The 249,790-nt window shown below is 38.0% G+C and overlaps 1 protein-coding gene and 1 pseudogene across 4 annotated transcripts; one reads left to right on the top strand and one right to left on the bottom strand.

Moving 5' to 3' along the window:
* The first annotated feature begins 91,301 nt into the window (after window positions 1-91,301).
* On the top strand, window positions 91,302-226,169 carry TRPC6 (transient receptor potential cation channel subfamily C member 6). Of its 4 annotated transcripts, none has more exons than XM_066371194.1 (13): window positions 91,302-91,832; window positions 181,148-181,922; window positions 189,670-189,855; window positions 192,390-192,554; window positions 199,476-199,692; window positions 205,555-205,638; window positions 208,358-208,622; window positions 209,960-210,155; window positions 211,398-211,601; window positions 213,181-213,255; window positions 220,931-221,014; window positions 223,335-223,410; window positions 224,337-226,169. In XM_066371194.1, exons 1-13 carry the CDS (start codon window positions 91,663-91,665, stop codon window positions 224,486-224,488), a joined length of 2,649 nt encoding a protein of 882 aa, XP_066227291.1. In that variant the 5' UTR covers window positions 91,302-91,662; the 3' UTR covers window positions 224,489-226,169. The 4 variants fall into 4 exon arrangements, with proteins under 4 accessions (XP_066227291.1, XP_066227274.1, XP_066227281.1 ...); XM_066371177.1 differs by having other exon boundaries at window positions 205,555-205,788; XM_066371205.1 differs by lacking the exon at window positions 91,302-91,832 and adding an exon at window positions 160,885-160,981 and having other exon boundaries at window positions 205,555-205,788.
* LOC136390138 (small nucleolar RNA U3) lies at window positions 144,067-144,172 on the bottom strand (annotated as a pseudogene).
* Window positions 226,170-249,790: the final 23,621 nt, after the last annotated feature.

The raw sequence follows: 249,790 nt of genomic DNA, 5'->3' as shown, positions 1-249,790 counted from the left end.
CTAGTTACCTATCATAATGCTGGTATGTGGTGGGCAATCAACAAATATTTATAGAAATGGAATCTGAAAGTGAAATGTCATGCGATTACTGACTTCTTAGCATGAAGGTAACTTAAATTAACATTCCTTATGACAAATGTTTCATCTTGTGGTGTTGAAGCTGTCCTAAATTTGAATTGTTGTTTCACCTTAAAAGGAAATTTATAGCTTAAGTGTAGCTATTTGAAGAGAAGAGAATGTTAACATTAAAGATCTTTTGCTCATTATTAGAAGTATAAATTCCCCTGTACTTCCAAGCTTGCAGGTGTGCCAAACAGAGATATAATGGAGACCAGCAATCCTGCATCTTTGTCTTTAAAGGTAACACTGAAGACACCATCGCTTATCACTAAGTATGGTTTATTATCTTGGCTGAAGAGGGAGTAGTAGTTTTAGAAGCTTCTAATTGATATTTCCTTGTCTGATAGTTCTCACCCCATAGATTAAGGAACCAATGTGGGCTTTGTGCCAATTACCAAGTATGATCATTTAAATGATATATTTGGTGAGCAGGCAGATGACCACTGTATGGTCATTTAGAGACTCTGTTTTATCATCTGGTCTCCAGATACTGCCACTCTAACAGTGGGACTATGATGATACTTTAGGTCTCCAGGTATCAATGTCATCCTGAGCCCTCTGTCCAATAGTCTTAAAGGGCAGTTTCCAAGTAAATGGCTGTGACACCCTGGGAAGAACTGTGAGGAACATAACTGTACACCTGCCATGGTACTAACGGGCCATTCTGTAGAGAGCCACTGTGTCTGAATGCGTCCAGCCTACGTGCAGCTGAGAGCAGAGGCAAGGCCCTGCTCGTCTGAGGGTCACATGGCAAGGCAGGGTCATAAAAACAACTGGGAGGCTCTTCATGGTATTGAGCCAGAAGCAGGGTAGGGTACACAGTGCAACCACAGGCTCAAGATGTTCTGATAGGCTTGTAGGATAGAGCCTCACGTAGTGTTAGATCTGAAGTTATCACCTCCACCCTCCAGCACAATGCCCTTTTGTTTAAGCTAAAAATAGATGGGTTTTCCAGGCTCAGGGACATTGTGCCTCCACATGGCACAGTGTCCCACCTGGCCCAAACTCTGTCTCTGTGTTTTCCTTCATCCTCCGTGGCCCCCACTCAGGTCTTCACTTCCCCACGCTGGCCGCGGCACCATTCCTTTTCTAGATGCAGACTCTCTTTCAGTCAATAGATTTGGGCTCTGAAAAGTAGCTCAGGTCTAGGAGCCATGTGACTTTATTGTGATGACTCCCCTCAGTGTTCTGATAATTAATTCTGATTGTACAGGTTAAATATTACCTTTTCTGGCTGGTTATTTTGCCCACAGGAATGCTATATTTTATTAGCCGCATCTATAACTCTCTGTAGCTCAGGCACCCTGGAAGCCACTTCCAACTTTGCCATTTCCACTCATGAGGATAATTGCATCTGCTTATCTTATAATTATTGACTGCTATCATCTGGCAATTGTTGTCTTGGTTCCTTTCATTCCCATTGCTATCAGTGAGCTTTCCTTTCTAGTAGGCTTTTCTGCCGTAGCCCTGCCTTACGGAGAAGAGCCACCACTGAACTTCGTGATGCTGCTTCCTTCTCACTAGTGCATTCCTCATTGTCTTGGTGGACTGGCTGTTCTCTGGACTGAAAAAGAAAATCTGGCAGAATCTGGAGGAGCTGTGCTCCCAGGTGCTGCCCATGCCAACAGCTGAGCCAGCAGGTGAGCAACATGTATTTGGGCTGCAACATGCCTGGCCCTGGACCGACTTTCAGGGCACAGAACAACGGCTCTTTCGCTTCTGCCTTTCAAATCTCATGAAAATTTCTCTCAAAGCCAAAGCTGACCTGGCACCAAACAAAGAAAAGAATTCGGAAAAACATGATTTCAACTCAGTGAACTTGACACACTATAGTCATAACAACTTCCATTGCTTCTGAATCAAACTGTCTCTAATTTTCAGTTACAATAGTTTAAAAACAATATCCAGCACAATTTAAGGTATAATTGTGTTGGTACCTTATCCTGAGAGCTGCTGTTTCCCTCTATCACCATTTTATTTATTGAAGCATTTATCTCTTTTCTTTTAAACCAGGGTTTTCTTACTGATTTTATCAGAGATTGCTGGAAGAGCATAGGTAAAAGCTTCCTTACTTTATCTTTGTTATCAGTTGGAACCCCTACTCCCTCTGCTATTTCCATTACTTGATGAAATATAATGTTTAATTAAAATATATTCATTTGTTAAGAAATCACATTTGGTCAGATGGCTTTCTTAGGGTGGAATGCAACATTCTCCTCATTTCTTTTAGGTCTACTCTGAAGCTGGCCTACCTTCATGGTCAACCCCACTGGAAAAAACAAAACAAAGCAAAACAAAACATAATAGCCCCAAAGTAGAAGCATTACAAATACTCATTAATTTAGGAATAAACAAAATTGGTATATCCATATAAGAGAATCTTTTTTAGTCATAAGAATGAAGTATTGACACATGTACAACTTGGAAAAAACTTGAAATGTTATATCACCTCAAAGAAAGCAGGAAAAAAAATTTTTTTTCTTTCTTTTCCAAGTGAGAGGAGGGGAGATAGACAGACTCCCACATGTGCCTTGACAGTGATCCACCCAGCAACTCCCATTTGGGGACGATGCTCTATCCATCTGGGGTCATGCTCACAACTGAACTATTTTTAGTACCTGTGGCAGAGGCTCCTGTGGCAGAGAGCCATGGCTGTGGGAGAGGAATAGTGAGAACAATAGAAGGGAGAGAGGTGGAGAAGCAGATGGCCACTTCTTCTATGTGACCTGACCAGGAATCAAACCTGGAAGATCCACATGCCAGGTTGATGCTCTACTGGTGAGCCAACTGGCCAGAGCCAAAAATTTCTTATATTATTTCACTTACATGTAATGTCAAGAATATGCAAATTTAAAAAGACAGAGGGTATATTAATTTTTGATAAGGAATGGTGGACACAAGGAATTGGAAGTACTTGATGAAGTGTATAGAGATTATTTTGGGGGTGACATGTATTCTGGAAAAAAATAGTGGTGCATTGTACATTTGCTGAAAACCACTGTATTTCACTCTTTAAAAGGGCTAAAGTGATTATTTTTTTGTGTGTGTTATGTGAATTGTGTCTCAAATAAAAAATTGCAAAACAAAACAAATGTGGAAGAAAAGTGGTAATTTTGTTTTCATTAGTTTGTGTAACTCTATACGTGCATAGTTACTATCCTCAATTACTCCAGGGAAGCTATTTCAGAGCTTTTGTACATATTGTTCTTTGGGCGGCATTTTCAACCATTCTAACAAAATTCAGTGAGTTAGAAAATGCAACAGATGTCTTTCTTTGCTATGTGTACTAGAAAAAAATATTATTAACAACAAGAATGAAGACCCATGTACAGAATTTCTTAGCCTTTTCACTCTCTTCTCTCAACCTCTCTCTCTCCACCCCTTTCTGACACATACAGATATTATGTTAGGAACTGAAATAGCTTATATACATAGAATATTTGTTGAGATATAAGATACATTAAAATTGATGCTAATTTATTATGTTTTAAATCTTAAATATAGAATTTTTAATACATTAATTTTACTCTGTAAGCCAATGAATTGAAAGTGATTGTGGGAGTAATCAGTTTTCAAAATTTTTCCTTAGATGACAAAATAACTGCCCAGGAGAAATTCTTAGGAGATCAGTATAATTAACTTGACTCATCCAGCAATTTCTTTCTTCTCTCCTTGGGCCCAGACCACCTGTTCTGTGTGTCTGTTACAGGGCCCAACTTCAGCTTATGAAAAGCAGCCAGTTTGCTTTGCCAGGAGTCCCAGGTTTTATTCTTGCACATGTTTCTTCCTCTGGATCAGCTGGCCCTTGATTTCCTAAACTTTCTACCTTTGAAGTCCTAGTGATCAGTCTAGCTAGCCACTTTGACTTTTCATCTGCCCTACTTGGATGAATTTTCTTCTGTTTGGGGCGTTCTATTACACTTGCCTAGAATCTACAAAGAGTAGTCAGTCAAGTCTTGCTGCATGTGATCTTGGCATCCAACATATTATTAGGATGCTTTAGGCTCTAATTAACAGAAACCATAATTTAAACTGGAGTAAATATAAGCATGTGTTGTCACAGGGCGAAGTCCAGGGATACAGCAGACTCTAGGGAAGGGTCGGGAACCTTTTTGGCTGAGAGAGCCATGAACGCCACATATTTTAAAATGTAATTCCATGGGAGCCGTACAACGACCCGTGTATGTTACGTATTATCCAATAAAAATTTGGTGTTGTCCCGGAGGACAGCTGTGATGGGCTCCAGCCACCTGCAACCATGAACATGAGCAGTAGGAAATGAATGGATTGTAATACATGAGAATGTTTTATATTTTTAACGTTAATATTTTTTTATTAAAGATTTGTCGGCCCTGGCTGGTTGGCTCAGCGGTAGAGCGTCGGCCTAGCGTGCGGAGGACCCGGGTTCGATTCCCGGCCAGGGCACACAGGAGAAGCGCCCATTTGCCTCTCCACCCCTCCGCTGTGCTTTCCTCTCTGTCTCTCTCTTCCCCTCCTGCGGCCAAGGCTCCATTGGAGCAAACATGGCCCGGGCGCTGGGGATGGCTCTGTGGCCTCTCCCCCAGGCGCTGGAGTGGCTCTGGTCGCAACATGGCGACGCCCAGGATGGGCAGAGCATCGCCCCCTGGTGGGCAGAGCGTCGCCCCATGGTGGGCGAGCCGGGTGGATCCCGGTCGGGCACATGCGGGAGTCTGTCTGACTGTCTCTCCCTGTTTCCAGCTTCAGAAAAATGAAAAAAAAAAAAAAAAAGATTTGTCTGTGAGCCAGATGCAGCCATCAAAAGAGCCACATCTGGCTCGTGAGCCATAGGTTCCTGACGCCTGCTCTAGGGTCACTTAATTTTTCAGTTCCAAGGTTCTTTTGTCCCTCTGCTCTGCCTTCTTTGGCAGAAGTTTTTTTTCCCAGGTTGGTACCAAGTACTGGAAGCAACTCTAGGCATCATTTCCAGACACAACCATATCCCAAAGGTGGAGATAATTGTTTCTTGTTTGGTTTGCTCTAAAGAAAGAGGAAACTGTTTTCCTAAAGCATTTCCCACCCTCTGCCCTCCTACTGGCAGATTTCCTCTAACGTATCATTGGCCAGAATTGAGCTGTGGTACCAGCCTATGTGTAGTCATTGCAAAAGAAAGAGTGATGACCATTCAATCGGCACCCATGGGGTGGGGGATAAGATTTGCCTCTGAACTGCATGGTGATGTGGGGGAGGCTGGACACCTTAATGACATTTGGGTTTTATTAAGAAGGAAAGAGAGAGGGTGGGTGCTCTCTCTTGGCAGGCAACCAGTGGTGCCTGCTATGTTACCGTGTACCACTTTATCATCTTTATCATATATAAACATGCCCTGCACTGTAGAGTCAGGCAGATTTGGATTCATGCCCTGTATGAACTTTGGTCTCTCCAGGTAACCTTGATTAAAACACTTAATTTTACTAGGCTAGGGTTTTTCTTTTGTTGTTTGTTTGTTTTCTTTTTGCGTGCGAGAGAGAGATAGGAGGGGAAAGAGAAGAATCAACTCATTGTTGTGGCACCTTATTTGTTCATTGATTGCTTTCTCATATGTGTCTTGATGGGGGAGAGGGAGCTCCAGCCAAGCCAGTCACCTCATTGCTCAAGCCAAAGACCTTGGGTTCAAGCCAGCGACCTTTGGACTTAAACCAGTAATCGTGGGGTCATGTCTATGATTCCATGCTCATGCTGCTGACACCATGCTCAAGCTGGTGAGCCTGCGCTCAAGCCAGTGACCTTGGGGTCTCAAACCTGGGTCCTCAGAGTCTCAAGCCAATGCCCTATCCACTGCTCCACTGCCTGGTCAGGCCATATCTATCTATGTATCTATCTATACACATGCAAACATATATTTAATATTTAAAGTGGATATAACTATCTTTTAGGGTTATTGATTCTTAAATAAGAATAACAACAATAACCATTAAACAAAAAATTGATAGAATTTTGACCTTAGTAAATTCTTAATTTAGTTTTTTCCTTTGCATTTTCTTAAAACTTTTAACTCCCCATCCGGGCAAAAGCACTTAAATTCTGCAAATTTTATTTATGGCTGGGCTGGCAAAGATTTTGCTTGAGAAACACAATATCAAAGCTCTTCTAGTCCTACTATATAGCATCCCATTTTATTTTCTTTGTATTGGGTACAGGAGTGTTTATTGAGTTGTAATATTAGCACAATTTTTATTTATAAAATAAAATATTAATTGTTATGTAACCTGCCTGGCACAAAGACAGTGCCATGTTGTTCTGACTGAGGAACTTGTAAATTATGCAAAAGGGTGACTAAGGGTGTCAGATAAACCAGACTTAGAACATGTGCTAACTTGTCATAAAATTTAAAACAGGTAGGTAGAGATCAACTCTACCACCACAAAAATCTCATCTGTTCTAGTTTCAAACAATGTTTTGAATTGAAGCTGATCTCAAGCTAATAATACCCAAATTGGAATTGAGTGGTAGCTATGTAATAAAATCTTATGCGAATTTACCATTGCAATTAGACTTGATATTTCTCTTTAAAATATTTGAATTTATTCTTTATGAGTTCATGTTTACTAGGTGAAAGGATGTAGTATGTGATAAGTTATAAGGGTGAAGTTAAGGCTTAACAGCTTAACCCAAGATTAACAGCTGTATTACTTGTGTTGCTGAGTTTACTAGCTGTTCCCTTAAATACTTCTAGTAAATGTATCTTGGGAGTATAACTTTCCCTCCTTTCTCAGGCTATAATTTTTACCTTTGCACCATTGAGCAACCAAAGAGCAACAACAAAAATTTGACTGTCTAATTTTCCTGTGTTGGGGAGTGTGAGAATCTTGAGACTTTGAGGAGGAATGTTTTTCACTAAAGATTCTGCTGTGAGGTAGCTGGGACGAAAAAGGAAGCAGATTGTCTGAGTTTAGCTGGTCCCTGACAACCTTCTCCTCACTTCTATAACAAAAGAAAAGTATTATGCAAAACAAAGCAAAACCAGAAGTGTCATAGACAGGGACAACAGTATGGTGATTACCAGAAAGAGAGTGGTGGGGGAGGTGGAGAAGGGTATCAGGTGATAACTGGTGATGGAAAGAGACAGGATTTGGGTGGAACACACAATACAGTATACAGATGATGTATTATAGAATTGTATACCTGAAACCGATATAATTATATTAACCAATGTCACCCAATCAATTCAGTTAAAAAAAGAAGGTGCCATAGTCTCCAGCTAAGGATGTTCTCCGGGATTGGCCTCACGTGCCATGCTTGGCACTTTCACTTACCTCATTTCTCCAGCTTTTTGCCCTATTTCCTTTCTCTGCTGAGCCCCTTCAGACCAACAACTTGGTTGAATATTCTGCCCTGGTTTTCTATCTCGATGCTCTTAATCACTATCTATTAGTTTAATCTCAGCTCTCAGATGCTGAATTAACTTTGGGTTGGAGTGGAGAGCCGTGCTCCACCACATTCCCCAAGGGACCATGGGTAACCCAGGTCCAGTGTTCCTATTTCTTGATGAGATGATTTGGCATATCTAAACTGCAATAAATCATAGAGATGGTGATAGATCTAGGGTCTAGTTCTAATTGCGCTGTTTTTTGTGTGATCTTGGACAGGTCACATCTCTTCTATAAACCTAGACTTCCTTATCTGTAAAATGCTGATGAATTGATTTACTTCACAGAGTAGTCTCTATGAAGCTTTGGAAGCATTTTCTCATTTAATCCTCAGAAATGATATGAAATTAGAATATATAATATTACTTGACTCTTAGAATAGGCACAAAATAATTCCTAACCCTTTCACCAATGCTCTGTTGTCATCCTAGACTATAGGGATAAATGGCTGAAAACCTGGACATTAAAACTGTATTCTGAGTATATGAGCCCTTACTACTTGAAACTGCTATGATTTTATCTGTCAACATTTACCATATGCAATTCTTCCTCTGTATAAATTTATAGGATGTAGAAGAAAAATATCATCCAAATGTTCATTATTTTTTTTTAATGAATTAGCAATTCATGATGTGAAACCAGGATACCTAAAGGTGACAACCTTCCATCTCTTTGTGTCATAAAAGATTCCTTTGTATTGACCACGAGAAGCAATCACCCACGGTTTAGGAGATGAAGGTGACACTATTCTAAGCTAGTAGATTTGCAGTGTCTATCATAGCATTTCTGACTTCTGGAGGAATTAAAAGTTTTAAGTTACTTATTCAATTATTTGACCATCTACATTCTGTCTGGCACTGTGGATCCAAAGACATGGCCCCTGCTTTTGAGGGTCTGGGCAGCCAGAGAGTTAAAGTAGCATGTTCTAAAACAGGGACATGTGCACAGCAACCAGATTTTTGGCACATGGCCATGATGCCGAGGATAGACAGCCCAAAACTAGCACAAAAGTGATATTCAGTCAAGGATGAGGAATAGCAGTCTGGGATTATTTTAGACTTGGGCTTTCAGAAGGCATATCAAAGTCTGAGGAAAATGAAGCAGTTGTGTCCCATGGGAGATAAAGTCAAAGTTGTATGAGAGAGGGGTTTATCTTTCTAGCAATTTTTTAAGTGTGCATGCAGTATTGTTTACTACAGACACACATGTTGTACAGCAGATCTCTGGGACCCAGTCATTATAACAAGCCCTATGCCTCTCTCCTCTGCCCTGCAAGCCCCATTCTACCCTCTGCTTCTATGTGTTTGAGTACTCTTGATACCTCACATGAACGGAATCACGTAGTATTTGTCCGGTGACTGACTAGTTCCATTTAGCATTATATCCTCAAAGTTCATCTGTATTGTCACACATGGCAGCATTTCTTCTTTCCTTTTTTTTTTTTTGTATTTTTCTGAAGCTGGAAATGGGGAGAGACAGTCAGACAGACTCCCGCATGCGCCCGACCGGGATCCACCCGGCACTCCCACCAGGGGGCGATGCTCTGCCCACCAGGGGGCGATGCTCTGCCCCTCCGGAGCGTCGCTCTTTTATGACCAGAGCCACTCTAGCGCCTGGGGCAGAGGCCAAGGAGCCATCCCAGCGCCCGGGCCATCTTTGCTCCAATGGAGCCTTGGCTGCTGGAGGGGAAGAGAGAGACAGAGAGGAAGGAGGGGGGGGTGGAGAAGCAAATGGGCGCTTCTCCTATGTGCCCTGGCCGGGAATCGAACCCGGGTCCCCCGCACGCCAGGCCGACGCTCTACCGCTGAGCCAACCGGCCGGGGCCGCATTTCTTCTTTCTTAAGGCTGAAAGAATTCCCCTTTATGTATATGTTACATTTTCTTTATCCATTCATGGATTCTTAAATGATGGACATTTAGGCCATTTCCATATCTTAGCAATTGTGAGTATAACTGTAGTAAACATGTAAGTGCAAATAACTCTTCAAGATACCGATTACAATTCTTTTAGATACATTTCCAAACATGGGATTGTTGGATTATATAATATTTTCATTTTTAATTTATTTGAGGAAGAGAGGGTCTCATCTTTTGATTGGACAAAAGGTGACCAGTTTATGACTCAGTAATTCAAAAGTCAATTCTACAACATATAAATGCTGTATAAGGCTTAGATATATTTCTGGGCTCTCTGTGAAGTCGCATAAATCTCAATAGATTTTAGTGTCATTACTAGGAAGAGATAATGTAGTTCAGTGGTTAAAAAGCATGTTCTCCGGGGCCAGACTTTCTGAATTTCAATCCTGGCTATGTCTTTAGGACCTATGTGAACTTGAGCAAGTAACTGGGCTACTCTGGGCATCAGTTTCTCTATCATCAGTGTAAGAGAAATATTAATGATACCAACTCTGTGACAGAGCTGTGAGTATTAAATAAATTAATATATGTAAAGCACACATATAAATACATAAATAAATTGTATGCTGAATACTGGATGCAATTCTAAGTATTTCTCACACTTAGCTTTCTGCTATATTGCATTTTTTTTTTTTTTTGCATTTTTCCGAAGCTGGAAACGGGGAGGCAGTCAGACAGACTCCCGCATGCGCCCGACTGGGATCCACCTGGCATGCCCACCAGGGGGTGATGCTCTGCCTATCCGGGGCATCACTCTGTTGCATCCAGAGCCATCCTAGCGCCTGAGGCAGAGGCCACAGAGCCATCCTCAGCGCCCGGGCAAACTTTGCTCCAATGGAGCCTTGGCTGCGGGAGGGGAAGAGAGAGACAGAGAGGAAGGAGAGGGGGAGGGGTGGAGAAGCAGATGGGCGCTTCTCCTGTGTGCCCTGGCCGGGAATCGAACCCAGGACTCCTGCACACCAGGCCGACGCTCTATCACTGAGCCAACCGGCCAGGGCTAATATTGCATTCTTTAAATTACTATTGAGTTATAAAGCTTTTATAGCTAGATACGTGGTAAAGCCAGTTGTCCATCATGGTTTTTTTGAAAATTTACTTAGATACAGAATTCTGCTTTTGGCTGTGATAGTTTTGACTGTGGGATTTCCCTCCTGCTTTAAACAATTAAAATACTTAAAACAATGGTTTTTAGACATTGGGTAAGAGGCAGCACAGGACCATGATTCCCTAGAGAAAGGAATCAGTTCACTGTCTCGGAGTTTCCAAAGTCACAGGGCAAGCATGAGGAGCCCAAACAAGGGTGCATGTTCTCCCCAAATTGTGGAGACAGAGTTGAGAATTCAGGGAGATCAAGAGGACTAGAATTTTCAGAACAGAATACAAGGGAGGAGAGAACTGGAAAGACAGAGAGAACTGGAGATCTGGAGAGGATTTCTCTCATTCTTTAGCTAAGTACTGATCCAGTGAGTGCATATGAGGAAAAGAACCACTGTAAATTAGCAGGTGAAAAATTACTGGAGCTCAAACCTTGACAGATTTCTCAGTTGGTTGGTTGGAGCGTCATCCAGAAGCATAGAGGCTGCAGATTTGATCTCTAGTCAGGGTGCATATAGGAGCAGCTTGATGTTGCTGTCTCTGTTTCTCTCTTCCTGTCTCTCTGTTTCTCTCTCCCTGCCTCTCTGTAAAAAATTTTTAAAATAAAGAAAATAGAAGAAAAAAATTTTTCCAGAGCTCACACAAGGTTGGAGTAGTTCATGTTCCCAATATCCAGAGTAAAGAAATCTCATAATATGTCTGTTGTTGGATTAAATACTGGTGTTTTACTTCACTAAGATCCAAATAGCCTTTAGACTTAAGCCTGTGTTGGTCTTACCAAACAAAGATTAAAAGTAGACTTGAAATTTATTTGTTCCATATAATTTTACTGCATCCCAGAAGAAATATAAAAAGCATATAAAAAGAAATTTTAAAAAATTGCACCTAGAATATAAAGTTCACAAGGTCTGCCATTCAGTGAGAATTATCAGATATACAGAGAAGCAGGAAAATACTTAAATTAATCAAGATAGACTCTGTAATGTTGTAAATGATAAAATTATTAGAGAAGGACATTAAAACAGCTATTACAAATATACACACTATACCAAAAAGGTAGAGGAAAGCATGATCATGTTAATAAAAGACATAGAGGATACTAAAAAAATAAAAATAAAAAAGACTAAAATCAAACTTCTGGAGATAATATATAATATATAATATATAATATATAATATATAATATATAATATGTAATATATAATATATAATATATAATATATAATAAATAGATAACAGATAATATATAATAGATAACAGATAATAGATAATAGATAATATAATATAATATATAATATATAATATATAGATAATATATCATTTATAATATATAATATAATATATAATATAATAATATATAATAATATATGAAAAGGAAAAGCAGATTCAGGAGAAAAGATGAGTGAATTTCAATTCATAGTGATAGAAGTGGTCTCAAATTAAGCAGAGAAAGAAAAAGGACTGAAAATAAATAGAGCATCAGGAAGCTGAGGGACAACTTTAAGTTGCCTAAGATTTATATAACTGGAGAGCCCAAGAAGAGGAGAATTTGGGGAGAGACAAAAATAATAGATGAAATTTTCAAAATTTATGTAAACTATAAACCTAATTGTGGGAGTAAAATACCATCACATACACAAATCCTGTTCACAAAGAGGGAAGAGTATACAGAGTGTGTAACCAGGGGTCAGCAATCTTGGGGAGCACCTTGGAGTTGTGCCTACTACAAGGAAGACTTAATGAATACAAAGGGCATAAAAAATGAGCGAAGAAGAGCTAGAACAAATAAGCAAATAGCAACTGGCAGATCTAAACCATATTAATAATCACATTAAATTTAAATGGTCTAAACACCACAGTTATATGACAGAGATTGACAGACTGGACAAGGAAACAGTTTCAACTCTGTGCTGTTTACAAGAAAATTCATTTTAAATGTAAAGTCACAAGTAGATCAAAAGCAAATAGATAGAAAATGACAAACCATCTTAACACTAACCAAAAGAAAGCCTAAGTGGTTTGTTTACTCTTTTTAAAAAGTAAATTTCAGAATCTTGGTAACAATAAATAGAGTACTTTAATAATGATAAAAAGGTAACTTTATTCAGGGTGCATAATCCTAAATGTTTATATATTAATAACAAAATTGCAAATTATGTAAAGCAAAAATAGGGCTGAAAGGAGAAATAAATCTCCAATTGTACTTGAAGAATTCAACACCTATCTCTCAACTAATAGTACAAGTCAAAAGAAAATCATAAACATATGGAAGTCCTGAACAACACTATTGATCAATGGAACCTAACTGACATTTTAAAACACTCTACCCAACAATAGCAGGACACACATTCCATATCTTGCCACTATTAGCATTTTGGGTTAGATAATTACTTGTGACATCCTGTCTTGTGATTGGAGGATGTTTAGCAGCACTGTTGTCTGTTACCCACTACATGCTAGAAGTACCTTTTCCATAGTTACAAAAAGCAAAATTGTCAGACATTACCAAATGACCCTTTGGCGGCAAAACCACCCCCAATTGAAAATTCCTAGTTTAAAAGATAATTTTGCCATGAAGTGTGTGTTTGGGGAATAACTAACTGGTTTTCTGATCAGGGCAACCCCTTAGTCACAGAGGTCACATCATGATATTAGAGGTACAGACTTGATGATATTAGTGAACCTTCCAATATTTACTTACAGTCTCACTTTTATTTCAAAATATGGGCTTATGTTACGGTTTAGCTATAAATCTTTTTGATATGTTATTTAGAAATTGGAAAATGGTGAGTCCAGTATTCCTAGTTTTGTGCCATTATTCATTTATTTAACTCAATCAAGTACCTGCCATCAGCTAGTTACTGTTCTAGCGCTGGGAATGTGTGAGAGAACAAATCAATGCTCTTGCCCAGAGCAGTGATAGAGCTCACATTTTGGTAGCAGGAATGAAATACACAAGTTGAGTACATGTATGGTGTGTTTCATGGTCATCAAGCTATGGAGATAAACAAATCAGGAAAGGAAAGACAGGGAGCTGAGTTGGGGAAAGTGTTCAGGGACAGTGGTAGTTATAAAATGATAGCTGGGAAGAGGATCTGAAAGAAGGAAGAGAATGAGCAATGTAGGTATCTGCCTTTTTATTTCAGAAAGAAGGAAAAACTGCCAAGGCCTTGAAGCTAGAGTTTGCTGGAGAGTATCCTAGGAAGGAACAGAGCAAGTCAGAGAGTGGTAAGAAAGGTAGTCAGAGAAGTAGGCCAGGGGCCAGGTCACAAAAGGACTCCAGGACATTGTAAGGTCATAATAAACTGTTTGAGTAAAATGGAAAGCCATGAAAGGGTTCTATGAGAACAGATGGGATATAACAAATATTGTAAGAGAATTATCAATACTTTGGTTGCTGGGTCGAGCCTAGATGTAGACAACAAGGTTAGAAGCTGGAAGACCAGTTACGAGACTGTTGTACTGTTCCAGGTGAGCCATGATGGTAGCTCTATCCAGAAGCAGCATAGGTGGTAGAAAGTGTAAGCTTTTGGATTTATTTTAGAGACTCATAAACAGGATTTCCCAACAAATAGTATGGGGCTGTGAGAAGAAAAAATAATTTTGGCCTGAAAAACTGAGCTAAAGCTGTCATTTACTGATGTAGAGAAGATGGCAGAAGGACCATATGTTTTGGGGACAATGTTAAATTTCAGCTGCCTTTTACACACTTAGGTGAAAATGTCAAGTGATCCATTGGCTACAATAATCTGGAGTTCAGGGAAGAAGTTTGATCCAGAGGAATAAATATAGGGGTCATCAATGTTTAGTTGGTATTTTGTTTCTTTCCCAGTTCTATGGATATATAATTGACATATAGCATTGTATTAGTTTAAGGTGTACATCATGATGATTTGATATATGCAATATTGCAAAATGATTGCCACAATAAGTTTGGTTAGCATCTATTACCTCACATAGTTATAATTTTTTTCTTATGACGAGAACCTTTCATATCTTCTTTCTTAGCAATTTTCAAATACAATGTGCAGTAGTGTTCATTATAGTCACCATGCTATACATTATTGCCCCAGAACTTATTTATCCTATAATTGGAGTTTGTACTTTTCGACCTCCTTCACACATCTCTCCTCCCTCTCATCTCTCACCTCTGGCAACCACCAATCTCTTTTCTGTTTCTATGAGTTCAGTTTTTTAGAATCTACTATAAATGAGATTATATAGTATTTGTCTTTCTCTGTATGGCTTATTTCCCTTAGTGTAATGATCTCAAGTTTTATTCACATTGTCACAAATGGTAGGATTTCCCTCTTTTTTTGTGACAGAGACAGAGAGAGACAGAGAGAAGGACAGACAGGCAGGAAGAGAGAGAGGTGAGAAGCATCAATTCTTCATTGCAGCTCATTAGTTGTTGATTGATTGCTTTCTCATATGTGCCTTGACTGGGGGGCCACAACAGACTGAGTAACCCCTTGCTCAAGCCAGCAGCCTTGGGCTCAAGCTGCTGAGCCCTGCCCAAACCAGATGAGCCCGTGCTCAAGCTGGCGACCTTGGGGTTTCGAATCTGGGTCTTCCACATCACAGTCCAATGCTTTATTCCCTATGCTACTGCCTAGTCAGGCAGAATTTCCTTCTTTTTTATGGATGAATAATATATCAATTTATATATATATGTATATTTATATGTGTGTATGTATATATATGTATATTTTTATATAGTATATATATGTGTATATATATGTATGTATGTCCATATAATTATATATATAAACACAAGTTGTATTCATGGTTTGACTATTGTAAATAATGCTGCAATGAACATGAAAAGGAAAATAACTTTTTGATATAATGATTTTATTTTCTTCATGTAAAAAATACTCAGAAGTGGAATTGCTGAGTCATATGGAATTCTAACTTAAGTTTTTGAGGGACTGCCACATTGTGTTCCACAGTGGCTGCACCAATTCACATTCCCATCAACAATGCACAATGGTTCCCTTTTCTCCACATCCTAGTCAATACTTGTTATCTCTTGTCTCTTTGATGATAGCCATTCTAACAGATATAAAGTGATATCTCATTGTAGTTTTAATTTGCATTTTGATAGCTGTTTAAAACCTTGAAAGAGTTGTCCATAATCACGGTCTCTTCTTCTTTCGTTGTAGGAATAGCTACAATGTAATTTGCTGGGCCTAGTGCAAAGTATGTGAGACCCCTTCTCAAAACGATTTTAAAGCTATTAGGAGATGAGTATACACCAAGAAGGCAAGAGATCCTAGGGATGAGCACTGGGGCAGGCCAATATATAATGTTGGGTTGATGAGGAGTATATTAGTATACCATTACTACTGTAACAAAACACCACACACTTAGTGGCTTAAAACAATATAAATTTATTCTCTTATAATTCTGGAGGTCAAAAGTCTAAATCAAGTTTCTTTCAGGGCTTCAGCATGGTTTTCCTTTTGGAGGCTTCAGGGGAGGGTCTATTTTCTCGCTCTTTCCAGCTTTTAGAAGTTTCCTGCTTTCGTTGGCTCATGTCCTTTACTCTCATTATTCTAACCTCTAGCTTCCATCCCCACATCACTTACTACTGACTCCGATTCTCCTGTCTCTCTCTTCTAAGGATCCATGTTATTACAATTGGACCCAACTGAATTATCCAGGATACTCTAGCTCCAGAACTTTAACTGATGTGATGACAAAGCCCTTTTAATATGGAAGGTAACATAGTCATAGTTTCCCACTATTAAAACATGAATACCTTTGGGGGGGTCAATATTTAACATACTACAAGGAAGACCCAGAAGATAAGACTAAAGAAAGCAGCATCCAGTGAGGCAGACAGTGAACAGAGGAGGTACATTCTGGAATTAGGTGATGCCAGTGATGCAGGACAAAGGGAGTGATGATCACCGAGTTAAGTTCCACTCTTTGATCCAGCGTGGTGAAGGTGAGACTTGACTGTTAGATTTAAACTAAATGGAAATTTATTTTAAAATAAATAAAACTCATTGCTAACATTGAAGAGAACTATGTGGAGGTGATGGAAGGTGAAAGTGTGACAGGAGTAGGTTCAGATGACAACGCTCCACTTTTACAAAAGCCCCACACGTGGTTAATCTTCTGCTATCATTGTTATGAAATTCTTTAATCGTTTTGAGAAGGGGTCTCACATACTTTGCACTAGGCCCAGCAAATTACATTGTAGCTATTCCTACAACGAAAGAAGAAGAGACCGTGATTATGGACAACTCTTTCAATAATATATTTTATGCAAGTTAGATCAGAAAAATGGAGTGAGATAAGGAAGTGAAGTCAAAGGAGGGATTTAAAATGTAAGATGGTAACTTTCTAGTCTGGTGCTTCCTATGCAACAATGAAGTCAGAGCTAACCAGGACCAATTTTTTTATTACAAGATGTCCCATTTGTGGTTTTGGCTGAGTTCACAGCGTGACTTCACTGGAGCCCTGTGTAGGAGTACATACCTCTGTTTCCCTGGTCACCTCTATTGTTTTTTCAGTGAGTTTTTTTTTCTCCATGCCTCAAGGATCATAATGCTTATAAAGTTAAACTTCAACATATCTTCATAATCTACTAAACTCATCTTATTCTGAAATTTGGCTTAAGAGATGAATTTTCCAAGCTTTGTACTTCACAGAGCCATGTTCTTTTAGAAACTTTTGCAAATCGATTTTATCATATTTGTTCTAGTATTTTCCCAGGCATACCAGTTAAGCTGAGTCAAGGCCAGAATCATTCATTGCTGTCCCCAGGAAAGACACACTGTTGGCATTTGTCCAGGCTGTAGGCATTTCTTCCATCTATCATAGTCACTGGAAATGAACTTCACTGTAAAGTGTTGCTAACCACACTTAAATAACCATCCAGAGAGCTGTACTAAGCAGCCAAGCATATCAACTCCCCCTCCTACAAAGTAAGAAAAATGTAGCACTCCGCCTCCCCCCATGGCTTCATGAAGTAATCTAACCTTGGCCATTATAGGTTAGAAACGTTCAGCAGTCCCTGAGACAAATGCTGTTGAAACTGTTAACTGAAAAAGAGAAACTACCAGTTTCTCAAAACTTCTTTAATATTTATCTACAATCATTTGACTTGTGGGAGTGAATTTTTCTTGTGTGCCATAGCTTTGACTTTGAATAATGCATAACAATTCTTAATTGTGTTTCAAAAAACTTATATAAAGTGGTGTTCTCTGATATTTAAAAAATTTAAATTTCTCTAGAGAGCTTCCTTTCCTTTCCCCTTAATGGACAGCACTGCTGTGGGGCTGCCTCTCCACATTCACTCAGTCAGCGCCTGGAGGCAACAGGGGAGGAGCATGAAATGGGAGAGATGGGTAAAAGGAAAGGTGTCAAGAAAATTGAAACAGATTTTTCACTGATTTACTTAGTTGTTATTTGCTTATTCTATATAGTAAAACAAGGCTAGAAAAAATATAGTTATTGGAAGCAAGGTGCTTACATTTCAAACAGGGAGACAGGTAAAGGAACAGGAAATGACAACCAATTGTTGTAGGTAGCACGTCATTGAAACTTGAGCCTCTGGAACCCTTCCTTTCCTCCTCAGGTTTCCTTAATCTTGTGCCTTGTCATGTTGTTCAGATTTCTCTCTTTGGTTTAATTTCTCTCACTTATCTTTTCTATTCTTCTGGCTCTTCCATGAACACTTACCTGTTTACATTTTATTCCATTAGAGTCCTGCTTTTTATTCTAAATTGATTTAAAAAACGCTTCTGGTATGTAAGTAAATAAGTTAACTTTCCTAACAACATTGTCAAAATTTTTTGAGTTAATTGTGAACCTCAAAAGGCATTTTCCCCTCTACTTTTTACTTAAAAATAAACGTTAAGAGTGACATCCCCTGGCTCAGTGGTAGAGCATAGGCCCTGTATGTAGATGTCCTGGGTTTGATTTCCAATCAGGCACACAGGAGAAGCACCTGTCTGCTTCTCCACCGCTCCCCCTCTTGCTTCTCTCTCTCTCTCTCTCTTCCTTTCTTGCAGCCATGACTCTATTGGAGCAAGCTGGCCCCAGGTGCTGTGGATGGCTTCATGGCCTCGCCTCAGAGCTAAGAAGAGCTCAGTTGCTGAGCAACAGAGCAATGCCCCAGATGGGCAGAGCATCGCCCCCTAGTGGGTTTGCTGGTCGGTTGCATGTCTGTCTCTCTGCCTCCTCTCCTTGCACTGAATAAAAAAATAAAATAAAAAGGAGTAACAGCTCCAGGCATTTTGTGAAGCAAATATGGCACTCTAAAAAAATTATAAAATAAATAACTTAAAATTAAAAATTATAGTCATCTAGGTCATTACTCTCTGATTTGGGGGTAAATATAATATGGAATAATTCCTTAATTTAAATAAAATTTCAAAGTTTCAAGGGTAATTTTAGGTATATTTTATTATTTAATATTCAAATCAAGTCTATAGAAAAATTTTTCCTTTTCATTTTCAAATGAGGAAACTGAGGTCGGCCCTGGCCAGTTGGCTTAGCAGTAGAGTGTTGGCCCAGCATGTGGAAGCCCCAGGTTCGATTCCCAGTCAGGGCACACAGGAAAAGCAACCATCTGCTTCTCCACTGTTTCCCCCCCCCCTCTCCTCCAGCAACCATAGCTCAAATGGTTTGAATAGATTGGTCCCAGGCACTGAGGAGTGGAGTAATGAAGCAGTGACCCCAGATGGGCAGAGCATTGTCTGGTAGGGGGCTTGCCAGATAGGTCCTGGTTGGGGTGCATGTGGGAGTCTGTCTCTGCCTTGCTGCCTATCACTTAATAATAATTATAAAAAAGAAACTGAGGTCCATGCAGAGTCACACAGCTAGTAAATGATAGAATCTCTGTTGATATTTACTTGTTATTTTCAAACCCAATGTTTTTTATATGAACATTTTTGCCTCTCAATTCTAAAAAACCAAGTTTGTGAAAATGCTCAGTCATATTTTGATTTGGAAAAATGTCAGAAAGAAAAATAGGAAGAAGAAAAGAAGGAAAGAAGGAAGGAAGGAAGGAAAGAAGGAAGGGAGGGAGGGAGGGAGGGAGGGAGGGAGGGAGGAAAGAAGGAAGGAAGGGAGGAAGGAAAGAAGGGAGGGCAGAAGGAAGAAAGGAAAGAAGGAAGGAAGGAAGGAAGGAAGGAAGGAAGGAAGGAAAGAAAAAAGGAAAAAAAGAAACAGATGGAGGAAGAAAGAGCTATATATCTTGATATCAATATGTCAATGCTTTTTATAACTTCCTGAGGCAGAGCATCACATAAAGAAATTTAGAGCCTGATTGGTGGTGGTACAGTGGATAAAGCATCGACCTGGGACACTGAGGGCCCAATCCTGAGGTTGTCAGCTTGAGCACAGATTCACCAGTTTGAGCTCAGGACTGCCAGCTTGAGTGTGGGATCATAGACATGATCCTATGGTTACTGGCTTGAAGCTCAAGATCATTGGCTTGAGCAAAGGGTCACTGGCTCAGCTTGAGCTCCCCTGTCAAGGCATGTATGAGAAAGCAATCATGAACAGCTAAAGTGCCACAACTATGAGTTGATGGTTCTCATTTCTCTCCCTTCCTGTCTGTGTCTCTACTTCACTAAAAAAATAAAAAAATAGAACTACCTATTTTAAGTAAAATAAATTGAAAATTTTATCAGAAGAACAACTTTCCTCAAGAAAAAAGTGAAATAAAATCTCATATATTGTTTGTTTTTGTCTTCAATTATCTGACCTTATTAATAAAACATTAATATATAATAAAACATTTTAAAAGTAATATTACTATTTCAAATCATTAACATATAATGAAACCTCTTTAAACTAATATTACTATTCCAAATAATTAAAAACTAGAAAAGGTGCTATTCTGACTTAATTTTTCCTCCTGTAAAAATTGCTAATTTAAATCTATTTTAGTCTAAATTTGTCTTATTTTCTATTTTGATGAATTTCTATCTGTATATATTGTTAAAATATGTTTTGGGGATGGTCAGTACTTATGTCAAGCCAAGAAATTTGAGCAAAATGGTCTTTTTCCTCAAATGGTATGTAGTCTTCAAAATAAGTTACAACATGTAGAATAATTATTGTATTTCAAAGTGGTAAGTACACTAATGACTTGAGTGCTCATATTTCCTGCTAAAATGTGAAAATTTGGTCAGTTATATTTAATCATTTTGCTGGCACCTTAAATGTATGAGAAAAACTATTTTAGGAATGTAATACTTCTTTGCTTGAACATTTATGTTTTCCTTACACCTGTATAAATATAGAACCATGATGGCGAACCTATGACACGCGTGTCAGCACTGACACACGCAGCCATTTTCAATGATACACGGCCGCATTCCAGAGAAGTATGGGGCCGCATGCCGAGAAGGACATTTCATCCTCAGCTCCTGCATGGCCAGGTGCAGTAGCTGAGGATAAAACATTTGCTGTAGTGTAGACACTGTGCCGGAGGTCTGTAGGCCAAAACAACAGAACTCTGGCACACAGCGTCTAGTTCTGGGACTTCCGGTTAGGCCATTAGGGGATCTTTGACCTCATGTCTGGCCAGCAGAGCAGGGAGCAGCGGAATGCTGTGGTGGACACATCTCTGGGGGCCCTGTAATCGCCTTTACCAGCAACCACATAAGCACAGCAACCATCATCCAATCTACTGTTCTGGAGTGTCATGGATTTCTAATTGACCATCATTACTGAGATAAGTGAGGGGGAGGCTGGGAGAGGCGAGGGCCTGTGCTATGGGTGCCATTTCCCGCCAATAGAAATAGCGGCAGCCATCTTAATTTACATAAGATGCAACTTGCAGAATTTCAAGACAGTATCTGGGCTCAGGTGTTTGTCAACTTGAGGTCAAAGCTTGAGAATCTGGAAAGGTGCCGCTTGGAGAATCAAGAGGAGTGCCATTACGAACAGGAAATTTGGAGTGCCTGGAACCGATTACCAGACACTTTTAGCACCCTGAAAAATATAGCAATGGCTTTACTCACAATTTTTCTTTCCCTCTACGTACTTTTGTGAGACCTTATTCTCAGCGTTAAATAATATCAAAACCAACAAAAGAAACAGATCGACAGATGAAGTTAGTAGCGCTTGCTTGGGCTTGAAGTATACAAAACACCAACCTTCAATTGAAGCTTTAGCCAATGAAATTCAGCAACAAAAAAGTCACTACTAAACAGGTTAAAGAATTCCCCCTCCCCCTCACTTATCTTAGTTCACGGCACCCCACACAAGTTAAATAATATCAAGACCAACAAAAGAAACCGACTGACAGATGAACAAAGAAGTCACTAAGCAGGTAAGTTAAATAATTAGTTTTTGGTTTATTAAATACAGTTCTATATTACAATTATACATTTTTGTTATTTAAACTATAAATATCACGAAATTATGGGTTTTTTCTCAAAGTGACACAACACCCGAGTTATGATCAGTGTTTTGGTGAATTTTGACACACCAAGCTTAAAAGATTGCCCATCACTGATATAGAAGCTTAAAAGGAAATTTATATTTAATTATAAATCTAAATTGATAAATATATAAATATTTCAGTGAATAACTTGGAACCACTGAAAGGAAAAGTGGATTTGTCCAAAAAATCTGAAATAATGAACTCATTATTTTTTTCAATATTGTCTTATCAAATAACTATTTTATCATTGTTTTGTTTTCAAGATGTTGTTTTTCTGTCCTAAGAGAAAGAAAAATGCCATTTTGTACAATGCACTTAATAAATACCACAAGCATAGAATGTAAACATTTTTAGCATTTTTCCATTTTAGGCAACATATCTTTCTAAGACTAATTTATCTTATGAGTTGAAGGGTACATTCATTTTAAACAAGTAAGATTTCCAGACTAAATAGAAAAACTGTGTTCTAAATTTAAAAATTATTACTAGGACATTTTTAAAAATCAAACTTTTGATTAGTGTTAGCTCAGTGGACCAAGAGACCAGAGCTATGCACTTCTGTTCCAGTTCGCCACCCCTGGTGTGACATGATGGCTGTGTGACCTGGTTTCCTGACTTGACTCAGAGGTGGAGCCCCTTCCTGTGCCTGTGATCATGACAGCACAGTTCCACCCATCATTTCCAGTTTTTCCTGTGAGTAGTTCAACGTGCTTTCAAGATAGCTGTCAAATTCAACCCAAACTACCAAAGTACATTAAGCTTATCTTAAACAAGTGTGACTGACAGGTTACAGTAAAAATCCTTATGAGTGTCTCTCATTATTTAATCTGCTGAATAAACAGCAGGGGGAATTTTGTCCTTGTTCTTGGATAAAATCAATGTCTCCGGCAGTCCTTATATTGTCTGGAAACTTGAGTGGTGTCAGGAACTATGGGTGAAGATTCTGGGGTCAGAAAACTGTTGTGCTTTGGCAGCTCACGTAGGCATGCAGTTTCTAGTGTATTATGGTTTCTTAGTGGAAACGTTGATATTAACATCCTATTTCAGTGCTTCATTACAGCTGACAGGACTGATAAAGGTGACAAACTATAGTATGTGCATGATGAAAGATACAATGTTTCAGCATCACATGCCTTATGAATCTTGAGTTTGACTTAGTGTTGGCCTCTGTCTCAAACCCAGCTTTTTTTCAGACCAGGGCTCTTTTTCTGTGTCCCTGAGTTCCATCTTATTTCTTTACTGTGGTATAGGATAGATACCAGTTGTGTTCTCTGGATAGCCAATTTTTAATAGAGATTACCTCAATTTTTAATTCAGTTTTTTATTTGAAAAATTTTTATTTCAATTTTCAGATTCAATATATTTTGTTTTCCCAGCTATTTGAGAAATCAACTACTCATATGACATACACTATTCTCTTCAAATTATTGCAATATGATTTTTTTATTCATTCAACAAAACTTTAACACATACTTTATTGAAGAGTGATATATTTATATGTTAGAAAATAAAAAAATTAATGCACACAGAAATGACATATTGAAGTGATAAAATATGTGGTACCAATGTCAGTAGCTATGGAAGAGGAATGAAAAGTGTACAATGTAATAGAAATAGTACTGTACCTCATCTAAAACACTGATAATGGAAGTGTGATCCTCTTGGACCAGCTATGTCGGCACCACCTGGAAATTTATAAACGCTGACTCTCAGGACCCACCTATACCTACTAAATTAGAACCTGCATTTTAACAAATAGTCATTTAAACTTTGAGAAGTACTGCTCAAAAACACTTGGGTTAGGAGGTGCTAATTTTTTATTACTTACATGTTTAGTCTATCAGATGTTGTGTCCCAAATTGTGGAACTCTGAATTCTCCAAGCCCTTCCTGCATTTCTTATTATATTAACTAGGATGATCATGAGCTTTGATAAACTAGAGAGGTTGGTAGTAATGCAGGTAGGTGTCTTTGTTGAATTTGTTTATATTTTGGCTCACATTGACTTCTTTATGTATATATGCTCTAACACCAGAGGTATATCTATATTTTTTGGGCCCTTAGGCCCACTGCTAAAAGCAACAGTATAGAGTAGTGGTTCTCAATCTGTGGTTCTCTAAAGCCATCGGAAAATACATAATGCATATCAGGTATTTACATTCTGAATCATAACTGCAGCAAAATTACAGTTATGAAGTAGCCACCAAAATTATTTTTTGGTTTGGGGTCACCGCAACATGAGGAACTGCATTGCGGGGTCACGGCATTAGAAAGGTTGAGAACCACTGGTATAGAGACATCAAAACTACTACTAAACTACAGAAAAACCATCATTCAGAACAGCCTGAAATCTAGCTGAACAGAAGTCCTATAACTAATGATATATAAAAAAAAACACCACATGGAGACTGGGTAGAAGGAATGGAGACCCAGAATGGGCTGGTTCCTCTTGGCAGATAAAAATTGGAAGGGATCTTGGCTGTGGAATTCCTCTCAAAGGAGCAAGGGGTCTAAGGTTCACAGCAGACCCCACAGCCCAGTGTTCTGGTGTCAGGAGAAGGGTTTCCCATAGCTTCTGGTTGTAAAAACCAGCGTGGATTGTGAATGAGTGAGACAGAGGACTGCTGGAGTCTCAGACAGTTCCTCTTAAAGGGTTTGTACATGGACGTATTTGGACTCACTTGCTCTGAGCTCATTGCTGGAGCAATAGCTTGTAAGGCACCAGGAATATATGAGGAGGAACTGTATTGCTTGGTCTCAGGCTGAGAGCTGGAAGGGCAGCTTTCTCCCAGACAGAAGTAATGGCAGAGGCCATATTTCCTTTGATCAGCCTTTTCCCCACAGAACCAGCAGGCAGGTGTCATATCTGAGTCTCCATCAACCTGTCTAACACTGTTCATGCCACCCTGGTGATTCCCTGAGACCCGCTCCACCACCTGTGGACCCTCCCAAACCATTTCCAGTGGCTCTTCCATACAAATACCTTGTCTTGGTTCATGCTTCAGACTTTCCTAAAATCTCAAACAAGTAGTGTCTGGCCATGGTGTGCCTCATATCTCTTGCTAAGTGGCCCCAGGCCTGGCACTAGAAGAAGCCTGCCTTGGTTAGCAGCTTGGCCTCTCTTGGGGATCTGCAAGTTCAGCACAAGTAGCAGCCAAATGCAGATTGCTTTGTAGCTCATTCCAGGTGGCTCTGGGCAGAACACAGGCAGTGGATGACCTTGGCCTATGACTCCTGGAAGGCCCCAGAGCCAGTTCACCTGGTGGACAGCTTCTGACCATGTTAAAGGATACCCAACCACTTCCACTTTAGAATTCCTGAGCCATTCTACTTCTTCTGGAAGAGTCAGCATGACTTTTAAAAACCCTTTGTCAATTAAGACAATAAGTTAACATATACAATCATCCCAAAAGTGATTATATCTTCAAGCTCAGGAAATAGGAGTACTAAGCACAAAATACATAAGGATTGTATGTTCTGATATATAAGAAATTCAGAGCATGTTGAAATTGAATTCTTTTTTAAGTGAGAGGTGGATAAAGAGACAGACTCCCTCATGCGCCCTATCTGGGATCCACCTGACAACCCCCATCTGGGGTCGATGCTTGAATCAACTGAGCTATCTTCAGTGCCTGGGCCAACACTCAAACCAATCAAGCCACTGGTGGTGGGAGGGGAAGAGGGAGAAAAAAACAGGAGAGGAAGGAAAGAGAAGCAGATGGTCTCTTGTCTTGTGTGCCCTTACTGGGAATCAAACCTGGGACATCTACAAACCCGGCTGACACTCTATCCTCTGAGCCAAATGGCCAGGATCAAATTTTTGTAATATTAATCTTATCTCCCATTAGTATGAGGTAAGCAACACCTGATTCAGTCTGCCAAGTTATTTCCCTTCTACTTTCCACTACATAATTTTCTTCAAAGATATAAAATATTAATAACTCATACCATCACTGACAACTAAGATTGCTAGAATATGGGGAAATATTTCACTAACTACAAGGCTTATGGAGAAGAATTAAAATTCACAATTGCTAGTTGAAGTATTTTTCTATTCAATATTTTATTTTCAAAGAATCATATAGAATATTTAAGGATCATTATGCCAAAGTTTCTAGGTATTTGCAGCTTTTGGTAAGGGGGGGAGGAGCAAAGACTGATATATGACAGACATTTGAGGCAAGCTTGTAGTTGATAAAATTTGTAGTTGGAAAAATGCTTGAAACCCAGATAGTTAAGCTGCAGGCCAAAAGGTTTATTTTATTTTATTTTTAAATTGATTTAGAGAGGAAGAGAGAGAAAGAGAAAGAAAGAGAAAACATCGATTTGTTGTTCCACTTATTTACGCATTCACTGGTTGACTCTGGTATGTGCCCTGATTTAGTATCAAAATTGCAACCTTGTCATATTGGGATGACACGCTAACCCAATGGTGTTTGACCACCAGTCCACCAATGATTATAGAGTCTATAATCTTCATACAACATCAGGATGGTTAACTCTTTCCTGGACTGGCATGAAATTTCTGGTGGACCGGCACCGGTTCACGGACCGGTGGTTGAAAAACACTTCTCTAACTAACTGAGCTAACTGGTCAGGGCTCAAAATGTTTATTTGAGTTGTAAGTATTGGACTGACCACTAGTGCTTCACATATTTTGTCTTTAGTTGTGATGTAGCAGGAGTAATTAACATACTTAGAACTTCTGCATCTTAAAATAAAAAAAATACATACACTCATCATTCTTATTCATACTGCATCCCCCAAATAGGAAAACATTGGCTCACAAAGTGCTTTATTATCTAGAATTTATTTACTGTTTACTAACTCAGAAATAAGTGAATGCATCTCCTGTACCTCTGATTCTTTTTATGACATTTACATTATCCAATTATTATGATAGAGAACAATTATTTTTGTTATAATGCATTTAATTGGAGTGACATTGTTAGAAGCTGTCCATGTTTGTTAAGTCATCTGCAATTTTTTCAATGCCACTGATAGGTGCAGGCTAGTGAATTAGATTACTTGTATTTGGAAAAATCAAAGGATATGCTTAATGTTTTATTTTTCTTAAGAGAAATATTTATTTAATCCAAATGTTATACAATGACTTTTGAAATTGCTTCCAAGATTTTTTTCTCTCCTTGGAACCTTAAGTTTTACAACTATGCTAATTAATAATAATGTTTTGCTATGTTCCATGGCACCCTTTTGTCTGAGAATCTCAAAGTTTACTTAACACGATCTTCATCATATCTTCTGGGAGATGTTTTCTTTTCTGCTTCTTTCTTCTTAGATATAAAAGTGTATTAATTCAAACTGCTCACATCTGTGTGGCAAATAAAAGGAGGGCCTCATTGGGCTGTTCTCAAAAAGCCCGAATGGGCTTTAACCACCTCCCTGCATAGGCTTGGTGAAGGTGAAGAGAAGGCATTAGTAAGACCACAGAAACATTCCACAGATGTTTTGTAGGTAAAGATCACAACTTTACTTTTTTTATACTTATTTAATATTTTTTCACAATGTAGGTAGAGCCAAGTAACTGTGAACCTCACAAGTACACATTCTACAGGGTAAGGGAATAATAAAATTTTAGGCTAAGATGATTTACAGCTGTCGAAAGTTTCAAGAACCACAGACTAAGTCTCGATTCCTTGTGTTAGCAATCCACTGCTGCATCACAAATTGCTACAAACTCAGGGCCTTAACACATCACACATTTATTATCTCACCATCTCTGTAGATCTGAAGTCTGTGCACAGCTTACCTGAGTTCTCTTTAACTATCTCAAAAAACTGTAATTGAAATGTTAGCTGTGCTGTGTTCACATGTGGAGCCTGATTTAGGTTGTCAGCAGAATTCATTCTCTTGGGTTGTAGGATCGAGGACCTCAGCTTCCTGCTCGCTGTTGGATGGAGACCACTCAGCTCCTTGCCTGCTGGGACTTCCAACATAACCACTTGTTCAAAGTTAGCCAGTGCAGATCTGCTACAAGATATGGGCTTACAAATGTAACAGTTATGGGAGTGACAGCCCTTCACCTTTGTTATTTTCTGCTGGATAGAAGCAAATGACAGGTTTTGGCCACACTGAAGGGAGCGCACTAGGAGGTGTAGATCACAAAGGGCCACCCTAGACTGCTCACCCTGCTCCTTAACCTGATATTGATTGAGATTAGAGAAACCTGCATATAATGGAAAAGCCAAGTCGACAACAATTAAAGCAAAACAGAACTTATTTCTCTTTCATGTAAAAGGTAGAAGGTAAATGCAGAGGAAGGCATATCATGACTGGTATTAGGTAGGTCTACTTGTTCATCTGGGGCCTATAGGCTTTCTTTTCATTTGGTGCAATTCTTAGTATGTCTTCCAGTCATAGCTTCTCGTCTCAGTGTCACCTCAGAGTGCAATATGGCTGTTAACACTATTTGCAACAGAAAGGAGGAAAGGTAGGCAGAATAAAAGTTCAACTGAGCTGAAGCAGGTCCCACAGCCTTCCTGCACATCCACAAAACAGTCTATCAGTCTGGCCTGATCTTACATATAGCTGAGCGCTACATACAGCTTAGTTACACACAGTTTTAGAGAGAGGCTGAGAAATGCAGTTTATAACTGGAGCTATTTTTGACCCATATAAAATCAGAGCTTTTTTACTAAATAAGGACAGAATAGCTATCAGGTGGCAACTCACTGTTTCTGTCATGCTGTCAAGCACGACAAGCTCCTTACAAGCTTGTCCTGACTAACTGTTGAAGCTCATGTTCAATGATAAGCTCATATGGAAATCACACACCTAGTCCTGGCTACAGTCACCCCTAAACAGAGAAAATATGTCGATACTTACTCATGCTGGTTCAGGCATCTTTATTGTGGAAAGTTTCAAATGTTGATTTCCCCTTGCTAGAGTTCCTGCATTGGTACCACACACAGTGAGTCAACCAATAGTATTTGAGCTGTGCCTTGTTTTGACTAATTCTGCTCTTCATACCCACCCCTTAGCTCCCAAAACTCGGATCAGAGTCCTGGCCCAGCGCCTGCCTCCCTTATACTTGGTGATTTATTGCCTGCTCTGGAATCCCCATCACTGTGCACTGGCTCCCTTTCAGGAGACAGGTCCCTCCCTTTTGCATCTTTAATGCCAAGTCCTTATTTAGGCAGGTCCTACTCTCTGTCTCCATGCTCCTGGTTACGCTGCTGTTCTGTCACCTCCAGCTGGAGCTGGCCCCAGTGCCTTCCAGTTCTCATTGTCTGGTTCACATTTGATCTAGCTGCAGCTGCAGTCTGCCACTATTACAGCACTTGCCCAGGCCATACCAAAGCTCAAGGAGCTGCCAATGCTGGTCTATGTGCATAATAGGTACTTGGTGACTATTTGAAGTGGGATTAATGATTCTGTATTTTAATAGAAGACTTGTTGATTGTTCTGATGCCAGCCTCTCTCATATGCTCAAGTTATTCTATTTTCTTAAAGAATATTCTAGTACAAGTCCAAGACCATTTCTGTCTCAGGCAATGGACTTGAGACCTTACTTTGTCAATGCCAAAAGTAATTTGGGTGGGAATCTCAATCAGTGGTGAAATGTATTAGGGAATTTTTAGGGCTTTGAGCAGCTGGTGACATGGCTACTGAAGTTGGGATTGTCAAGAGATGGAAAGGTAGATCAGAAGTCTGCTGAGTTGCCTGGGGCTTCAATTGCCACCTTTATATGTGCCATTGTCGCCTAACATCTCCCTCCTCCTTACACTTGCTGGAGGTTGTACGCATGTCTTATTCCTCTGGAATCACACCACTTCTTTATCAGATGGTTGCCTTAGCCTATTCTACCCTCTGCACTCATCTTTCTGCCTTAATGTCTGGTTTACACTGACATCTAAAAGGAGTTGCAAGTACACTGGCCACCATGCTCATCCTCTTCACTCAAAACAATTAGGATGTCATGGTCTCAGTTTTTATCCACACTGGTAATATTTATGAAACCTTCTTTCTGTAAGACACTGCTTTTGATGTTGTGATATAGGGCCAAACAAGAGACTGTCCTTAATCTCACATCATTTATAATCTAGGGAAAGCACATACAATGAGCAAGTAAATGAATGAACAAACAAAAAAAAAATCAAGTAGTGATGAAAACATTTTAGGAAATTAAAATAAGCTATTGTATTAGTGAATGACTTGGGATCAAATAATTAAGAAAGGCCTCTGAAGAATTAAAATATATGCTAAGAATTATTTATAATAGCCAAGATAGGGAAACAACCTAAGTGTTCATGCATAGAAAAATAAAGAAAATGTGGTATATATACAATGGAATATTATTCAGGCTTTAAAAAGAAAGATATCTTGCTAAATGTGACAACATGGATTAACCTGGAAAGCATGATGCTAAGTGAAATAGGCCAGACAGAGAAAGAAAAAGTACTGTATAGTATCATTTATATGTGGAATCTTTTTTTTTTTTTTTTTTTTTTGTATTTTTCTGAAGCTGGAAACAGGGAAGCAGTCAGACAGACTCCCGCATGCGCCCCACCGGGATCCACCCGGCATGTCCACCAGGGGGCGATGCTCTGCCCATCTGCGGCGTTGCTCTGTTGCAACCAGAGCCATTCTAGCGCTTGAGGCAGAGGCCACAGAGCCATCCTCAGCATTCGAGCCTACTTTGCTCCAATGGAGCCTTGGCTGCGGGAGGGGAAGAGAGAGACAGAGAGGAAGGAGAGGGGGAGGGGTGGAGAAGCAGATTGGCACTTCTTCTGTGTGCCCTGGCCGGGAGTCGAACCCCGGACTCCTGCGCGCCAGGCTGACGCTCTACCACTGAGCCAACTGGCCAGGGCTATCTGTGGAATCTTAAAGAGAAAAAGTTCAACACAAAGAAACAGGATAGAGTGGTGGTTTCCAGGACTGGGTGAGGGAGAGGGTGGAAATAGGAAGAGGTTGGTAAAAGGATACAAATCGTCAGTTATAAAAGAGTAAATTCTTAGGATCTAACGTATAGCATGGTGACCAAAGTTAATTATACTGTATTGTATACTTGAGAGTTGCTGAGAATAGATCTTAAGCATTCTCTCATGCACAAAAAAAGTACCTACATGAGGTGATGGATGTATTAATCTGCGTTGTTATGGAAATCTTTCACAATGTATACATATATCAAATCATCATATTGTACACTAAATATATTATAATTTGTTTATCAATTATACATCATAAAAAATAAAGTAAAAAAAATGAAGGCTTTGGCTGGTGGCTCAGTAGATAAAGCATCAGCCAGGTTTATGGCTGTCCAGGTTTGATTCCCAGTCAGGGCACAAAGGGAAGGTGACCATCTGTTTCTATCCCCCATCCCTCTTCTCCCTGTTCTCCAGTGGCTTGATTGGTTGGAGTGTGCCCCCAGGCTCTGAGGATGGCTCCTTTGCAGTACATCAGCCTCAGGCACTAAAAATAGCTCGATACTTGAGCATTGGCCCTAGATGGGGTGGTTGCCGGTAGATCCCGGTCAGGGTGCATGTGGGAGTCTGCCTTACTATCTCCCCTCCTCTCACCTAAAACTATATATATGGAGGTATTAAACCTTACTTTATCAATTCTCTAGGGATAGGTATTTTTAAACCTCATATATATGGGCTGAGGTTTAAAAATACCTATCCCTAGAGAATTGATAAAGTAAGGTTTAATACCTCCATACAATATGCCGCCACTAAAACTAATGATGTATATTTGCGTAAAGAAGAGCTTACCCAAATAAGTATGTGTGTATGTTTATACAGAAAAATGTTTATATCTGTATATAATAACTGAGTAATGAGATTAAGGGTGATCTTTAAAATTTTGCTCTTCTTGTGTTTTCTGGAATATTTTTGCAGTGTGTAAGATTTTCTCTCACAGTAAGAAAGGGAAAATGCTAGAAATACTTAATAAAATAAGAAAAAAGGGACATGGACAGGCTGCCTCCCTACACCTTCCCTCTGCAGACAGAGGTTGATGCCCTCTTATTATGGAGTAGCTGCTCTTCTTATTAACCCTTGTTTGGGCAGTAAGATTAAGTATTACAAAAGACCAGACTTATTAGAGGTCTGTCTGAACAAAGATGGAGCCATGTGCAGCTTACAGTTGCAGGGAAATTAAACTTTATACAAGCTAATGAGAAAAGAAAGAAACAGGCCACTGAAGATGTCTGCCTGTCACTGAGCTATAAATTCTGTCCCCAATTACTTCTCTTCTGCCAGCTGTGCTGTGTGAACTGACGCTTTGCCCAGGAGACTCTCCATGTTTAATGAATTATGATGCAGCAACAATTCATCCATGCAGAAGCATTTGTCTGTTTCCAAAGAGGAAGATTACGCAAGCTCCAATACCATATGGCATCTTATACCATGCCAATCTCTTTTTTATATATGTACACATATAATTATGTTCAATTGACTAAATAAAGTTATTTATTATGAAGATATAATACTATAGGCTGATTCTGAAAGAAGAAATCAGATAAGCCCTGGCCGGTTGGCTCAGCGGTAGAGCGTCGGCCTAGCGTGCGGAGGACCCGGGTTCGATTCCCGGCCAGGGCACACAGGAGAAGCGCCCATTTGCTTCTCCACCCCTCCGCCGCGCTTTCCTCTCTGTCTCTCTCTTCCCCTCCCGCAGCCAAGGCTCCATTGGAGCAAAGATGGCCCGGGCGCTGGGGATGGCTCTGTGGCCTCTGCCCCAGGCGCTAGAGTGGCTCTGGTCGCAACATGGCGACGCCCAGGATGGGCAGAGCATCGCCCCCTGGTGGGCAGAGCGTCGCCCCTGGTGGGCGTGCCGGGTGGATCCCGGTCGGGTGCATGCGGGAGTCTGTCTGACTGTCTCTCCCTGTTTCCAGCTTCAGAAAAAAAAAAGTAAAAAAAAAAAAAAAGAAATCAGATAAAGTGTTGCATGGGTATACTTATTCTATTTTTCCATTTTATTTTACTGCTAAAAATATTAGATCTAGACCTGCAATCAGTATGTACTGAAGAACAATACACATTGTACTAAAATAAAAATTTATAACTCTTTCAATAAGCACAGAAATTTGTTTCTATTTGTGTTAGAATCTACTTACTGCTTGAAGTTGGATTCAAAGCCCTTAGAGCAGGCGTCTCCAAACTACGGCCAGCGGGCCGCATGTGGCCCCTGAGGCCATTTATCCGGCCCCTGCCGCACTTCCAGAAGGGGCACCTCTTTCACTGGTGGTCAGTGAGAAAAGCACTGTATGTGGCGGCCCTCCAATGGTCTGAGGGACAGTGAACTGGCCCCCTGTGTAAAAAGTTTGGGGACCCCTGCCTTAGAGTAACGATGTCCCTTAGAAATCATCTTGTCTAGTACTGGTTCCAGTAGTGGCAGAGCAGTTTATCTCAGGATAAACTTAGAGTCACAGAAAGTAGGGTAGAAACTGTAGAGGATACGACCCTTAAAGGAAGAAAACCTCACCTGATGGGATACACTTATTTAATTTTTAGAAGTTTTCCATTGACTCAAGAGAAAAAGAAAAAGAGAAGCAACAATTCATTATTTTACTTACTTGTTTCATTTAGCTGTGTACTCATTGATTGCTTCTCCTACATGCTCTGACGAGGAGTCAGACCTGCGGTGTGCTTTATCCACTGACCACCTAGCCAGGGCCTGGGAATACTATACTCTGGAAGGTATAGAGTAGTTGAAAATAAGCAGAAGGCTGTTGTGTTATTGACTTGAGATGTCAGAGAACAGAGTTGGGGAGGTTAGATGGACTAGAAATTGAGAGTAGAAATCCTGGCAAGGAGGAAGCTGCAGAAAGAAGAGCTTTAACAATATGAGTATAAATTCTCCTCAAATCCTTGGTTAACTTCTGATATGCATACACATGGGAAAGACTCTAAAGAGCCCAGCAGAAAGCAACTGCTGAGGTTGAAAGAAATGTCAATTGCTTTCATCTGCAAGAAGGATAGAGATTTTAATGTAATTCTGGCCTTATTGGTAAACTCAAACTATTCATGGAAACTCTAAAAGTTTTATGCTATAAGAGTAAAAAGACTATGTCCCATATCTAATGGATTCATCCTAGGCCTAAGCATAAACCATAAGACCACTCTAAAAAGAATAAAACCAAGCTTCTACAAGTTTAAGTAACAACCAATAATTTAACTGCCTGTTAGAAAAAAATCAACAGGTTCTAGAGAATGGTAACAGAATTTAGTCTCCACAGTTTACCATCCACAATGTCTAATACATATTAAAAATTAGTAGGAATGCAAAGAAACAGGAAAATATGAGTCATAGTCAAGAGATACATGAGACAAAAGCAATTAACTTTAAGATGATATAGATGTTGGAATTAGCAGATAAGAATTTTAAAGATCCATTGTAACTATGCTCAAACTGGCAGTTTTCTATTTATTGCTTCTCAACTCCAAGTCTACTTTTTTTTTTCCTTATATAATACTAAAGCTAGAGCTTATAAAGCATGTTTTCTTTTGCCCACTAGCAATGTTAAATTTTTTAAATAGAAGGTATTGAGGAAAGAGCTTCTCTTCCTGGTTCTGATGTGCTTTTATCATCATTATCATTATTATGATTTTTTAATTTTGGTTCCCACAACATGAGGAAGTTAGTAGAATGTGTGACATTCAAAAGGTGGTTTTTCAATGAGTTTCAGTAGCACGTCAGCAGGCAGCTTCCAACTAGTAAAGGCCTTGGACCTGGCACCCAAGCAGGCAGTTTCCTGATTGCCGTTTGTAGCCTGAAACACATCATGAACTCCCCTGTCACTCCATGGGTCAAAGCAACGCTTGTCTCCAACAATGTTTGGGTCTCAGTCTTGTAGGTAGAAGTGACTTTTTTCATGTCTATTATTGCCTTAGCCCTAGAGGCAGTGGCTACACCCTCTATCTGCTGTTTACATATTCTTTGGAGTTTTCTTTATCTCCTGGAACAGTTAATAATTTTTTATATTACATTTTTCTTATTCAAATTACTGATGTGTTTTCTTGTTCCTAACTCACCCCTGGACTACAAAATATATTCAAAACAAATAGAAAAATGTTAAGAAATATGTTTAAAGATTCTAAAGTTAAAAATAAATGTGATTGAAATAGAAAGTAAGTATAATTTAGAAATGTAAATAAACTATGAAATATCTAAAGAAAAATTTCTGGCATAGACTTAATAGATTGAGAATGACAAAGGAACAAGTCTGGCTTAAAGTTTGAATAATATCTACGGTACATATTTCTCTTAAGAATTGAAAGCAGGGCTTTACAGATCTGTAGATTCTCTCACAAAAATGTAGCATGCATATAATTGTCTCAGAAAGAGAGGAGAAAGAGAAAATGAAACAAAAAAAAATCTTAAAAAATAATGGCTGAAAATATTTATAACTTGGGAACATATAAATCTATATGTTTTTCATACAGATTCAAGAAGTTCAGCAAACTCTAAAGAAGATAAATATAAAGAACATCATCCTTAGGCACATTACAGTATAACTGCTAAAAACCAATGATAGAAAATCTTGAAAGAAGATAAAGAAAAAATAATACCTTATGTAGAAGGTAACAATAATATGAATGGTTTCTGAACTCCGTTTAGAACTAATGGAGACCAGAATACAGAAACATCATCTTTAAAATACTGAAAAAATAAAAATAAAAAAGGTCAATTCTGAATTTCATATCCAGTAAAATATATCCTTCAACAATAAAGATAAGTAAAAACAGATAAGAATTTTCTCAGATAAGTGAAAGCAAGAAAATTCTTCATCAGCAGACCTACACTATGAGAAATACTAAAGGGATTTCTTCAGGCAGAAGAAAGTTACACTATATAGGAAATCATTTGTACAGTTGGGAATGAAGAGCACTAGAAGCTTTAAATATGTGGGTAATATGGTAGAAACTGGTTTTTCTTTTAACTTTTTGTAAAATATATACAATATATATAAGAAACAAAACAAAAAAATTTAATAATGTTTGCATATATAAAATATATGAGAACAGTAACACAATGGAAGGAGTAAATAGAATAATGTTACAAGATTCTTATATTTTATATAAAGCCATACATTAATTTAAAGTAGAATGTGACAAGTTAAAGGTGATAGGGTAATTCTTACAGCCCCAATTTAAAAAGAAGATAGAGTTACATCCAAATAAGCAGAAGGAAATAAAGTACAGTACTACAATTATGTGACTAATACTAAATAAGGAGGAGGAACTAAGGGGGCGAAAACAGAGACAAATAGAAAACAAATTTTAAAGTGATAGACTTAAGTTCAGACATGTAAATAATTACATTAAATGTAAATGAACTTCCAATTAAAAGGAAGACATTATTAAACTATCTTTTATAGAACAACAACAATAAAAAAATACCTGACTTGTGGTTTAAGAGAGATATGCTATCAATATAAAGACATAGTATATAATGGGAGTTGATGCTTCCAGCTCCTCCCCCCTTCTCTCTCTCTGTCTCTCTCTCCTCTCTCTCCCTCTCTGTCTCTCTCTCTTCTCTAAAAATGAATAAAAAAAATTAAAAAAAAGAAAAACACCTTTAAAAAAAGACATAGTATGTAGAAAATAAAAGAATATAAAATATCATTCAAATAGTATGTATATATTTAACAGCTGGTGTGGCTATGTTAATATAAACAAAGCAGACTTCATTACAAGAAACAAGATATTTACAAAGTTTATATCATAATGATAAAAAGGGAAATTCATCAAGGAGACATAATATATATAAACACAAAAGCAGTGCATCAAAATATATAAAGCTAAACTGAAAGAACTAAAAGGATATAGAGACAAATTTATAATTATAGATGGGACTTTTACCATCCCTCTCTCTTTAATAATAGGAGAAGTAGATAATAAAGCAGTAAGACTGTAGAATGTATTTGACAATATTATCAACCACTTTGACCAATCAACATTTATAGACCAACTCACTGTTACAGAACAACAGAAGAATATATATCCTTCTCACCAGGAGATAACTCATAAAATCTCTGGTCAGGCTGCTGTTGCTGAAGTCCAAGAAGTGAATGTGTATAAATCCAGGCCACCTAGAGGAGGTATTGAATTGAATGGCAAAATTTAGCAGATCCCAGCTTAAAAGGTAGGACCGAGATCCAAATCCAGGGAGACTAATAAATTATATGGCAGGTCAAATATGAATGATCCTGAGATAGCATGCAGTTATTGGCGCAGGATTTAGACTATAAGTAGCAATATATATATATATATATATATATATATAGTACCAAATATATATATATAGTATTTATATATATACTACAATGTATATATAAATGGTATATATATATATATATGGTACCAAAAAAAGAGAAACAATTTCAAAAACATCAGCATCATGAGGACCTTGACGCTCTGTTACTTTGGCAAAAGCTAGAGCTCCTTAATTAAAAAAAAATTTTATTTAGAAAATTAAATTTAATGAGGTGACATAGAACTCTTTAATTGTTCCAGGCCAATTACCAGTTATACTCCTTTAAAAAGCTCTCAAGAAGGTATTCAACAGTTAATTGGTAATAAGAGTCATATGTATGAAAATAAAGTGAGTTCATGCCTGTTCAGCAATAAAACTAAAACTTGACTAGTAGTCTGGTGCCCTGCAATCTAGTCTGTATCATTTAATTTAAGACATCAAAATATAAAAACCATCATGAGATGAAAAAGAATCCACCAGACCAAAAGGTCATCTTCAACTCATAAGTGATTGGATGACTATGATTAGAGACAGTGAGTGGTAACGAGAATGTTTATATTGTATATGATTTATTGAAGTCATTAGGTATTTAAAACAGTAATTTGTCAATTGACAACTGTATCACTTACACCTTACCAGTCTCAGAGTAATTCTTCAAAGCAGAAATGGTTTAATTGCAGGTATTCAGGAAGGTGACTATATCCAAGCAATATTGAATAGTATTGAATATGGCCATCAGAGAGTTTTGCTTAGGGTTAAGCATTGTATTCTTATAAATCTTTAAGAAATTAAGTATTCTGGAAGGTTTTAGACAGGAAGTCATTAATACTTTAACTATGTTTACTCATTGTATTCATTACATATAGATGTGTAACAAAATAGCCCCAAAATTAAGTGGCTTAAACAATGAACATTTATTGTCTTGTAGTTTCTATTGGTCAGAAATCTTGTTATGACTTAACTGGGTGTCTCTGGTTCAGTTTCTCTCATGAAGATACAGTCATGCTGTTGGCCAGGGTTACAATCATATAAAGAATTTACTGGATCTGAAGGATCTACTTCCAAAATTCTTTATGGGGTTGTTGACAGGCCTCAGTTATTCACTGGCCATTGACCAGTTCTTTGCCTCTCCTAAGGCTGCTCAAGTGTCCTCGTAAATGTCAGATAGCTTCCGCCAGAGTGAATAATCCAAGAGAGAGCAAGGAAGTGTGCACGACGGAGTTTCCAAGACAGAAGAACCAGGCTTTGTATAGGTGAAGCTCTGATATACCATCACTTCTGTTGTGTTCTTAAAATAGAAGTCACTAAACCTGCCTGACCAGGCAGTGGCACAGTGGATAGAGCATTGGACTGGGATGCAGAGGACCCAGGTTCGAGACCCTGAGGTTGCCAGTTTGAGCACAGGCTCATCTAGTTTGAGCAAGTCTCACCAGCTTGAGCCCAAGGGTCGCTGGCTTGAGCAAGGGGTCACTTGGTCTGCTCTAGCCCCCGAGTTAAGGCACATATGAGAAAGCAATCATTGAGAAACAAAGGTGCCACAACTTTGATGCTTCTTATCTCTCCCTTCCTGTCTGTCTCCCTATCTGTCCCACTCTTTGTCTCTGTTCACACACACACACACACACACACACACATCACTAAAACTGACCAAACTCAAGGGGAGAAGATCACACAAGGGTGTGAATACTAGAAGGTGGGGATCACTGGAGACCATTTTAGTGGCCTTCCCTCCATACTTGTCACTTTACTCAGTAATCTTTAGGTGGCAGATAGATCTGAGCACTGAGAGATGAGATGAATAAAACACACATTTGTGTCGTAGTTAAAGATGTTGATAATGCTGATTAAATGCTGCTCTGAAATGAATTCTATAATAGTAACAGGCATCACTACAGAGTCATTACAGTTGAAATGGTATTATAAATCTGAAAACACATTGAAATCATGGACATTATCAAATTTGAGCCAAAAACTAACTTATACAATATAATTCTTATACCAAAATAGATCTTCAGAGCTTTTAGAATGTATACAAAGATTATTTTTAAAAATTGCCTTGCCTGTGTATATAAATAGGAGCTGTAAAAATAGTGAGAATATAAACAACTTAAAGTAGAATATTTTGAACACATACATAGTTCACATACCTTATCATAATATTAAATACTAATGAAGAGACTATTAATTCTAACTTTTTCTTAAAGAAACCAACCTTTTAAGCTAGAATCAGCTTTATAAGTACTACCTCAGTGTCAGTATCTTAGGCCTCATATAAAGCCACTAAAATAAACAATCATAGCTATTAATTTTATACTATAATGTCTGGGAATACTTTTAGCAAGGAGTTAGATTATGAAGCAATGAGAAATGCTGTTAGTTCACAATAAATTGATAAAATTTATAGTACATAAAGGGAAGTAGAGAGGACAGCAACAATCAGATATCAAGCTCATGCAAGTCATCACAATTCAGTTTCTCTCAAGGTCGGTCACAGATATCCAAGCCTGGGGTGATGAGTGGGGCAAGGTATGATACTAGAACTATATGTGGAGTGTTGGACTTGTCTGCATCAGATATAAGGTTGGGTCATTCAGTGGAAGAAAGCAGGCAGGAAGAATAGACCAAGTCTAGTTCTGGTTTCCTACAACTTTTTCTACAGTAAGGATTCTTTCACAGACTTATTTGCTGGCCCTACTCTTTGGTTTGAACACTAGACATGTTGATGCTTCAGTCTTGTGTCATGAGCCTTCTCTTCCTTGTTAGCTATGTCTCCTCCAGAATCAATCTTATTAAATCCCAATACTTTAAATATCATTACATTCTATAGACTTCCAATTAAATTCCCACACTAAACAGTTCCTAAATTTTAGATTTGTGTGTATAATATCCTAGTCAATATCTATACTTCTATATCTAGTAAGAGTGTCAAATTAAATGGTCAACATAAAACTCAATTTAAAAATTTCAGCTTTATTGAAGTATAATTGGCATATAAAATATATTTGAAGTGTAATTTATAATGATTTGATATATGTATACATTGTGAAAGTACTTTGTCTAGTTAATTAACACACTCATCATCTCATATATTTATCTTATTTATCATTGTTGTTAGCACAAGTTCTACTCTCTTAACATTTCACTTATACAATATAGTGCTATCACCACATTTTTACATTAAATACTCAGGTCTTCTATTAACATATCTTATATCTCTTATAGTTTTTACACTTTTCTAACCTCTCTCTGTTTCCTCCACCCCCATGAAATTCTTACTTTTTCCTTAAAATCTATTTCTCCCCCAGGCTTTCCATCTCAGTGAATGATTATTTATCCATTTCACTCTAGCCAAAAACCTGTTAGTTTTTCTCACCTTTTATGCCCAACCTATTAGTAGGAGATGTTAGTTTTATTTCTAGTACCACATAGGTAAATGAGGGGATCAGGATTTTGCCTCAGGGATCCTAATAAAAATATTTGCTTGGGATGTTTTCTAAATCTCCCCAAAATGCCTGGGACAAGCCTGGGCTGGCAGTGCCATTCTCACTGGGTATCCTAGTCCCTATTTCTCTCCTTTGGGGTTCTCTACACTTCTTTAACTCCCCAAAACAGGTAGGTTCCATCAGTTGCTTCCAGAAGTTCTGGAACTTGTACTTGTGGCCCATAGCCAGGCCCTGATTCCAGTAGGCCATGTCTGATTCTAGTCTGCTGAGCAGGTCTGTCCTACTGGCCTTTGTCATGGACCACCAGAATCAAGCTGACACTCTGATTTGGAGCAACTACCACTCCTGTTGGATATAAGACAAGTTCAGTACTTGATATTATATTGTAGTTTATGTGTATTCTGATCAAGGTAACATTTCTGGTCTATACTACCTAGAAATAATCATGGTGGAAGCAGCCACCTCTTCCTCTGTGTGTCCACACTGCTGGAACCCAGAGTGATCACCTATTTGCTTTGTAGTTTCCATGACACATGTCAGACAGGCACTCCTCCAGAAGCAGCTGTACTTATCGTTTTCTATAGCCTTCAGGACTTGCCCTGCAGTGCCAACAATCAATGTCCTTTCTTGTCTTCAATTAATGTGAGGAATCTGAGCTTTCCTGGGCTGGTTTTTCAATCATGCTGGATGACCACTCCTTATACAAATAAGACCACTCTTCTGACTTGTCTTTTTACATTCTTAATATTGTCTTTTGAAGACCTCTAGTTATCAAATTAGATTTAATAGAATGTATCAGATTTTCATTCAATACTAATCTTTTTCTGTCCTCTCTAAGAAGCATTTGCCTATCTCCAAATCATGAAGACATTCTTTTGCTTTTCTCCAAAAGCTTTAGAGATTTCCCCTTAACATTTATATCTGCAGTCATTTGGAAATGACTTTAGTATCAAGCCACAGTCATGATTCCCATTATTTTATTATGAATATGTAGTTGACTCAGTATTATTTATTGACAAGTATGTTCTTTTCCCATTGCTTTGTAATGCCAGTAACTGTCATAAATCAAGTCACTGTATTTACGTCAGTTTGGTTTTGGCTTGCATTGGGCTATTTATCTTAGCATCAATGCCATGTCATCTTAATTATAGTCACTTTTTAATAAATCTTGATAAATGGGAGTTTAAGGTTTCTATCTTTGGTGTGCTACTACAAGCTTGTGGCTACTATTGACATTTTCATGTAAAATATCAAAATACCTGATAAATATATTAAAAAGTACTCAACATCACTCATCATCAGAGAAATGCAAATTAAAACCATAGTTATATACAGCATTCACCAACCCAAATTGCCAAAATTTGGAGCACATAGAAAATTCTTTTTATTTTTTATTTTTTTTTTTTTTATTTTATTTTTTTTCTGAAGCTGGAAACAGGGAGAGATAGTCAGACAGACTCCCGCATGCGCCCGACCGGGATCCACCCGGCACGCCCACCAGGGGCGATGCTCTGCCCATCCTGGGCGTCGCCATGTTGCGACCAGAGCCACTCTAGCGCCTGAGGCAGAGGCCACAGAGCCATCCCCAGCGCCCGGGCCATCTCTGCTCCAATGGAGCCTTGGCTGCGGGAGGGGAAGAGAGAAGACAGAGAGGAAGGCGCGGCGGAGGGGTGGAGAAGCAAATGGGCGCTTCTCCTGTGTGCCCTGGCCGGGAATCGAACCCGGGTCCTCCGCACGCTAGGCCGATGCTCTACCGCTGAGCCAACCGGCCAGGGCGAAAATTCTTTTTAAAATAATAGCCCAAACTAGAAATAATTCTAAATGTTCTACAACAGGAAAATGGTTAATGGGGTGAATATACTACAAACTGATATATACTACTACATGGAAGAATCTTAAGATATATGTTGAATGAAAGAAGCTAAAAGAGCACATAGGAAATGATTTCTCTTGGGTGAAGATCAAGATCAGAAAAAAATTGATCTGTTAGAATGATTCATTGGGAGGGTGCACAGGGAGTGATAAAAATGTTCTATATAATTTTTTAGTTGGCATGGTCATTACACAAATATATATAGATATATGAAAATTCATTAAGATATAAAATTAAAGGTTGTGCATTTTACTACTTCTAATTTATAATTCATTAACAATTAGACTAAAATATGTTAAATAAAAAAATAAGAAAATTATTTCACATATAAAAAGTTAAGTGTTCAACAAAGGCTATACATTTTTCCTTTAGAACTACATTTATCTGAATTGATTTCAAACACTTACTAATGCTGCATATTGTTTTAAAACAAAAATTACATGTGCTAAAGAAACAGCATCAATTTCTTTTGAGAATTTCAAGCCAAAAGTTTAAACTTTTCTCCCTTGAAGAAAGAAGAAAGGCATGATTTCCACTCCACAAACAGAAACTGCCCTAATATAATGACTACTGCAAATAGATTTTATTAAACTGTGGACAGCAGTTATGAACCTAACAATAACAGAAAGATAAACTTCCGTTCTGGTTCCATGAGATACACAGCTTAACATTCTAAATAAGTTACACAAATGCTTATCGTGAATAGCAGCAAAAATGGAACATATTTATAAGCCATCCTTTGTATGTTTCACATTCTTCTATTTATGGTTGTCATATTCTGTCCTTTTCCTTCTTACTGCATCTCTCATATTCACCCTCTACTTTTCAATTCCCAGAGTTTCACCATAATTTAAGGCCTTAGAGTGAAGAAGATCTATTAAAGAAGCATGACAGCATTTTCCCCATATTATCATTTGATTCTACTTTCAGTAATGGCATCCATAGACTAAGACAGCTTTAACTGATCCAGCTAAGCATATATATTATATTATGATCCATGATATTAAACACTTTTCTTACACTATATTCTTCTTGACATGTATCTTCTTGTAAGTCCTCATAATATTGTTGTCCTAACTTTTTTTTCTTACCAGGTAGGGCCCCAGGGTGTGGAACTGATACAGGAGCTGAGCAAACAAGACTCCAGCATCCCTTTAAACCCCTTAGTATGAGTAGCTCCACTTTAAATTTATTTATAGGCCCAATGGGAGAGCACGGCCCAGCGTGTGAATGTCCTGGATTTGATTCTGGTCAGGATACACAGGAGAATTGACTATCTGCTTCTTCCCCGCTGCCCTCCCCTTTCTCTCTCTCTCTCTCCCTCTCCTGCAGCCATGGCTCGGTGGTTTGAGTGCATCAACCCAGGCACTGAGGATGCTCTGCCTCAGGTGCTAAAAATAACTTGGTTGCGTACATGGTTGAGGCGTATGTAGGAGTCTATCTCCTCTCCTCTCTCTTGAAAAGTAAGAAAAAACACTGTTTTATAGTTTGAGATTTTACAAATAGTTGGATTTAAACTGTGTCATTTAAGGTTAAACCTCTGGACACAAATACTATAGAAATAGTAAACAACAGCTAATATTTATCAGATGCGTATTGTATGTTTGGATAACTGTCTTACATTCATTATGTCATTTAATTATGACTCACTTCTTTGTTCTCCCCCCCAAAGAGTACTATACTGCTCACAAAAAAATGAGGGGATTTTTTATAGCTTCATATTCATTTTGAAAATATCTCCTCATTTTTGTGAGCTGTATATAGGTTCACCACAGATTCTGGGGACTTTTATCTTGTTTGAGTCTATATCTCTGTGCTGTGATGTTTGGCCCTTCCAGTTAACAACTGTCAAAAGGATGAGAAAATTAAAGAGGCACATATAAAAATATGTTTAAAGCTTATTGATTGGAAATATTTTATTTTCTAATTAAATCCATCACCTGAAACAGTATCCCTAGATGGATTTTCTCATGGTGACTGACTTGTGCTGAGGGAAAGCTTTCATTTGATGTGTACTGAGCATTCACTGAGTCTCTGCTGTGTGTAAGACATTGTTCTCTCAGTGACAGAAATATGGACAAGGTAAAACCTCTGCCCTCCAAGAGCTCACAGAAGGAACATTAAAAAAAAAGATCAGCCCTGGCCGGTTGGCTCAGTGGTAGAGTGTCGGCCTGGCGTGCAGAAGTCCCGGGTTCGATTCCCGGCCAGGGCACACAGGAGAAGCACCCATCTGCTTCTCCACCCCTCCCCCTCTCCTTCCTCTCTGTCTCTCTCTTCCCCTCCCGCAGCCGAGGCTCCACTGGAGCAAAGATGGCCCGGGCGCTGGGGATGGCTCCTCGGCCTCTGCCCCAGGCGCTAGAGTGACTCTGGTGGGCAGAGCGTCACCCCCTGGTGGGTGTGCCGGGTGGATCGCGGTCGGGTGCGTGCGGGAGTCTGTCTGACTGTCTCTCCCTGTTTCCAGCTTCAGAAAAATGCAGAAAAAAAAAATGATCAGGCAAATATAATGCATCACAAGGTCCCTTGATTGTAAGCATGAAAGATCCTTGGAAACCAACTAAATTCATCCTAATTTTGCTTATTAGACTCAACCATAAACGGCACACGTAGTCTCCAGATCTTCTGAATTCATAGACTCTTTAGCTTAATGTTTAAAACTAAAATAACTGGAGGCCCTTTCCCCTTGTATTGGGAGAACAGTGTGCCTTGTTCAACATAGGCAGCTTGTAAGCATATGCTTTTTTGTGGTCCTGTTTTACTTCAGTTTCAAGGTTTTAAAGAATCCTTGGTCTTATTCAAGCTGTCCCTCCTGCGACTATTTTATCCTCTCTCTCGGAGATGATCAAGACATGTGCACATTCCCCCATCTGTGATGTCTCAGAAACATCACCAACGCAAAGCAGTGTTGAGGGTAAGGGACAGACACACCCCATCTTACCAAGTCACACAAAATCTATCATAAAAATCTTGGTTCATAAAAGTCTCTTGGAAATTTCTTACGTGTTGGAATATATTGATGTGGGAATAATGAGTATGGTGAATTACAGTGTGGAGAAATTGAAGGGAAGAAAACTAGTGAACCATCAGATGTGCTTGCCAAGTGGGGAAGAATGCTGCTGGGAGTGTTATTCATAGAGAGCCTTCAGTTGTTAGACTTACCAGGGACTGGCTCAACGGCAGACAGCTGCCTCAGTCAAGGTCAGACCCCTTGCAAGAAAAACTCACTTCACATCTTGTCTGAACTTGGGAAAACTCTGAAGGGTCGTTCTGGTTTCTCAGTTTCCCGTGGGCTTAGGTTGTCTTTGGACCTGACTTCTCTCTCTGTCCACTCCTGCTTCCTTCTTCCCCTTCTCCAGGTATTGATCCCAAGGGTACTTCTTAGTACACAAATATCCTGCATCCCAAATTCTATCTCAGAGTTCATTTTCTAGGGAACTCAATCTGTGACATTAATCAGAACCTGATTGTACTAGTCTAGGTGATAAGCAATAAGGACCAAAATTAGAGTAGCATCATTTGACATGGAAAGGTCACATATAAAGGAGTCAGCTCATCCATGGAATGGTTTTGCTGGCATATAGCCATCATCGAAGATTCTGCAATTAGTATTCACTAGAACCAAGTCTATGTGACTGCAAAAATGATACAACCTACAGCATTCAAAGCATGTGTGAAAGCATGAATGAGTGAATAAATTAATAAATAGATTAACAAGTGAAACAGATGCAGTGAGTAAGGCTGTTTACAATTCCATGAATAGAGTGAATCCAGGAATACAGATTCTGCTGCTTGTAGGACTACAGTAATAATCTATAGAGAAGCTGACTGGCAGTCTCGGTCATTACATTTGATTCTGCCGTACTTGAATACACAAAGACTGTGATGAGAAAAGCAGTGCAGAGCATTTTCAATGAGATATTTGCTGTGCTCTGTGAATGCTAATTGAGGACTTGAGATACCCTAAATAGGTGCATCTTACCATAGTACACAGCCAGCTGGGAAACCTGAGGTGGCCCTTTGTTTCCTATTTGAAGCACCAACTTTATTAAAGGGTGCACTAAAGCTTCACCTAACCAGACCCTATATATATTTTTTCTAATTTTTCTGAAGTGAGAAGTAAGGAGGCAGAGAGACAGACTCCCTCATGCGCCGGACAGGGATCCACCCGGCATGCCCACCAGGGGGCGATGCTCTGCCCATCTGGGTACCCCTTCATTGCAACTGGAGCCATTCTAGAGCCTGAGGAGAAGGCCATGGAGCCATCCTCAGCGCCTGAGCCAACTTTGTTCCACTGGAGCCTTGGCTGAAGGAGAAGAAGAGAGAGATAGAGAGAAAGAGAGGGGGAAGGGTGGAGAAGCAGATGGGCACTTCTCCTGTGTGCCCTGGCCAGGAATCGAACCCAGAACTTTCACACACTGGGCCAATGCTCTACTGCTGAGCCAACTGGCCAGAGTGACCCAAATATTTTTTAACTTTGAAGCAGCCAGGCTTTTAAAAAAATCAATTCTTTTACTTTATGATCTAGTAAAAATAAAACCAGATAATAAATAGAATTAATAGTAAGTAAGCTTGCTCCTTTGTAACTTGTCTCTTTCACCTAAAGATAGCAAACAAAACCTAGATAATTTAAAATATTGTCAGCTGGGTATTGACTAATTGGCTTTTTATCCTATTAGAAAAAGATAGTTCAGAGAATGTCCTAATTTCTACACTGATGCATACAGCTTTCTATGCTGAGTATGTCTATAGCTTTTTATACAGCAGTCCTCAGACACTAACAAAATATACTTATTACCCAAAGAAAATTAATTTTTACTTAGTACGTTATCATTATCATGGCCATTTTTATTGATTCCACAAATATTTATTGAATAGTAAACATGTACCAAATACTAGAATAAGTGGCAATGTTTCAGGTTATGACAGAATAAAATCAGTCAAAGAGAAAGGGAGGAAGGGAGGTAGGAAGGAGGAAAAAAAGGAGAATGTCTGAAAGGAAAGAATTTTGACAGTGTTCCTGAGAGTCAATTTTCCTGAGGGCTCAAATACCATGAGAACAAAAAGCATCTATTAGATTTAGTATCTTGCACATTATAAGTAGCTTTGGAGAAGCAGTATGGGAAGGGTAGAGACCAGACTGTGGTGGTTTCAGATTAAGAGAAGACATGGGCTCAGCAGATTCTGAGTAGCTTCCAGGGAGCTTGATGCAAAGCAAAGGAAAAATGCAGGTGGGTGACTTTGGGAGAGAAACCAAAGCTGAGGAGGAAGTTTTTTTTCCCCCCAGATGTGAGAAAATTGATCTTATGTACCAAAATAAAAATAACTGCTAGAAAGGGAAATGAAGAAAATACAGGAGAGAGATGAGACAAATGATGAAGTGAGGTCCCTCAGGAGGCAGCCTGAGGCAGGACTGAGGACAGGTGTAGGGAGCAGGTTTGAACAACACCATAATAATTGCAATAATGATATATAGTAAGTGTTGATCACTATATACAACTCCTGCATGAGTATTGCATGTTTTACCCATTTAATAATGCTTCTTTCCAAAGCATTATTAGATATGTGCAATTATTACTCCATTTTTATAGCTGAGAAAAATGAGACACAAAAAATTGTAGTATAGATGTAGACAAATTCTTAGGTGAGGAAAAAAATTGAGGTGTTTACTATGTGGGGCCCTCCATTTGGTCCTAGGAAGCAGGTAAGCAAATCAGAGAATGAGGAGAAAATGATACAGGAAGGCCTGGAGTTTGATTCTGAAGGTTAGAAATAGTTGGGGAGGGTCTGAAAATGAACTTTAACTAGAAGTCACGAGAGGCTTTCTGAGCATCGCCGAGGAGCCAGCTGAGGTACAAGATCATGGATTTTCACTAGTTCTAATTAATGGAGCCATTCAGGATGGATTAGGTCCTAGGAACAGAGACAGTGAACACTTGGTATTGACACTAGAATAATTATTTTTCTTTTCACGTCTAAGAACTTTCAGAATCCCAAGAGATAACAGCATTCACGGGATGGCCCATTGAATACTCCATCACCAAAATTCCTTGACCATCTCTATTCTAGTTCCTTGCCACTCCATTTTTTTTATAGTTTTATTTAGACATTTAACTTTAATGGAGTGACATTTGTCAACTAGAGCACATAGATTTAGAGAAAACATCTCCAGATCATTATGACATTCGATTATGTTGTATACCCCTCACCCAAAGTTAAATCGTCCTCCATCACCCTTTATTTGGTTTTCTTTATGTCTCTCCCCTCCAACCACCCCTCCCTCTCCTCCCTTCCCCCTCTTGTAACCACTGCACTCTTATTTATTTCCATGGATCTTAATTTTGTGTCCCACTTATGTATGAAATAATACAGTTCTTAGTTTTTTCTGATTTACTTATTTCATTCAGTATAATGTTATCAAGGTCCATCCATGTTGTTGTAAATGATCCGATGTCATCATTTCTTATGGCTGAGTAGTATTCCATAGTGTATATGTGCCACATCTTCTTTATCCAGTCTTCTATTGAAGGGCTTTTTGGTTGTTTCCATGTCTTGACCACTGTGAACAATGCTGCAATGAACATGGGGCTGCATGTGTCTTTATGTACCAGTGTTTTTTTTTTTTTTCTTTTTTCTGAAGCTGGAAACAGGGAGAGACAGTCAGACAGACTCCCGCATGCGCCCGACCGGGATCCACCCGGCACGCTGACCAGGGGCGATGCTCTGCCCACCAGGGGGCGATGCTCTGCCCCTCTGGGGCGTCGCTCTGCCAAGACCAGAGCCACTCTAGCGCCTGGGGCAGAGGCCAAGGAGCCATCCCCAGCGCCCGGGCCATCTTTTGCTCCAATGGAGCCTTGGCTGTGGGAGGGGAAGAGAGAGACAGAGAGGAAGGAGGGGGGGGTGGAGAAGCAAATGGGCGCTTCTCCTATGTGCCCTGGCCGGGAATCGAACCCGGGTCCCCTGCACGCCAGGCTGACGCTCTACCGCTGAGCCAACCGGCCAGGGCTGTACCAGTGATTTTGAGTCTTGGGGGTATATACCCAGTAGAGGAATTGCTGGGTCATAAGGTAGTTCTATTCTTAATTTTTTGAGGAACCACCACACTTTCTTTCATAATGGTTATACTACCTCACATTCCCACAGTGAATAAGGGTTCCTTTTTTTCCACAGCCGCTCCAACACTTGTTATTGCCTGTCTTATTAATAGTTAATCAAACAGATGTGGAGTGGTATCTCATTGTAGTTTTGATTTGCATTTCTCTAATAGCTAATGAAGATGAACATCTTTTCATATATCTGTTGGCCATTTGTATTTCTTCCTGGGAGAAGTGTCTGTTCATGTCCTCTTTCCATTTTTTTTATTGGATTGTTTGCTTGTTTGTGGTTGAGTTTTGTGAGTTCTTTGCATATTTTGGATATTAGGCTCTTATCTGAGCTGTTGTTTTTTTTTTTTTTTTTTTTTTTAATTTTTTTATTATTTTATTATTTATTCACTTTAGAAGAGAGAGAGAGAGAAGGGGGAGGAGCAGGAAGCATCAACTCCCATATGTGCCTTGACCAGGCAAGCCTAGGGTTTTGAACCGGCGACCTCAGCATTCCAGGTCGACGCTTAATCCACTGCGCCACCACAGGTCAGGCCTGAGCTGTTGTTTGAAAATATCATCTCCCATTTAGTTGGCTGTCAGTTTGTTTTGTTGTCAGTTTCTTTTGCTGAGCAAAAGCTTCTTAGTCTGATGCAGTCCCATTCGTTTATCTTTGCCTTTACTTCCCTTGCCTTTGGATTCAAATTCATAAAGTGCTCTTTGTAAACAAGGTCCATGAGTTTAGTACCTATGTTTTCTTCTATGTACTTTATTGTTTAAGATTTTATATTTAGTTCTTTGATCCATTTTGAATTAATTTTTGTACAAGGAGACAGACCGTAGTCTAGTTTCATTCTTCTGCATGCGGCTTTCTAGTTTTCCCAGCACCATGTATTGAAGAGGCTTTCTTTTCTCCATTGTGTGTTTTTCTTGCCACTCCGTTTCATCTACTCACTCCATGGATATTTCATGAAATTTGTTATGAACCTTATTCACACACTTTATGTTCTGTCACCTCGTCAAGACTTCCAGTAACGTAAATTCTCTATCTTTCTCTAAGCTATAGAGTTCATCCTATACAACCCTGATCCCAAGCTTAATTATTTTAATCATTCATCAATTCTGTATTAATTACTGCTTCTCTACATTCTTGTATATGTTCTTCCCTCTTCTTAGCATATGCTTCTCTTTATATATATTTTTGGCTTGGCAAATGTTATTTCATATTTTAGTCAGTTCAGCATTGGATTTTCTAGGAAGCCCCTGAATTCCTTTATCTATAAGTTGTGTGTGTGTGTGTGTGTGTGTGTGTGTTTCCCATATGCTCTTTCCCATAGCTCTTTGCATGACTCTTCATATCCTGTAAAGTAATTATTAGTTTATTTTCTCCCTCACAACTAAATCATGCAAATTTTGAAAACTGGAATTGTGTATGTGTGTTTCTTTTCTTTTCTTTTTTTTAAGTGAGAGAAGGGGAGATAGTGAGACAGATTCCCACATGTGCCCCGACTGGGATCCACCCAGCAACCCCTGCTAGGGCCAATGCTTGAACCGATTGAATCACTGGCTGAGGAAGGAGAAGAGGGAGAGAAAGGAGGAGAGAAGCAGATGGTTGCTTCTCTTGTGTGCCCTGACTGTGAATTGAACCCAGGATGTCTATATACCAGGCCATTGCTCTATTCACTGAGCCAACCAACCAGGGCCCCGTGTGTGTGTGTGTGTGTGTGTGTGTGTGTGTGTGTGTGTGTGTGGTGTTTAATGTATGCAGGCATATAACCTTGCATAGAAACTTGTATAGAAAGATTGCTTAATCAGTACTTGAAAGATATTAATTTCTTTTTTAACATTTATTTGCCACTATACAAATGTTCCTCTACCCAATGTTTTCTAAACTTGAAAATAAAATTTTGAATGTAGGTAGCATTCACTGTGTAAAGATTTAATGATACTAGACAAATATACTAGTTTTTAGTAACCTACATAAGCATTCAGGAGTCTTGTTTACAATTTTTTTAGACAATGATGCATCACATGCTATTTCTGAGAAAATATCTCAGCATTAACATGAGTGATATTAGCACTAGATTGACAGTTATATACTTCAAAGAAGGTTTTTTTTTTTTTTTAAAAAGAGAACTACCTTTAGATTCCAATACTTTTTGCTAAGTTTTACAACCACCAAGAAACAAGCTATGAGATTCAACAGGACCCAGTTTCATTCTTTGCACTTCTTCTACCTTAATGTTGCTGGAATCTGTCCTCATTAGCACAATAGTGTTTTTGGTATCAATAGAACAATTGGCTGTTTAAAAATGGTGATAAACATTTGGTTTGGTCTTTAAAAGTTAAACTTTCATTGATTGAAAAAATATATAGCACTTCTAAGACAAAAGTGACAGGAGTGACCATCGGTTTAAGAAATTTATACTTGCATGATTTTCATCTCTAAGTTTATGATGAACTCACCTGGTCTATTATTGCCTTTTTCCATAAAAGCTAGTCTATGTATAGAGCTCACAGAGAGATGGCCCTTTTGACACAATGACCCGATTCTAATGTTATTGAACTGTCTGCAGATGTCACTCAGAGATATGGCCAGTAGCTCTGCACCAGTTTCCCTCTCTTCTCTCTAGGCTACAATTTCTTCAGACAAATAAAGAGAAAGAGAACTGGCATTCTACTGTCTATTATGTGTCAGGCCATATTCTAAGTACTTTGTTTTATGTTACCTCATCCCATCCTCACATTGTATTACAATGCAATTATTCCCTAAAATTTATAGACAAGGAGACTGGGGACTAGCTACATTAACCAGAAGTAGTGGAACCTATTGAAAGGAATTCAAGTGTTGGATTCAAGCATTAACCTTTAGCATTCGCCAACATGTTACTTGAGGCAAACTATTTATTCCCTCTGATCCTTAGTTTTTTAAAATATGTAAATGTTAAAAATAAATACCTTCACTAGAGCATGGTTGTGAGCGTTATAGGTAAAGCACCTAGCACAGTGCTAGGAACATAGTACTAAACAGTATATATAATTATATATTATTATACAAAATTATTTAGCATCTAACAGGATTCTAGTTAATAGCCAAGCTAACTCTTGTGTCTGAAGCTCATGCCCAGCTCCTCGACAACTTCAGCTGACCTCCTCAAACACACATGACCAATGCAGAACATGTTTCCCATTAATGGCTAAAATTAACGGGGCCACTTGTAGTGGAAACCAGAGAGAATTTAGAATGTGAAGACATGTGAGCCTCGTCTTTGGCACTTATGAACCTGGTTTGCAACAAATGATTGAAGTTCTACAAGTTTCTGTTTTTTCATTTGTGAGATGAGGAGAATATAACTATTATGAAGATATAATGAAATGATTTATGGAAAAATATCGATAACATTAATATTTCTGTCACTGTGGCAGTTATTTTCTGCTGGGTAATACTAGTCTCTTATGTATTTTAGTAAGCACGAGTTAGATTTCCAGGGCCTGACTTACTAAAGATACTGACTCAGTCCTTTCTCTGAACCTTCAAAGCAGAGGGCTAGGTCCAGTGGTATTTCCTCAGAAGGCACTGACTCCCACACACATTTGTACACTTTCTCAAGCATAGAACATGCACACTTTGGACAAAAAAACTTAATGTACTTGGAGAACTGCTTGGATGCCATGGAAAGGAGTCTTGGACACTACGTTCCGCATATAAATGCCAGAAAATTACAAAGAAAAACTGTGGTTTTACATTTTGTTATTGTGGGTAAGTTATAGAAAAAAGTGGCCTGTACTAGTACTTCCATTATCCCTTCTGTGATGTTGGTCCCAATTCCTGATCCCTCAGACCTGTGTGAATCAGACAATCCCAGTGTGGCAATATTTCATAAGATAAAATTAAAAATTCAACTGAATATTTTAGTTTGACTTAATCATGCTCTGATTCTATAAATGGTTAAACAGGTGCTCAATGCAAACATGTCCACACCATTTCTCAGGAAGAATAGGAGATGATCATCTGGATAATTGAGTGAAGTTTTCTATCTATATAGCATTCTATATCTTCAAAGTCAGAATAGCGCAGAGTGGATAATACATGCGTGAAAGTTCAGTTAGACACATCTTTTTCTTAAAAGCTGTCCCTTCATTTACCAACTTTTCTCTGTCAGCTTGAATTTATTTTTAATTCATTTACATAAAATTCATTTTGAGTTCTTTTTTTTTTAATAATTTTATTTTTTTAATGGGGTGACATCAATAAATCAGGATACATATATTCAAAGATAACAAGTCCAGGTTATCTTGTCGTTCAATTATGTTGCATACCCACCACCCAAAGTCAGATTGTCCTCTGTCACCTTCTATCTTGTTTTCTTTGTGCCCCTCCCCACCCCCTCTCCCTCTCCCATTCCCCCCTCCCCCCCGTAACCACCACACTCTTATCAATGTCTCTTAGTTTCACTATTATGTCCCACCTACGTATGGAATAATACAGTTCCTGTTTTTTTCTGATTTACTTATTTCGCTTCGTATCATGTTATCAAGATCCCACCATTTTGCTGTAAATGTTCCGATGTCATCATTTCTTATGGCTGAGTAGTATTCCATAGTGTATATGTGCCACATCTTCTTTATCCAGTCATCTATTGATGGGCTTTTTGGTTGTTTCCATGTCCTGGCCACTGTGAACAATGCTGCAATGAACATGGGGCTGCATGTGTCTTTACGTATCAATGTTTCTGAGTTTTTGGGATATATACCCAGTAGAGGAATTGCTGGGTCATAAGGTAGTTCTATTTTCAGTTTTTTGAGGAACCACCATACTTTCTTCCATAATGGTTGTACTACTTTACATTCCCACCAACAGTGTATGAGGGTTCCTTTTTCTCCACAGCCTCTCCAACATTTGCTATTACCTGACTTGCTAATAACAGCTAATCGAACAGGTGTGAGGTGGTATCTCATTGCCGTTTTGATTTGCATTTCTCTAATAGCTAAAGATGAGCATATTTCAATATATCTGTTGGCCATTTGTATTTCTTCCTGGGAGAAGTGTCTATTCATATCCTCTTCCCATTTTTTTATTGGATTGTTTGTTTGTTTGTTGTTGAGTTTTATGAGTTCTTTGTATATTTTGGATATTAGGCCCTTATCTGAGCTGTTGTTTGAAAAAATCATTTCCCATTTAGTTGGCTTTCTGTTTATTTTGTTATCAGTTTCTCTTGCTGAGCAAAAACTTCTTAGTCTGATGTAGTCCCATTCATTAATTTTTGCCTTCACTTCTCTTGCCATTGGAGTCAAATTCATAAAATGCTCTTTAAAACCCAGGTCCCTGAGTTGAGTACCTATGTCTTCTTCTATGTACTTAATTGTTTCAGGTCTTATGTTTAGATCTTTGATCCATTTTGAGTTAATTTTTGTACAGGGGGAGAGACTGTAGTCCAGTTTCATTCTTTTGCATGTGGCTTTCCAGTTTTCCCAGCACCATTTATTGAAGAGGCTTTCTTTTCTCCATTGTGTGTTCTTGGCCCCTTTATCAAAAATTATTTGACTATATATATGTGGTTTTATTTCTGGACTTTCTATTCTGTTCCATTGGTCTGAGTGTCTATTTTTCTGCCAATACCATGCTGTTTTGATTGTCGTGGCCCTATAATAGAGTTTGAAGTCAGGTATTGAAATGCCCCCAGCTTCATTCTTTTTCTTTAGGATTGCTTTGGCTATTCGGGGTTTTTTAGAGTTCCATATAAATCTGATGATTTTTTGCTCTATTTCTTTAAAAAACGTCATTGGAAGTTTGATGGGAATTGCATTAAATTTGTATATTGCTTTGGGTAATATAGCCATCTTGATTATATTTATTCTTCCTAGCCAAGAACAAGGTATATTCTTCCATCTCATTATATCTTTTTCGATTTCCCTTAACAATGGTTTATAGTTTTCATTATATAAGTCCTTTACATTCTTTGTTATGTTTATTCCTAAGTATTTTATTTTTTTTGTTGCAATCGTGAAGGGGATTATTCTTTTGAGTTCGTTCTCAGTTGTTTCATTGTTGGCATATAGAAAGGCTATTGACTTCTGTATGTTAATTTTGTATCCTGCGACCTTACTGTATTGGCTTATTGTTTCTAGTAGTCTTTTTGTGGATTCTTTGGGGTTTTCGATGTATAGTATCATATCATCTGCAAAAAGTGATACCTTTACTTCTTCTTTTCCGATATGGATGCCTTTTATTTCTTTGTCTTGTCTGATTGCTCTGGCTAGGACCTCTAGTACCACATTAAATAAGAGTGGAGAGAGTGGACAACCCTGTCTTGTTCCTGATTTAAGGGGGAAAGCCTTCAGTTTAGTGCCATTTAATATGATGTTAGCTGATGGTTTATCATATATGGCCTTTATCATGTTGAGATATTTTCCTTCTATACCCATTTTGTTGAGAGTCTTAAACATAAAATTGTGTTGTATTTTATCGAAAGCCTTTTCTGCGTCTATTGATAAGATCATGTGGTTTTTATTCTTTGTTTTGTTGATATGGTGTATTACATTAACCGTTTTACGTATGTTGAACCATCCTTGAGATTCTGGGATGAATCCCACTTGATCATGATGTATTATTTTTTTAATATGTTGTTGTATTCGATTTGCTAGTATTTTGTTTAGTATTTTAGCATCTGTATTCATTAGAGATATTGGTCTGTAGTTTTCTTTTTTTGTGCCATCCTTGCCTGGTTTTGGTATGAGGGTTATGTTGGCCTCATAAAATGTGTTTGGAAGTATTGCTTCTTCTTCAATTTTTTGGAAGACTTTGAGTAGAATAGGAACCAAGTCTTCTTTGAATGTTTGATAAAATTTGCTGGTATAGCCGTCAGGGCCTGGACTTTTATTTTTGGGGAGGTTTTTAATGGTTTTTTCTATTTCTTCTCTACTGATAGGTCTGTTTAGGCTTTCTGCTTCTTCTTGACTCAGTCTAGGAAGGTTGTATTGTTCTAGGAATTTATCCATTTCTTCTAGGTTGTTGAATTTAGTGGCATAAAGTTTTTCATAGTATTCTACAATAATTCTTTGTATATCTACGGTGTCCGTGGTGATTTCTCCTCTTTCATTTTGGATTTTGTTTATATGAGTTCTTTCTCTTTTTTCCTTGGTAAGTCTTGCCAAGGGTTTGTCAATTTTGTTGATCTTTTCAAAGAACCAGCTCCTTGTTCTATTAATTTTTTCTATAGTTTTTCTGTTCTCTATTTCATTTATTTCTGCTCTGATTTTTATTATCTTCTTTGTTAAGCTGGTTTTGGGTTGTCTTTGTTCTTCTTTTTCCAGTTCCTTAAGGTGGGAAGTTAAGTGGTTCACTTGGCCTCTCTCTTGTTTGTTCATATATGCCTGAAGTGATATGAACTTCCCTCTTATCACTGCTTTTGCTGCATCCCATAGATTCTGATATGTCGTATTGTCATTTTCATTAGTCTGTATATATCTTTTGATCTCTGCACTTATTTCTTCTTTGACCCATTCATTTTTTAAAAGTATGTTGTTTAGTTTCCACATTTTTGTGGGTTTTTCCCCCTCTTTTTTGCAGTTGAATTCTAGTTTCAAGGCTTTATGATCAGAAAATATGCTTGGTACAACTTCAATTTTTCTGAATTTGCTGATGTTGTTTTTGTGGCCCAACATATGGTCAATTCTTGAGAATGATCCATGTACACTGGAGAAAAATGTATACTCAGTCACTTTGGGATGAAATGTCCTGTAGATGTCTATCATATCCAGGTGCTCTAGTGTTTTGTTTAAGGGCACTATGTCTTTGTTGATTCTCTGTTTGGATGACCGATCTAGAGCCGTCAGTGGTGTATTGAGGTCTCCAAGTATGATTGTATTTTTGTCAGTTTTTGTTTTAAGATCAATAAGTAGCTGTCTTATATATTTTGGTGCTCCTTGGTTTGGTGCATATATATTAAGAATTGTTATGTCTTCTTGATTCAGTGTCCCCTTAGCCATTATGAAATGGCCATTTTTGTCTCTGAGTACTTTTCCTGTCTTGTAGTCAGCATTATCTGATATGAGTATTGCTACACCTGCTTTTTTTTGGATGTTATTTGCTTGGAGTATTGTTTTCCAGCCTTTCACTTTGAATTTGTTTTTATCCTTGTTACTTAGATGAGTTTCCTGTAGGCAGCATACAGTTGGATTTTCTTTTTTAATCCATTCTGCTACTCTGTGCCTTTTTATTGGTGAGTTTAATCCGTTTACATTTAGTGTAATTATTGATACTTGTGAGTTCCCTATTGCCATTTTATATCTTGCTTTCTGTTAGTTTTGTGTCTTGTTTGATCCTTCTCTTTTGTTTTTCTATCTTTTGTTTTTATTTGGTTGTATTCCATACATCTTTCCTCTGTTGGTATCTTTTTTATCTCATGTGCTTCTGTGGTGGTTTTTTCAATGGTGGTTACCTTTGAGTAATGAAAAGGGTCCCTACCCTGTTCATTGTAGGGAACTATTTTGTGAGTACTTTTGCACTCCATCGTCCTTTGCTACTGTTAATCTCCATCTTCTCCCCCTCTTTCTTTTTGTTGTTGTCACAGTTTAAATTTGGTTTTATTGTGTTCTTCTTGGAGCTTTTACTTGTGGCTCTGTTTTTTTTTTGTTCTTTGTATCTGATTGGAGAACCCCCTTTAGTAATTCCTGGAGTGGGGGTTTTCTGATGATAAATTCCCTCATCTTTTCTGTATCTGTGAATGTTTTTATTTCTCCTTCATATTTGAAGGATAGCTTTGATGGGTATAGTACCTTTGGGTATATTGCGAAGCATCTGGAAGCTCCAAGTATAGGTTTTTTTGTTTCTGGTTGAAGATCTTATTGAGTTTTGGGGGAGATTTATCGGTATCGCTTCCTACCCCGCCATTACTCTGACGTCATCTCGAGTTCTTTGAATTCATACAATTTTCTGAAGACTGTATAGAGGATACAGAAGAGATTTACCACATACATCCCACAGCCAACAATTTGAAAGATAAGGCAATTGATTTTTTTAAAAAAAAGTTCTTTTATCAGCCAGGCTCTGTGGGGCTGAAGGGAAAAAGTTGTTTACTTTCTTTCTTTCAAGTAGTATTACCAGTACCTCCTTAAAGTTTATTTCCTTCCTCCCAGATTTTTCCTCAGAAATTTGAAATATCCCAATTCTTTTAAAGAATTTATTTTATATCTCAAGAAACTTATAAGCAGATTGTCAATAGAGACTAACCTTGCTGTGAGAAGAGTTTTTGAGGTCCTTAGAGACAAATATCATTGTTATTTAATGTGTAAAAACAAAGAGAATATTCTTATTGTCATATGAGTGTGCAATAACATTATGCTATAGAGTGAGAAAGTTTTATTTAAACATTTAGAATAATTTAAAATAAAAATAAACCAAAATTTCCACTATTTATAAATTAGAGATATATCTAGAAATAGTACTTTATTCTCTATTGTGAAATGGTTGGTTGATTATAATCAATAATTGAAAAATAATTTAAAAATCTAGTATACAATGTATTAATCATTCATTATCAACAATGCTTCCTAAAAATAGAAAAATTCTAATAGTTGGTGGTCTATATGTTGGAAAAATTTAACTGTAGTTGAGTATATTTCTCATAAAGGAAACATTTAGTTAAGTTTATTCTACTTTGGCATTGAAATTGTATCTTATACATTGTCATAAAATAACTTAAATGAAATGGAATAAGTGCTTGATAAGTTCAGGTACAACTGGAAAGGAGGAAACATTTTAGCTCTATCAAATGAATTAAATGTAATACAAGAAATTTTTCCATGGAGGTAGAAATGATAAAAAGCTGATAGGAAGTGGTGAAGAAACTTGGAGATTGATCAGATCAGGAAGATAACAGAGGAATTGATCCCAGTGTCAAGAAGCCAGGCTGTCTGCAAGGTGCAGAAGAAGATGGAGTTGGTAGTTGAGAGCTGAGAACACAGCTTTCTAAGAACTTGAGTCATGATTAAGGTGCAACTGTTGCAAAACACCATAAATAGCAAGAGAAAGAGGGAGGGTTTATCCCTTCCTTCTCTCTTCCATTCTTCTACCAGTGATGCCAATTCATCAAAGCCACCATGAAGACAGAAGAAAAAGATCCTAGGAAATGTAGCTCCCTCTGATACTCAGGACATAAGAAGGAAAGGGTAGGAAATGTATTTGAGAGAATATGCAGTGCTGACCTGCACAAATGTTATTGTAGTAATCGGTATTTGAGCTAATTAGAGACTAATAAGACATAAATTTAGTGAAGAGCATTTAGAGAGGACCGATTAGTAATAAACTCTTCCCATTGTCATTCCCCACACTACCAAACTCTTTTTTATCACATTCATGCTTTCAGTTCTTTGCTTAACAAAGATTGTTCTGGGAGATTCCCAGGTGGTGACGGAGTAGGCAGATGTTCCAACTGCCACCTCCCAGGATGAAATTTTATTACAACCTAATATAAGAACAATCATCTTGAAAAACCAACTTTGGACTAAACTAAAAGGAGTCTATAACCAAGGATCACAGAAGCCACACTGACACTGGTAGGAAGGGTGGAGAAGCAGAAAGTTCTGCTTGCTCCCAGAAGCGAGCAACGGCTGAGGTTCTGGAGGGACCCACTGTGGGGAGGGTTGTCCTGAGAGGTGTGAGTCCTAAGTCCCAGGCCCAGTACCCCAACATAGAACCCCAAAGGCTAGAAGAGGTGCCCACACAGCATTTGGTGGTGAAAAGAGCCAAAGTTTCTGACTGTGAGAAAGAGACAGGAGCTCTCAGAGACACAGGATCCATCTTAAAGGGCCAGTGCAGAAAATCACATTCATAGCCACTTATCGAGGGCTCTGGTGGGGGAAGGCTGAGAGAAATGGAGTTGCATGAGGAGAGTGTAAAGTTGGAGGCCCTGGGAGAGTCATGGTATGGGACAGCTACCAGAATCACTGTGCTGAGTCATTTTTAAATACCACAGTGCCATCTTTCCTGGATGGAGCAGTCTCCTCTGAGCAGCATCAGCCTGGGGAAAAACAACTGCCCAGCCCTCGGGAGTCTCCCCTGACCCACACATGAAGACTGGGTCGTTCAGAGAAACCAGGAAGCAGGGGGCCATCAGTGACTCAGTTTTCTGGCATTGAGGCTGGAGCTTCACACACAAGCTCCAGAGTCTATGACTGGTGCTTCCATGGGAGACTCAGCAGGACTGCAGGCAGACCACATCTCTGGGTCTCAGAGACCACAGCCATCAGACTCCTGGGGCCAAACCTACTGAGGTCTGCGATAAAAGTCTGGACAGACTGATGTCTGGAGCTTCCTAATCCCTGAATTGCCACAGGCTATATGTGCTACAAGTGTTTTTTTCCAGTGGCGAGCCCAACAATCAGCCAGCTGCCAGAGGCTGCCAGAAGTAGAACTCAGGAAATCCTGACCTTTTAAGCAGACCTTTCTCCAGGCCCAGTGTGGGTAAAAGCCAGCCTAGGTGTGCAGCTTGGTATTTCCATGTGAACCTGGGCCCAGCAGAGAGAGCCACAGACTTTGGATTGCTTGTAGCTCCACGAAGGTTGCTGAAGGCCAGTCATGGGTAGTGTCTCCCACTGGTCTGTGCTGGGTTCCCTCCAGAGAGGCCCTGGGGTGGAATATTCAGTGGCCAGCTGCAGAGAGCATCGGTTCAGGACCTATCAACACTTGCTAGTGGAGTATCCTAAGGAAAGGCTCCTCACACCTGGAGCTGAGGTAAGTTTTTCTTTCTGTGATCAGCATCTACATAGCATCTCATGTGCATTGCATAGGGTGAAGTTTCACAGTCAGCCAGCCTGGGTGCTGGATATCCTACTCTCTGGGCTAGATTTCCCAGGGGGAAAGGAGAGAGACTTGGAGCATAACATTTAATGTGTGTGTCTTTATGGGCCTATTGTTGGGTCTGGTCAAGGGGCATAGTTACTTTTTGGGAAACACAGTCAGCCCCAGGAGAAGACTCTCTCAGTCTTCCTTCCTGAGAACAGGGTCTCACCAGCAGTAAGAACTTCTGCAGAGGGGACTGTTGGCCCCACTTGATCTGAACTGGCTGCTCACCTTGCTGGGGAGAAATTAAACTTGAGTATCCAGCAGTGGCTGAGGGATTAGGCTCTAGAGTAGGGGCCATTTTCCCCATACTGAGCTCCTGACCAAGAGACCCCTGAAGTAGAAGGTCCCACTAACGTATTCCCAACCTTGACTGCCCTAACCAAGTGTGCAGCCTATACAGGGGTTGGTTGAGTGAGGCCAGTCTGGGCCCACACTACAGTCTTTCTACAGAAGACTCTGTGGGAAGACCAGGCAGCTACAAAAGGAGATGGAGTAGCTAAAAAGTAGAGGCAAATTTTATGGAGCTTGGGATTTTTACAGAGCTGCTGTCATCTCTAAGCAGGAGGAAGCTGATCTTTATACACAGGTTAGCCCCTCCCATACTACCCAGGCACAGGAAGTTCAAACACAAACAACAAACAGAGCAGTAGCTTCAGACAGGTAGCCCACATCACATTACAAAGAGCAGCTGATGCCAACCCAACCAGACCAAGAACCAACACAACCAGTACTGGGTGGCAGACAGAACCAACCCTAGACTCAGCTAACTATACAAGCAGCACACAAAACGGAGGAGTCCAACAGGCACCAGACACTGTGGAGAATAAATACACCCAACAAGACAGGCACTGCACAGTGTCTAATACACATGATCAAGCTTGACACTTAGAGCCAGCCAGCCTGAAGGGATAATCACACTCAGGAAAGGGCTAATGACATTCAATACTCAAAACAGGAGGGAAAATACAACCCTCAAGAACAAAAAAACAGGTGGCCTGGAGGTCAGTACAACTGAGCTCATCTTCCTCATAAAGACCACAACAAATTTTAAAGTCAGAAGTGCTACCTAATACACAGACAAAATGGGCAGACAGAGAAATACTACCCAAATGAATCAACATGAGAAATCCCCAGAAAAAGAAATAAATGAAGTGGAAGTAACCAAACTAACAGATGCAGAATTTAAAATAATAATTCCTAGGATGTTCAAGGATCTTAGAGCAATAATGGAAGGTCATAATGAGTACCCAAATAAAGAGATAGCAAGCATCAAAAAGGACATTGAAATCATAAAAAAGAACCAGTCAGAAATAGCAAATACAATATCAGAAATGAAGCCTGCAGTAGAAGAAATCAACAGCAGGCTGGATAAGTCAGAGGATTGAATCAGTGATTTAGAGGATGAGATAAACAAAATCACAGAAGTAGAGCAGGAAACAAAAAGAAGCTCAAAAAGACTGTGGAAACTCTAAGAGAGCTTTGTGATAACATGAAGAGAAACAATATCTGCATCATAGAGGTTCCTGAAGGAGAGAATGAACAAGGGATAAAGAACTTGTTTGAAGAAATCATATCTGAAAACTTCCCTAAACTGATGAAGGAAAAGGTCACACAATTCAAGAAGCACAAAGAGTCCATTAGCAGGGGTCCCCAAATTTTTTACACAGGGGGCAGTTCACTGTCCCTCAGACTGTTGGAGGGCTGGACTATAAAAAAACAACTATGAACAAATCCTTATGCACACTGCACATATCTTATTTTAAAGTAAAAAAACAAAACAGGAACAAATACAATATTTAAAATAAAGAGCAAGTAAATTTAAATCAACAAACTGACCAGTATTTCAATGGGAACTATGCTCCTCTCACTGGCCACCAATGAAAGAGGTGCCCCTTCCAGAAGTGCGGCAGGGGCCAGATAAACGGCCTCAGGGGGCCGCATGCGGTCTGCGGGCCATAGTGTGGGGACCCCTGCATTAAAGATAACCACAAGAGGCCCACACCAAGACACATCATAATTAAAATGACAGTTAAGAGACAAAGAAAGAATGCTAAAAGCTGCAAGAGAGGACAAGAAGAGGAAAGCAAGGCCAGGTGCAGAAAATAATGGACAAGCTTTTTTGGAAAAAAGGAGTTGGAAGGTAGATCCCAACATGACCAGCAATCATCCAGGATAAACCTCTTATTTTGTTCCAATTAAATCATATAAGTAAATGTGAAATTCTTGGGGAAAGTGTCTTATTTCTCTTGAAAAAGAAAGAAAATGTTATAAAAGACATATAGTTATCAGTAGAGTAGGTGCTGTCAGCTCCTACCTTCAGGCTTGGATACAAACCAGCTACCATATGCAAGCTTTCTCAGTGCAATAGGACCTGAGCTGGGCATGATGTCACCCCCACTAGTGGTTTTAAAAGGTCTTATTTAGCTTCATACCAAAGAACTCAAAGAATTAGAATATTGGAAGGAATTAAGTTAATTCTTCCTTTCTTTCCTTTTTTTCTGTTTCTCTTTTTATTTTAGTGAGAGAGAAAGAGACAGACAGGAAGAGAAAGAGATGAGAAGCATCAACTCATAATTGCAGCACTTTAGTTGTTCATTGATTGCTTCCTCATACTTGCCTTGACTGGGGAATTCCAGCTAAACCAGTGACCTTGGGCTTAAGCCAGAAACCATGGGGTCATGTCTATGATCCCACGCTCAAGCCGGTGACCCTGTGCTCAAGCCCTGGACCTCTGGGTTTTGAACCTGGGTCCTCAGTGTCCAAGGTTGATACTGTATCCTCTGCACCAACACCTGTTTAGGTGTAATTAAATTCTTCCTGAGCATTTTAGTGACACTAACAATTGACTGTGTCTATGAGGTCATTCTGCTCAGTCTTTAGGGTTCCAGGATTTCTTGCTCTCTGCTGGGTTTTGGACTTTATCAGGCATCTTGTGCGGTACATAAGCCAACTGGCTGAGACTTGCATTCCTTTCTCATTCCTGTCCAGCTTTGTTTCTTTGGAATCGGCTCTATTTTAAGTATTCCACAGTTCATCTCAGAAAGAGATTATCCAGGGCCTGTCTCTACTATCTGGTTGCCATGTCTTTTTCTACTTCGCCCTCCTGGCTTCAAAAGTTTGTTTTGTTTGTTGAACTTAATGCTTTGTTACTTGATGTGAGCCCTGGTAGCCATGCTTTCTTAAGGCCATTACCCCTGGTGGTGCCTCCTCACAGCCACTAATCCCCTCCTCTCTCATAAGTCTTCTTGGGATCAGAGAACACAGATGGGAGCAAGCAATTGAAATGGCTAAAGCATGCTCTTAGAATACAGGTTTCCTGTGGCTGACTACTTCTCATGCAATTACTCAATTAATCAGTATTATGAAGCTTTTTATACACACTGTTCCCATCTGTGCCAAATACCATAAACCCAGGTTTTAAATAGTTTATAATGACTATATATATATAAAAACAAGTAAAAATGAATGAGAAATAATTACACTATTTCCAGTCTGGACTCTGTCACTAACTGTGTGACTTTGAGACTTAGAGAGATGATTGCTTTCCTTTTGTAAAGCACACAAATATAAAACCCATGCCCTTGGGCTGTCATGAGGATTAAATAAGAATGGGAATATACAAAGTACCATGCCTGACAGACACAGAGTAAGAAACTCCCATTATTAGAGTGTAGAAAGGGTCCAATCATGTAAACAGAAACCACGTTGAATTTTGGAACAGGAAATGTAATGCTCACAATTAACTACCCAGGTGGGAGGAAAATTTGCAAAGATGGCAGAGGGTAGGGTCAAGGCAGCCCAGAGACCAGCAGCAGCAGGAAGCCACTATAGTCCTTAAGCTGGGGGCTAGGGGAAGTGTCTGAGTTATAATCAGGGTGATCCAGTGGAAAATGGAACCACAGTGGACACATGGAGCAGGAGCTGGAGCCACAGAGAAAGTGCCCTTAATCCTGGAGAAGGAATGACCCCTTGGCACAGAGAAAGGGAAAGAAAGAGCTCGGTTTCCTCTTTCCTCGACACCTTCATCTTTAGGAAATGTGTCCCACACTAGCTGAATCCAGCTGGAAGACAGCTTACTTGGAACTGGGAAGTGCAGCCGGAAAGGCTCATTCCTATTCCCCAGCTTCCCCCTGCAGTACAGACACAGAAAAACAAGGGTTAGAAAAACATTAAGGGCAAGCAGGCCTGGCATTGGGTATGCACTTGCTGTGGGCGTGTGTGTGTTGGGTGGGTGTGCAATAGTGTTAAGGCTGGGTAGTATGTGTGTTAGAGAAAGGAATGACATGGCTGGGGGGACAGAATTCATGCTGGAGTCCTAGGGAGAGTAAGTCTAGGCTAGTAGCCAGTGATCATATTTAAGAAAACTAGATTGAAGTGATGTTGATTGCTGACCAAGAGCGGTGCCAGAAAAGTGTGTGCCAGGCTTGTAAGCACTGGTTGCATTTTAGACAAAAGATTTAGTACTTAAAATTTAAATGATGGCTAGTCTTAGTAATCTACCTGCTGTTCTTCTCTGGATAGTAGGAACTAAATAAAACCCATACTTTATTTTAAAGATGAATTTATTTTATAGCAGCTTTAGTTTCAAAAACCCATACTTTATATGGGAATAACATATGAATGCAAAGGATAATCCTTCAAGAGTTTTTATGGTTTAGCCATGATTGCAATATACTTGCCTTTCCTCAGCAAATTTAGAATAGTTATCATTTTAATTAAAAGATTCTTTATAGACCTTTATACACAGCTTCTTTGAAACTTTATAGTATCAAAAAGTTTAACTGTATTTTTAATGAATTTTCTTGGATGTCTCTGTGTAATATAAACATGGTATCTCAAATGGCAGTCAATGAAGCAGAAAAATATAGTATGTTTCTTGCCACACAGTAAATTGTTGGTGATGAGATTTATACTGGAGTTTCTATGTTACTCTATGGTGTTGTTTTTTTAACATTTATGTTGCTTATCCACTAGATACTGAGTTCCTATGGGGCAGGATTTGTCTAATTTATCTTCTGATGCCCAGGGCCCAGCACAATGTCTGACACATAGTAGGGGCCAAGTACATGTTTGCCAATTTGCTATCATTAAGTTAACTGCAGAATATCTTTACCAATGAGGACACAGTATGACCCTGTTTCTGTCTCTTCTGTTTCTCTGATGAATTATGCAAATGCGAGTTGAAGCAGCTCTTCTGACAAAGGGCAGACTCACATGCTTTCCAATGCTCTCTCACCTTTATACTGGTTTCTGCTATATCGTGTGAAATTAGTCTCTAGTCATGTGATATGATCTCGGAATCTCATATTTCACATTTGTAGAGCAAGCTACCCATGATTACATTCAGAGGGTTGAGAAGGTAAAAGAAAATTACATTACTGGGCATAAACAGTAATTATTAAGCACCTACTATGTGCCTGGCACTGTGTCATTTAACCTTTAATCTGCTAGAATGTTGGTTAATCTCATTGCGGCTATATTTTGGATTGCATTCCTCATGGTGGTGTGGAAGTCTCACTAAATTGGAAGCTACAGAATTAACTTTAGTTAGCTGCTTAGCTAACTATACTCTCACTACATGCCTTTAACAATTCTTTTCTTCTGTCCATTTCCCATGGCACAGAATCCAACTGGTTCATCCTCTGAAATATGCCTTACAGCCCATCCCTTCTTTGTATCCCTTTTACCACCATGTAACTATAGGCTCTTAACCCCATGCTGAGTACCGCAATAATTTCTTCACCATCTCTTTGACACCTGTATTTCTGTCCTTCCATTTACTTACATGCCTGCTGGAGTTACCTTACTGAATCCTCTGCTCCCCATTTTAATTTGGTTAGAATTATGGTTATAAATCTTTAGGATTTCAAAGATGGTTTCCACTCAGCCTCAAAAACAACCAAACAACCAAAAATAAAAGCTAAAACCTACTTTTACTTTTTTATTTAACATTTTTATGCAATGATTTTGAAAACAGCAGAATAGACATTTTTCAGAATATAGCATATTACATCAAATTAATACTTTTAGTTTAATATAAAACTCATTAGTGTTCTTATTTTTATCTCCTAAATGGGATCATTAATTTTTCCCTATGGATAAGAATTCAGAAGCATCAATCATTAGTTTTTCGTTGCGATACCTTAGTTGTTCATTGCTTGCTTTCTCATATGTGCCTTGACCATGGGGCTACAGCAGAGCGAGTAACCCCTTGCTCAAGCCAGCAACCTTGGGTCCAAGCTGGTGAGCCTTTGCTCAAACCAGATGAGCCTGCAGTCAAGCTGGCGACCTTGGGGTCTCCAACCTGGGTCTTCCGCATTGCAGTCCGACACTCTATCCACTGCACCACTGCCTGGTCTGGCTAAATTGCACATCTTTTAAAAGGTGTTTGGAAGCAAAGGGTGATATCTGAAACCAAGCCCTCATAAGTAGTTGAGGAAAAGGAGGGTAAAGGCAGGTAAGGAAAGGAAATAATCTTTCCCATAAATTCTACTGAACTGGTCCATTCGTAGTCCTCCTTCCCCACCTCTCTAACCTAATGACTGTCCCACTGTGCCACTCACCCACTGCTGCTAGGGAGATTTCATCTGTCACTGTCCATGATCACAATACCATGCCTAACCCATTACTTGATTGGAGTAAACAAATATGGAAAGGTTATGTATCCCAGATCATGGGCTTTGGACTCAAGTAGTTCTGTGCTAGAAATCCCAGCTCTCCTGCCTAACTAATAGGCAGTTTCTTAAATATCAGGGTAAAAATGTCTAGTACATTTAGTTCTTGATATATCACAATTGCTCAATAATTGGCAGCTCTTGTGTTATGATTTTGTTTTAGGATGTGAGAACAAGAATGTAAAAGGGGAAAATGTTGTTTTGAAGCTTTCTGTAGGTGCTTAGTCATGAACAAAACAGAATTAAAGATTCTGAGTCACTGTGTATTTTTTTCCTCTTGAACCATGTTGCTGTTGCTCACTTTGTCCACTACTATATAGAGCAGAAACCCTATGTCCTCATCAATATGCAGAGAATGAGTTCCTGTCTTTTTTCTAACATCTATGCCATCAGAGCTCTGACTTGTTAATGGAATTCAAGGTGGGGCAAAAATTGGTTTACAGTTGTGAGTATGAGAAATAGTTTATTTTTGTATTATTATTTAGTATTGTATTTATTATTGTTATATTATTTTTCATATGAGCAACTGTAAACCTACTCTTGCCATGTCATTTCAGAGAAATACAAATTAATCAAAACTCCTTTTTTCACTTAATTCCATGTATATGAAAGTGTCAACTAAGGAGATGGAAGCAGGTAGATCCAGGAAATAAGGATCATTGTGGTGGGGGGATATCCAACAGGTCCTCAGAGAGAGGCTCAAAAGGAACAGGTTCTGCTTAAGCGAAATAGTAAAGGTCATCCTGGCTTATTATTATTATTATTATTTTTGCTTAGAGGAAAGAAAAGAGGCGGACTTAAATATATTTAAGGGCTTAAAATGGAATAAAGTTGAGACTCTCTGGGTTATCTGACCACTGGAGTGTCTTAGTTCTACTGGATTCTAAACAGAGTCCATCTGTGTGAGATGTTTAAAATACACTGAGAAAACAGACAAAGGACACAGAAACACAAAGATTCCAGGAAAACAAATTAAGTTTAAGAAAGCTGATATGCAGGGTTTTGACCTGGCTTATGTAAATATCACCTGTAAATGTCATAAAACAAGGTACATCCTGAGTTTGGCACTTTGTAAAATTGGTTTAACTCTCATCCTGAAAAAAAATATTGGTGAATATGTAGATTTCTAGTATAAAATCTTTAAAAAGCAGATTTTGACATTTTGAACTATATCTAAATTTCTATTTAAAATTTTTACATTGAAGAAGTTTGATCTAATATAATTGATTAAGCACTAATTTGTCCAATTTGTAATTTGAGATATTTACATAACAAGGTATTTTTTAAAATGTGTGTTGCGGGTGTGTCTTGTACATTATCCGACTGTCTGATGATGAAGACAGGATGGTATGAGAGAAATTGGTGGCTAATTCCCTTACCAGTAGAAAAGCTGTCAAGTATAAAAAACAAGTCTCAGGAAACCCACTTTAGTTTAAAGCAGTGGTCCTCAACCTTTTTTGGGCCACAGATCAGTTTAATGTCAGAAAATATTTTCACGGACTGGCCCTTAGGGTGGGACGGATAAATGCACAATATAAAATTATGCGACTGGCGTAAAAACTGTGGTATTTTTAAATATAATTGTCAAACTTACAAGACAAGCATCAAGAGTGAGTCTTAGACGGATGTAAGAGAGGGAATCTGGTCATTTTTAAAAAATAAAACATTGTTCAGACTTAAATATAAATAAAATGGAAATAATGTAAGTTATTTATTCTTTCTCTGTGGACTGGTACCAAATGGCCCACGGACTGGTACTGGCCTATGGCCCGGGGGTTGGAGACCACTGGTTTAAAGGACAAACATAGGTTGAAAATGAAGGAGTGGTAAAAGATTCTCCAAGCAAATGTAACCAAATAAGAGCAGGAGAGGCTGTTTTATGTTATACAAAATATACTTTAAGTAAAAAATTGACACAAGAGACAAAGAAGGCCATTTTAATGATAAAAGTGTCAACCCATCAAGAGTATATAATAATTGTAAATATATGCACTCAACATTGGAGGACCTAAATATTTAAAGCAAACATTAATAGACTTGAAGGAAGAAAAAACCGGCAGTACAATAATAGTAAGGGACCTCAATACCTCATTTCCAACATTGGATACATCACCCAGACAGAAAATCAATGAGAAAACAACAGACCTGAATAACACTGTAGATAAAATGAGCCTAACAAGTATATAGAGAACATTCTATCTGACAGCACCAGAATACATGTTTTTTTCCAGAGCACATTGATCATTTCCAGAATAGATCATATGTTAGACCAAAAAACAAGTCTTAACAAAATTAAGATTGAAATCTTATCGAGCATCTTTTCTTTTCTTTTTTTCTTTTTTATTTATTTATCATTTTTATTGAATTGAGTGGGATGACACTGGTTAACAAAATTATACAGGTTTCAGGTGCACAATTGTACAACACATAATCTGTGCTTTATTTGGGGATGTGTGTTCACCACCCCAAAGTTAGGTCTGCCTCGTCACTGTTATTCTCCATACCCGTCACCATTTCCCCCGCCCCTTTGACATCTTCCCCCGTGCAATCACCACGCTGTTGTCCTTGTTCATGAGTCCTTTTCTCTCTTTTTTCCCTTTTTTGCTCAATCCCTCTCTACCCCCTCACTCCGTCCCCACCCCTGACAGCTGTCAGTCTGCTCTCTCTATCTATGAGTCTGTCTTTATTTTGCTTGTTAGTTTATTTTGTTCATTAGATTCCACACAGGAGTGAAATCAATGTTCTTCTTTTCTGTTGTTTCTCCTATAATAAGAGCTTATAATAATGCACATGATATTTGGTTGATGAAGACTGCAATGCATATTTAGAGATCTACATATTTATGTGACCTTCTTTTGTTCATAAATGCTAATATTTATTGCGTCTTTGCTGAGATTTTATTTTGTGTTTTGTGACAAACAAAGGTATGATTAGTGAAAATATAAAGTTTTCATGGTAGCTGCCTATGTTCCCAAGATAGCAGCATTAGCGAGCATCTTTTCTAACCACAATAGTTTGAAGTAGAAATCAGTAACTAGAGGAAACCTAAAAAAAATGTAAAAATATGTGAAGACTAACATGTTCCTGAACAACCAGTCAAAGATATAAAAAAAATTAAAACAACAACAACAACAAAAAAAACCTAGGCCCTGGCCAGTTGGCTCAGTGGTAGAGCATCGGCCTGGTGTGCAGGAATCCTGGGTTCGATTCCCAGCCAGGGCACACAGGAGAAGAGCCCATCTGCTTCTTTACCCCTCCCCCTCTCCTTCCTCTCTGTCTTTCTCTTCCCCTCCCGCAGCCAAGGCTCCATTGGAACAAAGTTGACCCAGGCACTGGGGATGGCTCTGTGGCCTTTGCCTCAGGTGCTAGAGTGGCTCTGGTTGCGACAGAGCGACGCCCCAGATGGGCAGAGCATCGCCCCCTGGTGGGCATGCCGAGTGGGTCCTGGTTGGGCGCATGTGGGAGTCTGTCTGACTGCCTCCCCGTTTCCGGCTTCAGAAAAATACAAAAAAAACCAAAAACAAAAAACTTAAGTCAAACAAAAATGGAAACATGATTTACCAAAATTTATGGGATGCAGAAAAAGAAGTTATAATAAGAAAATTTATAGTTATACATAGTTACATCAAGAAAAAATATCTCAAATAAACAATCTAACTTTACACCTCAAAGAACTAGAAAAATAACAAGCTGAGTCCAAATTTAAAAAAAAAGAAGGAAAGAATAAAGACTAGGGCAGAAATAAATGAAATAAAGAATAGAAAAATAATAAAAAAGATTAAAACTAGAGTGGCCTTTTTTTCTTTTTTTGCTGAGAGGTGGGGGAGGGAGGTGACAGGCAGGCAAGAAGGGAGAACGATGAGAAGCATCAACTCATAGTTGTGGCACCTTCAGTTGTTGATTGACTGCTTTCTCATGTATGCCTTGAATGTGGGGGAGGAGCTCCAGCTGAGCCAGTGATCCCTTGAATAAATCAGTGACTAGGGCTCAAGTCACCAACCTTGGGCTTCAAGCCAGTGACCTTTGGGCTCAAGCCAGCAACCATGGGGTCATGTCTATATTCCTATTCTCAAGCTGTATGAGCCTGTGCTCTAGCCAGTGAACTTGGGGTTTTGAACCTGGGTTCTCAGTGTCCCCGGCCGATATTCTATCCACTGTGCCACCTCCTGGTCAGGCTAGAGTGGGTCTTTTGAAAACATAAAATTAACAAACCTTTAGTTAGGCTAACCACTGTGGAAAACATGAATAATTTTACACCAAAAAATTGGACAATATAGAAGAAATTAATAAATCCCTAGAAACATATAACTTACCAACTCTGAATCATGGAGAAATAGAAAATCTGAACAGACCAATAATAATAATAAGATTGAATCAGTAACAGTAATAATAATTAAAAGAACTTCCTGCCCTGGCCAGTTGGCTCAGTTATAGAGCATCAGCCTAGCATGTGGGTGTTCTAGGTTTGATTCCTGGTCAGGGCACAGAGGAGAAGTGCCCATTTGCTTCTCTACCCTTCCCCCTCTCTCTTGTCTCTCTTTCTCTCTCTCTCTTCCCCTCCTGCAGCTATGGCTCAATTGGAATATATTGGTCCCAGGCACTGAGGACAGCTCCATGGCCTCCTCCTCAAACACTAAGAAGAGCTCAGTTGCTGAGCAATGGAGTGATGCCCCAGATGGGCAGAGCATTGCCCCCTAGTGGGCCTGCCGGGAGGATCCTGATCAGGGTACATATGGGACTTTGTCTCTGCCTCCCCTCCTCTCACTGAATAAAAAAACAAAGAAAAACAACTTCCCAAGCAAGTAAAGCTGAAAACTAGATGGCTTCACTGGAAAATTCTGCAAGATATTCAAGAAAAATTAATACCATTCCTTCTCAAACTCTTCCAAAAAATTGAAGAGGAGAGAACACTCCTAAACTCATTTTATGAACCCATCATTTCCCTGATACTATTACTAGATATCCTGACACTAAAGCCAGATGAAGACACAACAAGAAAAAAAAAAACACCACAGGCTAATATCCCTGATGGACATAGATGGAAACATTCTCAATAAAATACTAGCATACGCACAATGGAACATTATTCAGCATGTGTCAGACATTTTGACACACACTACAAAATGGATGAACTACTTAAAAGACATTGTGCTGAGTGAAATAAGCCAGACACAAAAGGACAAAATTGAATGATTCTACTTATACAAGGTACCTAGTGTTGTTATTCTCATAGAGACAGAAAGCAGAATGAAGGTTGCCAGAGGCTGGGGGTTGAGGGGAGGGGAGTATTTTTTAATGGACATGGCATTTCAGTTTTGCAAGATGAGAAGTTCTGGAGTGGATGGTGATGGTTGCCCAGGGCAGGATGGCTAGAAATGGCTGGAGTTGAGTACTTCCCTCTTCCCAGGTGAGTTAGCCTCTGATAAAACACCAGCACAGGGCTCTGGTTAACTAGTTTCTCCTGAGGGCAGATGGGAGGCTCTGGCATATTTCAAAGTGGTTCTTTTGCCTCTCCCCCTGCCTGCTCTGTGCCTCCAGTGATTTGTTAATTGCAGTTCAGATTTCCCTGCGTCAGCACTGGTTCCCATGAAGGTTTCTGCTCTAGTGAGTTGTTGGTTCTCTGGTGGTTTGCCCTGTGACCTCTCTTCCTTTATAGATCAAAGAAAAGTTGTTGCCTTTTCAGTCTGCTTAGACTTTTACTTGTTAGGAAGAAGTGGTAACTTCCAAGCTCTTTACATGCTGGGCCAGAAACTGGAAGTCTCTCTCAATACATTAAAAACCATATATTGGATAAGTAATGTTGGTCTAAAAACCATCTGACCTTGGATTTTAAAGGGTAGTCAGAGTTAGACAGACAAATATAATTAAAAAGAATTTTTCTTAGACTGAAGAAAACCAGATTCTTTGTCTTATATATGTTTCATTTACTCCTGAAGTTGACATCCCTGTCTATTCCCATTGCTATAGCAAGAGGCTGTAGCCACCCTAGCGAGGGCCCACTGGAGGAAATGTTGTATTATAAAAATAAACTTTCCACCTTTTTATTTTCTCTGTGACTGACAGAAACTGAGTTATCTTTGGAAAAATAAAGCCTTTTAAAATGTATTTCAGGAATATCTTGGTATCATTCAGCTGGGAAAATAACAAATTTTCTCTCTTCATATTTCCCTTCAATTCCCAGGGGATTTTTAGGACAGAATCATAGACTAAAAATAGCTTAGACTAATTTAGGTTCAGTTAGGCAAGCTATTTACCCTGTTGTACATAGTTGTTTTGTTTTATTTTTCTTTTTAAACATCTAGTCATTCCATTAATGCATGAAAGCATCTGTGTGGTATGAACAAGTCCTCTGTACGCACTGAGTCATGTCCTTGAAAATAATTCCCAGAATTCAGCTTCTGTTGAGCATATATTGGTTGTCCCTCTGATAGCATTTTATTATATACTGTCACTACATTATAACTACAAATCCTTTATCATCTGCCTGATTACTGAATAACAGTAATATAAGCATTATGGTTGTAACTTAAGAAAATCAGATCATTTAATACATTTTCTGTTCTTTAATTTCTGAGCCTCACAGGTCAGGTTATATTGAGCATTTTATTTTTGTCCAGATATTTCTATATTTTTTACATGTAAACATTTTATTTGAGTAAAGATATTTCCTCCACATTTTTTTTCTTCTTTTTTTTAAGTGAAAGTAGGGGAGATAGACAAACTACCGCATGTGCCCCGACTGACCGGGATCCACCTGGCAACTCCTGTCTGGAGCTGATGCTCTGCCCATTTGGGGCCATGTTTGCAACTGAGCTCTTTTTAGCACCTGAGGCAGAGGCTCCAAGGAGCCATTCTTAGCACCCAGCCAACATGCTCAAATCAATTGAGCCATGGCCGTGGTAGGGAACGAGAAAGAGAGAGAGAGAGAGAGAGAGAGAGAAGGGGAAGAGGTGGGGGAAGAAGCAGATGATCACCTCGCCTGTGTGCCCTGACTGGAATAGAACCTGGAACTTCTATCAGGTGAACACTCGACCACTGAGCCAACCGGCTCATTTTCTGTCTTGCACAATGTGATGATCATTTATTAATGCTTCATTCCTAAGTTTCTTAGCTTTCAAGTTTTTCCTTCAAATTTCCTTCAAGTTCTCCAAAATATATCTGTTTTCTCTATTCTTCATGTGGCTTTTTATGAAGATTAAGTTTGTGATTCTTTCAGTGGGCTGGATAGCTGGAAAGACTAATGGCAAATATATACTTTCTATATGGTTAAGTACTTTCTGATTAGGTGTTCTTAACCACATTATAAGCAACTATTCTTTCTTTTAGCAACTTTTAACTCTATCTCTCTTCATCATCCCTGCCCCCAAAAAGTGAGGTTTTGCTAAATTAATAAAGGTTTGCAGGATTGAATCAGTAAGATCCAAGGTGTATTGATGATGTTGCAAATAATCCTTGAGGCCCTGGCCGGTTGGCTCAGTGGTAGAGCGTCTGCCTGGCGTGCAGGAGTCCCGGGTTCGATTCCCGGCCAAGGCACACAGGAGAAGCACCCATCTGCTTCTCCACCCCTCACCCTCTCCTTCCTCTCTGTCTCTTTCTTCCCCTCCTGCAGCAAGGCTCCACTGGAGCAAAGTTTGCCCGGGCGCTGAGGATGACTCTGTGGCCTCTGCCTCAGGCGCTAGAATGGCTCTGATTGCGGCAGAGCAACGCCCTAAGATGGGCAGAGCATCGCCCCCTGGTGGGCATGCCGGGTGGATCCCGGTCAGGCGCATGCGGGAGTCTATCCGACTGCCTCCCAGTTTCCAGCTTTGGAAAAATACACACACACACAAAAATAATAATAATCCTTGAGTACTAACTATATACCAGGCACTATTCTAGGAATTCAGTGGTAAGATAGAAAAAGTCCCTGCACTCATGAATCTTATAGTCCAATCAGGGGAGACAGCCAATGAACAAATTAGCATTAGGTGCTGTGAATTTCTTTTTCATGGGAATACCACTTTAACATAGATATTCAGGGAAGGCTGCCATTAGGTAACAGGCAAAGACATGAATGAAGGCAAAGAGTTGGCTGTGCATATATTGTACAGGGAAGATCATTCCAGATGCAAGAAACAGGAAGGACAAAGGCCTGAAGGCAGAGCATAGTTGGTATGTTTGATGAACAGAAAGAAAGGAAGTGGAAATGCAGAATCACATTTGCAAATCTTGGAAGGAATCACATCTGCTAATATCCCCTGGCCAAAGCAAGTCACACAGCTGGCCTCAGAATCAAAGGGTGGGGAACTGCAAAGTCCCATGGCAAAGGGCATAGACAGAGAAGTGGGTGAAAAATGGGGACCATTTTGGAAAATCTTTACCTTCATCCTTAAATATTCACTTAGCATAAAAATAAATAATAGGTATTAAGAGACAAATAATCTTTTGAATTTTCTTCTTTAAAGTATTAATGTGGTGAATATCTTGGATTTTTAAATTAAATTCTCCCTTACATTCCTAGGATAAAGTCAATTTCCTCATGCTGTTCATGATTTTTAGGTATTTATTATGCATTTGGCTTACTCATATATGTTTGGGCTTCTGGATGAACTTTTGGAGACCCATGAGTGAATAGAAGCAATGATAAGATTGGCTTGTAATTTTCTTTTCTTACATTGTCTAGTTTGTTTGATATTAAGACTATGTTGGTATCATGAAAGTAATTGGGAAACACATTCTCTTTTACTATTCTGTAGATAAGGTAATATAAGATTGGACTCTGCTTTTTTTGTGTGTGTGTGACAGAGACAGAGGAGCAGATAGGGACAGACAGAGAAGAAGGGAGAGAGATGAGAAGCATCAATTCTTTGTTGTGGCATCTTAGTTGTTCATTGATTGCTTTCTCATATGTGCCTTGACTGGGGCTACAGTAGATTGAGTGACCCCTTGCTCAAGCCAGCAACCTTGAGTTTAAGCTGGTGAGCTGTGCTCAAACCAGAGGAGCCCCCGCTCAAGCCAGTAACCTTGGAGTTTCGAACCTGGGTCCTCTGCATCCCAGTTCAATGCTCTATCCACTGTGCCACTGCCTGGTCAGGCTGTACTCTGCTTCTTGAACTTGGTAGGATTTTTCAGTGAAGTTGTTGGTACTGTTTTATTTATGAGACAGTATGAATGCTGATTCAATACTTCAATAATATAAGATTAGTAAGACATTCAATTTCTTCTTGTGTTTTGATAAGATGTAGTTTTTTCTAGGATTTATTCAGTTTTTATGTAAGTATAACTCTGTTAATAAATTTTTTCTATGATTTCTCAGTGTCTGTAAGGTGTGCAGTGATATTCCCTTTTGCAATTCTGGAATTGCTTTCTCTCCTTTGCTGTATACTTGAAACCTGTGTGGTTTTGCAAACCAGTTTCATCCCAGTAAGTTCAATTAATTAAATGAAAAAGAATGTAAAGAAACAAACCTAACATTCCTTCAACTTATATTCCTCTGTAGTGGTTTTCAACATCCCTGCATAGTGAAACTACCCAGAAAACTTTAAAATCTAATCTATCGTAACAGCAGAAAGTAGATCAGTAGTTTCCAGAGGATGAAAAGGAAATATTACAAAGGGACACTACAAAATTTTGGAGGAGATGAATACATTCATTATTTTGATTATGGTGATGGTTTCTTGAGTGTAAATGTATGTAAAACAAACTGCACACTTTAAATATGTGTAGTTTATTAAATGTCAGTTGTACTTTTATAAAGCTGTTGAAATAAAAAAATTATTTTTTATTGTATATTTTTAATGTTGAATTTTGTTTATTTTATGCTCTTATTTATTTTCTATATTTTTTGGCTTTCTTTTGCTTTTGTTTTTATTACATCGTGAAATGGATGCTTAAGTCATTTATTTTTGAACATTTTCCTTATGTAATATGTTAATTTAAGGCTAATTCCCTTCTAAATTCTGCTTTAGGTTTATCTCTCAAATTACAAAATGTATTTGTGTTAGTAAGATAAAATGGACATTTAATCTGAATATCAGTGACTCAGCATGCTAAAGATTTGTTTTTTATTTATGTGTGAGTCTAATATAGGTCAAGTAGTTCTCTTTGGCTAGATTCCTCTAGATGGTTTCCAAAATTCCAGGCTTCTTTGGTTTTACAATGATGCCAACCAAACCTTTTCTCAGTGAGTCATTATGGAAGAGAATAAAAGAGTAAGAGGGATATACGAATAGGTCTAGAAGTGGCATATATAAGTACCACCTCTATTCTATTAGTGTTATTGTTATTATTGTTAAATAACAAACTACCCCAAAACTTAGTGGTATAAAATCACCACTTTTTTACATTCACAGATTCTGTGGATTCACGTGGTACACCAGGGATAGATGTTCTCTGTACCACAATGTCTGGGGCCTCAATTGATAAGACTTGATGTCTGGGAGTCACTTTAAGACTAAGGGCTGATTTCATGAGTGTCTTCACACACGTTTGATTGTTGGTGTTGGTTGTCAGCTAGAATTTCAGTAAGAATACCTAGCTGTAGCTTTTTCATGTGGTCTGTGTTTTTCACTGCATGAAGGTCTCAAAGTATTTGGACTTCTTGTAGGTTGGCTCCAGAGACAAGTGAATCAATAGAGCTAAATGGAAACAGTAAAACCTTTTCTTACCTTGCTTTGCAAGTTACATATTGTTTCTGCTGTATTTTAATGGTTACAAGTGAGTCATTAAAGTTGACCTAATTCAAGTGGAGGGAACACAGACTCCATATGTCAATTGGAAGAGTATTAATTATTGTGTGGAAATGTTTAGAATCACTCATAGCCAGTTATATGGCCCCAACATTACTGTGGAAGAATCTGGTAAATGTTACTTTTTTAAATAAAAAAAAAGGTGTGATAATGATATTGCTGATACTTTTTATTTCTTTTAATTAAAAACTTTTTAAAATTACAGTTTACATTCAGTGTTATTTTGTATTAATTTCAGGTGTACATCATAATAGACAATCATACACTTTATAAAGCATTCCCCTTGGTATTTCCAGTAACCAATAGGCACTATATGTAGTTATTATACTATTGACTATATTTCTTATGCTGTACTTTACATGCCCATGACTATTTTTTAACTACCAATCTATATTTCTCAATCCCTTCATCAATCCCCCAAGATCCCCCCACCCCTTCCCCAGACAACTATCAGTCTGTTCTCTGTATCTGTTTCTGATGATAAGATTCCACATATAGGTAAAATCATATGGTATTTGTTTTCCTCTGTCTGATTTATTTCACTTAGCATAATACCCTCTGAGAATATCCATGCTGTAACAACTGGTAAGAGTTCATTATTTTTTCTGGCCAAGTAATATTCCATTATATATATATATATATATATATATATATATATATATATATATATATATATATATATGCCACAGCTTTTTTATTCACTCATCTATTGATTGGTGCTTGGGTTGCTTCCATGGCCTGACTATTAATTCTGCAATGAACATAGGGGTGCATATTTTCCTTTAAATTAGTGTTTTGAGTTTCTTTGGATATATTCCTAGAAGTGGAATCATTGGGTTTTAAGGCAGTTCCATTTTTTATTTTTGAAATAATTTCAATACTGTTTTTCACTGTGGCTGTACTCATATTCATTCCCACCAACAATGCATGAGGGTTTCCTTTTCTCCACATCTTTGCCAACACTGGTCATTTATGAATTTGTTGATGTTAGCTATTCTGACAGGTGTAAAGTGCTATCTCATTGTGGTTTTAATCTGCATTTTTCTGATGATTAGTGATGTTGAGCATTTTTTCATATGTCTATGGCCATCTGTATGTCCTCTTTGAAGAGTATCTTTTCAGTTCCTTTGCCCATTTTTAAATTGGATTGTTAGGGGTTTTTTTGGTGTTAAGTTGTGTGAGTTCTTTATAAATTTTAGATATTAACCCTTGATTAGATATATCATTGGAAAATATGTTCTCTCATTTCCTGGGATGTCTTTTCATTTTGTTGCTGGTTTCTTTTGCTGTGCTAAAACATTTTATTTTGATGTAGTACCATTTGTTTATCTTTGTTTCTTTCCCTTGCTTCAGGAGACATGTTAGAAAAAATATTATTAAAAGAAATGTTGGAGATTTTACTGCCTACTTTTCCTTTAGGATTTTTACTGTTTGAGTCTTCAATTTAAGTTTTTAATCTATTTTGAGTTTGTTCTTGTTTATGGTATAAAAAGGTGGTTCAGTTTCTTTTCTTTTTTTTTTTGCATATATCTCCCCAATTTTCCCAACACCAACAAACGTTACCTTCTTACATGCTTAGCAAAAGAAAAATGAAACAGAATTTGGTGAATGCTTTCCAAGTCGATGCAGCAGTGTGTTTGTTATTTATGTAAAAAATGCCTATTCTAATTTTCATTATTAATTCTTCTTTGACTAATATTTTAATATTCCAGGTATGCTTATAAAAGGTTTGTTTAGTGCAGTTTGTTTAGTGCAAACTCTCTCTATGAAGGGCCAAACAGTAAATGTTTTAGGCTTTGTGGGACACTTAGAGCCCTTGTTGAACATTTGTCGTTATTTTTTTTTCGTAACTCTTTTAAAATGTAAAAAACCATTCTTAGCAAATAATTTCATTCAGAAACAGGCCACAGGCAGAATCTGGCCCAGTTTGCTGACCCCTGCTCCAATGAATTGTTCTATATATGACTATTAGGTCAAGTTTGCCAATTGTGTTCAAATCTTTTATATCTTCAATACAGAAAGATTTCCCATAGCAAATATAAAAAGAAAGTTGTTAAAATTTCTAAGTATGGATTCATTTCTACTTGTAGATCTTTAGTTTTTGCTTTATACATTTTGAGGTCTTATTAAGAATTGTTACACAAGTAGTTTCTGCTTAACACAAGTAAATATACCCATGGAAAATTACATTATATGCAAAACCACTAACGAAGTACCTATTTATCATTTTAAGTGGAAAAAGCTATAATGCATTTATGTCAATGCCAAACCCTCAACCAATTTTACTGAAATGTTTTTAAAGCACAGTAAAGAACTTATTTGTAACTATCTATATGATTATAAACTAACATGTTAGGATACAAAATGTTTAAAACATCACTTCCTAACCACCAAACAACTAATTTATTTGCTAACCAATCTCTGCTTTATATGAAGCAACACAGCCTCTTTTAGTACCAACAATATTTTAAATAAACATCTCCTTTGCTGACACTGTATGCATTTTTTTTTTGTTTAAATAAATTTTTTATTAATGGTAATGGGATGACATTAATAAATCAGGGTACATATATTCAAAGAAAACATGTCTAGGTTATTTTGTCATTAAATTATGTTGCATACCCCTCGCCCAAAGTCAGATTGTCCTTCGCCACCCTCTATCTAGTTCTCTGTGCCCTTCCCCCTCCCCCTAACTCTCCCCCTGTCCTCCCTCCCCCCACCCCTGGTAACCACCACACTCTTATCCATGTCTCTTAGTCTCATTTATATGTTCCACCAATGTATGGAATCATGTAGTTCTTGTTTTTTTCTGATTTACTTATTTCACTCCTTATAATGTTATCAAGATCCCACCATTTTGCTGTAAATGATCTGATGTCATCATTTCTTATGGCTGAGTAGTATTCCATAGTGTATATGTGCCACATCTTCTTTATCCAGTCTTCTATTGAAGGGCTTTTTGGTTGTTTCCATGTCTTGGCCACTGTGAACAGTGCTGCAATGAACATGGGGCTACATGTGTCTTCACGTATCAATGTTTCTGAGGTTTTGGGGTATATACCCAGTAGAGGGATTGCTGGGTCATAAGGTAGTTCTATTTGCAGTTTTTTGAGGAACCACCATACTTTCCTCCATAATGGTTGTACTACTTTACAGTCCCACCAACAGTGAATAAGGGTTCCTTTTTCTCCACAGCCTCTCCAACATTTGCTATTACCCGTCTTGTTGATAATAGCTAATCTAACAGGGGTGAGGTGGTATCTCATTGTAGTTTTGATTTGCATTTCCCTAATAACTAATGAAGCTGAGCATCTTTTCATATATCTGTTGGCCATTTGTATCTCTTCCTGGGAGAAGTGTCTATTCATGTCCTCTTCCCATTTTTTTATTGGATTGTTTGTTTGTTTGTTGTTGAGTTTTATGAGTTCTTTGTAAATTTTGGATATTAGGCCCTTATCTGAGCTGTTGTTTGAAAATATCATTTCCCATTTAGTTGGCTGTCTGTTTATTTTTATATCAGTTTTTCTTGCTGAGCAAAAACTTTTTATTCTGATGAAGTCCCATTCATTTATCTTTGCCTTCACTTCTCTTGCCATTGGAGTCAAGTTCATAAAATGTTCTTTAAAACCCAGGTCCATGAGTTTAGTACCTATGTCTTCTTCTATGTACTTTATTGTTTCAGGTCTTATATTTAGGTCTTTGATCCATTTTGAATTAATTTTAGTACACGGGGACAGGCTGTAGTCGAGTTTCATTCTTTTGCATGTGGCTTTCCAGTTTTCCCAACACCATTTGTTGAAGAGGCTTTCTTTTCTCCATTGTGTGTTGTTGGCCCCTTTATCAAAGATTATTTGACCATATATATGTGGTTTTATTTCTGGGCTTTCTATTCTGTTCCATTGGTCACTGTATGCATTTTAAGACATCTATCTCTGTAGTGCTAAAAACAATTTTATAATCACCATCCCTTGTGAATATAGGTGCAAAAGTCCTAAATAAAATATTAGTAAGCAAAACCCTGCATCATATTTAGAATATATTTTATTTTCTGGTAGGACTTATTCTGGTACTGTAAAAATGATTCACTATTAAGATATTCACTAGTAACAAGTCATATTAATAAACCTAAGGAAAAAAATTATGATTATAGCCATGGTCGTTTGGAAAACCTCTTTAAAAAAATTAATTAAAAACTTCAAAAAGCCTGTGACCTGTGGTGGCGCAGTGGTTATAAAGCATCAACGTGGAGAGCTGAGGTTGCTGGTTCAAAGCCCCAGGCTTGCCTGGTCAGCGCACATACGAGAAACAACTACTAGGATTTGATGCTTTCCGCTATTTCCCAGCCTTTCTCTCTCTCTCTCTCTCTCTCTCTCTCTCTTTCTCTCTCTCTTTATCACCTTTCTATAAAAAAATCAATATATAAAATTTTTTAAAAACTTCAGAAAAATAGGAATTGATGGATATTTTCCTCATTTGCTCACAAACTCGTGTGTGCTTATTGACTTTTGTATGTATTTATATGTTGTATATGTCTATTTGTTTATGTATTTAATTGACCCTACTATTTTAAAGTGTACTGGTGTATTAATTAAGGCAATTAGACAACAGGAAACAACTAGAGTTATAGAAATTTGAAAAATAAAAAACAATCTATAGTTCAAATGATATGATATTATTCTAGAAAACTCTAATGAGTCAATGATAAACTAAGAAAAATTTAGTGAGGTGTCAGGATATAAAATTAACAGAAATTGATGAAATTCATGAAAACAAAAATAACTATTTAGATAATATAATAGAAGATATACTATATTTAAAATAGGGTGATAAAAATTTAAAATAGGCATATGCTTAGCAAGAAATGTGTAAAAACTATAGAAAACTACAGAAAAATGATAGTTTTGCTTAAGTTAATGTATATTTTTAATGTGATCCCAGTACAAAATACCAACAGGCATTTATTTTGGAGTTAGAAAAGTTGATACCAAAGTTTATATGGAAAAATAAGCATATAAATATGAGTAGGAAAATACAGAAAAGGAAAGTTAAAAGAAAGAACTAGCTTTACACTATATTAAAATATATTATAAAACTTCTATAATAAAAATGTTTGGAACTCACATATGAATAAATAAACATATTAATATAAAAGAATAGCATGGTTGGAAATAGACTTCAGTATGCATGGAAATTTAATGTATGATAAAGATGATATCTAAAATCACTGGGACAAAGTAGTTTTTAACAAATGATGCTGGGGTTAGTAAGTAGCCATGTGAAAAAGAATAGAAGTGAATCCATATCTCACACCATACATAAGAATAAAGTTCAAAATGGACCAAGTATATAGATATAAAAATAAATTCATACAAATCCTAAAAAGGTTAACTTCCTCTACATACCATACAATCTAACACTGAGTCAAAATTCAGATTTGATAAGATTTAAAGAAGTTGTACTACTGTCTTATGGCCCTCTGGGGAGAAATCATTGGTCAGTTTAACTGCTGTGTCCCAGTGTATAATGTATCTTTTTCCACTGGCTTTTTTCAAGACTGTCACAGTGTCTTTGCTTTTCAGCAGTTAAACTATGATGCTCCTACTTGCATATCACAAATTAAATGCTTATAGGACTCAAACCTGCCACATGTAACAACTATAACTCTGGATGACCTCCTCCAGCAGAAGTGATGCTCTTTATTTCTGTCACAAAAATTAGTAACTAGAAGCAAGTAACTAACAAATCAATGGAGCTAAACTATAGGGCATTTTCTCAGATGCCAGGATGGTGACTGACAAAGCCTCTGTTATCAGATACTGGGAAGAAGGAAGTTCACATTACCTGGTGTTATGTGGTAGAAAAAGAAATGGCAAAAACTGTCACCTTTGGCTACTTGGATTTCAGACAATGTATGTAATGAGGTTTTAATTGTGAAGAAGGACTATAATGAATATTCATAGCAAAAGATGGTTGCTGTTGGCTATATTTGGCAATTTAATACAAGAAAGAGATGAACTCTGAATAGTATTGGAAAGTTTGCAAACAAATTTGAAAGAGAATAGGGAATTCTGAAATTCAAAGATCTTTAATAGTTGAAGAGGCTGCTGCTTTTCCTCCCCAAATGGTAAAATGTAAAAATGTGAAATCATCTAAGCCACAAAAACCTATAAATTTCACGTCCAGGATCAAATCAAAGATGTGGCATGATTCTTACTTGTTGAAACCTTGATAAATTTAGGTGCACAAAATATATCCCAGTAAGCCAAGGAAATGGAGAAGGGTGTGTCGCTCCCCCTGCAGCCTGATATGCACAAAGTGTCTGCACTTGTAAAAGATAGTGAGAGAGTAAAAAAAAAAAAGTTATGGGGGCAAGTTTGTAATGAAATATGGCAAATCAAAGAAACGTGACTAGCCTGACCTGTGGTGGCGCAGTGGATAAAGCGTCGACCTGGAAATGCTGAGGTTGCCGGTTCAAAACCCTGGGCTTGCCTGGTCAAGGCACATATGGGAGTTGATGCTTCCAACTCCTCCCTACCTTCTCTCTCTGTCTCTCTCTCTCTCCTCTCTCTCTCTCTCTCTCTCTCTCTCTCTCCCTTCCTCTCTCCTCTCTAAAATGAATAAAAAAAAAGTTAAAAAAAAAAAAAGAAACGTGACTAGAAAGAAGTATGTATAATCAGTGGCACATGAAGCTGGTGGAGTCAAATGGAAAGAAATTTTCTGAATTTTCAGAAGAGTGCCTTCTTGTCAAAAGGAACCATGAGCCCTGAGGAAAGCTTGAACTGTTAGCTGCTGCTTCTTTGAATTCCCTCAAAGGAGAAAGTGGTTTGTGTGGGTGGCACTGAGTCAACTCTTTGAGGTATATATATATTGACATATATAAGCTTTTGCTTTTATTACTCAATTCTGTAAATCTTTTCCTTTATTGTTTTAGCTTTCGGTGAATGCTTAGAATGGTGTTATCCACCTGAAGTTATAGTACATACATTTTTTTTTTAAAGTTTCCCTGTATCTCTTTCTAGTAGGTTTTAGGTTTTAAACATTACATTCAATTTCTTAATGCATCCTATTGATTTTAGCAATGGTAGAGACAGAAATCTCTTATCTAATTGCATTTATTCAATATTCCTTCATTTCCTCTACTGAATTAAGATGTATTCTTTATCATACTATAAACTCTTTTATGACTTGAAGTCTTTCACTGAACTTTCTATTATATTCTTTTACTGTTTCTATGTTATTAATACCAATCTATTTATTGTGGTTTTACTAAATCATTTAGTATTTTGTAAGTGAAGTTCTTTTCATTGCTTTTTAAAATCATTTTTGAAATGAATTTTTTTTGCCTTTGTCACGTTTATTCTTAGAAAAAAAAAGTAAAGGAAATCTGTTCCTAGAGGGGAAGACAATATTTAAAAGACTAGATTCTATCCAAATTAGCCCATAAATTTAATACCAGTCTCATCAAATTATCAATAAAATGTGTTGAATAATCTGATGTAGGCCTTTGACTCTAAATTAGGTTTTAGTAAAACTTTATAATTTTATTTACATAGATCTTATAATTCTTGGTTCAGTTTGTTTCTATTTTATATTTTTTAGCTTTTATTGTATTTTGACTGGCTATTGCTAGTATATAGAAAAACTACTGAATTTTCCACTTACTTTTTTAACATTGTTTCAAACAGATTTCTTACTCCTAATTCTAATAATTTTCAGTTTAAAATCTTAACATTTTAAAACAATTTTATTTAGAAAATTAAATTTACTGGGGTGACATTGATCAGCTGAAGTTTTCATAATAGACAATTATATAATCTGTAAACTATTTTTTATCTTATTCATTTATCTTGTCTTACTTAGCTTATTTTAGAAGTTCTTAGCTAATAAATAATAATAATGATAGTAACATCTTTATTTTATTCTTTCCATGGAAGCATTTGTGGTATTTGATCATGTTGGTTTTATTTGAAATAGGTCTTCTTTGCCATGTTAACGATGTATCTGTTATTCTTAGTTTACTAAGTTTAAGAAAAAAATCAGGAATAGATACTGAGCTTTATTAACAGTGCATTTTGGATCCATGGAAATGATGATGAATTTTAGACTTTTTCTTAAAGGATCTTAGTGTTCATTTAATATACCATCAATACATTTCATTAACTTTATAGTATATGTGGAAAACTGAGGTCCAGACTGCCTTTGAACATGTCCAGTGATAGAAAACTAACTCCCTATAATGCAGCTCCATTCATTTTTTATGTGTCTTCAATTACTGAACCTGGATGATACTGATCCATAAATCAGCAGTTTCGCAGCAGTCCTCCAACTATTTATGAATCACACCTCTGTTATCCAGTCCATGTTTTTTCATCTTGCTGACAAACATATGACTCAATGCTCTTGGCCAGTTTTCTGAAAGCATTCTAATAATTCCATCAAAAGAGATTAATTTATTCCAATATGACTTATTCGAACTGAAACCATTGTAAACATGAGAGCTTACAGAATACCCATATGATAATGTTAGAATTTTGGAAATCTATGTTAAGTTCAAGTTAAAGCTATATAAATTTTTTATTTCTAATATTTAACAATGTTTCAGCTGCAACAGAGATATATGTAATTATTACAACCCCTTTATTTTAAAATTTAAGAAATTGAGGTTCAAAGATCTAATAGCACTGGCACTGATTTCACATACCAGAATTTACAGAGGTCCTTCATTCATAGAAGATCAGGCCTTCAGAAGCTTCTAGGGTGATTTTGTTTTTTCCCCCCATGTGGATTCAACATGCATTAGGAGTCAAGGCTTAAGTCTCCATTCTTTAAATTATCCAGATGAATTTCTGACTAAACTATTGTATTATTTGTAGCTGTCATCAGCTAACCCCAAACTGCATTTCCCAGAAAAGCCCCATGTTGCAGTGGTTTCCCATCAGCAACAGCATCTCATAAGCTGCAGCTGCCTCGGTTTTCCATGTGATGCCTCTTAGCTTCTTGAGTCATCAAGCATCTACTAATGTTTTCTCAACCTTTTGTTCCTGATGCTAATAGCTATTTCGTTTTCTTTCCCTTCGGTCTCCTAGCGTGAGACCTTATAGAGGCCAACCCTTTCTCTTTACTCATTTTTCCCCAACTATTTTTCAAATTATTGTGTTATAATAAAAAACCCGGTTTTGTAAAATCAATCAAACAGTGCAGATGAGTATAATGGTATCCCTTTGTCCCTCCAAAGTGACTAACAGCTTACCTTTATCTCCACATCTCAGTTACAATTGAGTGCTCTTTTATATTTCAGTATCATAAACATACTCTATAAACATAAATAACATAAAATTACAAATTTTCTATGACAATTATAATTTTGTCACTCATCCATAATTTTTTACTTTGAGAACTATCATTTTTTGTTTGTTTGTTTGTTTTGTTCTTTTTTTATTTTAGTGAGAGGAGGGGAGGCAGAGACAGACTCCTGCATGTGCTCTGACCGGGATCCATCCAGCAAGCCCACTGGGGGGCAATGCTCTGCCCATCTGGGGTCCTTGCTCCATCTCAACTGGAGCCATTTTAGCACCCACAGAGGAGGCCACAGAGCCATCCTCAGCGCCATGGGCCAATTCACTCCAATTAGCCATGGCTGCAGGAAGGGAGAGAGAAGAGAAGCAAAAGGGGTAGGGGTGGAGAAACATGGTTGCTTCTCCTGTGCGCCCTGACTGGGAATTGAACCTGGGACATCCACATGCCTGGTGAATGCTCTACCGCAGAGCCAACCCACCAGGGCGAGAACTATCATTTCTTCATTTATCCAACTTTCTTCGTTACTCCAGATCTGCTCAACACTATTGCACTTGACTTAAGAATTTATTAATCACTTGAAAAGGTGTCTTTTTTTTTTTTCCGACAGAGATAGAGAGACAGAGAGACAGAAAGAAGCATCAATTCTTTGTTGCAGCAGCTTAGTTGTTCATTGATTGCTTTATCATATGTGCCTTGACTGGGGGCCTACAGCAAAGCGAGTGACCCTTTGCTAAAGCCAGTGACCTTGGACTCAAGCCAACAACTTTGAGTTTAGAGCCAGTGACTTTTGGGCCTAAGCCAGTGACCATGGGGTTGTGTCTATGATCCCATGCTTAAGCCAGTGACTGCACACTTTAGCTTGTGAGCCCATGCTCAAGCTGGATGAGCCTGCACTGTGTTTTTAAATGTAATTGAAAATATAAAACTGCATAATCATAAAATGCAGAAAGTTAGAAATTGAGGGGTCTTAGTAATTATATATCCACTTACTGCTGAATAAATGAGGCAGAGGGAATTTAAATATTTTCTCTTAATAGTTAGAACAAGAATTCAGGCTTTCAGGCTTCCAACTTAATGCTCTTTCCACTTCACTATATCATAAGTGTTCCGAATCTTTTAACCATCCGTATATCACCTTCTTTTCCTAGGGGAAATGTCACTGGGATTTATCGGTCTAGTACTCACTATATCACAAATAATAGAGAAAAGAATGTCTTATCTTGAAAAATGATAAATTGATGTCACATTATAAATTTGCTGTAATAATTTTTCAGTGTAAATGTTGCTACCTGAGAATGCAAAACAGTGTTATAAGAAAGGTCATAAACAGTAACTGTAACAACAACAAAATAAGTTGTCTTGATTTTTGTTTTTTAACTTAAAAAAGACTAACAGTTCAATTAACAGCATGAGTCCTTTCTAATTGCTTTAACTCATAGAACCTGTCATGTCAAAAACATTTGAATTGTTACTTTCCCCATTAAATTGTTTCCTATATTTGATTTTCCCAAAATGATTACCTTGGCACTACTTAAATTACAAATTTATTAACTAATTCATTCAAGCATCAAAGTTGTTGAGTTCTGACAGGTAGGATTGCTATAAACAAATAAATTTCAAGCAGAGTATCTTATTGCTATGCATAATTACTAGGAAATGACAGTATTATTAAATCAAGGCTCCACATGTTAAGAAATCAAAACAGGAGATTCTTAAATCAGGAATAACATACTTCAGAATGATCAATGTTAGTTTTTCAGGGGTGTTCTTTTAGTGGCCAAGAATGTTCTCTCTTTTTAAATACTTTATCCACTCTTCCATCCACTCATTCCTTCCACATACCTGTGCCAAATATAGAACTAGGCCCTCAGAATACAATGGTTGCTGTCTTCTCTGAGCTTTAGTTCTTAGTATACTGGCTAAGTCACAAAGCTCTAAATTGGTGACCTCGTTTTCCTTCTATCTAGTTGATTGTTGTTGCTCGCACTTTAAACATCCATTTTATTGTCCACCAAGCAAAGATACCTTTAGGACCAGGGTTTCAGTCTGGCTTTCTTCAATACATTTCCAATGGGCTTCTGATCTTTTCATGTCTGGTTCTTTGCCAACCAACATTACTTAAGTAGCGCCTCCTCGGAAAGGTCTTTTATAAACATCTAATCTTAAGTAGTCAGTCCCCGGTTATTATCACATCAACCTGTCTTATTTTCATTGTAGCCTTTGTCTCTGATATTTTCTCATTTTTTTGTTAAATCTCTGTCTCCCTTTCTTCTATGAGGACTCTGTGAAGGCAGACAGGAGCTTTATCTGGCTAGTCTGCCTCTGAATCCTAAAATGGCGCTTGGCACACAGTTGGCATTGATTAAATATTTGTTGAACGAATGAATGGATTCTTAATTGACTACTGCTTGTACTACAGATACTGATATATCCTTGTTGAGAAGATTTTAATTCTCACATTTATAAAGATTAAATCAGAATTTAAAACTAAATCTTAAAATTAAAAACAGTTTGGAAATGTGGGAAACATCTGGCAGAGGAGTAATTCCGGCACTTGTGATGGAAGGAAAGCTTTTCTCTGAAGTAAGCAGGTTGTTGGCCTCTATTGCTATCATCGGAAAATGCTTGCCTATTTTTGTTGGTTTGCACAGGAACTGGGAACATCTGGCACTGGGATCATAGAAGTTCATTTTCAAGTGAAGAGTTGTAAGAACTTTGGGGGTTGGGAATGGCCTAGAAAATGAAAGCAATCTAGAGAAAGGAGAGGCTCATATCTCTTTAATGGTTTTAAATGTCTTTTAAATTTTATTTTTCAATTACAATTTACATTCAGTATTATTTTTAGTTTCAGGTGTACAGCATGGTGGTCAGACAATCATATACTTTACAAAGTGGCACCTGAATATTTCGAGTTTCCACCTGGCACCATACATAGTTACACAGTTATTACATCGCATCTCTTTTAAAAACCAGGTTTCCTTGGTATTTCAAGAGTCTTACTTAAAGGAAACTTCCTAGAAAGTTCTTAATTCGTGTGGTTTCTAAATAAGCAGACTCTTTGGGGGGTGGAGGGCACTGTGTGTGTAGCTCCGCCTAGTTTGGGTTCCTCCTGGCCCAAAAAGTTGTGGCTACGGAACAGGCCTTGGCTGCTGCTTTCTATACCGTCATTCTGATCCCTTTAAAGGTGGGATCATGACGGAGGATGTGGGGGAAGAAGGCGGGAGCCCACAGCTGGAGTCTTGGTTGACATAGTAACTCTTGCTCTCGGCTCTCAGGCTCCACTGCCACCAGTCGTCGCGCCTGTACTCACTCAGCCCCATAGTCAGGGCCTCCTCCTTTCGGGGTCCCCGTTGTGACTCCCTAAGTGGTGACTTCTCCACCGGCTAGCAGCAAAGCCGCCCTCGGAGCTCAGACAGACGGGCGTCCGCACCCCCTGCCTCACCGTCGTCTCTGGGCACCGGTCTGCCCCGGGCCAGTCCGGCGACTGACGCGGACCCTGCGCACCGCGACCTTCTGGAGCTGCCTGGACGTCTCCCCTGGGAGCGGGACTTAGGGGCAGTCCGGTGTTCCCGCCATGAGCCAGAGCCCCGCGTTCGGGCCGCGGAGGGGCGGCTCTCTCCGGGTCGTGGCCGGGGCCGGCGCGTGGCGCAACGAGAGCCAGGACTATCTGCTCATGGACTCCGAGCTGCGGGACGATGGCTGCCCGCAGAACCCGCTGCCTCCGTACGGCTACTACCCCTGCGTGTGAGTGCGGGCGCCCAGGGCGGGCGGGTGCGGGCTGCGCTGCGGGGCTGTGCGCTCGCAGGGGTGGATGGACTAGACCCGCGGGCGTCTGAACACGCGTGTACCTCCCAGGCCACACGAACTGGGACCCCGGGAGCGGAGGGGCGCTGGCGGATGTAGGTTTGCTCTGGGTGAGCAAGCACGCGTGTATATACCCGCGAGACAGACCACGGGCCACCCACACCACTCCAGTGATCAAGTGTCTCGTCAATTTCTCCAGTTTGTATGTCACCCCGTGCTCTCCAAGAGACTCAGTGTCGCTGCGCCAAAGGCATGGTCTGCGCGGGGGACTGATTCAAATTTGTGCCCCTGTGACTCAGCCTGTGTGGGAGAGATGACTGGCACACGGAAGGTCCGGGCTGCTGGCTGGGAGCGCCGGGGAGCTCGGGAGCCCGTGTGCCCCGTAGGCGACCCGCCTACCTGCCTTAGCCCTTCAGGTGCGCGCACAGGTCCTGAGGACCTCGGGCGGTGGGGAAGTTCGAGAGTGTGAATGGGATGGGGTGAACTTGTCCTGGGGACATCCTCCTCTCCGCCTCCGGTCACCGGGTTAAGTCTAGGACACGGAACTTGCAGGTTTCCCACCCACAGCACTAAGCCTTTACCAAAGCTTCGTGAGAGAAGAGCCTGCTAGTATGCGGGCCCGGAGCGGAGTGACCTGTGAAAGTGAGGGGGTCGGGACGTTTTGTAGTGGATTCTGAGTAATTAAGAAATTTTATTTAAGAATCTGTTTTTTTGTTTTTTGTTTTTGTTTTGCGGGAGGGAGCAAGAGGGTTAGCAGAGGCGGGCAGAGGACCGACCGAAGGAGGTCTCCCCTCCCCCATACTCCTGGGCCCACGCGTGCAGCTGGTAGATAGCATTTCTGCTTCTTTGCTCCTTGACTTGATTGGATAGGCTGGTTTCCTGACCTGTCACGTCCATCTATATGCGGTTTTTCTCCAAAGAAAAGCAGTTCTCACTAGCAGTTCTGTAAGAGCTCGAGGTGTGGGGGTGTGGGGGGGGGGCGGGGGGCGTTTCTGCACCCATGGGCTCCTGGCAGACCCTCGTGATAGGTGGTTGCACCCTCCAATCTTGGGTGAGGGCTGCCCAGAGTCAAGGCCTGCTGTGGTTCCCTTTCACAGTAAGAGGTGATTCTTAGGAAACGGAGCATCTAATTTTTTCCCCAGAATAAATAAAAAAAGTTGGAACTGGTTCCACTCATCTGGGTGCTGTACAATTTGAAACAATTTACACACACACACACACACACACACACACACATATATATATGCACACACATATGTGTATATATATAATATACCTTTTAAAAATTAAAATATATTTTACATACCATACAATTTAAGTTTACACAAAGTTGTGAAACCATCTCCACTATCTAATCCACGATTATGTCATCACTCTCAAAAGAAATCTTGTATTTGACTTTAAATTACAGAATATTCCTATGTCTTACAGTATAGAGCTTCTCAAACTCTAATGGACATATGACTTACCTAAGGGTCTTGTTAAAATGCAGATTCTGATTTAGTAGGCTCTAGGCACAACCAAGATTTTACATTTCTAACAATCTCAGAAATGTGGAGGCTGATGGTCCATGGACCATAGTCTGAGTAGCAAGGAGATATATGCCAAGAAAAAAAAAAAAAGAAGAAGAAAAAGAAATCAATTCTGGATATTGTGAATACAACTATTTTCAAATTTGTATAAGCTTTTTTTTTTTTTTAATTGACTTAGACTTGAGATCTACTAAGAGGGTAATGTTACCTGTGGCTAAGTTAAGCAACTTAAAAAAGCTATACTGCTTTTTAAAAATTAGACTGTCTCATAGACAAAATCTTTTTTTTTTTATCATCTGATTAGGCTATAACCATTTGTTACTGTCTGTGAGGAAAATAATTTGATTAGAAAAACTTGTGGTAATGTATTAGTAGTGAGAGAGACTTAAGTAATACTGCAAACTTGCCCCAATATTTTCTTCAAATGTGGTTTACTGATTTATCTAGTTCTTATATTATCTACTATGTAGAGAGTACTTTTCTCCCTTAGTTCAGGAATTACAATCACTCTTAATGGCTAGACTGGGGAAGCAGAGAGATGAACAGAAATATTTGAATGTGCTTCAATTCATAAAGAACACCCCCTCATGTTATGTCCGAGGTAACAATACATTTAAGAGTGAGCTTTGTTCCAGAAGTAGAGTTTGGTCTTGTTTAAATCTATTATTTCCAAAAGGTTTTATAGTTACTTTTTATCACTGTTTGCTTGCTCTGGCATGGTTTTTATTTATTTATTTTTTTCAGTTAAAAAAATCAAATAACTGAAAAGTTTAACTAGTAAACAACAGTTCTTCACACATATGATGTAAGAGAAAGAGCTAAAGGAAATTACTTCTCTCTGGTAAAGAGTACAAATAAGCCCTTCCATATGCTTGGTGTTTTTTGTTTGTTTGTTTGTTTGCTTTTTTTTTTTGACAGATACAGAGAGAGAGTCAGAGAGAGGGACAGATAGGGACAGACAGACAGGAAGGGAGAGAGATGAGAAGTATCAGTTTTTCGTTGCGGCACTTCAGTTGTTCATTGTTTGCTTTCTCATCTGTGCCTTGACTGTGGGGCTACAGCAGACCGAGTGACCCCTTGCTCAAGCCAGAGACCTTAGGCCCATGTTGAAGCTGGAAACCTTGGGATCTTGAACCTGGGTCCTCGGCGTCCCAGTCCAATGCTCTATCCACCGTGTCATCGCCTAGTCAGGCCCAGATACTTTTGACTAGTGGTTTGAACAATTTTATGTTTTCCTAGAGTGGGAGGTATATTCGTAAAAGTGGAAATCACTAGTACACTTTAGATACAATATTGCCATTTTTTCAGATTATTGAGATTTTCCCCCTTAGAACATCCCAAATTTTTTTTAAATTGTCATTTATTTGGGATAAATTCAGTGTCTTATGTTAAAAAATTCTGTTTCATAATTTAGTTATGTAGAAATATTTTTACATATATCTAAGAGGCTTTTACAGCTGAAAATTGTGGCAAAATCCAATTATCTTATTGAGAACAATTAATATATTCTCAGACCTTAATAGTGTAAGTAGTAAGATTTTGAAATAATGTTTAGCAGAAAAAGATTCAAATTTTTCCTTTTCCAATTTTTAATTGAAAATCAATTAATATACTCTGTTTTGAGCTATTTTATTGGTCAGTGGCAAGAAATCTTCCAGAATCCTAGAAGTGATATTATTTAAAACTTAAAGATATGTTTCTTGTTCATCATTTCTGAACATAGAGAAGAATTCTAGACAGTTGGTAGTTTCTATATTCTCAACATATGAAATGCAGTCCAACTAAACATTCTGTTTGGCAAAGGCTGACTACATAATTAAGAATGAAGACACAGTAAACTGTGTAAACTAAAGCTCTGGCAATACAGTAGACAAATAATTAGAAAAAAATTATGGTTACTAATACTTAGCAATACTGGGTAAAATATTTAAAGTAATTTAAAGACATTAGCCAGTTTTGCAAAAAGTAAAAGGGATTACCGTGTGCCAAAAGCAAAGAAATGAAAAGCCAGAGTGTAGTCTGTGAGCTGATGCTGTGGCCTATAATCCTCGGAGATTACAGATCTTGGTGACCAGGAACTTGGAGTCTGGTGTCCACATGCAGTGGAGAGAAACTAAGGCCTTGGTTCCTGATGAGGCAGAGAGTTGGACCTGAGACATCTCTGCCCCTGCACAAATCCAGGGTCATTATTTTATGAAAAGTTAGGCTACAAAAATATGCTCCCAGCACAGAGTGACAAGAAACTTTATTAGTAAGAGGAAAAGAAATATTCCCTAAACATTTCATTCTTTGGGCCTGCATGTCACGTGAGTTTTTGTTTTTGATTTTATTTTTTTTATACTACTTAGCGGACCTGGAATTCTTTAAGCTGAAAAATGCCTTTGGGACTTCTAGAAGAGTGAAAAAATAAATTTGAAAGACTAGTACCAACCATATCAACTGCTTAGGATTTTCAAGAAAATGGCAAAAGATAGAAGAGCATGGCTAAAGATATGCTTAATATAAGACATGACAAAATACACAAGGATATAGTCAACCATGAATGAGAGTCAGCAGATGGTACAGCCCATGAGGAAGAGCCAGCATGAGACAGGGCAGCTTTATTGGATCATTAGGAACTTGAGATAATGTGACTCTTGCAGAGTATGAAATAGAGAATATAAACTATAAAATGTTGATAGTATATAGGAAATTAAACTCTAAGGAAAGAATGAGACCAATTTAGAAAAATAGAAAATCTACAAATGAAAATACAATTTTGAAATAAAAAACTCAAGGGAAAGGCTAAAATGCAGATTAGCCATAGTATAATTGATGATAATACCCAGCATGCTGAAACATAAAGAAATTTAAAATATAAACATTATTGAGTCAAGGAACAAGAGATTAGGAGATCCAGATGCTGAAAATACACTGAATAGGGGAGAGTCAACATTTGAATATATAATGGTTAAAAATTTTCCAGAAATGATAAATTCTCATGTTTATGAAATACAGCAATATTAGTGCAATACATTAAAAATAAACCCATTTAAATATATATTGAAATTGCAGAACATTGAAGATGGGGAAATATTAAAATGAATCAATATACAAGGGATTTAAATAATTAAAAATTTAAAAAAATTTCAATTACAGCTTACATTTAGTATTATTTTGTATTAGTTGCAGGTGTACAGCATAATGGTTAGATGGTCATATACTTTAGAAAGTGTTCCCTTTGATATTTTCAGTACCCAACCGGCACCATACATGGTTATGACAATATTATTGACTATATTCTCTATGCTGTACTTTGCATCGCATGGCTATTTTATAACTACCGATTTGTACTTCTTAATCCTTTCACCTTTTTCACTCACTTCCCCAACCCCTTTTCCATCTGGCAACCATCAGTCTGTTTTCTATTATCTATGAATCTGTTTCCATTTTGTTTGTTTATATTGTTCTTTAGATTCCACATATAAGTGAAATTATATGTGTTTGTTTTTCTTTGTCTAACTTATTTCATTTAGCATAATTGTCTCTAGGTCTATCCATGCTGTCACAAATGGTAGGATTTCATTATTTTTTATGGCTGAATAATTTCATTGTATATATGTACCATGGCTTTTTTATCCACTGATCCATTTATTGACTGGCACTTGGGTTGCTTCTATAGCTTAACTATTGTAAATAACACTGAAATGAACATAGGGGTGCATATATTCTTTTGAATTAGTGTTTTGGGTTTCTTCAGGTATATACCCAGAAGTGAAATTGTGGGATTGTAAGGCAGTTCCATTTTTTATTTTGGGAGGAAACTCCATACTGTTTTTCACAGTGGCTGCACCCATCTGCATTTCCATCAACAGTGAGAGTGTTTCCTTTTCTCCACATCCTTGTCAACACTTGTTATTTGTGAATTTACTGATGCTAGCCTTTCTGACAGATGTGTGGTAATACATTGTGGTTTTAATTTCCATTTCTCTGATGATTAGTGATTGTTGAGCATTTTTTCATATGCCTATTGGCCATCTGTGTGTCCTCTTTGAGAAGTGTCTTTTCAGGTCCCTTGCTCATTTTTTAATTGGATTTTTTTCTTTTTGGTACTGAGTTGTGTGAGTTCCTTGTGAATTTTGTATATTAACCCCTTATGAGATGTATAATTGGCAAATGCATTCTTCCATTTCGTGGGTTGTCTTTTCATTTTGTTGATGGTTTCTTTTACTGTGGAAAAACTTTAGTTTGATATAGTCCCATTTATTTCTTTTTTCTTTTTCTTTTTCTTTTTATTCTTCTTTTTATTCTTCTCCTCTTCCTAGAGGAGATATATCAGAAAAAATATTAAGAGAAATGTCAGAGATTTTACTGCCTATGTTTTCTTCAAGGATTTTTATTGTATGGAGTCTTACATTTAAATCTTTAATCTATTTTGAGTTTTTTTCATGTATATGATATAAGAAGGGGATCTAGTTTATTTATTTATTTTAGTGTATCTGTCCAATTTTTTTTCAATATCATTTATTGAATAGACTGCCTTTACCTCATTGCATGTTCTTGCCCTCTATGTCAAATATTAATTGATCATATTGGTGTTGGTTGATTTCTGGGCTTTCTATTTTTTTTTACATTGATTTTTATGTCTGTTTTTATGACAGTATCATGCTATTTTGACTACTGTGGCCTTCTAGCATAGTTTGCTATCAGGTAGCATGGTACCTCCAGCATTTTTTTTCTTTCTCAAGATTTCTGTTGCTATTTGGGGTCTTTTATGTTTCCATGTAAATTTTGGGGGTATTTGTTCTAGTTCTGTGAAATACACTTTTGGTATTTTGATAGGAATTACATTGGATCTATAGATTGTTTTAGATAGTAAGGACATTTTTAAAATGTTACTTTTTTTCTATCCATGAGCACAGTGCATGCTTCCATTTATTTGTATCTTCTTCAGTTTCTTATAATTTTCCAAGTATAGGTATTTTACCACCTTGGTTAAATTTATTCCTAAGTATTTTATTTTATGTTTTGATACTTTGATGCAATTCTAAATGGGATTACTTTTTTAATTTCCCTTTTTGATAGTTTATTATTAGTGGATAAAGATGCAACTTATTTTTGGATTTTTATTTTGTATCTTGGTACTGTACTGAGTTTATTTACCAGTTCCAGTAGTTTTTTGATGGAATCTTCATGGTTTCTGTATATGGCATCATGTCATCTGCAAATAATGACAGTTTTATTTCTTCCTTTCCATTTTCGATGTCTTTTATTTCTTCTCCTTGTTTGATTGCTGTGTCTAGGACTTCCAGAACTATGTTGAAATAACAGTGGCGAAAGTAGACATCTCTGTCTTATTTCTGATCTTAGGGAAATGTTTTTAGTTTTTGCCCACTGAGTATATTAGTTGTGGGTTTTGTTATGTATGGCCTTTATTGTGTTGAGATATGTTCCCTGTATTAGCTGAGAGTATTTATCTTAAAAGGGTGCTTCATTTGTCAAAAGCTTTATCTGCATCTATTAATATGATCATATGATTTTTATCCTTCATTTTGTTTATGTGGTGTATCACGTTTGTCTATTTGGAGATGTTCTACCAACTTTGCATCCCAGCAATAAATCCCACTTTGATTGTGGTGTGTGAGCTTTGTAATATATTGCTGTATCTGGTTTGCTAATATTATGTTGAGGATTTTTGCATCTATGTTCATTAGAGATAATAGCTTATCTTTTTTTTTTTTTTTTGTAGTCTTTTTATCTGGTTTAAGAATTAGGATAATACTGGCCTTGTAAATTAATCTTAGAATTCATCCCTCCTCTTGAATTTTTTGGAATATTTTGAGGAGGGTGATTTTAGTTTATCTTTGAATGCTTAGTAAAATTCACCTGTGAAGCCATCCAGTTCAGGACTTCTGTTTTTGGAAGGTTTTTTTTTTTTTAATTTTTAAATTACTGCTTCAATTTCATTAGTTGTAATTGGTCTATTTAGATTTTTGGATTCTTCCTGATTCAGTTTTGGAAGGTTGTATGTTTCAAAGAATTTGTCTATTTCAACCAGATTGTCCAGTTTGTCAGTATATAGTTGTTCATAATACTTTCTTATAATCCTTTGTATTTCTGTGGTGCTAGTTGTTACTTCTTCTCTTTCATTTCTTATTTATTTGTGTTCTCTCCCTCTTTTCTTTTTGATGAGCCTGGTTAAAGGTTTATCAATCTTGTTTATCTTTTCAAAGAACCACCTCTTGTTTTTATTAATCTTTTGTATTTTTTAGACTCTATTTCATTTATTTCTGCTCTGATCATTATTCTTTTCTTTCTTCTGCTCACTTTTGGCTTTGTTTGTCATTCTTTATTTAGTTAGTGTAAGGGTAAGATAAGGTTGTTTACTTGAGATTTTTCTTATTCCTGAAATAGGCCTGTACAATCCTATGAATTTCTCTTTAGCTGTATCCCAGAGATTTGGGGTTGTTGTGCTCTCACTTTCATTTGTTTCTAGGTATCTTTTGATTTCTTCCTTGATCTTATTGTTAACCTACTTATTGTTGGTAACATAATATTTAGCCTCCATGTGGTTGTATGTTTTTCAGGGTTTTTTTTTCTTCTTTTTGTGATTGATTTCTAGTTTTATTTTGTTGTGGTCAGAGAATATGCTTGATATGATTTGTCTTCTTAAACTTATTGAAAATTGTTGGCCCTGGTTGGTTGGCTCAGTAGTAAAGTCTTGGTCCAGCATGTAGATGTCCCAGGTTCGATTCCCAGTCAGGGCACAGAGGAGAAGCACCCATCTGCTTCTCCTCCCCCCCTCACTTCTGTCTCTCTCTCTCTCTCTCTCTCTCTCTCTCTTCTCCTCCTGCAGCCATGGCTTCATTGGAGTGAGTTGGCCTCAGGCACTGAGGATGGCTCCATGGCCTCCACCTCAGGTGCTTAGAAGAGCTTGGTTGCTGAGCAACAGAACAACACCCTAGATGGACAGAGTAGCACCCCCTAGTGGGCTTGCTGGGTGGATCCCTGTTGGGCATATGCAAGAGTCTATCTCTCTGACTCCGCTCCTCTCACTGAATTAAAAAGAAAAAGAAAAAGAAAATTATTTTGTGTCCTAACATGTGATGTAGTCTAGAATATATTTCATATGCATTTGAAAATAATGTGTTTTAATAAGTTTTAAAATTCAAAATATATACATTGGAAATGTACTTATAATGTTCTTGATACCTAGCTTGTAAGAACTATGTTATTTTTTTCTTTTATATAAATGTGCCATTTACTTTTGAAGTATTATTATAATGTTTTGTACAAAATTGGTGCTCCATTGCTGATAGGATCTCTCTAAACAACAATATGGACGAAAAGCGATTCCTATTTAAAGGGTGACATCATTGAATCACAATCATAGAAGAAACCCAAAGAGATTCTTAATTCTATTTTTTATTTCACATAATAAAAACAAAAATATCTGCCCTGGAGACTTTTACTTTTTATTTAATCAATGAGTTTCATGAAACATTTTTTGTTTTATAAAATAGTTTAAATTGAATAGAAATTGTGATTATTTAATGATTTTAAAAAGCTATACAAAAAAAATAAAGCTATACCCTCTTTGAATGAAGATTTTAAGATTACTGTTTGTTTGTGAGGCAAATAAAGTTATTCCATGTACATGGTTAAGAAATATAGAATGTATAGCAAAGTAAGAGACTTTCTTAAAGCATAACAGCTTTTTTTTTTATAAATTTTATTTTTATTTTATTTATTCATTTTTAGAGAGGAGAGAGAGAGAGAGACAGAGAGGGAGAGAGAGGAGAGAGAGACAGAGAGAGAGAAGGGGGGAGGAGCTGGAAGCATCAACTCCCATATGTGCCTTGACCAGGCAAGCCCAGGGTTTCGAACCGGCGACCTCAGCATTTCCAGGTCAACGCTTTATCCACTGCACCACCATAGGTCAGGCATAACAGCTTTTTAAATGCAAAGTATATTGTTTCCTTAATGATCAAAGTCAAGGACTTAAATAATGTGCCATAAATATAGTATTGAATTATAAACATTGTAAAATAGTATTTATATGAAGTTTATCTGTAGGCCATAATATCATTTAAAATTCTGAATTATGGAGAAACTTATTAAATAAAGATACATGGAACATTTCTTTAATATCTGTTGCCTTATCTTTTAAAATTTTTGAATATAGTTGAAAATGACTTTTTTTATGGATCATGGATTTTTGAAAATTTTTATTGACTTCAGAATGGTTTTTGGGTGAAGGCTATCTATGAACCTTAGGACCCAGATTGTAATTTCTGATTTAAAAGAGGCAACCTAATGTCAGAGACCACAGATAAATAAAATCTCCAAGCATAGCCTTCTTTACTTTAGGACAAATAAAATGTGTCTTCAACACCTTTATGTGTAAATAAACCAATGAAAAAATTCAGATTGCAGCCTAGAAAATGTTTTGTGACATAATTGCTAACAGGGCACACTACTCTGTTGAAGAAGTTTAAGATTGAAGTTAGAGTATGTACTCAGGCCTATAAATCACATTAAATTCTTATGTTTCTCCTTCATTTTGCCTCCATATGTCTAATAAATATGTCTGTTTAAACATCTGTTAATTTTTGACACTTATTTGTTCATATATTTATTTCCCTCTACTAGACTGTAAGCCTCAAAAAGTGGGACAGTCCTCTATCTTTCTACATTTAGCACAGTGTATAACAAAGAGAAGGTACAAAGTATTGTATTCCTTAACAAAAATGTGATTCTCTCCTCAGTACAGGGGTGGGCAAAAGTAGGTTGATAATAATGAATAATATAATAATTAATAAGTAATAATACAAGAATAAACTCTGTGTTTTGTGTACTCACAACTATAAATCTACTTTTTCCCACCCTTTGTTTGTTGTAATAAGAAATGAAGTGATACTGGCTCTTTTCATAAAATAACACCTGAGTCCTCTAAGTTAGTCAGAAGAATGAATATCCACATAGATGGTGATACCCACATCTTATATTCTAGCTGCCTGTCCACTGAAATTTACCTTCTGGGGAACTGGTTACTGATCACTACCCCCACTACCATGCTGCTCTCTTTTTGTTCTTTAGCCCCGGGCTCTTTCCTTCACGTTTCTTCTGCTTACCTGGGATGAGGCTGTATCTTTCTCAGGACCCGTCAAATGCTCAGGGATAACCAAAGAGATTTAACAAACAGAGAACTCTTTGCTGGCTATAACTGCTCTTCTGGCTCATATATAGAGTCTCCTAAGAACTGACCCCTGCCTGGCAACAAGTTTTATCCAACTGTCAGAGAGCATTCTTCCCACTTCTCCTCAGATCACCCCCTAACAAGGTAGCCTTTAATAAGCCCTAGCCCAGAAAAAGATCTCCTACTTTTTAATCCAGTGTAAGATATACCTTTCAAACTCTATTTCCTTTTCTAGAATCTCCTTCTTTCCTGAATTATTAATATGAAGTATGTCCACCCATTTGAGCAAAGACCCTACCACCTACCCACAGAGATGAGGCTTCTTCACTCTCTGGTCCTCAAAGGGGCAGTCACATCAGAACACAACCACCCAGCAGCAGTGTAAGGATAAAATCAGGCAGCTCTTTTCCTTTTAAGAACATACTTGTCAAAAGATAAATAAAATCAACCAAAGGGAGCATGTGTGATATCATGATTTCTTTTACATACATAGTGATTTGGACTCCAGAGAGAATCCTAGTATCACGTCCTTTGAAATAACATCTATACCTATAAAGCAAAGACCTGGACCTTGATTAAGAGTTTGCATTTCAAAAGATGCTCTCAGGGGAAAAGCACGTGTAACAATCACCTTTGAATCTTCTTCCCCTTCTTCACTGAGGAATCAGCCTCTACCCTAGCCACTGAGATTAATGGTGGGTCTCTTTTCATTGACCACTTTGGAGGTTTGTGTTCTGCATGACAGAAACCACCTATTTTGTTTCCAAACCTCCCCTGCCTTGAAATAATCAACATCTGCTGATAACAAATTATTATCAAGAATCAATTTTTTAGGGGACAGACACTATGAGTTGTGAAGTTATTGCCAGATGTGCTGAAATGCATGCATATACTCTGAACAGAATGTTTATTTACCTCTAGGAAGACATTGCATAATTTTTTCTCTAGACAGTTATGTTCCTTGGGTTATAAGAAGTAACTTTATAAGGCAATTCATCTGTGTTTTTTGGAAAGTAAAACATAAAAAGGAAACATTTTCTTAAATCCATTCTTGTTTTTCTCCCTCTTTCATAAAATTGCTAAATATAGTTGGCTCCAGTTGGATAAAATTACCATCTGTGATTGCTTTTTGTTTAGGAATCTTCTGCTTACTCTCAGTGCATGGAGAAGTGCTCATCTATATGCCAGATTTCAGTTAAACCTTGGCATCTAAAATTTGGTATGCTGTTTAGGACTCTGATACCATTGGACTTGATTGAATCACATTTCTTACAGAATGTCTGTTTGGAGCAGCAGGTAGAAATGATGGTTACAGATACCCATACAACATATATGATATAGTTTGACTGTTCTCTACCTAATTCAGGTAACTCAACTGGGACAAAGAGGATAACTGATGTTAATGAGAGTTACTTACAGTTCAATGCAAATCGCTTTTTCTGTAGAAGACTAACTTAAAATCTTCACATAAATTTGGGGCTACTGACACCTTTTGAACACCTACTCTGAACAGGGGTCGGGAATCTTTTTGGCTGAGAGAGCCATGAACGCCACATATTTTAAAATGTAATTCTGTGAGAGCCATACAACGACCCGTGTACATTAAGCATTATCCAATAAAAATTTGGTGTTGTCTCGGAGGACAGCTGTGATTGGCTCCAGCCACCCGCAACCATGAACATGAGTGGTAGGAAATGAATGGATTGTAATACATGAGAATGTTTTATATTTTTAACGTTATTATTTTTTTTCTTAAAGATTTGTCTGTGAGCCAGATGCAGCCATCAAAAGAGCCACATCTGGCTCGTGAGCCATAGGTTCCCGACCCCTGCTATAGAGGGTACTTTTCCAGTTGTCATACAAACATAATTTGCTCTTTAAAGCAGCCACTTGTCTATGTTAAGTGGCCGTTTTATACCTGACAATACTGAAATTTAAAGATGTTAAGCAGCGTTCAGAAAATTACATAGCTGGCAAGTTGTTGTCAAGTGGACACAAACCAATGTATCTTGGATACCACAGGCTGAAACACGTGGGCAGAGGGCTGGCAGGTTGCAGAGTCTCCAGCCTTCCCTACCATCATGCTTTCCCTGGCACGGATGGACACTTGGTGGGTTGTGCTCTTGGAGAGTATATTCATTATTATTTTTTCTCTTTTTCTGTAGCTACCTGAGAAGCCACAGGTTGGCACTGATCTACTGAACCTGATCTACTGATCTACTGTTTTGTGCTCATTGTAGCTAAGTGATGTTCTGGGTGAGGGGAGAAGAGGAAGAAAGGTTATGAATAGCAGTAATAAGTATGTTTATCATCCACCTTCTCTTTCTATTGAAATTTAAACTATCTTTGAAGGTCCAGCATTATACTGCACTTTCTTTCACTAACTCACTCATCTATTTATTCATTCATTTTTTTATGTGATTATGTCCAGTAATAATAAAAATAATAGCTGGATTTATTAGGCCTTTCTATGTATTAGGCCCTCCTCTAAATGTTTTATAGGTATTAACTCACTTAATATTTATAACCGACCTGTCAGGTATGCACTTTTATAATCCCCATTTTATTGATAAGAAAGGAAAAAGCACAGCAGTGGGAGGTTACCAAAGATTACACAACTGGTAGTTGGAAGAAATGGGAAGAAAGAAGCAGAAGATTCTGTTTTATCACTGATCTAAATAAACATCGATAGGTTTTGAAAAACTGCAATCTTTGTCACCAAAGGAAGATTATGAATGTACCAAAACTAGATAATCTGTAGATGATTTTACCAAATGGCCTACAAACTTTTACGACTCTTTAAAGATTACAGATGATGATGAAGCTTTCTTTCACTGTTGGTTTCTCTTATCATGTGGATGAAGTTGCTTCTATGCTATAATGTGTTTGTACCAGAAAAATAGACCTACCTGGCACAAAGGGTAGTGTGAAACTGGAGGATTTGTATAATTTTTCAAAGCATTTTACATGGTTATTTATCTGAAGGCGTATCGCCAGACATCGATTACAGTGAGGAAAGGCATGGTAAGCTTGATTGCCTGTTCAAGGCAGATCTCATGTTTCAATTATAGCAGCTCTGGTTTTGCAGCACAAAGAACACTTTGGCCTGACACGTCGTGGGTCAGCACAAAACCCTCACACGAAACTGGGAATAGTTCTCTTCATGGGAATTACTAACAAAATTTTCTTGAGAGTTATAATACAAAGCAGAAAAGACGTGATTTCTAAAGCTCTTTTGAAAATTCCTTTTGGCCAATAAACTTATTAATTTTTATTATTACCGTGTTAACCTCCTTGAAGCAGAATTTTGCATGGAATAAGTTGAAGGGAGGCAGTGGTGACTATGAAAAGCAGACCCCAAAGCTGTGTGAGGATCGCCACTATTACCCAGGAAAATGTGTTCTGCAGGATCCGTTTTCTATGAGGAGTGTTCAGGGCCAGACATTGTATTCCATCTTGAGGGATGCATTAATTGCTTTTAACAATATTTGTTTAAGCTCCTTTGATATGCTATACACCATACTTGGGAACCACAAACATATAGTGTGTCCATAAAGTCATGGTGCACTTTTGACCGGTCACAGGAAAGCAACAAAAGACGATAGAAATGTGAAATCTGCACCAAATAAAAGGAAATCTCTCCCAGTTTTATACCTATTCAGTGCAGTTTGATGTGGGCTCACGCACAGATTTTTTAGGGCTCCTTAGGTAGCTATCCTGTATAGCCTCTACAGACTTGTCACTGACTGATGGCCTACCAGAACGGGGTTTCTCCACCAAACTGCTGGTTTCCTTCAACTGCTTATCCCACTGATTAATGTTATTCCTATGTGGTGGTACTTCATTATAAACGTGCCGATATTCACATTGCACTTTGGTCACAGATTCGAATTTAGCGAGTCACAGAACACACTGAACTTTCCTCTGTCCGGTCCACATCTCGACTGGCATGGCCGTGGGCTGCTCCACTGTATACATGGTGTTACATCATCATCTGTGCATGCGCACATGCTGCCACATCATCCTACAGAAACTGGGAGGGTTTTCCTTTTATTTGGTGCAGATTTCACATTTCTATCGTCTTTTGTTGCTTTCCTGTGACCAGTCAAAAGTGCATCATGACTTTACAGACACACTGTATTTTACTGAGTCTAAGGTTCTATTAACTGTAAGCTGCTCTGATATTAGATATACCTTCAAAATCAAGCAAAAAAAAGTGCTATCAATTAAATGATACCTTAGATTTTTATTTTATACCTATCAAAGCAGCTCTTTATAGTTAATTAGATATAGATTTGGGTCACATGTAACTCTTGCACATGTATGAAAGGAGAAAATCTAAACAAAATAAATTTGGTTAAGGTGTTCCTAAAGCTCGTTCACATTTAGAGATGAACGATTCTGGTCACTTTTCAACTCAGGATCTTTAATGCCTGTCTGTGTTCTTTCCACCTAGCATTGTCCTCTGTGCCAAAAAGAACAATGGTGATGAAGCATTTCTTTAGTTTAAAAAATCCATGATAAACCCAAAGCTTTCGGTGCAAGGCAATTAAACTGACTTTGCAATTATATCGAGCTAAACTATTTTAATTAATAGTTCCCAACTGTTGCTAAATAAATGATTCAGCATGTTCCTCATGTACTTCCCATCTTCCCTTCACACACATGCACTTACACACATGTTTTTGTTTCTTAGGCTTGAAAGAGATGTTCAGCTACCATTTTTATAGTTTATTTCCCACCCACTGTTACCCATTCTGAAACTTTGGATGCTGTTGCTTTGAATGCTTGAACATGCACTGTCAATGACAACTATGTCATGGCAATGACTTACATGTGATGGCAGTGACTACAAGGAGCCTTCAATGATAAAACATATTCTATTCCAGACAAGTCAAACTGGGAGAAGTATGTATCTTAAAATCAATGAACTATGGTGTTTGGTGTGCTTGAGTTAAGGTAAATGAGAGAGAAGATGTGACAGGAAAGATTACGAGGCACACCATATCCTTTATGATCTGTCCAGAATTTAAGAGCTTTAAACTTTATTCTCTAACTGACTTTGAAACACAGATAAGACTATGACAGTCTTTGGCTTTATTTATAATACCTTGATCCTCACAGCAAACCTCTCTGGCAGGTAATATTATTTTCTCTTGTAAATGAGGAAACAAAAGTTCAGAAAGGCAAAGTAACTTTCCTGAGAATTTATGGCTCTCAAGTATCTGAGACAGTACTTGAACGCATTTGACTGTTTGATTTGTTTTGAAAGTTCAGAAGTGCCTGTCTGTACTTTCTCTCCTTCAAGGGAAGGGCAGCTCCAGAGGGCAGGGATCTAGTCTGTAAACAATGACTAGCATGTAGTGAGACTCAATAAATGTCTGTTAAATGAATACATCAATGTCTCCTTTAGGAAAAGTGATTTCAGTGGATTGGCCTTATCTCTAAAATTATTTTCCTCTCTAGGTCTCATATGGTATTGCTGAATTTTGCCTTTACCATGTTTTTATCATAGCCTTTTCAGAAAGATTACAATATTGGAAGTTTTTTTTTTTTTTTTTTTACAGAGACAGAGAGAGAGTCAGAGAGACGGATAGAGACAGGGACAGACAGACAGGAACGGAGAGATGAGACGCATCAATCAGTAGTTTTTCATTGCAGGTTGCGACTTCTTAGTTGTTCATTGATTGCTTTCTCATATGTGCCTTGACCGTGGGCCTTCAGCAGACTGAGTAACCCCTTGCTGGAGCCAGCGACCCTGGGTCCAAGCTGGTGAGCTTTGCTCAAACCAGATGAGCCCGCGCTCAAGCTGGCGACCGCGGGGTCTCGAACCTGGGTCCTTCCACATCCCAGTCCAACGCTCTATCCACTGCGCCACCGCCTGAGATTAAAAACCTCATTTATTGGAGTTTTTTATTCTAGGCTACAATATTGGAGTTTTATATTCTTATAGCTTAGGTCATTAAATGACTTCTAAGAGCTTCATATATATGCTTGATTCCTAAAATGGTGCTTGTTAAATATTTTTAAACCTACAAACAAGAATATATGAATATAAATTCTTTCTTTCTTTACACTGTATGGACAGAACACATAGAGATTTATCTTTTTTGTTTGTTTTTACTAAAATGGTAAGAAAAAAGTATTTTAGTTTTTATTTAGTGAGTTGAAAGAATTTGTGAAAACTGAACTCCCCAAGACCAAAGCTTATTACACCCAGGAAAGTCTTAAATACTTAAAATAAATCAGCTTAAAATCAAGAAAGCAAGACAAGAATGTTAAATGAAAAAGGTCTAAAAGTTACATAATATTGATAATGTAACTTTGATATGGACCAAGCTGTGCCTGGGCGAAATTTACAAAGTCATACAGTTGATTTTCATTATGCTCTATCTTCCAGAAATTAATTACTTTCAAATTGGATTACAATTTCTCTAATACCCAGAAAGGTTTTGAAATAATCTTTATCCATCTTCCTGCAAGAGTCTGATATACTGTCACTGGAAAATTATAATGAGAGATATCACTAAAGGAAAAGTGTTGCATATTAAGTGATGTAAACATAGAGAAAATATTAGCAGTCTCTTGTCTAAACACATACACTAGCAGATTACAAAAGGTTCATTCAGTGGTTTGCAAATATGCCTATACAGGGTGGGGCAAAAGTAGGTTTACAGTTGTAAATACATAAAACACAGAATTTATTCTTGTATAATTATTTATTAATTATTGTATTACTTTCCATATGAACAACTGTAAACCTTCTTTACCCTCAAGCTGTACATCAGAAATATCTAGATGATTTTTAAAAGTATAGATTTCCTAAGAATTATAAAGAGTTTGTCAGAATTGGGGGGAGGGTATGGCCTGGGAATACCATTAAAAAAAATTATTGGAGATGATTTTATCATGTAGCCAGTTCAGATAGAACCGATGGTTTCAAATATTTTAGATACACTATAAAAACCTGCGTTAGGAAATAAATCTAATTTCAATCAAGAAAAGCATTACTGTGTATTCATCCAAAAGCAAAAATATGAGATTAAAAACCTCATTTATTTTTTAGGATCCAATAATCAGATATTATCAAATAAATAGAGAAATACTATATTTTAATTCAGCAAATTCTCAAATACCTACCACCACACATCTTCAAATTAACTTCTAAAATTTTTCATCGTAAGTTTAAACAGTTGCAAAGAATGCAAATATATTGTAAAACATTAACATTTTAAAATAAAATTGATCCACTACTTTTTTTTGTGAGTTGGTTTCTTTTTTCTTTTTTTAAATTTTAGTTTACTGTGTTTACATAGATTCTAGTGTCCCCCCGAAGTTCCCCGGTACACCCCCCCTTTACCCTCTCCCTTCTACGCCCTCCCCCTTTCCCTCCAGGATTAGCTTTTCTGCTCTCTATAACATTGTGTTATGTGTGTATAATTTCACCAATCTCTTTCCCTTTTCTGATTTCTTCCTATCATCCCCTTTCCCTCTGTCCACTTTCCCTCTGGACCCATTGATCCCAGAGAAAGAAACATATCATATGACCTCACTCATTTGAGTAATCCAATGAACAATATGAACTGAGGAACAGAATAGAGACAGAGGTGGGATCAATGATCCACTACTTTTTAAATTACTTTTCATTAACTCTAAATGTTAATAATATAATATTCATCACTATTAATTTAAAAATGCACAAACTCTTATTTAACATATTTTACTTAAAATGATATTTTCATGTAACTTAAATATTGTTACACAATTTTTTGAAAGCTTTTTATTGATGACCTTATAAAAGTTTCCTTAAAGTAAAACCTATATAAAAATTAAAAATTAAAAAAATTTTCTGAATTATTACAATTAATATAATTAATACAATTATAACAATAACAATAATATCTAACACATAGAGCATTTCCTATATGCCAGGCACAATTCTTAGCACTTTAGATATATTATCTTGTTTAATGCTCAAAATAATCCTAAAAGGACTTATTATTAACTGAATTTTACACATGAGGAATTTGAGGCTAGGGAGATCAAGAACTTTCTCAAGATTTCACAGCTAGTAGTAAGTAGTGGGTTTATGATTGGGTCCTAGACATGTTGGCTTTAGATTTTAGACTTTTAAGGTCAATTATAGTTTATTTTTTGTTTATTAATTATTAGAAATGCATTTTTTAAATAGATGGTTGAGGAGACTCAGTACCTTGATTGAATAAGAATTAGTTTGAAATTTGAACATTTATTTAATGTTCAAGAGGCCTTTACACATTAGGGCATGGCTAGGAATGGGTGAGGGTTATACTTTTCCTTTGCAAAGTAAGGGAAGGGAAATTGTGTTATGGAAAGTGGGAAAGGAGAAGCAGTGTGAGTAACTGACTACATGGGTTTTCTAAGGGAAATCTAAAGAAATTTTAGGAAAGAATACATATGGATATGGAGGACTTGAAAATAGATGTCAGTAAAATGATCTCTGTCCATGTACTTCTTGCAAGATGTGTGCTCCATGGGTATGGATTCTCCAGTTTAAGGACAGTTGCTCAAGAGCAGGACTTGTGTGCCCCAGAATCATCTGGGAACTTGTTAGGGATCCAAATCATTGGGCCGGACTGCAGACCTACTAAATCAGAAACTCTGAGGGTGGAGTCCAGCAAACGGTTTTTTTTTTAAAAGAAAACAGCTTGACTTTGCACCACTATTCTAACTGCCATAGGGTCCACAGAGCTCTCAGAGCATGATGGCACTTTGTGCTATAGTTACTATAATTTATCCAGTTGAAGGTATCACTATTGTATGATAAAGTCCAATTTCAAAGATTTTTAAATATAAAAAATGGGGGTCTTTAATTGAATGAAATATGGCCTTGCCTTGCCTACAAGATTGAGCCTCCCTAATGTCAAGGACACTGGCTTCCTCGCCACTGTGTTCCTGTCACTTTCCAGTGATTAGCTGGGTCTGAGGTGTTGAGTAAATACTTGCCAAGTGCACGTCAACATGGGGCTGCTTTGTTTATTGTATATTCTCTGGGTTTTTAATTTTCTCTCCCCTTCTTCTCTGCCCTGACAGAGCCTTATCCTGAGGAAATTCTTGATGCTCAATAAACAATTGTGGATTTATTGACTGTTTATGAAAGAAGCTGTAGGCTGGTATTAAGAGTCAAAGTCAGGTAGGAATGGGAAAACTTGCTGGTGTCTTTGGCTATGGATAAAAGGAAATAGTTACTACTATTTCTGGACAGTGAGAGAAGGGACAGAGTGAGTCTCCTTTACTGTAGGAAGGTCAGATTGAGTCAGAAGATAAGGAGATATTCTTTGATTGTCTGGTATTTGTCTCTCCATTATATGAAGTCATGTTATACAGCTTTTTCCTCTTGTATTCTCATTAGTGTATAATCGTGGTGAAGAGAGGACTGGGAGTCATATCCACTGTATTCCCAGTACCTAGCACCTGTCTCATAGCAGGTGATCAATAAATATATTTTGAATAAATGTGTCAACTGAGGTTTACTAAAGCCTGAGAGGAGATTTTGTGTGTGAAAAGGTATTTATAATAATTGATGTTTTACTCTTATCCATTTACATTAAGTTGCTAAATTTAAATCCTAGTGTTTCCCAAGCTTTTGTTTTTTAAATAATTTATTTATTTTTATTGATAGATAATTGACATATATTAGTTTCAGGTGTGTAAAATAATGATTGGATATGTATAAACTGAGAAATGATAACTTTGAGTTTAGTTAGCATTTATTGTCATACATAGTTATAATTTCTCTTTCTTGTACTAAGAAATTTTAAGATTTACTCTCTTAGCAACTTTCAAATATAAAATACAGTATTATTAACTATAGTCACCATGCACCATGTTCTACATTACATTCCCATATTTATTTTATAACTCTGAATCTTTTGGTCACCTACACCCATTTTTTACTCTAACCTCCGCCCCCAACACCACTGCCTCTGGCAACTACCAAATCCATGCTCCATATCTATGAGTTCATTTATTTTTTACATATTTCTAAAATTTCACTTACCATTGCATCAGCCTTTCTTTGAACAAGCTCTCCAGGGGATTCTAATACATCTAAAGTTTGAGAGTCACTGCTCACGAGAAATTTTGCCCATGTGCCCAGGACATACGTGTCATTGTTTCTAATATCGAACACTTATCCAGCACTCCTAGCAGGAAGTTGTGGACCAACTGTAGGTCAGCCCAGGTCAGAAAACAAACAACAGCAGAGGATTTTCGCATAGCCTGCCCCACCACACTTCCCTCATATTAGAGTCCTTAGAGGGGAGAGAGGACAGGTTTGTCTCACAGTGTGTGTGTGCATGGAAATTCCCATTTCTGTAGCTCTGTGCAATCAACACACAACCCTGTTTTCTCCCAGGCCATCTTTTCTCACTCTAGATGTCAAGTAGAAGATGGAACAAAGAAGGAAAATACTTACTATGAAAGTAGCTGGATCACTCCTAAACAAAAGGGTAAAGAGGCCATATGTTCTCACTTTTCTCTACACCCTCTCCACACTCCCCTTCCCTCTCCTTCCTGTCTGCTTTGACAGAGCCCACTCTCCTCCCATCCTGCTCTTCTCTGGCCTCCTCTTTAGAGCCTCATTTCCAAAGATCTCATTCCCACCTTCCTCACTCCATTCACATTTGACTTTTTAAATTCATTAATGTATGGTGATATCTATGATGTAGTAAACCTTGTACTAGGACTAGGGATTGAGAAAGGTGAACAAGACACATAGGGTCTTGGCTTATGGAGTCTAGATTCTAGTCAGGGAGAGTGATAATAAAGAGCTTTGAAATGCTGTAATGTTTTCCTACCTAAACTTTATTCAACCTTCAAGTCTCCTTAAACTTTCTTTTCCTGACACATCTGCCCCTCACCTTGTAGGCACAGGGGACAACAGACACCTGCACATACACAGCCTCCTTGGCACTTCACACAGCATCTGGTCCCGAGGACACACTCAGGACACCTCTGTTCTTATTCTATTCCCTCAGGTCTCTGTTGTTACTGTAGTTGTTATTATTGTTATATTATTATCAGTTTCTAATACAGAACTGTGCAATAGAACTTCTGCAGTGTTGGAAATGTATAGAACATCTGCTTTGTCCAACATGACAGCCACTGATTTTGACCATGTGAACTGGGGCTAGAGCGACAGAGGAAACACATTTTTAGTTTTGTTTAATTTTAGTTAATTTAAATCAAAATTTAAATTGCTATTTGTGGGCAGAGGCTACCATATTGCACGGCACTGCTGTAACACCTTTATGCAGATTTGTTTTTGAGATTCCTGGCTGAAGAAACATTAATAAGGAACATACCGTGTACCAAGTACTATCCTAAACACGTTATACACACTAACTCATTTAAACCTCGCTATAACCCTTTAAGGTTGGGTTTAATGGGCATCCTCGCAGTTTGAGATGACACTTTTGAAATAAAAATCTCTTCTAATGATGACAGAAGCCTTGCCACTCTGTGGCAGAAGCGCAGGCAGGCAGAACCTGTAGGATCTGATCTGGAATCGAATCCTTCATTGTAATATTGTGCCTGGTTGTTTTTAAATTTTCTTTTATATTTCATAGAAAAGGAAAGATAATGCTAAGTTTTAAACATTAAAAGGGTACAACGTACTTTGTTATAATAAAACTAAATGTGTATATAAAATGCAGTTCTTTTGTTTATATAGATTTTTTAAACTAAGTTATTATCTAAGTGACCTTTTTTTTTTTTTTTTTTTTACAGAGACAGAGAGTGAGTCAGAGAGAAGTATAGACAGGAACAGACAGACAAGAATGGAGAGAGATGAGAGGCATCAATCATTAGTTTTTCATTGCACGTTGCAACACCTTAGTTCATTGATTGCTTTCTCATATGTGCCTTGACTGTGGGCCTTCAGCAGACCGAGTAACCCCTTGCTGGAGCCAGCGACCTTGGGTTCAAGCTTTTGGGCTTTTGCTCAAACCAGATGAGCCCACGCTCAAGCTGGCGATCTCAGGGTCTCGAACCTGGGTCCTCTGCATCCCAGTCCAACACTCTATCCACTGCGCCACCGCCTGGTCATGCCTAAGGTCATGCCTAAGACTTTTTGAAAACAACTTAAATGGAGCATTCCATGTCATTTATCATATATAAATACCCAGGAGAAACAGCCCATTTTAATTTTGATTATTTTTCGTCTGTTCTACTCATGATGCTCGTCACCATCCCAGCCCATCCTCTTCCTGCCCTTTCCTGAGGACCCACACCTAGCCCCCAACTCACCCAAAGACACATAGTGTATCTGCAGACTCCAACTGAGCCCTGTTTGACTTCCTGGGAAACCTCACACTCTACCCATGCAGACTATTATCTCTGTTTCACAGGTTAGGAAATGTAAGCCCAACATCTAAAGCAGGAGTCAGGAACCTTTTTGACTGAGAGAGCCATACACATATTTTAAAATGTAATTCCATGAGAGCCATACAATGACCTGTGTACGTTATGCATTATCCAATAAAAATTTGGTGGTGTTCTGGAGGACAGCTGTGGTTGGCTCCAGCCACCCACAACCATGAACATGAGTGGTAGGAAATGAATGGATTGTAATACATGAGAATGTTTTATATTTTTAACGTTATTATTTTTTTCTTAAAGATTTGTCTGCGAGCCAGATGCAGCCATCAAAAAAGCCAGATCTGGCTCACAAGCCATAGGTTGCCGACCCCTGATCTAAAGTAACTTTCCCAAAGTCACATAGGTAAATGGCAGAGCTGGGATCCAAACTAGAGCAGTTGGACTCCAGATTCTATATTCTAAATCCCTACTCTATGCCCTTTTAGGTGAGGCATTTTGCATACTCACTTCCATCATACCTAAAGGGATAGAAACAAAGACAAAAGATCTTTTCCTATTATATTTCATCTCACAACAGTAGGTGGTTACCTATGTATGAGTATGAATCTTATTTTACTTCGCAAGCTAGGACTTTTGTTAGTACTATCTAGGGTAAAATTTAAGTCACTTATTCTAAAATTTCAGGTTATACAGAAAGAAGCATCTTCATACAGTGAAAGGAGTAAAAAGGAAAGAGAATAAAGAAGGAATTTTATGTATTTTTTTATTCATTTTAGAAAGGAGAGAGGGAGAGAGAGAGAGAGAGAGAGAGAGAGAGAGAGAGAGAGAGAGAGAAGAGGAACAGGAAGCATCAACTCCCATATATGCCTTGACCAGACAAGTGCAGGGTTTTGAACCGGTGACCTCAGTGTTCCAGGTCAATTCTTTTTCCACTGCACCACCACAGGTCAGGCAAGAAGGAATTTTAAAAATATGATTTGCAAATGAATTTATCCTGCAGTATTTTGAAATTCAGGATGAAGTCATACACTTCTTGAATTTAGGGACTGCCCCAAGTTGGTAGGCAGTAAATATATAACTTCTCATTCAAATCTTTGCAAGTCCCATTGAAGTTGGGTGATTTCCCCTATTTTCATTCCTGTTCAATTACAATTGTTATTTTTAAATTCTTTATGTTTCCTTCTTTTTCCTTTTATGACCCAGTTCATCTATTTTCAGGCAGGTCAGAGGAGGAATAGCTATCAGAATAGGAACTACCCATAGTCAAAATAGGTTTGGATTTTTAGTATATCAAATATTTATTTTACCATAGATTTATATAACTGGTCCCAGCAACTGAGACTATCTTTTTGTGATGCTGTGGTGTCTCTTGAACATTTGTGAGGTATGCCCCAGGAAATTCATTAATAACTAAAATTAAGGGCCACACATAAAAGAAATTTGCTTTTTTAAAAAATTAAATTTTAGATAATTTAATATAATTCTTCGAAGCTCCTGATATTGACATGCTTTTTAAAATATGTTTTCCTGAGTGGAAGAGACAGGAGTAGGGCTTTGTGTGTAACCCCTCCTATACCATCTATATCGAGCCTAAGGGAGGTACACTCCCTTTTGATATCCACCAGATCAGATGCAGAATAGAAAGATGAAAAAGATGAAAGCCATTGTTCTCAAAAGTACTCAATGAGAGCTTCATGTAAATTTTTTTAAAAGTGTGTATGTGTGTGTGTGTGGGGGGGGGGGCCTTCTGAGTTGGTGTGAAGCTCAGGAATATAATTTATGAGTGCTCATCTCAAAGTAAATGAAATAATTACTCTGCATATTTCTAATGAGCTTGATCCTTTACTTTTAATTTACAGCTTATCAAAAACAATTGAGAAGCAACAAACAGTACTTGAGATGTTATACTTTTCTGTCAATTGCTGTCAATTTGCCTAATAGCTTTAGATAAAAAAGACAAGTTACTCAAACAGAATATTATTAGTGTAAGAGAAAAAGGCCCATAAACCTCAAACCCACTTATAGCATTGATATTTTATTGAAAACACGGGATAAGGGTTGACATTATGATACCCTCAAAAGAGAATTATATAATGTATTTTAGAAATATTTAAAATACAATATAGTTAACAAAAATGATCATGCTTAAAGACATGATAGTAAACTGGAATTTTCCTTTATGTGGATTAGCTTGTTGACAACAATCAAAGATAATCTGAGGTCCTATTGTGGGACAACTCAGCACACTGGCTTCTATAATCTGACATCCTTCTTTCTCCAACATCAACTCTCCTCACCTTCATGCCGATCTTTGTGTTCTCACAGTAAACATACTGGTGCTTTGGACTGCTCAGCCTTTCTTTAGGTTATTCACTTTGCCTGATTACCCTTGCCTCCTTTTGTGTCAGGCACACCCATCCAGAGAATCCTTCCCTGGGTTCTCCCTATGACCCCAGGCTGGAGTTGCTTTGCCTTAGAGCTCTGACCATGTTCTGAGCAGATTTCTTTCATTGCTTTTTAACAACACTAATGTTCAATGATTCATTTCTGTTTCTGATGTATGGAGTTTTGGGGGGTGCCAGGGCAGGCACTAGGGTTTGGTAATATCCTTATTAGTTGCAGGACAGTGTGTCATACACATTATCTAAAAATGTCAACTGTGTGGAAGGATGGCTGAATGAAGCTCTCTTGCCAACTCAGATGCCTGGGCAAGTACTAAATACAAGTAAAACCAGGCTGATGTAAAGGCAGGGCGAGCTGGGGATGGGGCGACCCGGAAAGGACACCCTACGAAAAATGGCTGTCTCCACCTAGCCCTACTCAGTTATTGCCAGGAGACATTAAAGGACCATGTTCCTAAATCATCTGATGTTTAAAGAAAAGCTAGAAGAAAGATTTTATATGTGAAATGTTCTGATTTTTTAAACACAGAATGGTCTGAAAGGATTATAGACCAGTGTAAGTCTCAGGCTGACAGCTGAAAGATTTAGAATGCATGGAAAGGTCAGTTTCCATGAAACCCTGATTAGGGGTTGAACAAATATTGCTCACTAATAAGGTGTTATAATGAGACCTTCCACTCTATTAATCCAAGAATATAAATAAATAAAAAATAAAAGAGAGAGAGAGAAAAAATGTTATCATCTTTGTCATACATTAATTTTATTTCTCAACTTAGGCTGGCAGATATTACATTTTTCACCAGATGACTAGCTATTGCTTTACAAAAGAACTGTAAGAAAGAAGACATTGAATTGGTACTAGAGATTTTTATGTTTATGGAGAAATAAATCTTGAAAAAATCATTGTAGTAAAGATCCCTTCAAATTATAAAAAAATTCTGTTAATTCCCTTTTAAAAACCAGCTCACATTTACTTAGGGGTGTGTCCGTGATTACTAAGGCTTAAAGTATTTACTCTGTTAAAAATCTATAAAGGTAAATTTCTAGGGAATAGGAAACTGGGATAGTGCTGCTGAAAGTTTTATAAAAACATTTTATTTCTATAAATTTTTCTGCTTTTCAAATCCTGACCACAGAAAGAAAAAAGATTGGTTCTTATAGAAATCCAATGCAGCCCACTGTAAAAACAGATATTCTTTGACATCTGTTTTATATGAAAAGTTTACACCCTATTCATCATGTTCCCATGTTTATTTGAAAAGAAGTTTCCTACCCTTCCTTTTTCCAAAACTATGTAATATATTTATTCATAACTTTTCATGCCATTAGGTCTCAGCACAGTCTTAGTGGTCCTCATAACAGGATGAGGAACAACCAATGACTCACATCAATGATTGTGAGCAGAAAATACCAACTCAGCCACTCCTCAAACTCAGATCACAAGCAAATACACTGAGCATAGGGGATACACTGAGCATATGGGGCCTTCCTAGACAGGAAGAGTAGTTAGGAGAGCCACGAGGAAGATTTTTTAAAACAATGGACTGAAAGAAAGGATAATTCAGCGTGGTGAAAGAGTAGGATGCCATGTGGCAGTGTTGAAAAGAGAGGTAAGTGGAACGGAAGAAATAAAATGGAGCCCCCATATGGTCCATGACCAGTTGACATCAAACCTAAAACATCTTTCCTTTGAATAATAGGTGAAGAAAACTTATTTCACAAAAAAGTCAGTTCTATCATCCAGTGATTGCACATTTGCATCCATAACAAGCCACCAACAATAAGCTCCAAAGCCTGAACTTAGCAGTATTTTGATGACCTAGCACAGGAGTTGGTGCAGCATGAGTCTAAGTCCTCCGATGAAAATCATAAAGAGTAGGAAATGAGTGAAATTAAACACCAGCACAGCCTGGAGACGCCTGAACTTGTGGAATAGAATGTTTGTGGTCTGTTTTAAGACTCTGAAGTATAGGGGACATGACACACTTAGGGAGGGCAGTGAGGGGAAGGAGCAGGTGTTAGAGCCCACACTCGAGTTGAGGAAATCGGCCTGGGTCCTCCTGTTGAGGGAGCACCCAGCTCTGAGAGCTCCACCAGCTGCTATCTTTCTGAGTGTGGAGAGTAGAATATCTCCTTAACTTTCAGTTAACAGAGAGTTTTGTTGATTGCTTGTATTTCCATTTAAAAAAAATTTTATTATTTTTTGCTCTTTGTTGGGTGAAGCAGAACAAGGGGTGTATTGAGAGGGATAACTCACCTCTTCTGTTTGCCTGGCCCTGGGCAGCCACCACCTGAAACTGACAGGACTCTACGGGGGACTGTAGGGGTCAGTGTCTCTCTGTGGAGCCAGGAAGTCCACCATATTCCTTATCCATAAATATACGTATTCTCCATAAGACGTGTAGGCACTGGGAGCATGAAGGGTTCCAGCTTACTTGGGCTATTGCTCATTCCCATAATAGGTTAATTTTTTTGTTTGTTTTATTGTTCAACTTTTGAATAAAATTAAATGTCCAGTTAATACACTAAACATAAAAAAAATGCAAACAAAAGTTTAAAAACAGATATACGCAAATAAAAATTTTCCTGTATGGCATTTCTGAAACTAGCCCCTTAGTAAAAAAAATGCAGAAGTAAAAAGGAACAATTTCCATTTTCAGCTCTTCCTGTTGAAATGACACACTCTACAGTCTCATCCACCCTTTTCACTGCCCACACTGATCTGTCTGCCTGGGAAGCAGATTCTTCCCTCCTCTTCACTTATAGAACCTCTTTGTATCCTATCATTGTGCTTTAAAATCACCTCCCTGTAAATTCAGACCCAACTAAGACCCAGTTCAGTGCGTCTGTTTCTATATTTTCACGTGGATTATACAGACCTCTGGTACAGCATTTAAACCTAATGTACAAACATTTCTCTTGCCAAACTATGAGTACTTACCACTTAACCACAACAGGGCAGGGATATATGATACAAAATGCTTCTTTTTGCAGGTGTTTGTTTGTTTGGTATACCTACTATTGCTATGGACTTGGCATCTGGAACATGCTAAATGTTAAGAAACTTTTTATGCAGAGAATGATGCATGGGTGCATTTACTCTTCTGGAACTCACTATGAGAGCCCAAAAGATTTCAGTAAAATAAAGGAGCTTCTTCATACATATGTGGTAGAATGTTTTATAATTCTTAGAGGACCTGATCCACTGTAAGCTGAGTTTTTCAGCAGTTGAACTGTTTGAGAAGGGCAGAAAGATTGAAACTATTAGGAACATGACCGGGGGGGATTCTAAAGTATTGATGAGCAGTATAAATTATAATGTCCAAAGGCATGAAACTCATATGACTTGGTTTAGGCTAATGTTGGCCTGCAAAAGATATGATGATGAGTAGCAAGACAGCAGGAGTTCACTGGTAGTGAAACAGTGGGATTCATCCTATGGTGTCATTGGAATTATTTTTTATTTATTCAGTTTGAAACCAACAAAACTCCTGGTATTAGGGTTGGTGGGTGTGAGATAGGTTAAAGGGAAGAGTACACAGCTCAGGAGGGATTTGGTTTCTGCACAAGGCCTATTTCAATTCTCAAATTCATTTTTTAGCATAATCACACTGGTCAAGACTAGCTTAGGTTCTTGGTCTTGAGCCCCAGCTGCTGAGTCAGGCATAGGAAGAAGGGACCGACTGCCTCTTTTTGATTATGCTTAACCCTACAGCCCTTATCTTACTTCCCATTAATACCCTGCTTCCTGAATTTCTGCAAACCCAGACTTTAAGGAAGCTTCTCTTCACATTAACTGAATACAACTAAGTTTATTTTCTATTTTTAGAATAAAAAGTAATTTCCCAGGCCTGATATTTTTATTTCAGTTTTGCCCCTCAAAACAGAAAAACCACATTGGACATAGTCCAATAATTTTTGCAACTATCATTCATGTTCACGCCTTAGCATTTACACATATGTTTTTTAGGCACTGTCCAGAACCCAGAATTAGACTTGATCCTCATTCACTGGAGTAAGATAAATATTCAAGACTAATAGAAAAATATCAATGCAGGAACTGTAGAGAAAATATGCAGAGTTTGAGACATTTTTACTCTTAATTAGACCGATATTTTAAAATTCAGTAAACTGATAGCTAAGATTGAATTACTTTTAGAATTTGTTGTTGTGATATCGACCACTATTCTCTTTTTTCTTGGGACAACAAATAAACTTAAATGAAAAGAAGAGAAGATGTCTCAAAAGCAAAACTTTATGTTTCTGGCTCAAGTCCTTAGTTTCTATTTTGTGCCAGAATGGATTGACTAAAGTTTTATTATTTGATCTAAATTCTTCCTGAACCATTTTGGTTCTTGATATATAAACCACGGAAACAGAAGGTGATAAGCATGTTTAGAGCCAAGTAATTTTGGACAATTAAAAAATTCTGCATCATGTGGCTTTTTTATTATTTTTTGCCAATATAGGTCATTCTGTGTTTTAAATGTGGGTTATGTTGTTTTCTCTTCATGATCATTTCTCTTGTCACTTACAGTTAAGGGGGACCTGCTGCACAATGGGAATGTGCACTGAGCAGCACATTACTTCTAGGTCCTGAAAATAATTTATAAATTGTAAATAAATTATAGGATCTTATGTGAAGAGTCTGAGAGTTTACTTCATTTACAAACATATAAGCTAGCCTGTCACAATTTCTTGGATACTAGTAGAAGACGCAAACCTCCTGGGTGAGGCATGAAGGACAGTTCATTACTCTAGTGATAACAGTAGCCAATGTAGTCTCATTTTTGAACTGGTTTTTCAAGCCACAGTTTTCACAAGGAGGCATGGAAGGACAAGATGGCGTTGCAGTCACAGTAAACTGGGTTATAGGAGAGGAACTCTGAGTTTAGGAAACCTACATCTTTCGTGACGTGCAATAACCTTGACTGATCCTGTGCCCTTTGCTACACCAACATCCTTGAAGTTACAGTTCACAACGAAGGACAATCATTGCCTTACACACAAGAAACTTTAGAACCATCTGTGAATAATTGGATTTTAGAAATCCTTCTGAGTGAGTAATTGGTGGAGACAAGATGTTGAAGGGAAAGTTGATTTAAAAATTATTTACTATTGCAGAAAAACTGCAGACTATGACTGTATAAGGCAGTAATGAAAAGGAATTTAACTTAGGTTTGAAAATGGTAAATCAAGTTTTTCTAAATGTTATTTCTTGGGAGAGTAATTTATATATTATTACCTTATTTGTGAAAAAGGGAAGTTATGCCTGAAAAGAAAAATCATTTAAAGGGTAAAATCAAACCTATTTTTCAATTTCATTTTGATAAATTACTTATAAAAATATTATACACTTAAGGCTACCTCTCTGAATGGGCCATAAATACTGTTTACTCTTTAATGCTTTAAAGTATGTCATGTTTAATAAGTGCCAATCCATGATACTCATTTAATCCTTTTAATTCATTTATTAGTTTTGCTAAATATTCACTGATTAAATGCTAAATATTCATGCCCTGGAAATTTAAAATTGACCTATTTTTTACAGAAGTATGTTGATATGAAAGTTTATTCTTATAAGAAAAAATTATTTTCTGATTAAATAAAGTCCAGAAACATTTTCTTCAAGCAAACTAAATACTTATGTATGTGTAGTCATATAACTGCTCTTAATGAAATGATTATTTTATGTTTGGTTAATGCAGCACCCAAATAAAACATTTTATTTTTAAATCATATGGTTCAGTTTCTTTTAAATATTATAATTGAGTAAAATATAGGTATCATTTCTTATCCCACAGCAAGAGTAAGTGAACCTAATGAATATAATTTAGGAAGTACATTATTTTCTAAGTAAAAATGAAATACATCTGTTTGCAATATTAAGAAGTACTACATTTGATATAAATACATTTTTTCAAATATAAGGCAGTTATATCATCTGTTATATGTATCATGTATATTTTTACTTAACCTATTTGTGCTTTATGATATATTACTGTAGAAAATCTTTAAGAAACATTTGTTTATAAACAATGTAATTATTCAACTGCCTCTGTCCCTATTTATTAATACTTATGAGAAGTATTAAAAATTTTTCAATGGAAATTAAATTTTCTTTTTCTTTTTTGGTGCTTAAAGACACTACAATGTGTTTTGGATGATAAAAATTATTGTTATTAATTGCACAAATATTTCATAACAGCATTAACAGAAATTTATTAAAATAAAGTATCAATATACTTGAACTCTAACCAATCAAATTATATTTCTCTGTTATCCATCCAAATATATATGCATGATTTTACATCATACCATATATTTTTGTACTTTTAAAGTGTTACAAAATATTATACCTATTTTTACATGTGTGATGTGTATCCTTTACAATAATCATGTTAAAATCTACATAAAATTCCATTGAAGAACTTTTTATAAAAGGAATAAATTATTATGTGAGTAGTAATTTCTTTATTGTTGGACACATATAAACTGATTCTAAACTTTCGTTCTTATACATAATGTTGCCAAGAACATCTTACATTTTTTCCTTTAGATTTTTTTGAATAAATTTCAAAAATGAGAATTTCTGAGACACAAAACCTTAATATAGTTTCATAATTCTTAGACCGCATTATTAGATTACTTTTCAAAAAGGCTGTTTCAATTTCTATGTCATCAGTAAAAAGGGAAGATATAAATTACACTTCAGTCTTGTATAATTTTTGATATTCTTTATAATGATAATTAAGTATGTGAAGAATGATATACAGATCTGAGGTGGTATCTCACTGTGGTTTTTAATTTGCATTTTTTTATTAGATGACTGTTTTTTCCAAGTGTTACTTCACTAATTCTACTTTATATTGTGTGAATTGTATTTCCATGAGTTTTGACTATTTGTCTATTAAGGCTATAATGTTTGTTTCAAAATTTTATATAAACTCTTTTCAAAATATAATAACTACTCCTTTGCTATCTTATTCAATATTGTGTTTTTCTCGCTGCCATTGTCTCTTTATTGAAATTATTTTATTATAAACATTTAAAGCTTTATTTTCATAATAGTCTCTTTTATCTCATCAAAGTTTATAATTACTAATACAAGATCTGATAAATATTGAATGCCTTTTCTTACTTTCTTGGGTTTGATTTTTTTTTTAGTTAATGAAATAAAACACATAATATGTTATTCACCTATAAGTTTCTTTAGCTTTGTGGTATAATATGAGCTCTAGATATAGTAATATAAAAAATTATTTTTTCATACAGCTGACTTAATTATCTCATAAATTATTAATTAAAAAGTTTACTAGGGTAAAATGCACTTAACATAAAACTTACTATCTTAAACATTTTTAACTGAACATTTCAGTGTTATAAGTACATTCAGACTGTGGTGCAAACATCACCATCACATTTCCAGAACTCTCTTCATCTTGCAAAACTGAATACCTGTACCTTTTAAACAATAGTTCCCATGATTATCTCCCCCTGTCCCTGGCAATCACATCTGTATTTTTTTAAAAATTAAATTTATTGGGGTAACATTGGTTAATAAGTATGTAAACTTTATAATATGACACCTATATACTCTGTTGTGTGCTCATCATATAGTATATTTGACCTGGTTTATCTTCTTCATCCTCTCTGTACCCTTTCCCATCCTGATAACCACCATTCTGTTGTCTGTATCTATGAGCTTGTTTATTTTTCTTGTTTAATCTTTTTGTTTTTTATTACATATAATAGTGAAATCTTAATTGTTTTCATCCTTTTCTGCCTGACTTATTTCACTTAGCATGATACTTTGAAGATTCATCCATGTTGTAAATGGCAATATTTCATCTTTTTTATGGTTGAGTAGTATTCCACTGTATATATGTTCCACATATTCTTTATCCTGTCATCCTCAAAGAATACTTAGGTTGTTTTTATGTCTTGAAACATAGGGATACATATATTTTTATGTATAAGTGTTTTCAAAAATTTCAGGTCTATATCCAGAGGAGGGATTGTGAGGCTAGATGGTAGCTCTACTCTTACTTTTTTGAGTAATCTCCACATTGTTTTCCACAGTGGCTGCAACAATTCATATTCCCACCAGCAATATGGGAGGTTTCCCTTTTTTCCACATCCTTTTTGCAGATATGAGGTGGCATCTCGCTGTAGTTTTTAATTTGCACTTTCCTTATAACCAGTGATATTGAGCATCTTTTTTATATATCTCCTGGCCACCTGTATGTCTTCCTTGGATAAGTGCTTATTTTTTAATCAGATTTTTTGTTGTTGCTGTTATTGAGTTTTCTGAGTTCTTTATATATTTTGGATATTAGCCCCTTTTTGGAGGTAACTTTGCAAATTTCTTCTCCTATTCAGGTCATTGCCTTTTTGTTTTTTGATGTTTTTTCTTTTTGCTGTGCAGAAGGTTTTTAGTTTAATGTAACCTCATTCAAATATTTTTTTCTGTTACTTCCCTTGCTTTTGGGGTCAAGTTTACAAAAACATCTCTGAGATGAAGGTGATTAAAACAGACATATGTAGTATTCAGTTCCTCCTAATAGTAGACCTATCTCCAGAACCATCTTTTTAAAAGGAAACTAGGTTGTTCTTTAATAAAAAAAAGTGATATTTGAATCTAAAACAAAAGAAACCATAGAAAGGTAAACTTTAAATCTCCCTGCACAAGCCCTATCCTCAGTACTACCCCCCAGCTACCCACTGTCGTTTATTTTCTTATATGTACTTTCAGAAAATATCTATACATATGGAACCCTATGTCTGTATGTGTTTTATAAATAAGTATATATATCAAAAATTAGATTATTTCTTCCAACTTTTCTACACTATAATTTTTTAACTCAATCTTGCATTTTAGCAACTATAGATTTACTCCATTCTTTCTAGTAACTGCATTGTATTTCATTGTATAGAAATCATCTCTTAAAAGTATGAATGGTTATTTCATTGCAGTCTTCTTTTTATAAATAAGCATAATTGTTTACAAATGCTGCATCTCTCAATAGTATGGTTATTGGCTTACTTGAAGTATAACCTTGATTAAATGGCTTGTCTCATCCTGGGACAAGCTAATTAACCTGCCGGTATTTAAATTTCACTTTGCTCCTCTATAATATAAGTATAATATCTATTTTTTTGGCTGTTGGGATGATTAAGTGAGGTGGTAAGTTTTAAATGCTTGGCATACAGTACAAGAAGGGAGAGAACTATGCTATAGCAAGTGAACTGGGTGCCTGACACCTGTATAATTATATTAATCAGTCATCCCAATAAAATTCAATTACAAAAAATAAGATAATGAGAAAATAATAAAAAAGAAAGCCTATTATATTGAAATTTACTTGGATTATAGTTGGTTTTATAGAAATTCTATTTTAGTCTCCCATTATTGAAATAGAGCTTCAATGTATATGACAAGACTTCGATGCTCTGAACAGTTCTAAGGAATTTTCAGACTCAGATCAAATCTATTCAAAAAGCTTCCCTATTCAGAATCCTTTACTTATAAATTTTTCTTTTTGTATTTTTCTGAAGTTGGAAACAGGGAGGCAGTCAGACAGACTCCCGTACGCGCCTGACCGGGATCCACCCAGCATGCCCACCAGGGGGCGATGCTCTGCCCATCTGGGGCGTCGCTCTGTTGCAACCAGAGCCGTTCTAGCACCTGAGGCAGAGGCTACAGAGCCATCCTCAGCGCCCGGGCCAACTTTGCTCCACTGGAGCCTTGGCTGTGGGAGGGGAAGAGAGAGACAGAGAGGAACGAGAGGGGGAGGGATGGAGAAGCAGATGGGCTCTTCTCCTGTGTGCCCTGGCTGGGAATCAAACCCAGGACTCCTGCACGCCAGGCCGATGCTCTACCACTGAGCCAACTGGCCAGGGCCTACAGTTCTAAGGAATTTTAAATCATAATTGACATCTCCTAAAGATAGTTAATATATGAAAAGTATGTGTGAACATATCTGAATGTAGCATATTTATTGACATAACAATTATATAATATTTTAGTGTTGGAATTGGCTGGTAGTCTCACTTTAGTGTCCCTGAGTTTGCTTGTAATCCTGAATATCAGAAATTAATTTGTAAGAGAAGAGAGGCAGCAGCCTAGGGCGATATAGTGCCTAAGAAACCAGAAGAAATAGAACTGTGCATACCTGTTTCATTCTCCATGTCCTTTGTTAGTGTATTTCTGGCCTTTGGGCAGTCTTTTAGGACACAAGTCTGAAACACTCACAGAAAGCTAGCCATGTGGATGCCTAGTAGAATAGTCTGTTTTCTGTGCAAAGTTTCAGAACAAACTCATTGCTTTCTGAATTACAGATGGGAAGAAAGAGAGCCATAGACTGAACTAGAACAGAAACTAATGGTGCCTTGGGGGTTTGCTTGACATAACCCACAGGAATTTTAAGTTTTTAGTTTGAACCAAGGAGGCTTTGGGGATTTCTAAATCATATACTAGAATCCTAAAAAAAATGTTCTTTTTCTTTTTTTTTTTTACAGAGATAGAGAGAGAGAGAGACAGAGTCAGAGAGAGGGATAGATAGGGACAGACAGACAGGAATGGAGAGAGATGAGAAGCATCAATCATCAGTTTTTTGTTGCAACACCTTAGTTGTTCATTGATTGCTTTCTCATATGTGCCTTGACTATGGGCCTTCAGCAGACCGAGTAACCCCTTGCTCAAGCCAGTGACCTTGGTTGGGTCCAAGCTGGTGAGCTTTGCTCAAACCAGATGAGCCTGCGCTGAAGCTGGCGACCTTGGGGTCTCGAACCTGGGTCCTCCATATCCTAGTCTGACGCTCTATCCACTGCGCCACCGCCTGGTCAGGCCTAAAAACTGTTCTTGACAACAGACATTTTTGTTCTATGCCATTCATCCTATGCACACTTTGGAGAACTTGAGCTGTCTTGTTATTTTCCATATAATTTTTTTTTTTTTACCATATTAATGTTTGTAAGTACTTGGGAATCTTAGGACAGACCTAACTCCTGAGTATAAGGATATTTTGGAGATATCAAGAACACCAGATGTAAAATCCTGATTAGAGTAAGTTGAGGAGAGAATAAGTTCGAGAAGATGGAGATAATAAGTCTATACAAGAGTTTTTAAAACTTTTGCTATCTGGGGGGAGTTTTTAAGCCAAATTCCAGTGCCCTTTTCTCATCTTTTTTTTTTCATATATTAACCTATAGAAAATACAATATAAATGCCTTATTATCTGATCCTGCTGATACCTGTATTTAACAGTTTAAATGGAAGAGTGAATTGAAGCAGAGAATTATGAAAAATGCTTTATCCATAGGTTAATACTTTAAGGTAAAGCTTATGTTAGGATTGTATGCTCACCATTATTTTGATATCGTGCCAAAGTTTTTCCCTGAGTATATTCAAGAGTCAGGGCCACTGATTGGTGCTTCATGCCCTACCAACCACAGTAAAATGCATAAATTTTGATTGATAGTATCACTTTTTAAATGTAAAATGAGGAGGTAAAAATCCCCCAAAGCAATTGGAGTATAGGATTTTTAAAATTGCATCTTTACAGTTGCTTTGCTCAATCCAATTATAGAGTTTTTTTTCTTAATAGATTCTCCCTTATCAAGTCTTCCAAAAGAATGCAAATTACTCTTTATAGAGTTGACAAATCTCATTTTATATTACTATTCTATTAATAAAAATACATAACTGATTTTTTTTGAGCTGTTGAAGTAGTAGTGTCATGTACATTAGCCTTAAGCATTCAGAGTGATAAGAGCATCAAGGAGTTTGTTTTCCAAATATATAAGGTTGGCTAATCTAGTGGTTAGATAGGAGGAGGTTGGTTATGAAAGTATGGTTTATATGGTTACTGTATTGTGCTTTTAAGTTGGAGAAGTCACTATCTTAACTTAAGAATACGGATTTCTGCTAAAAATGACTGACTATGGTGTCATTTACATAGATTAAATGTTTGTGAAAGAAAAGCAACATTAATTAAAAACAATGTCTGAGTAATTATAACTTTAATTTTGTTCTCATTCTTTGAGAGACATACCACATACACAAAAAATAAATAAAACATACATGTATAACTTAATAATTGTAAGGTGAACTCTCTGTAACCAATGTCAAGGTCAAGAAACACATTTAAAAAATCCAGAAGACCTTTTTCCAACCTGACTTTTTAAACAATCATTTGTTTTTCTTATTGTTTACCACCTATGCATTTAGTCTTAAACAATATACTGTGTGAAATTTGTGTAAATGAATTATGCCATTAGTATTCTTTTATCTCTTGCTTTATTTAATTATAATTTTAAAATTGGATTTATTGTGGTGATATTGGTTAATAAAAATTATATAGGTTTCAGGTGTACAATTAATTCTATAATGCATCATCTGTATGTTACACTGTGTTCACCACCCCAAGTCAAGTCTCCTTTCCTCACCATTTATTTCCTCTTTCCTCTTTTCTACCTCCCTTCACCTGTTTCCTTCTTGTAATCACTATACTGTTATTTGTGTCTATAAGGTTTTTTCCCTTTGTTTATCTCTTCACTTTTTTTCACCCAGTCCCCAACCCCTTTTTATTATGACAGCTGTCAGTCTGTTCTCTTTATCTATGAGTCTATGTATGTTCTTTTTCTTTGTTTGTTTTGTTCGTTAGATTCCACAGATAAGTGCAATCATATGGTACTTCTCTTTGGCTTGTTGTATAGCTCTAGAAAACTAGATTGTTCATTTTCATTATTGTACAGTGTCTCATTGTATAGATATACCATAATTTACTTTACCATTATAGTATTGCTAGATATTGTGTTCTTTGTAGGTTTGGACTATTATAGTCATTGCTACTATAAATATTCTTATATGTATGTATATCTTAGTGCATGCTTATTTGATTTGCTATAAGGCTACACTATCAACTATTGAAAGAAGTAGACAATGACTTTAAATTTAAATTAGTTAATATAAAATAAAAAAAAATTTAATGTCTTAGTTGTGTTAGCCACATTTCAAGGGTTCAATAGCCACATGTGACTTGTAGTGATAGTATTGGACAGCAACAATTATACAACATTTCCACCACTCCAGAAAGTTCTATTGAACAGCCTGGCTCTAGGGTACATAACCTACAAATGGAATTGTTAGGACCTGAGATAGACATATCTTCAACTTTAGCAGATAAGGCCAAACTAGTTTTCAAAGTGGTTGTACTAGTTTATATTCTACTCAACTGTATATGAGATTCCTGTTCTTATCTCTTCTACATCCTCAATAACATTTGGCTTAGATATTGTACTAGTTAGCTAGGGCTGCTCGAGCAAAGTACCATACACTGGGCTAAGAAACAGTAGAAATTTATTGTTTCACAGTTCTGGAAGCTAGATGTCTGAGATCAGGTTCTCAGCAGGCTTAGTTCTTTTACAGAGCTGTAAAGAAAGGATCCAGGCTTCTCTCCTTGGCTTGTTGATGGTCATCTTCTCCTTGTGTCTTTACATTGTCTTCCCTTTATATGTATCTTTGGGTCCAAATTTCCCTTTTTCTAAGGATGCCATTATATTGGATTAAAGCCCACTCTAAGGACATCATTTTGACTTGATTACCTTTGTAAAAGCCTTATCTCCAAATAAAGTCACCTTCCGGGGTACTCTGGTTTAGAACCTTAATACAGGGGTCTTTTGGTTATGACAGTCTTGACGTATGACATTTCGAGTTTAGGATGCTCACTCCCATAAAAATCTAAAAAAATTGACACATGACTTTTTTGGCTTACGCCATTAGCATCATACTTATGAACTATATGGGTAAACTAGTTTGGTTACACCTGGTAGAAGAATATGCAGTGATGCTGGCATACAAGTGAGGAGTTGGCATCCCCCAGTACTTGCACTGTTAAAAGTGCAAGTGTTCAGTTTGTGTTAGGCTAGGGTGTGTTCTGACTTACATAAAAATTTGGGTTACATCACTGTCATAGGAATGGAACTGTGTCATTACCCAAGGACCCCCTATATATTAATTTGTAAGAGAGGGGTACAATTCACCCAATAACAGATATTTTAGATGTCAATATTTGCAAATCTGGTAAAGTATAGTGGTGTTGCATTGTCATTTTAATATTATTTCCCTCAATTACTAAAGAGGCTGAACATATTTTTCACATACTTATTGCTCATTTGGTAGTCCTCTTGTTTTAAATGCCTGCAGAAAGTTTTTACCTTTCTTTTTTATTAAACTGCCTATTTTTAAAAAAATATATTACTTTATAGGAGTTATTTTACTATTCTGGACATTGGTGCCTTTTTTTTTTTTTTTTTTTTTTTTTTTTCTGAAGTTGGAAATGGGGAGGCGGTCAGACAGTTTCCCACATGCGCCCGACCGGGATCCACCCAGCATGCCCACCAGGGGGCAATGCTCCGCCCATCTGGGGCACTACTCTGTTGCAATCAGAGCCATTATAGTGCCTGAGGCAGAGGCCACAGAGCCATCCTCAGCGGCTGGGCCAACTTTGCTCCACTGGAGCCTTGGCTGCAGGAGGGGAAGAGAGAGACAGAGAGGAAGGAGAGGGGGAGGGGTGGAGAAGCAGATGGGCGCTTCTCCTGTGTGCCCTGACTGGGACTCCTGCACACCAGGCCAATGCTCTACCACTGAGCCAACCGGCCAGGGCCATTGGTGCTTTTTGGATTATAGGCATTGAAATTATATTCTATTCCATGGTTTGCCTTTTGCTTATTTTTTAATTAGTAGTTCTTAAATTTAACATATGCAATTTAATAAACATTTTCTTTATGATTGGTACTTTTTGTGTTTTGTTAAGAAATCTTTCCTTATTCTGAAGCTATAAACATTATTTTTTCTACATTTTTTCCAATAAGCTTGTAGTTTCATTTTTCTCATTTAGATAATTTTCCACCTGGGATTGTTTTTGTTTATGTTAGGTAGTGGTAAATTTTTTTTCAAAAAGAAAACCAAATTTTTCAGCATCATTAATTGAAAATTTAATTCTCCAAAAAATCTGTTATATCATCCCTGCTATATAAAAGAAGTGTCCATAGGTCTGTTTATGCTGTTTTGTTTTAATTTTTGTTCTGTTTATCTACCACTGTGCCAATATTATACTCTCTTCCTTTCCAGTGCCTTACACTGAGTCTTATCAGACAGGGCAAGTCTTTCTAACTTGTTCTTTTTTTTTATGAGTTTCTCACCTACAGTTGGCTCTTTGCATTTCCTAGTTTTTTATAGCTCTGTTTTGTCAGACTAAGTTCCCTTCTATTCCTGGTTTGCTAAGAGACTATCTTTTTTTTTTTTTTTTTTGTATTTTTCTGAAGCTGGAAACGGAGAGAGACAGTCAGACAGACTCCCGCATGCGCCCGACTAGGATCCACCCGGCACGCCCACCAGGGGCAATGCTCTGCCCACCAGGGGGCGATGCTCTGCCCCTCCGGGGTGTCGCTCTGTTGCGACCAGAGCCACTCTAGTGCCTGGGGCAGAGGCCAAGGAGCCATCCTCAGCGCCCGGGCCATCTTTGTTCCAATGGAGCCTCGGCTGGGGAAGGGGAAGAGAGAGACAGAGAGGAAGGAGAGGGGGAGGGGTGGAGAAGCAGATGGGCGCTTGTCCTGTGTGCCCTGGCCGGGAATCAAACCCGGGACTTCTGCACGCCAGGCCGATGCTCTACCACTGAGCCAACTGGCCAGGGCCAAGAGACTATCTTTTTTAAAATCATAAATAGAAGCTGAATTTTATCAAACATTTTCCATGCAGCTGCACTGTACATTTTTGAAATCCCCCACTTCCCAAATGCTCCATATACATCATGTCTAATCTTGAGACCAGTTTTGCAAACTATTATTATTTTCACCTTATAAATGAAAAAAGCAAAGCTCAGAGAGGCTCAGTAGTCTGCCTAAAATTTTAGATACTTAGTGGAAGAGCTAGGCTTCCAACTCAGGTTTTTCTGGCCACTTCATTCATTCATTTATGCATGTATTTATTCAGTAAGTTGTTATTGAGAAACTTTTATGTTGCTAACGTTCTACCCTTATCACCTTTGTCTGAATATAAAGAGATCTCAAATAAATCCTAAATCTATCACTTTCTAGTTCCTGTGAACTCAAATAATTTAGTTTTACTTTCTTCTCCCCATTATTGCCCTAGTTATGGAATGGAAAAAGTGAATGAATAGTCCCAGGCACAAGAAATGAAGGAGGGCCCTTGTGTATGGACAGTAGATGGCACTGGGGATGCTATAAGGACAAATAGGTCAGTCAGGTAAATTGATGCCTATCTTTAGTAGCTGATATGAAAAATAAAGTTTATCTCAATAGAGTAAGGCACATGGAGAGGTGTAGTAGTTAAGAAAGAAAAAAAACATGATAAAGGCCTCCATTATCTGCTTAAATTTATTTTAAGCAATGATGAAAAACTTCTAATGAGTTAACTAAATTATAATATAAGAAATGTGTTGGGGTTGAATAAGTGCTGAAAAAATAAAGTTAGATGAGCCCTTTATTTAACCGTTCACTTTTGATCAGGAGACTCATTGATGGTAAACATGTTAAATTAGTGGTCAGAAAACCCAGGCACATTTCTAGACACTATGACTCAAGAAAGCTATTTTATGGGTTATAAACAAGGCCAAGGTGCCTTAGAAACATTAATTCTGCTTTCTGTCAAATATAGTAGCAATTTTGTGGTTATATATAGATGATATGGATGTGTATAAGGACTAGTATAGACCTATTTCTTGTTAAGAAGTGCAAATTTTACAAGAGTCACAAAGTTAAAGGATTTAAAGGTGATCTTAATGAATCAAACCCCACAAATTCTTAAGATGCTGAAATGGAAGAGTTTCTGCATGCAGAAGATTGCTGCTGCTCCACTCTAATCCTTGAAAAATTCACAAAGTATCAAGTAATTCGAAGAACATTAGACAAATATCTGTTTTCTCTAGTATTTTATGGCACTGGGCACTGATGTGTGACAAGCTAGTAATTTGACATTACTTCAGACATTGCTCTTCTTAAGCCTAAACATGTCATTTATTGAAAATAACTGTGTATGGCTTACTGGATATGTGTTAATTTACAGAAAAATTTGAACAAAATAAATTCCCACAGCATTTTAAAGACTCTCAATGATTCAGTTGGCATGGCATCCAGTTTTTGAAAAACTTTTATTGAGTAATAAATTACATACAATACAATTTATCCTTCTTAAGCATACAGTTCAACAAGTTTTGGAAAATGTATACAGACATGAAACCACCAGCAAAATAAAAAAAAAACCCAACTTTTTATCAACCCCCAATTGTCCTCTCTTGATCTCACCACCTTTAATCACTGACCTATTTTTTTTTTGTCACTATTTGTTTGCCTTTCCTAAAATGTCATACAAATGAAATTAATCATGTTTTTGCTTCTGGGTTCTTTAGCTCAGCAGAATGTTCTTGAAGTATATCATGTTATTGTATGTCTCAATAGCTCATTCATTTTTATTGATGAGTAGTATTTCACTGGACCGATGTACCATAATTTGTTTATTCAATCACAAGTTAATGGACTTTTGGATTTTTTCCCAGGTTTTATTGATTCTGAGTAAAATTGTTATGAACATTTGCATTCAGATATTTGTGTAAACATTTGTTTCCCATTATCTTGGATTAGGATTGCTAGATCACAGGCTACATGTAGATATGAGTTTATAAGAAATTGCCAAAGTGCTTTACAAAGTGGATGTACCATTTTGCATTCCCAACAACATTGTGTGAGTTTCAGGTACTCTATACCCTTGACAAACTTGGTATTGTTGGTCTTTTTAATTTTTTTTATTTTTAATTTTTTATTTTTTATTTATTCATTTTAGAGAGGAAAGGAAGAGAGAGAGAGAGAAAGAGGAGAGACAGAGAGAGAGAAGGGGGGAGGAGCTGGAAGCATCAACTCCTATATGTGCCTTGACCAGGCAAGCCCAAGGTTTCGAACCGGCAACCTCAGCATTTCCAAGTCGATGCTTTATCCACTGCGCCACCACAGGTCAGGCCTTTTAATTTTTTATTTAATGATTAATTAAGTTGAGTTTCTTTTCATGTGCTTATTGATGATTTATATATACTTTGTTTAAATGTCTTTTACTTTTTTTTTTTTTTCATTTTTCTGAAGCTGGAAACAGGGAGATACAGTCAGACAGACTCCCGCACGCGCCCGACTGGGATCCACCCGGCACGCCCACCATGGGGCGACGCTCTGCCCATCCTGGGCGTCGCCATGTTGCGACCAGAGCCACTCTAGCGCCTGGGGCAGAGGCCACAGAGCCATCCCCAGCGCCCGGGCCATCTTTGCTCCAATGGAGCCTTGGCTGCGGGAGGGGAAGAGAGAGACAGAGAGGAAAGCGCGGCGGAGGGGTGGAGAAGCAAATGGGCGCTTCTCCTGTGTGCCCTGGCAGGGAATCGAACCCGGGTCCTCCGCACGCTAGGCCGACGCTTAAATGTCTTTTAAATCTTTTGCCCTTTTGTTTTTGAATTGTCTTATTTGAATTTTAAAAGTTCTATATACATATATTTTGGATACAAGGGCTTTATTGCTTAAATGTTTTGTAAATATTTTCTCTGTCTACAATTTTTCATTTCATTTTTGTATAACTGTCAAAGAACAAAAGGTTTTTTTAAATTTATTTTTTACTTATCTATTTTTTTAAGTGAGAGGAAGGAAGATAGTGAGACAGATACCCTCACGCACCCTGAGCAGGATCCACCCAGCAACCCCATCTGGGGCAATGCTTGAATCAACTGAGCTATTTTTAGCACCTGAGGCTGATAAACTATCCTCAGTGTCCAGGCTGATACTCGAACCAATCTAGCCACTGACTACAGGAGAGAAATAGAGAAAGAAGGTTGAGAGGGAAAGAAGCAGATGGCACTTCTCTTCTGTGTCCTGACTGGGAATCAAACCCAGGAGGACATCCATATGCCAGGCCAATGCTCTCACCACTGAGCCAATAAGCCAGGGCCCAAAGGTTTTTAATTTTGATGAAGTATAGCTTAGTAATTTTTAATGGTTTCAAGCTGAAGCTGTTTATAAAATCTTTGTCTAATCTAAAGTTACAAAGATTTTCTCATTTGTTTTCTTCTAAAGTTTTATCTCCTACAGTGAGGTCTAATATCCATAGTATGTTAATCTATTTAGATTCATCTTTTGCCTGACCATGCAGTAGTGCAGTAGATAGAACTTCAACCTGGGACCCTGAGGACCTAGGTTTAAAACCCTGAGGTTGCTGGCTTGAGTGCAGGCTCATTTGACTTGAGTAGCTGGTTTACCAGCTTGAGTGTGGGGTTGCTGGCTTGAGAGTGGAATCATAGCCATGACCCCATGGTTGCTGGCTTGAAGCCCAAGTTTGCTAGTTTGAGCCCAAGATCAATGGCTTGAGCAAGGGGTCACTAGCCTGCGTATGAAAAGGTTTATATGAAAAGGCACATATGAAAAGCAATCAATGAACAACTAAAGTGATGCAACTTTGAGTTGATGCTTCTCATTTCTCTCACTTCCTGCCTGTCTGTCTCTCTTGCAAAACAAAAAACAGCAAAATGAAACAAAAAATTAGTTTATCTAGAACAATTAAAAAAAACCCCAGGCCCTGGCCGGTTGGCTCAGTGGTAGAGCATCGGCCTGGCATGCAGGAGTCCTGGGTTCGATTCCTGGCCAGGGCACACAGGAGAAGCGCCCATCTGCTTCTCCACCCCTCCCCCTCTCCTTCTTCTCTGTCTCTCTCTTCCCCTCCCACAGCCAAGGCTCCAGTGGAGCAAAGTTTGCCCGGGCACTGAGGATGGCTCTATGGCTCTGCCTCAGGTGCTAGAATGGCTCTGGTTGCAACAGAGCGACGCCCTGGAGGGGCAGAGCATCGCCCCCTGGTGGGCATGCCGGGTGGATCCCGGTTGGGGGCATGTGGGAGTCTGACTGCCTCCCTGTTTCCAGCTTCAGAAAAAAAAAATAAAACAAACAAACAAAAACCCAAAAAACTTATAGACAGGCAACAGTATGGTGATTATCAGAAGGAAAAGAGTGTGGCACTGTAGAAGAGGGTACAGGGGGAATAAATGGTGATGGAAGGGGACTTGACTTGGGGTGCTGAACACACAATACAATACACTGGTGATGCATCATAGACTTGTACACTTGAAACCTATACAGTTTTACTAACCAATGTTACTCCAATAAATTCAATAAAAAGTAAATAAATAAATAAAATAGTTTATCTAAGGCTTTGTTTTCACTTTTAATAGAGCATCTACCAGCCAGTCTACCAATAACACTTAGACCTGACATTTTCTGATCCTAATCTGAATAGTCCAAGATTTGCCTGATATTTTCAGATACTCCAGTCTTCCAGACACAGTATATTGTTCAAGATAATGGAAACCACTTGGATAGCTCCTGGTTAGAATTCTGCTTAACATCCTCCCTCTCATCCACTTGAGAACACATTGTGATAAATAATGATAAACATGCATGTGTGTTAGTTAGCACTCTGAGCTTTCATTCTTAAATTATTATGAATCCTAGTAGGGAAATGCTGGTCTTCTTCAGCATTGATTGGCAATTGGAAAAGTTTCCTTCAGTCCAACATCCTTCAAGGTGGTTTGCAGTCCTTGGCAAAGTAGGCAAGAGTGGAACGTGCATGAAAAATTCCCTCATTATGTGCCATCCATTCAGACTGCCCCTGCTTTAGCTTTCTGTCTCATAGAAACTTTGAGACATACAGTCATTTTTATATATGGCAACTCAGTTAAACAGAATGAATTTCAGTACACTCCAAGCATAAATGATAAAGGCAGACATTTAACACTACAGAAGCCTGGGGAAAATTCATATAATAAGTTTTTAATATATATAATATATTCTGTGAAAATTACCACCCTTTCTTTCATGTCTTTAAGAATAATAAAAACTGTCTGACCAGGCAGTGGCGCAGTGGATAGAGCATCAGACTAGGATGCGGAGGACCCAGGTTCGAGACCCCAAGGTTGCCAGCTTGAGTGCAGGCTCATCTGGTTTGAGCAAAAAGCTCACCAGCTTAAACCCAAGGTCACTCGCTTAAGCAAGGGGTTGCTTGGTCTGCTGTAGCCCCACGGTCAAGGCACATATGAGAAAGCAATCAATGAACAACTGAGGTGTTGAAACGAAAAACCAATGATTGATGCTTCTCATCTCTCTTCGTTCCTGTCCCTATCTATCCCTCTCTCTGACTCTCTCTCTGTCCCTGTAAAAAAAAAAGAATAATAATAATAAAAACTAAAAAAGATAATTGCTTTGAGTACCTAAATCTACTTAGTTCTCAAATTGTTCCTTAGACCCTGCATTGTTTCCTGTTTCCTTACCTGCTCTTAATCCACTGATATCCTTCCCAGAAGCCTTAGGCAGTCTTTGATGTGTCTGCCCCCAGGGTATCGCCTCATTACCACTGCTGATCATTGCTTCAGCATTCCCTGGAAAAGAGCAAGTTTTACAGATAGGCATTGCTCAGTGTTTATAGGAACTAAAAAAGTTGTGACTAACATTTTCATTTTATTATATAACTCACTCAATTTCTTGCTGTATTTTGACATAATGGAAGTCTTAAAAAGATTTTTTGTATTTAAAAATTATAATTAATCACAAAAAAGTAAATGATCCTATTGAAACTGATTCCTGACTGTCTCTGAAGGGTTGTTGCTTCACCCCCCATCAATTTCTCGGCACTGATGCACCTATCTATATTATGCAGGTGGGCCTCTTTTTACAAACACCCTGAATTCATGCCTGGATTACCTGGGACATAATGAATGTATTTTAAATAACTCCCTTGAGAGAGAAACATATTACTGAATTCATTTACAAAAGGAGCTGCAAAACTATAGAGAGTGTAAAAGTCAGTAGTTGGCAAGGGCTAGGGTGTAGTGAGGGATAAATAGCAAGAGCATAGAATTATATATATATATATATGTATATATATAAAACTAATATATATATATATTAGTGTTTTTTTTAATGAGAGGAGGGGAGATAGTAAGACTGACTCTTGCCTACACACAACCTGGGTCTACTCAGCAGTCCCTGTTTGGGGTAAATGCTCAATCAACCAAGCTACTTTTAGCACCTGAGGTTGATACTTGGAAAAATGAGCCATCCTCAGTGCCTGGTCCATTGCTTGAACCAATCAAGCCACTGGCTGCAGGAGAGGAAGGGAGAGAGAAGAGGGAGAGGGGATGGAAGAGAAGATGGTTGCTTCTTCTGTGTGCTCTGTATGAGAATTGAACTGGGGATGTTCATACTCCGGGCTGATGCTCTATCCACTGAGCAAACCAGCCAGGGTTGCACAGAATTATCTTAGTGCAGTGAAACTACTCTGTATGATATTATGATGAATATACGTCATTATACATTTGTCTAAAATCATCGAATTACATCAAGAACAAACTCTGATGTAAAGTATGGTCTTTGGGTGTCAGTGTAGTTCATCGTTTACAATAAATGGATGACTCTTGTGAAGAATGTTGGGAATTGAGGGGATTATACATCAATGGGAATATATAGGAAATCTCTGTACCTTTCACTCAATTTTGCTGTGAATCTAAAACTGCTAAAAAAAGTCTATTTAAAAATTTAACTAACAAGCAAAAATAGAGATAGAGTCATAGATAAAGAGCAGGTAGACAGCTGTCACGAGAGGGGTTAGGTGTGGGGGTGATAGAGGGATTGAGTAAAAAAAAAGCAGACTAAACCTCATGGACATGGACAACAATGTGGTGATTACAGGGCAGAGGTGGAAGAGGGTGTATGTGAGGGGGGATAAGTGGTGATGAACAGAGACTTGACTTGGGGTAATGAACATACAACATAGTGTACAGGGGATGGGTTGTAGAATTGTGCACCTGAAATCTGTATAATTTTGTTAACCAGTGTCAATGTAAGTAAATGTGTTTTCAGTTACTACTATAAAACATTTCACTACTATAAAACATTTCTACAAATGTAGTGACTTAAACCAACTTCAATATATTATCTCATGGTTCTGTTGAAGATGGAGCAAGCCTACCTTCTCCCTTGAGAGGGGAGAAACCAGAAGAATACAAGAGAAAGGAGCCAGCAGGGATAACTGAGTCAGCCAGTTATAAATTAACTACACCCCATAGTTCTCTAAATGGTTGCTTAGAGCCACTTGCAACATAAAGCAAGAAAAGCAGGATCTGTGTGTAGCTATGACCAGTGATCTGGAAACCCCACCCCCTACTGACCCCACCAAAACTCCCCCTCCCCTCTCCTTGAGTCCTGGGAAACCTTAAACAAAGGAATCAGATGCCCATTGCTTGGATACTGTAAGGTATATAACCTGTAAGAAAATCTAATTTGAAGAGCTTGTTCTTTGGTGCTACTAGGTTCATGTGCTTCTCTGGCTACTAATAAATTCTCCTTCCTTCATTAATTAAGTTGTCGTAGTGTCTCCTCCACCAGGATCATTTTCCTGCAACATTATAGGTCAGAATTCTGGATGATCATGACTGGTTCTCTGTTCTGAATCTGAAACCAAGGTATCAAGTGTCTAGGCCTTTATTGGGAAATTCCAGGAAGAATTTACTACTCTGTTCATTCCGGTTGATGTGCTTAGTGCCATATGGTGGTAGGACTGAGGTTTCCATTTTCTTGCTATCTGTTTCACGAATCATTTTTAGCTTCTAAAGCCTGTCTGCATTCCCTGGTTCAGGGCCCTCTTCATCTAAAAGATCAATAACAGTGACCTTTTCATTTGGGTCAGTCCTTCTTTTGTCTCTCATCTGTCTGATCTCTGGCTCTGCCTCATCTTTCCTGCCTTCAGCTAGAGAAAGTGCTCTACTTTAATGGGCTCACAAATTTAGTTTGTGTTTACAAAGATAATCCAGAATATCTCCCTGGAATTTATATTATGGTCCATACCCTTAGTTACATCTGTAGAGGAGTCCCTTTTGCTGTGTATTCTGTTCACAGGTTTCAGGGACTAAGAAGGAGCTCTGTGACTTTAGAAAAGTTATCCTGAACTGCGCCTCCTTCTAAAAGTTCAAAACAAACCAACCAATCCAGTTTTACATAAAAAAAAGGCAATAGCAAAGCATAGATATAGTTCTTTATTTAAAACAAAAGCTTCAAGAATTTAAAGTATGATACAACATGTGAAAAGACAATATTCATCAGAATGAGAAAAATTCAGAAAAGAAGTAACAGAACTGAGGTATTAGAAATAAAGGAAAAAATTCAACACAAGAGAGAATAAACATAGAGTTTTTTAAGAGAAATGGAAGGTAGACAAGATAGTATAGTAAATATAAAAAATGAAGAAATTTAAAGAAGGATTGGAAAGAAAGTTAAAAAACATTCAGAGGAGGTAATGAAGTGTCAACATAAAGATAATTAAGGTTTCTGGAAAAAAATTAAAAACAAAACAAGGGGACAGGAAGAAAAACCCAGTAACAACAACTTAAGAAAAGTTTTCTAAAAATATTTAAAATTATATATTTAAAGTACCCTGAGTGCCGAAGAATATTAACCCAGAATGGCCAATATCCAAATATATATATTCTAAAATTACGGTACTTTAAATAGAAACTAATTTAGCTCTGGACAAAACCAGCAAGTGATTAATAAGGGAAAGAAATTAGATTACCATCGTACCTTTTATGATAGTAGAAAATGGATAACATATTTAAGATACTCAAGGAAAGAAATGTTAGCCAGGGATTTTATATTTAGCAAACTAACCTTCAAACTGTGAACAATATACAAGAACTCAGTGAAATATTTCTCAAGATTCCTCTCTGAATGTGTTTTTAACTACCAAAATAACAGAGAAACATCACCATAAGGCCATGTGTTGGCATTAAGTGTATAGTTACTGAGTTAAAGAACTCAGACTAAATGATGTTGAAGGGGAGACAGGATGGTGTATAATGGCTATTTGCTGAGATAGAATAGAGCCCAACTACCACAAAATGGAAGTAGAATGAAAAGCACATACGCAAATAATAATAATAATAATAATAACCCATTCCCAGTAATTACTATATAAGTGATAGTATTAGTATTGCTATTCTGAGATTATCTTGTGTGTAATGTGGGATAAAGTAAGTGAATATATATGGGATATTCTGTCATTTCTTGTATTCCTGAGACATAGGATTGTTGATATAGATGAAAAAGACATGGATATAATATGAGAGGTTAAGTGAAAAACTTTGTAGTTTTAAATTTGGATTTGATTTGGAAGTGTAAGTATGATTTTATCTTAAAATATGAAATTATGTCAAAATATTTCCCAAAATATATGGCATTTAATGATTGCATTGCTGTCCTAAGTCCTACTTCTCCAAATGTCCATTGTATCCTACAGCCCTGGATATTCACTCTAGAGACTTGATAAGCTTACTTAGCTCTTAAAATCCTTAAGTCCTTCTTCATCCATACTATTAAGCCAATCAAACTGTAAATCCCATCAGTTCTATCCTCTCCATTCTGTTGACATCATCATCTCTAACCTGAGCACTGCAATGGTCTACTAACTGATCTCCTTGCCACACTATATTCTGTTTCTTACCTAGCAAAGCCACCTCTATAATACACATATCATCACCCACTCCAGTCACTTCCCAGGGTCCTAAGTATGGTTACAGTGACTTGAAGGATACAGCCCCTTGCTAACACTTGAGCTCTACGGGCACTATGCTACTGCCAGCTCCCTGATTCTCCAGCTCTCCTGGGCTTCTTTAGGTTACTGAAACATGCCTGAGTGTTAAGGGCCATCACATTAATTGTTTTCTTTTCCTAAACATTTTTCTCCTCCTTCTATATCTTATTCTTCCTTAAGGTATCAGCTTAAATATCATGTTTTTGCCTTGGCTGGCTGGCTCAGTGAATAGAGCGTCTACCCAGCACACCGATGTCCTGGTTTCCATCCCTGGTCAGTACACACATGAGAAGCAACCATCTCTTTCGCTCTCTCTTCTTCTCTTTCAGTGGCTCTGTTGGTCTGTGCATCAGCCCCTGGTGCTGAGGACAGCTTGGTTGTTTCCAAGCATTGGCTCCAGATGAGGGTTGCTGGGTGGATCCCAGTCAGGGCGCATGCAGAAATCTGTCTCTCTATCTCCCCTCCTCTCACACACACAAAAAATCAATCACCTTCTCTAGGAAATTATTTCTGATCCCTACCCTACACTAGAAAATGAACCCCTGAGGGCATAGCACACTGCACTTCTTGGTAACACTCTGAGTACTGTACTCACATTTTCAATGCCATTTCCCCCATCAACCTATAAGTTCCATGAAGAGAGAAATCTGTCTATCTATTTTCTGTATCATCCTTATTTCCTAGCACATAAAAAATACTGACTAAATATTTATTACATGAGTAAAAGAATGACTGTTTAAGTAAGATTGGAGCATAAAAGAGGCTGCTATTTTCTTGATCTAATGTCCACATTTATTAAAACCAAGTATAATGTCATCTATTTTACATTTATAGGAATATTAATTGAAGGATATTCTCACATTCTACAGCCATTAATCAGGCCATCAATTTATTTAATTAAAACTTTTCCAGGTAGGTCATTTAATTTATATGGAAAACATTTTATTCTTTCCATCTTAACTTACAAATACAATAAAAGCTGATTAACTTGAACCTCCAATTAGTAATGCAATTATTATGCTCTGCTTTGAACAGACTAGTCAAACCTCAATGGAGAAAAAGTCTATTATCATGGATTTTACTAAAATGTAACAAACTATAGAAATGATCCCTGAAAGTATAGTCTTTGGATTTTACTAAAATGTAAGCAAAACTACTAAGCCATATTCCAGAGTCAGTCCAGATTTTTACATTTTCTATATTTGAGGTGACCACACATGCTCAGAATACTGATCCTATAGTTCTCTGAAGTTTCAAGTCATAAAATTATCATGACACAAATGTGGATGAATATCTTTTATGAAGACTTTCTATGACAAATGTTAAAGCAAAACAAAAGGAAATGAATAAATTATTTGGCTAGTAACTAAATTAACTATAAAAATAAAAAAGATATTACCTCTGAGCCCTCTGGGAACTTTTGAATGCCTCTCATACATTTCTTAATTTCTATAGCACCCTACATGATTTATATGCACTTATTTTCTCACATAAATCTTATAGTGAGGTGTGAACTCTTCATGGGTTCTACTGTGTAAGTCATAATTTCCTAATAAGCCACTGATTTCATTTCTGAAAAATCATACAGGGTTAAAACTTCACTTTGCTGTGAAGTGGGTGGGTGTTTTAAAGAGATGTGAACCTTCTCTTGCTAAATATATGTTGGCTGTTATTTAATCTTTCCTTCAATTAGTCTAGGAATGTATGGAATTAATGTTATTTTGCTTATAGTATTGTGTGTCCACCTATTTTTTTTTAAAACTTCCTTGACATTGTCAATTGTAACTCTAGATGGATTTGTTTTTGGATAATGTAGTTTACATAACTTTACAGCAAATCCTTACTGTTATAACTTGTAGTGATAACTTGAGCACAGATAGTGTGAGAAGTGAAAGGGAGCTAGGGCTGAGTGCAGAAGTCAACACCACGGAAGCACAGGGACTGGGGGAACTGCTGACTGCAGACTTAGTGCAAAAGAGCAGCCTCCTGGACGAGAAGGAACGGAAGCTTCCAGATAGGCATATGGAGCTCAACCTCAAGGAATCTAGCAAGCATAGAGGTGGGGAGAAGATTTATTTTTATATATAGAGAGAAGATCTACTTCGAACTCAGGATAGCCTCCAGAATTTCTGAAACAAAATATGAATTTCTCGAAGGTAGTGGGAGGCAGCCTGTGGGGCACAAAGGATGCATTTCCAATCTTCCTAAAGCTCAATTAAATTCTACCTTGAAGGTGTGATCAAAACCATTGTTTCAACCAGAAGAAGAAGAAGACTTAGGTTTTATTTATTTATTTATTTATTTTGTATTTTTTTTTTTTTTTCTTTCTGAAGCTGGAAACGGGGAGAGACAGTCAGACAGACTCCCGCATGCGCCCGACCGGAATCCACCCAGCACGCCCACCAGGGGCGATGCTCTGCCCACCAGGGGGCGATGCTCTGCCCCTCCGGGGTGTTGCTCTGCCTCGACCAGAGCCACTCTAGCGCCTGGGGCAGAGGCCAAGGAGCCATCCCCAGTGCCCGGGCCATCTTTGCTCCAATGGAGCCTTGGCTGCGGGAGGGAAAGAGAGAGACAGAGAGGAAGGGGGGGGGGTGGAGAAGCAAATGGGCGTTTCTCCTATGTGCCCTGGCTGGGAATCGAACCCGGGTCCCCCGCACGCCAGGCCAACGCTCTACCGCTGAGCCAACCGGCCAGGGCCGACCTAGGTTTTATGAGGCTTGTTACTTATATATTTTAAGGGTCCTATTTAAAAACAAATACAACATTGTAAATACAAATTTACTTATAAGAGCCCCTTAGAAAGGAGCTTGAAGGTCTGAAAGGGAATTGTGCAGGTGAGAGTCTGTCAAGGTTGAGAGTCTTAGCTTTGGGATGAATGTGCCCTGGGTTCAACTATGCAGTATGATTGCTTGATGTGAATTCTGACTCACTTTTGTCTTAGCACCATGAATGATTGGTCTGATAACTGGTTCTTGTCCATCCAACTATGCATCCCAGTCCGATGCTCTATCCACTGAGCCATCGCCTGGTCAGGCTGTTTTATATTTTTCTAATATGCACAGACTAAGAAAGCACTATGAGGCAAAGGCAATGGGCCTGCAGCCCCATAGGTTTCTATGATAAGAGAAAACAGACTACATATGAGAATTAATAACAATTATAAAATAATTAATAGCATTCATTGAGTGCCACATGCCAAGCTAAGCAGCTCTTTATGATGTTACTAGTATATAGAGGTCAACAACACTATATCTGACTTTCAAAGACAATTTCTAACCAAAGTACTTCATAGTCAGTTCAAGTTAGTAAATAAGAGCATATACTGCTCTATGATCTGCAATGTGTTTGCAGGTTATATATGGCAGACATCTTTGCATGTCAGTATCTCAAGATCTAATATTTGAATAATACTTCATTAATCTGACTTTTACCTTTTCCATCAAACACGCTTAAAATAATAAACTCATAAATGTAACATAAATGTATATATATATATATATGTCTGGCTATAGATCTAGATATACAGATAGACATAGATAAATATTTTGTACTTTATAGCATGTAAGAAAGGATTCAGGGTGGTAGGAACTAAAAACTACTTAAAATGAGTAACTGTTAATTACTTCATTTTAAAACATATTCTTTTGTAAATAAATAACTTTATGAAGTTGGTTAATTAGTAAATTTCAAATTGTGCATTATTATCCTTATAAAAGCTGCAAAGTGTCCATAAAAATAATTAAATAAGGTATTGCACACACACACATACTTATACACGTACTCACCCAACTCATAAATGTATGTAGTCTCCAGTTAACCTAATATGTGGCACTGGGACCCTGTCATGAAATAAAAACACATAAATTATGAAATCTATGTTTTTCCTCAATGTTATATAAGAACACTTGCTTTGTCAACCCAATTATTATGAGCAAAAAATGATAAAAAGCCAAAGACTTAAGAAGCAAAGACTTTGCTTCTTTAGCTTTTTATGTCCTAGAGGCTTCTATTTTAATTGAACATAGCAGTTTTCTGTGTTGTTTTTCGAACTTGACAGTACTTGATAAAAAAAACGGTTTAACTAAAACTTAGAGGTAATAATTCAACAGAGCCTTGTGTAACCCAGAAACCCCGTTTGGTACTTTCAGGGTAAGCACCATTTTCAGGAGGAAATAAATATGTTGTAGGAAATGAACAAAAGAAATTATTTTTATTCTTGGAAAATTATAAATAATTAAAATTGTTATTACAGTGCCAGCCACATTTCCTTCTTCAGTCGGTGCTGTACTTTATAAAACATGCCAGCCTTGCATACGAGCAGGGTGTGCTGGATGGTAGCCTTGTCTTCCCTCTGGCATTTATGTGCACAGTGAGCACTGTAACTCATTAGGGGCATGACCTAATCAGTTATAATTTAAAAACTGCATTCCCTATATTGGAAGCTAAGCCTATTTAATTAAAATCATCTTTTAATATTCACAAAAGTCTAGAAAAAAAATATATCAATATATATATGAGCAATTTAGGAATGATACACCTAAAATAACTATAATTAATTACCTTGACTTTAAAAGATGAATGGGAAACCAAAATATATAGAAATTTATCTTTTTGAAACTAAAAAAATATATTTATCTTATACATGAACTAGTAAGGGCAGAAAATTTACCATGGTGAACTTAATGTTCAGTGTTTAATGCAGTTGCACATGGAAATTATCACTCAAAACTTTTATGAGGATAATGGTAGTCCTGTCTCCATTGGGGGAAATGATTCCAGTAGTTAGAGGTGTCTGTGTTGTTCTCATGACTGAACATGGTTAAAAGAAGAGAGGTGTGCAATGGGAGAGAAATTCATATTTACATTTTTCCATAAATAATGTATACTGAACACTCTCCATGTGCCAGAAATTATGTGAAGGACTGGAAATAAAAGACGGTTTTGTCCTCCTGGGAATTGCATTCTCCTATATAATTGAAATAAACTGAGAGAGCACCTTGCAGTGAGGGTAGTGAAGCACAGAAGAGAAGCAGTTGCCACCTTCCTTGGACGTCTGGTAAGATTTTCCTGATGTGTCCCTTAGTCCCGTTTCTGCTACCTTACTTAGACCAGCAATTTCCAATTGTTGTGCCATGAGAGGCACATGGATGTGCCACTTGAATTTTTAAAGCATGCAATATCTAATTGTGTAGGCAGGAGCACTGACCTCTTTTCCCTTAATTGTCAAATTTAAAAATGTCAACACCAACATAACCAGAATGAATGAATCAAAATTATAGTTATTTTTTTTGTCAGATCAGCCAAAAATATTACATACTTTTTGGTGTTCTGCAGAATTTTGATAATTAGTTTACGAGTGCCATGAGATGAAAAAGGTTGATAATCACTGCTTTAGGTCATTGTTGTCTCACAACCAGTTTTAGCCACAATCTCAACCTAACCAGTCATCCTGCCTCCTCTCCCTTGCCTCTCTCAACTCCAGATCTGATTTTGAAGCTTTCAGTGTCTCCACTTCACCCTCAGGATAAAGTTCAAACACAGCATTTTAATTCAAAAGATTTCCCTTGGTTGGGCTACCATAGTCCTCACACCCTAATCTCTAGCTATTCTGTTGTACTTGACCTTTAAGGGATACTAACCTACCTTGAGTTCTAAAGACATATTATATTCTCATTCACCTTCTGCCCTCTGTTCATGCATTCTTTCTTTCTAGAGCATTCTCTTATTCCTTACTTCAGCTTTACCTGGCTAGTTTATACTCATCCTTTAACTTTAACTTTCAGCTTTGATATTTTCATTCTAACCAGCAATATGAGTGTCATCCTTGTCTCTTCCCTTTATTCCTCTTTTCTGTTTATTTTTTTTATTTTTATTTATTTATTTTTTTGTATTTTTATGAAGCTGGAAACGGGGAGGCAGTCAGACAGACTCCCGCATGCGCCCGACTGGGATCCACCCGACATGCCCACCAGAGCCATTCTAGCACCTGAGGCAGAGGCCATGGAGCCATCCTCAGCACCTGGGCCAACTTTGCCTCGGCTGTGGGAGGGGAAGAGAGAGACAGAGAGGAAGGAGAGGGGGAGAGGTGGAGAAGCAGATGAGCGCTTCTCCTGTGTGCCCTGGCCGAGAATTGAACGCAGGACTCCTGCACGCCAGGCCGACACTCTACCACTGAGCCAACTGGCCAGGGCTCCTCCTTTCTGTTTAAACGATCATCAAATCCTGAGAATTCTAAGATTAAGCATCTTTTCTGTGGACTATTTAAAATTCTTTTACTATTTATTAGAATAAATCTGAAAGGTTGTTATTTTTATTCCTCTTTCATAGGTGGTAAAACTGAAGGTAAGAAGATTCAATTACTGGGTCAGGATCACACACAATATGTCACAAATCTAAGATTCAAACCAAATTCCATTTGACTCCAAAGCCAAAATGCTATACCACACTGCCTAACCAAGGCAAGTGATAAACTAATGACCATTATGTGTTTGTTCCAAAAATGTTATTACTTTGAAATGTTTAACTTCATTTTTTTTAATTGCTTCTTCCATGATTATGTAACCAGAAAAATGACCCATAGATCCAGCAACCTGTCAGCAATGAAAATCAAACTTATGACATAGATGCTGATGAGAAGGAAAGAGGTTTACACAGATGCTGAGCACCTGAGCGGATGGGGGGACTCCAGTCCTCAAAAACCTGCAGTCCTCTCTGGTCAGGCAGGGGTTTTTATAAGGAGGGAGGAGAAAGAAGGTAATAAAAATAGAACAAAAGAATATAGAGCAGAGGGTTGAGAGTTCTCTGTTGAGGAGACTCAGCACAGTTTGTTCAGATAACTGGTGAAGGTCAGCACATCTCCCAGAATTGGCATATCTGAAGGCCAGAGTCTGTTTCTTTGCTTGTATAGGAATTAAAGCTAGCATGTAACTTATAAACTATAGTTATTGTTCTCTGTAACAGGGTCCCACAGTCAGGTTGTCCTCTTGGCTTTGAATGAGAATGAGAACTGTAAGCCTCAGCATGGTGGGACTGAGAATGGGGGTAGGGCTAAGGCAGGGGTCCCCAAACTACGGCCCGCGGGCTGCATGCGGCCCCCTGAGGCCATTTTTCCAGCCCCTGCTGCACTTCCGGAAGGGGCACCTCTTTCATTGGTGGTCAGTGAGAGGAGCATAGTTCCCATTGAAATACGGGTCAGTTTGTTGATTTAAATTTACTTGTTCTTTATTTTAAATATTGTATTTGTTCCCGTTTTGTTTTTTTTACTTTAAAATAAGATATGTGCATTGTGCACAGGGATTTGTTTATAGTTTTTTTTATAGTCCAGCCCTCCAACGGTCTGAGGGACAGTGAACTGGCCCCCTGTGTAAAAAGTTTGGGGACCCCTGGGCTAAGGTATATGTAGATCCTAATTATGCTTATTCTTCTTGCTCGGATGTTAACCTTTAATGTGTGTCAACTGGAGGGTAACAGGCCTTTCAACTGTATCGAGAACTTGGCCAGAAGTGAAAGTACGGAATTGACTATATATAAGGTCTACCAGAAAGTTCTGTCCGTTTTTGGAATAAAACAAAATACATATTTTTATTACCGTCAACAAACTGTATTAAATAATATAATTGCCATTATTATTAATGACTTCTTGCCAGCGTGAGGGCAATTTGTATATCCCATTTTTGAAAAATGTTTTATCTTTTAATGTGAAAAATTGAACCAGTGCTTGTTTGATATCTTCTTCATTTTTGAATTTTTTGCCCTTCAAAAAATTTTGTCAGGACAAAAACAAGTGATAGTTGGAGGGTGCTAAGTCCAGAGAATATGGTGGATGCGACAGACATGCTTCTGTAGCATTTCTTCCTTGTTTAAATTCGTAAAAATTACAGTGGTGTAAATGAACTTTATCAGTAGCCATGGGTACACTATCGCTTCACACATAAGACTAACGTGAATCAATTTTGTTTTAGTTAATTTGCTACGTCAGTATGTATACATTAAGTGATAAAAATAGAGAGGCACACATGCACCAAATAAACATGTGCTAATGTGTCAAAACGGTGTGATAGAAACGGACAGAACTTTCCGGTAGACCTTATACTTTTGATTTGTTACAGAACTTTGTTCACTAAACTGGTGATATTGAATCATAGTTATAAGAGCAATACTGGACTTAACATTTTACAGAAGTTTTTTATGAGCTTATTTTGTTAGTACATTCTATTTAACTCTATTATTATATGGCTAGTCAGACCAGGCAAATCAGAAATATAATGTTTATTCCTATTTATAGTTATACAAAAATCAGTGGCTAATGTAATTGGACACTAGGCTTTTTTACACATTGTCATCTCTTTAAGATTTCTCCTATGTAGCAATGGCTATTTTATGTGAGGCAATGGGACATGGCAATTGAATATGTATTTCTAGAGGTTAGAAAGTAAGAAACAATTGAAAAGTGAATGAAGTAAATGTTTTTGTATCAAATACGTTTTTAATAACTCTTATGAATCATAGAAGCAGAGAGTAGAACAGCGGTTAGCAGGGGATGGGAGGTGAGAGAAATGGAGAGATGTTGACCAAAGGGTACAAAACTGCAATTATGTAGGATAGATACATCTAGAGATATAGCACACTGACCATAGTCAGTAATACTGTATTGAATACTAGAAATTTCCTAAGAGAGTAGATTTTAGGTGCTTTCACCTCACAAGGAAAAAGGCAACCATGTGAGTAGTAATTATTTTACTGTGTAATGTATATCAAATTGTCATGTTGTATACCTTAAAGTCTTACAATTTTTATTAAAATATAAAAAGAAAAGAATTCTTGTTATGCAAAATATCATTAAAGTTCTGGATCTTCTATACAAATAATAAATAAGTAAGTAAATAAATAAGTATTGCAGACACACTAGGAAATTCTAGTCACAGTTGTCAAAATTTGCTGTATTTTATAAAGATTGTATAATAACACACATATATTACATGTGATTCACCATTTTGAGAGCTAGGTAATATTGAAATGAAAGACCTAGCCTTAGACTAAAAGGTTTTGGAATATGATAACATTGCATTGGATGGTAGGCTTTTGTTTGCTATAACTACATTCAAATTTAGAGATAAAAAAAAAAAAAAAAAAAAGGCCTGACAGATGTTGAAGCCCTTCCTCCTTATATATTAGTAAATTTACCCTAGTGGCCATGATGGGCCTGCAATCCAAAATTTATAAAAGTGAAGATAAGAAGTACTGTGAAGGAGACGCTATTTTTAGATTGGAGAAATGCTAAGGAACCAATGGGAGCCAGGCACCTGGCCCTCATCGAGTAATCTTGTGTTGACACAAAGTCTGTTGCCTTGGCCGGTTGGCTCAGTGGTAGAGCGTCGGCCTGGCAGTCGGAAGTCCTGGGTTCGATTCCTGGCCAGGGCACACAGGAGGAGCACCCATCTGCTTCTCCACCCCTCCCCTCTCCTTCCTCTCTGTCTCTCTCTTCCTCTCCTGCAGCTGAGGCTCCATTGGAGCAAAGATGGCCCGGGTGCTGGGGATGGCTCTGTGGCCTCTGCCGCAGGCGCTACAGTGGCTCTGGTTGTGGCAGAGCGAAGCCCCAGATGGTCAGAGCATCACCCCCTGGTGGGCAGAGCGTCACCCCCTGGTGGGCAGAGCATCGGCCCTGGTGGGCGTGCAGGGTGGATCCTGGTCGGGTGCATGCAGGAGTCTGTCTGACTGTCTCCCCATTTCCAGCTTCAGAAAAATACAAAAAAAAAAATACAAAAAAAAAAAAAAAAAGCCTGTCCATCGCAGAGAGATAGTTTCCAAAGTAATAGCCATTATAATTTCAAAACCACAAAGAAATACAGAGATAAGTTAAGAGAAGAATATTTTCCTCAAATGATGATATAGGAGTGGCAGAAAATTTTACAGAAAATTGCCATATTTATCCATTCTGTATTTTTTAAGCAACATTAGAAATATTTTAAATACCTTTATGTTCTACTCACATGTACATACCTTAAAAAATCATTGCAAGCAGAGCAGAGGATTTGAGTAGTGATTAGAGATGTTTTTATTCAAATGACATGCCACTGAAATAGATTGCTCTTTTTCAATTTCTTCTGTTTAATTTCAGCCAACAAGAAATATCTGAGATAAATTCCTATTTAACCTAAGGGAAAATATCAAATTTTTGCTTTTTAAATCTCCACTGAAGATTGAAATTGGTTTGATTGCAGAGCTAGTTCCAAAAGTTTAGTGGAAAAAAAGAAAAAACCTACTAAATCCTATTAAAGAACAAAATTCAACTGAGTATATTTGATGATCTAATCGGTGTTATCGGCAGTATCCCTAGAAGGGCGCTCCTAGGGGTTGTACAGAAGGGAAAATTTTTATAGAAAGAGAGGTGGGACAAGGAAGCTATTAATAAAAGAAAAGGATTATTTTTAGACCAGGACCTGTTTTGGGGAGAAGGGAGCTGTGAAAGTTTTTATCATGCAGATTGCCTCTTCTTTCTGTGGGTGATGGAGAGGACCCATGTGATAGATTACCTCATAATGTTGAACAGAAAATTCCAGACTGGTTAATTAAGCGTCTGTTTCTGGGAAAGATTGAAACAGCAATTAGGTCATGTATTAAATCCAGGTTTGGTATCATGAGCTTTAGCACGAGTAACATTATTTTGGGCCTTTAACAATCTTAATGCAGTATCTCTTAGCTCCTGCCCCACCTCCTCCAGCCTGGCCTGCACAGGAGCAAAGGATGTACTAAGGGAAACTACAGGGAAGAGCGAAGGAAGCTACTCAAGAGCCTCAGGTTGATTTAAAACTACTGCCGGGAAATTTACGCCTCCCCTACGCCTGAAAAATGTTTTTAAAAGGTGTTCTGGTAGATCAGAGCATGAACCACAGGGGAAAAGGACTTAAAAGTATGCACAGTTTGAAAGAGCATTCTTCATAATGTGCGCCTTCTAGGGGGAAAGGCAAAAGTGATGTGAAAAGTGTTAGGTAGGGAAAGCGAAAAGAAGCAAAAGGGAAGAAGTCTTTGTCCTAGGAGACAGTAGATAACCAAAAATTAGAGGGGCAACCCCTCATCTCCCACCAGCAAAACAGCCAGCAATCCACTAAAGTATCAGAACTTTGCCATTCTGACAGATGAAGGTGTTACTCACTTGGGGTCAGCCTCTGCCTCATTCTCGGGGCCCTTGTAAGCACTGGAACCTGGAGCCAGACGGTGAACCAAACTCTGCCCAACTCTTCTCATCAGAGCTCTCCAGAGGTGTAACTGTGGCGCTCTTTCCCTTTCCTTATTACGCCAGCTTTGTGTTAATTACGTAGTTTTTTCAAAACAATCTGTATTGTTCAAGGCATACAAAGATGGAGAAGCTATAAAATTAAAGTTAAGAGAACATTTACCACAAAAACCAGATGCTACAGTGCTCACTTGTTGAAGTGCAGGGGGAGATAGTAATTCAAAGTAGGCACGCAGAGGTCTTCCAAGCCATCAGGTGGTCTGATGTGGCCTTAGATGGGTGTGAGGTTGTGAGGAGGGGTTTTGGAGGGGCAGGGAAGGCAGATGGTGTTAATTTTATTACCAAACTTAAAATTATAGATCTCTTCAGCATGTGTTTCACAATAATAACAAGATTTAAAATGAAATTTGACATCTGCAATACTAAGTTATAAGTATAAACTTAAGAATTTTTTATATATCATAAATAGTTGTAGGTATTGTAGAGAGTTCATTTTGCAGAGTGTTCAATGTTAGCGTTTTTCAGCTGTATTAGAAGAAGTACTCCAGCATCTGTGCTTTTAACTGCTGTGAATCTGGCTATTTGACAGAAATTTATGAATTTGGGCACTGGATGAGGAAAAAAATTATGTAGCTTAAAAATGCCTGACATTATGATGCTAGGCAAGGTAAGGACATATTTATAGACTATAGGAGAGTTTTGAAAGTCATTGAACAACACGTACTACTTGTGATGCTTTCTAGCCCTTTGCTGTTTGTTTCAGACACCAGCCCATGTAAGAGAGGACACTGTGAATTACTGAAAGATTTTAGTTGTATCAAGTTAGTATGTAAAAGTTGGTTGATTCAGTCTTGTGGCCATTTTCATATGGAAATATAAAATTCTTTTATTCCCACAGATTCATGATCTAAGAACTGGTGTGATATTACGAGATTGCATCCCTCTGGTAGGAGAAATGAATAGACTGTCACTTTGTGGAATGTGAAACAAATGTAGTTACATCTATAGAGTGGTCTGTTTACATTCCTGTCATCTGCCTGAATGATGGGGGAACATTATGAAGAGTCATATTTAGGCCCTAGTTGGTTGGCTTAATGGTAGAGTGTCAGCCTGGTGTGTGAAGTCCCGGTTTCAATTCCTGGTCAGGGCACATAGGAGAGGCGACCATCTGGTTTTTGACACTCCACCTTCCCCTTCTCTCTCTCTCTCTCTTTTCTTCCCATAGTCATGGCTTGAGTGGTTTGAGCACATCAGCTTGGGGCACATGAGATAGATTAGCAAGATAAAATAATCAAATTTAATGTATACATACATGACTCCACATGCATGGGAAGTTCAGAGACAGAAAGTGGACATGGGTATGTAAGACCTTCTGATTAGGGATGAAGTAAGGTGCTTTGGGGCTCCAGAATATCACTGCAGGGAGAGCACATGTTCAGAAATGATTAGTTTGCCCTGACATATATCATAGATAGGTAAAAAGTCATTTATGGTGATAACTCTTATCATGGCGAGGCTTCTAATTTAACTTCTTCTAGATAGTTAAGGTAGGGGCAGAAGTTTCTCCTGAGCCTGCATGATTTCAGTTGCCTATAGCTCAAAATAATCTGCATACCACTGAGGCACATCTTGGGGTGACCTTTCTGAGCCCCACACTTCATAACTACCAGATACTGATCTTTTCACCCAAATTTAACTCTCTGATAGAAGAGACAGTTTGTGTAGTATGGTTGATACCCATGTGGTTACTGGTGATAAGTGACATTCTAACTATATAGTAGATAATAGGTTCCTGATGTGAAATGAGATAGTTTGGGAAATTCCTAAAAATATGACAAAACAGAATGGTCTTTATTTGTGTTTCTTTTTCTAACCTCTTCTTTCTGTTACTTATTCATTCATTTGCAGGTTCATAAGACATTTTGTGCCTGGCCTGTACTTGGTACTAGAATATGAAGATAAGTTCAAGTTTTAAGAGCTTGTGTGTTCAAGAAGGTCAGGAAAATACATAGTCAAGAGATGGAAAGAGAAAAGAATGGAATAAAGTTTAAGAACATGCTGTGTGACTGGTGGCACCATGGATAGAGCACCAACCTGGGACGTTGAGGTCTCAGGTTTGAAACCCTGAGTTCACTGACTTGAGCACGGGCACACCAGCTTGAGCCCAAAGGTTGCTGGTTTGAGCAAGGGGTCACTGGCTCAGACAGAGCCCCCAGTCAAGGTATATATGAGAAGCAATCAATGAACAAATAAAGTGCTGCAACTACAAGTTGATGCTTCTCTCTCCCTTCCTTTCTCTGTCTCTCTCAAAAACAAACAAATAGAAACAAACAAACAAACAATGCAATGCTACCATAGAATATGCTGAATATTTAAAAAAATACTCAGGCAATGAAAATGCCCTTTTAACCGTGTTAATGTACAGAGCAAGAAGATAAAACAAGAAAGAGCACATGGTGCAAATGCAAAAGATGGCATTAGGGAAAGGGAAGATATTTAATGGCTACTTAGCTTCCATTTTGTTTACTAAGGAGGAACATCTTCAGACTAAAAAGTCTTGAATAATTAAGATTAAGAAGGATTTAAAATCCATAGTATTAATAGGTAAGGGATCGAATTACTTTAATCACAAATTGTCAATTTTATAGTAACCCTGCAGAGTAACTACTACTCCTTCCCTGCCTCACCCATCTAATTGCATAGCTGAGGAAGCTGAAGCTCAGAGATATGACACAGCCAACAAGCAGCAGTCAGGATTCCCAATAAAACCTGACTCTCCTCAAAGCTGTGTTCTTCCCAGTGTTTCCCATGGCTCCCCAGAGCTGCCTCAAGTCCAGATCCCTAAGGACTCAGGTCTCAGCAACCATAAATTTGTTCTTACTTTTTTCTCAGCTTGGGGCCTTGAATTTTATAAGCTCCCAAAGCCTCAGAACAAAATTCCTTGAACTGAAGACCCAATACTTGAGTTCTGAAGCTTGAATCTTCTAAATTAGAATCAGCTCTTTGAGAGTTACCTAAATTTTCACATTTCAGCCTAAGGTGGAAGTCCTAAGTGCTGACGAGAGAACAGCAACGGAACCCAGACTCCAGTGTCTTGTTCTGAGCCCTCAACCTTCCGTTAAACATGCAGGAATCAGAAGTCCCTTGGGGACAAGAACTCCTGTCCATTCCAGCTATAATGGACATCTGTTTTCTCTGGACTATTGACTTTTACAAGTGTGGTTCTCTCTGCCTGGAGGCCTTTTTCTCTCTTTTACACTCTGCTAACTTCTTCCTCGTTCTTGGAATAAAAGACATTTCTTCCTAGGCTTTCCCTGACCCATAGACCAAGTTGAAAAGTAGTTGTTATTCATTTATATAGTACATCACACCTTTTCTTGATATTGTTTATTGACCTGTAATCTTTTTATTTTACTTCTCTCTTTTCTGCCATACTTAAGTATCTTTTCCTGCCACATCAGTCATGTGCCTAGCACTGTGCTTGGAACTATATCTATTTGAACTAACGCATGAAGAAATACATGAATAAATGATGAATGAATGAACTGTTAAGATTCTGATGGTAGATATGCGATTTGATAGTGGTATCTAAAATCATATGTCATTAGCAAAGAAAGGCATTACATGATTTTTATTTCTGAATAAATAAAACAATGTACTACATTGTCCAGCCTTCTCCTGCACTGTGAACAGTTATATCTAGCCCCTGTGGTAGGGGAGTAGAGTATGTCCAGAGCCGTTATTTAAGTCCATTTCTTTAGCAGCATTATTTCTGACAGTCAGCAGCTTTGGCTTGTGCTGTATGCACAATTTGAGTAATTCTGAATATTTCTATGACATCACACCCTCCTTCTCACTCTCAGAATCAGATTTGTTCATTTTAAGCCTCATATGAATATCAACTTAAAATGCAGATGGATGAATCTTAAAGGCTCATTTTTAAAGATAATGGACTGCCTAAAATTGAATGTGGGTGTCTTTTTTATAGCTTATAGAAGAAATAAAAAGGTGGAAACTGATGATGCATCAGTGACTCATAAAAAATAATACACTTACCATTTTCTCTGTAAAAATGTTTTCGTCAGTGATTTCTGATGGAATTAATCATGGCAGTCAAATTCACTTACAGAGTATGTGCTGGGTCTTGTTTTCTTGGTTTCCTGGTCCACTCTCCACCATTCGCATACTGTCCCCCCCCCCCGGGGGTATAGCAGACCTGTGTGGACTATGTCAATGTGGTCCTTCCTTCCTACACTTTTGGTTAGATGCAGCTCATGGGAGGCCACTATACGATTGCAGAGGGCAGGAGAATGAAGTCAGGGTAGCAGTTCTCCTGGCTCTCTCCCTGAGGGTTGGCTGTTAATCTCTATTAAATGTCAGACTCTCTGTTAAGTAGCCCTCACCTTACTCAAGTTACCCTGTTTAATTTCTGGTAAATGTTCCCTACTTGTGCCCCTTTAAGAGTAAGAATACACTAGCCTAGACTTGGGTACAATAGCAGGCCACCATGCTGAATTTTTCTAATTTTGGCTCACTAATTCCTAGAATTTCTTCATTAAACTCCTCAGATTACCCAATTTAAGTATGCTGTCTTTTTCCTGCCCAGAATCTGTCTTACACAGAAATTGCTTGTGGAATGGGAAAATATATTTTATGACAGCTGTTGATAATAGAATCAAAGGGTTTAAACCTCTTTCTTTGGTGAGATAATTGGGTTATGTTTTGCTTGTATTACACATAAGCTTTTAATATTCCCAAGAGTACTCTATAAAAATAGATAAAAACAGCCTGACTAGGTGGTGGCGCAGTGGATAGAGTGTTAGACTGGGATGTGGAGGACCCAGGTTTGAGACCCTGAGGTAGCCAGCTTGAGTGCGGGCTCATCTGGTTTGAGCATAGCTCACCAGCTTGGACCCAACGTCTCTGGCTTGAGCAAGGGGTTACTTGGTCTGCTGAAGGCCCACAGTCAAGGCACATATGAGAAAGCAATCAATGAACAACTAAGGTGTTGCAAGGAAAAACTGATGATTGATGCTTCTCATCTCTCTTTGTTCCTGTCTGTCTGTCCCTATCTATCCCTCTCTCTGACTCTCTCTGTTTCTGTAAAAAAAAAGAAATAAAAAGCTAAAAATAAATGCATGCACGCAGAGGTCTACTCAAGAGCATTTCAAAGAAGGAAGATGTGACACATGAAATAAATCAAACCACAAACAGCAGGCTGAAAAAAGATGATATGTCAGACTTAGTTGTTTAATAGAAAGTCAAGTTTCTATAACTATTCCATTAATTACTCATGTTTTTTATTCACTCACATGGTATTCGATTTATGCAGAAGTTTTTTATAAAAATGAACAGGCAAAAATATGTAACATGCACAAACATTTTTCAGTCGCACTTTTCCTGGCTCCTAACTAAAAAGGACCAACAGTTCAGTCTACTTTGCCTGCAAAGTAGTAAGGCAGAGGTGTGATGTAGTGTGACTGATCACACAGAAAGTTAGTATTTGATGAGTTGAGAGGGACTCCTGGGGAAACTGGGGCTGACAAGTCAAGATAAAGAATTGCTATCAAGAAAATTATCTGAAGGTGAAAGAGATTTAGTACTGCATTGTGAAGATGGGTGGTTGCTCCATATGCAATGTCAAGGGTAGGCAGAGAGAACAGGAGAGATGAGAGGATATCAGTTCTGTCTAGGATAAGAAAATCTGCACTTCTGGATCAAAGACAAATCAAGAGTGTCATTAAAAAAACATGCCTTCTAATATTTCAATAAGCTTGCTGCTTATTTGAAATGAATATAAAATACTATATATACACTAAGAAGCACTGTAGTTAAACTTTATGTTTATGTCCTTTTTGTTTGTAGGGTGTACATTGTAGTGATTTGCTGTCGGCTTAATGGAAGCAAACAGGTTTTGAACTTGATTCCTTTAACAAGAAGGATTCATGCATTTGACAGTCACGTTCAAAGTGCTTGCAATTTCTTTCTGCTTAGCACTGGGGATCCAGTGGTGAATAAGGCGAAATAATCCTTGCTCTCAAGAGATAGAGGAAGCACTTTAGTTGTTTAGTGCTCCCTGAACCCTGGAGGAAGGGAGAAGGGTATGTGACCAGAGATTAAATAGACAGTAATAATGGTCTTGTTTTTATAACATTAGAATAAAACTCCTTTCCATTACCGTTCCCCTAAAATAGTCTACAAAATTGTTAGTTGTGTTGATTGTTAATTTCTAAATACCCGAGTCCAGTTTTTCCCATGGATAAACTGTATGTAATAAAATATATATTCTGGAATTTTCTTTATTTTCACCTTCCTAGGATGAATTTAAAGATGTACTCTTCTGAATATTCCATGCTGCCTGGAATAGTTACATGCCATTTACATTTCTAACACTTCTATTTTAGTAGAATTATGCTTTAATCCAAATATTTTTTATTATTTTGAAGCAAAATATAAAAGTTAAGTTAGATACTTCATATAGAGCTTAGCTTGAATAGGAGCAGTTCCATTTGGTAAAAGCGCATCATATTAGAACAGGAAGTGGAGGAAATTACTGCATATGCTCTGGACTCAAGCACACAATCTACTCGACTCAGAAGCTAATTTATGTTGCTGGCATTTTTAATAGAAATGGATTAGTCCACCTCTCACTAGCTGGGGCAACAGGCACTATTCCACCAGCAAAAAGATTCAGGAAAATGAGGTATGTAAAAACTATTGATTTCCGTGACCTAACCAATATTTGAGTACTATGGGGGCAGGAGCTAGTTATACATTTTTCTAGAACTGGCATCTATGTGAATATTGTGTGTGATTACAATTTTAAAAATCAGATATGAAAATGTTGGTGAATATACATTCATTCATGCTAACTATAGATAAATGGATGTTCTTAATAAGTACTTTTTTAAATTGCGCTGACTTTGCAATGTGTACCCTTTAACAGGAACAAAACTCTCTTTGTTCACATGGTGCTTTGGGCTGTTCCTCTTTCTAGTAGATAATTTTTCTAGGTTATATATGTGATTAATGTAGAATTCTGTAATATATGGCTTCATCAAATCCATTCTAGAGAGGTAATATAACCTAGCAACATCTAATAACTTTCTTGAAAGACTTCAAATGTTTGTTATTTAAAAAGTTGTTTTACACACTTTTCTTTTGCATCTGAAAGTCAGGGGTTAAGCAACAGCACTTGTGAGAAAATATACATAGATCTTTGGTTGCTTCTAAGGGAAGACAAGGAGGCAGCAAAGCATGCATTTTGCTATGTCAACATGCAAGCAGCTTTTCCCTTCTTTCCTACCATGCAAGGAGTACTACCTTCATTGTGCAAGCAGTAGTTATCTTCCTGAAACAATCAGAAATACCTCTTTAAACATTCTACATCTCGTTTTTCTGTTGACAGAGTGCTAAAGAGATGATAATAATCTGGTCTTTTTTTAAAAAATGATGTCATTGCATATGGTTAATATCTGTTGTCTCAATGAGGAAGATAAGAGATGCTTTAAAACTGATAACATTTTCTATGAAAATGATTTTGCTATTCCTTCAAAAGGATGGAAGTTATAGGTATGAAAGCCTGATAAGTTAGAAGGAAATAAGGAATGTCATTAAGATTAGAAGCTTGCTAAAACAGAATTTACCATTATTCAAATAAATAGGCATTTAAATTATAAATTGTTAATTCAACATTTTTAGAATTAGAGATGTTACAAGTCAGGCTTATTCTACCTCAATGTAAATTTGGAGGTGTTATATTAAAAAAATAAAAGTTTGAAAAGTAGATTAAAAATTGAGATATGAGTAAAGCTACTGATTATATTTGTTCTTTCCGTAAAAATACAGAAACCATTTACATCAATTACCATTGCAGTTCTTGCCTTTCCATGAGTCTTCTAATTGAGTAACAGCTGAAAAATGATAAAGTCAATGTCTTCTTGTTCATATAAATACACATTCTCTTAACTATACAAAACAATGAAATCCCAATTTAAGCACTTTCCATATTATAATTTCAACTGACCAAAAAAAAATAAATCCTGTAATGTAGCCTAGAATAATTATTTCTCCCAGTTTTAGGAAGAAATAGAACAGAAACACAGGCTTGGTTCTTAGTCTTTTGGTACTTGGTACCATTTTTGTCAATTTTATGTCTTTGTTTTATTTTTTTGGTTACATGGGAACTTTTCTGCAAGTTCTCATTCTCAGTACTTTCAGTTCACTTTTATAAATCCTCTAATCCTTATTCTTTTCTCCCTTAAATTTTTTTTATTGTTTTTTCAAAGCATTATCTATGTTCAGCAGATACTTCCCCTTCCCCTAATTATTGAACTTCCTCTTGTGTCAATAACAGAAATTATAGAATGTTAATATATACAGAAGACAAGAGAGGAAGTGAAGGCTAAAGAAGTTATTAGAAGCCATAAAAGTGACAGAGAGAAAGAGAGCTCAGAATTTCAGAAGGAAGATGATAGGTGGTTGCTCATGTAACAGATTTTGGTGACATCTTGTCTCTTCTACCTCATCCATCCTGTTACCTCAGAAATAATGCTGCTGTTCTCAGAGGCAGATTTAACAGTGGGCACACCAGGCTCACAACTTGTGCTCCGACTTCTGAAGGGCCCCACAAAACCTCAACTTTACACTTTTTTCTAATGACACCAAGTTCGGTTTCATATGTGCAGTTATAACATTAATAGTACATAATATTTTTTATTTATTTTAAAATATGGTTAAACTGTATTTTTTTCCCCCCTGTCTCTCTCTTTTTTTTTCAGTGGCCCAATATTTTCTTCTGTGTCTGGGGCCTCAACTGACCTTAATCTGCCTCTGACTGTTCTAGAAACTCACCTCTAAGAATCACCTTGTGGCTAATTCTCAGGGAAAATTCCACTGCTTTGAAAAAAATGTTAAAGTAATAATTATATTTTTTAATGGAAAAGAATATCTAAAAATCACTAGCAATTTGAGGAGAAACTCTGATATAAAATATAGAAAACAAAGCAAAAAACATAAAAAAACAACTTAGGAGTAAATTTTCTGAAGTACTTTTTTATTATTAATTTTATTGGGGTGACATTGATAAATCAGGGTACATATGTTCAGAGAAAACATCTCTAGGTTATTTTGACATTAGATTATGCTGTATTCCCATCACCCAAAGTCCAATTGTGTTCCCTCACCTTCTAACTGCCTTTCTTTGTTCCTCACCTTCTAACTGCCTTTCTTTGTGCCTTTCCCCTCCCCCAACCACCACACTCTTGCCTGTCTCTGAGTCTCATTTTATGTCCCACCTATGTATGGAATTATATAGATCATAGTTTTTTCTGATTTACTTATTTTGCTCAGTATAATGTTATCAAGGTCCATCCATGTTGTTGTAAATGATCCGATGTCACCATTTCTTATGGCTGAGTAGTATTCCATAGTATATATGTACCAAAGCTTTTTAATCCACTCGTCCTCTGACAGACACTTGGGCTGTTTCCAGATCTTCACTACTGTGAACAATGCTGCCATAAACATGGGGGTGCATTTCTCCTTTTGAAACAGTACTATGGTGTTCTTAGGGTATATTCCTAAAAGTGTGATAGCTGGGTCAAAAGGCAGTTTGATTTTTAATTTTTTGAGGAGTCTCCATACTGTTTTCCATAGTGGCTGCACCATTCTGCATTCCCACCAGCAGTGCAGGAGGGTTCCCTTTTCTCCACATCCTCGCCAGCACTTATTCTGTGTTGTTTTGTTGATGAGCGCCATTCTGACTGGTGTGAAGTGATATCAAATTGTGGTTTTAATTTGCATTTCTCTAATGATTAGTGATGTTGAGCATTTTTTCATATGCCTATTGGCCATCTGTATGTCCTTTTTGGAGAAGTGTCTATTCATTTCTTTTGTCCATTTTTTGATTGGATTGTCTTCCTGGTGTTGAGTTTTACAAGTTCTTTATAAATTTTGGTTAATAACCCCTTATCAGACGTATTGTCAAATATGTTCTCCCATTGTGTAGTTTGTCTTTTTATTCTGTTCTTTTTTATTTTATTTTATTTTATTTTTTGTATTTTTCTAAAGCTGGAAATGGGGAGAGACAGTCAGACAGACTCCCGCATGCGCCTGACCGGGATCCACCCGGCACGCCCACCAGGGGTGACACTCTGCCCACCAGGGGGCGATGCTCTGGCCCTCCGGGGCGTCGCTCTGTTGCGACCAGAGTCACTCTAGCGCCTGGGGCAGAGGCCAAGGAGCCATCCCCAGTGCCCAGGCCATCTTTGCTCCAATGGAGCCTCGACTGCGGGAGGGGAAGAGAGAGACAGAGAGGAAGGAGAGGGGGAGGGGTGAAGAAGCAGATGGACGCTTCTCCTGTGTGCCCTGGCCGGGAATCAAACCCCGGACTTCTACACGCCAGGCCGACACTCTACCACTGAGCCAACTGGCCAGGGCCTTTATTCTGTTTTTATTGTCTTTAGCTAAACAAAAGCTTTTTAGTTTGATATAGTCCCATTTGTTTATCCTGCCTTTTATTTCACTTGCCCGTGGAGATAAATCGGCAAATATATTGCTGCAAGAGAAGTCAGAGAGCTTACTGCCTATATTTTCTTCTAAGATGCTTATGGTTTTACGGCTTACATTTAAATCTTTTATCCATTTTGAGTTTATTTTTGTGAATGGTGTAAGTGGTGGTCTAGTTTCATTTTTTTTGCAGGTAGCTGTCCAATTCTCCCAACAGCATTTGTTGAAGAGGCTGTCTTTACTCCATTGTATGCTCTTACCTCCTTTGTCAAATATCAATTGTCCATAAAGGTGTAGGTTTATTTCTGGGTTCTTTGTTTTGTTCCATTGATCTATATGCCTGTTCCTATGGCAGTACCAGGTTGTTTTGAGTACAATGGCCTTGTAATATAACTTAATATCCAGAAGTGTGATACCTCCCATTTTATTCTTCCTTTTCAAGATTTCTGAGGCTATTCGTGTTCTCTTTTGGTTCCATATAAATTTTTGGAATATGTGTTTTATATCTTTGAAGTATGTCATTGGTATTTTAATTGGTATTGCATTGAATTTATAAATTGCTTTGGGTAATATAGATATTTTAATGAGGTTTATTCTTCCTAACCATGAGCATGGTATATGCTTCCACTTGTTTGTATCTTCCTTGATCTCTTTTATCAATGTTTTATAATTTTCCGAGTACAAGTCTTTAATCTTCCTGGTTAAATTTACTCCTAGGTACGTTATTTTTTTGGTTGCAATGGTAAAGGGGATTGTTTCCTTAATTTCTCTTTCTGACTGTTCATTGTTGGTGTATAAAAATGCCTCTGATTTCTGAGTATTGATTTTATATCCAACCACCTTGCTGAATTCATTTATCAGGTCCAGTAGTTTTTTGACTGAGACTTTAGGGTTTTCTATATACAATATCATATCATCTGCAAATAATGATAGTTTTACTTCTTCTTTTCCAATTTGGATGCCTTTTATTTTTTTTCTTGTCTGATTGCTGTGACTAGGACTTCCAGAACAATGTTGAATAAAAGTGGTGAAAGGGGGCTCCCCTGCCTTGTTCCTGATCTTAAGGGTATTGCTTTTAATTTTTTCCCATTGAGTATGATGTTGGCTGTGGGTTTCTCATAGATGGCCTTTTTCATGTTGAGGTATGTTCCCTGTATTCTCCCTTTGCTGAGAGTTTTGATCATGAATGGGTGCTGGATTTTATCAAATGCCTTTTCTGCATCTATTGAAATAATCATGTGGTTTTTCTCCTTCCTTTTGTTTATGTGATGAATCACATTGATTGATTTGTGAATATTGTACCAGCCTTGCCTCCCAAGAATAAATCCCAGTTGATGATGGTGTATAATTTTTTCCATATATTGCTGGATCCGGTTTGCTAATATTTTTTTGAGGATTTTAACATCTAAATTTATGAGGAATATTGGCCTATAATTTTCTTTCTTTATGTTGTCTTTGCCTGGTTTTTGAATCAGAATAATGCTCGCCTCATAAAAGATGCTTGGAAGTCTTCCTTCCTCTTAAATTTTTTGAAATAGCTTGAGAAAGATAGGAGTTAGTTCTTCTTTGAATATTTGGTAGAATTCACTTGAAAAGCCATCAGGCCCAGGACTTTTTTTTTTGGGAGTCTTTTGATAACTGTATCAGTCTCATTTGTTGTAATCAGTCTGTTTAGGTTTTCTGATTCTTCCAGAGTAATTTTGAAAGATTATATGTTTCAAGGAATTTGTCCATTTCACCTAGGTTGTCTAGTTTTTTGGCATACAGTTCTTCATAATATTTTCTTACAATATTTTGTATTTCTGTCATGTCAGTTATTTCTCCACTCTCATTTCTAATTTTATTTACTTGACCTCTCTCTTTTTTTCTTGGTAAGACTGGGTAAAGGTTCATTGATCTTGTTTACCTTTTCAAAGAATCAGCTCCTGGTTTCATTGATCCTCTGTATTGTTTCTTTAGCCTCTATGTCATTTATTTCCACTCTGATCTTTATTATTTTCTTCCTTCTACAACCTCTGGGCTTTACTTGCTGTTCTTTTTCTTGTTCTTTTAGATGCAAGGTCAGGTTGTTTATTTGAGCTTTTTCTAACTTCTTAAGGTATGCCTGTAATGCTATGAACTTCCCTCTCAGGACTTCTTTTGCTGTGTCCCATATATTTTGAGTTGATATATGCTCATTATCATTCATTTCTAAAACTTTTTTATTTTCTTCTTTGGTCTCATTGTTAACTCATTTGTTATTTAATAACATGCTATATAGTTTCCAAGTGTTTGAGTATTTTTCAGTTTTTCTGTTGTGGTTGATTTCTATTTTCATGGCATTGTGATCAGAGAAAGTGCTCGATATGATTTCAATCTTCTTAAATTTGTTGAGACCGCTTTTGTGCCCTAACATGTGGTCTATCCTAGAGAATGTACCATGAGCACTTGAAAACAATGTATATTCTGCTGCGTTGGGGTGAAAGGTTCTGAAGATATCTATTAAATTAAGTTGATCTAGTGTGTCCTTTAAGTCTGCTGTTTCTTTGTTAATTTTTTTCTTGAGGACCTATCTAATGATGTTAGTGTGGTATTGAAATCCTCTACTATTATATTATTGCTATTGATCTCACCCTTTAAATCCATCAAAGTCTGTTTTATATATTTAGGTGCTCCTATATTAGGTGCGTAGATATTTATAATGGTTACATCCTCCTGTTGGATCGCTCCCTTTATCATTATATAATGACCTTCTTTATCTCTTATTATAGCCTTTGTTTTAAAGTCCAATTTGTCTGATATAAGTATTGCTACCCCAGCTTTTTTTTTCATTTCCATTTGCATGAAATATTTTTTCCATCCTTTTATCTTCAGTCTATGTGCATCTTTTGTTTTAAGGTATGTCTCTTGGAGACAGCATATGTATGGGTCCTGTTTTCTTATCCACACAGCTACCCTATGTCTTTTGATCGGGTCATTAATCCATTTACATTTAAGGTTATTATTGATATGTAGTTGTTTATTACCATTTTATTCTGTAAAACTGTATTCTTCTTTTGCTATATTCTTTTTCCCCTTTAATCTGTTTACAACAGGCCCTTAGCATTTCTTGCAGCATTGATTTGGTTGTAGTGAATTCCTTGAGTTTTTTTTTGTCTGGGAAGCTTTTTATTTTCCCTTCAATTTTAAATGATAGCCTTGCTGGATAAAGTAGTCTTGGTTGTAGGCTCTTGTTCTGCATTACTTTGAATATTTCTCTTTTTTTTTGTATTTTTCTGAAGCTGGAAATGGGAAGGCAGTCAGACAGACTCCCGCATGCACCCAACTGGGATCCACCCGGCATGCCCACCAAGGGGTGTCGCTCTGTTGCAACCAGAGCCATTCTAGCACCTGAGGCAGTGGCCATAGAACTATCCTGAGCACCCGGGCCAACTTTGCTCCAATGGAGCCTTGGCTGTGGGAGGGGAAGAGAGGGACAGAGAGGAAGGAGAGGGGGAGGGGTGGAGAAGCAGATGGGTGCTTCTCCTATGTGCCCTGGCCGGGAATCAAACCCGGGACTCCTGCATACCAGGGTGACTCTCAACCACTGAGCCAACCGGCCAGGGCTACTTTGAATATTTCTTGCCATTCCCTTCTGGCTTCAAGTGTTTCTGTTGAGAAGTTGGAAATCATCCTTATGAGGGCTCCTTTGTAGGTGATAGCCTTTTTTTTTCTAGCATCTTTTAATATTTTCTCTTTATCACTTAGCTTTGCGTATTTTAATTATAATGTGTCTTGGTGTTGATTTCCTTGGGTTTCTCTTTAATGGAGTTCTCTGTGCTTCTTGAACTTGTGAGATGTTTTCCTGCTTTAATTTAGGGAAGTTTTCAGCTATGATATGTTTGAACAAAGTCTCTATCCCTTGTTCTTTCTCTTCTTCTTTACGAACCCCTATGATGTGGATGGTATTTCTCTTCATGCTCACAGAGCTCTCTTAGAGTTTCCTCAGACTTTTTGAGTCTCTTTTCTTTTTTCTGCTCTGCTTCTGTGCCTTCATTTATTTTGTTCTCTAACTCGCTGATTCTATTCTCAGCTTCATCCATCCTGCTTTTCATTCCTTCCATTGTGTTCTGTATTTCTGATATTGTATTTATCATTTCTGACTGGTTCTTTTTTATTCTTTCAATGTCCTTTTTAATATTTGCTATCTCTTTATTAGGTGTTCATAATGACCGTCTATTGTTCTAAGATCAATGAGCATCCTAACAATCGTTATTTTAAACTCTGCATCTGGTAATTTGGTTATATCTGACTCATTCAGGTCCTTTTCTGGGGATTTCTCTTGATTCATTTGTGTTGCATTTCTCTGCCTTCTCATTTTGTCTGTGTAAAAGAAGGTTTTGGCCACTGGAGTCCACTGGTTGTGGCCTCTGTGTTCCCTAGGTGTGGTCTGTCTGCAGGCCTGCCACCCCCTCTGCTGCTGTTGTCTAAGGCATTTGGGTATGGGGATTGCTGGTGCCAACCCACTGGGGCTGTTGCTGTGGTTTCTGCCTCTCCATCATGGGAGGGGTTTTGATCACGTGCTTGGGTGTACAAGCCTCGGTGGCCTCGGCCATATCCCTGCCCCTGCGGGTGGGTTTATGCAATATGCCCAGCCACAAGCCTTGGCCCTGCTGGCAGTGGTGAGCACCTTTGCTCAGCTGTTTGTCTCTGCCTGATTCCAGGCTTTCGCCCTGCCCCTGTGGGAGAAGCCTGCTTGTGGAATGGCTGCAAACCTTGGCTCCATGGGCCAGGCAGGGCTGTGTGCTCTTGCTCAGTCATGGGACTCTGCCTGTTCTGGGCTTTCGCTCCACCCCTGTGGGAGGAGCTGGCTTGGGCATCAGGCCACAAGCTTCGGTTCCCGTGGGCTGGGAGAGGCTGTGCTCCTGCACCCTTGCTCAAGGGCAGGTCTCTGCCCCTTCCAGGGCTTGTTCCCTCCCCCTGCAGGCTGGATTGCAGATGGCACGCAGCTGGACTTGACCATTTCCACATGTCCCCTCCACCCCAGCCCGGCAAGACTGAGCTCACACCTGGGCTCAGTGGTGACCAGCCAGCTTCCACCCTTACCAATGGAACCACGCTTCCACATCCTGCCACCACTGCCCTTGGGCGAGCCTTCAGCCGTGTGAGTGGGGGCACTGCAGATCATACCCTAACACTCAATACAGTAGACCCAAAAGCTCCCTCCTTTTAAACGACTCTGCTCTAAGTACCGTGAGAGCTTGTTTGGCTGGTGTCCTGCTTCCCTTTGCTGGTATTGCTGTTTCCAGGAGAAATATTCACTTCAGATTTCGGAAGTGACTCAGCCCAGGGGTTAGGTTGGTTGTCCCTCAAAGTGTTTCTCCCTGTGCCTCCTAGATTATATTCTCTTCCTGCTGCTCTGGTCCTCTCCTCTCTCCCCGTCATCCAGAGCCTCAGGTGAGTGGTTGTGACAGAGGTTTTCTACGCAGTCCCTTTAAGAAGAATCCTGGTTCTGAGAAATCAGTGTCTTTCTCACAAACAGTATCCTGACTTGTTTCCAGCTAAATACTGTCCATACACCTCTTCTAGGCTCTGGCACTGCAGGCTAGGGCTTTGTTCCTGAGGCTCAGGACCCTCCCCTCTCTGCTAAACTCACTTCCTGCCACGCAAGTCTCTCCAGGCTGCCATTTGCTCTGGGGAGCTAGGCAGCCCTCCCATGTTTCCGCTTTTTCTACCAGTCTCAGTGTGGCTTCTTCAGTGTTCCTTGGTTGAAGAGTCTTAGTCCAAAGTTGATTTTTTCAGATAATGGTTCTTAAAATTAAGTTGTAATCCACTTTGGTTCTGGGAGGTGGAAGTTGGTATGTCTGCCGACTCCACCCCCATCTTGTCCTCCCTGAAGTATTTTTATCAGTGTAGTGTATATCACAATATCTCCAGAATTGGACAAGACAAGATAGTATGTTTTTGAAGGCAGAAAAGTATTATATAAGAAACATTTGAGGAACAAAATGATGTTTTTGACAATTAAAATATAATAGCAGAAAAAAATTTCAAAAGATATATTAGAGCAGGTCGGAGGAAGATGGCAGCGGAGTAGGTGGATGCACAGACGCCCAGCTCTCAACACCAAACTGGAATACAAATTAATTTAGGAAAAATCAGCATGAAAAACCAACACTGAACTGCAAGAACAGCTCTCAAAAACCAAGGAGCAAAGAGGAAGCCACAATAAACCTGGTAAGGAGTGCCTGAATCTCCTCTGCTTACAGGAACGGCGGGGGGGGGGGGTGAGGCTGAGAGCCCAGAGAGGATTTCACAGAGGAGAAAGAGCAGAAACTACTGCTCACAGCCACTTACCTGGCGACCAGGGAGCAAGGTGGGTTGAAAAGACCAGCTTATCTCCCAAGTGGAAAGGACAAGGAGAGGGACAGACTGTGAGGGGCTAAGGTATGCAAGAAACGAAATAAAAAAGCTGACTCATTCATGCTGGAGGCGGCCATAGCTGGGGGAGGGACTGAACCTTTCACAAAACAGAGCTGAAGTGCTTCCGGATCAGAGATCTCCGGACATCTATCCAGCTCCAATCAGCGCAACAAGACACAGCTGAAAACAAGAAGTGGGGAGGAGGGGCAGTAACTCAGGTCTCCATGGAGATCTGAGATACACCTCCCCCTACTGAAGCTGAGAAAAACCCTGCCCCCAGTGAGATTAGTTGGTGGAAGAGACCTTCAGCGTCTCAGGTTACACCCACAGCATTCCTGGTTACAGTTTCAAGGAAGCCCCCTGCTGAGATCAGTTAACAAGACTATCACCTGTTAAGAAAACAAACAAATCAAGACTTCAAAGCTGCCCAAATCCGAAAGTGGATTACAAATAATAGCTGATACCAACCAAAGAAGACCTAGAAATAACACAACTGAAAACAGGAGGCAGAAAACACCAAGCCTAGACTCAAGCAACTCTACAAATAAAACACCATTATGAGAAGACAAAGGAGTGCAACCCAAATGAAACCACAAGAGACACCCTTGAGAGATGAGCTGAGTGATATGGAAATAATAAAACTTCCAGATGCGGAGTTCAAAATAATGATTGTAAGGATGCTTAGGGATCTTAGAACAACATGGAGGGGCAGTTTGAAAACCTAAATAAAGAAATAGCAAGTATAAAAAAGGATATTGAAATATTAAAAAAGAATCAGTCAGAGATGACAAATACAATATCAGAAATGAAGACCACAATGGAAGGAATTAAAAACAGGATGGATACAGCAGAGGATCAAATCAGCGAGTTGGAGGACAACTGGAATGAAGGCATGAAAGCAGAGAAGAAAAGAGAAAAGAGACTCAAAAAGTCAGAGGAAACACTTAGAGAGCTCTGTGACAACATGAAGAGAAATAACATCCGCATCATAGGGGTTCCTGAAGAAGAAGAAAAAGAACAAGGGATAGAAACTTTGTTCAATCATATCATAACTGAAAACTTCCCTAAATTAATGCAAGAGAAACTCTTACAAGTCCAAGAAGCACAGAGAACTCCATTAAAGAGAAACCCAAAGAAACCTACACCAAGACACATCATAATTAAAATACCAAAGCTAAGCGATAAAGAGAAAATATTAAAAGCTGCAAGAGAAAAAAAAGTTATCACCTACAAAGGAGCCCCCATAAGGATGACATCTGACTTCTCAACAGAAACACTTGAGGCCAGAAGGGAATGGCAAGAAATATTCAAAGTAATGCAGAACAAGAACCTACAACCAAGACTACTTTATCCAGCAAGGCTATCGTTTAAAATCGAAGGAGAAATAAAAAGCTTCCCAGACAAAAAACAACTCAAGGAATTCATTACAACCAAACCAACGCTGCAAGAAATGTTAAGGGGCCTGTTGTAAACAGATCAAAGTTGGAAAAGAATATAGCAAAAAAAGGAATACACCTTTAAAGAAGAAAATGGCAATAAACAACTACATATCAATAATAACCTTAAATGTAAATGGATTAAATGATCCAATCAAAAGACATAGGGTAGCTGCGTGGATAAGAAAGCAGGACCCATACCTATGTTGTCTACAAGAGACACACCTTAGAACAAAAGACACACATAGATTGAAGGTAAAAGGATGGAAAAAAACATTTCATGCAAACGGAAATGAAAAAAAAGCTGGGGTAGCAATACTTATATCAGACAAATTGGACTTTAAAACAAAGGATATAGTAAGAGATAAAGAAGGCCACTACATAATGATAAAGGGAGTAATCCAACAGGAAGATATAACTATTATAAATATCTATGCACCTAATATAGGAGCACCCAAATATATAAAGCAGACTTTGATGGATTTAAAGGGCGAGATCAACAGCAACACTATAATAATAGGGGATTTCAATACCCCACTAACATCACTAGATAGATCCTCAAGAAAGAAAATTAACAAAGAAACAGCAGACTTATTGGAAACACTAGATCAACTCAATTTAATAGATATCTTCAGATCCTTTCACCCTAAAGCAGCAGAATATACATTCTTTTCAAGCGCTCATGGTACATTCTCTAGGATAGACCACATGTTAGGGCACAAAAGTGCTCTCAACAAATTTAAGAAGACTGAAATCATATCAAGCACCTTCTCCGATCACAACGGCATGAAACTAGAAATGAATCACAGCAGAAAAGCTCAAAAATTCTCAAACACATGGAAACTAAATAGCAGGGTGCTAAATAATGAATGGATTAAGAATGAGATCAAAGAAGAAATAAAAAAATTCCTAGAAACGAATGACAATGAGCATACAACAACTCAAAATTTATGGGACACAGCAAAAGCAGTGCTGAGAGGGAAGTTCATAGCACTACAGGCACACTTTCAGAAGCTAGAAAAAGCTCAAATAAACAACTTAACCCTGCATCTAAAAGAATTAGAAAAAGAACAGCAAGTAAAGCCCAAATGTAGTAGAAGGAAGGAAATAATAAAGATCAGAGCAGAAATAAATGACATAGAGGCTAAAGAAACAATACAGAGGATCAATGAAACTAGGAGCTGGTTCTTTGTTTTTTTTTTAAAATTTTTTCTTTATTTTTTATTTATTCATTTTAGACAGGAGAGGAAGAGACAGAGAGAGAGGAGAGACAGAGAGAGAGAAGGGGGGAGGAGCTGGAAGCATCAACTCCCATATGTGCCTTGACCAGGCAAGCCCAGGGTTTCGAACCGGCAACCTCAGCATTTCCAGGTCGAAGCTTTATCCACTGCGCCACCACAGGTCAGGCAAGGAGCTGGTTCTTTGAAAAGGTAAACTAGATTGATGAACCTTTAAGTAGACTCACCAAGAAAAAGAGAGAGAGGACTCAAATAAATAAAATTAGAAATGAGAGAGGAGAAATAACAACTGACACAACAGAAATACAAAATATTGTAAGAAAATACTATGAAGAACTGTATGCCAAAAAACTAGACAACCTAGATGAAATGGACAAATTCCTTGAAACATACAATCTTCCAAAAATCAATCTGGAAGAATCAGAAAACCTAAACAGACCGATTACACCAAATGAGATCGAAACAGTTATCAAAAAACTCCCAACAAAGAAAAGTCCAGGGCCCGATGGCTTCACAACGAAATTCTACCAAATATTCAAAGAAGAACTAACTCCTATCCTTCTCAAACTATTTCAAAAAATTCAAGAGGAAGGAAGACTTCCAAGCTCCTTTTATGAGGCGAGCATAATTCTGATTCCAAAACCAGGCAAAGACAACACAAAGAAAGAAAATTATAGGCCACTATCTCTGATGAATATAGATGCTAAAATCCTCAACAAAATATTAGCAAACCGGATCCAACAATATATGGAAAAAATCATACACCATGATCAAGTGGGATTTATCCTGGGGAGGCAAGGCTGGTACAATATTCATAAATCAATCAATGTGATTCATCACATAAACAAAAAGAAGGAGAAAAACCATATGATAATTTCAATAGATGCAGAAAAAGCATTTGATAAAATCCAGCACCCATTCATGATCAAAACTCTCAGCAAAGTGGGAATACAGGGAACATACCTCAACATGATAAAAGCCATCTATGAGAAACCCACAGCCAACATCATACTCAATGGGCAAAATTTAAAAGCAATACCCTTAAGATCAGGAACAAGGCAGGGGTGCCCCCTTTCACCACTCTTATTTAACATAGTCCTGGAAGTCCTAGCCACAGCAATCAGACAAGAAGAAGAAATAAAAGGCATTCAAGTTGGAAAAGAAGAAGTAAAACTATCATTATTTGCAGATGATCTGATATTGTATATAGAAAACCCTAAAGACTCAGTCAAAAAACTACTGGACCTGATAAATAAATTCAGCAAAGTGGCAGGATATAAAATCAATACTCAGAAATCAGAAGCATTTTTATACACCAACAATGAACAGTCAGAAAGAGAAATTAAGGAAACAATCCCCTTCACAATTACAACCAAAAAAATAAAGTACCTAGGAGTAAACTTAACCAGGAAGATTAAAGACTTGTACTCGGAAAATTACAAAGCATTGATAAAAGAGATCAAGGAAGATACAAACAAGTGGAAGCATATACCGTGCTCATGGTTAGGAAGAATAAACATCATTAAAATGTTTATATTACCCAAAGCAATTTATAAATTCAATGCAATACCAATTAAAATACCAATGACATACTTCAAAGATATAGATCACATATTCCAAAAATTTATATGGAACCAAAAGAGGACACAAATAGCCTCAGCAATCTTAAAAAAGAAGAATAAAGTGGGAGGTATCACACTTCCTGATATCAAGTTATACTACAAGGCCGTTGTACTCAAAACAGCCTGGTACTGGCATAAGAACAGGCATATAGATCAATGGAACAGAACAGAGAACCCAGAAATAAACCCACAGTTCTATGGACAACTGATATTTGACAAAGGAGGTAAGGAAATACAATGGAGTAAAGACAGCCTCTTTAACAAATGGTGTTGGGAAAATTGGACAGCTACCTGCAAAAAAATGAAACTAGATCACCAGCTTACACCACTCACAAAAATAAACTCAAAATGGATAAAAGACTTGAATGTAGGCTGTGAAACCATAAGCATCTTAGAAGAAAACATAGGCAGTAAGCTCTCCGACATCTCTCGGAGCAATATATTTGCTGATTTATCTCCACGGGGAAGTGAAATAAAAGACAGGATAAACAAATGGGACTATATCAAACTAAAAAGCTTTTGCACAGCTAAAGACAACAAGAACAGAATAAAAAGACAAACTACACAATGGGAAAATATATTTGATAATATGTCTGATAAGGGGTTAATAACCAAAATTTATAAAGAACTTGTAAAACTCAACACCAGGAAGACAAACAACCCAATCCAAAAATGGGCAAAAGAGATGAATAGACACTTCTCCAAAGAGGACATACAGATGGCCAACAGGCATATGAAAAAATGCTCAACATCACTAATCATTAGAGAAATGCAAATTAAAACCACAATGAGATATCACCTCACACCAGTCAGAATGGCGCTTATCAACAAAACAACACAGAATAAGTGCTGGCGAGGATGTGGAGAAAAGGGAACCCTCCTGCACTGCTGGTGGGAATGCAGACTGGTGCAGCCACTGTGGAAAACAGTATGGAGATTCCTCAAAAATCTGAAAATCGAACTGCCTTTTGACCCAGCTATCCCACTTTTAGGATTATACCCCAAGGACACCATAGAACGGCTCGAAAAGGAGAAATGCACCCGCATGTTTGTGGCAGCATTGTTCACAATAGTGAAGATCTGGAAACAGCGCAAGTGTCTGTCAGAGGACGAGTGGATTAAAAAGCTTTGGTACATATATACTATGGAATACTACTCAGCCATAAGAAATGATGACATCGGATCATTTACAATAACATGGATGGACCTTGACAACATTATACGGAGTGAAATAAATAAATCAGAAAAAAAAACAAAAAAAAAAACTAAGATGAATCCATACATAGAAGGGACATAAAAATGAGACTCAGAGACATGAACAAGAATGTGATGGCAACAGGGGCGGGAGGTTGGGAGAGGGGGGAGAGGGTGAAGAAGGAGAGAGGGGTTAGGGGAGGGGAGGGGCACAAAGAAAACCAGATAGAAGATGACAGAAGACAATTTAACTTTGGGGGAGGGGTATACAGCACAATCAAATGTCAAAATAATCTAGAGATATTTTCCCTCAACATATGTACCCTGATTTATCAATGTCACTGCATTAAATTTAATAATAATAAAAAAAGATATATTAGAGCATAAAATTAAAGAAGTATCTCAGAGTATAATGCAAAACAATAATTTTAAAATAAGAAGAAAAGATAAGAAAATTTAAAAATTAACCCAGAATGTCCAACATCCACTAAGGAGTTCCAGGAAACAATACTAAAAACAGGAAACAAAATCATCAGAAAATAAGTAAAAATGTTTCTCAGAAAAGGACACATTTTTTCAAATTAAAAAGTGTACTGAGCCCTGGCCGGTTGGCTCAGCGGTAGAGCGTCGGCCTAGCGTGCGGAGGACCCGGGTTCGATTCCTGGCCAGGGCACACAGGAGAAGCGCCCATTTGCTTCTCCACCCCTCCGCCGCGCTTTCCTCTCTGTCTCTCTCTTCCCCTCCCGCAGCCGAGGCTCTATTGGAGCAAAGATGGCCCGGGCGCTGGGGATGGCTCTGTGGCCTCTGCCCCAGGCGCTAGAGTGGCTCTGGTCGCAATATGGCGACGCCCAGGATGGGCAGAGCATGGCCCCCTGGTGGGCAGAGCGTCGCCCCCTGGTGGGCGTGCCGGGTGGATCCCGGTCGGGCGCATGCGGGAGTCTGTCTGACTGTCTCTCCCTGTTTCCAGCTTCAGAAAAATGAAAAAAAAAAAAAAAAAAAAAAAAAAAAAAAAAAAAAAGTGTACTGAATACTCTGAATGATGGAAGAAAAGATATTCCCTTGAATAAAATCATGTGAATTTTAGGTGAACACACGAGAATATCCAGAATCATTTCTCAATAGAAACTATAAAAACTATAACAGAAGAACACTCAAAATTATTGTCAACCTAGAGTTCTCTACCCAACCAAACTACTAATTAAGTTTGGTGGTAGCATAAAGTCATTTTTGGATATGCAAAATTTCAAGAAACTTACCTCCCAGGTATACTTTCTCAGTCATTGGAGAGTGTGTGTTGTGATAGAACATGGAACTTAACTAAGAAAAAGTAGAATCTGGGATACAGAAAACAAAAAATCTGACATAAATGTGAACCCTTGAAATGATACTAAAAGGAGGATTCAAACAACATACATTCATCAGATCTAGACAGCAACCAGTGCATATTAGCAGGTTAGAAGGCTACAGAAGAGATTCTTCAAGAAGCTAAAACCAAAAAAAACACATAGTATGTTGAATGCATTAAAGGAAGACTTACAATAAAGAAGATAATTTTCATTCTAATCATAGGTACCTAGAACATTAAGCATATAGAGCAGGGGTTGGGAACCTATGGCTTGCGAGTCATATGTGGCTCTTTTTATGGCTGCATCTGGCTTGCAGACAAATTTTTAATAAAAAAATAATAATGTTAAAAATATAAAACATTCTCATGTATCATATTACAATCCATTTGTTTCCTACCACTCCCATTCATGGTTGCAGGTGGCTGGAGCCTATCACAGCTGTCTTCTGGGACAACACCAATTTTTTATTTGATAATGTGTAAAGTACATGGGTTGTTGTATGGCTCTCATGGAATTACATTTTAAAATATGTGGCATTCATGGCTCTCTCAGCCAAAAAGTTTCCCGACCCCTGATATAGAGAAAGAGAATTTTTAACAGCTGGGTTTCAGGACATAGGGAAGCTATACCAGAAAAGACACTATAGCATACTACTTGTGTAGTTATGACTAGCACTTGCATTGTCCTAATGTAAATAATTATCTAACAAAAGTCATGATATAACTATACTTGAAAGATATGGAACCCCGAAGCTTATTTGTGTGTGTCTATGTGAGTGTGAAGATATGGTGCAAGATTGTGAAAGCTGAATCCTGAAATTTTGCATTGGGAACTCCATAGATAATGCCAAACCTGGAAAATAAAAAAATAGCAAGTCATATGGATATAATTAGTTAAATTATCAGATAATTAGCTAAAGGAGTTAAAATGTATTGCTTCTGGGGATCTGAAAATGGGGAAAATAAAGAACAAGGGATTGCTGCTTTTTATAACAAGCTCATAGAGTCCTTAAAATATTCACATGAATAACGTTGATAAAATTAAAAGTAGAATTGAAAACAAAAAATAGCTAGAAACAACAAAATAGTTTTAGAAGTTATTTTCTTATTATTTAATGAAAGTTCCATATACATTATCTAAAGACCCAGCTTAGAAATTATTAATGTCTGGCTATTGGCCCTTTAGTTAATTTACAAAGTTGTCTTTTTATTTTTTTTATTTTTATTTTATTTTTTTGTATTTTTTCTGAAGCTGGAAACGGAGAGAGACAGTCAGACAGACTCCTGCATGTGCCCGACAGGGATCCACCCGGCATGCCCACCAGGGGGCGATGCTCTGCCCACCAGGGGGTGATGCTCTGCCCCTCCGGGGCATCGCTCTGTTGTGACCAGAGCCACTCTAGCACCTGGGGCAGAGGCCAAGGAGCCATCCCCAGCGCCCGGGCCATCTTTGCTCCAATGGAGCCTCGGCTGCAGGAGGGGAAGAGAGAGACAGAGAGGAAGGAGAGGGGGAAGGGTGGAGAAGCAGATGGGTGCTTCTCCTGTGTGCCCCGGCTGGGGATCGAACCCGGGACTTCCGCATGCCAGGCCGACGCTCTACCGCTGAGCCAACCGGCCAGGGCCTACAAAGTTGTCTTTTTAATAAAACATTAGCTTGGTTGGTTTTGAAGAGGACTTGGATGGCTAAAGGATTGTATTGAATGAAAATCTGTGAAAAACCTTTGTGAATATGGAAGCATACTCCTCAAGCTCCTAGGATAACTATAATCTATAATATTTCTTAGTTGCTGGGATTTTGCGATCTTATTTAGGCATCACTCTACTATAGACAGCATTGCCTGGAGATTTGGAACAATATGGATCAGGGCTAATAGGGAAAGAGATTTAGGTTCTCTAGGCTTGGTTGCTTTGTAAGGGAAGATGGTTTATAAGGTCTTTTGGTCTGGTTAAATTCTCTTCATACTGGGGAATTTATTATTATCTTTAAAGTGGGAGGGCTCTTAGAGCATTTATAAAGAGAGGAGCCTTCAGCCACATCAATAATCAATCGAACAATTTTTCCTTCTTTTCAGGCCCCCCCTGTAACCTGACCCTTTCCTATTCTTCAGGAGCCATCCTTTATGGTTTCCAGTTAGTGATAATGATAAGGCTTATGCCCTTTAAGTTCAAAAAGACCTTAGGACATAAAGTTATGAGTCAGTAAGAAAAAAAAAAGATCTGCACTGTAGAATTTTGATCAGAGGAGGAATCAATTTCTCTTCATATCACAGACTGAATGAAGGCTGGCCACCTCTTTGAAAACTGTCTCTATCACAGAAGGATTCCTTCCCACCTCCCATCTTGATGACAATGTCTCAAATTTTCAATAATGCTTAGAAAAACACCTTGCAGAGTTCAAGCATTAGTGATTGCCATTAATGAATCCTATGCGATAGCATATAGTTGATCCCTCTCCTGAAAAAACTCACCGCCTGAACCTGACTCCTGTATCACCTTCCCAAACACACTCTCACGTAACTCCTGCTAATTCTTTTGTTTTTAGCAAGTCATTTTCTCCTATAAACTAGATGACCAATGTTACAGGTTTATTATGACAATTAAACAGCTGATAACAAGGTATTGTGCTAATTGCCCATTTTTCTTTTAGACCACAAGAATATATAAGCAGAAGCGTCTCTTTTTTTTCACATTGGTTTTTCTGGGCCTAATACAATATCTTGCTTTGGCATAGGAAGGGCTCAATATGTATGTAAAACTTGAATGCACTTTCTATTTTTCTACTTCAAAAATATATTTTCACACTCTATATCATACTGGTGACCAAGTATGGGTCTTTCTTATGTCTATACCATCTGTAATTGAAAAACACACATTGATCTCTATGTGAATGGCACAGAGAGATTAAGGGAATTGCCAGTATTCGCCCCAAATTGGAATGTTAAAATATACAATGTGCTTGGCTTTTTTTAAAGGAGTTCTTGAAATCCATTAACAAATAAATGCATCTTCATTTTATATTATAGTTGGTCTAGAGACAATGAGACAACATCTAATATACTTAAAGATTGCATTAGATGGCAAGTCATTTGGCACACTAAATTGCTCTTAATATGATTTGTTCACAATTTTTCTATTGTATTACAGACGAGGCACCGACAACAGACTGGCCCACCGGCGGCAGACAGTTCTCCGTGAGAAGGGGAGAAGGTTAGCTAACCGAGGACCTGCGTACATGTTTAACGATCACTCAACAAGCCTATCTGCTGAGGAGGAACGCTTTTTAGATGCAGCTGAGTATGGCAACATCCCAGTGGTGAGAAAGATGTTAGAAGAATGCCTGTCACTCAATGTTAACTGTGTGGATTACATGGGCCAAAATGCCCTGCAGTTGGCAGTGGCCAACGAGCATCTGGAAATTACAGAACTTCTACTCAAGAAAGAAAATCTCTCTCGTGTTGGGGATGCCTTGCTTTTAGCTATTAGTAAAGGTTATGTCCGGATTGTGGAAGCCATCCTCAGTCATCCAGCTTTTGCTGAAGGAAAGAGGTTAGCAACCAGTCCCAGCCAGTCTGAACTCCAGCAAGATGATTTTTATGCCTATGATGAAGATGGGACACGGTTCTCCCATGATGTGACTCCAGTCATTCTGGCTGCCCACTGCCAGGAATATGAAATTGTGCACACTCTCTTGCGGAAGGGTGCTCGGATTGAACGACCTCATGATTATTTCTGCAAGTGCAGTGAATGTAACCAGAAACAGAAACATGACTCCTTTAGCCACTCCAGATCTAGGATTAATGCCTATAAAGGTCTAGCAAGTCCAGCTTACCTGTCATTGTCTAGTGAAGATCCAGTCATGACAGCTTTAGAGCTTAGTAATGAGCTGGCAGTGCTGGCCAACATTGAGAAAGAGTTCAAGGTAGGTCTTTAACAATAAGGACTTCACCCTCTGCAGGTCAAATTCAAGGTATATTTACAAGCTTCCACTTTGTGCTCACCACGTGATTTTATGTTTCTTTTATTTTTCCCCCAAAAAGCTCTTTGCTATAATTATATGCAGTAAAAGTTGCGATTACTATCATTTAGAGATATTTTGCTATATACTATATACATTTTACAGTTATTATGTCTAATCTTTATCACAACCTTGAAAAGATATCAGTTCCTTTTCAGATGAAGAAATGGAGGTATATAGAGGTTAGATAAGGTCCAAGATCAACAACAGGTAAATGACAAGGCTGGGATCAGAATCCAGATATGCTGTACTCTAAAACCCAACATCTTTCTTGTATAAAACATTCTTTCTGTTGTCAGCGCATGGTGATTGATGCTGTTGAGGTCAGACATGCTGAAGGAAGTCATAGTTTGACTTGACAGACAGATGCATACCTTTTGCTCAGTATAAATATTAACATTTAAAAACAGAATTCTTAAATTGGTCCATCTGATGTATCCAATGGCCTCTAAATGCTATGATGATTTGATGCCCTGATCACCTACTTTTAAAATAAGTGAAGAACCTCTCCTTTAACGTTCAGAATAGCTACATCTTTCTTTTTTCTCCTTGAGCTTTTATTTTCAGTCTAATTACCTCCACAAGTGTGATTCCTAATCCAATAGCCTTTTATTGTAGTCTCTCATAATCACTATATATATATGAAGTTATATATACCTATATATGTTTATATGAAACATATTTATATAAAATTTTTGATTTTTTAAATTTCCTATTATAAGGTTTGGAAATTAAAAATATTTCAGAAAAAGTTAATTATATTATTTGTGCACTTGAACAAAACTACATAATTAAACATTATTGTTTAATAATAACATACAAATTTTGAAAAAGAATTAAATATATAACACTTCTTATTGGAAATGAATTTTTAGTGGGAGTAATCATATTCACACTTTTGTTATGTAGTTAATGAAAAAAAAGGTATATCCTGCTAAATATCTTGGTAAAGAAACTAGCATGGTACTTTGGATTTTGTTAATAGCTTTATGAATTATTAAAGATTTTATAAAATAAAATTAAAAGATGGTTCACTGTAGGTGGGGTATTTTTGATACGATTTGATAGCTACCTTACTAAATTACATGCACTGAATCTGAAAGAAATCACATAAAAGTTTTCATTTTTTCAATGTTTATTTCATTGATTTTATAGAGAGGAAGGGGGAGAGAAAGAGAGAGAGAGAGACAGGAATATTGATCTGTTCTTGCATGTGCCCTGATCAGGAATTGAATTGGCAATCTCTGTTCTTTGGGGCAATGTTCTAATTAATTGAGCCATTTTTCCAGGGCTCACATATAAGTTTTATTCACCCTGGCCATTTGGCTCAGTGAATAGAGCATTGGCCCGGTATATGGATGGCCGCGGTCTCAATTCCAAGTCAGTGCACACATGAGAACTGGCTATCTGCTTCTCTTCTCCCTCTCCCCCTTCTCTCCCTCTCCTTTTTCTCTTCCTCTCCCCTTCTTGCAGCCAGGGGCTTGGTAAGTTTGAGCATTGGCCCTGGGTGCTGAGGATAGCTGATTCAGCATTGGCCCCAGACAGGGGTTACCAAGCGGATCCCACTTGAGGCTCCCGAGGGAGTCTGTCTATCTCCCCTCCTCTAAATTAAAAAAAGGGGGGGTTTTATTCATGCATGTTAGTCAATGTCCTTTAAAAATTTTGAATCTTGGAAACCATTCCAAGTCACATTGAAAAGAATCATCTTCACTGATTTTTTTCTACCATGGCCATTTGAGATACCTTTTATTCTAGCTAAAGATACAGCTAAAGATGAGTATTAAGACTAGTTGAAAAGACTCACACATTTAAATACATGAAACTTTATTTCTGTATTCAATATTCTGTACTGAAACCTCGCTTGCCATCTACTTACTAGACTCTCATTCAAGAAGGGTGTATTTTTTGATGATTGTTAGAGAACAAAGAGGCAAATATATTGAACAAAAGTTATTTTTTCTATGAACACACTATACCATGGTTCTAAATTCAGAACATTTCAACATGAACCAACACATTGTATTTCTATCACTAAGTTTTATCTTCACTAGAAATGCGTATTAGGGTAGGGATATTCAGGGACCCATTACGGTCTATGGTGCTTGAATTAATCATTAAAGGGGGATTCCTTATTGCTAGTTACATGAGTGGGTAACAGTGGAGAATTAAAGGTCAAAGATATACCTTTAAGAAAATCAGTTTTAGGGAAGTTAAGTATCTGAAACTTTATTCCCTTAAAGCTATCAATGTTTTATGGTCCTTTGGAAAATCTTTGCATATCTGTTTGAAGGCAACTAATCTATTTCATGAGTCAGAGAATGTGAACTTTCATAAAGATTTTTGTAAGCTCTAACATACAGCTTCTTTAACCTCCTCTTTCAAATTTTCCTCTTCCATAAAAACCATAGTAGTCTTTAATAAAAGAGGCCAGAAGAGTTGCTACTGAGTTCCATGAGCAATTTTAGTCTTGCACTTTGAATCTCCTCAACCAAACAATTTGCATTTATTACCCATATTACCAGGTCTGTAGCTGGCTCCATGGAGAGATACAACCAGACCACAGTTAACAACAATTAGATAAAGCCACAAGAATAAGAAGAAAACTAATAGGCCCAAAGAATTGCATGTCTCGATAGAGAATAGGGAGAAACAAGATTCAACTTTTTCACCCATTCAAATTCAATTTTTATATTTAATTTTTGTCAATAATTTTTTTTTGCTATGAAAGCATGAAACCTCAACAAACTTAAACTTAGGCTAAGCCTAATTTTTGCAACTAATACCAGACCATTAAAGAAAAAAAAAAAACACTGAGAAGTTAAATTTGATAGCGAGGAGAGCATGACTCCTGGCTTTTCTCCTTGACACACGACTGAGCTCAGATAAGGTAGAATAAGCTTACAGACAAGAAGAGCAATACCAGGGATGATTTTAATCAGCAAATTTATTCTCCCAGATTTCAAATTTCTTTTTAGCATCTCAATATGTACCTATGACTTATGTCTCTAAATCCTTTTTGAACTTATTTATATTTTAGGTTGTTTGTGGTAACAATGTTCTCTTTACCCTACAATCACCTCTCATATTTGAAGGATTGTCATCTTTCCTGTTACTCTGGATCAGTAGTTTTTCTAGAGCTTTTGCAGATCTTTCGCATCTTCCTAGGGATCTGTGCCTATACGTGCCCATGGCCCTCCAGGTGCCTCTGCTGCTGACTTTGAGAAAGGGGAAGGTAGAGAAACTCCTGATCCATCTGTTTTGAAACCGTTCTGTATTCAGAAGTTCAGAAAGGTCTGACATTGTTTGAAAGAGGAATAACCTCTAAGAAAGTGACTGAGCTGAAAGTAGGTTTTGTTAGCGGAAAGCCAGTGTGACTGTTATCAGATCTTAGCAGGGTGACAAAGGTGTCACTTTGTAGCTAAAGTGCTAAGTAGCCTACAAGGCAGAATCACAGCATTGGAAGCACAAGGCTGGGATCTAGACCAAACAGGAAGGAGGAAATGTACCTTTATTGAGATTTATGAATTATTCTAAGTGGTTTACACTCTATGATACAGCAACATTTGTGTTCTCTATAATTAGGGGAAATTAGTAGAAAGCCAGAAAATAAAATAACTTTTCTCAGAGTGTATAGTTAATAAGTAGCAGAGCAAGAATGAAAATCCAGGTGTGTTTTGTACCCAGCTATGTTTCTTTCTTTACATTGTTCAACAAAATTTTTGATTCCCAGCCGTGTGCCGCACACTGTGCTAGGATGTGAGGACTCAAAGGTGAGTATGTACTATGATAGCCTTTGCTCTGAAGGATCACTGAATCAATTCGAGGGAGGCAGGTATGAAACAAATAAATGCACTGAAGTGTGTGTATGCTCTTGCCTCTGAATTTCCTATCCTAATTTGAAATGGGTGGACAGAAAAAAAATCTCATTCTGGAAGAAGCATAGATCAAGGATGTCAGCAATTAGGCAGGGAAGTTAAGTGCAGCAATTTGCATCATAAGAGACCTCAGCCCCTGAAAGCACATTTACTTGTTTACTATTTACATGTTTACTTAGTTGCTGCTCTGCCAGCTTCAGAGGGGCCCTGAGAAATTCTATGTGAAGGGAAAAATAAAAGCTGGTTATCAAACGCTGTATTAAGTTAAATATGTAGCCACTGATGATGGTGACAATCAACATGAAAGTCAGTATCATCTGCCATATCTAAGAAAATGTCTTTATTTACATTTACAATTGTATCTCATCTCTTTACCTCTTCTCTAGTGTAATTTTTATACCCCTCACAACCTCACCAATAGGTGCTGTGTAAATGCTTACTAATGACACATCAGTTGCAACAGAACTCAGTGATCAATGTGACACTTAGTGACAATTATTCTGAAGAACAGGAAAGACCCAGCATTATATGTGATCCCAGGAAACATGGCTGGCTAATAGATAATAATATTCTATGTGTACCATAATCTTCAAGTATATAATGTCATTTTACAAAACATCTGTTTTAGTAAGACTATATAGTATCCATCACACAATTGGTGGATAGAATATTTATTAAAGAATGTGTGAAAATGCTGCCCTGGGAATTTCAATGTGCTTTTTATATTTGTTAGCACCACTTTGTGATAAGGTAATGAGAATGTCTGAATATTGCTTATGAGATAATAAAAACAATAATGCTAATAATTATGAGGAAGTTGGCATTTATATTTGGTATAATCTTCACAGCAACCCTGAAAGTGGGTACTCGTATTATCCTATTTTATATAAGAGGATTTTGAGGCTTTAAGAGATTAGGTCATTTGTCCAAAGCCATGCAGCTAGTTTCAAAGTGGTTGCTCCTAGATTCTAACCCAGGTCTGCCCTTCTCCGCAGCCCAGATGGTTGATTAGTGAGAATTAAGGTATGCTTTTCCACTGTTAATTTATATAAAGCAAACTTCATTCTTTATACAGAAAGAAGAGCCAGACATTAACATTACAGACCCTAACATCTCTTCTGTGATGTCATATGCAACTAAGATGACATTTTGAAAAGATCATTTTAACAGGGACATTTTTATGTCTTTAAATTTCTAAATGCTGTTCTGTTAGCCCATTATCAGTCATCTCTTTTCAACTGAAAGGTTAACAGGTGAGCACCCACTTCTAATTTATAGTGTATGGTGTGGGTGTGTGACCTGAAGACATGACCCAGAATGAAACCAACCCTCCAGCTTCACTTCTCTTTTCAGGGAACCCGGATCACTGCTGCATCTGGCGAATGAACCGCTGCCAACATTTCATAAGTGGGTTTACACATCAGCTTGAAAGACCTTAAACTATGAAACATTGGCAAATGGATTCTCAGGGTGAAAATGAAAAACATGTATTTCTAAAAGCAGAGTATTATTCTTTTCTTTCTTTAACATGGGTCTTTGGGTGTTTGTTTTTCCCTTGAGAACATGTCCTGAGCATTAGCAGTGTAGTGGAACCGACGTATAAACAGCAAGAAGCTCCTGCGCCTTACTTTTTCAGTCCACGTGGTTTTTCCTAAAAAGCGTTACCCCACCGTTGATTGATCACACTCTCTTTTTAAATGTCTAACTTCACCATGAGACATTTTTAGACTTTTACAGAGTATTGATTTTGACATTTTTGACATTAAAATGACTAAGGGTACATCTAGAACTAAATGCTACCAAGAGGAGAGGGGAGAGGTTAGGTGCATTAGATTTTATTATAGCTCCGTGGGCTCTTACCAATGGCAGGCAATGGCCTGTTTTAAGATCCTGCCTTTGATGATAGTAAATAAAATGCTTATGTCTTATTGAATGTTTGCTAAATGCTCATCATCATGCTATGAACTTTGCATGTGTGGTCTCTTTAACACTTATTTAATTTCACTGTAAAATGACAGCAATAGTAGCACCTGTCTCGTAGGGTGGCTTCTACGTATTTAAGATCACATGGCTAACCAGTGAAAGACCTGGGATATGATTAAAGGTATATTAGCTCTAAAAGTCCAAGTTTCTATCTAGAACATAGTGGATGTACACATTGGCACTTCTGTACCTAATGTTTGCCCCCACCCCGAACTGATAATTTTATGGAAAGAGTAAAGTTGTTTCCTTGGAACTCTGCTTGTACTACTTGACCAGATACATTTTTAGAATTGGTTTGAGCCATTCTAAGCTAAGACATAATTTGTTTCCTCAATTTGCTTTTACAGAAGCTGCTTAGACCTACAGTTAGCAAAGTGTAGCCTGTTTATAAAATTCTAAACTGCATTGAAAGCTCACTGGGCATGATTTCCTTAGAGGAGCCCTAGCAGGTGCTTTACACACAACCACTAGAAAGCTATTTTTCTATAAACTTCCCCAAAATATGACCTTAGTGACTGACACCCAGAGCTAATCGCTACTCATATTCCTCCAACATATTTCTCTTACGATCTCTCCAGGGGATCTTTTCCTTCCAAAACATACTGGTGGCTTTAGAATAAAAGAGACCGCTAGCTTTGAATCTGCAAAGTTGGTTTTAGGAGAACACTCTGCCACTGATGCTGTGTAACCTCAGTGGACCTTGTGTTTTCATGTGCAAAATGGGAATAGTATTTGCCCTGCTTGCCTCTCAGTTCTGCAAGATAAAAATAGAAAATGATTTACAAAGAAGTGGCATAATTCTTAAAGGAAAGTGGTTGAGACTAAACTGAACTAGGTTTAAAGCCTGATTTTGACACTCAGTGGCTGCAGGGTATTGGACACATTATTTACCCTAATGGAGCAAGAGACTGTGAAGATTTAGTGAGATAATATAACCCACTCACAATGCAATGAGCTCTAGCTAGTAGTTTGTTTTGATTAACATTGGGTTAAAAATGGTCTTATTTCAATGTAAGAGAATAAAGAGGAAGGAAGTATTAGAAAGACTTGAGTGAGCATGTGAATTCATGCTGTCTATAAATTTAACATGAGTTTTGGTGTTTAAATAAGATCTTCATTCTCTCAATCTTGCCAGCATAATACCAGGTCATCAGCAATACATTACAATGAAAGCATTTTCATTAAACTGCCTTTCCTCCAAAGGAAAAAAAAAATGTCACTGTGTAGACTCTATATTAGACTTGCCTTTTGACCCTGTGTTGGGCACATAAAGGTCCTGAGTAACTATTTATGAAATATATAAGTGATATGTTTACTTTTCTCTGAAACCCCTTCAAATGTCATGTTTCCCAAGTTAACCTACACAGTTTACAAAATCTCCCAAAGATCTAGCAAATGTCTATTATGTGCTTAGCTGATGAAGTCAAAACATAGGAGATATGATATATGCAAAGTAGTGTGAAAAGTTTCTTATTTTCTATTTCTCCTCAGTCAACAGGTTAATTTGGCACACTACACTTCTTTTTGATAACTTTGATCATGGTTTAGACAAATTTCCTTTTCTAGAATATGAAGAAAATCTTTATGATACTAAGGTGTTTCAGAGCTCACTCAGCGGAACAGCAGTTAAAGTATGTTAAAAGAGCAGTAAACCTAGACAAAGAATCTTTCTCTTTGTTTTCTCAGCAAACCAAGTTACTGATGAATTCCACTGAATATCACAGGAAAAGGTGCTACTTCTACATTATTATTATTATTATTAATTACTATTATTATTTGCTTTGTCTTCCTAGAATGACTACAAAAAACTGTCAATGCAGTGCAAAGATTTTGTTGTTGGACTCCTTGATCTGTGCAGAAATACTGAAGAAGTAGAGGCTATTCTGAATGGAGATGTTGAAATGTACCACAGTGGTGGAGAGCACGGTCGTCCAAATCTCAGCCGTTTAAAACTTGCCATTAAATATGAAGTAAAAAAAGTAAGGTCAGGCATGAAGCCTATTTACTTTGCTTTGTATTGGTGTTAAATAAGGATGAAGGGTTGGCGTAGTTAAATTGAGCTGGGTTTTTCTAATTAACATGTACATTAGGCAGATTCTCTAATGAATCCTAAGAGCCTTGTTATGAGGCATCTAACCTACACTAAACATCAGTCTTTAAAATCTAGATTTCCTTATTTAGTGATGCACTTTCCTGTACTTAACTAATGACACAGCCATAACTTTCATATGTCCAAATGATAAGGCATTTGCTATATGCCAGGAACACCATTATTTAAGACCCAACTCCAACTTCCCATTTGTTGTTATATTCCAATTCCTTCTTTAGTGCATTTGAATCTCGTCCAATTATATCTTAATTTTTGGAATATTTTTATTTGTCTTTATTCAGTAGGCGCCTTCCCAAATCCTTGACTGCTTTCTTAGGTTATGTGTGAAACCTTTTTCAAAAAAGTTTTTAGGCCCTGGCCAGTTCACTCAGTGGTAGAGCATTGCCCTGGTGTATTGGCATCCTGGTTTAATTCCCAGTCAGGGTACACAGGAGAAGCAACCATCTGCTTCTCTACCTCTCCCCCTCTCTCTTCTCTCTCTCTCTTTTCCTCCTGCAGCCATGGCTCAGTTGGAGCAAGTTGGCCCCAGGCTCTGAGGATGGCTCCATGGCCTCACCTCAGGCACTAAAATAGCTTGGTTGCCGAGCAGCAGAGCATAGGCCCCAGAGGCAGTGGCAGATTTAATGGAGGGCGCATGCCCTGGGCCCTGACTTCTGAAGGACCCCGCAAAACCCCAACTTTACACTTTTTTCTAATATAAGGGGCCCAATAGTTTCTTCTGCACCCAGGACCTCAACTGACCTTAATCCACCTCTGCCCAGAGGGGCAGAACATCACCCGGTAGGGAGCTTGCTGGGTGTATATCAGTTGGGGTGAATGCAGGAGTCTGTCTCTTTGCCTCCCTGCTTTTCACTTAAGAAAAATTTTAAAAATAAATTTAAAAAATGAAATAAAAAAGTTTTTAAGGCTAAATCTTATAATAAAGGTAACATATGCCTATGGAAGTTTTCAAACAGTATAGATACACCCCTTTTCTATCTTCCCAATTCTTACAGAAAGTTGGGAATCACTGTTATATTTCTCTCCACAAACTTATATATTAGACATTTCACTATCAGTAAATAAATATCCACTTCATCTTTTCAAAGGCTGCATTGTTATACCATGTGTTCATTTAATCAGTTTATTGTTTAAAGTGTTTAATATTAGCTTTAGGCTGGTTATTATTATTACAAGATGCTACAATAAACATACTTGTTTATATAACTTGCTTACCTGCATGAGTTTTATCTGTAGACAAAATTTTTAGGTATGTAATTAATATGCCAAATTTTAATTTTTTAAATTTCAAAACATTGGCTAAGTATCTTTTCAAAAAAAGTGCACCAGTTCACACAGACCAATAATGATATATGACAGGGCTTATTTCTTCTGCTCACACTGAGTATTATTAAACTTTATCATTCTGAGAAGATAAACATCGTATCTTGTTTTAATTATGTTTGAAGTTAACCATTCTTAGGAATCATTTGTAGTTCCTTTATATACCTGTCCTTTACCTAACTTTTTAATATTCTTTACCATTTTTTAAATGTTAGATCATTGCTTTTCTGTATATTAAGTAGTGTTGCCCTCTGTCCTATGTAGAAATCATTTTTAAAAATAAATATGTGAGACAAATTCATAGACACAGATAATAGTATGTTGGTTACCAGAGAGGAAGAGGAGTGGGGAAGGGATGAAGAGAATTAAGGGGGTCAAATCTATGGTAATGGAAGGAGACCAGATTTTGGGTGATGAGCACACACTGCATTGCACAGATGATGTATTATATAAATGGACACTTGACACCTGTATAATTTTATTAACCAATGCAAAATATGAAACATAAAAAGTTTAATTGAAAGGGTTTAAGGCACAGAGATGGAATAAGCAGTCCAAAAACAGACCCATATATATGAGAATTTAGTCTAAATGAGACCCACTAATTTAGTATAAAATAAGTTTAGTGTTTTATATAAGTACAGGAAAGATGGCACACAGTTTTGTTTTAAAGTATTTAAACATCTGGACTAGTAGGGTCTTTACATTGTTCCTTCTAGATGGAAAAAAACATATAATTATAAAAGTCCTTGTGTAAAACATTGATGAATCACTTTTTGATGAATCTTTTTATAATACTAAATTTAAAAAATTCTATGCTTTGAAAGAAATCCCATTGGTTATAAGGAAAAAGTTTGATAAATTGGAATCTTCTAACTTATATAATAACATATTAGAGCATCCTGCCATTGTGCTTGGTGCCTGTCAATTAGATGTGTTATGTTTGTTCCTTAATTCTAACAATATATATATATTTTTTTTGTGAGAAAGAATAGAGCAAAATACTAGAACAAAAGAACATAGTTGATGTTGAACTTTTCTTTATTCAAGCTGTTAAATGTTTTGTCGCTTTCCTGCTAGTTTGTAGCTCATCCAAATTGTCAACAGCAGCTTCTCTCCATCTGGTATGAGAACCTTTCTGGTTTGCGGCAACAGACAATGGCAGTCAAGTTTCTCGTGGTCCTTGCCGTTGCCATCGGCCTGCCCTTCCTGGCTCTCATTTACTGGTTTGCTCCGTGCAGCAAGGTATGTCTGTGAAATCTGGAACTCCCTGGTCTCCTAGAAGTGTGTCTAGTTGAATAGATCAGAGCTAGTTTTGCATTCTATTTCCCAAATGAAAATTTTAGGAAGATCAGTTGGGCTTAAATATCTTAATGTTTTTAATGCTGCTAAATAACATATGATAGTTAGGAAATAGAAAAAGAAATGGAAGGGAAAGTTCATTTGTAACATCATCACTTCAAAGGTAAAAAAAAACTTCAGTTACTATGTTAGTATATTTCCTTTTTGTCTTCTCTGTAGTCATGTCTATGCATATATTTTTGTATTTTTAAATGAGGTTATAGTAGTGTGCATTGAGCAAATATTTTAAGTAACATCCTAAAAGATAAACTTGCTTCCTGTCTTTATTTTTTTCTCTGGCAAAATTTGAGATGAAAATGTTTGTTTTGTGTTTATTTTAGCTAATATGACCAGAAAAATCTTAATTTAAATAAAGGACAGTCATATAAAACACTCATGTAATGATAGGTTCAGTGAAGAGTATTTATTTTAGGGACAGTGCACATTGTAACCTGACAGCAAAGATAGTTGTGTTTTTTGTTTGTTTTGGTATTTTTGTTTGTTTGTTTGTTTATTTTTTAAGCAAAATCTATCTGCATGGTTTGGTGAAAATATGTTCAAATGGATCTAACTTTTCTTTAGTATGACAGAACAAGTTTGAAAAATGTTCAGATGTTTGAATTCTGTTAACGGGCACGGACTTTTGTCTGTCCTGCATTGCCAACAATCTTATTGTTTATGCTTTTGAAGCCACATTTCTGGGAATGTTTAAGTCACCAGTCTGTGAGTGAAACTAAAATAATGCTAAAGCTATATGGCGAAATGTCTGCTGGACCATTCATTTATGAGTTCTGCAGAAATGTCAGTTGAATCACTGGCTGTTCTAAAACATGTGCATGACTAATTTTCAAACATTTGTAAATGCGTGGGTGCAAACACAAACATCACTATTACCAACATTTTTTTTTTATTACTTAGTCACATATTTGGTGCTTTAGCCTTATAGGGACCTTTCTCAGCAGCTTTTGGTATAAAGCCGATGCAAAGCCATTTTTTTAAATATACTTTTGAATTTTATAAATACTTATAGTGATGATATAGAAACTGCCAGAAACTGGGCATTATATAGGTGGTAAAAATAGTGAGATTTACTAGACTTAGAAATTTGTAACATAGTATTTTTTTGAGAAAGTTATAATTCTTTTCTTCCCTTTTTCATAGGAATCACAGATTCCACTTTGAAAAAAAAATTTTAAATTGTCCTTAGTGGCACAAAGGCTACCTCTATGTATATAGTCTCTGTTCTGCTTATACTAACATTTCCTGAGTCTTCAGAGATTTTTTTTTTTTTTGTATGTGTATTTTTTCTTAAGTAAGAAATGGGGAGGCAGAGAGACTCCTGCATGTACCTTACTGGGATCCACCTGGCAAGCCCACTAGGGGGCGATACTCTGCCCATCTAGGGCATTGCTTTGTTGCAACCTGAGCCATTTTTAGCACCTGAAATGGAGTCCATGGTGCCATCCTCAGCACCTGGGGCCAAATTGCTCCAGTGTAGCCTTGATAGGGGGGAGGGGAATAGAGGGAGAGAGAGAATGAAGAGGAGGAAGAGTGGAGAAGCAGATGGTCACTTCTTCTGTGTGCCCTGACCAGGAATTGAACCTGAGACATCCACACACCAGGGCGACATTCTACCACTGAGCCAACTGGCCTGGGCCTCTGAGTCTTTAGAGATTTAAGATGAGTTAAAAGAGGAGGAGTTTCTGAATTATATCATTTCATGATCAGTTAAATTATAATATCTTTTCTAAACTGAATAATTTCCCTTCCTCCTCTCCAGTGAGTTCCAAAGCAGAATGCCTTACAGGGAGTGTGGTGTTTTGACACATTATTATTGGCAGTCCTTAGAGTTGCACATTTCCTAAATTTTGATTGAATCCTAATTAACCTGATTTCCTTCACTATTTCTTCTTCCCTGGCCATATTTCTTTCTGGCATATTTTTTCATCCTCGTTTATGAACACTGAGACAAATAATCAAATAAAAAGGACACTGTCAAGGTATTTTCTTCTCATATTAAAATCTATTTTACTGACTGTTATTTAGCCTTTGAAGCATGATGATAAAATCCATTTTATAATTTTTTTTTCCATTTAGCAATGAATATAGACATTATTTACAGCTTACAGAGTTGATTTTTTTTTTTTTTGGTGTTTTTCTGAAGTGAGAAGCAAGGAGGCAGAGAGACAGACTCCCACATGTGCCCGACCAGGATCCACCCAGCATGCCCACAAGGGTGCGATGCTCTGCCCATCTGAGGCGTTTCTCTGTTGCAACTGGAGCCATTCTAGTGCCTGAGGCAGAGGTCATGGAGCCGTTCTCAGAGCCCTGGCCGACTTTGCTCTAATGGAGTCTTGGCTGTGGGAGGGGAAGAGAGAGATAGAGAGGAAGGAGAGGGGGAAGGGTGGAGAAGCAGATGGGCGTTTCTCCTGTGTGCCCTGGCTGGGAATCAAACCCAGGACTTCCCCACACTGGGCCGATGCTCTACCGCTGAGCCAGCCAGCCAGGGTCCAGAATTTCTTTTTTGTGGGGGAAGATTGCTTAAGCTCTATAGATGTTTTATTTAAAGTGCTATTTTAAATATTGAGAAATTTCCAATACATTCACACATGTTCAGCCAGGCCCAATTGTAGGCCTATGCACCTTGACGGAGTCCTGTTCCTGTTTGAAGTTGGTTTTATTTCTCCACATTTCTCTCTTCTTTTTTCAGAAACTTTTTTTTTGGTCCTTACTTGTCTCTTTTTCCACTGTAATTCAAATATCAATTGCTTTATGCTCATTATGATAAAAATAGGTTATGCTTTGATTTCAAATTATTTTCGTTTAAGTGAGTGTAACCTTTTCTGTTTCTATTGGTATTTTGTAGTTAGGTCTTTGGTCATCAATAAATATTTAAAAATACTATGAGATATAATATTTAAAAGCCAATATTTCTTTCAATGGTTCCACTCAATAATTTACAATGTACATCAAAAATTCTCTCTTTTATAGTTGTTTATCAGAAATTTGTCTACATTTCAGAAGATGTAGATGACAAATTTTACTAAAATGGAAAATCACTTAAATTTCAAATTTCTAAAGTCCATGAAATACTGCCAAAATCTACCTTAGTCTTAAGAGAAACACAACTCCGTAATTTTGTTAGGGGCAGGAAGTTGGCACCCAATGTTAACCTTAGTTCGGCAGCCTCAGTTCTTGAGTTCTGGTGAAGAGAAGAATTCAGAGCTAAGACTCAATTATAACAGAAGGTTTATTTACAAAGCCATAGAGTCACAGAGATAGAAGTGAGCTGTAGAAGAAATGGGCTCAGAAAATAAGCTTCAGGAAAAGAAAAATGGAGGGAGGAAAAGAGACAGAGATGGACAGAGGGAGAGAGAGAAAAATTCTTGGGGAAAGAATGGGTTGAGGAAGGGTGCAGGGTGCTCCATGGAGAGAGCCACACTGGGTCCTCCATCCTGAGACTTTTATCTGAGGTCTCAGGAGGATCTCAAGAGAATACTCATCAGCTTTCTTGGTGTCTTTCCTCAGAGTCATGGTCGTTAGCAATTGCAGCTAGTCCCGATGTCAGCTGTGGCCTTGCTGCTTTCCCGGGCCTGGAGCAGAAACACTCCTGAGGCCTAGATGCCATCTTCAAGGGTTAATGCTCAAGGGAGGGGTCATGAAAGGACTTGTAGTGTTGCCTGTTGCCAGGCACCCAGGACACTCCGCCTGCCTGCTGACTCTTTGCATCTGGCCCATCATTCCTGCTCTGCTCATGCCTTGCCTACTATACTTTGTAATGGGAAATAGAGGATATGAATATCCAAACACATTTTAGTTTCTTGCCAACCAACTTTTTGTTTTTTTACTTGTTTGTTTGCCTTTTTCCCTATGAACTAGAATTTTTAATAATAGCAGAGCATCTGGTTTGATTCTCCTCTCTCCCTTCTAAATAAAACAAAGGAGTAATGTTACACAAAGGCCAGTGATTCAATGAAGAAGGCAGGCTGGCCCGGTCAGGAGTGAGGTCCAGAGCAGATACCCTGCCCTGAATAGGTGAACATTGATTCTGGATGTGTCCAGGACAGTGAGACTCAAGTTCCAGAGTTTTCAGACCTGTGGCCCACACTGATGTAAATAGCTTTATTCTCAACACTGCTCTATGTCCTCAACCTTTCCTCTTCTTCTCCTTCTCCATTGTGTCTTGGGTAACTTTGTATTTTGAAGTCTGCATCTGATTCTTTCTGGAACAAGGCAGAATATAAATACATTTTTCATGGATTTAACTAAACAGTCATTGCCCCTATCCCAGTTTTTTTCACAGCAATAAAATACATTTGAAAATTTTTTTACGGAGGACCCGGGTTCGATTCCCGGCCAGGGCACACAGGAGAAGCACCCATTTGCTTCTCCATCCCTCCGCCACGCTTTCCTCTCTGTCTCTCTCTTCCCCTCCTGCTGCCAAGGCTCCATTGGAGCAAAGATGGCCCGGGCGTTGGGCATGGCTCTGTGGCCTCTGCCTCAGGCGCTAGAGTGGCTCTGGTCGCAACATGGCGACGCCCAGGATGGGCAGAGCACCGCCCCCTGGTGGGCAGAGCGTCGCCCCTGGTGGGCGTGCCGGGTGGATCCCGGTCGGGCGCATGCGGGAGTCTGTCTGACTATCTCTCCCTGTTTCCAGCTTCAGAAAAATGAAAAAAAGAAAAAAAAAATTTTTTTTAATTGGTTTAAGGTTTATAGTAATTTTTTTCCTTGAGGAGCTTATTAAATATTGTGCTACATTTTCATTTGCTATAATACATGAAAATAAATCCTATGTAAAACATTGCAGAATAAAAATTAAACATGTGACACACCATGGGAAAAGTAATTAAAGATGCATTTATGTTCATTTGTTCACAGTCTATATTCTTAAGAAACACAACTAAGGACAACATGGAAAGGAAAATGAGGTCCACTTTGCTTCCTATTTGTTTTAACTTTGCCCTCATTTGATTATTTGAGAGTTCTATTTTAAATAGGATCTAAAAAATCCCCCCAAAACAAAAAATACTCTGAGTCCAGATAATGAACATTATTCTAGAAATATGGTTTTGAGGTGAGTTTTATAGCAGGTTTTCACAAAGTAACTTTGGATTCGCTCTACAATATATCTAACTAGATGGATCCATTGGCTTAAAACTAAGTAAAAGTATAGATATGCACATGCACATGTTCCTGCACAAATATTCTTATGTCCTGTCTTGCCTAAATTCTAAATTCAAGAGATAAGGAACTGAACTATATGTTTTATTCTAGCCTTATCTTTTAAGATTTTTAAAATCATATAGACAAGTAAAACTTACAGGAATGGAGAACATTGATTGCATTTCTTCCATAATAGCATTTATCTTTTTAAAGTCTATTTAAAATAAAAATAAATTATTTTTAACTATAGTTGACATTCAATAATATATTAGTTTCAGGTGTACAGCATAATGGTTAGACATTTATATAAGTCATGAAGGGATCCGCCGATAAGTCTAGTATCTATCTGGTACCATACACAGTTATTTTTTACATAAAAGAATTTGTTTACTCTAAGAATTCACATACACCTATACATGTACTTTAATGATAAAATAAGAAACGACTTTGCAAACTAAATTAACTCTGAAACAAGAATGCCTGGTTTCAAATTCCAGCTCTACTATTCATGAGTTATGTGACCGGTAAGCAAGTTTCTGGACTTTATTTCCTGAGGTGTTTTTTTTTTTTAAATCTATAAAATAGTCATTTTAGTATCACCTAACTCTTCAGAGTACAATGACTACATGAGTTAACAGAGTAAAGCAGTTAAACAGTAACTGGCACATAACAAATACTGGCTGTGTTGTTAGTATTATTAATTTATAAATTTTTCTGTAATAATGAACTCATTTGAAAGGCTCTTGAAAGCTACGGGCCCTCTTCTAAGAAAAAATTGCACAATCATCTAGGGTTTTGCTTACCAGTTCAAGGGCTGCACAGTGCGCCCTTGAGACCCATCTGAACATATCTCATCCTTCTGTTCCAGCTAGAGTTTGGGAATCTCAGATGGACATGAATCCTGTACCGTGGAGGCACAAGAGCTTTTATTGTCTCCTTGTTTCATCGGAAATTCATTTTCACATAATTTAGAAAATTCACTTATTGCCACTTAGCTAATGAACGAATGCAACTGGAACTTGAACCTAAAATGTTGGCCTTTATTTAAATCCAGTGTCATTCCAGGACATTGCTCCAGTACATTATGGAAACTGCCCTGCTGTCCTCTTCTCTTTTCTTGGTACTCATAACTTCTACTTCATTTATGACATCATCAAAATAGTGGCGTCACTTGATGCCTGATTGTACTCAAGTCGATGAAATATATGTGAGGACAACAAGCGAAGCAAATATCTAGCCAAAGATCTGGGCATTGCAAAGTAGACGCAGTTTAATGATTTTATTGCTGCTTCCTCAATATTTCATCCCCACTAAATTAGCTTGCTTTTTATGAATAATGATAATACTGTGGTCTGCCTTTTGTTATTATTATATTAATAAAATATAGTATTATTTTGTTGGTGCTATATAATGTTTCAAGAATTTTACCATCATTTAATAGAAAAGTTAATTTATTTAGTTATCAATCCAGAACATCAACATATGTAGTTGCAAAATTTTATACCAGCATAAAGAATTATTCTATAATTAGTTATACATATAAATAAAATCACCACCTTAGAAGAACACTGGAATACACAGATGGTTATTGTATAATTGCATGTGTTTTGCACAGTGTATGAAACGTAGCTAAGATTTTCTTTTTGGTGTGTATTGTGGCAGATGGGGAAGATAATGCGTGGACCGTTCATGAAGTTCGTAGCACACGCCGCCTCCTTCACCATTTTTCTGGGACTGCTAGTCATGAATGCAGCTGACAGATTTGAAGGCACCAAACTCCTTCCTAATGAAACCAGCACAGATAATGCAAAACAGCTGTTCAGGATGAAAACATCCTGCTTCTCATGGATGGAGATGCTCATTATATCCTGGGTAATAGGTAAAGACAGATTTTGCATCATCATTTATTTTTGCAGCCCTAGCAGTTGGACTGAATGATACTGATTTCTTCACACATCAGTTATATACAAATGGATACAGCATGATACAATGTATTCACACCATGATTTTCTTTGTGTTTTTAAAGCAGAGTTATCTTGGGTTCATTATCAGTGCCATAGTCTCCTCACATGCCCCAAGAAAGACCAGGGAGAATATAAACAGGATAGTATTAATCAAACGCCATCAATGATGAAAAACCACCATTCATATTTTGGGAGAGCTATGGCTTAAAGCTTAAAAAACAACCACATGATTTTACATTGAGATTTAATAAGAACTGAAATTAATAGCCACTCATTTTTGGAACATTACGTACCAGAAACTGTCCAAAGCACTTTATATACATCACATACACAATCTCTCTGCCTCTGTTTTCTAATATGTAACATAATAATTACATATACCTTACAGCATTTATGTGAGAATTAAGTAGTTTGCTTTAGAGCAGTGTTTCCCAACCTTTTTTGTGCCATGCCCCACCTTAACCTTTCTAAAATTTTTATGTCCTCCCCCATGTAACATACATAATTTTTAACATTAAAAAATTGATTTGTTCACTTAATAAACATAAATGATAGGTTCTAGGAAGAAATCACTATGAAATTGTTAACAAAACACAGTAAGTAAAATTTCAAAACATATAATGAAAAACAGAAATTTAAATTCCAAATAATTTTAATACAGATTTTTCTATATTAATTTATTATTTTAATTTAGTGTGATCCTTGCGCTTGATGCTTGCTGCACAGAGATTTTATATTAGGTTCCAATTTGGTTAGCTTTAGTCTCAAGTCTCCACGTTGTGTTATATCCAGCCGATTTCTTTTTTTTACCAGTAAATCATTTACAGCACTAAATCCACATTCAGCTAAAAATGAAGATGGAAACGGTAGCAATAGTTTTCTTGCACATCTGGTTGAATTTGGGTATTTGATTTCTGTTTCCTCACAAAGCCATGCCATCGCTCCTTTGATATTAAATAAAGCTTTAACTGACTCATCATTTTGCAATTCTGCGAGTTCTTGATACTGCATATTTGATATATCAGACAAATCCACTAACATTGGCTGCATCATCCATGTTGGGAAATCAATTTGTTTTAAATCAGAAAATCTTTCTTTTAAATCAGCTGATAGAATATTCAAATGATTGACAATAACAAGTAAAGCGGTATCAGTTACTTCACATTTTTGGAGCCAATGAAACTGTTTAAAGTTTTTGTTGTTAATATGTTTCTGACATAACTCAATATTGGTAATGAAACCAAATATCTTTGCTTTTGCATCAACAAGAGTTTTATTTGTTCCTTGAAGTTGCTTATTTAATATATTTAGTTTTTCAAAGATATCGGCTAAATGACTCACAAATGCTTTACCATCTATTGTTAACAGATACTTCATTTCAGGTTTGTCGCTTAAAAAATCACTAAGAGTATCAAACAGTTCCATAAATCTTTTCAAACAGTTTCCTTTAGATAGCCATCTGACTTCAGTATGAAGTAAAAGTCTCACATGGTCTTCATTTTGTTCTTCACAAAATAGCTTGAAAAGACGCTCACATTTGGCACTAGCTTTAATAGCATTAACATACTTTATTACTGTATGTAATACTTCATTCAGAACAGGTGAGATGTTTTTAGCTACCAAGTTTTCCCTATGAATAACACAATGCACAAGAATCATTTCTGGATTCGCATCTTTCATCAATTTTAAGCAGCCATTTTTCTCGCCCATCATATTGGGAGCACCATCTGCAGCACAAGATGTTCTATTTTTCATTGGTATATCATTGACATCTAAGTAGTTTTTTAGCTTATTATATATATCTTAGGAGGTAGTGGTGCTTTCTAATCTTTTACAGAACAACATTTCTTCAGCAAAATGTCCTTTATCAATATATCTTATGTAAGTTATCAATACTGCCTCACTGTCTCTCAAAGTTGATTCATCCATTTGCAAGGAGAATTTTCTTGTTTTCAGCTTTTCAATAAGTTGTTTTTCAATATCCTCACTCATTTCGTCTATTCTTCTGCTAACAGTATTGTCACTGAGTGGCATAGCTTTTACATCTTTGTCATCTTTTTCAAGAACCATTTTAAGAAATGCTGATATTGACGGTTTTATTAAATTCTCTCCTATAGTGTGATTTTCTCCAGTTTTAGCGATGAATAAAGAAATTTGATAACTAGCCTCAAGAACATGATTATTAGTTGAAGTATGAGCAGTAAATAGAGACTTTAATGTTGTTCTTTTTTCAAAATTTTTCTTTAAAGTTTTAAAGTAACTCAAATCTGAATTAATATGAGCACTATGTTCTGCCTTCAAATGCACCTCAAGACGACCTCGTTTCATTGATTCGTTGGTCAAGCATTGCTGGCATAAAAGACAAAAAGGAATCCGCTCATCGTGAACAGCGGGTATGAACCCAAATTTTAAATATTCCTCCAAATATTGACGAGTTTTTTTCTTGCTTGCACCACTCATTTTACTATGGGCTATAATAAAAATAAGATCAATTAAAAACTAATATTAAAATATGTGTTAAAATATATTCAATGTGACATAGAGTAAACGTATACTAAAAATTCATATTTATTTAAATGTATATAACACATTTACTACACTACCACCACAAATCAAAAGGTATCTATATTTTTTCCACTTGACAAAATTTTCCTGAAAGTTATGCTTCTAAAATTAAAATTGTCATGCATGTACTATTATAGCCCCAATAATATTTATAAAATATTATTGCTTTCTAGCCCTGATGCAAGAAGTACTTAATAAAGAGTTTAATATTGACAAAAATAAAATCAAATACTTACCAATTATATCTATACAATATATATATGTATATTTATTAAATCAACGAGCTTTTACAACAGTTTTGACTGACACTTATTTCAAATTAACACCAACTGAATGATGTGAAACACTACAGAAGTTGCGATGGGCCAATTAGGTGAGAATAACTGCGTTGTTTAATGAGTTTTTAAAACGTCCGGGGTTCCCCGCAGCAGATGGCATGCTCCACGGTGAACGCAAGATGAAGTTTACTTGACGACGCCAATCACCCAGTTGATATTTTGGTCTCATCAAACGAAATTATACTTAATAATTATTTACCGCAATTATTTAAGAATTGCATTTTTTGTTAAATTTGGCACCGATATCTATCATTGCATTTAATTGGCCCAGGGTGAAAGAGTTAAAGTCATATGGAGTCCATTTTCAAATTGCCCCCCTTAACTATCGAATTAACCCTCTGTGGGGCGTGGGCCCCACGTTGGGAAACACCGCTTTAGAGTTTCAGGTGGTAAGTGAAACAGAGGGAATGCAGTGTTAACTACTACACTCTTTGTCCATTAATTATACATATGACTTGTTACTAAATATACTATAATGCAAATAGGAAAAATATTTTAATTGGATATTTATGAATGAATAAATTCAATAGCTATTAAGTGCCTTTGTTAGGTAGTGAGGATACCAAGGTGAATGAGACATTGTCCTTACACTCAAGGAAGTTATGATAAGTCTGGGGACATGTCAATAAGTAAATCAGTAATTAACTAAAACCTATGTGGTAATTACCATAATTGAAGCACTGTCAGGGTATTGTGAACGTATGCAGATTAGGCATCCCCAGCTGAATGAGGTGTAATGTGGAAGGGGTAGAGAAGACCTCCCTAGACAATACCTTCAATCTGAGACTTTGAAGATATGAAGACGTTAACAGAATCAGGTGTTTAGGAGGGAGTAAGGCCACTACAAGGCATGGAAATGTTAGATGTGAGGATGTGGAATGAGCTCCACACCTGGCCCAGGTGAAATGTTAGGAGTTAGGTCCAACTAGAACACAGATTCTTGGGAATGTGGATGAAGAGAGATAAGGTAGTGAGATGGCCAGGGGATGATTTTGCAACATTAGTGATATGATTGAATCACTCACATTTTAGGGAGGTCACAGTGGTTCTGAAGTAGAGGGTGACTTAGAAAGAGGGGTGAATCTAAAGGTGAGAAATCACCGGATTCCTGTGCAGAGGATGAGGGCTGGAATTCAGGAGATGGGGAAAGGACTTGAGAGCTTCTTAAATGGTGTACTATGGAAAACTCAGTGATGTATTGTACAGAAATAATTTATGAGTATTCAATAAATGTTAGTCGTTACTTTTCCCAAGTGCCACATACTGTGCTATGCAGCTTACATGTATGATTTTACTCATCTCATAACAGTTCTGTGAAATAGGTGCAAACTACTATTATACCCATTTTACAGATTGAGTTTTAGGAAGTTGAAGTTACTTATCAAAGATTACACAGCTAATAAGCAGTGGGACAAGGTCTCAAATCCATGGCAATCTGATCCCAAAACCTGTGTTGCTAAGTACTACACTAAATTTTAAAGAGAATGTACAGTATTATTAATAATTCCACCAACAAGAGACAACTACTATTAATAGGATCCTGAATTCCTTCTAGTCTTTTATTGTACTTGCTTTAAACATAAAGTCATAGAATACATAGCATATTTAACTATTTTTACTTAACATGTTTAAATGCTTATGACAAACATTTTTCACCTTATTAGTCCAAGTCATCCAAGAAACATGTGCAAAGAAGGATTAAATATATGACAATCTTATTAAAGGCAGCTGAAATTCTATTAAGAGAAATTTCCTGTGAGAGAAAAAGGGAGAGGGGAGGGGCTGAGGAAGGATACAGGGGCTATCCGACTGGGATGCAAGTCTAATCCTGAGGGAAGGTGAGAGGGAAGGAAAGTTGGGAAGAAGCATCCTGGATCTACATGCAGTCTAAGGAGAGTTTGGTAAGTCTGTCAGGAACTTCTTGAGAAAAAATTAGCCATCAGAGAAGTTCCATGTCTCCCAAGAAGGGGTGCCCTCAGTCATTGGCTGGGAGTAGCCTATTGGAAGCATGATCTTGGGACAAAAGTGGCAATAGTCTTCAGAATACAGTGGCTGAGGCACATGGCCAATTAAATTTCTGTAGTTGGACATCTGTGAGATACATGCTCATGGCCACTACCCCATAGTAATTAAAATACCATATCAAATGGCTGCATAATATTCCATATGTGGAAATCCCATAATTACTTCTATTGTGTGTGTGTGTATGTGCATGCGTGTGCGTGCGTGTGTGTGTGTGTGTGTGTGTGTTGATTATAAAGAATCCTACAGTGAACATCTTTTGAATATATATTTTTAGGTGTAGAATTAATACATCAATGAATGTTTTATTAAGCATCTTGATGAACTTTGTCAAATTGCTTTCAGATAATTCACAGAAATTGCCATTACTGTGGGATTTTGAGGGACATGGGAATTTTGAGTGAATGGTTGGTTTGGAGCCAGATGTTGAAGCATTTTGAATACCAGGCTGAGACCTTTCAAATTTATTTTGTTTTATTGAAGAGCTGAAGCTGGAAAAAAACCTGAATTGACCATGTCTCTGAGTCTCGTTTTTATCTCCCACCTATGTATGGAATCATATAGTTCTTAGTTTTTTCTGATTTACTTATTTTGCTCAGTATAATGTGTGGGAGTTATGGGGTGGAGGGGAGAAGAGGGAGGGGGTTGAGGGAGGGGAGGGGCACAAAGAAAACCAGTTAGAAGGTGATGAAAGACAATTGGACTTTGGGTAATGGGAATGCAGCATAAGCAAATGTTAAAATAACCTAGAGCTGTTTTCTCTGAACATATGTAGCCTGATTTATCAATGTCACCCCATTTAAATTAATCAAAAAGAAACTGAATTGATATTTTAACTCCTTTCCAATGCAGGCATGATATGGGCTGAATGTAAAGAAATTTGGACTCAAGGCCCCAAGGAGTATTTGTTTGAGCTGTGGAATATGCTGGATTTTGGTATGTTAGCGATCTTTACGGCATCATTCATTGCAAGATTCATGGCATTTTGGCATGCTTCCAAAGCTCAGAGGATCATTGATGCAAATGATACTTTGAAGGACTTAACAAAAGTCACACTGGGAGACAATGTGAAATACTACAATTTGGGTGAGTTTACAATAACGCAGTCAATATAAGTTAATAAAAAAATGTAGATTTTTCTTATAAAAGTTCATGCCAACAGTAGTTTTTACTATTAATTCTCATTGAAATTTTGGTTAGTTTCTAGCTTCTTCAGAGTATCAGTATCTGAAGAGGCATGTTTTTTGCTTCTTCCTTCTATTTTTCTTCTGGCTTGAAACCTCTCATAATTAATTGCAAGAATTATCTCATTTTATCTTTTGGATCATTTGGCTAACTACCAAACTCCATTGAGAATGCCTGTTTTATGTCTTATATTTGTTTTGTGTTTTTTTTCTTATCTTTAAAATAGTACACATTTGAGTACCATTTGCATTTAAGACATAAATTATTTGAAAGCAAGGCAATTGTTAAGTCTCTGAAAGGGCCTCCAATAAATAACACCACTGTTTTACACCCAGGCTTTGACCAAGTTGAAAAATAAAACAGAAAGTTAATATGAATACCAGATCATCACCTCTAATACTGATAAATTTCAGAAGAGATGACATAGTTCTGAGTTGTTACTCAATGGTCTCAGCAATTTTGAACCTCAGAAGTAGGCAGATGTATCCCACAATTTTCAGACAGCAATGGACAGAGCAGTCCTCTCCTAAGAGGGGTATGACAGGATGTGCCTGTGTTATAGTCCTCCATGAAGGTCAGAGGAGAATTCTCAAGAAAAAGAAGGCAGAGCAAAACCAGGTACGCTCCATTATTCATCCCAATTTAGGAATGTGATAAATCATTCTACTTTCCCAAGAGGAAAGTGACTAAAGGATACAAATAGGTTCAGTTATTTGCCTGTGGAAAATCCTTTCTTAGAGAAGCCTGGACTGGAAAAACAGATTCCCTCTGCATTCTTATTTTAAACCTCTGACAAGAAGTCAGCTAACACATTCAGCTGACATTCTTTAGGTTTACTGGCTAGAGCACGTAAGGATTTCTTTTTCATTATTAACTTTTAGTATTGATTTAACATTTAATTTTTTTTTTTTTCGTATTTTTCTGAAGCTGGAAATGGGAGAGACAGTCAGACAGACTCCCGCATGCGCCCGACCGGGATCCACCAGGCACGCCCACCAGAGGGTGATGCTCTGCCCACCAGGGGGTGATGCTCTGCCCCTCTGGGGCGTCGCTCTGTTGTGACCAGAGCCACTCTAGCGCCTGGGGCAGAGGCCAAGAAGCCATCCCCAGCGCCCGGGCCATCTTTGCTCCAATGGAGCCTCGGCTGCGGGAGGGGAAGAGAGAGACAGAGAGGAAGGAGAGGGGAAGGGGTAGAGAAGCAGATGGGTGCTTCTCCTATGTGCCCTGGCCGGGAATCGAACCCGGGACCCCTGCACGCCAGGCTGACGCTCTACCACTGAGCCAACCGGCCAGGGCCTTAAATTTTTTAATTACAGAATTTTATAAAGTCAAAACTATTTATCTGTTTATATGTGGTACTTATATTTAAAACACTATAAAAAAGGAAACAGCTTTTTTTAGGTCTTATACCCATTCCTAACTCCACTTAGAAATTTGTCTCAGCAAATAAGACACATTTATAATAATATTTTTCATTTTTCTTACACATTGTTTCTGTATTTTTCTTTCTAATGGTTTCTTAATTGGATTTTTGAAACAGCTAATTATATTAGGTCATCAAAATTGATAAATGAGTAATTGCTCATTTTTATGACAAAAATAGATTTGAGTGATCCATAAAATTACTTTAGTATGTTTAAATAATCACAAGAATTCCGCAAGCCCAAAATTACATTATAGTGTAATAATAGTTTAAAAATAAATAACAAAGGCTACTATTTATTTAATGCCAAGCACTTTCTAAACACAGAAAGTATGTTAACTTACTGAATTCTCACAACAGATGAGAAAGGTAGGACTGGTATTCTCTTGTTTTCAAGGATGGGAAAATGAGGCTAAGAGAAGTTAAATAATTGATACCAGCTTTTTCCAGTCTATCTACTGGAATTTTTACATACTCTGAATCCATAGTTTGAGCTCTTAACTATTATACTATACACTTATAGAAAATTGCCAGCAAACCAGGAAGGTCATTTTCTCAATAATTCTTTTTTCAGAGACAGAGGGATAGATAGAGACAGACAGACAGAAACGTAAAGAGATGAGAAGCATTAATCATCAGTTTTTTGTTGTGGCACTTTAGTTCATTGATTACTTTCTCATATGTGCCTTGACTGTGGGGCTACAGCAAAGCAAGTGACCCCTTGTTCAAGCCAGTGACCTTGGGTCCAAGTTGGTGAGCTTTGCTTAAACCAGATGAGCCCGCGCTCAAGCTGGCGACCTCGAGGTCTCGAACCTGGGTCCTCTGCATCATAGTCTGACGCTCTATCCACTGTGCACCACGTGGTCAGGCATTTCCTCAGTAAATTTACAAGCTCAAATATAGCTGACACTTAAAGAAGCTCTTTAAGATCAGAGAATTTCATTGGGAATTAGATTGCTATTGTAATTACATTCTTAACCAGAAAAAGTTACCTAAATAAACAACTTAAAGAAACTCACCATAACTCTTGTCTTTCCTTTTTCCTAGCCAGGATACAATGGGACCCCTCTGATCCTCAAATTATATCTGAAGGTCTTTATGCAATTGCCGTAGTGTTAAGTTTCTCCAGAATAGCTTATATCTTACCAGCAAATGAAAGCTTTGGACCTCTGCAGATATCACTTGGAAGAACAGTAAAAGACATCTTCAAGTTCATGGTCATATTCATTATGGTGTTTGTGGCCTTCATGATTGGAATGTTCAACCTCTACTCCTACTACATTGGTGCAAAACAAAATGAAGCGTTCACAACGTATGTGATCTCAGATGTTTTGATGACAGTGATTGTAGATTAAATAAATATGAGCTTCAATGATTACAGATTTAATAAATGTTGTGTAAAACAAAATGAGACCTCCACAATGTATGTGTTCTCAGATATTTTGATGGTGAAAATTGTGGATTAAATAAATGTTGGCTTAACAGTATTTGTATATGTCCATGGGATAAATAATGCTTTGATAAAAATTTATCTCCAGGTCCTCTTTAGCAGAATGAGAGGATTTTTAAACGAGCTGAAAGAACTCAAAAATATAAGCACTTTTCTAACATAATGGTAGCTAACATTTTAGAGCCAAGTACTATAATAAATCCCTCACATGTATGATTTTATTATCTCCATTTCACAAAAAGAGGAAACTGAAGTTCAGAAAAGTTAAATACCTTGCTGAATGCTGTTGCACAGCTGTGCACACATTTGAAAAGCTGGAATGTAACCCCTTGTCCACTGACTTCAACCTCTGTGCTCTTAACAGCTGTGCCCTTCTGCTTACAAGGCTGCTGGGCGCTATGAGAATGGCTGCTTTCCTTAGTCAGTTTGTCAGATTTTATTTAGAAGATCTATGTTATCAACAGTAGCAAGAGTTTTGATTTATGTTCACCATAGATACACATGTTTTATTACAAAATATGCTTGGAATTGATTACTCAAATATTAGATCTTCAGTGTCACAATCAGAAGCATATACCGAAGCATAACCTATTATTAAACATATTTTTGCGGAGTGCAGTTTATCAGAGAAATGAAGCCACCAGGGTTAAGCAGAGGGGTTTAGCTTTGATCAATCATTCTGACTAAAGTATTGAAGTACCTACTAAGACATGTCAGTGATTTTGGTAACAGTTTTATATATATAACAATAACAGTCTATGTTTATATTGTTGTAATTTCCTTAAGATATATACTATTATTATCCACTATATATTGCATATAATTGGAAGTATAGATGAGCAGGAAACCTAAAGGGTCTCTAACAAATAATATTTTAACACTTCTATTGCCAAAGCTATGGATTGTTTTAGTGTTAACATCTGTTGTTACGAAGTTATGTTAATAACATTGAGTATTTATATGTACCAGATATCAAGCTATGTACTTCATGTGCACAATATTACCTTATTCTTGAAGCAATTCTGGAAATAAAAGTTATTGTACACACTGAGTAGAGAAAACTGAAGTTTAAGGAAGTACAAAATTTTTATATGAATATCTAGTAATCTGCAAAGACATTAAATTATCTCACTTTTATTATGGTACCACTGTCAATTATTTATACACTTCATTATTTCCTTTTTTTATTGTTTTCCCAGAGTTGAGGAGAGTTTTAAGACACTGTTCTGGGCTATATTTGGACTTTCTGAAGTGAAATCAGTGGTCATCAACTACAATCACAAATTCATTGAAAACATCGGTTATGTTCTTTATGGCGTCTATAACGTTACAATGGTCATTGTTTTGCTAAACATGCTAATTGCAATGATCAACAGTTCATTCCAGGAAATTGAGGTATAATTTCTATACATTGTGTACTTTGTACCAACATGTTTTAATAATTCTATGTATCAACTCAACAAGGGTGAGGAAAATATGGACTGCTTTTCTCTCCTTTGTTCTTTGCCTGTTTTATATAGTAGTTGTTTGAACAGTAATCTAGAAAGTTTAAACTCTGATTGCATATATGACATTGATGAGGTGGTAGGAGGATAAAGCACGTGGAGGAGAAATCCTGTCTGATTCTTTTTTTCTTTTCATGTGACAGAGACAGAGAGAGAGAGAAAGAGACAGAGAGAGGGACAGACAGGCAGGAAGAGGGAGAGAGACAGAGAGAGGGACAGACAGGCAGGAAGAGGGAGAGAGACAGAGAGAGGGACAGACAGGCAGGAACAGGGAGAGATGAGAAGCATTAATTCTTTGTTGCAGCTCCTTAGTTGTTCATTGATTGCTTTCTCATATGTGCCTTGATCAGGGGGCTACAGAAGAGCAAGTGACCCACTGCTCAAGCCAGTAACGTTGGGCTCTAGCCAGTGACCTTGGGCTTCAAGCCAGTGACCTTTGGGCTCAAGCCAGCGACCATGGGGTCATGTCTATGATCCCACGTTCAAGCCAGTGACCCCATGCTCTAACTGGTGAGACCACGCTCAAGATGGCGACCTTGAGGTTTCAAACCTGGGTCCTCTGCATCCCAATTTGATGCTCTAGTCACTGCACCACTGCCTGGTCAAGCTGTCTGATTCTTTCCTGTTAAAAAATTAGAAATACTGAAATACTGTATCAGTTTTAATTTATATTTTATTCCAAAAATAATAGGAATACCAGTGTTCTCCAAATATTATTTTGAATGATGTTTAAAATTGACCTTTTCTCAAATTTTAGAGTGATTATAAATTTTTATTTCAGAATCATTGGTCTGTGTCCTGAACTAATCAAATTAGTGATCTATTACAGAAGAAAAGAATGAATAATTTTTTTAGAGTTTGAAGAATGTAAGGAAAAACATGTATATCTTTCAGTGTATTTATAAACGTGCAAGTTTTGAGATCTGTAGTCCTTTAAGCCTGATAAAATTTTAGACAAATTTAAGAGAGACTGTGTGAGTAGCACCAACATTTTGAAAATTACTCAGAGCTGCCTTTGGGGTCTGAGAGTTTGTGCAGGCACTATTCCTATCATCTAGGCACACAATGTTGGGACATCCCAGTAATCTTGTTTATGCGTTTCTTTGCTGAGCTGTCATGTGTATTTGTGTAGGACGATGCTGATGTGGAATGGAAATTTGCAAGGGCCAAACTTTGGTTTTCCTACTTCGAGGAGGGAAGAACTCTTCCTGTTCCCTTCAACTTGGTGCCAAGTCCAAAGTCTCTGTTTTATCTGTTACTGAAGCTTAAAAAATGGATTTCTGAGCTGTTCCAAGGTCATAAAAAAGGTTTCCAGGAGGATGCAGAGATGAACAAGGTAATTTGACTTGATAATTCTTATTATATTTTTAAATGCCATGGCTATTCCAACTACTGTATGTACTACATCCCTTTAAAAAGAAGCAGTCCATTATGATATGTCCATTTATTGCTTATATAATCAGCTCAGCATGGACCTTTGGCTTATGTCTGTCAACAGGAGCACATTGGGCATGTCCTACTTAAAAGAATATAAGAAAACACTCATGAAATGTAACTACAGTAACATAATACATTATTTGGTGCAGAAGGGAGAGAGATTCAGCGACCCATTTTTATTGTTGTGGCTACATGTCACTCACCTCACTTTTAATTTCTACTACTAGGCAAAACACCAGTAGCTAATTATGACTTGAGGGAATTCACTCTTTAGTAACATCTACACTAAAAAGTTCAGAATCAATTGCTCGCCTGCATTATGGGAGACTAGACTTGGCAGTAAGTAGTTCAAGAAAGAAAGATCTAAGGGTACTAGTTGGAAATAATAATCCCATGAGCAATGCAATCTCAATAAACCATAAAAGAGGTATATTGCTTAAATGAAGGAATAGGTTAGTGGCAGTATGTTCAGAAATGTTTAAAGAACATGTGGAATGTTGTACACAACTGTGTGGGGTGCTTACTCTATGCAAAAAAACTTTGCTAGATGTAGAACTCTACATTTAGGAGGAGTACTAGGACAGGTATGGATAGAGTGTTGTATGAGGGGGAATTGAGGGAGTCAGTAATTTCATCTGAAGAAGGAGGACAGAAGGGGAACACAGTATCTTTCAAAACCCTACTTTTGAGTAGGAAGTACAATTATTTTTTTACCTTTGAAATAGGAAGAGAGGCAATAGGTCAAAGTTGAAAATAGTTCAATTTTAGTTCATGTAAAAGCAAACTTGTAGCAACAGGGTGGTGGACTGTCTAATGGAATAATAAGCTCCTCCACATTGAAAATGATCAATATGTTGGATGACTAACATTAGAATATATAGATCCTCCTACACTTGTAGGCAATTGAGCCAAATGATTGTAAAAGTTCCTTGCAATTATAACATTTTGTCATTGAAGAAGAGGGAAACATTCTAATTCCTGCTCCGTTTGCCACTTACTACTTGGGGTTTTCAAGTGAGAAATCAACTCTCTGAGCTCTGGTTTTCTCAAATGCACTATGGGAATAAAAGTTATAGCTATAAAATGAAGATTAAATCAAATAAATTTAAAAAGTACTTGGAAAATTCAAAATCCTCTTTAAATATCCACAGTATTATGATTATTTTGTGTTAGAATTTTGGAAAAATATGCCATATACAGCATTCTTCCAGATATATAACATAGAACTCAGAGGGTTGAGTAGCAAAAATTTCCTTACCTTACTTAATAAAATTAAGTTGTAATTAGAACTGTAATATGAGAGAATTCAATGTCCAAAGGGAAGACCCCAATAAGCATATTTTTCTCTTATTGAAATTTGCTAAAGGGTTTGACCAGCTGGCTTTTAAAATATGCAATAAAGAAAGAGTAAAATTGATATTGTAATTCCAAATGTACAATTAACAGTTATACTCATTTGTATTAACTATCCTTAAAAGGGAAATGAAGAAAAGAAATTTGAAATTTTGGGAAGTCATGAAAATCTTGCCAAATTATCACTAGACAGAAAACAGGTAAGATCATCTTTCAAAATATGAAATCATGCATATGACCAAGCTTATCTTTTCAGGAAAAAGAACAAATGGGCAGAAGCAATGTCAAGAAACAGAAATTAGACACATTAAAAAACTTATTTTAACAACACTCAAAGAATCTGTTACTGAGAGGTGGAAATAAACCTATGTGCAGTTAATAAGCCAAAGAAATTATGTGTATATTTGGGAACTTATGAATGGCAGACTATAGGAATAATGATATAAAGAAGGAAAAATCACAATAATAGAGGAACTTGTCAGGAACTGAAAGATATATAATTAAGCTATTGGCTGTTCAGGTGCAAAGTATGCACATCTAGGAGAGCCTCCTCATTTGTCAGTAACCAAAAATCTGTCAAAAAAGGCACGTGAGAATTTAATGGCTATTATAGTTGGCATAGTTTATAATGAGCAATGGGCCTCGGAAATATATATGCTCTCTATTGAAGTGTCAGAATCCCCAATGATGAGGATATTTGCTTCCTTCTTGTAGCATACATATAGAGGCACAAGAAATGCTTATTGATAAAGGGAAATTACACATGAATTAATTAGGAGAAGGGCGATGTATAAGGACTTACATTCAGTTGGACATAAAAATCCAGATCACGGTGTTTTACAAGATAGTTATTTTTCTGCTCCCATTTAATTGCAGAATAAAGTACTACAGGACTATTACCAGTGGTGGATCTCAGTGATTTTCTTGAACTTTTTTTGTCATAATAAGATGCAAGATGACAGCTTCACCTCTTTTTAGACATGAAGAAGGAATAAAGGCAAAGGAAGAATGGGGCATGCCAGTTCAATCTGTCACCACTCTTCAGAAAGTGCCTCCCAGCAATTTCTGTTCTTATAACTCTAGCCAGAACTGTGCTACAGTCACTTCATGGGACACAAATGCTGAGGAGGAGGCTTTTTGTTTTGTTTTTAAGCTATATTACCTCCCCCAACACAATAAGAATACTCATAATTATTGCTATAGCAAGAGAATTGAACTAAGTACTGAGAAGCTTGGGATCTCATCTCATCTCTGCCCGTTTTGCAATTCATTTAACTTATCTGAACTTCAGTTTCTTTATTTATAAAATAGGGATGATGAAGTTATACAGCCCATCACACAAGACTGTTGGGAAGATTAAATTGGTGCTTTGAAAATTACAAACACTATACACATGTAATGTACTGGTCATAGAGAAGTGGTTCTTTTTGTTATTTGGGTATAAATAACTCAATAAAAATTTTGCAAATATAAGTCAGTGTAAGTTGGATTTTATATTTTTCCAGTAAAAAACTACTTGTACTAAAATTTTGAGGAATGCATGACACCAAAAATCACTGGACAAATATGAGAAAAATTCAAGGGAAATCAAATGCCTTTTTTTAGATGATAGAAACTATAGTACCTATGAGATCAAATACTTTCTTTGGAGTTTCTCCAAAAATGTAAAATGTTAAAATTTATTTTAGTCATCTGAAAAATACATTTTATATTTTTTAACTAAGGCTTGGATCACCTTATACTTTTTAATAGCACATATTTTAATCCTGGATTAAAGCAAATTCTTTAAGAGCAATACTAAACATGTGGTAACTGACCGTAGTTGTATATCAGCAAAATGTTGATTCCAATATCAGTTCATTCATCTGAGAGCCTTTTGTGTAATGACTACCGTGGTCTACATGAAGATGTGCCATTCATACCTTCCTTCAGGAGAGAGCCTGCTTCAGGTGCATCAGCCGACAGCCTTCAGCTGCAGCACCTTTGGGATCCCCTTGGCTTTCCTGCAATGGCCATGCTCTTTAGGTCCTGCACATTTCTTGCCATCACGGGACCCCTTTGGAGGCAATCCTTGAACTGGAGTTCCCTGTTGGACTGGCTGACTTTCTCAGACAATCTTTTTACCTTTCCCTCTTTCACAGGGGAGCTTAGCCTCCCAGTCTGGAGGCTTGCTCTGCCTTCCCTTGCTCCTACTCCCTATTCTCTTTCATAGGCATAATTCCAAATGCCTTTCACACAGCTGACTTTGTCTCGGAGTCTGATTCCTGGAGGACCAAATCAATGAAAGTGTCTACCTATTTTCCCCTGCCATGTAAGCTGTGATGAACAGAATTTAGGCAAATTTCACATAGCTTGCTTTTTCCTGATACATTAGCTATACATATTTCTGAGAAAATGTTTTTTAAAGCAACCACTTACATTCCCAATCATCTTTGCCCACTGTTACTGAGCTGGGCCCTGATATGTGCTAAGAACATTCATGGTTCATTCTTCCCTACCCAATTCACATAGCTTTTGCTTATTCCTTTCTATGAGGTCTGTGTCTAAAACAGCATGGTTAAGTTTCTGATTCACTCAATTCTTCTCTGATTCCCAGAAGGTTAATGAGGTTAGGTTGCACAAATACTTCCTTCACATCTGCTTCAAGTGCACCATAGAAATCAGGAGGGTGAGCCATATAAAAATACTCTTGGAAACAAAGTAAGCAGACCTATTTATTAGTTTTGATCATATCCTTCTGAAGGTTCTGACTTTGGTGGCTGCTAGCATTAGCTTTTCAGATATACAGTCTGAGAGGATAGCCTAAATGAAAAGTTGATCTTAATGAATAGCCATACCATGTTACATCTAAAATTACACATGTAAACCTGAACATGCCAGATAACCTCTTGCACAACCTCTGTGGTCCAGCTCCAAGACAGGTCACTTTCAAGTCGTCAGTTTTAGAGCATATTTTTTACACCTGACACAGCAAATGTGGAGCATAGACATGTTACTTTAAAATGTTTGGTCTGTTCTACAGTGGATTGAGTGAGATGGGGAATTTTTAAAAAATCAGTTATATATCCAGGAATTGTATCCTTTAGCTGTTAATTAGATCAGAGGCTGTCTTTTTAATTATCTGCTGAAACAATCACACAAAGTAGTGGTTTTAATTCATCACCAGGACTGCTTCTCTGGGTGACTTTGTACAAATTCCCAGCCCTCTCTAAGCCTATTGAGTTACAGTCTCTGGCAATGAGGCCTGGAAATGTGTACTTTAATAAGACCTCATGAGATTCTGATGCTCATCTGGGTGTGGGAATCACTGAATATTTCATTCCCTAAATAACTTAGTCATGAACTTGAACATGTCAGTAAAAAGCAGTATTTGCAAAGTATCTGCAGAATAAATAAACTAGATTAAAACTAACCATGAAATAGGCCTAAGGCCACATGGTAGATATTTATAACTTGTGTAACAACAGCAGCTACTGACACTTGTAGAACCTACTGTCTATCAAGCTACATTATCTACATATCTTATCTCTTTAATCTTCACATTAGCTCTAGGAGGTTGTAACACCACTTTCCCTATTTTATACATGGGGAATGTGAGGATTAATAGAGGTGAAATGGCTTGCCCAAAGTCCCATTTCAGATGAGTGACAAAGCCAAGATTCAGATTCACATCTGCTTGATTTTAAAGCAGGCGTATGTGCACCATATGGCCTCATGTCATGTCTGCAGTTCCTGATGACTCATTGCACTGCCTGTGCCTTTTCAGTGCATGGCTTGCTCCTGGCCTCAGGCTGTTTCATGCTTTGGGGAATGGGAGACTGTCAGAACTGTGCTATGTCCAAAACATAATAAAGTGCAAAGAGTGAAGTTTACTTTTTCCTCTTAATGAATAGCAATCAAGTTATTTAGTGTCCTTACTCACTCTAATTCTACAGTGAAGCTACAAAGCGGTGAGAAATGCTAATAAACTAATTCTTAGAAAATGAAAAAGAAAAATGACGAATGCAAGGAATGTGGTAGAAGATATGTTTAAAAATGGGTAGACAATGAATCAATCAGAATTGGCATGTATATTTGTGCATTAATCAGGAACAAACTTCCCCTTCCCACTCTCATCACATTATACTTGTCAATGTGATCTATAAACACCAAATCCCTAATGTTTAAATAGTATTCATGCCACAAATTGAATTCCCTTGACTTTCCAGTCTATTTTAGTAGTGTACATAGAAACAATTATATATTAGAATTTTCTGCCACCAAGTGGTTATAATGCTTCTTTGCAACATTGTGTAAGTTTCTTCTTACATACTATTTTTGTATGATTCAATTTTAACCTGTTTATTGAATATCTTTTATGTATTAGATTCAGTTTAGAAAATTTTCTTAATAAGTGTTACATTTGTATTTAAATTTGTATCTCAGATTAAGAGCAGAACTAGTCATGTAAATATGCTCTCGATAATTTTACACCTGTTCAGTTTTATACCATTTAAATATACCAGTGTTTCCCAACCAGGAGTGGTTTTGCCCTCCTCTACCCCCACTGGAATCCCCAGGGTGAATTTGTAATAGCTGGAGAGATATTTGGATGTCACAAGTAGAGAGGGTAGCTGTTACTGCATTCTAGTGGGTAGAGAGCATGGATGCTGCTAAGCATTCTATAATGCATAGAAAGCCAGCACAATAAAGACCTATCTAGCCCAAGTGTCAAAAATGTCTCGATTGAGAAACCTTGAACTCTGACTACTGAGTACATGCATGGGAGAACTGCATGTTGGGCTGAACTGTATGAACACACTGTAGCTATGGTCATTGACACTTTGAGATCTACTCTTTGGAAAATCCATAATCATATGCATTCTCAAATGAGGAGAATTTCATTTTCTGGCTTTCCTAGCACTGTTACTTCTTTGCTATCCAGTGTGTTACTTTATAAGGCATCTACCTTATGCCTTAAAACCATTTCACCATGTTTCCGATGTATCTTCATCATGCAGTTGAGCTGCAAGAAACTGATTTATGAACCTAGATTATATGTATCTTATATAGCAAGGTGTCCAGAAACCAAATGAGGTCCATTAGTGACTCAAAAGCAGTTCTTTCTTCACCACTTCCTTTAACAACCAACAATTTTGAGCACTTGCCATGTGCTAGGCAGTGCTGGCACTGGGGACATTGGGGTGAACTAAACAAAGTCCATTTATCCATACAGCCTGATGAACGTGGACAATAAATGTGTGACTAAGCCAGGAATATGAAAGCTGTCAGTTGTGAAGTATGTTATGAAGAAAACAAAAGGCCTACCTCACTCGAGAACTATTTTTCATGGGTGAGCAGGAAAAGCTTCTCTGAGAAGCTTATGTTTTAAGCAAAAATCCAAAGGATGAGAGTGAGCTAGTCATCCAGGCAGTCAGGTAAAGAGGGTTTCAGGAATTGGAAACAGTAAACACAAAGGCTGTACATTGGGAAAGAGCTAATTGAAGCAGCCCTTGAGACATTACTATAATATTAAGTTTTCAAAAAAACAAAGGATTATCTCCTTATGTATGGTGTGTCATGGAGCTGCCTTAATTGGGGATGATTGGCACATCAAGTATTAAGGACCACACATTTGTCTTAATAATAATAAAAAAATCCCAGGAAGCAAAATGTTTACTTTCTTCTTTCTATGAACATCTTTGAGTATATTAGTAGCCTCTAATGAAAAAAAATGAGACATGACATTAATGATTTGCAACCATGAGATTCATGTGAATTCATGTGCATTCATGTGAATTCATGAATGGAAAGTAAAGGATGCACAAAGATTCCATTTGTCTGAATCTTTTTTCTGTGATTATGAAGCTGTCCTCACCCTCCGTGCTCTATCATAAAAACTGGGCGGTGAAAGTGAACTTGAACCTGGCCATCACACTTAATGATGTCCTTAAAGTATAAATTACAGTTTGAAAACTATTGTAAAAATAAATTATATATATATATTTTTTTCCTTTTTTTTTTAGTTTCTCTTGATTTTATTGTTCTTTTTAAAAAAATAAAAGTACATCTTTTACCAATACAAGTTAGAATGTTTCCAGAATAATGAACCAGGCACTGAAGTTTAATTCTCTGTTGAATTTCAGTAGCAGTTAAAAAATTCTGTTTTCAAAGTAAGGCTATTTTTTACTGTTCTTTTGGATAAATGACTTAGCAACAAAAGGAAGGTTTGCTAAACTACACACATGCTTCTGAGTTCATGTCTTCTTTTTACTTATGACTGAAGTGAGACAGCAGTTCATAACAAGTGGAGATGAACATATACACTGTCCATGCTGAAAATCCCGAGTTCATTTTTTCTTTGACAAAGAGGCATCCAATGACAATCCTGGTGGTTTAATATTACTTGGTCACTCTAATTATTTCATTATGGCCTTGAATGAAATTCTAGTCTTCAAGCTGTATTCCCAAGGCCACTCTCCCCCAATGATCTTGAGTGTCCTGAAGTAGAGGTCAAAATTTTAAATTTTATATTATTAAAATGTGTTTAGTTTTACATTAATTTCATAAGTTCATAAATTAAAATAACTTGAAGGAACAAAGGGGTCAATTAGACTACTCCCTTCAATGTCAGAAGAGATCATAGAGTGTTTTAGCACCTTGCCTAGTGATCTACAGCTAACTTGGGCAGAGCCAGAGGGAGTCTTCAGGTTTCTGTCCAGTGCCATTAAGAATCTAAGCTGCCTCTCTTTGGTTGTTTTGATCAATTGCATAATTTTATTTTAATGTTTTTGAAAATAAATATGAAATAAAATAGAAATAAAATAATGTACATTTTGCTGATATTTTTAGAGAGGGTGAAAGAAAAGAGTAAATGATGACATGAAAAAAAATGCTATCCAAACAATATTATCAATATTATATGTTATTTTTTATGGGTTTAGTCAGCCTGGCCATATTTTCCTATTATTGTAATTTAGCTAGACTATAATTGCTTACATTCTTCATTAGTACCCATAACCTAGTACAGCACCTTATACATAGAAGACATACTTATTCAATTCATAAATGTGTACATAGCTGTTTTAATTCATCATGTAGGCATTTAAAGACCAAGTATTGAAGTCAAGATTTTAATTGTAAATAGTTGTGTACCCCAAACATACAAATTTGGAGCTGCTCTGTTTCACTTAGGTTCTCCTTATTTTTTTTTGTAAAATCCTTAATTTTTTATAAAATGACTTGAAGAATATTTTAAATTATCTTCTTAGCATTTTAACATGGTATGTTAAAACCTTTATTATAGATTGCTTTAATTTTTTATTTGCCTATTCAAGCAAATATATTACTTGAAAAATGCTCCCCAAATTGAATACTATACAGATCCTAAGATTCAGATGGATTAATTAGTGTTTTCTTGGCACCTAAATTCTGTCCCACAACAGTTTCATTGTGGCATTTCTTCAGAATCCCCAATCAAAACCCACTGCAGGCGTGGGTGCTGTAGTCAATCATACTGGCCTGTTGATTCCTCATCAGTGGGCTTCTGAGCCATTACTTTCCCAACTCTTTTGCCTCTTCCTCTGTTACATATATGTTTGTGGGGAGGTTAAAGCATTATTCTCATGACAACATGATTGTGGGCACAAGGTCTAAAAGACTCCTCTGACAATCTCTGATAGTCATTGAGAGACTGAGCACACCTCAAGTGCCTATGATTTGTCTTGGTAGGTAGAATATTAAGCAAAGTGAAGTTAAAATGGCACCATATATTCATAATATTATTTATGTATACTATATAAAACTAATTATTAGTTTATTTATACAACTAATAAATCTCATCACATTTTTAAAAAATTAGATAAGAAAAAATTTTTAATTTTTTCCAAATTACAGCTTGGGCATAGTAAACAATCAAGTATAAGAAGCTCAGAAGATTTCCAGTTAAATAGTTTCAATAACCCTCCAAGACAGTATCAGGTAAGCATGAATTTTTAAAGAAATAAGGCTAGTTATTTGTAACATATAGAATCTCAAACTATGTAATTAGTTTTTAGACGAGATGAGGGGAGATAGTGAGGCAGACTCCTGCATGCACCCTGACCAAGATCCACCCAGCAACCCTATCTGGGACTGATGCTTGAGTACTGAGCTATTTTTAAGCCCTTGAGGCTATTGCGCTCCATGGACATATCCTCAGTGCCCAGGGCCACACTCAAACCAATCAAATCACTGGCTACAGGAGGGGAAGAGAGAGAGAAGAGGGAGAGGGAGTGGGGAGAAGCAGATGGTCACTTCTCCTGAGTGCCCTGACTGGGAATTGAACCCAGGACATTCATATACCAGGCTGACACTCTATCTACTGAGCCACCAGCCAGGGCCACCATGTAGTTCTTTAAATGAAAATGAACTATCATATTTTTCTCAATATCAAGATAATGCATTAATTCAACAAATATTTACTGAGTAATTACCATGTGTCAGGCACTTTCTAAGTACTGGAGAGACATAGCTAAACAAAATAGATGAAGTCTTGAAATCATAGAGTTTAGCATTCCCATGTCCATCATAAGAAGTCTATTCTTACTAAAAACATAAAGAGAAGGGTAAAATTCACCTCAAATACCACCCCTGAAGAATAAAGATGTTCTGTCAGATGATTATATATGTGTGTGTATAATTTTACATATATTATCATTATTATATAAATGTATATATAATATACATTTTAAAATTTTTTTTTAGTGAGATGGAGGGAAGGCAGAGACAGACTCCCACATGCACCCTGACCGGGATCCACCCAGCATGCCCACCTGGGGGTGATGCTCTGCCCATCTGGGGCCCTTGCTCTGTTGCAACCAGAGCCAATTTTAAGCACCTGAGACAGAGGCCATGGAGCCATCCTCAGTACTCAGGGCCAACTCACTCCAATGAGCCATGGCTGCAAGTGGGAAGCAGAGGAGAGAGAGAAAGAGAGAGAGAGAGAGAGAGAGAGAGAGAGAGAGAGAGAGAAACAAGAGGGGGGAGGGGGGAGAAGCAGATGATTACTTTTCCTGTGTGCCCTGACTGGGAACCGAACTCAGGACATCCACACGCCAAGCCATTGCTCTACCACTAAGCCAACTGGCCAGGGGCAATATATTAATGAATTAATAATACTTATATAATGAACAATAGTTTTTCACTTCACAAGACATATATTCATGTTAATTTTAATAAATATATTTTATTCCTTTATACAAATATAATTATTAAAATAATCTCTTATTGATGGACATTTAAGGGTTGATTTTTCTATTATGTTGTAATACTATGAACAAATTGACCATGAACCCAATTACATCCTTAGAATAAGTTTTGTTTTTTTTTAAGAGCTTCTTTTTTTTTTTTAAATGCTACTGATTTTTTTTTTATTTATTCATTTTTTTTTTAGAGAGGAGAGAGAGAGGGAGAGAGACAGAGAGAGAGAGAGAGAGAGAGAGAGAGAGAGAAGAGAGAGACAGGGGGGAGGAGCTGGAAGCATCAACTCCCATATGTGCCTTGACCAGGCAAGCTCAGAGTTTCGAACCGGCGACCTCAGCATTTCCAGGTTGATGCTTTATCCACTGCGCCACCACAGGTCAGGCCTTGGAATAAGTTCTTGAATGAGGAATTTTACCGTCCACCATTTCTTTCCAGCCTTAGGTAGTAATATTTGGTTTCGCTATATCTTCACTCAGGACTTCCTGTACATGTGCTGAGCCTCTTACTTTTCACAAGATTTTCGTAAAAGCACATCCTCATGGAAGAAACCGTGGTGCTGGAGGAAGTATATTACAACGAAACTGACCTCTCACTCATAAATTACTAGCAAGCATAAAATCAGCGCTGGCTACATTTCTTTACAAGAGAGGGAAGAAACCATAAGTGAATTCTTCCCTGTTTGCTGACTTTTTCATTTTTTCCTGCAGTGCTGCATACCTTTAACCTGCCCAACTGAAAGGCTGTGTCTTGATCTAATACTTTTCAAATAAAATACAAGCTGTGAATTAAAGATTAGATGTTTGTTCTGAACTTGCTCTTTTCCAAAGAACTAATTTCTGAGTCAGTTATCCCAAGTGATGTGAAAATTGCTTTAAAAAATCTAGAGACAGAGAAAAAAAATCTAGAGAGAGTATGCATTCCCAGGCAGGTAAATAATCTTAATCTCTGTGAGCATCACTTCTAACATGCTTACTACAGAGAGAATGACTCAAAATTATTCCAAAGGAGAGATTTGTCATGAACATAAAACTGAGATGGATTTTTTTTCTTTCTCTAGAAAATAATGAAGAGGCTCATTAAACGATATGTACTACAAGCCCAAATCGATAAGGAGAGTGATGAAGTGAACGAAGGTGAGTTGAACACAGGACAAGCTGGCCTCTGAGCATGAGCTAAGATGTGGGCCTCATGCAGAGCTGAGGGAGGGCTGGCGAGAAGGCTTTGGAGGCTGAGTGGCAGGGTGAGAGAAGGCAGGCTCTCACCAATCTCTTTTTTTTCTTTTTCTTTTTTTCCAAGTGAGAGGAAGGGAGATAGAGAGACAGACTCCTGCATGCACCCCAACTGGGATTAAACTGGCAATCCCCATCTGGGTCTGTGCTCTGCCCATCTGGGGCCATGTTCACAAATGAGCTATTTTTAGCACCTGAAAGGAGGCTCCATGGAGCCGTCCTCAGCACCCAGGGCCAATGCACTCGAATCAATTGAGCCATGGCTGTGGGAGGAGAAGAGAGCAAGAGAGAAAGAAAGGGGAGAGTGATGGGTGGAGAAGCAGATGGTCACTTCTCTTCTGCACCCAGACTGAAAATCGAATTAGAACATTCACACTCTGGGTCGACGCACTACCACTGAGCCAACCAGCCAGGGCCTCATCAATCTCAATACCATTACAGTCTCAGGAAATAGGCTATTTATCCCCAGTTGGGGGAAGATGCCACTAGTTAGATAAGTAACTATTGTTTTTATGGGGGGCTTGGAGAGAGGAGAAAGTGGTGGGAAGGTGAGGGGCTTTTTCTCCCAACCCCTGAAACATTTGCCACCAGTGTTTTCCTAGCTTACTTCCAGAGGGCTTTTGTTATAATTTTTTTCTATAATCTTCTCATTAACTGAAATACTGAGCTGACAAAATAGAAACATGTCCATTAGGAAGTCATTTCCTTAAGAAGGATTCAAAATACAGATGTGTGTGGAGTTGAGATTGATTTCACTCTACCACAGAATCGCTTGTTTATCTGCATTTACATATTTACAGTTGACTTCTTGTCACTCTTGCTTTTCAAAGGGGAACTGAAGGAAATTAAACAGGACATCTCAAGTCTCCGCTATGAACTCCTGGAAGAAAAAACTCAGAATTCAGAAGATCTAGCAGAACTTATTAGAAAACTTGGGGAAAAATTATCAATGGAACCAAATCAAGAGCAGAGCAATAGATAATGCAGAGACTTCCCTTAAACCCATATTTATTTGTCCACTTGAAGCCATATTATTTTCTGATCTATTTTTTTAACTACCAATGTGAACACCTTTTAAACAAGAAAATATTCAAAGATAACTTGGGACATACAGTCATCTGGGACCCTAATATTTAATATTTTTCATGGAGAAATTTTATTGTTCAGGCTAAAGATTGCAGATTATGATGAATATTATGTCCAGTTATTTGGTGCTTGTTTTATGAACTGATTTCTTGGCTATATCTACTGTGACAGAGTGACTGCTACGTGCTTTCTGCCTGGGAATCACCCTTACTGGCAGGGGACAGACACACCGTTCTGTGGTATTTCCCGGACAGGACGTTGGGCTCCTTCCTGCCTGCTCTGTGGAGTCCCTGAAATCTAAAGAGAAAACAATCTATGGCCATTTATTGAATGCTGTTTGAACATTTATCCTGCATAGCATCCCCCCCAAATATGATTAATAATGTCTTTGCAAACTGGGGTACAATCTTTGCTAAACTTTTTGATGTATCTCTCTGAAAATATTGTATTTAACAATGAAAAAATGCTTCTTCCACTGAACCCTGGAAACACGCTTCGTGTGTGTGTGTGTGTGTGTGTGTGTGTGTGTGTGCACGTGTGTGTGCGCGTGTGTGAAAAGCTTGCCCTATACTCTTTTGCCTACAATTTAGACCCTTGAAAGCTCTTTAAGTTATAATTGTTTATTGAAACTAAAAAATTATTGACCAAATAAGAATCTTTTATTGGAAAAGTATCAAAACCATACAATTGTGGTCATTTGGTCCAATTATAGCACAATTTTGTGCCATTTCTGTGGGCCATTACAGGTAAATTCCCCATTTGGTATCAAATATGAAGAAAAAGAAAGTGCTGAAGGAATTTGCAAATACTTACCTCTTGTTGTTAGTATGTTCCACCCTCTTTCCAAAATAATATAAAAAAGAAATGTGTATTAGTGAGCATTCACCAAGAGGCCATTACTGACTGATGCTGTGAGGCCGTAGCTAAAACAAGTGAAGGAGAAATGAAGGTTCATCTGTTCAACTCCCCAAACTCTCAATATATAGATGACGCTGGGCATTAACTGAAACTGCAGCTTTAATTCAATAAAGAAGGCCTTCAAATGTAAAAATTTAACTTCACTTTAAAGATAAAATGGTCACAGAAAGTCTGTTTAGCTCCAAATTTGACTGAATTTAAGTCAAAGGACTTTTATGTAAGTAGCAGAAAATAGAGCTGAAAATTTGTATTTAATGATTTTGTATTTGCGGGTATTATTTATTAAGTTATTTAGTGATACAGAAAAGGTCTATTTTCAAATGTTTCATGACAACATTTGAACCAGAAGTTGCAAAAATCAACCTCATACCAAATGCATAATCAACAAACTAAAATTAATATCTGCGATGCTTGCATGTTGTGCCAGGCGAGAGACTGGCCTCCCTGCCAGCAAGTCAGTAGTTTCTCCTCAGAGTACAGCTGAATTGGCACCTCTTCTAATTTCTTTTTAATAGAAAGATGAAAAGAGAAACCAACCATGTTTCAAGAAAGGTTTTATAAGAGCTCAATTGAAGGCGTATTGTCAAAGGATGGTCGTAAACGTGACTGTCCCTCATAAGCCTCAAGACCACTGGCTTTAAATTCTGTATTTGTCTTGCAGTCAGCTTAACCTTTGAAATAAAGTGGTTAGTTAGTTGAAATATACTTATCCGAACTGCTGTCTTTCTGTCATATTTCTCCTCTCATATGTAGTGCTTCCTGAAGTTTTGGCTACCATATGGAAGACAGAACAAGGATGCCTAACACAGACCACGCAGCTGCTCCCTGAAGGCCAGGGCATGTGTGTGACAGACCCACCACCAGTGAACAAAATGACATCTCTGTTTTTGTACATCAATGCCTGGTTTTACTCTCTGCTGTTCTCATTACTCTGAAACTGAGAAACAACACAAATTCAATGTGATTTTATTAGGCATGTAATGAATGACCAGAATCTATTGCCTGCTTATAACCTTGCCAGAGACTGAGAGAATAGGAAGTGTGTGCCTGACCTCAACAAGCTGGTCACCCAGTAGGGAAATGGGAGTTAGGACAACTGCGAGAAGTGTTTACTGGGCACCTCCCCTGACCCAGGCATGGCGGTTAATGCTTTCATTCATTATCTAGTTTAATCTGACGCATTGCTTACGCCATCTGAATGAAGTAAATACTATTTACCACAGTAAATAGAGAAAACAGCTTTTAGAGGCTTAGTAAATTGTACCAAGAGCTAAATGTCAGTGCCAGGAACAAAACCCAGGCGGGCCTCCTAACAAAGACCTCACAGTTACCTGGGGTCTTGATTGACTGTATTGGGGTGTGGTTGTCTCACTGTGCAATTTATATTTTAATCTCTGGGTGAGGAAAACTGGGCTGTACCTGAAAACCCCAAGTTTCATTATATACTCAGTCCGGAGAGAGACCACAGCATTAATCAAGGGAATGGGAAAGAGAAGATTTGGCTTCAAAAAGACTGCAAGTATTAAAAAGAATGAAAGATGCAGATGTACGATGAAGGAGTGAGGATCTTGTGAGCCAGGCCAAGAGTTGGGCATGAGTGAGGGACACCAAGGAGTCTTTCCAGAGAGAAACAGTAGATTCAAAGACTGACACTCACTGAGGAGAACAGACTGACTGTATTTGGGAAGTCTATGTTATCCATCCAATATTATTCCAGTATGAATTTTATCACCATGTACATAGTAAAAGCAAACCAAACATTCCATCAGAATGGGGAGACTATATGATAGTATTTGCTGAACACGGGGGCTGCAGAGTCCCTGCAGCTCTGTTGAATGGTGTTGACTATGAATTCCTATGCTGTCATTTGAGTCTCTACCCTTGGATTTAGAGAGTGCAGACTGAATCACTGGAAGGGCAGAAAAAGATATGGATTCTCAACCCAAACTCTGTGTTGTACTCATGAAACATCTGATTAGCGTTCCAAGTGAGCAAATCAATCAAAATTTCTGTCAGAGTGGAGCTCAGCATCCCACCATCAATGGAAGCTGAAATTTCAGTTCAACATCTGTTATCATACAAAACATTGACTCAATCTGAGTCCTCACTTTGCTCTGTGACTAGTTGAGGTGAGTGATGCACCGTGAGCTCTCAGAAAGACCTGTTATTTTTTCCCTTGACTCATTGGAATGATGACTTGAATTTTCTTCTTTACTCTGTGTTTACAGCCACAGCCATAAAACTTTCCGCAGACACTTTTAAAAACATTGTCCCAGGGTAAATTTGATGATAACACCTATCACAAGTGACAAAAAGCTTTCAGTTTGGAATCAGTCTTCGCAGAGATTTTTAAACAAATGAGTAAATAGCTAGAGATGCCAACCTACTATGTGACAGTTTTGTTTTCATATTGGTATCATTGATGGATAATAAATGTATCCAGTGTAAGTGGATCATAGAGAGATTGAGTCATGCTTTTCACATTCTTCATGAAAATGGTGTGTGAAGTTGCTACGTTATTCAATGATGAGGGAAATTATACTTAATTTCCCTTACAAAAAGGTCATATTTTGATAATAGAGAATTCCTTAAGTAAAATATTATGTAGAATATTAAAATAAAAGCCAGAGGAAAATTGGTATGTATAGAATCTCAAAATGTCTCACTTTTCTTCTTTTTCTAATGCATATGCTATAAGCTGTAGGCTTTTATCATTGTTCACTGATAAAACCGTTGGAACAGTATGTAATAGGTAGACAGACAGGCATGTCCTCTAGGAAAGGCACAGGGCATCATGAATTTTGTTTTCTTGAATCATTAGAGAAAACCTCAATGATGACATTCAGGAAGTGAGTCTTGAACTTCATGGCCTTGCATGTTTGTCCTAATCACTGTCCATGAAAATAGACTTTCATGTCACCATAAGAACAATCTCAGAAGGAAGTTTATGTATTATGTCTCCGACCAAAAGGACAGTGGCAATACTCTGCTTTTGCCTTAACCTTTTCAGTATTCTGTGATTCAGCCATTTGACATTTACCCTTCAGTCCTTTTTAGAAAATGGATTATCCCTCAGAATAATTGGAAAAGGTAAAATTTTAGCAAACCTTATATTTCAAAAAATGTTAACACCATATTGTTGCTACTATTTTTTGACACACAGAAAAATATAAACATGCATATATACATATGCATATGTAGTTTGTCAGGATGTATAATATATAACTATTATATATAATCAAAGATATTCAAAGCATTATTATAATATTAGAAAAAAAAACATTATATTACAAATATCTTTTTTCTTTTCTCACTTGTCCTTTTCTTTTTCTTTCTTTTTTAATATCAATAATTTTATTTTTTTTCTAGTCTCTATATAATATTTACCTCTTCTTTTCAGCCTAGTAGTGTCAAATCTGAAGCCAGGACATGTGGGTTTGAATCCCAGCTCTAACAAATATCAGCTGTGCATTCTTTGCATCGTTTCTTAACCTTTCTGTGCCTCATTATCCCAGTTCTAAATTATCCCAATTTTAACATCATCTCCTTCATAGAGTTTTTGTGAGGATGAAATGAGTTAATATGTCTTAGGATCAAAAAATAGTACTTGGCATGTGTAAGTATCCAGTTAATGTTATATTTTTTTTAATTAAGTAAATTGTTTATTTTTTATTAATTGAGAGAGACAGAGAAGAGTAGGGGAGAAAAGAGAAGCATCACCTCACTGTTCCACTTAGTTGTTCCATTTAGTTGTGTACTCGTTGATTGCTTCTTGTACATGCCATGACCAGGTATCAAACCCGTGACCTCGGTGTACTAGGACAATGCTTTATGCACTTAGTCACCCTGCTAGGGCCCAATGTTAGATGTTGTAGAGAAAGGATGTAGCTTTCAAATTCCCTTTTCTACCCTGTCTTAAACCTCACACAGTCTGATGAAATTTAGATTTTAACTCATGTTTTTCAGAATAATTGGTGCATAGTGTCTGGAACACTGTGTTAAGAAGAATTTTGAGGCCCCCAGCCGGATCATTAGGAAAGACTGACATAGAGACAACTGACAGCGTTTGCCATGGACGTGGGAAGTTTGTCCTCAGACCACATATTTGCCATCCTCGAAGAAAATAAATCATATTTGAACAATATTTGGGAAAATTTCAAGACACATTTACTACTTTTGATTGTAATAATTTTATATCATTAATATTATAATAGTATAAGATAGTTTAGGGATGGTACCATGTTAGATCCCACTCAAAATATTTTTAGTTAAAACCTATTATACTATAGTTATTGTGATGTGCTGGGTGATGCCAATAGTAGTACTAGAAACAGGATATAAGTAGTCAATTTATAAGCCACAGAACTAATTTATATAAGCTGGTCCCATAAGGCATATCTTAATGTATTCATCCCAGATAACTATACAACACTTGAGAAGAAATTCTTCAATATCTGCAAAGTAGAAAGTAAAGCCTGGACTAATTTGCTAAGTGTAGTTTACCTGCTACAGTTTGTGGTTTCATCTTATTTCTTAGAGGATGTACCAAACCCATGTAAGATGATTTGGGTATCGCTTAGACACTGGGTACTTCCTGATTGATTTCCATCTTCCTCTTGGAGGGTAGGCAACTTGACTCATTCACTTCATACTTTTGTCCAATAAGAAATTCATTCTGCCTGACCAGGTGGTGGTGCAGTGGATAGAGCATAGAACTGGGACGCAGAGGACCTAGGGTCAAGACCCTGAGGTCACCGGCTTGAGCTAGGGCTCATCTGGTTTGAGCAAGGCTCACCAGCTTGAGCTTAGGGTTCCTGGCTTGAGCAGGGGGTCACTCAGTGTAGGAAGAGCGCAGAGCATTTACCTAGCGGCTGTGGCTGACGCAATGCTGTGATAATACTCCAGCTCCTGGAACCCTCCTGGGCACACCCAGGAGGAAGCTCGCTCACTGCAAGGAAATGACTCAGCGCCAGGCGGGCAGCCCTCTGACCTTTTTTGGCCATTTGCCCTACCATAACATCCTTTTGGCTGAACCCATCTATATAAGCTAGCTTACTTCCTGAATAAAGCGGATCTGCATCACTGAACCTGGTCCCCAGAGTCGGGTCTCTGCGTCTCCATTGTCCTCACCCCCAGCAGGACTTGTCCACAACTCAGTCCACTGTAGGCCCCTGGTCAAGGCACATATGAGAAAGCAATCAATGAACAATTAAGGTGCCACAATGAAGAATCTCGATGCTTCTCATCTCTGTCCCTTCCTGTCTGTCTGTCCCCATCTGTCCCTCTCTCTGTCTCTGTCACAAAAGAAATTCATCCTTTGACTCAGGAGGTAATAGTGAGGAATGAATTAACCACACACCAGCTTTTTCTTGTTAATTCAATTATGGGTCTAGCCTACTGAGTTGTCTCACAGACGTGACCCAGTTGTTTTTCATGATTGACTAATAGGATAAAGTTAACCCTTGGCTGGTGGCATGAGTTTATTTAGCCTCATTAATGAGGAAGACACAGCAGATGGTCTCAGTGTGTGGCTTCTGCCTGATGCTGTTCACTCTGAAACCTAATAACTTTAATACACAAAGCCCCAGCTCAGTTAGGTTTGAACCTGAGATACCTATAAGCTTTTCTCTTTTAAACCAATGGCTTCTGGCTTAAGAGCTTAGAGAGGTTCTGTGAAGAAAACCATGATGTGAGGAGCAGTTAAGACATTCTACAGCCTTTTGAATGACTGTCCTTCAGGACAAATAAGAAGCCCAGAAATATGTTTGTGGTTGGTAAAAGCATGAATATGTCACAGGATCAGAAAAATTTTTTTCCCTTGAACAAATGGGGCTGCAGTTATGACATTATGGGAAAATAATGAATCCTTCTAGGAATTAATTAATGTCTAGTATTATAGAAAGGATCTAGACATTAATTATAACTTCTCTGTTGCAAAGAGATAATCTGCATTATCTCGTTCCTCCTCCTCTTCCAGGGGACCAGGCCTGCAGCCTGCTAGTGTTTTATAATATTGCATCAAAATTGCAAGAATATTCATACAAATACATTATCAGGAAATTAATGCACTACTCAGTGTGTCTGGACCTGTGCTTGATGAGACGAGTAATGTCACTTCCATCCCAATGACTTTTATGCATCTCTATGCCCAAGTCAGCCCCTGGGACTTTGTGGGTGCTCAGAAATACACAACATATTCAATCATTTCATTTAAAATCAATCAATAATCAGAACACAGTTCCCGCCCTCAAGGAGCCTTTAGTCAGACACAGGCGTCAGATATGTAGCCTGTGAGATGCTATCCAAGCCCCCAGGCGCATCAGGGTGGGTTGCACGTGAATTTCAGGTCAAAGAGACTTCTGCTTGGAAGTAGCCTTGGAAGTTAGATGCATTTGGAGAAGCCCGCACTTAGGCTGAAGCATCGTTATTTTTCTCCGTGACGACCACTATTTGGCGTGCTGCTTGTCTTCCTGTACCTTGTCTTAAATAGAGTCCCCCAGGAGGAGACCAGGAATGAGAATGTGCAAGTGATTTATGAAGAACGTGCTCCCAGAACCAGGAAAAGCTGAGAAAAAAAGCTGGAGGAAGCAGAACAGGAGAGAATGCCAAACACTGTGTGATTCAGACAGAGTGATGCTGAGGGTAACTTCAACCTAGTTCTGCAGAGGAAACTGAATTTCTGCCTCTGAGCTGGCCTTTCATACCAACTGCCCATCAGTTCTTGGCTAAGGGCTGCCCCAGGGGAATGGAACCTCCCCAGCACTATCAGAAAGGGCTCGGGCAGCCCAAGGGCACCCTCCAGAGAGAGCAGCAGGTGTAGGCACTTAGAAGCAAGGGCACGCTGACGTCCGGGAGCGACACACTGCAAAGTGGTTGCTGGCCTCTGCAAATGTCACACACTCAGTATACAGCACCAAGGACGGTCATTATAACCATAGATGGCATCAGAATTCTAAAATGCTCTTTGGTTTTCCAATAGCATTTTAGAGAAATTTGAGAAATAATAACCGTGTTTGAGTCTGAAGAGGAGATGGATGGGATCCTCTCTCTTTTTTTTAAAAAAAATTTTATTTAGAAGGTTAAATTTAATGGGATCCTCTTGAAATCAAAGTGCATCTGGGTTACTTGGGGTTAAACTGGGTGATCTCTGTACCCTCCAGAAACTGGACTGTTTCCATTAAACTGAATGATATGTGTTGTAAGTTATTCATACATCCTGGACCAGTATACCTGTGAGGCAGCTAGACCCTTCAAATTGCCCCTCAGTTGTCATTTCTTTAAGTGTAAATATAATATGTTGCTTTTAAATGTAATTTTAATAAGAGTGATACAGGAACCAATTATGAATATTAACTTGATTGGATTTATCTGGACCTCTAAATAAAGAGACCCCAAATTGATAACTTTAGATGAGGTGAGTCTAAGGAAAATCCAGTAAATGGAGCTATTCAACTAAGCTGCTTTATAGCCAAGACCCACAGCAGTGCCCGGCCTGAGGCACAGCAGAAATGTCCCGGGTAGCTATGAGGATCACAGAGCCACAGGCAGCCCTCACTGAATGCCTTGAGGAGCACTAATGACTGATTTTCCCTTCTATGGCCTCGTTCACAATGCTCATGTTGTTTTTGCCACCAAAAAAAAAAGACTTTGCATGATCCTTGGAGACCCGTAACCCAGGGATTCATTTCACACACATTTTCAGAGTTCCAAGAATATAGTGGATGCTCAAAAACTAAAAATGAATTTGTGATTTGTTGGATGAATTCTGCGTTGGATGCCACTTGCTGCCTCAGTAGGGCTCGCAGCCATGTCCTGGGAGAAGAAAACTAAGAAGGGCCCCAGGCGGAAAAATACCTGAGGGAAACCATCTCGAGTCTCGCTGGCTGAATACTTTGACTTGGGCATCTCAGTAGCTTCAGGCTCAGTCAGCATTGAGAACTAGTGGAGGGCACGGATCTCCAATGCTTGGGGATGCTATCTCAGCTGGCTACCGTATGATCTACCCACAGATGGACAGAAAGAACACACAAATATAGCTGAACGTTGCTCCTTTAAATTTTTTTTCTCTACTTTGTGAAGACTTTATTCTGGTTCTAGTCATCTGTCTGCCACCTTTCACCTTTATTGGAAGACAGAGTGGAGATGGGGAGAGGTTAGCCTGGGTGACACAGCCTGGTCAGAACTGCTGGGAAGCAGGAGGCAGCCTGTCTCCTCCACCCTGAGATTATGGTGAGGTGCAAAAATGATGTCTCTAATTAAAAAAAAGTTCTTTTTCTTTTCTTCCAAGTGAAAGGAGGGGAAATAGAGAGACAGATTACTGCACGCCCTTCAACAGGGATCCACCTGACAACCCCCATCTGGGGCCAATGCATCTGGGGCCATGCTGTGAACTGAGCTATTTTTATAGCCTGAGGTGGAGGCTCCATGGAGACATCCTCACTGCTTGGGCTGATGTGTTTGAACCAATCGATCCATGGCAGTGGGAGGGGAAGAGAGAGAGTTAGAAAGAAAAAGGGGAGGGAAAAGGGTGGGGAAGCAGATGGTCACTTCTCCTGTGTGCCCTAATTAGCAATTGAACCCAGGACATCCACATGCTTGGCCGATACTGTACCACTGAACAAACTGGTCAGGGCCAAAAAGGATGTCTTTAAAGTGTTATAAAATTGTTTCACAGAGCAAGGCAGCCTCCACAAACACAAATCCATTGATGGAACTCAAGTGATGGCATTCTATCGCTTAAGCATTGTTATTTGCTTGGAATAATTTATTAAAGATGATTGTCTACCAAAATCTCATTTACAACTAATGAGAAGAGAGCAAATATCAACCTAGCCTTTGGTTTTCTGTAAAGAACTATTCTGTGGGTCCTCTGACCACTTTGGCATTTTCTTTCTATTATTCTTCCTTCATCCCTTTTTTAAAAAAATTGACATATAATTGACATATAACATCATACTAGTTTCAGGTGTATATCATAATGATTTGATACTTATATATATATTGTGAAATGATGACAAAATAAGTCTAATTAACCTCTGTCACCATATATAGTTACAATTTTTTTTCTTATGAGAACTTTTAAAATGTACTCTCTTAGCACCTTTCCAACATACAATGCCATATTATTAACTATAGTCATCATTTTATACATTAAAATGGATGTGGGTTTTTCTGTTTCCATTATACTGGCTGCTGGCAAAACCACATGGTGTTCTATCCAGACCTGGGTGGTCACATTAACAGAGCTTAGGCAGGTTGATGACAGGACCCGCTGGGAACCAGGCAAGAAGCGCCCAGTCTCCTGGCACTGATGTCAGGTGGTAATGTGGCTCAGACAAATGCACATAGCTTCAAAGACAGACTTGGAGTAAAGCCCCATACAGCCACCTGCACTCTCCCATTTGAGCTTGGACCAGTGTTGAACCTTCCTGCGGAATCATGTTCTTCAGCTGTTCAAAAATATCGTGAGGTCAATGTGAGGATATATAAGAACATGTACAAGAAGCACTTGGCCTTTGAGAATCTTATAACCGAGCATCTTGTCAGGAATTGAGTGGTACAATCCCCAGCTATATTTTACCTCTTGTCCATCCAAACACCCAAATGAATTTTTGAGAGGCCATCCATGCCTGTGAAGTAATGCCAGATAAGCCTTAGGATGTGCAGCTGGGTCAATAAAGACCAGGCTGAGAAGTAAGCTGACTTTTGTCAGGGAATTGGGGGAAGGGAGTGGTCTAAGAGCAACATCAAGGCATCCCCCCCAATCTTGTCTGGACCCCTTGGATAGTATAGATCAGGGGTAGTCAACCTTTTTATACCTACCGCCCACTTTTGTAGCTCCGTTAGTAGTAAAATTTTCTAACCACCCGCCGGTTCCACAGTAATGGTGATTTATAAAGTAGGGAAGTAACTTTACTTTATAAAATTTATAAAGCAGAGCTACAGCAAGTTAAAGCATATAATAATAATTACTTACCAAGTACTTTATGGTAGATCTTCGCTAAGTTTGGCAGAATAAATCTTTATAAAACAACATACTATAGTTAAATCTATCTTTTTATTTATACTTTGGTTGCTTTGCTACCGCCCACCATGAAAGCTGGAATGCCCACTAGTGGGCGGTAGGGACCAGGTTGACTACCACTGGTATAGATCCTAAGGTTTGTTTCCAAACTTTACACATATGTTGCTTTCAATATATGGCTGCTCTCTCTCATGAGGACAGAGCTTCATGCTGGGCTTTATTTTCTGACACCCCTAGGACCCTAATGGCAGGGGCTTAGTCACTGAGCTTCCAATCTTATGTCTATTCTTTAGTCAGTTGGGTGACCACCCAACAGACCAGAAGGCCTCTATTGCTGAGTTTTAAACACACTGGCACTCTGAGAGCCTGCTGGATGAGTCCCCTTGATGTGTAAACCCTTTGTTACGGACTTATGACTTCCAAGAGCTTCTATCCCACATATATGGTGAGGACAACAGCAAGCCCAACATTTACTGTTGTACAACAAATATGCACTGAGGGCCCACCATGTGCTGGGCTCAGTCCTGGGTGGTGAGGGCAGGGAGACCTCTGCCTCCTCAGGGAACTCGCACTCGGGAAGGGGAAGCAGTAAGCAGTAAGTGAAGCATCTTATAGAATGGTACAGGGTGATATGTGCTATGAAGACAAATAAAGGAGAGGTGAGGGGATAATTTTAATGAAGTGTTCAGAAAAGATTAAAAAAAAAAGGCCCTGAAGGAAGAGAAGGAGGGGATGTTAAGCAGACATGTTTGTCTAAGTACAAAGACGTTGAGACAGGAGCATGTGTGTTTGAGAAATTCCAAAGAGAGCAGGACAGTGGGGTTGGGACAGAGGGAGGGAGGGAGGTTGCAAGAGGAGCGAGATCAGACAGCAAACAGTGCTGGCCAGGTCGTGGAGGGCCTTGTAGGCCGCGAGCGGGCTGCTGTGGCTTTCACTCAGGAGTGAAACTGGAAGTCAGAGCAGGATCTTGAAGACAGTGAAGCAAGATTGTTCTCCCGTTATCGCTTGGGCCTGTTTCTTTCCCTCATTTTCCAGCCGCTGAGCTCTGTCTTTCTGGACCTTAACAGCACCATTATCACGGGAATGGCAGTCTGGTGTGCAGGTGTTCGGCGCATCAGAGATCCGCAAGGGGGTGCCCTCTGCAGACCCCTACTCTCGGCACACCTGCGGGACCGGAGCTGCGTCCATCAACACCGTTTCCACTTCATTCCCACTCCCCTCATTGCTGCAAGCATTCTAGCTGAATCTTTCCTTGTCCCTTTTCCTCTATCTTTTCCCCATAATTCCCTTGAAATGGACTATTTTGCCACTAACATGCCTGAAGGTGGCACTGGTTTCAGAGATTTCCAGATACCTACCAGGTAGCTAGTAGGAAGATTCCATGCCCTCCTCTCTGCCCATTTCATTGTCAAGAAATGACAATAAAAGTAGCCTTGTACTTGCTTCAGGAATAATAGGCCACGTGGGAAAATTATTTAAAAAAAAAATAATAATCTCGTCTGTCTTTTTATCTTCTTAAAATCCCGACGCGAGTCAGCATGTCAGCATTTCAAGGCAAACGAAAAGCGCGTTGGAACTGGGACGCAAGTCTGGGAGGAGTATGAGCTGCATTCCTCAGTCACTTGCTAGCGCCACCGTGCGGCGGAGAAGGGACGGTGCGTGCCGTTCTTCAGTGGCTGGCCGGGTCCAAGGAGCAGCGTGTTCTCAGCCCTGGAGCAGCCTAACAGGAGGCTCAGAGCATTCTGACCCTGGAGGGCCTGATGGCTCTTATGAAGTCACCAGTAGGCTCTAATAACCCTGCTTATAACCATGGCATTTGAGATGGGGCCCTGAAGACTGAGGAATGAATGCAGTTATGGTCAGACGAGAGTATTCCGTCATATTATCTTCCCCAACAATGAATGGGACTGTGCTTTGCTATTTGGATTTTGCAAGTAACTGTGTTCAAATATAACATAAAATACATTTCAGATGATAAGGATTTTAAAAATAGCTTTTTAATTGTATCACTTACAATTTTTATGGTTAAAAAGTTTTTATTACTTGTAGATTTGGTTAGAGCAGCAATGACCGTCATCTATTCAACACATATAAATGCCAGATTCTGCACTTGGTATCTGTCTGCATTATCTCATGTGAATTTCATGACAAACCCTACGGATTAGATGAGTACATTGAAGCTCAATTAGATAAAATAATTTGTCCAAAGCCATATAGCTAATATGTAGTAGAGTCAGGAATTAAATACATGTCTGTTTGAAAACTACAGTGAAGCAGAAAGAGGATAGGTGTTGGAGTTAAAATACCTTTAATCCACAGAGTTGTGGTCCCTTGTAGACAGAGGGTGGTTTGCGCGTGCTTGATGGCGTTGCACTGGGGATGTAACAGGGTTCTACAACTGGAAGAATATATTTTCAGCTCCCACTTTCATTGCTATCCCACACACTATCACAGCCCATGGAGAGCCCTGGTTCTTGGGGGAACTGTGAGGGCAGATGTCTGCAGCACCCAGGTCACACCTTCTGCTCTGCATTGCCCACAAGTAAAGCTAACATTCAAAGAATGGCCCATTCAGGTGAGACTCATAGTTTTGCCAATGATCCAATTTGAATTCTCTTTCATTTTCTTATCACGTGGGTTAAAACAAACCTCAGCTCGTTGGTATGAAAAACTTGGAGCCTGAGCTTCACAACTGATCCAATGTGCCCACAGAAGCTCCCAGTAAGTGTGTAGAGTTGGTTGTGTTCAATTACTCAATAATTTATAAAAATGACTATAATATTTGTTGAAAATCACTGTGCCCTTCTGATTATTTTCACACATTTAGACCACATTTGACTGTTAAAGTCAGATTTTAGATACCCAGACTAAGAAAAAATAGGTGAGCAGTCCCCTTGGAAAATACTTGTTTCATGTGCTATTTTTCTCGCAGTGTGCTTTCTGTGCTTTCTGAACACATCTGCTTATTTTAGTCCTCACAGCAGTCCCCATATGGAGGTTTAGAGAAAAGAAGTAGCAGCCATTATTCTTGCTTGAGATGAAGATACTAATCCTGGATTTTGTTTGCTTGTTTTTTTATTTTAGTGCTAAGGCCAGTACTTTATGCATGCGAGTGCATAATAGTCAAAGAAGAGACTACCTCCAGAAAGAAGAGTGTTGAAGTAATCACCATACTCGGGTCAAGTTGTTCCTGTCTGTCGCAGTGAAGTTGGGGAAAGAACAATCTTACAAATTTCCAGCCAATGATAGCAGCAAAAAGCATCTTGACAAAAGTCAGCCACTAAGGGGTGCCATTGCTCCTCTCTGTGTAGTGTGGCAATACCCAGCTTGGCCGAGGGAAGAGATCCCAAAGATAGGTTCACAAGCTTCTGAGGACAAAAAGCCCCTATATCTGCTTCCCACAAAATTCAGGAGATCTGTAAGAAAATTTACCTTTAAGCAAATAAGAAGCTATGAATACGGATAATTTAATATCTTTAAAATGGTCTTTGAAGGATTTTTTTTAACTCACTAGAAAATATATAAAAATAAGTAAATGAGACCCAAGAGGGAAAATGATAGCTCATGTTGTCTTCTTTGGGATAGCTTTAATTTCCTATTTTAAGCAGAGAGGATTAGTTTGTGAATAATCAGATTTCCCCAGTTCTATGGGAGAGTCAGAAAGTTTAAAGTTTAATATAGAATGAATGAGCTCTAATCCTATCCCCCAAATACCACCCTTGCCTCCGGTTCATAATTCTCATCAAGCCACCTTACCTTACGTGGGAGTAAGACAGTGGACAATGGACAATACAGGGATTTCTGTCCACAGTGAGCACTTAACAACAACTGGTTGAATGAATGAGTGAGTGAGAGCAATCTCTGCTTAAATACACTCAAGAGTAACAAGGTAATCCCCACCTTCCCCAGCTACCCCTCTTACCATGGTCTAGAGCTGTCCCACTTGTGTGCATCAGTAGTGATCATGCTGAAGATCAAGCATAGATGATGCTGGGATTTGTCCTTCTGTTGACAGTGGTTATAGACACAGCCTCACGCTCATAAGATGTTTTATAGACATTTGATGACTTGAGTAGTAGGAACTGGCTCTAATTAGAAGTAACGAGTGAAACTGAGTCATGCAAAATTGACTATGGAGCTGTTTTAAGGGGGAGAGATTAATAATAAAATTTGCTCATGTGTGTAATTGCCTCCCATCAGTAGCAGTAGCTGTTCCCAACATTAATTAACTTAGAAAAAGAAATAGTTAGACCCAGAGGCCTCCTTGCAGGGAAGCAATGAGCAGGAGAGAGAGGCAGAAGAAGCACAGCAAAAGATGCCCTAATAGGTTTTCCACATCTAGTTGATTGTTGAGAAAAGCAAGAACAGTTTGTACTATTCTGGTTAGCATGAGCACTGTAATTTGTGACAGCTATAGGTCATGTATCTATTTTCTGTCTGACAAGGACAGGGAGCAGCTGGTGGCTGGTACAAACTCAGACTGGTTTTTCAGGCTGTGAACTATGGAGACAGAGCCTCAGTTTTCAGGCTGGACTACAAAGGAGGCAGGGTGCATGGGTCATGCTTGTATGTCTGCACAAACTTAGCCGGAGTTAATGGATTTCTGGCTGCAGGTGGGAAAATGAAGCTTAATGATTCTAAGAATTGTGCCATTAATTTCCTTGTGAGTATAAAAAGAAAGTAGGCTTTACACTTCTGTCTTTCCCCCTCTCCACTCCCACTGTGGCCACCTTCAATTAAGTCTAACAAATATCAGCCGAGCCCTATTAAATACCTGGCACTGTGCTGGGCACAGGGTTCCTGAGATAAACACTGTGTGCTTACTGAGCCTCCAAGATTTACCTAATACAGAAGGCGGGCGAGTATCACATAGGGTGGTCATTGTGATAACAGATCTGTGCACAAAAGCTACATGAAGCAGACGCGGGAACAATTTATTCTATTGCTGTAGAATAAGGAGAATTGTAGGAAACTTCTCAGCTTTTAGAAATGAGAATACCATACTAAGGAATGTAAATAGCTTTCCAGCACATGATTTGAATGTTCCCTCCTGCAAACGGATTAGGAAAGAGCTGTCTCATCTACTCGGCATTGGTTCCCTCTAGCGTTTGCCTAGGCTCCCCACGCCCCGCCCCGTGCCAGGGTCAAGCCTCCTGGCTCTGCGGGCCCCTTGCCGCTGCTTCATTCACACACCAGCAGGTGCCATTAAGGTCTGTGCACCCAAATTCATTTTATTTTATTTCATTATCTTTTTCTCCTACAAAATTGTCTGTGATTTTCATTTTCTTTTCATTAGGACATTAAAAAAGAAAGGAAGGAAGGGAGGGAGGGAGGGAGGGGAAGAAAGAAAGGAAAGAAAGAAAGAAAGAAAGAAAGAAAGAAAGAAAGAAAGAAAGAAAGAAAGAAAGAAAGAAAGGAAGGAAGGAAGGAAGGAAGGAAGGAAGGAAGGAAGGAAGGAAGGAAGGAAGGAAGGAAGGAAGGAAGAAAAAGAAAGAAAGAAGGAACGAGAGAGAGAAAGGAAGGAAGGAAGGAAGGAAGGAAGGAAGGAAGGAAGGAAGAAAGAAAGAAAGAAAGAAAGAAAGAAAGAAAGAAAGAAAGAAAGAAAGAAAGAAAGAAAGATCCCAGGAAATGTATTCAGCTAGAGTGTTATTGTCTGTTGCAGTGGTCCCCAACCCCCAGGCCTCAGACCGGTACCGGTCCGTGGGCCATTTGGTACCGGTCCGCAGAGAAAGAATAAACAACTTACATTATTTCCATTTTATTTATATTTAAGTCTGAACAATGTTTATTTTTTTTAAATGACCAGATTCCCTCTGTTACATCCATCTAAGACTCACTCTTGACGCTTGTCTCGTAAGTTCGACAATTATATTTTAAAATACCACAGTCTTTACGCCAGTTGCATAATTTTATTTTGTGCATTTATCCACTCCACCCTAAAGACCAGTCCGTGAAAATATTTTCTGACATTAAACCAGTCTGTGGCCCAAAAAAGGTTTGGGACCACTGTGTTACAGGACAGAAGTGCCAACATCTCCCTTGGGAAGGCTGTTGTCAGAGACCCATGTAGTTAACCCACAAAGTGAAAGCACAGGAGCTACAGATGCTGCACCAATAAGGGAGTGATAAGACGGGGCACTTCGAAGAGTCAGACACACAAGGTTTCCCGGCATCGTCCGCTTGTTCCCATGCCCATTCTTCTGTCCTCACTTCCCGTATCCTTTCTTAACTGCGCCTTCCTCAAGGCAGCTTTGATGGACCCTCCCCTGTCTGCCTGTTATACCTCAACAAACAGGCCTCCTCCTATAAACTGTCAAGTGAGAAAACTATAACAATGTAGGGACCAGTTTGATGTTCATTATTCAAGGGAACACAATCCACGGGTCGGAGGAGTGCAGGGGCGCATTCCTGCTGAGGACTTGGGTCAGGGCGAATTCCAGGAGCCGGGGAGGAAGGAACACAGAGACAGGGCAGGGCTGGCCGGGAGGCGGGCATCTCCTTCCAGGCCAGCGGGTCCTGCTTTTCAGGGCGAGGTGTGCTGGCCACAGCTGAGTCGAGGACTGAGATTGGTGTTGTTACGTGTCCTTGACAGTGAGGTGTTTCCCGTGATTCTGGCTGACGTTGGCCAGACCACTGGGCTGGCCTCCATTTCACGGGCCTCAATATATAAATTAACTTTATCAATACCATGACACATCTTCAGAAAAGCAAATGGCGAAGAGGAAAGTTTTAATGTTTTGTTGCTTTCAGAGAGGCGATATAGTTCACTTTTCAAAAACTGATCAGAAAGAATAGGCAAGGTGAGGTGGAAAACAGATTTGTATGTCTGGAAAAATCTCACATTTGTGGGATTAACCCATGCCCTCAGATTCTAGCGAAAAGAAACAGTGATGAATACATAAGCATAAAAACATTGAAGTAAATCCTCAATGTTTATGAAGAATATTCATGAAGATTTTAAAAGAAATTGCATGTAGCCACTGCCTCTTCCACTAGGTGGCAGCAGTGCCCTGCACAAGCCTGGACAGTCTCCGGAGGCCAGTGTCCCCAGACCAGCGGTGGGTATGTAAAAGAGAATTATGTTCAACTGTCAGACTGGGCCTCAACACTGTAAGAAGACCAACAACAAATGCTCCTGCTACGGTGCTCCTCCCAAAGCCTAGATCCCTAGAATTTCCTTTGAGTGTCAGCCAAGCACTTAAATCTTTCCATTTGACTCGGGCTGTCTTCTCTTCTCAAGTCTGCAATGCTCATCTGTGTGAAAATGAGCCCTTAACTCCAGCGAAAAATTGGCAAGGATGCTCACTTGAATGCCATCCAGGTTATGTTCAGACGGCAACACATCCCATGTAACCTCTGAATGTATATGCATCCCGGAAGGCTTTGCTAAACATCAGGTTATGATGTGCAATAGCTGTGTATACACACTACAATTTGGGAAGCCTTTAAACAGCAGGGCTGCCTGGACTCTTGGCTGTTACAGTGAGTCACTCAAAAAGGGACAGTTTATTTAGTAAAAGCTTGGAAGTTTTCATGTTGCCAAAGGAAATAGTCAGGGACATAATCTATTACCCTTCATTGCCAAATGAATTCAAACTGTGACCTGTTTTTCTCATCCACCATGAGCTTTATTTTCTGATAGGACCCAATTGTATCTGGGAATAGTGAAACAAAAATAATGAACTGTACATCCCACAGTGAATCTTTCAAAGTGTAAGGTTGAAGACAGAGACTAAACACTTGCCATGTTGCTAGAGAAGCATTCAAAACTTTAAAATCAAATTGCTCCCGGTCTCAATGGCTCTGCCGCAGGAAGCGGCACACAGAGAGGCAACAGAGACCAGCGACCTTCTAGTGGAGACTCCTGATTAGACAGCGGACAGCACCCTCCATGTTTTCTCCCCTCAGCCTTGGGTTTTGTGAATGACAGTTTCGAAAGCTTGACTTGTGGAAAGTCAGCCTGTAGAAATCAGGCTGGGCTCACTGGGTTTTATGGTAAACAGTCTTGGCAAATCTTACATACTCTATATCTTCCTTTTTGAAGATAACATAATTCTCTTCCTCATCTTAAAAGACATTGAGAGGCCCTGGTTGGGTAGCTCAGTTGGTTAGAATGTTATCCTCATACGCCAAAGTTGTGGGTTTGATCCCCAGTCAGGACACATACAAGATCAACCAATGAATGCATAAATATGTAGAACAACAAATAGATGCTTCTTTATCTCTCTCTCTCTCCACCCTCTTGTCTTTCTAAAAGTAAATAAATAAATAAAATTTAAAGACAAATAGAAGTCCTGAAGTCAAAACATTTTTATTTTTTGTATTTCATTACATATTTTCATAGTCCAGCATTTTCAAAATTTGTTTTACTATTGTTAAGATATAAACTGAGGCATATTAAAAAAGTGTTATGAGTTTATCTGAGCAAAAATCAGTTTGAATTGAGCATCAACACACTGAAGTGGTAAGGAGCCCTGGGTAGGAGCCAGGAGAGAGAGTTATATAGAACAAATGAAGAAAAGATAAAGGAGGACTATTTGACTATAAAACAGTTTAAAGCCTAGCTGGCTGTTTGTGATTGGTTGTCCTTAGGTTTTTATTTCTTAACCTTGAGGCAATTTACAGGCTTGGATTTTGGTTTGTTTACCTGCACGACATGAGAGCCACCTCAGTCTAATGGCTTACTTGTTTAATTCATTTTACCCCATGAAACCATTTTTGCAGAGCAGTTGTTACCATCTCAAGGAATCACTGTCTGACAGTGCACATTTTGAAAAAGGCACACAAAAGTAATGTGTGCCTCACGCAGCAAATTAACGTATTCAGCTACTCGTGGGCAGGGAGGGGCTGTAGAATATTTGCATAAAGCCATGCCCTTGGAGAGTCAGGGATCTCTGTGCTGAAGGCCGTCCCTAGTGGCCAGGTGATTCCTTGCTTACAAGCGAGGGACTACTGGGTGAAAGTCATTGCTAATTTCGGCTCAAGTGGAAGGTGATTGGCAATCTGGTGCTTTCACCTCCAGATCTTTCCTTGCAACCCCAAGTGGGCTCTTTCTGTCAGATCACAAAAACCCTGGGCAGGATGGGTCCTGAAACCTTATCAGAACCACACAGTGATTCATCTAGGGTGGCCATTTGTGGATGCAGGGCTTGTGGCTGTCTAATGGGCCACCTACAGCACTCTGAAGAATCAAAGTAAAGGGAGGCGGGTGGGAGGCAGGAAGAGACAGACCACACAAGACTAAGATCAGCTTTTGTTTTAATGATCACCAGTTAAAGCTGATTTGGAATGGGAGGGCTGAGGACAAAATGAGAGCCCTCTGGCCTGGGAGGCCTGAGTTGGAGCTCATGTTCTTCAATCCCTGCCTTAGTCGGAGTTATAATTTATACCCTGCTGTGGAGGGGAGTAGGCTTGGGAAGCAGAGTTCTGAGTCTGAGAGTATAGGGGTAGCTTAGGGACAAACAACTCATTACTTAAAGTTGTTTACTGGAGACTTGGTGAAAATATCCAGGGGGGTGGTAAGTCTTCAAGAAAAACAAGTCTTTATAAAGTTTCTTTCCCTTCCTGGCTTTTCTCCTCATACACTAACACCAAAACTTTCCCCTGTGTTAGCACGGACCCTCTTAAAAGTGGATTTAAGATGGGATTAGTTGCTCAAGAGCTTCATTGGAAGAAATGCATGTAAGGGTACGTGGAAAGGAACATTGAGAAGGTGGGCAGAGCCGGGCAACCGCGAGGGAAGTGGGGAAAGAGGACCATGGGATCCGAGGAGACTCAGCCTGTGACAAACTGCACTACAGCCCTAAGGCAACTTCCAGCCGGGCCAATGGTCAGTGCTTCAGCCAAAGCTGCTGGTGGAAGAAGACTGATTTCTCCCAAGAATGGACCTACAGTTTAGCCCTGGTGCTCTCCGTCATTGGCACAGTCTCACACAAGTATGGCCTGTCCAGATTTATTATTGGTGGCTCTAATAGTCCCAACTCATAAGGAGCAGTTTGGGATGTATGGTCATTTGGCATCCCAAGGCCAAGAGTTCCATACAGGGAGCTGTTTCTCAAATGCTGTGTCATGAATTCTCTGTTGTAGAAGACATAGCTTTGCTCCAGAATACCAAGGGCCTGAATTGTGTTTCTCCCTCTGAGTTTGAAACCCTCCCCCCCGGCTGTATTGCATGACCCACAGAGTCAACTAGGCTGTATTGCCCAATGGGCAGGGCTGCTTGTACTGTAGTTTGGGACTATGGCTCTAAACCTCTCTTAAGGTCGATAGTCTTCGATGTCATCTGGCAACTGGGCAAAATCAGCATTCCTCAGGGTGGAGAGCGATGCCTCTGAACCCCGAAAGTCTTATTGAGCATGATGCTTCATTCTTTGTGGTAGGAAAAGCAAGGTACGTTTTTTTTAAAATTGATTTTAGTGAGAGAAGAAGGGTTAGAGAGAGAGACAGGAACACTAATCTGTTGCTATATGTGCCCTGACCAGGGATCAAACCAGCAGCTTCTGCATTTCAGGATGATACTCTAATCAACTGAGCTATCCTGCCAGGGCACAATTTGTTTTGTACTTTGAAAGGGATATCCCAGTATACCCCAGACCACTGGATACCTTGAAATATCACTGAATTGGTAGGCCTGAATCTTCACAGAGTCTATCTCCCACCCTCTGAAGTCTATGCATCTCTGTGTACTAGCCCCCTCTGTCTTGTCCCACCTGATCAACATGATATCACGATGTCATGGAACAGTGTGATGAGCTCGGCTACATGGCTGAGCTTCTGGCACTCGGCAGTCTGTCTCCAGGGTTTCTCTTCTTTTTGTAGAGGCCAGACTGGCAAATTAAATGAAGGTATAATAAATGCAGGCTTATCACAGGGAACAAAAACCAAAATCTCAAATAAATGATCTAACGTTACACTTAAAAGAACTAGAGGTGATGTCAGAAAAATGGCGGCGTGAGAGACACTCCTCATCTCTCCCCTTGAAATTTCAACAAATTCTACAACTACATGCAGAGAAAAAAACTATATCCAATATACACACATCGGATAGACAAAGGTATGATTGCACAAGAAGACAGGCCAAAGCACAGAAGAAAAAATAATACCAGAGGACTGAGTCTTTCTCCTTCCTCACGAACTTGAGGGAGGGAGGCACTGTTTGCGCAGGCTTTGTCTCAGACCTGGAGGAGCTGGGTGGAGAGTCTGGGGGTAAGGAGCAGAGCAAGGGGTGACGACCAAGAACGGGGAGCAGGGCCTCTTCCTGGCGTCTGCTGCATCCGTGATTACAGGTACGGGGTGCACAGAAAGCCAATGGCAAGCTCCCAAGAACTGCAGGTGAATAGCTTGTGGCTATCGGCCCACAGGACACTGGGGAATGCTTGATCTGCCCACCCCACCAGTACAATTTAGCTCTGTGGTGCCAGACACGCTTCATCTAAGATCTGGAATCTGTACCCCACTGGCTCTAAAGCTCGGGCAGCAGCTTGCCAGAGGGAGTTTAGCATGTGTAGATGGGAAGCTCCTGATCTGTGATCTCTGCTGCAGCTGCTCCCAAAACTTGGGGACACCTGCTTGTGGCACGCACCTCCAGCCCAGCCCAGGGCTGTGCTTGGAGAGCTTAGAGCAGTGGTGCTCAAAGAGTGTGCCCTGGAAGATTTCCAGGTGTGCCCTGTGGTATTCCAGAGAAATATGTGCCTGTTGGGGACCAAAAAACCTACAGGGTTTTGGAGTTTAGATTTTTAGGGGACAGAGGTGTGGGGAATTGGCTGTAGGCTGACAGTCTGCCCAACCCCCACTTCACTTGCCTGATTAGGTTGCAAAAGGTTGTTAAGCTATGGTGCTGGATTGTTTACACTACCCCTCAAGTTCCCCGGAAAGACTAGAGGCAAGTTTCTTCTATCCTTTGTTTGGTGTAAAGTTAAGATTTGCTAATGGCCTCACTTTGCCCTATAAATAAAGCAAGATGAGGTTTTTGGGCATGCTTTGTTCTTCCCAGCAGCAATTATAGGGCCCTCTCAACACCATATTTTCTCAATTCTGCATATTTTCTTAATTCCGCACGGTTCCCACTCAGGACCTGGGATTACTAGCTGCGCTGGTTCGTGGCATGTGCCCAGATATAAAAATAAATATAGTTACTCTATTATACCATTTCATTATGGAAATACCACTCTTTTTGTTAACACATCACTATTATATTTATTACTAACACATCATTATATTATTTTTAGATAAATACATCCAAATAAAATGAACAGATTTCTCAAAAGGAAGCATGATATTGAAGAATTTGATTCTGGAAGTGAGCAAAAGTTAAGTGCAAGTAAGAAAGCAAAATCACTGCCTACTCGCAAATATAATGCAAGTTATTTAAGCTTTGATTTCACTTGGACCAGAAGTGAAGATCATCCTTTACTGCTATGTTTAGTATGTGGATGTAAAATGGCAAATGAATCATTGCTTCCTAGTAAATTGAATAAACATTTTATAACCATACATTCTAATTTACAAGATAAATCTGTAAGTTTTTTCAAGAGATTGTCTGAACAGCAAAAAAAGCGACAAATTCTTTTAAAAATATAATGACTGTTTCAAGTCATTATAAATAATATATAATAAAGCTCAAGTCACTTCTTATCAAGTCTCAGAACTGATAGCAAAAAAGTATGAAAGCTCATACTTTAGGTGAGTCACTTATTTTGTCTGCATGCAAAAAAAAAAAAAATGGTCATGACAATGCTAGGAAATGAAGCAGCAATGAAAATAAGCAAGATTCCTCTGTCCAACAATAAAGTTCACAGGCATATTATAGAAATATCTTCTGATATCGAGAAAAATGTATGCAGTAATAAGCTTCAGTATTCAAATTTTGCATTGCAAGCTGATGAGTCAACAGACATTACCAACACAGCACAACTCTTAGCATTCATCCATTTTATTAATGAAGATCAAATAGTAAATCAGTTTCTTTTCTTGCAAAGAATTAGGTGTGTCTACAAAAGGTGAAGACATTTTTTAAAATTTTGAATAACTATCTTGATAAATGGCAGTTAACATGGAAGTTGTGTGTAGGCATTTGTACAGATGACGCCCCTTCCATGGTAGGCTGTGTTAAGGGTCTTACATCTTTTGTAAAAAAACAAAATGAGGCCTGACCTGTGGTGGCACAGTGGATCAAATGTCGACCTGGAAACACTGAGGTCACCAGTTCGAAACCCTGGAGCTGCCTGGTCAAGGCACATATGGGAGTTGTTTCCTGCTCCTTCCCCCTTCTCTCTCTCTCTCTCTCTCTCTCTCTCTGTCTCTCTCTCTCCTCTCTAAAATAAATAAATAATATTAAAAAAAGAGAATATTATTGTAACTCACTGCTTTCTTCATAGGGAGGCCTTGATGGCAAAGACATTGGGAGGAAAATTAAGAGAAATTTTAGATCAAGTTGTTCAGATGGTAAACTTTATTAAAACAAGACCTGTCAAATTGCATTTATTCGAAAAGCTTTGTATCGATATAGATTCACAACACAGACGGCTGCTTTTACACACTGAGATAGGTGGTTATCAAGGAGAAAAGTACTTACCCATGTACAGGAACTACTATAAGAACTTCTTGCGTTTTTTGAAGAGATGAAACAGTTACATTTTTGTAACCTCCTTCAGTGCAAATTTTGGATTGCCTGGTTACAGTATCTGGCCAATATATTTCAGCAGCTCAATATTTTGAATACTAGCATGCAAGGGAAAGAAGAAAATATTCTCACATCCACTGACAAAATGAAAGCATTTCTGAGAAAACTACAGATTTGGGAAAGAAAAGCTATTGAAGGTAATTTGGAAATGTTTCCATTGGTAAATAACAGTTCCATAAATGAAACACTTCCAATAATAGTTGAACATTTAATAAGTTTAGAAGAAAAATTGGGTTCTTATTTTCCATCACTTAACACTAAACAATAAGATTGGATTAGAAACCCATTCATGGAAGCTTTAAATGATTTTGGTTTACCATTAACAGAAGAAGAAGCTAAATCCACTGATTGTGGATTAATGATTAAACATAAGGAATTGTCTCTTGAAGCCTTTTGGATTTCTATAAAAGGAGAATATCTGGCAATATCTAAAAAAACTTTGAACATTTTAATACAATTTTCAAGATCCTATTTATGTGAATTAAGATTTTCTACCCTCAACACAATTAAGAGTAAAAAGAGAGGAATTCTTCAATGTATTGAAGAGGAAATGAGAGTTTGCCTTTCAAACATAT

The sequence above is a fragment of the Saccopteryx leptura genome, chromosome 1, assembly GCF_036850995.1.
Source record: "Saccopteryx leptura isolate mSacLep1 chromosome 1, mSacLep1_pri_phased_curated, whole genome shotgun sequence".
Lineage (NCBI taxonomy): Eukaryota > Metazoa > Chordata > Mammalia > Chiroptera > Emballonuridae > Saccopteryx > Saccopteryx leptura.
The sequence above is the reverse complement of the archived record's forward strand: the minus strand, read 5'-3'. Positions and strand labels throughout refer to the sequence as shown.

Excerpts from the sequence above, each read along its gene's own strand:
- TRPC6 (XM_066371177.1), top strand. The coding sequence starts at position 91,663 with ATGAGCCAGAGCCCCGCGTTCGGGCCGCGGAGGGGCGGCTCTCTCCGG. Across the intron at positions 181,923-189,669 it reads ACATTGAGAAAGAGTTCAAG|AATGACTACAAAAAACTGTC; the intron begins GTAGGTCTTTAA and ends TTGTCTTCCTAG. Across the intron at positions 210,156-211,397 it reads GTTCATTCCAGGAAATTGAG|GACGATGCTGATGTGGAATG; the intron begins GTATAATTTCTA and ends GTATTTGTGTAG.